The 265,863-nt window shown below is 28.6% G+C and overlaps 12 protein-coding genes across 16 annotated transcripts; 7 read left to right on the top strand and 5 right to left on the bottom strand.

Annotated features, from left to right (window-relative positions):
- Window positions 1–63,536: 63,536 nt before the first annotated feature.
- On the top strand, window positions 63,537–141,299 carry LOC109608808 (semaphorin-1A). The gene is made up of 7 exons (XM_020025359.2): window positions 63,537–63,819; window positions 131,323–131,824; window positions 137,588–137,780; window positions 137,873–138,103; window positions 138,162–138,596; window positions 138,656–138,860; window positions 138,920–141,299. Exons 2-7 carry the CDS (start codon window positions 131,378–131,380, stop codon window positions 139,542–139,544), a joined length of 2,136 nt encoding a protein of 711 aa, XP_019880918.1. The 5' UTR covers window positions 63,537–63,819; window positions 131,323–131,377; the 3' UTR covers window positions 139,545–141,299.
- A 618-nt stretch (window positions 141,300–141,917) lies between these two features.
- Window positions 141,918–146,685, bottom strand: LOC109608786 (contactin-like). The gene is made up of 10 exons (XM_020025335.2): window positions 146,415–146,685; window positions 146,005–146,300; window positions 144,868–145,876; window positions 144,712–144,814; window positions 144,477–144,658; window positions 144,134–144,424; window positions 143,940–144,077; window positions 142,380–143,887; window positions 142,142–142,325; window positions 141,918–142,068 (listed from the first exon to the last, which is right to left on the bottom strand). The coding sequence occupies exons 2-10, from the start codon at window positions 146,296–146,298 to the stop codon at window positions 142,043–142,045; spliced, it is 3,735 nt and encodes a 1,244-aa protein (XP_019880894.2). The 5' UTR covers window positions 146,299–146,300; window positions 146,415–146,685; the 3' UTR covers window positions 141,918–142,042.
- A 7,215-nt stretch (window positions 146,686–153,900) lies between these two features.
- On the top strand, window positions 153,901–167,498 carry LOC109608788 (neurogenic protein big brain). The gene is made up of 4 exons (XM_020025336.2): window positions 153,901–154,294; window positions 156,593–156,719; window positions 165,762–165,969; window positions 166,028–167,498. Exons 1-4 carry the CDS (start codon window positions 153,979–153,981, stop codon window positions 167,132–167,134), a joined length of 1,758 nt encoding a protein of 585 aa, XP_019880895.1. The 5' UTR covers window positions 153,901–153,978; the 3' UTR covers window positions 167,135–167,498.
- Window positions 167,499–167,843: 345 nt separating this feature from the next.
- Window positions 167,844–169,244, top strand: LOC109608796 (NAD-dependent protein deacylase). The gene is made up of 5 exons (XM_020025345.2): window positions 167,844–168,344; window positions 168,394–168,608; window positions 168,659–168,792; window positions 168,844–169,049; window positions 169,155–169,244. The coding sequence occupies exons 1-5, from the start codon at window positions 168,033–168,035 to the stop codon at window positions 169,158–169,160; spliced, it is 873 nt and encodes a 290-aa protein (XP_019880904.1). The 5' UTR covers window positions 167,844–168,032; the 3' UTR covers window positions 169,161–169,244.
- Window positions 169,245–169,311: 67 nt separating this feature from the next.
- LOC109608809 (small G protein signaling modulator 3 homolog) lies at window positions 169,312–179,401 on the bottom strand. Its single transcript, XM_020025360.2, has 10 exons — window positions 179,127–179,401; window positions 178,770–179,074; window positions 178,343–178,717; window positions 175,685–175,815; window positions 175,303–175,631; window positions 173,970–174,115; window positions 170,221–170,777; window positions 170,024–170,166; window positions 169,806–169,966; window positions 169,312–169,749 (listed from the first exon to the last, which is right to left on the bottom strand). Exons 1-10 carry the CDS (start codon window positions 179,193–179,195, stop codon window positions 169,554–169,556), a joined length of 2,412 nt encoding a protein of 803 aa, XP_019880919.2. The 5' UTR covers window positions 179,196–179,401; the 3' UTR covers window positions 169,312–169,553.
- Window positions 171,528–173,946, bottom strand: LOC109608811 (TAF5-like RNA polymerase II p300/CBP-associated factor-associated factor 65 kDa subunit 5L). Of its 2 annotated transcripts, XM_049961090.1 has the most exons (2): window positions 173,473–173,946; window positions 171,528–173,412 (listed from the first exon to the last, which is right to left on the bottom strand). In XM_049961090.1, the coding sequence occupies exons 1-2, from the start codon at window positions 173,690–173,692 to the stop codon at window positions 172,082–172,084; spliced, it is 1,551 nt and encodes a 516-aa protein (XP_049817047.1). In that variant the 5' UTR covers window positions 173,693–173,946; the 3' UTR covers window positions 171,528–172,081. The 2 variants fall into 2 exon arrangements, with proteins under 2 accessions (XP_049817047.1, XP_019880920.1); XM_020025361.2 differs by having other exon boundaries at window positions 171,528–173,945.
- Window positions 175,882–178,335, top strand: LOC109608812 (uncharacterized). Its single transcript, XM_049961092.1, has 8 exons — window positions 175,882–176,030; window positions 176,086–176,124; window positions 176,184–176,210; window positions 176,261–176,305; window positions 176,408–176,452; window positions 176,509–176,538; window positions 176,597–176,635; window positions 176,778–178,335. Exons 1-8 carry the CDS (start codon window positions 176,004–176,006, stop codon window positions 176,880–176,882), a joined length of 357 nt encoding a protein of 118 aa, XP_049817049.1. The 5' UTR covers window positions 175,882–176,003; the 3' UTR covers window positions 176,883–178,335.
- Window positions 179,402–179,545: 144 nt separating the features above from the next.
- On the top strand, window positions 179,546–242,359 carry LOC126264320 (uncharacterized). Its single transcript, XM_049961791.1, has 2 exons — window positions 179,546–179,707; window positions 241,505–242,359. Exon 2 carries the CDS (start codon window positions 241,682–241,684, stop codon window positions 242,357–242,359), a length of 678 nt encoding a protein of 225 aa, XP_049817748.1. The 5' UTR covers window positions 179,546–179,707; window positions 241,505–241,681.
- LOC109608800 (filamin-A) lies at window positions 182,229–238,674 on the bottom strand. 4 transcript variants are annotated; one of them, XM_020025348.2, is made up of 21 exons: window positions 238,562–238,674; window positions 232,490–232,944; window positions 214,374–214,518; window positions 214,187–214,316; window positions 213,925–214,130; window positions 213,134–213,513; window positions 212,185–213,080; window positions 211,876–212,132; window positions 211,584–211,822; window positions 210,948–211,514; window positions 209,626–210,758; window positions 209,439–209,569; window positions 209,241–209,382; window positions 196,593–196,734; window positions 192,256–192,513; window positions 191,363–192,199; window positions 191,088–191,252; window positions 190,788–191,027; window positions 185,489–185,685; window positions 182,973–183,414; window positions 182,229–182,916 (listed from the first exon to the last, which is right to left on the bottom strand). In XM_020025348.2, the coding sequence occupies exons 2-21, from the start codon at window positions 232,884–232,886 to the stop codon at window positions 182,519–182,521; spliced, it is 7,302 nt and encodes a 2,433-aa protein (XP_019880907.2). In that variant the 5' UTR covers window positions 232,887–232,944; window positions 238,562–238,674; the 3' UTR covers window positions 182,229–182,518. The 4 variants fall into 4 exon arrangements, with proteins under 4 accessions (XP_019880907.2, XP_049817037.1, XP_049817039.1 ...); XM_049961080.1 differs by lacking the exons at window positions 210,948–211,514; window positions 238,562–238,674 and having other exon boundaries at window positions 232,490–232,976; XM_049961082.1 differs by lacking the exons at window positions 209,241–209,382; window positions 209,439–209,569; window positions 209,626–210,758; ... (8 more) ...; window positions 232,490–232,944; window positions 238,562–238,674 and adding an exon at window positions 203,621–203,751.
- Window positions 242,360–246,442: 4,083 nt separating the features above from the next.
- LOC109608784 (pyrethroid hydrolase Ces2a) lies at window positions 246,443–249,537 on the top strand. The gene is made up of 9 exons (XM_020025333.2): window positions 246,443–246,600; window positions 247,304–247,528; window positions 247,582–247,918; window positions 247,976–248,163; window positions 248,215–248,377; window positions 248,434–248,751; window positions 248,810–248,948; window positions 249,034–249,251; window positions 249,305–249,537. The coding sequence occupies exons 1-9, from the start codon at window positions 246,490–246,492 to the stop codon at window positions 249,442–249,444; spliced, it is 1,839 nt and encodes a 612-aa protein (XP_019880892.1). The 5' UTR covers window positions 246,443–246,489; the 3' UTR covers window positions 249,445–249,537.
- Window positions 249,538–253,469: 3,932 nt separating this feature from the next.
- On the top strand, window positions 253,470–255,586 carry LOC109608804 (succinate--CoA ligase [GDP-forming] subunit beta, mitochondrial). The gene is made up of 5 exons (XM_020025351.2): window positions 253,470–253,864; window positions 253,920–254,043; window positions 254,099–254,198; window positions 254,253–254,837; window positions 255,093–255,586. Exons 1-5 carry the CDS (start codon window positions 253,808–253,810, stop codon window positions 255,469–255,471), a joined length of 1,245 nt encoding a protein of 414 aa, XP_019880910.1. The 5' UTR covers window positions 253,470–253,807; the 3' UTR covers window positions 255,472–255,586.
- Window positions 255,587–257,146: 1,560 nt separating this feature from the next.
- Window positions 257,147–261,489, bottom strand: LOC109608803 (polyadenylate-binding protein 4-like). The gene is made up of 3 exons (XM_020025350.2): window positions 261,058–261,489; window positions 260,368–260,934; window positions 257,147–258,801 (listed from the first exon to the last, which is right to left on the bottom strand). The coding sequence occupies exons 1-3, from the start codon at window positions 261,248–261,250 to the stop codon at window positions 257,678–257,680; spliced, it is 1,884 nt and encodes a 627-aa protein (XP_019880909.2). The 5' UTR covers window positions 261,251–261,489; the 3' UTR covers window positions 257,147–257,677.
- Between the last annotated feature and the right edge of the window lie 4,374 nt (window positions 261,490–265,863).

The raw sequence follows: 265,863 nt of genomic DNA, 5'->3' as shown, positions 1-265,863 counted from the left end.
ATATAATTGGTAATTATATGTATAAAAGACTTTCAAGAGTACCACTAGAAATTACAAACATTGTAAAAACAACCTTATTTGTTGTTTACTAAAATTAAAAATGTAAAAATAATAATAAAAAACAAAATAAACCGTTCAAAGGGTAAAATAAATTTAAGCATTATTCAATATTTGGAGCCACAGAATTTGTAAATGTTTTTTACTAATTTTTTTCTTAATGGAATCGTAAGCATTTCTTGTACCATTTTCACCTGTTATTCAAAGCGTCAGTTGGGGTATGTTTGACCGGAAACTGACCCTTGTTTTTATTAATGTGGTTTTACGACTTCCTCCTAATGGAACAGATTTTACAATTTTTTATGTCCCTGGTAATTATTTTGAGATTACCCAGATTTTATATCGGAGGAAACAATTGTTCAGATCTTTACTGTTTTGTGAGGCTATTAAATGAAAACCTTGAATGTTTCTATTTACAATAATAAAGTTATCAAACTACAAAGGACATATTATAATGTTGCATATAAGATCTGGTCTACACCTATTAAATTCTGAATACAAAAGACATTAAACCAGTGAAATCGCTTATTTTGGTCTAAATACACGACGTTTATTGTCCGGAGACACCAGAACTAGGATAATTTTGCAACATGCCACTGACGTACCCTTGAGAGACCATTCAAACATTCTTACCAGCACAAAATTGACAGTTGTACAGATTATCGGAGTTAATTCTGCTTGGTGCCTTGGAATTTTAGATTCTTTCAAAATAAATGCTCCCAATTCGTGTGAAATCTTTGCAACGGCAACCTTGGATCGGACGACCACAATTATATGACGTGATCCTTGAAAAATTAAAACAATAATTCGGATAAATTTAACAAGGCAAATAAAAAACGGACACGTTTTGCACACCAACTGCAAACATTATGATGCCCGTCCACTTCCTTATTGCCGCGGCTCATTTTAATTTAAATCGTGTTCTGCTGACAATAACTAATTGCGAAATTTATCGATTATTAACGCCCACTCGCGTATTATTGCATTTTTTGGCCTCGTAAGTTGTGACCTAAGTTAAATGCTTTGTAAAGGATGTCACTAAATTTGTTTATTCTGATTGTTAATGCCTCCAGACTAGAGAAATATGTGGACTGATTGTTGGGGTAGAACATAGTACCATTCCTCTATAGTTAACAGTTTCAATCCATTGTTCACACTGGCGAGAATTATTTTATGAAAGTTATTGGATCAAATTTCATTCTAATGGTTCATCTTCATTACCACTTTTAAACCTTCGAAATCAAACTCATGAGGCTTCATATCCTCATCATCTCCTCCAAACGCATTCTGAAGGCGATGTGCCTCTTCTGGTGTTGCTTTAAACTAATTATTGGCCTCATAAAGATAATTTGTACGAATTATGGCATTTGATTTCACCATTTTTAACAAAAATATGTAGGAAATAAGGAAAAAATATATAAAAGCATTTGAAGAAAATAAGCAACATTTCGAGGAAAATGTTAATTCGGAAAGTCTACCTCATCCAGGTTATAGCCCAGATATTTCTCTATTAACTCTAAATTAGTTTATTTTGTCTGTTAATACCTCTAAATTGGAGAAATATTTGGGCTGGTGGATGAGGCAGAACTTCCCATTTAACATTTTCAAGCGTCCTTTCAATTTATAGTGTGACACGTGTTCTTGCTTTGTCATGAAGAAGCAAAACACCATTTTTATTGACTAAAGAAACTGGTCTTTGAGTAATGAACTTGCTCAATTTGCGACAAGTGAACAGTTGGGTAGGTCGCCTGGCTTCTAGGTAAACAGTTAGTAGTTCACCATACAGTCATAAAAATCTTTCATAGACTTTCATAGTACTATTCCTCTAAAGATAGCAGTTTCAATCCATTGTTTACACTGGTGAGAATTTTTTTATGAAAGTTATTGGATCAAATTTCATTCTAATGGTTCATCTTCATTGCCAATTTTAAACCGTCGAAATCAAACTCATGAGACTTCATATCCTCATCATCTCCTCCAAACGCATTCTGAAGGCGATGTGCCTCTTCTAGTATTGCTTTAAACTAATTATTGGCCTCATAAAGCTAATTTGTACGGATTATAGCATTTGATGTCACCATTTTTAATAAAAATATGTAGGAAATAAGGAAAATATATATCAAAGCATTTGAGAAAATTAAGTAACATCTCGTGGATAATGTTAATTCGGAAAGTCCACCTCATCCAGGTTATAGCCCAGATATTTCTCTATTGACTCTAAATTAGTTTATTTCGGCTATTAACACCTCCAGATTAGAGAAATATTTGGGCTGGTGGATGAGATAGACCTTCCCATTTAGCATTTTCAAAGGTCCTTTCAATTTATAGTGAGACATGTGTTCTTGCTTTGTCATGAAGAAGCAAAACACCATTTTTATTGACTAAAGAAACTGGTCTTTGAGTAATGAACTTGCTCAATTTGCGACAAGTGAACAGTTGGGTAGGTCGCCTGGCTTCTAGGTAAACAGTTAGTAGTTCACCATACAGTCATAAAAATCTTTCATAGACTTTCATAGTACGATTCCTCTAAAGATAGCAGTTTCAATCCATTGTTTACACTGGTGAGAATTTTTTTATGAAAGTTATTGGATCAAATTTCATTCTAATGGTTCATCTTCATTGCCACTTTTAAACCGTCGAAATCAAACTCATGAGACTTCATATCCTCATCATCTCCTCCAAACGCATTCTGAAGGCGATGTGCCTCTTCTAGTATTGCTTTAAACTAATTATTGGCCTCATAAAGCTAATTTGTACGGATTATAGCATTTGATGTCACCATTTTTAATAAAAATATGTAGGAAATAAGGAAAAAATATATCAAAGCATTTGAGAAAATTAAGTAACATCTCGTGGATAATGTTAATTCGGAAAGTCTACCTCATCCAGGTTATAGCCCAGATATTTCTCTATTGACTCTAAATTAGTTTATTTCGGCTATTAACACCTCCAGATTAGAGAAATATTTGGGCTGGTGGATGAGATAGACCTTCCTATTTAACATTTTCAAGCGTCCTTTCAATTTATAATGAGACACGTGTTCTTGCTTTGTCATGAAGAAGCAAAACACCATTTTTATTGACTAAAGAAACTGGTCTTTGAGTAATGAACTTGCTCAATTTGCGACAAGTGAACAGTTGGGTAGGTCGCCTGGCTTCTAGGTAAACAGTTAGTAGTTCACCATACAGTCATAAAAATCTTTCATAGACTTTCATAGTACGATTCCTCTAAAGATAGCAGTTTCAATCCATTGTTTACACTGACGAGAATTTTTTTATGAAAGTTATTGGATCAAGTTTCATTCTAATGGTTCATCTTCATTGCCACTTTTAAACCTTCGAAATCAAACTCATGAGACTTCATAATCTCATCAACATCTCCTCCAAACGCATTCTGGAGGCGATGTGCCTCTTCTGGTGTTGCTTTAAACTAATTATTGGCCTCATAAAGATAATTTGTACGAATTATGGCATTTAATTTCACCATTTTTAACAAAAATATGTAGGAAATAAGGAAAAAATATATCAAAGCATTTGAGGAAATTAAGTAACATTTCGTGGAAAATGTTAATTAGAGTCTATTAGTCTATTTCATCCAGCTTATAGTCCAGATATTTCTCTATTGTCATTGACCAATTGTTTTTAATGAAGGGATTAATTCAGAAGAGGAGGTCAAAACTGACTTTAATAATATCTTTAGTTTGTTGATTCTTTTGTAGAATAAATGTTGGGTTTATCAAAACCCACATTTTTTCAGTATAATCCTCGTTTGAAAGGGCTCGAGAACAATATGAAGCAACGCCACTGCAACACACGGGGGTGCACGTGTCCACCATTTCGCCGATCACCTCCACCTTCATCTCCGCTTCCTCCCGTTTCGCAGACCGACGATCTGTCGACGGCTTAAATTTAGAAATAAACTCGTTATTGGAATACGGACAGAAACGAATCGGGGAATAAAATCGCGTTTCAGTGTGAAATGGGTTTTCCATTTACGAGTGCGCCAGAACTGTTTCAAGATGATAATAAAAAGAAAAACATTATTCATGGTTCTTGTACGTTATTTGCATTACGGTCCCATTCTGTTTTATTGCATCGATGCTAGAAGTAAAAAATTAAATAAATCATGATTTATTATTTACTATTAATTAACCTTTGTGTTTTATTAATTTTTAGTATTGTGTAATCTTTCTGTAAATGTAAGGTAAATGTTTTAATAGAGGTAACATTTCCAATTTAATATTTTTATGGTCGTACGTTCATAAATTTTTAAATCAATGTACTATCTTGTATTCCTCCTTTTAATTAATAATTTATAATTAAAGCTCATCAATATGTTTTTTTTTTAGAAAATTACTCCTCAAACTTTATCCCAATGACATACAAAAAAAAATGAATAATGTGTACAAAGGTTGAAAAAACAAGACTAAATTCCAGTTTATTGTTAATGAATCCTCTATATTTATATAGTTTTTTATATAATACAAAGTGGAAACATTTTCTTATATTTCACAGATTCTTCTTTCTAATAAATAATTTATTTCTAAGTTTGGTGATGTTCAAGTTGATGTTTAAGGAAAATTAAACAAAAAATATTGTGGTTTTATTAAATAAATTAACAATAAAAGTTGCAAATAATCTAAAAACAAATGTTAAATTTCAGTTTATGGTAAATGAACATTTTATTTTATTTGTTTTATTTAATACAAACTGAAATTTATGGTTTTTTACATTTTATAAATTCCCTTTCTAATAAACACTTTATTACTGAATTTGACGATGTACAAGTTGATGTTTAAGGAAAATTAAGTAAAAAATGTTGTGGTACTGTTAAATAAGTTAACTAACGTGTAATGAAAGTTGTATTAATCTGAAAACACATAATAAATTTGAGTTTATAGTAAATGAACCCTTTAATTTAGTTTTTAATTTAATACAAATGGAAATTTATAATTTAATTTAACTTATATTTAACTTTTTTTAATGCTTTATCAAATTTACCGATATTTCAATTAATTAACATTTTTTTAATGTATTTTTTACACCATCATACTTTTTTCACCAAAATTCGTTAAGGTAATCCAGTTTAATGGTGTGGATTTGTGATTTAAATTATAAGCCATTTTAGCAATTAATTAAATAGATAATTTAACACAGCATTCACGTATTTTTGCATCTTTTTAACATTAATTTTTTTTAAGATTAAGTCTAATATTAATTAGTATAATTCCAATATTATCTGTGTAATAATATCTGCAAGAAATGTTGATAGCTCCAAAGCATCACCTTTAATTATAATGAAAGGAATAGTCCTTTAAAACTCACATACTTCTTCTAATTTCTGATTCGTTCCGTAGTTGAATGAATTCATAATATCTTGCAGCTTCAACTAAAACAAATTTTTGTTCAACGTATCTTGTAAGTCATTTGCATTAAGCAGCCACAGTATACGTGTAAAGATTTATCTACATTAGTTTCTGCTTTTTAGAATCATTATGCATGTAAGGCTCAATAAAAATTAACACGCACGCCATTATATCAGGAGTCCTCAATCATCTCAGTTTTTAACATCTTTTTATTGTCGTGCCACCGTAAACTCCGGGAAATTTCATGTTATCGATTCGTGATAAATCATAAGTATTTATGGTGTAACGTAAACAATATAATTGCGGCAATTCATCACGTGTTTGTAAGGTGAAACCTTTTTTGGAGCACTGTTCTAACATCCATCTCTCAGGAGGTGGCTGATTTAAGTGAGGATGTCGTTTTCAGATTATTCAAATTGTATTTTTGATTGATTAAGGAACGGTGGTTCACATTTATTCAAATGGTAAGATGTCAATTATTTAATTCTATATATTCTATATATTTATCCAAATTCCCAAAGAATAAATATACATTTACTAAGTGTTTCTAAAATCGGTGGTCAATACTTGAGAGCAGTTAGAACACGTCCAATAATGAAGAAGAAGTTTTTATGAAGTTCCTCCAGAAGAAAATACAGCCCCTCAAATGTAAATTTCAAAAATAGCTTTTTTCTCATATTTCAGTAACTTTTGATCCAAATTGTTTAAATTTGACATGTAATATCCTAAAATTCACACCTACAATTCAATGCAATAAACTTTTTCCATATTGTTACAGTGGCGTGAGATTCTGGGGGATTCTCCTATTTTTATCGTCACATTTATTACACCACTGAATATTTTTTAAAACTATTAAACTTTTTATATTCTTTCCATAATTTAGAAGAAGAAATTGCTCTTGATTAATTTTGACTGACACAGCCGTTCTTGAAATATTTCAGTTTTAATGATGAAGAGAATTAAAATAAACATTAAAATTGAAATATCTCAAAAACGGCTGTGATAATCAAAATTAATCAAAAATATTTCTGATTTTAAATTGTGCAAAGAATATTAAAAGTTTAATAGTTTTAAAAAATATTTAATAGTGAGGAACATAGAGCAAAAGGGGATCATTCCCATAGAATCTACGCCACTAAATCATTATGGAGAAAATTTATTACAATGAATTATAGGTACAAATTTTAGGATAACTGTAACAATATGTAATAAGTTTATTATACTGAATTGTAGGTATGAATTTTAGGATAATACATACCCAATTTAAATACGATTGAACTAAAGGTTACGGAAATGTGAGTAAAAAATCATTTTTTAAATATATATTTGAGGGGCTGTATTTCCTTAAGCAGAAACTTAAAAAAAAATTGTTTTTTGGCCTTAGAATCTTAGAAATATCTTATAGATTATTTTTATTAACATATTAACAAATTTTTACGCAGTCTAAATTTAATGTTGTTGGATTTAGGCAACATTAATTAAAAATTATTACAAAAGTTACTTAAAATGACAATTCAATTTTGTTTTTAAATAATAATTAATCATTATCAACAATTTACGTCCAATAACGAAGAAAATATAAATAAAATTCAAGGGGGTACTCCTTTTGTTAGTCCTCTTTTCTTCGGCACTGAATATTTTTTAAAACTCTTAAGTGTTTCATATTCTTTGCACAATTTAGAAGAAAAAAGATACTGATTAATTTTGATTGTCACAGCCGTTTTTGAGATGTATCAGATTTAATGCTCACTTTAATTTTCTTCATACTTTAAAACTGAAATATATTAAAAACGGCGGAGATAATGAATATTAAATCAAGAGAATCTTTTTTCTTCCAAATTATGCAAAAAAATATGAAACACTTAATAGTTTTAAAAAATTAGTGGCGTAGAAAATGGGACGAAAATGGGGAACCCCCTGAATCTGCGCCACTGTAACAATGTAACACGATTCAATCAAAGGGTATGAAAATATGAGTGAGTAAAAACAGTTTTTAAATTTGAATTTGAGGGGCTGCATTTTCTTCAGGAGGAACTTCAGAAAAAAGATTAGATTTTCTTAATTCTTTATCCCAAATTTTGACTAGCTATCTTAAAAACACCTCAAAGACATATTAACATTTTATCTCACAGTCTAAAAGTAGTCGGATTGAGGCAACTTACTCTTCTTCTCATCCTATTTCCTACACCACAGAATATTTTTTAAAACTATTAAGTTTTCCATATTCTTGGCACATTTTGGAAGAAAAAGGTACTCTTGATTAATTTTGATTATATCAGCCGTTTTAGAGATATTTCAAATTTAATGTTAATTTTAGTTTTCTTCAAACATGTAAGCCATGAGACTGAAAGACGCAACCCTTCCACTAAATTTGTGTGAAGTGTATATATAATATATATAAATTATGGGTACCACCATTGCCTACATAAAATCTAATTAAAAATTCAACACTGATTTGTTTAAACATACATAACCATGCAAAAGGAATATAAATGGACAAGTGTAAATATACCGTTTACTATTTTCGATTTGCGTTACATGTTTGTCAACAACATAAATGTACTTGTGTATTGAATATTTAATATACGTAGGCGACCATATTAAATATAGAAAACTGAAACAATGGATGAAGTACCATTTGAATAACAATTTTTTTTTCTGCACAATTTCAAACACTACTTTCGGAACCAACACAAGTTAATATCTTACGATTACATAACGAAAAAATGATTGACTTCTAATTGACCTGAAACTAAGCAAAAACTGAATTTAATCGTTGTGTATCGTAAATATTACATTTAAATATTTAATAATGATGATAAATTAATATAACGTGCCACCCGAGGCTGAATTCTTGAATACGGTAATTGCTTTTAAATTTTAGGTGCTCTAGGTTGTTTTTTAATCGGTGAAATCAGTTTTGTAATCGCGTTCAATTCACAGGCTCAGTTTGTTCTAGTTGTGTTATGCGGAACTGATAACGTTGTAAAGGTTGTATTGCTTATGTTGTAGTTTCCTTCTGTTTTATTTTCACAAGCAAATATTGAAGGACCATTGTAATCTTATAAATGCATGTTATTTATACATTACGACGACGTTAATGTTAAATTTAATAATACAATAGTAATGAAATTTTACTAAATTTTATTATTTTTTAATTAACTAATACAAAAACTAAACTGCAGTTCAATTTAATTTTATTCTTTAATAAATTGTCTTATTTTATTATGTTTCAATGGACAAAATTATAATTCAGCGTTACCAAGACACTTTAGTGGAAGGGTTGCATCTTTCAGTCTCATGGCTACATGTTTGAAGAAAACTAAAATGAACATTAAATTTGAAATATCTCTAAAACGGCTGATATAATCAAAATTAATCAAGAGTACCTTTTTGTTCCAAATTGTGCCAAGAATATGGAAAACTTAATAGTTTTAAAAAATATTCAGTGGTATGGGAAATAGAACGAGAATAGGATATTGGATCCAACAAGTCTACTTTTAGACTGTGGGATAAAATATGTTAATTTGTCTATGAGGTGTTTTTAAGATAGCTAGCCAAAATTTGGGATCAATAATTAAGAAAATCTAAAAAAAAGTTCCTCCTGAAGAAAATGCAGCCCCTCAAATTAAAATTTAAAAACTGTTTTTACTCATTCATATTTTCATACCCTTTGGTTGAATCGTGTTACATTGTTACAGTGGCGTGGATTCAGGAGGTTCCCCATTTTCGTCCCATTTTCTACGCCACTGAATATTTTTTTAAACTATTAAGTGTTTCATATTTTTTGCACAATTTGGAAGAAAAAAGATACTCTTGATTAATATTCATTATCTCCGCCGTTTTTAATATATTTCAGTTTTAAAGTATGAAGAAAATTAAAGTGAACATTAAATCTGATATATCTCAAAAACGGCTGTGACAATCAAAATTAATCAGTATCTTTTTTCTTCTAAATTGTGCAAAGAATATGAAACACTTAACAGTTTTAAAAAATATTCAGTGGCGTAGAAAAGAGGACTAACAAAAGGAGTACCCCCTTGAATTTTATTTATATTTTCTTCGTTATTGGACGTAAATTATTGATTATGATTAATTATTATTTAAAAGCAAAATTGAATTGTCATTTTAAGTAATTTTTGGAATAATTTTTAATTAATGTTGTCTAAATCCAACAACAATACTAAATTTAGACTGTGTAAAAATTTGTTAATATGTTAATAAAAATAATCTATAAGATATTTCTAAGATTCTAAGGTCAAAAAACAATTTTTTTTTTCTGAAGTTTCTCCTTAAGGAAATACAGCCTCTGAAATATATATTTCAAAAATGGTTTTTTACTCACATTTCCGTAACCTTTAGTTCAATCGTATTTAAATTTGGTATGTATTATCCTAAAATTCATACCTACAATTCAATATAATAAACTTATTACATATTGTTACAGTTATCCTAAAATTTGTACCTATAATTCATTGTAATAAACTTTCTCCATAATGATTTAGTGGCGTAGATTCTCTTTGCTCTATGTTCCTCGCAATTGAATATTTTTTAAAACTATTAAATTTTTTATATTCTTTGCACAATTTAGAATAAGAAATATTTTTGATTAATTTTGATTATCACAGCCGTTTTTGAGATATTTCAATTTTAATGTTTATTTTAATTCTCTTCATCTTTAAAACTGAAATATTTCAAGAACGGCTGTGTTAACCAAAATTAATCAAGAGCAATTTTTTCTTATAAATTATAGAAATAATATAAAAAGCTTAATAGTTTTAAAAAATATTCAGTGGTGTAGTAAATGCGACGATAAAAAGAGGGGAATCCCCCAAAATCTACGCCATTGTAACAATAAGGAAAAAGTTTATTGCATTGAATTGTAGGTGTGAATTTTAGGATATTACATACCAAATTTAAACACGTTCGGACCAAAGGTTATAGAAATATGAGGAAAAAAGCTATTTTTGAAATTTAAATTTGAGGGGCTGTATTTTCTTCAGGGGGAAAAAACTTAGATTTTCTTCAGTATTGGACGTGTTCTAACTGTTCTCAAATATTGACCACCTATTTTAGAAACACTTAGTAAATAAGAGGAAATATATGTATATTTATTCTTTGGGAATTTGGATAAATAAATAGAATATATAGAATTAAATACTTGACATCTTATGATGATCCTCTTTTTTGCACTATGTTTCTCGTCAATGAATATTTTTTAAAACTATTAAACTTTTTTTATCCTTTGCACAATTTAGAATAAGAAATATTTTTGATTAATTTTGAATATCACAGCCGTTTTTGAGATATTTCAGTTTTAATGTTTATTTTAATTTTCTTCATCTTAAGGATAATATATACGAAATTTAAACACGATTGGACCAAGTGACAGAAATAAGAGAAGGAAACAATTTTTGAACAAATTTGAAGGGCCCAATTTTCTTTAGAAGGTTCAGAAGAAAAATTTTATTTAGATTACTTTCATTATTGGACGAGTTCCAACATCTCCCAAATTTTGTTCACCCATTTTAAAAACACCTTGTATATTATACTATTATATTATATTAAATTTAAGGTAACTTATCAATTTTAATTACAACTAAAATCTAAGTAAAATAAACTGGAATGTTCTCGTTTTACTTTGATGCTATTTGAAAGTCTAAGTTGACTAGCCTGCAATAAAATTTAGATTTAAGCAATAAATTTCAGTTTGCAGTATGTTTAATGCACATTTACAGTTAGTAAAATGTCTGTTAATATGCCTCATCATTTTTTTTTCTAACACAACGCAATTAATTTTGCCTAACTTATACGAAGCTAGATTCAGAAGAATTTATGATGCACTTGGAAAAAAGTTTTGCATTATCCGATGATAATATACAAACATTAAAACAATGATGAAATTTTTAACATTTTGTAATCTCAGCATAAAACAACATTGGTTCCAGGCGTTCCAACGGAGACACAAGATGAATTTTATAATAAGACAAGTAATAAAAAAAAAACAATAGTTGAATTTACGCAACACACTTAAGACGATTCATTTGTGCAACCAATGGGATCGTTTGCAGCATCGCTTCGAGTACGAAAACGTCGCAGTTTCAGCACGGCGTGCGTCGTAAATTGGCCGACGTAAGGCTGATTGGAAAAACTGAAAAACACGTCGAAGTGTCGCAAATTAGATCGTAAAATTTAAGCACGTGGTCCCGTTTTTCCACGTGTGCGCCCGTGTGCGTACGGTACTGATTAAGTCGCCCACATCACACGTTTCAGATTGTGCTTTGGAAGTTAATAGTTTTCGAAATGTAATCGGCACGCCGCAACGCTCGTACGATAATGGATAAATTTATAACGCCGTCCACCATTGGACGTTCGATGCAATTTCGAACACCGACCGAAGGCAGTAAAATCGGCCAACCGATGTTGCGAGTAAAAACTGACTGAACGGTGATGTCAGATTTGTAAAATGAGTATAACGTATATGGTTAATAAAACGTTGATAGGACAATTATTAAAAAATATTAATTTCTACGAGCAATATTGGTTTACATCGCATAAAAGTTGTACGGTACTTTCGTTCGTAACTCACGTGTTTTATGGCATATTAGATTAGACGTTTCAAAATAGCCAAATGAGATTTGTTTGTTTTGAAAATATATTTTATTTGAAAATTAGCAGTAAATCGACTTGAGTTTAGAACAATAGAGCTGATTTTACAACGTAAGAAAGTCATTAATATGCAAAACTATAAATTTTAAATATAGATCGATTTAAATCTGTTTTGAAGTGTAAACAACTTGTGACTCTAAGAGTGGGAACAAAGAGAGCATTGGATGTTATTGTTTCAAAATATATTACTTTTACTTGAATATATATAATTTTTAAACACCTCATTAAATGTGACGACTTCATATTGTTGTACGAGGTGTGGATTAGTTCACAATTCCCCATTCCCAAAGAATAAATATACATATATTTCCTTCTACTTACTAAGTGTTTCTAAAATAAGTGGTTAATATTTGAGAGCAGTCAGAATACGTTCAATAATGAAGAAAATCTAAGTTTTTTCTGAAGTTCCTCATGAAGAAAATACAAATCAAATTTCAAAAATTGTTTTTTTCTCATATTTCCGTAATCTTTGGTCCAAATGTGTTTAAATTTGGTATGTAATATACTAAAATTCAGACCTATAGTTCAATGCAATAAACTTTTTCCATATTGTTACAGTGGCATAGATTCTGGGGGAGATCTTTTTCTAAACCACTGAATATTTTTTAAAACTATTAAGCTTCTTATATTCTTCGCACAATTCAGAAGAAAAAAGTGCTCTTGATTAATTTTGGTTATCACAACCGTTTTTGATGTACTTCAGTTTTAATGTTTATTTTAATTTTCTTCATCATTAAAACTGAAATATTTCAAATACGGTGTTAACCAAAATAAATCAAGAGCACTTTTTTCTTCTACATTATGCGAAGAATATAAAGAGCTTAAAATATTCACCAGTCAGGAAAATAGGGCGAGTTCCTCATGAAAAAATATCTTCAGACTCACTTTTTTGCTTAATAAGTGAATTATTTGTTGATGTTCCATGTTCTAGTAAAAGTTGATGGATATTTATAACAGTTAGACAATGGAGACTGTGAAGAAAGAACAGATTCTTGAACAGTTGTTGTCATAAGTTGATACACAAGTAAAACTTATGACAATGACAGTTCAGGAATCTTTTCTTTTTTCGAAAAATGATCTTCATTGCAACATGGCACATTAAGCATCAACCCAAGCATTATGCATAAATCAAAATGTTAATTTATAAGTGTGATAAGTTTTTCTAATAATTAAGATAAAATTTGCACAAAGCTCCTCATGAAAAAATATCTTTAGACTCACTTTTTTGCTTAATAAGTAAATTATTTGTTGTTGTTCCATGTTCTAGTAAAAGTTGATGGATATTTATAACAGTTAGACAATGGAGACTGTGAAGAAAGAACAGATTCTTGAACTGTCGTTGTCATAAGTTGATACACAAGTAAAACTTATGACAATGACAGTTCAGGAATCTTTTCTTTATTCGAAAAATGATCTTCAATGCAACATAGCACATTAAGCATCAATCCAAGCATTATGCATAAATCAAAATGTTAATTTATAAGTGTGATAAGTTTTTCTAATAATTAAGATAAAATTTGCACAAAGCTACTCATGAAAAAATATCTTCAGACTCACTTTTTTGCTTAATAAGTGAATTATTTGTTGATGTTCCATGTTCTAGTAAAAGTTGATGGATATTTATAACAGTTAGACAATGGAGACTGTGAAGAAAGAACAGATTCTTGAACAGTTGTTGTCATAAGTTGATACACAAGTAAAACTTATGACAATGACAGTTCAGGAATCTTTTCTTTCTTCGAAAAATGATCTTCATTGCAACATGGCACATTAAGCATCAACCCAAGCATTATGCATAAATCAAAATGTTAATTTATAAGTGTGATAAGTTTTTCTAATAATTAAGATAAAATTTGCACAAAGCTCCTCATGAAAAAATATCTTTAGACTCACTTTTTTGCTTAATAAGTGAATTATTTGTTGTTGTTCCATGTTCTAGTAAAAGTTGATGGATATTTATAACAGTTAGACAATGGAGACTGTGAAGAAAGAACAGATTCTTGAACAGTCGTTGTCATAAGTTGATACAAGTAAAACTTATGACAATGACAGTTCAGGAATCTTTTCTTTATTCGAAAAATGATCTTCAATGCAACATGGCACATTAAGCATCAACCCAAGCATCATGCATAAATCAAAATGTTAATTTATAAGTGTGATAAGTTTTCCTAATAATTAAGATAAAATTTGCACAAAGCTCCTCATGAAAAAATATCTTTAGACTCACTTTTTTGCTTAATAAGTGAATTATTTGTTGATGTTCCATGTTCTAGTAAAAGTTGATGGATATTTATAACAGTTAGACAATGGAGACTGTGAAGAAAGAACAGATTCTTGAACAGTCGTTGTCATAAGTTGATACACAAGTAAAACTTATGACAATGACAGTTCAGGAATCTTTTCTTTCTTCGAAAAATAATCTTCAATGCAACATGGCACATTAAGCATCAACCCAAGCATTATACCTAAATCAAAATGTTAATTTATAAGTGTGATAAGTTTTTCTAATAATTAAGATAAAATTTGCACAAAGCTCCTCATGAAAAAATATCTTCAGACTCACTTTTTTGCTTAATAAGTGAATTATTTGTTGATGTTCCATGTTCTAGTAAAAGTTGATGGATATTTATAACAGTTAGACAATGGAGACTGTGAAGAAAGAACAGATTCTTGAACTGTCGTTGTCAGAAGTTGATACACAAGTAAAACTTATGACAATGACAGTTCAGGAATCTTTTCTTTCTTCGAAAAATGATCTTCAATGCAACATGGCACATTAAGCATCAACCCAAGCATTATGCATAAATCAAAATATTAATTTATGAGTGTGATAAGTTTTTCTAATAATTAAGATAAAATTTGCACAAAGCTCCTCATGAAAAAACATCTTCAGACTCACTTTTTTGCTTAATAAGTGAATTATTTGTTGATGTTCCATGTTCTAGTAAAAGTTGATGGATATTTATAACAGTTAGACAATGGAGACTGTGAAGAAAGAACAGATTCTTGAACAGTCGTTGTCATAAGTTGATACACAAGTAAAACTTATGACAATGATAGTTCAGGAATCTTTTCTTTATTCGAAAAATGATCTTCAATGCAACATGGTACATTAAGCATCAACCCAAGCATCATGCATAAATCAAAATGTTAATTTATAAGTGTGATAAGTTTTTATAATAATTAAGATAAAATTTGCACAAAGCTCCTCATGAAAAAATATCTTCAGATTCACTTTTTTGCTTAATAAGTGAATTATTTGTTGATGTTCCATGTTCTACTAAAAGTTGATGGATATTTATAACAGTTAGACAATGGAGACTGTGAAGAAAGAACAGATTCTTGAACAGTCGTTGTCATAAGTTGATACACAAGTAAAACTTATGACAATGACAGTTCAGGAATCTTTTCTTTATTCGAAAAATGATCTTCAATGCAACATGGCACATTAAGCATCAACCCAAGCATCATGCATAAATCAAAATGTTAATTTATAAGTGTGATAAGTTTTCCTAATAATTAAGATAAAATTTGCACAAAGCTCCTCATGAAAAAATATCTTTAGACTCACTTTTTTGCTTAATAAGTGAATTATTTGTTGATGTTCCATGTTCTAGTAAAAGTTGATGGATATTTATAACAGTTAGACAATGGAGACTGTGAAGAAAGAACAGATTCTTGAACAGTCGTTGTCATAAGTTGATACACAAGTAAAACTTATGACAATGACAGTTCAGGAATCTTTTCTTTCTTCGAAAAATAATCTTCAATGCAACATGGCACATTAAGCATCAACCCAAGCATTATACCTAAATCAAAATGTTAATTTATAAGTGTGATAAGTTTTTCTAATAATTAAGATAAAATTTGCACAAAGCTCCTCATGAAAAAATATCTTCAGACTCACTTTTTTGCTTAATAAGTGAATTATTTGTTGATGTTCCATGTTCTAGTAAAAGTTGATGGATATTTATAACAGTTAGACAATGGAGACTGTGAAGAAAGAACAGATTCTTGAACTGTCGTTGTCAGAAGTTGATACACAAGTAAAACTTATGACAATGACAGTTCAGGAATCTTTTCTTTCTTCGAAAAATGATCTTCAATGCAACATGGCACATTAAGCATCAACCCAAGCATTATGCATAAATCAAAATATTAATTTATGAGTGTGATAAGTTTTTCTAATAATTAAGATAAAATTTGCACAAAGCTCCTCATGAAAAAACATCTTCAGACTCACTTTTTTGCTTAATAAGTGAATTATTTGTTGATGTTCCATGTTCTAGTAAAAGTTGATGGATATTTATAACAGTTAGACAATGGAGACTGTGAAGAAAGAACAGATTCTTGAACAGTCGTTGTCATAAGTTGATACACAAGTAAAACTTATGACAATGATAGTTCAGGAATCTTTTCTTTATTCGAAAAATGATCTTCAATGCAACATGGTACATTAAGCATCAACCCAAGCATCATGCATAAATCAAAATGTTAATTTATAAGTGTGATAAGTTTTTATAATAATTAAGATAAAATTTGCACAAAGCTCCTCATGAAAAAATATCTTCAGATTCACTTTTTTGCTTAATAAGTGAATTATTTGTTGATGTTCCATGTTCTACTAAAAGTTGATGGATATTTATAACAGTTAGACAATGGAGACTGTGAAGAAAGAACAGATTCTTGAACAGTCGTTGTCATAAGTTGATACACAAGTAAAACTTATGACAATGACAGTTCAGGAATCTTTTCTTTATTCGAAAAATGATCTTCAATGCAACATGGCACATTAAGCATCAACCCAAGCATCATGCATAAATCAAAATGTTAATTTATAAGTGTGATAAGTTTTCCTAATAATTAAGATAAAATTTGCACAAAGCTCCTCATGAAAAAATATCTTTAGACTCACTTTTTTGCTTAATAAGTGAATTATTTGTTGATGTTCCATGTTCTAGTAAAAGTTGATGGATATTTATAACAGCTAGACAATGGAGACTGTGAAGAAAGAACAGATTCTTGAACAGTCGTTGTCATAAGTTGATACACAAGTAAAACTTATGACAATGACAGTTCAGGAATCTTTTCTTTATTCGAAAAATGATCTTCAATGCAACATGGCACATTAAGCATCAACCCAAGCATCATGCATAAATCAAAATGTTAATTTATAAGTGTGATAAGTTTTCCTAATAATTAAGATAAAATTTGCACAAAGCTCCTCATGAAAAAATATCTTTAGACTCACTTTTTTGCTTAATAAGTGAATTATTTGTTGATGTTCCATGTTCTAGTAAAAGTTGATGGATATTTATAACAGTTAGACAATGGAGACTGTGAAGAAAGAACAGATTCTTGAACAGTCGTTGTCATAAGTTGATACACAAGTAAAACTTATGACAATGACAGTTCAGGAATATTTTCTTTATTCGAAAAATGATCTTCAATGCAACATGGCACATTAAGCATCAACCCAAGCATCATGCATAAATCAAAATGTTAATTTATAAGTGTGATAAGTTTTCCTAATAATTAAGATAAAATTTGCACAAAGCTCCTCATGAAAAAATATCTTTTGACTCACTTTTTTGCTTAATAAGTGAATTATTTGTTGATGTTCCATGTTCTAGTAAAAGTTGATGGATATTTATAACAGGTAGACAATAGATACTGTGAAGAAAGAACTGTCGTTGTCATAAGTTGATACACAAATATAACTTATGACAATGATAGTTCAGGAATCCTTTCTTCGAAAGTTGATCTTCAATGCATTAAGAAACAACCCAAACATTATATAACAATGAAAATGTCTATATATAAATGTAATAAATTATCCTAAATATTAAGATAAAATTTTGCACAAAGCTCCTCCTTATGAAAAAATAATTTCAGACTTTTGTTTAATAATTGATTGTTGATGTTCCATGCTGTAATAAAAGTTGAGGGAGATTTAGACCTGAAAGACATTGGATAATGTGAAGAGGGAAAACATTCTTGGACAATGACAGTTCAGGAATCTTTCTTCGTAAGTAGATGAGTATTTCAAGATCTATGAACAACTTGTAGGATCACTTTTCTGATTTAATAGTTGTTTCTTTCTTCTAAAGTTGAAGAGTATTTCAAGATATATGAACAACTCGAAGGTTCACTTTTCTGATTTAATAGTTGTTTCTTTCTTCTAAAGTTGATGAGTATTTCAAGATCTATGAATAACTCGTAGGTTCACTTTTCTGATTTAATAGTTGTCGATGTATTTAGTTTTTGACATCTCGTTAACCAAACAGAACCTTCAGAAAAATCTATAATTGAATGATTCACCAGTAAGTAGGTGTCTCAGCTTAAAATATGCATGGAGTCCTGTTATATTTTTGATACAACAAACGACGTTTATCTATTACGAATGCGAAACCAGAGTTGCATTGGTGAACGGTTTCTATATTTCCCTTATTGACATTACACATGCAATACGCCTTCCTATCCTCATTGTATATTCATAGACTGATTTCTTGTAACAGGTTCAGTCGGTATGACTATAATAAAACAAACTACCCCGGTCGTGTTTTATTATTTTGTTCGTAGGCAGGAGGATGAAGGAAGAACTGCATTCATTATTCCAGTTTGTCCAATCCCACTTCTCGTTTTACCGGAAGTGCGTTTTTCTTTTACAGTGGTTCCACTCCATGACTCAGTCGGTCTCTAACTAAACCGAGTCCGGTTTTTGAGAAATGAATCCATTAAAATTAGTTTCTACAACAAAAATGTGTGTCACACAATTACGCAAAAACGCGTAAAAATTAGCATATTCCATGTTGTCATTTAAAATAACTAATTCTCCTGCTAATCTCCGAAGGCCCTCAACGTATTTATGGATCACGCCACATTTTTTTCTTTCCATTCGCGTTTTGGTTCCCGTAATTGCGTTCATTAAAATAAGTGGCTGCATATTTTTTGTAATAATCTTTAACTAACAACTTAATGTTCCACCACATACGTATTGTGCGATTGGTAATCCATCATTCGGAATTAATAGACGGACAAGTTAAAAATGGTATTTGACGTTTGTTTCTTTTTTTTTCTTACACGTATTAATCGTCAGGCCTATTATTAAACCAAAATAATTACACGTCCGAAAAAAATATGCAACAAGCGGTCAATCAGTTTTCGGTACGTCGGTTTTTTTCATCGTCATTTAATCATTTGATTTCAATTAGAGTATACAAGATCTCCGGGTAACTGTAATAAACCGGCGGAACTAATGTATTCATTGTGTTGGGGATTTTTAATTAATATTTTTTTTTTTGTATGCGAAGAACTTCTTTAATCATTGCGAAATAAATTCCAGAAGATGTCTATCAGAAAATAGTTTTTTTTTTCTTTTGGTTTTTATATTTTTATGGTGATTAACTTTTTCTTCTTCAAATTTAAATTGATACAATAATAATGACGGGTCAATTAATAAATGTTTTGAAGAGTATCATTTGACATAAGTTATAAAAAAATTATAAAAATACTCAGAGTTTTTTAGCATACCAGAGAGAATTCATTTGTAAAAGATTAATTTCAGTTTTGACCTCAGCTTCAGAATTAAACTGCCTATTACCTAAAAATTGGATAATGGCAATACATACAAAATAGAAAAATATTGGGACAATATAGAGGATAAGGTAGAACTTGTTAAAAAGGATGAAGAAGTGTTTGTGGGAGTGTTATTAAATTTTTACTCTATTACACTATTACATGTTCACTTTATTACACTTTTACTCTCTTACTCACACTTAATTATTTAAAAGAGTAAACATGTAATAGAGCAAATCTATAATAATAATCTATAAAAGTGTAATAAACTGATTATATAAAAGTGAAAGTATAACCGGATAAAACTGTAATAGTGTAATAATAGAATAAAAGTGTAATAGAGTAAAATTGTATTATTACTCTCTTTACAGTATTGAGTAAAAAGGTAACAGGGTAGAAATATAATAGTGTAATAGAGTGAAATTTTACATTATTGTGTTATAGTGTAATAGAATAATTGAGTCATGAGTAAAAAACAAAATTATGACATCAATAATAAAAACATTAAAATTAAGTTTCATAAATGTGTAATAGGTTAAAATTATAATAGAGAAAAAAGTGTAAAAGTTTAATTGTTAAAACAGTGTAAAAGAAGAATTATATAAAATAGTCGAAGTCTAATAAAGGAAAACTGTAATAGTGCAATAATAGAATACAACTGTTGTTTTTGTAATTGTTTAATAGTGTAAAAGAGTATAAATGGGGAAGTATAATAGAGTAAAACTGTAATATAGGAAAAAGTGATTAGCATTAATACTTTATTACTCTCAACAGTAGTATATTACCTATCAGTAAAAGTGTAATAGAGTAGTAATCTAATAAATTAACTGAGTAATGAGTAATAAAAAAATATATCATTAATTATGAACACACTAAACAATAATAGTAAAAGTATAATAGAAAAAAACTGTAATAATGTAATAATGAAATAAAACTGTAATTGTTGTTTAATGATGTAATAGAGTACAAATGTGTATGTATAATAGAGTAAAACTGTAATATAGTAAAAAGTGATTAGTATTAGTACTTCATTACCCCTAATAGTAATCTATTAGTAAAGGTGTAATAGGGTAAAAATATAATAGATTATTTGAATAATGAGTAATAAAAAGTATATATCGTTAATGATGAAAACAATAAACTGTAATAGTAAAAGTTTAATAGAAAAAAACTGTAAAAATGTAATAATGGAATAAAACTGTAATTGTTGTTGTTGTAATTGTTTAATGGTGTAATAGAGTATAAATATGAAAGTATTAATGAGTATAACTGTAATATAGCAAAAAGTGTAGTATTAGTACTTTATTAATAATGGAATAAAACTGTAATTGGCGTTATTGCAATTATTTAATGGTGTAATAGAGTAAAAATGTGAAAGTATAATAGAGTAAAACTGTAATATAGTAAAAAGTGAATAGTATTAATACTTTATTACTCCTAATAGTAGTCTATTATCTATTAGTAAAAGTGTAATAGATTAATAGTAATGTGTGATATAGAATAACTGTAAAAGAATAATTAGTAATTCAGTAATGAGTAATAATCAAAATTATACCATCAATGCTGAAAACATTAAAATTAACTTTCACAAAAGTGAAATAGGGTAAGATTGTAATATTAAAGTGTAATAGAGGAATGCATGAAAAATATGGTAAAAATGTAATAGGATATTGATTAATGAATAAATTATTAAAATATTACATGATGAAAAAATTAAATCTACAAAACTATGAGTAAATGTGTAATAGAGTAAAATAGTAAAAACGTAATAGGTTAAAAGGTAATAAGATAAAAGTGTAATTGAGTAATGAGTAATAAACATAATTATATTATCAATGATGAAAATATTAAACCTACAAAAATGTAATAGAATAAAAGTGTAATAAGGTAAAATTTTACTAAGTAAAAGAGTAATAGGATAAAGGTGTAATAGTAAATTTACATTATTGTGTAAATAAAATTATACCTGGAAAAATAGAGTACAAATGTAAGAGTGTAAAAGTATAATAGAAAAATAATATACTAGTAAATTAACAGTAATCATGATCATAAATGTATTGAATTGATAGAAATATCTATTTTCCTTTAGTTTTAAGTTAAGGTATTAAATTAAATCTAATAAATGGAGACCTTAAAGACATCTGGACATAAATTAAATTAATTAATTAATTAAGAGTCTCTAAAATGTAATTTATAACTTTTGAACGATAATTTACAACTGACACATTAAGATTTTATTTAAATACAGGCATTAATTTATCAGTTACTATGAATTGTAGCGATTCATTACTAAATAATAATAGAAATTGAGTGGACAATACCTCCAAACATTTTTGTAATAAAGTCTTCTTTTATAGGTCTAGAATTTTTTTGGTGCTCATGTAAGCTCACAGAAGAAGAACATATCAAAAAGAATTCTAAAATTATCTGGTGTAAATCCTGAAAAATATACTAAAACTTGTTTATTATTGGCTTGTTGATTAATACGTACCCGGGAGCAATTGAGATGTTATTACATCAAAGAAAAAACTTGTGAAGTAAACATTCAACACACTTTTGTGCATTCGGATTAAAAAAAAAACTAATAATAGTATGTTTGCATGTTTTATTTCGTATGCATTGTCCTCGTCCAACGAAACCGTATCAATAGAATTGATTAAGTTCTTTGCCTTTTTCGATCGACGACGACAACAGGCTTGTTTTCCATTTATGCTCGAAATGTTCATGGACAAATCTCTTGTGTTTGCCTACAATATTCATAGTGTTATGCTTCATTAATCTTTTTTATATTAATTTCGACACGTTTACTTCTGGAATTCGTTGCTGAATCACCGAATAGGCGTATCGACATTGAGCAAAGTTTGGGTGTAATTATTGATCTGGCAATGTTATTTTTATTTGTGTACGGTGCAATTTACTAATTAAAATTAGCCACAGCGCACAAATATTATTTTTTCCTTAGCCATTTACGGCGTTAAAATTGTCTTTTAATCATTCGCCTTTTGCAACATCAACAATATGCCATAAATGAAAATTGTAAGTATTAAGTAAAAATCATTACAATCATTAACAACTTGATAGCGTTTGCGCAATCGTTTTCTATTAACAAACAATAAATGGGAGACGACACAACTTTCATGTTTTTACTTTTCTTTTAACGTACAGTTAGGCTTAAATTTCCATGCACTGTTACATAAGTATCGATGAGTTTGCCTCTGACCTCACAGAGATGCCAGTTCAATATGCACGGTTTAATTAATGCACTATAATTAGTTTTCGAAATCTCGAATGAATAAATTAATTACGGTGAAAATATTTAAATTCATTAAATAATTTATAGGCATTATCGTGTAATGGTCAAGATTATCTGTTCGATAGTTAAATTAAATGGCTGTTTCGAATAAGGCCGTACTTCTCGAATTATTTAGTCAACGTCAATATTTTTTGAAACGGTCATGAGCATGTACTTAAATGTTACAGTTGATTTGTGTTGAATAAAATAAGACATATCCAAATAGTAATTAGCATTTGAAGCCGTGAAGGTTAATTTGTTAACGCAGAATATGACTGGGTACCACTACTAATCCATTGAAATGTCACTTTGTGAGAACGTTCTTTAGATCCGATTAAGAAAAAAATTAAAGTAGGTGTAAAATTATGAAATTTCAAGGTGGCATTGAACCAACATAAATATTGTTTATTTGGATTTGCTCGACCGTGCCAAATAACTGAACAACTTTTACTTTCAGTCTTTTACAGGGTGTCCCAAACTAGTTGATTCTAGATGTTGAGACAGAAAAAGTTACTTAAGTGTCTAAACTTCAATTTCACTTAAACCAAATCACCTTGTGATATCACCAATCGTTCCTGAAATATCTAAGAAAATTGACATTTAATAGATTTGGTAGAAGTGTAATAACTTTTATTATTTATTTATTTTTGGCGATAATAACTTAGGTGACCAACATTTTTGTTTCATAATTGATTTTTTACAAAAGTGTAATAGGTTAAGAATGTAATAGAGTAAAAGTTTAATAGGGTAAAATTGTAATAGAGTAAAAGAGTAATGAGATTAAAGTGTAATAGAGTGAAAAAATGAATGTAGTAGAATAATTCAGTAATGAGCAATAAACAAAATTATATCACCAAGATAAAAAAATTAAAACTAACTTTCACAAAAGTGTAATATGGTAAAATTGTAACAGAGTAAAAGTATTATAGAGTAAAGAAATAATAGCAAAAACATATAAATGTGATATGAATGATATAAAAACAAAAACAAAGATGTAATAGCAAAAACATGTAAATATGTAATTGTTTAATACAGAAATAGAGTAATTATATAAAAGAATAATAGAGTAAAACTGTAATAGTGTTACGTACTAAAATGGTGATGGGGTGAAATTGTAGTAGAATAATTTAGTAATGAGCAGTGAACAAAATTACACCACTTTCACAAAAGTGTAATAGGGTAAAATTGTAACAGAGTAAAAGTATAATAGAGTAAAGGTATAATAAATATGTAATAGCAAAAACATGTAAATGTGTAATTGTTTAATAGTTTATTGGAGCAATTATATAAAATAGTAAAAGTGTGATAGAGTAAAACTGTAATTGTGTTATATACTAAATGTATGATGTGGTGAAAATGTAGTAGAGTAATTTAGCAATGAGCAGTAAACAAAATTACACCATCAACATAAAAATATTAAAATTAACTTTCACAAAAGTGTAATAAGGTAAAATTGTAACAGAGTAAAAGTATTATAGAGTAAAGATATTATAGAATAAATATGTAATATCAAAAATATGTAAATGTGTAATTGTTTATTACAGTAATTATATAAAATAGTAAAAGTGTAATAGAGTAAAACTGTAATAGTGTTATGTATTAAAAAGATGATGTGGTGAAAATGTAATAGAGTAATTTAATAATGAACAATAAACAAAATTATACCATCAACATAAAAATATTAAAACTAACTTTCATAAAAGTGTGATAGGATAAAGTTGTAACAGAGTAAAAGTATAATAGAGTAAAGATATAATAGAGTAGGTATGGAATAGCAAAAACATGTAAATGTGTAATTGTTTAATAGTTTATTACAGCAATTATATAAAATAGTAAAAGTGTAATAGAGTAAAATTGTAATAGTGTTATGTACTAAAATGGTGATGGGGTGAAATTGTAGTAGAATAATTTAGTAATGAGCAGTGAAAAAAAATTACACCACCAACATAAAAATATTAAAATTAACTTTCACAAAAGTGTAATAGGATAATATTGTAACAGAGTAAAAGTATTTTAGAGTAAAGATATAATAGATTAAATATGTAATAGCAAAAACATGTAAATGTGTAATTGTTTAATAGTTTATTAGAGTAATTATATAAAATAGTAAAAGTGTAATAGAGTAAAACTGTAATAATTTTATGTATTAAACCGATGGTGTGGTGAAAATGTAATAGAGTAATTTAATAATGAGCAATAAATAAAATCATACCACCAATATAAAAATATTAAAACTAACTTTCATAAAAATTTAATAGGATAAAGTTGTAACAGAGTAAAAGTATAATAGAGTAAAGAAATAATAGAGTAGGTATGGAATAGCAAAAACATGTAAATGTGTAATTGTTTAATAGTTTATTACAGCAATTATATAAAATAGTAAAAGTGTAATAGAATAAAATTGTAACAATGTTATGTACTAAAATGGTGATGGGGTGAAATTGTAGTAGAAAAATTTAGTAATGAGCAGTGAACAAAATTACACCACCAACATAAAAATATTAAAATTAACTTTCACAAAAGTGTAATAGGGTAAAATTGTAACAGAGTAAAAGTATTATAGAGTAAAGATATAATAGATTAAATATGTAATAGCAAAAACATGTAAATGTGCAATTGTTTAATAGTTTATTAGAGTAATTATATAAAATAGTAAAAGTGTAATAGAGTAAAACTGTAATTGTGTTATATACTAAATGTATGATGTGGTGAAAATGTAGTAGAGTAATTTAGCAATGAGCAGTAAACAAAATTATACCATCAACATAAAAATATTAAAATTAACTTTCACAAAAGTGTAATAAGGAAAAATTGTAACAGAGTAAAAGTATTATAGAATAAATATGTAATATCAAAAAAATGTAAATGTGTAATTGTTTAATAGTTTATTACAGTAATTATATAAAATAGTAAAAGTGTAATAGAGTAAAATTGTAATAGAGTTATGTATTAAAAGGATGATGTGGTGAAAATGTAATAGAGTAATCTAATAATGAGCAATAAACAAAATTATACCACCAACATAAAAATATTAAAACTAACTTTCATAAAAGTGTAATAGGATAAAGTTGTAACAGAGTAAAAGTATAATAGAGTAAAGATATAATAGAGTAGGTATGGAATAGCAAAAACATGTAAATGTGTAATTGTTTAATAGTTTATTACAGCAATTATATAAAATATTAAAAGTGTAATAGAGTAAAATTGTAACAGTGTTATGTACTAAAATGGTGATGGGGTGAAATTGTAGTAGAATAATTTAGTAATGAGCAGTGAACAAAATTACACCACCAACATAAAAATATTAAAATTAACTTTCACAAAAGTGTAATAGGATAATATTGTAACAGAGTAAAAGTATTATAGACTAAAGATATAATAGATTAAATATGTAATAGCAAAAACATGTAAATGTGTAATTGTTTAATAGTTTATTAGAGTAATTATATAAAATAGTAAAAGTGTAATAGAGTAAAACTGTAATAATTTTATGTATTAAACCGATGGTGTGGTGAAAATGTAATAGAGTAATTTAATAATGAGCAATAAATAAAATCATACCACCAATATAAAAATATTAAAACTAACTTTCATAAAAATTTAATAGGATAAAGTTGTAACAGAGTAAAAGTATAATAGAGTAAAGAAATAATAGAGTAGGTATGGAATAGCAAAAACATGTAAATGTGTAATTGTTTAATAGTTTATTACAACAATTATATAAAATAGTAAAAGTGTAATAGAATAAAATTGTAACAGTGTTATGTACTAAAATGGTGATGGGGTGAAATTGTAGTAGACAAATTTAGTAATGAGCAGTGAACAAAATTACACCACCAACATAAAAATATTAAAATTAACTTTCACAAAAGTGTAATAGGGTAAAATTGTAACAGAGTAAAAGTATTATAGAGTAAAGATATAATAGATTAAATATGTAATAGCAAAAACATGTAAATGTGTAATTGTTTAATAGTTTATTAGAGTAATTATATAAAATAGTAAAAGTGTAATAGAGTAAAACTGTAATTGTGTTATATACTAAATGTATGATGTGGTGAAAATGTAGTAGAGTAATTTAGCAATGAGCAGTAAACAAAATTATACCATCAACATAAAAATATTAAAATTAACTTTCACAAAAGTGTAATAAGGAAAAATTGTAACAGAGTAAAAGTATTATAGAATAAATATGTAATATCAAAAACATGTAAATGTGTAATTGTTTAATAGTTTATTACAGTAATTATATAAAATAGTAAAAGTGTAATAGAGTAAAACTGTAATAGAGTTATGTATTAAAAGGATGATGTGGTGAAAATGTAATAGAGTAATCTAATAATGAGTAATAAACAAAATTATACCACCAACATAAAAATATTAAAACTAACTTTCATAAAAGTGTAATAGGATAAAGTTGTAACAGAGTAAAAGTATAATAGAGTAAAGATATAATAGAGTAGGTATGGAATAGCAAAAACATGTAAATGTGTAATTGTTTAATAGTTTATTACAGTAATTATATAAAATAGTAAAAGTGTAATAGAGCAAAACTGTAATAGAGTTATGTATTAAAAAGATGATGTGGTGAAAATGTAATAGAGTAATTTAATAATGAGCAATAAACAAAATTATACCACCAACATAAAAATATTAAAACTAACTTTCATAAAAGTGTAATAGGATAAAGTTGTAACAGAGTAAAAGTATAATAGAGTAAAGATATAATAGAGTAGGTATGGAATAGCAAAAACATGTAAATGTGTAATTGTTTAATAGTTTATTAGAGTAATTATATAAAATAGTAAAAGTGTAATAGAGTAAAACTGTAATGATTTTATGTATTAAAACGATGGTGTGGTGAAAATGTAATAGAGTAATTTAATAATGAGCAATAAACAAAATTATACCACCAATATAAAAATATTAAAACTAACTTTCACAAAAGTGTAATAGGGTAAAATTGTAATAGAGTAAAAGTATTATAGAGTAAAGATATAATAGAGTAAATATGTAATAGCAAAAACATGTAAATATGTAATTATTTAATAGTGTAATAGAGTAATTATATAAAATAGTAAAAGTATAATAAAGAAAAATTGTAATATGTGTTATGTGCTAAAAGAATCATGAAGTAAAATTGTAATAGTGTAAAAGTATAATAGAGTGAAGATATAATAGAATAAATAAAAAGGTGATTGTTTACTATAAAACAGTAAAAGTATAATAGAATACACCATCAATGATGACAACATTAAAACTAACTTTCACAAAAGTGTAATATGGTAAAATTATAATATAGTAAAAGAATATAGAATTAAAGTGTAATAGGGTAAAAATGTTAGCAACTTTTTTATATCAAAGGAAAACTATTTATTTATTTTTTTACAGACACTCTTTTATGGACACGATATTTACTTATCTCAAAAATTATATCTCCTTAAAATTTCGAGATAATATGAGCTATTTTTTGTTTATTTCAAGAGACATATATAAAAAGCTACATCTGATAAAGGAAATTTAATGGTACTTTTGGATTCTAAGTTATTTAGGAACATGGTTAGTACCAATATTTGCTTAAATATCAATTTTTATAGATATTTCAGAAATGGTCAGATATATCAAAATGTCAGATCATCTTTGTATTGGTGTGGAAACAACCAAAATCACCAATTCGGGCCACCATGTAAATTTATCAGCCAGCACAAACATTGGCAGGCACATCCTCCAGACGTGGACGTACGGAGTAATTATTCCGCATCGAGGTGAGTTCAGTCATGACGGAAATGATTACTTTCAGCTAAATTGAATGCAACCCATTCTGTGCGAACGAACCGGTGTTTTATGCGGTCCCGATAACCGTTGCAAGTGACTGTCTTCGCCATTTAACCAAACGCCATGAACTTCTTACCCAATAAGTTTTTGACCTGCGCATCTTCACGACACACATATCCACTTGATATTTTTTTATTCCTTCTTCTCCATCTCCCGACCGCCGGCTCTTAGACTTTCACCTCGCCGGTGCATATGGGGGTTATCGAATGAAATTTTTTATTCCCATTCATTGTGCAATTTGTTTATGATTTACGGCTAAGCCGGTTCGCGGTAATTAGGATCGCGTATTCAATTTTAATTTGCGCATTCTAAATGCGATTAACTGTAAACGCGAATTGTCGACGCTGCGCAAGGTGTCTTGTGCAAAAACGAGAACGGCCGTTTTAAACTCATTGACTTTAAATCGTTCGTTGACTTCTTCAGGAATGAAATCCACCCTTGTGAAATATGGCGGTTCGTGACTCAAATGTGCCGTTTAAAGTGTGCTGACTAGACCCTATGTCTACAGCACCCTTTTTAAGGATAGGTTAGGTTATGTCCGATAGTATCGTGAGCAGAAACTTTAATTAGTCATATTTTACGGTCACACGTTTAATATTATGTTACCATGCAACTGAATCATCCGACGTTACACGCGAAAACATCACTAGTCTGCGTTTTAGGGGGTTTTCGACAGGGTTGTTAGCAAACAAAATTATTTCACTGCCTTTTGTTCTCTTCACTGAACATTTCCGACTAGAAATTTATAACGATTATCACCATCACATGTTTTATAATCTTTTAAAATTGTTAATTTCATTCATATTCATTTTTTTTGAAAATCTGAAATATCTTAAAAACGGTTGTGACAATCAAAATTAATCAAGAGTACCTTTTTTCTTCCAAATTGTGCAAAGAATATGAAAAACTTAATAGTTTAAAAAAAATATTCAGTGGCGTAGAAAATAGGGCGATAAAAAGAGAAGAACCCCCTAGAATCTACGTCACTGTGTCATTAGGATAATACATACCAAAATTAAACAAGATGGTACCGGAAATATAAGAAAAAAACAATTTTTGAAATTTAAATTTGAGGGGCTGTATTTTCTTTAGGAAAAGCGTTAGAAAAAAAATATTTAGATTTTCTTTATTACTGGGTGAGTCCTAACTGGTTCCAAATTTTGACCACCCAATTTAGAAACACCTTGTATTAACAAAAATATACTGTAAAAGACGATTTACATAAAATATATTTTTATTTTTTATGGTGATTTACTTTTTCCTTTCAAAATGTAAATTAGTTAATAATTAATAAAAACAGAGAGAGTTCAATTATAAATTATTAATATTTATCACAATTATTTTATAGTTTTTAAGTGTAAAATATGGTTGATTTAAAAAATGGTTGAATTGATTAATTGTCTATTTTTTTAATTTTATATCATAAATATCAATTTTATTTCAGTTTTACAAACATGTACTACAAAAGGATTTTTTATGAATAAATAAATAATATAAAATAAGCCTTTAAGATAATAATTTTTATATAATATACAATACAGCCAACGGGTTCTAAGAATTACGTTTAATAATTTTATTTTTAATTGCACTACGTGACAAAAACATGGAAAATTATAATGGACTTAAAATTGTCCCAAAAATGAACACTTTAAATGCAATTTAAATCCGATAGATAATAGATAACTACGTGACAAAATTTACTGATGCAAAACAAAACTTTCACCTCCATATAATTTGAAATATAAATCTGATTGAGAGAATAGATTTTTATATAACAAGTTTTATCATTTCTTTTATGTATGTATTAAAAATGGTGATTTTTAATACTAGAATATTAATGGTCATCAAAACAGCAACAACTTTCTTCTGCATGCATTTTAATAAATTTAAATCCATAATTTTGTTTAAAAATATTAAATTAAACTTTTATTTAATTAAAAATGGTTTTTAAGTTCATTTTGAATCACTAAATTAGTTTTTATTCATTTTGAATTGTTAATTTGTATGTGTTAACTAATGTAAAAGAATATATTTTATTTTTTAAAAATGTGTGAAATTTTAATTTTACTATTGTAATTATTGAAATTTTAAAAAATTATCAAACAAAAGTAGCAAACTAAAGAATATTTTAAAATTTCAATAAAAAATTTCTTTTTTATAAAATAATTTTTAATAAATTTATTACACATATTTTTATTTAAATATATTTCAATTTATATTTTGTTATTTTAAATTAATAAAAAATTAAAAATTATTCTAATTATTGAAATTTAAAAAAATTAATAAACAAAAATATCAAATTAGGAATATTTAATATACTAATTAAAACAAGTTGATTTATTGATTTGTATTTTAAAATACAATTTCAATAAACAAACTTTATTTAATTTTATTTATTTGAAGTTGAAGTTAAAATAAAAATTTCAGTAAAAAAACTTCATTTTTATGTAATAATTTGTATTAAATGTATTACTCAGTATCTTAAAGTAATTAAAAAAAAATAAATTCCACTAAAATAAATATTTAAAGTTAAAATTAGAAAAGTTCATTTCATTAAAAAAAAGTATTAATTCTTACGTAAACTAAAATCAAAGTAAAAAAGTTTTCAAGAAACTTTCACTTTCATATATTTTAAAATGTCTTATTTAAAAAATGTGGAAGGAATGGAATTTTATATAACAATTTTAATCATATAATATATTCAAAAACGATAATTATTAAGTAATATTTAGTAAATGTTAGTAACAAGACAGAGACTGTTGTTGTTTATACAAACAATATTAATATAAGTACATTTTTATGCAAATATATTTAAATATTTATTTTGTTAAAAGTAAAATGATTTCTAAATATTAGTAATAAAGTATACAGTTTTTTTGTTGATTGTACAACTAGTTATAACAAATATGTTACTTTACGTACTTAAGAATATTTAAATTTTAATTTTGTTAATTTGTACTTCATGGTAATTTAAATAAGTAATTTAGAAATCCTTTTATTTTATATTAAATCAGGTGATAAAAACGACTATTTCATCTTAAATTATAGTAAATTATCTTTTATTGTAATTATAAAAAATATATTAAATTATCAAAAATGTGAAAATCGATGAATATTAATAACGTATTTATCTACCAAAGGAAAAAGTGGTTAATGGTAACGCAAATTGAGAAATGCCATATAGAAAATTATCCTATGTGAATGAATAATATCTAAGCAATAATCATATTATATGAATTAATTGCAAATTCATTTAATAATATAGAATCTATAATCGATAATATGAGATGTGGTTAAAATAATAAAAAAATGTATAGAATTTACAAGCTGTGGGCTGAGAGTTTATTATTTTTTTAATTTTATAAACTCGTTCTCACTTATAGTTTCAATATCTGTAAATAAAATAAATATTGCCTAGAGTCATTTAAAATAATAAAGGGAATATTTGTTTTAATTCATATTCAATATTCAATATTTGATTAAGATGCTTTAATAACTTTACCTTTGTTAGAGATAATATATCACAAATTATAAATATTTTTGAGAAACTTTTTTACTGTATAAAGTGTCCTAAATTGATTATGCAAAAAATGTTGAGATAATGTGGGAAATATTTTTATTTCTAATGGAAACTGGAATTTAATCTTCCTTTAAAATGTTAAAAATATATAACTTGTGATATAATAAATTATCTTTAACTAAGATATAACGAAATTTTTATGGCAAATGTAACTAATAATTTATTTCAAAATATCAAATTTCAATGATTAAGATAATTTGATAATAAGCTTTTTTTTCTGGACATTCGTAACAACAAAAGTCTCTTTTATTCAAATCAAAAGTGAAAAATATGTTTTGAACAAAGCAAAACATTGTTGGAATAACTTAAATAATATAATTTTATTAAAATATGTAAAACACTCCGACATTCAGAAATAAAATATTAAATTGTACGTGAAAACATCAGCTAAACAGTTTAAAATAACTTTCTTTATTGCTTTAACGCCGTCAAAAGTGAATCCATATTTATATGCGAATGGAAACAGCATAATAAACATTTAGTTTGATTTACAACTTCATTCTGAATGAAAATTACGTAAAAGCCAGACTTTGACGGACGTATTCGTCTGTCTGCATCGTCGAGACGGCATATTAATAATTCCTAATTGACATACCCTTCTACGTAACAAGTTCCAATTAAAATTTGCTGCATCGTGAATAGGAAATAAAACTAGTTTGTACATCCTCTCGGTATCTCCGCTTTAGGAAGTTGATTTAATAATAATAAAAGTTATCGTCATTGACACATACAAAAATTGCATTGTCAATATAAAATAATCTTATCACATCCTGCTACGGGAGGAAGGAAACTGCTGATGGGGGAGGGAAGATCCTTTCGCAAACTAATTATGAAATACTCTTTCTTTATACGTCAAACTTAAATTATTCATAATTTGTGGGCATTGAATACATGTTCTAGTTACTGACCGTTTAAAAGTTTAACAGCAACATTTTATTGCTCTTTATTGTACCATGGGCGTGTTAACCAACACATAATATAGTAATATTGGCAGAATAAATAATTAATTGCCATTAGTATGTACCACACAACAATTAATCCATAAACTTGACCTGATTTAATCAAGAATTAAAAGCGATTGTAAACATAAACAGATAGAGCATATGATCAAAGATGTAAATACCATTTTAATTTCAAGGATTTTGGATTAAGTCATTTGTGTGTGTACAATAAATACCCTGCTGGCGGATTTTTTTCCGAAGAAATCAATTCTTTCGTGTTTCGAAACGTACGAGGGGATTTTCAATGGAACAATAAAATTTAATTCAATGCAAACATGGTAAAGTTAAATTGTTTAAACAAGTTTTTTCTTTCTTTCTTGAACGTTTTAAATTATAGTTATATTCGTTTTTTTTTAACCACAAGTAAATGGTGTTTGGCGTAACTGTTTACCATTTTAAGTTAAGTATTTTGTTGACTTTTTAATAACTTCCTTCATCACTTATAATAAAGAGATTTGAACTAATTCACTTACTAATATTCTGGAATATTTTGTAGTCAATGGTGAGATAGTAGTGACTGGTTGGTACATCATATGTTGATACTTCATTATCGATTCCTCGATTTATTAATAATATAATGATATAGATAGTAAATGATTTTACTGATAGGATTACAAGAACTGGTACTAAACTTACATTTACCTGACCTTCTATCAATAGAATTGGTTAGAACATTACTAGTTGTTGGTAAATTGGTTTTTGATGGTTAATACAAGATCCATAACTGGTACTAAATATTGTGCTGGTACTAAGTAAGTTTAGCAATTTAATTCCTCAATTTCATGAAGATTCAGTTGTCTTGATACTAAAATAAATGTTCATTATTAAAATGAATTAAAAAAACATGGAGGAAAAAGGAGTTGTTTGCACCGCATTTGGTACCAACTATAATTGATTGGCCCAAGTATTTAATAATTCACATCATATTAACAGTATATACTGCCTATGGCATTCTGTAATCCTTATACCTTAATGAACTCTAATTAAAATATGCACCAGTTAATGAGTTAATTATTATTGATAAGGAATTGAAAACTAGTATAATAAATCAGTTGGTTAATTTGTGATTAATAAAAGAATATTTAAGATATATACTGAAGAGAAAGCCTCTATTTAGACCTATTATTTCATTATTATAATAAAAGAACATCATGTCGTCTTCAGTATAACCAAAAAGATTATTTTCTCTAGAGAAGAAGTAGGTCCTACTTCTTAATATTTTCACAGCAGAGTTTGTTGGAATATTTCTAGTTGATGACAAATTGCTAGTTGATATAAGATCCACAGATATAGATTTTGTTGCAGCATTGTTTAACAATTTCGTTCCTCTATATACATGTGATATGATAATTTCATCAGACTGTTTAGAACAAGGATATAAATAACATTTTTAAGACTTCCTAATACATATCCTACAAGTAATCTTCAGTATAATCAAAAAGATTATTTTCTCCAGCAGGGCTAGTTAAAACAACAGAGAAGATTTATACTTACCCACTTTTTAATCTTTTTGCGAAGTTTATTGGAACATTTCTATTTGATGGCAAATTGCAGGGTGATGCAAGATCCACAGATACAGAGTTTGTTGGTGCTGCATTGTTTAAAAATTTCATTCCTCTCTATCCATGTGATACAATTATAGTACCTCTGAATGTTTAGGACAAGGATATAAATTACATTTCTAAGAATTAAAACGTAATCTTCCCAATATATATCCTAGAAGTCATCTTCAGTTTAATGAAGATTATTTTCTCCAGTAGGACTAGTCCAAACTACAGAGAAGGTTTGTACTTACATACTGTTGTTGGTACATTTCTATTTGATGGCAAATTGCTGGAAGATCCACAGATACATATTTTGTCGGTACTACATTGTTTAGCAATTTAGTTTCTCGATATCCATGTTATATTATTATAGTTTCATTGAAATGTTTAGTAGAAGGATATAAATGACATTTCTAAGGATTAAAAGGTAGACTTCCAAATATCTATCCTACAAGCCATCTTCAGTATAATCAAAAAGATTATTTTCTCCACCAGGATTAGTCCAAATAGTAGAGAAGATTTGTATTTACTCACTTCTTCTTTAAATCTTTTTAAAGCAGAACATTTCTAGTTGATAGCAAATTGCTGGATGATGCAAGATCTACAGATATAGATTTTGCTGGTGCTGCAGTGTTTAGCAAGGTTTATATATCTATACCCATGTGATGTATTAGATAGACTTACAAATATGTATCCTACAACTCATCTTCAGTATAATCAAAAAGTTTATTTTCTCCACCAGGATTAGTCCAAACAGTAGAGAAGATTTGTACTTAGTCACTTCCTGATATTTTTACAGCAGAGTTTGATGAAACATTTCTTGTTCATGGCAAATTCATGGCTGGATGATGCAAGATCCACAGATATAGATTTGTTCGTGCTCGATTGTTTAGCACTTTCGTTTGCATTTTGAAGAATTAAAAAGTAGACAGATATCTATCCAATCTTTAGTATAATCGAAAAGATTATTTTCTTCAGCTAGGCTAGTCCAAACTGCAGAGAAGACTTGCACTTATTCACTCCCTAATGTTTTTACAACAGAGTGTGTTGGAACATTTCTAGTTGATGGCAAATTGCTAGATGATCCACAGATACAGATTTTGTTGGTGCTGCATTGTTCAGCAATTTCATTCCTCTATATCAATGTGATATTATAGTTTCAACAGAATGTTTAGGATAATGATATAAATTACATTTCTAAGACTTCCAAGTATTCATTCTATAAGTCTTCAGTATAATCAATAAAATTATTTTCTCTAGCAGGACTAACTTAGACAACAGCAATTGGTTAATGCAAGTACTTCTGGTGCTAAATATTTTATTGGCAGTGCTTCTCATTAAATAAAACTATATTATTATTGTCTTTCACATTCTGTAATCCTTATACCTTAATGAACGCTAATCAAAGCCTGCACCAGTTAATCAGCTAATTATTACTGATAAGGAATTAAAACCTTTACTAGTATAATAATCAAAAAGATTATTTTCTCCAGCACGTCTAGACCAAACTGCAGAGAAGACTTGTACTTACTCACTTCCCACTCTTTTTAAAACAGAGTTTGTTGGAACATTTCTAGTTGATGGATGATGCAAGATCTACAGATACTGATTTTGCTGGTGCTGCATTGTTTAGCAAGGTTTATTTATCTATACCTATGTGATGTTATTATAGTTTCATCAGAATGTTTTGAACAAGGATACAAATGACATTTCTAAGAATTAAAAAGTAGACTTCCAAATATCTATCCTACAAGTCACCTAATAGTATAATCAAAAAATTTATTTTCATTGCCAGAATTAGTCCAAACTGCAGAGAAAATTTGTATCTACCCAATTCCTAACATTTTTATAACAGACTTTGTTGGAACTGCAGGTAAGTCTTGCACTTCCTAATCTTTTTACAAAAGAATTTGTTGGAACATTTCTAGTTGATGACAAATTGCCGGATGATCCACAGATACACATTTTGTTGGTGGCATTGTTCAGCAATTTCATTTCTCTATATCAATGATATTATTATAGTTTCTTCAGAATGTTTAGGTCAGTGATATAAATTACATTTCTAAGACTTCCACGTACCATTCTACAACTCATCTTCAGTATAATTAAAAAGATTATATTCTCTAGCATTACTAGTTTAGACAGCAGCAATTGGTTAATGCAAGTACCCCTGGTGCTAAATATTTTGTTGGTACTGCTTCACATTAAATAAAACTATATTAACAATATATACTGCCTATCACGTTCTGTAATCCTTATACCTTAATGAACGCTAATTAAAGCTTGCACCAGTTAATCAACTAATTATTATTGATAAGGAATAAAAAACGTTACATGTATAATAATAGACCATCATTTGGTTAATTTGTGACTAATCAAAGGATTTATAAGATACATACTGAATGGCAAGCTTAATTTAGACCTATTTATTCATTATTATAACAAAAAAATGAATATAGAAGACGGTTGAAATTGGATTAATCCAGGCTGTAGGGAAAATTGGTACTTATCCACTTTTTACTCACCCGTAGAATTTGCTGGAATATTCTCACTCTTGGTAAATTAATGACTGGGTAATGGAATTGGTACTAAATATTTTGTTGGTACTGTATTGATTAGCAATATAGCCCTGTTGGAAAATTGGTACTTATCCATTTCTTACTCACCCCTAGAATTTGATAGAATATTCTAACTCTGGGAAAATGACTGGCTAATAGAATTGGTACTAAATATATTGTTGGTACTGGATTGTTTAGCAACATAGCAATACCCATGTGGTATTATTATAGTTCACATCTTTAAATAATATCCCTAAGACACCTTTTATATATTTTGAAAGATGTTTTCTAAAAAAGGATTACAATAAAATAATTTTTTCATTATTACATCTTTCTCTTGGTAATAGTAGTCAATAAAGATAAAACAATAATATAAACATTAATTTAAATATGACGATAGTAAGTTTTGACTTTAAGCTATCACAACAAGTGTTTATATTTAATGCATGTTATGGTACAAGAGGCAACTTGTACACATTAGCAAAAAGGGTTTATAAATTACACTGGAAATTTATTTTATATACTTCAGAACATAGATGGAATGTCTAAACTAGTTCTTATGCGATCACGATTTCGATGTTAAAATTTCATAATTGGCATGTATCGAATACCTTAAACAATAGTTCTAGTATTGTAAATTCACCAAGCATAAAATTTTATTAACTTATGCTGGGCGTTGCTATCTGGTGTTTAGTACTAAGCGGCAATTTAAAATTCCCAACATTGCATATCTATTACAATAGAAACACTGTTTTTATGTCTAATGGTACTCATGTATTCTACTATAAATTAATTGAATCAAATTACTTGTATTATAAGACATTTACATTGGCTATTGAATAAAACATTTTTCGATAATAGTACTAAATATATAAACGTCTTGGTTCTTTATAAAGGCTCGTACATAAAATAAAATGTTAAATCAATCAGCGGCTGACATTTTGATTTTAATTTGAACAAAGAACGAACTTGTTTTATTTCGTAAAAGTGCAATTTCTTGCTACCGATAATTGAAACCAGCAATTCAATTAATTAAATGCCCTACCTTCCAACTGGACATTATTTTAGGATTCATACTGGGACGGCTTGCATAAAAAAAATCACAAAAAGGTATTACGAAAGGAAATTATCGACACATTTCGATAATTGAATGCTTTCGACATATCAATTTAATTTCGATATTTCGGTTAATATAAAATTGTTTTGTGATGTAATTATTGTTTTAAACACTAATAACTGGTTTCTAGATTTGGCCATTTGATAAGTTGTATAATTTTAAGAGTGGTACCTAGGGCCAAAAAATTATGAGATGAGAGTACTCGATTGTGAATGAGAGATTTCATTACCTAACAGTAGTACCACTTTTACATCACCTTTTTTTATGTGTGCGTAATTGTTAACAACTATTTACATAGTCATTATTAGAAAACAAATTAAATTAACTTATTTAATACTTTCACCGAACATAATAACTTATTAAACATATCCCACATCATTATAATTAAATTTTTTCTTGCCAAAGAGAAAATGTTAATCAAGCAACCCGTCAACAGACAAAAAACAAATCAATACTTACTTATGCCAAACAAAAATTACCATGCAAATGGTCACTTGAGTCATAATTTAATATGTATGGCACAAGTGACTGTGTTTAAAATTTATGAATGGACCTGCTCCTCCAAAATTTTCTAACCTTGAATGAAAACCTACATGAATCGATGAATTGTTGGACACACATCGAGTCAAATAATTAAACTGCGTCCATAAATATTTTATATTAGCATGTTTACTGCATTGTTGCATTCTTGGTAATCATCTTTATCTTAGAACAACACGGTCAGCTATTGCAATTTTTAAATTAATATAATTAAATGATGCAGCACTTCATGGAAACTGACTCTATATTGTTGTTGTTAACAAAAACATACGGATTGTGCCGCATTTTTTGTACAAAAACAAAAATGATAATGAGCGTCCGTGCTTAGCAAGCAAGGCTTGTTGAAGTGAAATTGTTAAATAATTGATCGAAAAATAATATAAATAAGACATTCCGTTCGTAACTTTCTGCTTACGAGAATTATATAAGAAGACAATAAAAATCTGATCTAGATATTTTTCTGATTCGATACTCCATAAATGACCAGTTCTGTAAGAGGCTTGGGGCGTTGCACGGTTCTTTTGTTAACTGTTAATAAATTGGAACAAGTGCACGTGAGTTATATAAGGATGTGCTAAATTTATTTTATTCATATTGATATAGAAATATTGGTCTTGTACATCTTATTTGATTGGTTTATGACCAATTGAACTAAAAATCATTTTGATAACTAACTATTCCAAGGTATTCATCCTTTCTTTCTACTGATAACAACTCTGTAATATAATCCCATTTAGTACCAAGACCAATTTTACAGTTAAAAAGATTATGTGGATAGAAGGAGTATTCCCAATTGTATGTTGCTGAAGTAAAGCTAAAAATTATGAAAATAGAAGAAGTACTTCCAACTGAGTTGTTGTTTAAGTTGCTGACTAATTCAATGTTTTGGACATTGTAATTCGTATTCCTTCATCATCAAAGTGAAGATTTACTCTAATTTCGTCTCACCAAAATGAATTAATCTTAATGGAGAAATTAAATAATCCGGTATAATAGAAAACTGAAGGGTTTCTTTCATTTCCATCAACAACTAAATTTCTATTTGGTACTATCAAGACTTGCTTCTAAGGTATCCATCCTTTCTCTGCCTTGATAGCAGCTCCCTAATCTGACCCCATTTAGTACCAAGATCCATTTTGTAGTCAAAAAGATTGTGAAGATAGAAGAAGCACTTCCAACTGAGTTGTTGTTAAAGTTGCTGACTAATTCAATGTTTTGGACATTCTGTAATTCGTATTCCCCTTTACCAGTTTTCATATTAAAAGATCATAAAAATACAAGCTCCACCTGGGTGATGTGAAGCTGAATTTAGAAATCCACCTCGTTTGGCAGTTATCAAATAAAATATTTTTATTTGATTGTTTTTTGACCAATGTCATGGTAGAAGAAGTTGATCAAACTTCTTCCAATATTATATTCTCTTGATATAAATTTATATTAAAACAATAGTACTTGTTCTAGCTTATTAATTTATACCACAAACTCTTTGGAACCTTAAAAGTAACGTTAACATATATTAGGAAGATATGTGTTTAAAAGAGGTGATGTATTGGTATTGTTCTTATTTGATTTAAGATGTTATTGTAAAAATTATGTAAAATATTGCTGGATAATCAGTAGCACATGTTAAAATCACCATTTTGTAATCCTTGTAGCTGTTGAAAACATCAAACTAAAGCCTGTTTCTTTGGATATTCATATGAATTGTCAATTATTATTCAATGAAGCTTAACATTTTTATTAGACTTAACCTCTTTCAACATCATATTCTCTTAATATGAATTTATATTGTAACGTAAACTAGTCGATTATTAATAATACTAGCTAGCACAAGGATTGTAAAACTTTATGGTACCCTGCTACAAAATCATTAGGTAACTAATCAATAAATATTAAACAGACCTGTCTACTTGGAGTTTTAGTACTATTTTATATTAAGATAATATATGTAGAAATATATCTTCATATCAATCTGTCATTTGATTGGTTTGTTTCTTTTTAACTGGTAAGTTCTGTTTGACCTATTAGAAGCAAAAAAATGCTTTAAAATTTCCAAATATCAATACAACTCCCATATCCACTTTCACAAAGATGAAGAGAATGAGGAGGTTGTTTCCTCCAGTATGTAATTGGTCTTAATTTTGACCAATGGTGATTGAAGAAGCTTTTACACCTTCTATAATCCTAATACCAATATAGATTTGAGATCACACATCATTTTTTGCACTGATAGCAGCTCACAAATCTGAACCCATTTAGACAATTTGAAGTCAAAAAGGTTATGATGATAGAAGAAGTACTCCCACCTGAGTTGTGACTAATTCAAAGTTTTGTAATTCGTATATCTCTTTACCAATTTTCATATTAAAAGAATATAAAGTAGTAGCTCAAGATCTAGCTGGGTGATTTGAAGCTGAGCGTAGAAACCTACCTCGTTTGGCAATAATGATTTTTTTATAGTGTTTATATGAAGAAATAACAAGTAGTTCAAAGTACATCAGAGTGAGGGCGTCAATTGAGTGACTAATTCGAAGCTTTATCATAAACAAAAGTATAATGGTCATAATATCGCCTATAACATTATGCTATCCTTATACCACAGTAAACCTTAATTATCAAAATTAATTAAAGGAACATGAAGGAAAATGGAGTCGCTTTGATAATTTATAGCTTCACATTAAATAAAAATATATTAACAGTACATACTGCCTGTGACATTCTGTAATCCTTATACTCTAATGAACTCTAATTAAAATCTGCACCAATTAATTAGTTAACTTAATTATTATTGATGAGGAATTAAAAACTTTACCAGTCTAATAAATGCCCCAAATATCGCCTGTGCCATCATGTAGTCTTTATACTGGATAATCAGTAGCAAATCACATGTTAGAATCACCATTTTGTAATCCTTGTACCTGTTTAAAACATCAAACTAAAGCCTGTTTCTTTGGATATTCATATGATTTGCCAATTATTATTCAATGAAACTTGTCATTTTTATTGGACATAACCTCTTTCAACATCATATTCTCTTAATATAAATTTATACTGTAACGTAAACTAGTCGATTATAATGGTACTAGCTAGCACAAGGATTGTAAAACTTGATGGTACCATGCTACAAAATCATTAGGTAACTAATCAACAAATATTAATAAACAGACCTGTATACGTGGAGTTTTAGTACTTTTTTATATTAAGAGAATATATGTAGAAAGATATCTTCATATCAATCTGTCATTTGATTAATTTGTTTCTTTTTAATTGGCAAGTTGTGTTTGATCAATTAGAAGCAAGAAATTTGCTTTAATATTTCCAAATATCAATGCAACTCCCATATCCACTTTCACAACGATGAAGAGAATGAGGAGGTTGTTTCCTCCAGTATGTAATTGGTCTTAATTTTGACCAGTGGTGATTGAAGAAGCTTTTACACCTTCTATAATCCTAATACCAATATAGATTTGAGATATTTTTCACACATCATTTTTTGCAGCTGGGTAATTTGAAGCTGAGCGTAAAAGCCCACCTCGTTTGGCAATAATGATTTTTTATAGTGTTTATATGAAGAAAGAACAAGTAGTTCAAAGTACATCAGAGTGATGGCGTCAATTGAGTGACTAATTCGAAGCTTTATCATAAACAAAAGTATAATGGTCATAATATCGCCTATAACATTATGCTATCCTTATACCACAGTAAAGCTTAATTATCAAAATTAATTAAAAGAACATGAAGGAAAATGGAGTCGCTTTGATAATTTATAGCTTCACATCAAATAAAAATATATTAACAGTACATACTGCCTGTGACATTCTGTAATCCTTATACCCTAATGAACTCTAATTAAAACCTGCACCAATTAATTAGTTAACTTAATTAATATTGATGGGGAATTAAAAAGTTTACTAGTCTAATAATTGACCATCAGTTGGTCATTTGATGATTAATCAAAGTGACGTACTGAATGGTACGTTTTATTGATACCATTTGTCCAACATTATAATAAAAGAACATGAAGTTTGAAGAAGTAGTCGAAACTGCACTTGGGCAGTGGCTTTTGTCGATTGGCCAAATTGTTGACCAATTCGAAGCTTTATTTTCTTCAATGCACCAAATATCGCCTGTGCCATCATGTTGTCCTTATACATAGATGAGTGTTAGTTTGTCCCCTAACTCTGGTAGATTTGAATGCCTCAGTTGTGACTTGAAGGTACCTTAATTAAATGATACTGCTTAGTTTCTTAACAATCAGACTCCAGAAGTACTTCAGTTAAGAAATGGCGTTTGAGGACTGCGATTTGAAGCTTCTCTTTTATATTCCTACTCTCCTAATAAAAATTCAGGTTGTGAGGTTATTTACTTGTTGAAAGTTTACATCGTCTTCTTGAGGTAGTGTTGGTAGCCAATCAGATCTCTTCTAGCATGCTAACACAAATTTTCAAAATAAAATTATAGTTTTTGGCTCTCAACTATGGTTTTGAATTAAAATCAATATAAGGAGAATATGAACTCTGAAGAGGCCATTATTTGTTTTTAACATCTGATTGGTTATGGTTATTGTCCCATAACAATTTTATTAGATAAGTATATCATATTGTATGTTAAAAACTGCCTTTAAATTTGTTTATGATATTGCTTCAATACATTTCCAACAAACCGAAACATATTCTTGTATGGTCCTTCAGTACAATGTTACACTAGGAGAATATAGATGTAAAAGAGGTCACATCCTCCTGAATTTCAATATTTGAGTAGTCTGAAGCTCTCAGGTTGATTAATGATCATGGTTTAACTTTTTTGCCAACACTATTAACATTTTATATGTTATTCTCATCCAACATCCGCATCTGTTTGGTAAAAGGATAAGGAAGAGAAAGAATATGTGGTCGGATTTTTCATGTAAGTACCTAACGCCCTTAATTTTTACAAGAGACAGTTGAGGAAAACCATCAATCTGTAATTCTTCAGTTTCTTCATATAACAAAAGAGTTGTGTTAATTATAAAATAATAATTTCTGCCATTGTTATTAGACTTACAATCAATCAAGGGTACTAATTGTTTATCTAAACCTCTTTACACGTCATATTCTCTTAATACTGAAAACGAAATCAGTTGAAATGTTGATAGTTCTAGCATGAGGTTTTTAGTACGCGTAAAAGAGGATATGTATACTGTTCATGCCGTTTGATTGGTCCTGATAATATATCCAATGAGACTTCCCTTCATTTTCATTTTCCTTTTATTCAAAACCAATCAAATTCAAGAAGCAGTCATTAACCTCTTTGAATATCATATTCTCTTAATATAAATTTATGTTAAAAACTAAATGAGTGTTGATAGTACCTTGGGCAAGAGCTCGAACAACTACTTCAACAGTTTTATTTAAATATGTAAGCTATAACTTTAGTAAATTATTGAAACTATTATTAGCAGAAGAGGTAGAGTATAGTGTTTTTAGCTTTGGATTGGACATGATGTTACCCAACATAAATCTAGCAGAGTTTCATTGGTTGAAACAAATTGCATATTTAAAGTATCGTCTTTCAACAACGAAAACAAATGACTTCTTATCAATTGTTACACTTTGATTCCTTTCTTTCGATGAATCTGATTTGCCAACAAATGATCCAATAAAATATTTATTATTCTGGCCAATCATAGTAATAGAAGAAGTTCATCAAACCTCTTCCAAAATGATATTCTCTTGATATAATTTTATAGAAAAACAATAGTACTTGTCAAGTCTAGCCAAGTCCATTAATGCATGTTATTGATAACTGAATCAATCAATTTAAACCTCTTTTTACGTCATATTCTCTTAATATTAAAACGAAATTAGTAGAAACATTTTCGTTTTCTTTGTTTCAAAACCAATCACATTCAAGAAGAAGTCTACAACCTCTTTAAACATCATAGTCTCTTAATATAAGTTTATGTTAAAAACTACTTTAGTTGATGATGGATGGACATAAAGATCCAAAAAAACTATTTAATTTATAGAACCTATAACCTAGCTTCAGTTTTAATATAAATTAATATTAGTAGAACATACATTTGGAAGAGATAGAGAATAATGTTTGTAGCTTTCGATTGGTCATGATATTGTCCAATGAAAATCTTCCAACAAGGAAAGGAAATAGTTATACTTAGATAACTTTACTTTGATGAATCTGATTTGTTAATAAATTATCAAGTAAAATATTTTTATTAAGTTGGTTTCTGACCAATGTGAAGTTGATCACACTTCTTCCAATATTATATTCTCTTAATATAATTTTATAGTAAAACAATAGTACTTATTCTAGTTTATCAATTATAGTACAAACTATTTGGAACCTTAAAACATGGTTATAACCTTAAAAGAAACGTTAACATATATTAGGAAGATATGTGTTTAAAAGAGGTGATGGATTGGTATTGTTTTTATTTGATTGGACATGGTATTGTGAAAATTATGTAAAATATTACTGGATAATCAGTAGCAAATCACATGTTACAATCACCATTTTGTAATCCTTGTAGCTGTTTAAAACATCAAACTAAAACCTGTTTCTTTGGATATTCATATGATTTGCCAATTATTATTCAATGAAACTTGTCATTTTTATTGGACTTAACCTCTTTCAACATCATATTCTCTTAATATAAATTTATATTGTAACGTAAACTAGTCGATTATTAATGGTACTAGCTAGCACAAGGATTGTGAAACTTGATGGTACCATGCTACAAAATCATTAGGTAACTAATCAACAAATATTAATAGACAGACCTGTATACGTGAAGTTTTAGTACTTTTTTATATTAAGAGAATATATGTAGAAAGATATCTTCATATCAATCTGTCATTTGATTAATTTGTTTCTTTTTAATTGGCAAGTTGTGTTTGATCAATTAGAAGCAAGAAATTTGCTTTAATATTTCCAAAAATCAATGCAACTCCCATATTCACTTTCACAACGATGAAGAGAAAGAGGAGGTTGTTTCCTCCAGTATGTAATTGGTCTTAATTTTGATCAGTGGTGATTGAAGAAGCTTTTACACCTTCTATAATCCTAATACCAATATAGGTTTGAGATATTTTTCACACATCATTTTTTGCACTGATAGCAGCTCTCAAATCTGAACCCACTTAGACAATTTGAAGTCAAAAAGGTTATGATGATAGAAGAAGTACTCCCATCTAAGTTGTGACTAATTCAAAGTTTTGGACGTTCTGTAATTCGTATTTATCTTTACCAATTTTGATATTAAAAGAACATAAAGATACAAGTAGTAGGTCAAGATCCAGCTGGGTAATTTGAAGCTGAGCGTAAAAGCCCACCTCGTTTGGCAATAATGATTTTTTATAGTGTTTATATGAAGAAAGAACATCATATTCTCTTAATATAAATTTATACTGTAACGTAAACTAGTCGATTATAATGGTACTAGCTAGCACAAGGATTGTAAAACTTGATGGTACCATGCTACAAAATCATTAGGTAACTAATCAACAAGTATTAATAAACAGACCTGTATACGTGGAGTTTTAGTACTATTTTATATTAAGAGAATATATGTAGAAAGATATCTTCATATCAATCTGTCATTTGATTAATTTGTTTCTTTTTAATTGGCAAGTTGTGTTTGATCAATTAGAAGCAAGAAATTTGCTTTAATATTTCCAAATATCAATGCAACTCCCATATCTACTTTCACAAAGATAAAGGTTATTCCTTCAGTAAGTAATTGGTCTTAATTTTGATCAATGGAGATTGAAGAAGCTTTTACACCTTCTATAGTTCTAATACCAAAATAGATTTGAGATATTTTTCACACATTGCAAACTAACTGCAGACTTTTTGAAGGAATGAATATACTAGAAGACCTCTAACTGATTGGTTTCTTTTTAAACAAAATTATAAAAACAAATATGGCCAGTGATATTCTGCAATCCTTATACCTTATTTATAATTTTGTCAATGTAAATTATGCATACAAAGAAAGTTTATGTCTATGAATACTAACTGAGGTATTCTTCTTCACTTCTTTAATTCAAATAATACATTATTGTCCAAACTCTGATTAAGATTTGATTATAAATATTGAAGAGATCTAACTGCACTTCTATTTTTTGATAAATCTACTATTTATCAGAGTTAGACTTTTGAGTAATAACCATGCTTGATTAAGTTGAAGTTATAATTAAGTTAAATATAACCTCTAAGACATTATGTATTCCTTATGCCATAATGAATGCTCATGAATACCTGCTAGTCATTTCTAATTAAGAACCATAATAAATCTGATAGATATAAATGCCAAAAATTATCTACCTTAGTTTAATTTACATTTCACAATTAAAAATTCTGTATATTGGGTAACTATGTTTGTAAATTAATCAAGTATTTTTTATCTATAGTAAAAAATTATTGAATAATAATTCCTTTACTCATCATTAAGATATTAAACCAGATTTAATTTCGCAATAATATCCTCTTCTAGTTATTAACTATATTAAAAAAAAGAACATGAACTTTTTAATTTGCATCTGGGTGGTTACTTTAATTGATTATTAAAACAACTGACTAATTAGAAACTTGATTTTAAATAAAAAGTGAACAGTAAATATCGCCTGTGACATGCTGTAGTCTTTATACCTTAATGAATGCTAATGAAGAAGACCTGCGTCAAGGGTACTTTTAATTATTTTTAATGAAGCACCATAATAAATAAATGTAGTCCAATATGTTGTGAATATTTATGGGTATTAAGACATCTTTTAAACTAATTGCAGATCAATTAATTCGAATATATCAACGAATTACTTCAGTTGCTTCAAAAATTGTAGTTGGGTAACTCTTTTCTAACGGGTACTATGTGCTATATTGGTTCATTCAATTTTATTACCCAAACGTAGATGTAAGTGAAGAAGCATTTTAGAAAAGTTCCAAGATCTTTTTGGAACTCAATTTTATGAAAACCGACTTCAGAAAAGGTCTCTTTCTTCTTTCTATTCAAAAACGAAACTCGTTCATTAAATAAGATTATCTAACAGGAGACTATAAGTGTAAAAGAGGTCATCAGAACCAGCCTAATTATAAAAATACGTGATGCTGCTTTCTGTTATCCTAATTTTGTATTTGCATCTATAACCACTTATTAAGTAAGTACGTTTCATGATTTAATTTATTATGTTGGATGTTTTAAATTGAATTGCATTGAATTTTTTGATTACCATCAGTGAATGAATGTTAGTTACATTTAATTTGATAAGATCATTCAAGTTAGTTTATCCTATTAGTTTTGTTTTACATACATTTTACGACCGGATTGAACGACATGCAGGATTTGATTAAAAACGGACAAAATTATAGTTTTCAAGCCGTGATCAGCAGACATTTCGTCAGATACTTAAGACCGGCCTGTGCAAGAACTATATTTAAACGATATAAATTGTTTTACACCAAGTTGTAGTACTGTGGGCTCCTTAGAACTAGCTTGCATATCCCCAGGCCCGGATGCTTCCCACTCTACTCTAGATTACGTTACATATATTTAAAATTTAATCATCCTAACCTCGAGTTTCCATATCTAATTTCCTCGTCACATGAATCAATTGTATTCGCAATGGGTTATTTTTTTAAATGTTGTTTTCAATGAAATGTTTGCGTGGAATTATCATCAATGGACATTACTATCAATTATGAACTTAATGATTTCCGTTCTATGCTCAATTTGTTGTTAATCTAATTGTAATTTTGTGTGTTTGTTTGAGTTGTTTTTTGGACAACAATTTAAGAAGTTCTTTGTAGGTGAAAATGGCTGCACCCTTATTAGTCAAGGTATCACAAAAAGTAATTCATATTTTTAACTTTAATATTTCTTGCCACGAGAAAAATTTTCTGAAGAAAATTTGTAATCGTGCAAAGAATATGAAGTTTTAAAAAATATTCAGTGGCGTAGAAAAAAGGGAAAAAAAGAAGAAACCCCCAGAATATTTTTTAGATTTTCTTCATTATTGGACGTAAACTGTTGATAATGAATAATTATTATATAACAATAAAATTGAATTGGCATTTTAACTAATTTTTTTAATAATTTTTAATTGTTACGTAATCTATCCAACAAAACTAAATTTAAGCTGTGGGTTAAAATTTGTTAATATGTTAATAAAAATAATCTATAAGATATTTGTAAGATAGCTGGTCAAAACTAGGGGAACAAAATATTTTGTTTCTAAAATTATCCTTCAGGAATTACAGTCCTTCAAGTATATATTTCAAAAATGGTTTTTTACTCATATTTCCGTAACCTTTGGTTCAATCGTATTTAAATTTGGTACGTATTATCCTAAAATTAGTACCTACAATTCAATGTAATAAACTTTTTCCATAATGATTCAGTGGCGTAGATTTTGGGGGGTTGATCCTCTTTTTTTGGACTATGTTCCTCGTTACTGAATATTTTTTAAAACTATTAAGCTTTTCCTTACACAATTTATAAGAAAAAAGATATTCTTGATTAGTATATCTCAGTCGTTTTTAATATATTTCAGTTTGAAGAAAATAAAAGTGAACAATAAATCTGACTTATCTCAAAAACGGCTGTGACAATCAAAATTAATCAAGAGTATCTTTTTTCTTCTAAATTATCAAAGAATATGAAACACTTAATAGTTTTAAAAAATATTCAGTGGCGTAGAAAATAGGGAGAAAAAGAGGTGTACCCTCAGAATTTTATTCAGATTTTTTTCCATTATTGGACGTAAATTGTTGATAATGATTAATTATTCTGTAACAGCAAAATTGAATTGTCATTTTAACTAATTTTTGTAATAATTTTTAATTTATGTTACCTAAATTCAACAAGACTAAATTTAAACTGTGGATTAAAATTGGTTAATGTGTTAATAAAAATAATCTATAAGATATTTCTAAGATATCTGGTCAAAATTTGAGTATAAAATATTTTTTTTCTAAAATTTCTTCTTCAGGAAATATAGTCCCTCAAATATATATTTCAAAATTGGTTTTTTATTCATATTTCCGCAACCTTTGGTTCAATCCTATTTAAATTTGGTACGTATTTTCCTAAAATTTGTACCTACAAGTGAATGTAATAAACTTTTCCCATAATGATTCAGTGGCGTAGATTTTAGGGGGTTAATCCTATTTTTTGCACTATGTTCCTCGTCATTGAATATTAAAACTATTAAGCTTTCCATATTCGTTACACAATTTATAATAAAAAAAGTATTCTTGATTAGTATTGATTATTTCAGCCGTTTTTGAGATATTTCACTTTTAAAGTTTGAAGAAAATTTAAATGAACTTTAAATATGAAATATCTCAAAAACGGCTGTGACAATCAAAATTAATCAAAAGAATCTTTTTTCTTCTAAATTGTGCAAAGAATATGAAACACTTCACAGTTTTAAAAAATATTCAGTGGCGTAGAAAATAGGGCGAAAAAGAGGAGTACCCCCCCCCCAGAATCTACGCCACTGCAATAAAATGGAAAAATTTTATTACATTAAATTATAGATCTATATTTTAGGATAACACATACCAAATTTTAACACGATTGTACCAAAGGATACTGAGTAATCTTTGAAATTTAAATTTGAGGGGCTATATTTTCTTCACGAGGAAGAAAAAAATATATTTAGATTTTCTTCTTCATTGAGCGTGTTGCAACTTTGATGACCCATTTTAGAAACACACACACAGTATAGTTTAACACAAAAAATGTTAAAATATAACAGAGGTGCACTATTTTTACATAGAACGAAGTGCTGTTTATTTTCTCATATTTTGGCGATGGTAATGCGTATTTTTAGAATAATAACTTCCTTCGACGATCGTAAAAGTCGAATTAACTCATTTTTATCGAATTTACATGCTGTGTAGGATAGAATAAGTGTCACTTAATTCCTGTGATTATGTAATTTATTAATAAAATTCTAACTGATGATCAACGAAATTTACAACGGTCATATGTTATTAGATAATTATAAGTTGGTGAATGAACCTGCTATGATGACAGTAACGTTCTTGTTTCCGTCTTAATTCCAGCACCAATAAAAATTAATTTTTATTGCAAACTAGTTTTTTTTATTTTATTTTAATTTCTTTAATGGGCGATTCTGTCTTTTACAATTTTATTGAGCTCGCATTGTTTGCGCCAAGGATAAATTGCACGATCATGTATTATACATAATCAAGGTGAATTGATTGAAAAGCAGGTGCAGCATATTAGTTTTTGATGAAACTTGATTTATCATCAGATTTTACAAGGAGATATTCGACACTATAATTTATTCTTATGTTAAAATTCACATATGTCTTCATTTTGTTAGAAGAAATATTAGGTAAGTATATATTCTATTGCCTAATTATACCTACTGAATATTCAGAATGAAATTAACATACAGAAGTAATTAAAAAACCAGTTTTTGATTAATAAAATAATATATAAATTAATTGTTAACAATGTTTGATAAAGCAATTACATTACCATAGCTAAGAGTAGCCATCGTTTGGATGTCTGTATGTGTTTAAATTATTTTCGTTGGTCCATTGGCATTTGATCTTAACTATTAAGAACCTGTTACACATTTAGATAGTTTTAATGAAAACAGACTATTTCATATAATGGTGTGAGAAATCTAATTAACATGTTCTCATGTGTGCACATCAATTTGAGAATATCAGTATTTCATTAATAGGCATTTCCATGTAATGTTTTTTTCAATATTAATTATGTTCCGTTTAATCATGATTGGCAACTTTCTCAGTATATTTTTTACATATTATGGCATGATTTGCTATCGGCTACTAGGTTACTTAAATATAGGTTTGTCCACTCTATGGTTAATGTTTTATTAATTAAATTTCTGGTCCAAGTCTATGAAGTTCTGCTTAAGATAATATTTTATTATTTAACTTGATTTATTAATTAATCATACTAAAATAAAATAAATCATACTCACAATAAAATTCTAATGTCTTGTTTTGATTTTTCAACATTTTATAAGTTTAGTTGGTTATTTTTTAGTAATATTAATTGGGTTTATAATTAATTAGAAATTAATTGTGTCTACAATTAATAATAATTCTAATTAATCTTTTAAAGAGTGGATATTTTAACAATATTTTAATAACTATTAATTATAATCATATTTTAATTTTACGTCACCCTAAAATATTAATTGGGTTAAACAATTTTATTGTTATTTTAAGATATTTAATACATAGTAATTACTAATTAATGTCCATATTATATATAAAAAATTCTACTTAATATACTTAAGTACCTACTTAAAATACTTATCAACTAAAAACATATTTTTAAAACTATAAACATCTTTTAAAAAGCATTTAAATAGATGCTAATTTATTATATTTTAAAAATATTTACTTTTTTATAAATTTTAATAGTTTTTTATCTTTAAAATATTTTTATGACCAATATTTATATAAATTATAATAGTTATTTACGTATTTTAAGAATTAATAGTAATTGTTAAATGTCACAAAAATTAAGTATTTTATAATACCCCTAAAAATTAAAAATATTTAAAAAAATCATAAAAAATGTCCTTATTGATAATTAAAAATTACAATATAATATTATTTAAAAACATACCATATATGGAATATTTTTAAAATTATAATCACATTTTAAAAATAACAAAACAAACATTTTGGCAAAATTTATTTATAATTGATTCGTATAATTTTATTTTTTAGTTGTTTTTATTGTCATATTTATATAAATTATTAATATATAAAAATTAATTAATTATATAATAATATTATTAAAATATATTTATCGAACTTTTTTGCAAGAAAAGGTACTTTTTAAAAAGTAATGAAATATAATATAAATTAATAAGTGATAATTTGATCTTTTTATTTTCTAATTGTCTTTTTTATGGTAATATTCATATAAATTAATAAATTATCATAAGAATTATGTATTTTAAATTATCCCTGAATATTTATTATATTAAAAAATTATAAAAAATATAAATATTTGTCTTTGTTAATAATGAAAATTTATTACGAGTTAATTATAAAAAATATTATTCTTAATTATTAATACCAAAAAGCAATTAAGCAGTCTTAATTTAATATAAAAATATTTAGCTTTTTTTATTTATTTTTATTTCAATATTCGATATTATTAAAATTATATGCAATTTTTTTAAAATTTATTAAATAACTGTTAAGATATTTTCACAGTAATTAATAAATAATAAATTGTTTTTTTGTATAAATTTAAGATGGCTTTTATTTCTTAATTGATTTTATGTCTAATATTAATATAAGAAATTATCATAATTATTAAGAGATTTAAAATATTCCTGAATATTAATTATATTAAATATGTATAATAATTTTATTTAAAAATATGTATTCGATCTAAACATATTTTTTATAATTATAAGCACTTTTTTTAATAGCAATTAAATAGTATAATAAAAATTAATCATTATTTTATTGTGTTTATTGAAAATTATTAATTAATCATAAAAATTAAATGTCTCGGAATATCCCTGAATATTAAATATCGCTTTTATAAACAGTTAAAATTTATTGTGCACTAGTTATTTTTGAAAAAGTAAATTAAGGCAGAAATAAATGTAGTAATATTTTTTCAAATCAAATTTAAATCAGGTTTTTATTAATATGTCTTTTTATATAAAAATTATTAAAATTACTTCTATTTTAAGATATTTTAAGAATGATTAATAAGCTATTATTTGATTTTCAATATAAATTTAAATCATATTTATATTATTTAAATTTTTTATAATATATATATATATATATATATATATATATATAATATGGGTATATTTATGGTAAAAATTCCTAAATATTTGTATTTATTTGTTGTCACGATTAAAAATTAAAATTTATTATGTTCTAATTAATATAATTGAATATTTAAAATTATTTATCTTTTCTAAATATATTTTTATAATTAAAAGCAATTTAATCTACTTTAACAATGTTTATTAAGTGATAATTTAATGTTTGTCCTCATTTAAATCGTCTTATTTTTTAATTATTTTTACGACCAAGATTTATACAAATTAATAAATAACAATTAAGTATTCTAATATATTCCACTTAAAAAAATATTATATATTTGTAATTATTTGTTTTCCTGGTTAAGGGTTAAAAATTATTATATGTACAATATAATATTAATTATATTATTATTATTAAATTATATGTACAATATAATATTAATTATATTATTATTATTAAAATTATATAATAATGTTATTTAAAAATATTTATCCAATCTAAACATATTTTTATAATTATAAGCACTTTTATAATAGCAATTAAATAGTATAATAAAAATTAATCATTATTTTATGGTGTTTATTGATTAATTATTAATTAATCGTAAATATTAAATGCCTCAGAATATCCCTGAATATTAAATATATTTATATATTTATTTTATTAATAGTTAAAATTTGTTGTGTACTAATTATTTTTAAAAAAGTATACTAAGGCAAAAATAAATGTAATAATATTATTTCAAAGTATTTATCAAATTTAAATCAAGCTTTTATAATTAATCACTTTTTATATTAAAATCAGTTATAATTTGATTCTTAATAAAAATTTAACTTGTTTTTATATATTATAACTTTTTTATTACATATATGCATCTCTAAATGTGGGTATACTTAAAAAATTTTAAATATTTGTTGTCATGATTAAAAATTAAAATTTATTAAGTACTAATTAACATAACTTAATATTAAAAATTATCCATCTTTTCTAAACATATTTTTATAATTAAAAGTAATTTAATCTACTTTAACAATGTTTATTAAGTGATAATTTGATATTTGTACACATTTAAATCGCACATTTTATTTCTTTATTGATTTTATAACCAATATTTATATAAAAAAATATTATAATTATTAGGAGTTTTAAAATATTCCTGAATATTAATTATATTATTATTATTAAAATTATAATTTTATTTAAAAATATTTATTCAATCTAAACATATTTTTATAATTATAAGCACTTTTTAATAGTAATTAAATAGTATAATAAAAATTAATCATTATTTTGTTGTGTTTATTGAAAATAATTAATTAATCATAAAAATTAAGTCTTGGAATATCCCTGAGTATTAAATATACTTTAAAATCTGAAATATTGGTAATTATTTGTTGCTTTTATTAATAATTAAAATATGTTGTGTACTCATTATTTTTGAAAAAGTATATTAAGGCAAAAATAAATATGATAATATTATTTCAAAATGTTTATTAAATATAAATGAGGTTTTCATAATTAATATCACTTTTTATATAAAAGCATTTAAATTACTTCTGATTTAAGGTATTTTACAAGTTTAAGAATGTTTAATAAGTTATAATTTGATTTTTAATAAAAATTGAAATATATTAAAATATAATATTAAAATTATAATAATTTTATTTAAAAATATTTATTCAATCTAAACATATTTTTATAATTATAAGCACTTTTTAATAGTAATTAAATAGTGTAATAAAAATTAATCATTATTTTATTGTGTTTATTGAAAATAATTAATTAATCATAAAATCTGAAATATTGGTAATTATTTGTTGCTTTTATTAATAGTTAAAATATGTTGTGTACTCATTATTTTTGAAGAAGTATATTAAGGCAAAAATAAATATAATAATATTATTTCAGTGTTATTATCAATTCTAAATCAGGTTTTCTTAATTAATATCACTTTTTATATAAAAAGCATTTAAATTACTTCTGATTTAAGACATTTTACAAGTTTAAGAATGTTTAAGAAGTTATAATTTGATTTTTTCTTTTATCTTTCTATTATCTATTACATATATATGTATCTCTAAATGTGGGTATTTAAATTTTTAAACATTTGTTTTTATTTGTTGTCACGATTAAATAAATTAAAATTTATTATATACTAATAATATAATTTAATATTTTAAATTATTTATCTTTTTAAAACATATTTTTATAATTAAAAGCAATTTAATCTACTTTAATAATGTTTATTAAGTGATAATTTAATTGATTTTTGTACACATTTAAATCGTCATTCTATTTTTTATCTGTTTTTTCGACCAATATTTATATAAATTAATGAACGATTGTAACATTAATATATTCCTGATTATTAAATATAGTTAAAAAGTATGTGTAATTATTTGTTAAAGAAATAATATTAATCAAAAAATTAATATAACGTTATTTAAAAATATTTATCGAATATATATTTATAATTATTAGCATTTTTTAAATATTTTTTTGTAAATTTATTTAAAAATATTTTCATAATATTTAATAAGTAATAATTTGATCTTTGTGTAAATTTTAATGGTCGTTTAATTTTTTAATTGTTTTTTATGACCAATATTTATATAAATTAATAAATTATCATAAAAAGTAAGTGTTTAAAATCCTTGAATATTAAGTATACTTAAAAAATTCTAAATTTTTGTAATTGTTTATCCTTATTAGTAATTACAACTTGTCATCGAATCTAAACATAATTTTTAATTTTTTAAATTGTTTTTTATGACCAATAATTATATAAATTAATAAATTATCATAGAAATTAAGTGTTTTAAAATATTCCATCAAGCTAAGTAATATAAACATTTGTAATTACTTATATTTATTAATAGTTAAAAATTGTTACTAGAATATATTGTTATAATTAGACAAAAAAGTCATTTACAGTTAACATTTTTATTAAAAAAAAGTTGTAATCATATTCAATAATAGCACAGCTTATTTAGCTAAAATAAATACGAAAGGATATTATAAACATGGAGTCTTTTTTTATTTAGCATCGCCGCGTCTTGTTTTGGTCGGCGCGTACACGCGTCTCCGTCCCCGACGAAATAAGTCGTACTGAACGGCGGGTCTTTAAACCCGCGGAGCCACAACAACACTCGCTGGAACGACACCGTACTACCAGAGGCCTGACAGTTTCTCCTACCTGGTATACCTGTCCAAAGAATAATAATAAAAATAAAAATCACTTTAAAAAGCACACAGTTGGTTCCGTCTCGCTCTCGCGCAAGGTGTGGGTTCCATCCCGGGCCCGGCGAGCAACCACCGCTCCACCACTCCACCGCTCCACCGCTCCGTCGCTCGGCTCGGGTGCCCGTCCGCTCTTGGCGGGTACGGCCGGTACGGTAGCGCATAAATATAAAATAATATATGTATATGCATGTGCACTAACTAGGCCGTCTTTTTAATGACAGCGGTCGGGCAACGTGAAACTGAACTTGGCGTGTATTGTTTTCAGCCGGTTCGGTTCGATTCTGGGTAGGCTACCACGTAAATGGATTTGTTGTATTGGTTTCAGACATAAATAAAAGAGTGCACGCGTCTATATTTATATTTATTCGGCTGCGACTCTTGCGTTCTGTAACGTATTGTATTTTGACACGCCCAAATATATTATTTGTTTGGGAGTACAAATTTTATTGCTTTACAGATTAAACTTAATATTTCCTTATATTATATTTTCATGTTAGAAAAAAACCTAAATATTATCATCGAATTTATTTGCCTTTCGTGCTTTCGAATACAAGTTTTATAAGCTTTAAGTTTTAATAATAGACAAACAAAATATTGTAATTAGTTAATTCCTCATATTTTTAAATACAAATTTTGGAAATTTGGGTTTTAACGATACACAAATATTCAATATTTTAAAATGTTAACTCTTCATATTTTTTGATACAAGTTTTAGAAGCTGTAAGTTTTAACAATACACAAACATAAAATATTTTAGATTATTAACTTTTCATATTTTTGAGCACAAGTTTTAGAAGCTGTAAATTTTAACAATACACAAACATAAAATATTTTAGATTATTAACTTTTCATATTTTTGAGCACAAGTTTTAGAAGCTGTAAATTTTAACAATACACAAACATAAAATATTCTAAATAGTCAACTCTTCCTATTTTTGAATACAAATTTTAGAAGCTTTAAGTTTTAACAATACCCTAATAGAAAATTTTCTAATTAGTTAACTCTTCATATTTTTGAATAAAAGTTTTAGAAGATTTACATTTTAACAATATACTGACATAAAATATTTTTAAATAGTTAACTCCTCATATTTTTGAATACAAGTTTTACAAGCTTTAGAATGAAATAGGACAGTAACATAAAATATTCTATATTAATTCATATTTTTGAATATAAGTTTTAGAAGATTTAAGTTTTAACAATACACAAACATAAGATATTCTAAATAGTTAACTCCTCCTATGTTTGAATATAAATTTTAGAAGGTTTAAGTGTTAACAATACCCTAATAGAAAATTTTCTAATTAGTTAACTCTTCATATTTTTGAATAAAAGTTTTAGAAGATTTACATTTTAACAATATACTGACAAAAACTATTCTTAATTAGTTAACTCCTCATATTTTTGAATACAAGTTTTACAAGCTTTAGAATGAAATAGGACAGTAACATAAAATATTCTATATTAATTCATATTTTTGAATATAAGTTTTAGAAGATTTAAGTTTTAACAATACACAAACATAAGATATTCTAAATAGTTAACACCTCCTATGTTTGAATATAAATTTTAGAAGCTTTAAGTTTTAACAATATCCTAATAGAAAATTTTGTAATTAGTTAACTCTTCATATTTTTGAATAAATGTTTTAGAAGATTTACATTTTAACAATATACTGACATAAAATATTCTTAAATAGTTAACTCCTCATATTTTTGAATACAAGTTTTACAAGCTTTAGAATGAAATAGGACAATAACATAAAATATTCTATATTAATTCATATTTTTGAATATAAGTTTTAGAAGATTTAAGTTTTAACAATACACAAACATAAAAAATTCTAGATAATTAACTCTTCATATTTTTGAGTACAAGTTTTAGAAGCTTTAAGTTTTAACCATACACAAACATAAACTATTTTAAATAGTTAACTTCTCATATTTTTGAATACAAGTTTTAGAAGTTTTAAATTTTCACAATACACTAACATAAGATATTTTAAATAGTTAACTCCTCATATTTTTGAATACAAGTATTAAGAGCTTTAAGTTTTAACAATGCACTAACATAAAATATTTTAAATAGTTAACTCCTCATATTTTTGAATACAAATTTTACAAGTTTTAAGTTTTAACAATACACAAATATAAACTATTTTAAATAATTGAGTCCTCATATTTTTGAATACAATTTTTAGAAGATTTAAGTTTTAATAAGACTCAAACATAAAATATTCTAAATAATTAACTCCTCATAATTTTTAATACAATTTTTAGAAGCTTTAAGTTTTAACAATACACAAATAATAATACTAAATACTAATAAACTATTTTAAATAATTGAATCCTCATATTTTTGACCACGTTTTAAAAGCTTTAAGTTTTAATAATACACTAACATAAAATATTCTAAATTAGTTAACTCCTCATAATTTTGAATTCAAGTTTTAAAAGCTTTAGGTTTTAACAATAGACAAATAACATATTCTAGATAATTAATTCCTCATATTTTTGAACGCAAGTTTTAGAAGCTTTAAGTTTTAACAATACACTAACATAAAATAATGTAAATAGTTATCTCCTCATTATTTATATATATAAATTTTGGAAGATTTAAGTTTTAACAAAACACCAACATAAAGTATTCTAAATAGTTGATTAGATTAGTTTATTTTTTAATTTAAGTTTAAGTGTAAACAATTACCAAAAAATATACTAAAAAACTGTTATAATATTAATTATCATTTTGTAGACAATAAACTTTTCCACAAAGTTATGTAATAATTGTCATTATTTTAATTGCAATTTTAAATCTAGTTATTTAATATAACATACTAAAAAAACTAGTTTATAACACCACGTAGGCAGATAAATTAACGTTAAATTAGTACATAAAATATAAAAAAGTTTTTAATATCAATTTTATCATATAACATAACTATAGAATTTTTATCTAATGATTATTGAAACAACATAAAATCTACAAGTCAAATAAATTAAAAAAAAAACTTGGTAGAGTAGATTTTTTTACCTAATTTTTACACAAAAAATCTTTTAAAGCAATAAAATTTTATGAGTATATTAAGTCTATATTACTCATTCTTTAAAAATTCATTAATTGTAACTGTAACGTAAACAAAATATTTACAAATTACAAATTATCTTTGTAAATATAATTTATGTTTAGAGAAATCAATAAAGATGCTTATAAGTATTATAAATTAACAACATCAACATAAAATATCCTAAATAATATTTATATTGTAACTTAATGGATAATAAATAAATCTTATCTTAAGATAATTAGAAAAATTATGTATTATGTATGTATGTAAAAAATAATTTAAATAAATAATTAACATAATTTTATCTTTTAAATAAATTTAGATACAGATAGTTTGTTTTAAAGTAAGTAAACACCGTTTAGGAACAAAACTAATTTCAATTAATTGAACTGGAAATGTTAAAAGTGTCATTGAAATTTGATGGCTTTTATTATTTAATTGTTTGAAAATTTTAATATTTACATATTAAATGTGTTTTATTTTTTTTCATTCCTATAAATTATTTTTTTTGTTTCTTTAATTAAAGTTAAATCTGTTTTTTTACTGTTAACAACATTGTTATAATTCTTAGTAGTTTTTTGAAAAGCTGTTTTTAAAATATTTTAATGATATGTAATATGTGTTTAAGAATATCACTGAATTATTAAATAAAACAATTATCATAAAAATTATGTTATTTTAATATTTCATATTTACTAAAAAAATGTAAATACTTGTATTTATTAATAGTTAAAACTTATGTACAAGTTCATAATCATAAAAAGCAGATAATAATATTATTTAAACATTTTTTGAATCTAAATATTTTTATAATTATTAACACCTTTTAAAAGCAAAACAGTCGTAATTTAAAATAAAAATATTTAATGATAGTTTGATTTACTTTATTTATTTATCTATTTTTTTTATATTTATTTATTTATATAAATCAATTATTAAAAAATCATTTCTGAATTTTATACTTAAAGATTACTTTTAATTTAAATGTCAATACAATAGTCAAAAAATATGGATAATAGTTAAAATTATCTACTATACTATACTATACTTAATTTTTTTAAACAACAACAAAGAATTTCATTCATTTTCGAAAAATCAGTTTTAAATTAATAAGTATAAACCATTATATTGTTTACTTCAATTTGAAAATTTAGATTTTATTGAATAATTTTCTAATTAGAAAACTATTTTAGAAAGTCGTGTACAGCTTAATTACCTTTTAAATTTAAATATAATATATCTTCCATCCGTTTTAAAATATAACAAAATATTTCAAAATATTTAAAATCTTAATTATTATTATATTTCCAAAATCTACAATTTTACAATATTATTTATATACATAATATAAAGTATGCGAATTTTTAATTGAATTTAAATAAACTCATAATATTTAACATTTGAACTTTTTTAAAAATGATTCAAAATATTTAAAATATATAACATAATAATTTAAAATATTTAAAATATTATTTATTATAATATTCCAAAATTTACAATTTTATGTATATAAAAATAAGTGATGAGAATTTTTAATTGGATTATATGATTATGATTTTTAAAATATATGAAAAAATATTTCCAAATATTTAAAATAATAATTATTTAATCTACTAATTTAAAATATTATTTATGTACATAAGAATAATTTATGAATATATTATAAAACAAAAAAATATGTATTTAAAATATTATTAACATTTCCAAAAATAATTTTTAATTGAATTATAAATAACATTTAAGACTTTATGATTTTTAAAATATAATAAAAATAATTCCAAATACTTAAAATAATAATAATATTTAACATTTTTCATTTAACAACGTTTTTAAAATAAAAAAATTATAAAATAAAATATTTAAAAAATTACTGAAATCTACATTATTTTTATTATTTGTGCATATAAAAATAAGTTAAGAGAATTTTTAATTGAATTATAAATAAATAAATAATATTATGCATAATATTTAAGACTTTATGCTTTTTAAAATATAAAAACAATAATTCTAAATAATTAAAATAATAATTATTATAGTTTTTATAAAATCTACTATTTTAAAATATTATTTAAGAACATAAAAATAATTTATCAGTACTTTCAGTTAGATTATATATAAATAAAAAGCAATATTATACATAATTGCATTTGTTCATTTTTAAAACAAAAAATAAGTTAAAATAATTAAAATATTTCCAAAATCTACATTATTATTATTATTATTATTATTATTATTATTATTATTATTATTATTATTATTATTTATGTATATGTATAAAAATAAGTTATGAGAATTTTTAATTGGATTATAAATAAATAAATAATATTATACATAATATTTAAATCTTTATGATTTTTAAAATATAAAAAAAATAATTCCAAATACTTAAAATAATAATTATTATAATTTTTACAAAATCTGTTATTTTAAAATACTATTTATGTACATAAAAATAGTTTATGAGAATTTTTAATCTGATAATACATAAATAAAAAGCAATATTAAACATAATACTCAATAATATACAAAACTATTTTTTTTAATTAATTAATTATTATAATTTTTCGAAAATTTACATTTTTACAATACTATTTATAAACATAAAAATACTTTATGAGAATAATTTATTGATTTGATTTTAAATACTTTAAAAGTGGTTTATATAAATTCAAAATACTGATAATTTTTAACTGTAATAATAAAATATATTTCTAAAATATATTACAATTTTTAAAAATCTGTTTTAAAATATGAAAGAAAAAATAAATAAATAAATTTTATTTATAATTTAAATATAATTTTTAATTACAATGATAAAACATATTTCTAAAATTTATAATCATAGATATTTCGATAAATTTTCAAAATTTTTAATATTTATTAATTTAAAAATAAAATATGTATAATTAATTGGGTTAAGAATATAAAAAAAATTATCGTCGAGTCTATTTAGATAAAGTTAGTTTACATGTTGCTCAAATATTCAACAACAATGTCGCAAATTGCCCGTCACTTCAACAAATATCAAATAAAAAAAAAAGCCATTTACAAAACAAAATCTTACATCTTACAAATTTTCTAAACACACGAAATAATTAAAACATCCGAGTAATCAGATAAACGTAATATGAACCCGTGGTTAATTAATAGAGTCACGGAAGAAACAAGAACGACACTCGTACGGCGTCCGAAGACACCCGAACCCAATCCCTCGACTTACCAATCCAAATACTGTTAAGTTCATTACAAATGTACCGTCGCTCTGGGAGCGAGCGTGTTGTAGTCGTGCGCAAGAAGCGTATATACCGATACACATACATCATCATAAACTTTTAACCGAAAAGAAACGTGATCATTTTGCGGGCCTTTTGCCGACGTTGATTTTGTGGGTGGTTTTTGACTTTCGGTGTTTTGTTTTTGGTGTTCCGTTTCTCGATATACACAACACGAATATACACACACACTTTTTTGCCGCCTCTCCGTTAGTTTTGGTGTTTGGTTTTGAATTATGCTGGTGCGTCAACACAAATTTTGGTTCAAAAACATTTGTTTTTTAAGGTGAGACCAGGCAAAAGTCTGCACAAATTTGTAATACGTTCACACTGTAGATTTACTTTGGGATGGTTGTTGGGATTGATAACTTTATTTTACCTCGCTAATTTGATTTGATTGTTGTTGTTACTGTTGTTAGTATTTAGTTTCTAAAAGGCAATCTTCAAATCTTACAATTAAACGTTGATTTTAAATCTATTTGTGATTGTTTCGGCGTAATTTTGCGGGATAAACAAAAAAGCGCCAAATTGACAGTTTGTGTTTTTGATGTTCTCAAATAGACATCAACGCGTCCGCATCTTCGGACCGTGTTTTAAACTGTTGTTGCAACTTTCTCAACGCTTTTAATTTTTTCCAAAAATACCCCACAATTTCTATTTTTAATGTGGCAAAACCGCAACTCAATATTCCAAACAAAATTAAAGCTTTCGACCCAACAGTTGACGTTACCACAAGAACCTCTGAAAACAAACTTTTTCAACAAAACTAATTGAATTTTTAAAAAGTTTTCTCGCCACCACGTTGCCAAAACAATCAATCAAACTATTTAATCTAATTGTAAGTTTTTTTCTTACAATTGGGCTTTCTAAGAAAACCAGTTCTGTGTATCTTTCAGACGCCTTATTATTTTTAATTAATGACCCATTCTACAGAATTTTTAAATCTTATTCATAATTAGTATTATGAGTAAAATAATTGAATTTATTTTAGAATATTTGAAATCATTATCATATTATACTAATTTTTTTCACATTATGGGATCATATAATAAGAATATAATTTACCAAAACTATTTCTAGACTACTAACTATTACTATGGCGTGACCTAAAGAATCACAATTAATTTCTTAAGTAATTAACGAATGTGAACACACAACTACCAGGATTTTTTTTTTAATTTTTATAATTACATAAAGACAATAAATTCTAATAAAATATTATTATTTTAGACATAAAAAATTTATATCAGTGTCTTCTTTTTTTAATTATCAAATCTAATTAATTTAATTGTTACTTGGTTCTGTTAAATTTTATTTAGTTTTAACAATTAATTTGCCAATAAATTCACATAAAATAATAAAAAAAATTTAAGTTGATTGATACTCGAAAGTTTTTCAAAGCTTTTGCTTAAAAAATATGTGTGTTAGTTGAAATTATGAATTTTCATCTTAGGATATTATAATTACCATTAATATTACTATTTTAGACATTATATATTAGTATTAAATAAAATATTAATTGATAATTTAATAGAAAAACTGAGATTATACAAATATTATATTATATACATATTTTTAATGAAAATTCTACATATTGTCAAAAAATTCTAAAGAAAATTGGAAAAACTGAAATAAAATTGCAAATTTATTATTTCCCAAAAGTTTTTCAAAGTTTTTGCTATTAATTATGTTCAAAGAAACAATGATATTAGCTTGAAATTATAAATTTCCATCTTGGGATATTATAATTATCATTAATATAACTATTTTAGACATTATAAATTAATATTAAATATTGATGTCTGTGAAAAATGAATATTTTTAATGAAAATTCTATACATTATCAAAAAAATTAACTAATAACTAATAATCTAATTGTAACTTGATTCTTCTCAATTTTAGTTTTTTGGGACAACTGGTTTTCTTAATAAAATCAGGAAAAACATTAAAATTAAAATAAAATTTAAGTTTATTAATACTCAAAAGCTTTTCAAATTTTTTGCTTTAGTAAAATTTAAAGAAAAAATGATATTAGCCTGAAATTATAAATTTTTATCTTGGGATATTATAATTATCAATAATATCACTATTTTAGATACCATAAATTAATATTAAATATAAAAATTAATTGATAATTTGAGAGAATTTAACTAATTTTTATTGTAACTTGATTCTTCTCAATTTTAGTTTTTTGGGACAACTGGTTTTCTTAAAAAATCAGGGAAATTAAAATAAAATTTAAGTTTGTTAATACTTAAAAGCTTATCAAATTTGTTGCTATTAGTTAAATTTAACAAAAAATGATATTAGCCTGAAATTATAAATTTTCATCTTGGGATATTATAATTATCAATAATATCACTATTTTAGACACTATAAATTAATATTAAAAGAAAAAAAATATTGATTATTTGAGAGAAAATCTGAAGAGAATATTTATTATTTATTATTGTTAAGAAAATTAATCAATTAAATTTAACTAATACAATTTTAACTTGAGTCTACTCAGTTTTAATTTCTTTAAACGATTGGTCTTCTTAAAAAAAGCAGGAAGAATACTAAATTAGAATAAAATTATTAAAGTTTATTAATACCCAAAAGTTTCTCAAAGTTTTTGCTATTAATTAAGTTAAAAAAGAATGATATTAGCCTGAAATTATAAATTTTCAACTTGGGATATTATAATTATCATTAATATTACTATTTTAGACACCATAAATAATATAATATTAAATAAAAAAATTAATTGATAATTCAAGAGAAAATCTGAGACGTATATTTTTAATGAAAATTCCACACATTGTCAAAAAAATTAATCTATTAAATCCAACTAATCTAATTGTAACTTGAGTCTTCTCAATTTTAAGTTTTTTGAACGACTGGTCTTTTAAAGAAATCGAAAAAAATACTAAATTAGAATAAAATTTAAGTTTAGCTTTTCAAAGTTTTTACTGTCTTGAGTCTTCTCAATTTTAATTTTTTTATCGCTTGTTCTTCTTTAAAAATCAGGAAATATTAAATTTAAGTTTATTAATACTTAAAAGTTCTTAAAAGTTTTTGTATATTAGTTTGAAATTATTAATTTTTATCTTCGCATATTATAATTTTCATTAGGTTTATGTCATTGTTTAATGAACTTAACTTTCTTTTTTAAATTAATTGCTATTTTAAGAGACTTTGTTAAGAAGTTTATAACCAAAAAAATCAATTAATCAACTCCATTATTAATTATTATTATCATTAATATTGATATTTCAAAAATTATGAACTTACATAACTGTTCAAGATAATATAAACCATGTACAACATGGACTCCCACAGTCAACCGATCCGAATCTCGTTGAGTTATTCAGCTACATGCAAAACTACACATTAACAATGTCGTCAAGAATTAAAATCATCCCATTTTTTAGCAATATCACAACACACATGCCGTTCATTTGGACACAAAACCCATAAATTTCGTTCGAACAATCCCCAATATCGCTCTTTAATGGGAACTTTTTCTAAATCGTACCCGACTAGTTCCCATAAATTAAAAACTTCTACCTGCCGTGGTACCACGCGAGGCAGGTGCGCCAATTTTCGAAAAATAAAAAAAAAATTATTGCCCAACAAAATTCGTTACGAGTGCTTTTTCTAGCTTAATTTCCGATCAAATTAAATAAAAATCGATCCAACTTAATTGGCCCATTAAATCCATTAAACCTGTAGTTTTATTGGTACGAACTGTAAAATGTAACTGCAATGACCAGTGAGTCAGAAGGTTCAAAAGACACGACGTTGTGTGTTACTAACTGGATGCATTATTTTTTTAAATTTTAATTCGTGTCCAGATAATCAATACTAACTAAAATAAAGAAGGGTTAAACGGAGGGGAACAACGTACAAGGCACTTAAGCCCTAAGTATGTGTATAGTTGTGATTTGCATTTATTAAATCAGTTTGGGAAGGGTTTGCTTTATTGATCTTTTTATTAAGACTATGTAATTAATGATGGTTGTTCCCCCATGGTTTAACTGGAGTTTACATTTGGATATTTGAACCTTCTATAAGCACAGTAAATCTTCGATAACTGAAAAATTAACTGAAGACTCGTTCGGTTCAGCCAAAGTTGGTTTAATCTTTTTATGTTGCCACCAATTTATTTCAAGAGACACAACTAAAACATTATAATAAAAAATTTGGCAAATATTGCCAAGATAAGCAATCAAATGTCTTAAGTGCATCTTTAATTGGTAAATTAGAGAGAAAAAATGACTTTTCTAAGGCCAAGATATGAGGGGACAAAAAGTATTTTTCAGGGCCATTTTTATTAATAATATTTTGTTAGCTTACTTCTGAGATATGACAGTCGACCTCCACTATTTGGCCAGTCTTGATAACCATGTCTGAAGTTATCAAAGTTCAACAATAATTCGTCACCTCCACTGTAGTTATTTAATTCGCAATGCGATTAAATAAAATAACCAAAGCAAGACAGACCCATTGTAAGATTTCCCCGCACATAATTTTAACACATTATATTTATATCTTCGCATTATCTTTGTACGTAAGCGCTTTATTATTAGACTATAAATAAATCAGTTTTGCATTTCGTGCACTTCGGTATAGAGAGCAGAGATTGCTTGGGCACTTATATATTTTTTTAACGCCGTTATTTTGTAAAGTTTGCTTAATTCGATACTACTCCATACGTTAGATATTGTGTTACATTTTATTATGGCACAGGTTTTATGAAAAAGATCATTCAGGAGTCGAGGCTCACAATTTTGCAATGTTGTACAAACATTTACTTAGTATGTTTTCGTTAAATCCTTTGTGGATAGTGGACTATTCATTAATATTCAAAATATGCAAATTTGGGACATCCTGTACAAGTTAAAATATAAAATTTATAGGAAGAATAAAATAAATAAGATATATAAAATATATAAAACATAAAATACATGAAAATGTGTGTATAAAATGTAAATAAAATTTTATTTAGTTTAAACAATTGATTTGCCAAGAAAATTTAGGTTTATTGATTCACAAGAGTTTTTCGAAGATATGTTGAATGTATAAAATGTATAAAATATACAAAAATACATGAAATATAAAGTATATATAATATATAAAATATCTAAAATGTATAAAATATATAATGTGTAAAAAGTATAATATATATAAAATGCATGAAATATAAAATATATGTATAAAATGTATAAAATACATAAGATATCTAAAATGTATAAAATTTATAAATTGAAAAGGATATACATAAAGTATACAAAATATATAAAAATATCTAAAATGTACAAAATATATAAAATGTACAAAATATATAAAATATATAAAATGTATAAAATATAAAATGTTTAAAATGCATAAAATATCTAAATATACAAATATATAATATATGTATATAAAATAGAAATATAAAATACATAAAATGTATAAAGTACATATGATGTAGAACATTTATAAAATATAAAATGTATAAAATATATAAAATACTTAGATGTACAAATTTTATAAAATAAACAAAAAGAGTAAAATACATAAAATATAAAATAAAGTCTATAAAATGTCTAAAATGTATACAATATACAAATGTATAAAATATACAAAATATAATAATATAAAATACATAAGATATATAAAATACATAAAATGTATAAAATATATAAAGTACATATGATGTAGAACATTTATAAAATATAAAATAAAGTATATAAAATGTCTAAAATGTATACAATATACAAATATATACAAAATATAATAATATAAAATACATAAGATATATAAAATGGATAAAATAGATAAAATACATAAGATATAAGATATACATAAGATATGTAAAATACAGAAGATATATAAAATAAAGTATATAAAATATTTAAAATGTATAAAATATACAAATATATAAAATACATAAAATGTATAAAATATGTAAACAGTGTAAAAAGTATAAAATATATAAAATAAATAAGATGTATAAATAGATAAAATACATAAAATACAAAATAAAAGTATATAAAAAATCTAAAATCTATAAATATATAAAATATATATGTATGAAATACATATTATATGAAATAATTAATATAATATTATAAAATGTAAAATGTGAAATATAAAATTATTCATTGTTTATTACTAAACAAATTTATATTCCTACAAATTTAGGACCTTACTGTATAATTATCCACAATTTTCTTCTTAGGGATTAAAACTGTTGACATTTTTATATAATACGTTGGTTCCAACTTATAATAAATCTTTATATAATGTCAAATTATCGACTTTATTATAGTTTGCCATGTTCCAATCTGAATCGCATAAAAATTAAATATTTTAAGTTTTTTTTTTTTTATTCGAGGTACTTAATCACCAACATGTAAATTTATACAGTAATTTTTTTCGTAACTGTATAGACATTTTACAGCTAAACTGCCACATTTAATTATGATGCAAATTAATCTCTTTTTAGTCCCGTTCGTTTTTCTATTATTTTACGAAAGATACAAGAAACTGACTTAATGCGTGCTTATTATAAAACCTGAACGTTCATTACGGCGATTTCATAAAAACGATTTTCTTTCAGCGATTAACACCGCAGTGCGAAAATTTAATTGAGTTTGGTTTCCTCCATTTTTTTTTACCCTCTTTAACAATTAGTTTAACCAATAAAAATGTTTACGGCTTACCACCAGACGTGGTTTTTTCGCGGTGAATCGCTGTATTTGGTGTCGAAAATTGATGAGTTGGCACCGGGTTATGGGGCAAACGAAACCCATACCAAAATTATGATTAATAATATTAACCCATCGGTGCGGAACTGGGGTTTTTTTGATATTTCTGTGCCAATGAAGCAAAACGACTTCAAGTATAAAATTTGTTCACCTTTTTGTGGATTAGATTTCCTTGATGATTTACCATTTTGTTGCTCCAAAAATATCTTTATGGTAATTGAGGCCCATGGAGTTATTTCTGTACTTGTTTAGGTGTTTCTGGGTCAGACGATTATTATTTTTTGTTTAATCACTTTCGTCAATTCAAATATGTAGTAAACATCCATAATTTGACGCATTTGAAGAAAATAGCTAAATAATATATAATCAACAACAATTTTCCTAAAACGGCTTAACACACTTAGCTCATTCCATTGGGTACAGAGTGCCCATTAAAAAATGTTAAAGAATAAGTAAAACAAATGTTCTGTTTTCTAAAGTATTTGATCCAGTTTGATTTTCCATTATTATTATTCAATACTGATTAAAATAATGCGTACTTTTTGCACAGCTCATAAATTACCCATTTCAATACGGCCTGGCACAAAATGAAAGGGTACAGCGGTAGCAATTATGGCAAATACTTGGTAACTTTCCCTTTGTTTAGCTTTAATTGTTTGCTACTATATATTACTCGATCGAAAAGATATGCAAAACAAGCCATAACTTGGATATAATAATTATTAAACCGCATACGATTATTTTATGGTCAACTAACTCGATTATTCAAAAGATTGTTTAGAGCAGATACTGTTCTGTTGTCCATTTAACTGGTTTTTTACATTTCCAAAGCCCATGGAATAAATTTACTTTTTTATTGTCATTTTGTAATTTGAGCCTCCCCAGAATGTTATTGTGTCTCTCTTTTCAAATACAAGATACGACGGCGAAGGGTCAGGTTAATCCTTTACCTGCGCACAGAATCAATTCGAACATGTGTGTTTATACAACCAATAAATGTTGTAACCCCTTGTGTTATGGTCTCGGCCAGTGTGATTTATGGAACGAATAAATTATGGCCATGGACACGCTTAAGAGGTCGCTGAAAAAGTGCTTTTATTCCATTTAATCCACGAGTTTTTGCCAAAGTTCCACAAGCACAGTCCACAGTTTATTAAGCAAAAAATTGGGCAATGTCTAAGGATAAATGTCTGAGCCATAGGTGGATGAAGTAGAACTTCCATTTGAACATTTTGAAGCTTCCTTTGAGGCTCTAATGTGACATGTAGTCTGGCCTTGTCATGGGGAAGTAGACCAAAACTCATCTTTGAGTAAGTTTTCCATGAATTTGGCCAATCTATGGACAGTAGACAATCATTTAGCCTCTTGGTAGGTACTCAATATGTAAGATTTCTCGAACAGTCCACCATACAGTCATCAAAAACTTCTTGTAAATGCTATTCCAACTTCTTGATAAAATTCATTGCCTGAAGCCTCTTTCTAATGGTTGATTCATCTCAGTTTAATGACTGACTTATTTCCAAATATGTTGCATCAGATATTGCTTAATTTGTTCTTTGGTACAGATTTCAGTACGACCTTGATGTTGCTCATCTTCAACATGTTAATTGCCAGTTTTAAACCCATGAAACTACTGAGACTTGCAGCTTCTATTGCTTTAAGATGATTTAACAAATTGTCTATTGAATACATCACTTTTAACCCAAAGATGTCTAAAATACAATAACGTAAGGAAAAGATAAATAGCTTGGTTAGAAAGAGCTTGAAAAAGCTTTCAAATAAAATATACAGTTTAACACTAAAAGATTCAAATATAATATAAAATGTACCGAAAATATAAATATGTAAATACCTTTTCCGGTATTTATAACATTTGTACAGATTTCCAGATTGCCTTTATTAATTCTTAGTGTGCCCCTAAGTCCATAAACATGGCTGTGTAATGGGGAAAGCCCCGATATACCGAAGACTTTCTCTCGTTGTTATTCATCGTACACAGATAAAATGGTCTGGCCTGTCTACGAATCAACAAAAGATTATATTATAGTTTGTAAATACCTCCAGCATCATACACTGCACTCCGTTAGTATGAATCACGTCGAGATTTACTCGATTTCTTCTTATTTTCGTTTGTCATATTCGCTAATGATCGATTCGATTACCACGTTTTGACTCACACCGTTCACAGAAACCGAATCGTTCCAAATGTGAAAGTCAAGTCGCTCCTTTAAATCTTTTTATTGACATCCAATTAGCAATATCCAAAATAAGTTTTCGGGTCCGTCCTTCGAAATAGATTAAGTAATTGCCTTCCGTGTTTTTTACTTTTGCCCCCGTCGATCCATTTGTTGTTGTAAAATTATTCACACGCACCGCGATAATTGTTTTACATGTTACAAAACCCCGCCTCAGATGTCCGAACGTAACGAGGCACGGTTTCGAATGTCGATGATTAATTTTTAAGACTTCTTGTATCGGATGACAATTATTCCCTATGGGAACCGATCACGTAAAGTATCACTAGAAGTTGACCTTTCCCAATGGGTATTTTGGCAGTTTTTATAGTGTTGTTGGGGGAGGGCTGGCATAATATGCGTCCATTTCCGGTCTTTTTATTAGTCTACTTAAGCATCTTGTTAAATTAGGTTTTTCATTAACGTTAAACGTTATTGAATTAACCGAAACATATTATTAATTTTATATGTTTATTGTGTTTCAATTTCTAATTATAACGTGTTTTTTTTTGTACGTGACACCCACTTAAAAATTGTAGATATTTCCGGTATTTTATAGAATGAAATATGGAGCTGAACATCTGAAACAATATTTTTTTCAGTATCTACTTTATCCCTAATGATCCGACTTTTTTTAATAATTTTTTCCGTGTTGAACATTTGTAAAAACATCTTCGGTTTAATATTATCCACTAATTATTATTTGTCTATATTATTGAATAAAATTTATTGTTTTTCATTTAATATTTTGTGCCTTATTTTTTATTTCAAAAATTTAACCAAATACTCAAAACATTCTAAGAGGATTTTTTTACAGAAAACTGTAAAATTAAAAAAAATAAATAAAGTTAAATAGTTCTTTTATTTTTATTATAAATTTTTAATTTATTCAATTTTAATAGTTTGTTTTTAATTTAATTTTTTTATAAATAATATTTTTTAATGTATTTTAACCAAAAAATATAAATAAATTAATTAATATAAATTTTTGATTAATTCAATTTTAATTAATTAATTGAAATATAGATTTGAGGTTTTGATATTTTTTATAAATAAATGTATTTTTATTAATTTATAAACTTATAAATATATATAATTTATAAATTTATAAGTTAATTGATTTTATTTTTTTGTAATGCAAATCATATTGTATACTTTAAAAATTAAATGATTTTTTTCAAAACATTTTTTTCTTCTGATGAAAAACTATAAAATTAATAAATTTAGAAAATATAATCATTAATAAATAAAATATTTCTGTTATCTTTTTTTTTTAATTTTAATAATTTCCTCAATTTCGTGAACTAAATTGTAAATAAATTTGTTTAATATAAATAAATAAAAGAAATATGAATTTGAAGTTAACAAAGTTAATTAATTTTAATTTATTTTTTTAACACAAATTATATTTTGTAGTTTAAAAATTTTATGATTTACATCACTTCAAAACATTTTATTTTTTTGGTTATAAAATTAATAAATTTAGAAAATATGATTATGAATGAACTAATAAATCAAATATTTCGGTTATTTTTATTATAAATTTTAATAATTTTATTAATTTTGTAAATTAAATAGTAATTAAAAGTTTTTATTCCTGTTTGTTGAAAATTAAATGAATTTATTTAAAATAAATAAATAAAAGAATATGAATTTGAGGTTTTGATCTTTGTGATTAATAAATAATTTAATTTTGTTAATTTAATAAATAAATAATTTAATTTATAAACAAAATTAATTAATTTTAATTTATTTTTTTTTTTAATTCAGATAATATTTTATAGTTTAAAGATTTTTTATTTAAACCATTTCATCAAAAAATTTTGTTCCTTCTGACAGAAAACTATAAAATTAATAAATTTAAAAAATATGTTTATTAAGGAACTAATAAATCAAATATTTCGGTTACTTTTATTATAAATTTTAATAATTCCGTTAATTTTGTAAATTAAATAGTAATTAAAAGTTTTTATTCCAGTTTGTTGAAAATTAATTAAATTGATTAAATTGATAAATAAAATAAATATGAGGTATATTTGAGGTTTTGATGTTTTTTATTAATAAAAATAATTTTATTAATTTTTAGACAAAATTAATTGACATTAATTTATTTTTTAAATACAAATAATATTTTGTACTTATGATTTAGACCATTTCATCAAAACATTTTATTATAACATTGATTTAGATGAATAAAATATATTGACAAGAAACTATAAAATTAATAAATTTAGTAAATATGATCATTAATGAACTTATATATCAAATAATTCTGTTTGATTTTTATTATAAAGTTTAATAATTTCGATAATTTTGTAAATTAAATTGTAATTAAAAGTTGGTATTTCTGTTTATTGAAAATTAATTAGGATGTTTATAAACAAAATTAATGTATTCTATTTTATTTAATAAAAAATTTTTATATTAAAAATTATAATATTAAATTATAAATAATAATAAATGTAATATTTTTAATTTAAAAATTGTTTTTTGTGTGCATATAATGTAATCTTTATAAAAACTAATTTTGACCCACTAATTAATATTAAAAGTCACTGAAATTAAAATATTTAATGAAAGTTTTATCCCTGTTGATAGAAAGTCATAAAATGAAAAGAAACAAAGGAAGAAAAATTGACAATTTTAAATTAGAAGTATCCAGTAAATAAAATCAGATACAATTATATTAATTAAATTAGAAATTTCTAAACAGTCTATTCAATTTCATAAATTCAATTCATTTTAAAATGTTAATGTTTTGTACAAATATAACTTTTCCCATTTCTTACTTTCAATTAAAAAATGCGTGTTTTATTTCTGGTCATGGGAAATATAAATTTGATGATAAAATAGAATTATTGTTGCTATATTAATTATATAAATTAAATTGCTTCCTTTATTACTATTATTATAAAATTAATTTTTTGTTACTTAAACACTTTCATATTAAAAATTGTGCAACCACTTATTCTTCTTGACTGGATGTCACATGTAAATAAACGAAGGAAATATGAAAACTTTCACTGGGATAATAGTACTATTTGTGCTCGAGTTTTTTCTTTTATTTTCAAGAATAACAGTAATTGTGGAGAAACTTACGGGGATAAAAGGATGAATAATTAAATGTGAAATCAAGTTTCTAATCTGAACGCCAATAATTTAGTATAAATAATCAATTATGCAATGTTAACACATCTCGTGTGATTGGGCATCAATTTAATTTGGCATTGTGGATTTTATGCAACGAAAAAAAAAATTAATAATTGAGCAAATGTGACTTTTAACCTGCCGGTGAATTTACACAATATAAAACGTCAATTATGCTATTAAGTTACAAAACGATTATTACCAAAACTAACGTAATAATAGCCTTATAGAGACCTCATAGTTTTTCGGTTTGACAAGCCATCAACGTATTTGCATTCCTTTGATACTTTCTCTGCCGCAAATCACAAATAAATAATTTAATAGTTTCACTTTAATCATTTTAATGGACGCATTACATGTAAACGAAACGGGTTCGGAAACGTGAACGAAAATATCTGGTTTGAAAATCTCATTTCTATTGTAATAGCCTCAAGTACGAATCGAAAATTCATTTTCAACAACAACGAAATTATACTAATTGTATTCGAACATGTATCCCGTTCGAGTGGTTTCACATTTAAGTTAACGTAGTACATTTACAAAAATTCGGTTGTGGTTAAATAAAACGTTAGCCGTAATTATTCTAATACCACTCTGTTGATTTTGGTGGTAGGTTCAAGGACCACTAGAAATTGCTCCTGTATTTCTTGTTCGAAGGTGGATGACATTTTTTGAATTGAAACTGTTCATACTATACGTCATTTTAAAATGTACACATCATTGTTTGTTTTAGGTTTTAGTTTTAAATCAGAAGGCAAAAAGCATTTAATTGGTGGCAGAAAAGATTTGATTCTTTTTATGGGGAATTACTATGAGGATTTAAAAAAGTTCAAATACACAAATTTGTAAATAGTCTGCCAATTCCTTTCGTTGTAGGTTCAAAGACCACTGAAAATTGCTTCTGTAATTCTTGTTCTAAGGTGGATGACACACTATTGCCAGTCTGAGTTACATCAATTGTACACGTTCATTTCCTTAAGTTTAATCATCTTAACTTCTTGTTTTAATTGCCAAGATAAAAGGCATTTAATTGGTGACTGACAAGATTAGGTTCTCTTCGTTGGGAATTACAAGATAAACCTTCTTAATTGTCATATTTTAGCTAAATTGCATCTGCATCTTTAAAACAGTCCATCAAAGTTCAAATGCAACAAACCTGTAAAGAGTTTGCCAATTACTTTAGTTGTAGGTTCAAGGACCACAGAAAATTGCTTCTATATTTCTTGTTCTAAGGTGGATGACATTTTTTTAATTAAAACCATTAACACTATTGCCAGTCCAAGTTATATCAATTGTAAACGTTTATTTCCTAAGGTGTAATCATCTTAACTTCTTGTTTTAAGTGTCAAGATAAAGGCATTTAATTGGTGACTGACAAGATTAGGTTCTCTTCGTTGGGAATTACAAGATAAACCTTCTTAATTGTCGTGTTTTAGCTTAATTGCAACTCTAGATTTAAAACAGTCCATCAAAGTTCAAATGCAACAAACCTGTAAAGAGTTTGCCAATTACTTTAGTTGTAGGTTCAAGGACCACTGAAAATTGCTTCTGTATTTCTTGTTCCAAGGTGGATGACATTTTTTTAATTTAAAACCATGAACACTATTGCCAGTTCAAGTTATATCAATTGTAAACGTTTATTTCCTAAGGTGTAATCATCTTAACTTCTTGTTTTAAGTGTCAAGATAAAGGCATTTAATTGGTGACTGACAAGATTAGGTTCTCTTCGTTGGGAATTACAAGATAAACCTTCTTAATTGTCGTGTTTTAGCTAAATTGCAACTGAAGATTTAAAACAGTCCATCAAAGTTCAAATACAACAAACCTGTAAAGAGTTTGCCAATTACTTTTGTTGTAGGTTCAAGGACCACAGAAAATTGCTTCTATATTTCTTGTTCTAAGGTGGATGACGTTTTTTTAATTAAAACCATTAACACTATTGCCAGTTCAAGTTATATCAATTGTAAACGTTTATTTCCTAAGGTGTAATCATCTTAACTTCTTGTTTTAAGTGCCAAGATAAAAGGCATTTAATTGGTGACTGACCAGATTAGGTTCTCTTCGTTGAGAATTACAAGATAAACCTTCTTAATTGTCGTGTTTTAGCTAAATTGCAACTGAAGATTTAAAACAGTCCATCAAAGTTCAAATACAACAAACCTGTAAAGAGTTTGCCAATTACTTTAGTTGTAGGTTCAAGGACCACTGAAAATTGCTTCTATATTTCTTGTTCTAAGGTGGATGACATTTTTTTAATTTAAAACCATTAACACTATTGCCAGTTCAAGTTATATCAATTGTAAATGCTTATTTCCTAAGGTGTAATCATCTTAACTTCTTGTTTTAAGTGCCAAGATAAAAGGCATTTAATTGGTGACTGACCAGATTAGGTTCTCTTCGTTGAGAATTACAAGATAAACCTTCTTAATTGTCGTGTTTTAGCTAAATTGCAACTGAAGATTTAAAACAGTCCATCAAAGTTCAAATGCAACAAACCTGTAAAGAGTTTGCCAATTACTTTAGTTGTAGGTTCAAGGACCACTGAAAATTGCTTCTGTATTTCTTGTTCCAAGGTGGATGACATTTTTTTAATTTAAAACCATGAACACTATTGCCAGTTCAAGTTATATCAATTGTAAACGTTTATTTCCTAAGGTGTAATCATCTTAACTTCTTGTTTTAAGTGTCAAGATAAAGGCATTTAATTGGTGACTGACAAGATTAGGTTCTCTTCGTTGGGAATTACAAGATAAACCTTCTTAATTGTCGTGTTTTAGCTAAATTGCAACTGAAGATTTAAAACAGTCCATCAAAGTTCAAATACAACAAACCTGTAAAGAGTTTGCCAATTACTTTTGTTGTAGGTTCAAGGACCACAGAAAATTGCTTCTATATTTCTTGTTCTAAGGTGGATGACGTTTTTTTAATTAAAACCATTAACACTATTGCCAGTTCAAGTTATATCAATTGTAAACGTTTATTTCCTAAGGTGTAATCATCTTAACTTCTTGTTTTAAGTGTCAAGATAAAGGCATTTAATTGGTGACTGACAAGATTAGGTTCTCTTCGTTGGGAATTACAAGATAAACCTTCTTAATTGTCGTGTTTTAGCTTAATTGCAACTGTAGATTTAAAACAGTCCATCAAAGTTCAAATGCAACAAACCTGTAAAGAGTTTGCCAATTACTTTAGTTGTAGGTTCAAGGACCACTGAAAATTGCTTCTGTATTTCTTGTTCCAAGGTGGATGACATTTTTTTAATTTAAAACCATGAACACTATTGCCAGTTCAAGTTATATCAATTGTAAACGTTTATTTCCTAAGGTGTAATCATCTTAACTTCTTGTTTTAAGTGTCAAGATAAAGGCATTTAATTGGTGACTGACAAGATTAGGTTCTCTTCGTTGGGAATTACAAGATAAACCTTCTTAATTGTCGTGTTTTAGCTAAATTGCAACTGAAGATTTAAAACAGTCCATCAAAGTTCAAATACAACAAACCTGTAAAGAGTTTGCCAATTACTTTTGTTGTAGGTTCAAGGACCACAGAAAATTGCTTCTATATTTCTTGTTCTAAGGTGGATGACGTTTTTTTAATTAAAACCATTAACACTATTGCCAGTTCAAGTTATATCAATTGTAAACGTTTATTTCCTAAGGTGTAATCATCTTAACTTCTTGTTTTAAGTGCCAAGATAAAAGGCATTTAATTGGTGACTGACCAGATTAGGTTCTCTTCGTTAAGAATTACAAGATAAACCTTCTTAATTGTCGTGTTTTAGCTAAATTGCAACTGAAGATTTAAAACAGTCCATCAAAGTTCAAATACAACAAACCTGTAAAGAGTTTGCCAATTACTTTAGTTGTAGGTTCAAGGACCACTGAAAATTGCTTCTGTATTTCTTATTCTAAGCTGGATGACATTTTTTTAATTAAAATCATTAACACTATTGCCAGTTCAAGTTATATCAATTGTACACGTTTATTTCCTTAAGTTTAATCAATTTAACTTCTTGTTTTAAGTGCCAAGATAAAAGGCATTTAATTGGTGACTGACAAGATTAGGTTCTCTTCGTTGGGAATTACAAGATAAACCTTCTTGATTGTCGTGTTTTAGCTAAATTGCAACTGTAGATTTAAAACAGTCCATCAAAGTTCAAATACAACAAACCTGTAAAGAGTTTGCCAATTGTTTTAGTTGTAGGTTCAAAGACCACTGAAAATTGCTTCTATATTTCTTGTCCTAAGGTGGATGACATTTTTTGAATTAACACAGTTCACACTATTTGCCAATTTGTTTCCTTAGAATTAAAGATCTTAAGTTTTAGTTTTAAGTGCCAAGATTAGATTCTATTCAGTGGGAATGTACAAGATGATGAATTTTAATAGTCGGATTTTAAGAACAATCCTTCATAGTTCAGACGCAACGTGTGAAGGATTTGTCCGTTTTTACTGCTGAATAAATATTATTCTTACAACAAAAAATCAAACACCAGTTAAACTTACAATACTGAACTGTGAGAAATGGTTAAACTCAGGTAAACAAAAAAAAATCTGGTGAGAAGGTGAAATTGAATAGATTCGTGAAATTGAACAAGTGTTCAATGCATATTTTCGTTGTCCCAGCCACATAATGTTCACGAAATAAGACGAAAGTTTACTACTACAGTATTCCATTATAGTAAAAACATTCCTTTCAAGATCTACCTGATCAGAATAATACGAGGAGGCACTTTCTATTTTTGTGTACCTGTAAATGCCCAAATCCATCGGCTTAAAATTTTGTCATGACCTTACTGTGTTACATTGTGTGCAACTCTTCGGAGTTTCACCAACCAACAACTAGTTTCCGCAAAAATTATAAAGCGAAATGTCATTGCCGACACTTGCATTGCAAATGTGAGCTTATATGGTGGAATTGCTTGATTAATATATAATAATAATTAGCACTTTGTGTTTATTTTCCCGTTGACCTCGCCAAAAAAACGCCGTAAATTATTCTCAATATTATTTACATAACCCATAAACGAAAGCCATCAATAATAATAGCCAAAAAATAAAACGGAAACATTAAATATTTCGCAAACCACTCTCTTTCCGAGTGTGTGTACACACGTAAGGGTGTCCAGAGCTAGGGGGAAAGATTTAAAAATAATAAAACCCCCCCCGAGGGTAGCATTGTGGTTCGGTCATGTTTATTCAAGCAAAATATAATCATCAGTCAAAGTGAAAAGGATGTTCTTCGACCGGATGTCGGTGCAACCCACGTTACATTTTCGGCTTTATGAACACAAATTTATTTATGGGCGAAACGCTGAATGCACCGCCGGTTTTTTCTTCTTCCGAAACTTAAACGAAAATTTAAACGGACCGGTTGTTTTGGACGAGGAAGGAGTTGGTTTTTAATAAGATTTTGGTGCTGATTAAATTTTTTTCTAGATATGTGAGCCACCATGTTTATTTATTAACAGAAGTTATGCTTATTACAAATAGGTTGTGATAAAAATTAAAAAAATGTTTTTCTCATTATAAACAATGTATTATTTAAAATTGTTAAGATAGTGCCAGTACTTTTTTAATTAATTTAATAATAGCAATTATATATATAAAATTATTTAAGTTAAAAGTAGGACAACAATTAAATTAAAAATAAATAATAATTAATACTTTAATTAACCATTTTTTAATTATTAACATATATTCAATTTTATGCAAATTACATATTTTAAATTTTAAATATTCAAATTAAAAGTGGGACAATAATTAAATTAAAAAACTATTTTATTTAAAAATATGTATTTATAAAAAGTAAGTTAAAATTAATGTAATAAATACTTTTTAAATTGAATTTTTAACACGTTCAATTTTATACAAATATCATATTTTAATAAATTTTAATTTTAATATATATTATAATTTTTTAAGACAATATTTTTTTAAGCAGGTGAAAATTCATAAATGTTTTTCTCATTGAAACATTATTAGTTTACTTTTATTATAAAAAATGAAAATAACTACGCATATTTTTTAAATTGAAATGGTTTATTTAAATATAATATAAAATATATTTAATATAAATAATGTAATAAATACTTTAATTTACAAAATTTTTAAATTTTTAAAACATATACAAATTTTAATATTTTAAATATTCACTTTTCAAAATATTTTAAAATAATATAATTTAAAGGGGAACAATAAATTTTAATACATTTTTTATAATTAATTATGATTTAAATATTCTTATATTTTATTGTATTAAATTGAAAATTTTTAAGAAAAAATATATATTTTTTTTTAATTGAAATGCTTTATTTAAAAATAATTTAAATAATTTTTATTTATATTTTTTAATATTTAAAATTATTTTTAAAATTTTAGTAATAATTTTTTATAATTTTTGGTATTTTATTTAATTTGACAATTTTTTGAATTTTTAAAACATTGAATTTTATACAAATTTTTATAATTTTTGATATTTTATTTAATTTGACACTTTTTTGAATTTTTAAAATATTGAATTTTATACAAATTTTTATAATTTTTGGTATTTTATTTAATTTGACAATTTTTTGAATTTTTAAAATATTGAATTTTATACAAATTTTTATATTTTAAATATTCACTTTTTTAAAATATTTATTGTTATAAATATTTTATTGTATTTTTTAAGAAAAAAAATATGTATTTTTTAAATTGAAATGCTTTATTGAAAAATAATTCAATTTTTTTTTTGATATTTAAAATTATTTTTAAAATTTTAATAGAATTTTTGGTATTTTATTTAAATATAAAATACATTTAATATAAATAATTTTATAAATACTTTAATTTACCAATTTTTAAATTTTTAAAACATTGAATTTTATACAAATTTTTATATTTTAAATATTCACTTTTTCAAAATATTTTTAAATTATTTGATTCAAAAGAAGGACAATAAATTTTAACACATTTTTGTGATTTAAATATTGTTACAAATATTTTATTGTATAAAATTGAAAATTTGTAAGAAAAAAATATATATATTTTTTAAATTGAAATGCTTTATTGAAAAATAATTCAAATAATTTATTTTTTTTTAATATTTAAAATTATTTTTAAATTTATAATAATTTTTTTATTTTATTTAAATATAAAATATATTTAATATAAATAATGTGATAAATACTTTAATTTACCAATTTTTGAATCATTAAATTTTATACAAATTTTTATATTTTAAATTTTCACTTTTACAAAATATTTTTTAAAATAATTTTAATATTTTATTTTAATAATTTTTGTTATTAACAGTTTATTTAATGTATAAAAATAATGATAAATATGATAAATAAAATAAATATTTCAAAATTTTCAAATTTTTTCTTCATGTTTGAGGTTTTACTCTCAATTTTCTAATATACAGAAGTGGATGTATCAATTTTCCCAAACAATTTAACAATTTTGATGTACCAATTTGAACAATATTTTAAATCCCTACATTTTAGAAAGCGATTTAAATACAGTGATACAACGAAACGCATAATTTACCATATTCGTGACTATTTCAATTGTAATGATGCGATGACGGTCGCAATCATAACATCCTTGAAAAAGAACAATTTCATTTACTACATGATGTTTCACGGGGATTTTATTGTAGCAATAATTTTTTACTCATATGCGATCCTCATTGTGTGATAATTCCATTTAACAAATCGATTCGTTACGAAATTGACTTGTAGTGGCGTAAAACTACAAGGTTTTCTCGGAATAAAACCCGACAGTCTTATACAATGACTACGAGCCAAAAGGCTTTTAATCAATTTTATGTTTTATGCGCGTCATTAGTCATCGTGTTAAAGATGATCGGTCATAACAGTGTTTGGCCATTACGCCGAGATAAATACTGTAAAATATTCAAATCTTCTAGGAACATTTTAAGCAACGCGAAGAGCTGATTCAGATTCCCCTACTCTATTATTAAAGACCACCGACTAAAAACTGGTTTTAATTGGACCATAAAATACGTACACATCAACCCAACATATTGGACTACTACACCTATACTTCATGTATTCAGTGGAACCCGTTTTTTAACAACGCAGCGACAAAAATCAACCTGAGAAATAATAATTAAACGGTATTAAAAGTTTTTTTGCTCTTAATTCGTCCATAAATCGTCAATTAAACTGCGTCCAATGTTTGGTCGTACTAAATTCGCCTTGGAGAAACTTGATTTCATCAAAATATTGGGTGGGTACCGGAAAAAGAATTAATTTTAAAATGAATTCAAACCATGAAAAAATAAGTGTGGGTTCTTGGAACTGAAGAAAATATCACGTAAAACATTGACAGTGAATTGGACTCTGTGGTGGATCAGGAAGAACTTCCCATTTATCATTTTGAAGCTTCCTTTGAGTCTTTAATGTTATATGTACTCTTAGGTTATCATGAAGAAGCAGGATTTGTTTCCTATTGGCTAAAAAAGCACATCTTTTAACTTGTAACTAAAATAACCTAACCTAACCTCACTTTATATCCATAATAGTAGAATAAATTTAAAGAAATAAACCAAATAATAAATTGTTTTTAGGTTTTAATACTTATTACATCTGTAGTGATAAAATGACATTTGATTTTTTATTTGTAGAACCTACATTTAGGTTTTACTAACATTTAATACAACTTTAGACAAAAAAAAATACTTCTATAACTTGTCTTATAAATCAACTAATATGTCCCTTCTTAATAATATGACAAATATATATAGTAAATAAGTTATAAACAGAAGTTTTCAAGTGTGTGGGCAAAAATTGAGGTTAGGTTTTAATTGTACCATAAAATACGTACACCACAACCCAACATATCGGACTACTACACCTATACTTCATGTATTCAGGGGAACCCGTTTTTTAACAACGCAGCGACAAAAATCAACCTGAGAAATAATAATTAAACGGTATTAAAAGTTTTTTTGCTCTTAATTCGTCCATAAATCGTCAATTAAACTACGTCCAATGTTTGGTCGTACTAAATTCGCCTTGGAGAAACTTGATTTCATCAAAATATTGGGTGGGTACCGGAAAAAGAATTAATTTTAAAATGACCAAATTCAAACCATGAAAAAATAAGTGTGGGTTCTTGGAACTGAAGAAAATATCACGTAAAACATTGACAGTGAATTGGACTCTGTGGTGGATGAGGAAGAACTTCCCATTTATCATTTTGAAGCTTCCTTTGAGTCTCTAATGTTATATGTACTCTTAGGTTGCATGAAGAAGCAGGATTTGTTTCCTATTGACTAAAAAAGCTCGTCTTTTAACTTATAACTAAAGTAACCTAACCTAACCTCACTTTATACCCATAATGATAGAATAAATTTAACAACGCAGCGACAAAAATCATCCTGAGAAATAATAATTAAACGGTATTGAAAGTTTTTTTGCTCTTAATTCGTCCATAAATCGTCAATTAAACTCCGTCCAATGTTTGGTCGTACTGAATTCGCCTTGAAGAAACTTGATTTCATCAAAATATTGGGTGGATACCGAAAAAAGAATTAATTTTAAAATGACCAAATTCAAACCATGAAAAAATAAGTGTGGGTATATGTCCATTCTTGATAATATGACAATTATATATAGTAAATTGAAAATTATAAACAGAAACTTTCAAGTTTGTGGGCAAAAATTGAGGTTAGGTTAGGCCATTTTAGTTAAAAGTTAAAAGTTGTCGAGGAAACCAACTGAGCATCTTGTCCAAACAATAACTAACGACTAAAAAATCATTATGCACCTCCAACAATGTCTTGGAGAAAGCCTAGAAATTTTACCACAGATTATTATAAGACGATTAACACATTTTGACGTGTGAAACGAATTCATATTTTTCGATGTCACCCATAAACAAGATAATTTGAATAATCACAATGGGGCGCATCTGCGATCGTTAAACGTTGTCACTTTTAGCACTTATTGGAAATTATAATGCGGCCGCTGCGACACAAGCAAAGCCTTACATAAAATATTAATATTAATTACCTTATATAAACGCACGTTATATGCGGCTAGGTGTGTTCAATAAACAACTTTTTTCAAGTTGAAACTATTTATCCTTTCCATCGATATGTGTTTCTTTTGTGCTGTAAAATTTTTAGTTTGGAATTGTAATTTAGAACTGCATGCATGATTTATTTGTTGCCAGGTTAAGTGGCACAAATAATCAAGGCAAGTTCATAAATCGGTTCATTGTAGTTTTTCTGTAAAAACAACGGGAAACACAACACAACATTTGAAAGCTGTTATCTAAATTGATGCTAACAGAAGAAAGCCGTATATTAGCGATGTTGTGAACTTTCACACTTAAATGGTGACATGTCTAGTAAATTTCTGACAATTAGATAATCTAATGTAACATGATGATACTTTATGCCAAGCAAGAGAGTTACAACTAGGAAATGAATGGCGAAATTTATATCCAACTTTACAGGTATTTAATATAAACATTACACACAGCAGATAAAGCAATTAAGAAAAATAACCACATCTCCAAGGATAACACACAACACAAGTTTTATTGGGAACCAGAATAATTAACAAAGTTTTTTGACAACCAATTATGTTATTAAAATCTTGTTTTCTAACCTTTAGGCATGGGAAATAGACTGGTCGTGTCACAATGCGAAAAATATTCACAATATGTAATGTTTTTTTTTTACAAGGCAACGTACGTTGTTGATTAACCTCTAATATGTAGTTCAATTGTCTTAGCCACTCATAAATTAGATTTAATAAGCATTTGTGGGAACAATCGTTGTGAAACCATTACCATTAAATTTTTCCTTGATTGCACACAAATTGTGCCAAAAATTCTATACTTATTGTTTATGTCCCGTAAGCAAAACGTTATTGAGAAATGGGAAAAATGCCCTGTGAAATTGCCAAGGGTTTAACTAATGACCTGCATGGTTCTTGTATTTATTGTGTTGTTTAATTGAAGTCAATAAACCCATTTATTAACACCCAAAATTTGTTACATCACCATTTGTGATTCGTTAATGTTGCCAGAAAATGTCTATTACTGGCTAAAATATCAATAACTATTTAATTAACGGAATATTTAAGAATAAATGTTGTGTGCATCCCACTAGAGTTACATTTGTAATTTTATTTATTATTATGAAAACGTGTAGGTTAATTAAAAAGGTCCAAAAAGAGTTACTGGGTCAAATTTTAGAAGATTGACTGAAAATGAGGATGACCAATTTAATCTTAGAATGACATGATGGGCTGCATCAAAATTAAAAATCGTAGGAGTTGCCATTTTTGTCACAACAGTTATAACTAATATTCAAAAAAGCTAAGCAATTTGAAAATGGCAATGGATGAAGCAATTGACATCAAAAAGAGTGCTTATTCTTGAACCCAACATTTATCTTCAGATTTGCCATTAATAGAGGGGTATTTGTTAATTTAGAAAGTTTTCCAGTACATCCAAAAACCTAAAATTTAAATTTTTGTTGTCCAAATATTATGTATAGAAATTTAGGTTAGGTTAGATTAAAGTAAAGAGTTAAGTGACTCTAAAAATGGATTATGAATCAAATTTAAGAAAACTGGTCAATAATGAAAAATTAAAATTTTAACTCTAGGGAAAACATGGATAAAGTGGATGGAAATTTAAATTTAAAAATTTACTTTTGTTTAAAGTTTTCAATATACAGTATCTGATTGTCATATTATTTAGGAGAGAAATATTAGTTGATTTATAAGTCAAGTTATATAGTAATTATTTGTCTAAAGTTTTATTAATATTAGTAAAACTTAAATAAAAACTTCAATACCATTTTATCACAACAGAAAATACTAAAAACTTCTGTTAGTTTGGTTTGTTTCTTTAATTTTATTGGTTTCTCAAATTTTAGAAGACGTCCAAAACCTAAAAATATATATAAATATTAAAAACTTAAGAACAGCTTCTTATTTGGCTTTTTCTACCTACATCAGCAGAAGATAATTTTTGTCCAATTATTATGAGTAGAAATTTAGGTTAGGTTAGGATAGTAACTCTAAAAAAATGGAAAAAGTGGATGGAAATCAAAAAAATTGGTCATTTTTGTCTCTACCAAATAGTACTGAAAGCTTTTGTTTAAAATTTTCAATATACAGTATCTGATTATCATATTAACTAGAAATATTAGTTGATTTATAAGTCAAATTATTGTAGCATTTTTTGTCTAAACATTTATTAAATTAGTAAAACCTAAATAAAAACAGTATAAATAAAATAATATACAGTATGTCACAACAGTAAATACTAAAAACTTAAAAACAACCTCGACTTTAGTTTGTTTCTTTAATTTTATTTGTTGCTCAAGTTTTAGAAGACTTTCAGAACCTAAAATAGCAATAGAAATTTAAAAAATAGATTTTTATTGGATGGAAATTAAGGTTAAGTTGGGACATTTTAGTTACTGGTTAAAAGTTAGCTAAAGTAAAAGAGTAAAATAAAAAGAAAATAACTAATTGACATGCTAAATTAATTAACATAAGTAAATCTTTAAATTTCTTTAATTTTATTTGTTGCTCAAGTTTTAGAAGACTTCCAGAACCTAAAATAGCAATAGAGATTTAAAAAATAGATTTTTATTGAGTGGAAATTAAGGTTAGGTTGGGACATTTTAGTTACTGGTTAAAAGTTAGCTAAAGTAAAAGAGTAAAATCAAAAGAAAATAACTAATTGATTGACTAAATTAATTAACATAAGTAAATCGAAATCAAATTAAAATATACATGTCTAAAGTTGTAAATATTAAAAACTTAAGAACAACTTCTTATTTGGCTTTTTTCTTTAATATTATTTGTTTCCCAAGTTTTATAATAATACCAGAACTTACAATTTAATATTGTCCAATTATTATGGGTAGAAATTTAGGTTAGGTTAGGTCAACTTCAAAATAATACTGTAAGCTTGTAAACTGACACTTCGAATTTATTTAATATTACTACATATATCAGTACTTAATCACACTTAAAAAGAAGTTTACATCACTGTCAAATCAATCAATCACTGGTAATTCTTCCAAATTTATTGGAAAATGTGTTGAAGTATATCATCGGATAATTGTCCGATGTAAATAACCTCCCAAGCGTAAAATGATCGGTTTCCAGTGATTTAAAGTGTCTATCTGCAGTACGTTTATCAGCAATATCGACGGATCGAGGAAATCCAACTTCCTGAATTAGTATTGTAGGATGGTATAAATTTAAATAGTAGACGTTTAACTTTATAGTGCACGGGGATCAGTAAAATGCCACGATAAAATCTCACTCCGTTCTTGGTTTCTTTATTGCGGCTACTTTTATTACTTTTTTCTTTTTCCCTTTACTTTTATCAGCTGTCAATTTACTGCCTATACATACACACTTTGATTTTAATTTATCTCCTTTTTTGCATGTCATTATTTACTATTAAGTTTTATGCCAGCCAGTTACACGACGGGATCTTAAATGCAATCTAGGGAACAATTTATGCCATTTTGATATCTGTTGATTGCGGCGTTTATTCTTCGGACGTGTGATAAAAAACCCCGCCCAATTATGGATTCAATAAACATAGAAAAAAACGTAGAAATTTGCAGTGCCCGTTGACACATTTCGAACCGCCATAACGAACATCCATCGCCAAACACTTGGAAGCCCATTAGGAGCCCATCAATATTTCCACCCTAATTATATTTATGGCCGTAACTGTACGTCTGGGACTGTTAAAACCCCCATACGGTCTGTCACAGTATTAATCATGTTTTATCTAAAATGAAATTCGATAGTCAACGAGAGCTTTTAATACACAACGAGAGTGCACGCTTTATTTTTGTTAAGGGTTGGAAAATTATTGGCCTGCATCTGCCCCCCCAACCTAATTAAACCGAATAAACAATAATGTGTTTGTATTTTTGTTTTCAGGTATGCACTCCTCTTAGAATTGACAAATAAAAACCTCGGGTGAGTTACGTTAAAGAAAAATCCGGTTGACGAAAGTTTTCGTAATCGGATTTTCTGTCGTGAAACGAACGCACGAAATGAGTCACAGAACGTGAATATGGGTTAAAAGAGACAAAGCACGGTACTGTGACCTGCGACAATTTAATATAATGACGTCGATAAAACGACACACTATTTACACGAATTAAATTGTGTGATAATTAATTGTGTGGTCTTATCCGGTCGGATTATGTATTAATCATGGACGTGAGTGAGTCCCAAAATTTGTTATTGTTATTAATTGCATATAATATTTACAATGTGTCACAAGATTAATTGGTCTGACATTTGGAAAACTGTGAAGATCATTGATCATTTGTCAGGTACTTTTCTAATGACTATTAAAATCTACAATAGTTTACAAACACTTCCTAATGTTCACTTTTTATTTCTTACAACTGTTGCTGAAAGCAGCAAAAAGTACATTTAGTTGGCATATGTTTCAGACAGTCTTATTTCCATTTAAATTGATAATAAAGTTTCTTTAGCTAACACTAATAATTACTATGTCGTTCTAAGCCACTAATTTTGTTCATACTTTTTATTTTAACTTAAAAGCTTCAGGAGCAAGTTTTAAAGACTTCTTCACAATGTTCTGTCAAATTTTGGTTCAAAATTATCTGTTTATGAAGTTAAATTTATCTGTTTATGAAGATGTTTAATTTTGATGGAATTTGGTTCAATGAAGAAAAACTACTGAAATTTTGTATTTGTTTTTTATTTTGCAAAAAATTCTTTAGACAAAAGTGAGACTTCAAAAACACTTTTGTTAAGTTTTATGTAAGAATATTTATTAGTTTTTTCCATGCCAGTGAAACGACAATATAAATTTTTATTAAAATTTTACTCATTTGTCTGACTTTCTATTTCTTCCAACAGTTGTTGAAAACAACAAAAGCTGTGCTTAAAATTCGTTTAACTGGCATCTGTTCCAGTGAGTCTTATTTCCATTTAAATTGATAATAAATGTTCTTCAGCTAACAATAAAGTTTAATTATCATTTTAAGCCATTAATTTTGTCTTATACCTTCCTAATTTTTAAAATTCTAAATGTCAAAATTCAAAAACTTCATGTGCAAGTTTAGAAGGTTTCTTCACAAGGTTCCAAATGTCAAATTTTGGCTCCAAATAGGAAGTTTTAATCAAATTTATCTTTCTATAACTACTGAAATTTTGTATTTGTTTTTTAAGCCATTCATTAACACAAATTTTCTTCTTCAAACACTTTTGTCAACCTTTATGAAATAATATTTATTAGCTTTTTGATGCTAATAAAATGACAAAATAAATTTTATGTTAAAATTTTACTTATTTGTCTAAGTTTCTTCTATTTCTTCCAACAGTTGCTGAAAACAACAAAAGCTGGGCTTAAATGCGTTTAACTGGCATCTGTTCCAGTCAGTCTTATTTCCATTTAAATTGATAATAAATTTTCTTCAATTAACAATAAAGTTTACTATGCATTTATACCACTAATTTTGTTTTATAGTTTTCTAATTTTTAAAATTCCAAGTGTCAAAAATAAAAAGCTTCATGTGCCAGTTTAGAAGATCTAATCAAATTTATCTTTGTATCAATATGTTTAATTTTGATGTAGAATTTGGTTCAATGAAGAAAAACTATCAAACTTTTGGATTTGTTTTGTAAGCCATTAATTGGCAAATTCCTCAAACAAAAATTACACTTCAAAAACACTTTCGTCAAGTTTTATGAAATAATATTTATTAATTGATCAGTGCCAGTAAAACAAGAATATAAATTTTTTATTAAAATTTTAATCATTCGTCCAACTTTCAACAATTCTCAATGACACAGTAACAAAAAAGTTCAATTCCAGTTTGTTTCTTTTCTCGTTCGATTTAAAATTAAAAGTGTAAAAGGTCAAAATGTAATAATCATGTTTATCTGTTATCTATATAGAATTTGAAAAAACTAAATAATCAATCTCACACCTCCACATATAAATTATCAATAAGTTATTATTAAATCAGTATTTATATCGCTGATATCACGATTAAATTGTGCACTCATTGTAAAACAAGAGTACAGACAAATTAGGTTGAGCTTCAACTTCCCAAGGCTGTTCTTTCATGATCGGCGGAAAAAAAATATGTTGGTTAATTACATTAAAATCAATGTCATGTGGGTTCGGCTCATACGTTGTACATTATGTATTTTATGTCCATTTGTTTTATAAAATTACGTAATGAGCTGATTGACTTTACATCTTTGCTGAGCAACATTTCGTTGTTGAACTGGAGCGCCATTTACATTATATTGGATTTAACGAATAATGGAGGGATTACATGAATTTGTATTTTGTAATTCATAATGTGCTATTATTCAACTTCCTTCGTGGCTGTCGTCTGTCCAATAGGATCGTATCTATTGTGAGTTAGCGGGAAATTTCACAGTCCGAGTGTTATTATTTGTATTTATTGATGCAGGACATGTATTCAAGTATTTCGTTGTTGTTTCAATGGCAAGAATTGCATATTTCTGAGAACCATTGTACGAATAAAACTAATTATACATTCTGATTACATTGATAATCTATGTGAACATTCAAACGCTTGCGACTTAGTTAAAAATGACGAAATACTTGTTACATAAACATTTTATTTTATCGGCATTCATAAAAGTAACAACAAGAGAGTAATCATGTACAGGTGTTCTATAATACATACTAAAATAATGACAGCTATCAAGGGAATCGAATAGTAATTTTAATTCTACATAGCGCTCCAAGCCTCACCTATAAACAATTGCCATTATGTAAGCAAATACGAGATGTTTTTGATGCTTACACCAAATCGTGATTGGATCAACTATCCATTTACCAAAATGCGGATTACTATTTGTAATTTACTATTTATGCAAGAATAAATTTAAAATCACCTTTAATTCCATTCTACTATTACAAAATTAAGTGCTTCTGTAGATCCACATTCTTGATGTGGGCTGCCACCAATTTAAACAAACCTTAAAGATTCCAAATTTTGTATCATTGTCATGTAATCACTTGAATTTGAACCAATTGGACTGATTGGATCAACTATCTGTCTATCAAAAGGCTAATTTCAATTTGTAATTTACATTGAAGGTTTCTGTAGATCCTCATTTTTAAAAACAAATCTTACAATGGGTTGCCACCAATTGAAGTAAACCTTGGAAGTCCAGACTAAATTTTCAACATTTGTAGTATTATTATATATTCAATTAAAGTTGAAGTAAACGTTTACTGAGACAATGAATCTTCCAATGAAAGTAAGCAAATATGATATATTTTGGTTTCTTACACTAAATTGGGCTGGGATCAACTATCTGTCTATCAAAATACTAATTTAAATTTGTAATTTACAATTTATTCAAGAATATATTAAAAATTACTTTAATTTCATTTTACTATTACAAAATTAAAGACTTCTGTAGATTATAATTTTTAAAAACAAATCTTACAATGGGCTGCCCCCAATTAAAGTAAACCTTGAAGTCCAGACTGTAAGTTTTCAACATTTGTATTATTATCATATAATCACTTAAATTTGAAGCAAACATTTACTGAGACAATGAATCTTCCAATGAAAGTAAGCAAATATGATATATTTTGGTTTCTTACACTAAATTGGGCTGGGATCAACTATCTGTCTATCAAAATACTAATTTAAATTTGTAATTTACAATTTATACAAGAATATATTAAAAATTACTTTAATTTCATTTTACTATTACAAAATTAAAGACTTCTGTAGATCCTCATTTTTAAAAACAAGTCTTACAATGGGTTGCCACCAATTGTAGTAAACCTTGAAGTCCAGACTGTAAGTTTTCAACATTTGTATTATTATCATATATTCACTTAAATTTGATGCAAAAGTTTACAGAGACAATGCATCTTACAATGAAAGTAAGCAAATATGAGATATTTTGGTTTCTTACACTAAATTGGGCTGGGATCAACTATCTGTCTATCAAAATACTAATTTAAATTTGTAATTTACAATTTATACAAGAATATATTAAAAATTACTTTAATTTCATTTTACTATTACAAAATTAAAGACTTCTGTAGATCCTCATTTTTAAAAACAAGTCTTACAATGGGTTGCCACCAATTGTAGTAAACCTTGAAGTCCAGACTGTAAGTTTTCAACATTTGTATTATTATCATATATTCACTTAAATTTCATGCAAAAGTTTACAGAGACAATGCATCTTACAATGAAAGTAAGCAAATATGAGATATTTTGTTTTCTTACACTACATTGGGCTTGGATCAACTATCTGTCTATCAAAATACTAATTTAAATTTGTAATTTACAATTTATACAAGAATATATTAAAAATTACTTTAATTTCATTTTACTATTACAAAATTAAAGACTTCTGTAGATCCTCATTTTTAAAAACAAGTCTTACAATGGGCTGCCCCAATTGAAGTAAACCTTGAAGTCCAGACTGTAAGTTTTCAACATTTGTATTATTATCACATAATCACTTAAATTTGAAGCAAACATTTACTGAGACAATGAATCTTCCAATGAAAGTAAGCAAATATGACATATTTTGGATTCTTACATTAAATTGGTATTGGATCAACCATCTGTCTATCAAAATGAAAATTTAAATTTGTAATTTACAATTTATACAAGAATATATTAAAGATTACTTTAATTTCATTCTACTATTACAAAATTCAAGACTTCTGTAGATCCTCATTTTCAAATAAAGTAAACCTTGAAGTCCACATAGTAAGTTTTCAACATTTGAATTATTATCATATAATCACTTAAATTTGAAGCAAACGTTTACTGAGACAATGAATCTTCCAATGAAAATAAGCAAATATGATATATTTTGGATTCTTACACTAAATTGGGATTGGATCAGTTATCTGTCTATCAAAATGCTAATTTAAATTTGTAATTTACAATTTATACAAGAATATATTAAAAGTCACCTTCCATTCCATTCTACTATTACAAAATTGAATACTTCTGTATTTCTACTATTACGAAATTAAATATAGATCCACATCCACAACAAATTTTGCAATGGGTTCCACCAATATAAGTGAACCTTGAAGTTTGGAACCTTTGTATTATTGAACTTCAATATTGTCATTTAATCACACAAATTTAGTACGAAACGTTTACTGAGACAATGAATCATGCAATGAAAGTAAGTAATACTTAATAATGTTTTTAATGCTTGCACCAAATCGTGCCAATTACAACTAGCAATTTATGCAATAACAAATTGAAAAACGTCTTCAACAATTACAAGATAAAAGGCTTAAGTAGTTTTCCAACCTTTGCATTATTGAATTTCAATGTTGTCCATATTGTCATCTAATCACTCGAATTCCGGCCAAACGTTTACAGAGACGATAACTAGAATTACATAAGAAATAAAGAAATGGTTGTTTGCAAATAATTACACTAATATAAAAGTATATATGCTCGTCCCAGATTGACTTTTCGTGTCCCAGAATCTATTTACGACATGTTAACAACCATCGTGACAATTACCTAATCTAAGCAAACTTCAGAGATGGTACTTCCTCCTGTCTGTGATAACGAAACTTACATAATAATAAACAAGTCGAGTGATAAGAGTTTATTTCCTCTTAATTAACAATCAGATGCATCTCGAGACACTTGTCGGTACAGGGGGGGGGGGCGATAACGTTGCTGTTCCACTTGCATTTACTAGAGACGATCTAGTAGTATTTTTTTATGTACGGTATATTATTACCCTTAATTGGGCAAATTGCCTCTCTCTTTCACTCCTCGTCTCTTGTCATTTAATTTAATTGACCTTAAAGCTTTCGATGCGGCATTAAACTGCACTACGGTTGAGTAAAGTAGCCTTATTTAGGACAGGACGTGTATGTGCACTTAAAAAAAAACAATGTGGTATTACGTTATGTGTCTCCGAATGAATGGTTGTGGTCGAGAGCATATTGCAAAGCCGAAGCGAGAGATACGTTTCATTTCTACTACAGGTTTTGTCACCGGCCTCTGGGCCGTGATTGGTCGTACCGGCGATTGTACGTGGCTTTTGCATTTCTTTTTTTTTCGTCGCCTTGCGACTCGGTAAGGTTTCTGGGCCGGTGTGATTATGTGAACGCCGAAACCATGGCTGGAGGTGCAGCGGAAACTGCATGGTTCGTGTGCATCTTGGCAGTACCTATTATGGGTAATGGAAGGTTAGGAGACTGGTTTTTAGATATTAAATCATTATTTGTACATCAAAACTGGCGACTGGGGATGGAGCGATTAGCTGGCAACTAAACGGACGTTCAGACGAGCAATCATCGTCTTCTAGTCCAAGGATAACGTTCATCCTAATTAATTAGCTGGTAGCTAAATACGTGATTGGCACGAATTAAATTACATCGGCGAAAAAAATGACGGAGAGGAAGTAATGAACCCACACATACGACCAATATAAAAGGTCAGTACTATTACCATCTGGTTTGGAGTAAAAAACCAGCTTCTGTCGATTACGATTTAAGAATAGATAAAGTACTATGACTGAAAAGAATCAAGGTTACCGCACCTGTTACGATGGCGACCGAATATGGCGGTCGTGCGTGTTCGCGGTACTGCTGGAAAAAAAGCCTTCGTCAACAAACTGTCTGCACCCATTCAGGTATACCGAGTGTCTCTTCGGCGGACGCCGTGCGACACAACGGCGTTTAACATTGAAACGAGTCGGGATTTTATAATTCTAATGGTGACTCGGGACGTTTCAGCTGCTGCCTGCAGTACAGTACTATCCAAAATGTTTGTTTTTCGCCTTTGGTCGACGTCATTATTTGTAGAACCACTTCGCCTTTCAAATCTTATTCGGATCTTGTCCCATGTTCATTACCACGTAATAATTCAGACCTAAGTGGTTAACACGGAGGAAGGACTATCAAACAGAAAACAATTATCGCAGCAAAACCAACTCCGACATGTGAGGAGGTGTTGCGTCCCACACCCAATTGTTTTGTTATGGTTTTTTCATTTGGGACAATTATTCTAAAAATCATTATTCGCAGTGCAGAGGCGTATGTAATTTTGCCAAACAAATCGTCAATTGTTCTCGCAACAATTAAAAATGACTAAATAAATATCAATCACTGCACCTTGATCCGTTTTACTTTTTCCGATAGGTGGGCATTTTCAGCTTATATACATGCAAGACGCGTAGGTAATATCAACGTACTAATTGCGAATTGAACACCCCACACACAATGGACTGTTGCATATACAATGAGCGTCATTTCGTCTAAAAGGTCAAGACGAATTAAACCTACTATCACTTAAAACTCATTAACATTGTCAACAGACATTAACCTCACCTCCCATTAACAGTTTTTGGTACTGCAAAAAAACTGGAACAAAGAATATCAGGTTTAATTCGGTACCACTTGAAAATTATTATTATTACCATTGTGAAACCTGAGTAATTATTTTTAATGTTTGCGGTAGAAACGTTTTGGTCACGAAAACGAAATTACCTGTACCACCCAGCAAGGATTTTTCAACTTATTTATGTTTGTTGCCGCACAATCAGTACCCAGTAGAAATCAGATCAATTGCGCCAAATGCGCAATCTGCGGGGGCCCCGAAAAGAGGAAGTGCTACCTGGGTCAGCTGCCCTAGAAGTTTACCTGGAACGACCCAAACAATGGGGATTTGACCGGATTGGCGAAGCGAGGCAGCCGTACCAGAAAGGTGCACTTATTTCGCCCATTATTAATTGCTCCTTGTCTGTATATGATTCATTTTGCGCCGGCCCGTTTATCTATTGATCTCGTTGATGCCTTATTTGAAATTCCTGTCCCGCTGTTAATGGTACTGGCGAATGCAAATAAGAAATTGCCATTTCCATTCTATTATACACATAACGAACTTCCTCGATGTTGTAAGGACAATTAACGCCAATGAGACTCCGATCAAACGCCGCAACTCACCGAGGAAGTACCAGATCCACATTACAAAGCACAAATCATCTCGTACGACCGTGGAAAAAATCATCGAAACCTCAAATTTACGTGTACGGCTTAAAAAAACGGATGCACCGCATCGAAAATGATCTATAAATACGGATCGGGACACACACCACGCTCGTTTCGGCCTTCGAAAAATCCAATTAGCTTTTTGTCTCTGCACCGACGAAAATAGAATGCGGTCAACGATTTTACATCACAAAAATTAAAACCGTAATTATATAACGCGGGTACGGTGCTTTTTGTGGTGGCGCCGAAAAAAAGTTTATTGAATATTAATCGTAACGTTGGGATTGAATGTTTTGGTGGATTCGTTTGTGAGTTGGTCGTGTGCATTTTATAAATTAGCACCGTTGATCGATAGTTTCAAGGAAAAACAATTACATCATGTGTGACATTTGGATGGAATACTATTTTTGCCCTTCTTCGAATTAATTTTTATGCCTTTTAACACCTTCACTGCAACGATTTATTTTTAACCAGACGTTCTAAAGATATCTAATAAGATAATAAGCCTCTTTCAGGGCGAAGAAGTTGAGAAACTGATACGCATCTTTACAGATAATTCGGGATTGTGCTATTTATATATCAGACAGAAGATATGTGGAACACGGTTATGAAATGTTATAATTTCAAATGCCCAGTTTTTTACATAACCGCAAAAGTCTGGTACTAAAATTAAGTTGTGGTGCACTATTTCAAAATTATCACATTGTGTTCATTTCGTGGGCCGGAACACATCAAAGCTGACACTCACGATGGTAGTTTAACACCTGAAAACATAAAAAATATAATTCGGAGCAACAAAGCTCATAATGATAATGAGTCACACATTTAATTTCAAATTATCACAAGTTTATGTAACCACAAGAGTTTGGCACTAAATTTAAGTTGCATTTAAGTGCACTGTTCTAAAATTATAACATTGTGTTTATTTCATGGGCTGGAAGACATCAAAGCTAACACTCCTGATGGCAATTTGGCACCTTAAAATATAAAAAAGTATAATTAAAAGCTAACAACAGTCACAATGGATAATAAGTCACAGTTTCTATTTCAAATGCCCAGTTTTTTTAATAACTTCAAGAATCTGGTACTTAAATTAAGTTGAAGTGTATACCTCCAAAATTATAATATTGTATTTACTTCATGGGCTGGAAGACATCAAAGTTAACATTCCTGATGGGAATTTGACACCTTAAGACATAAAAAAGTATAATTCAAAACTAACAACAGTACCAATGGATAATAACTCATAGTTTCATTTTCAAATGCTCAGTGTTTTGAATAACTGATACTAAACTTAGGTTGAGGTGTACACCTTCAAAATTATAACTTTGTATTTGTTTCATGGGCTGGAAGACATCAAAGTTAAAACTCCTGATGGGAATTTGACACCTTAAGACATAAAAAAGTATAATTCAAAACTAACAATAGTAATAATGGATAATAACTCATAGTTTCATTTTCAAATGCTCAGTTTTTTGAATAACAACAAGAATCTGGTGCTAAAATTAAGTTGAGGTGTACACCTCCAAAATTATAATATTTTATTTATTTCATGGGCTGGAAGACGTCAAAGTTAACATTCCTGATGGCAATTTAACACCTTAAGACATAAAAAAGTATAATTCACAACTAACAATAGTAACAATGGATAATAACTCATAGTTTCATTTTCAAATGCTCAATTTTTTTAATAACTATAAGAATCTGGTACTAAAATTAAGTTGAGGAGTACATCTTTAAAATTATAACATTGTATTTATTTCATGGGCTGGAAGACATCAAAGCTGACACTCCTGATGGCAATTTGACACCTTAAGACAAAAAAGAATAATTCAAAGCTAACAACAGTAACAATGAATAATAACTCATAGTTTCATTTTCAAATGCTCAGTTGTTTGAATAACTACAAGAATCTGGTACTAAAATTAAGTTGAGGTGTAAACCTCCAAAATTATAATATTGTATTTATTTCATGGGCTGGAAGACACCAAAGTTAACACTGCTGATGACAATTTGACACCTTAAGACATAAAAAAGTATAATTCAAAACTAACAACAGTAATAATGGATAATAACTCATAGTTTCATTTTCAAATGCTCAATTTTTTGAATAACTATAAGAATCTGGTACTAAAATTAAGTTGAGAAGTACATCTTTAAAATTATAACATTGTATTTATTTCATGGGTTGGAAGACATCAAAGCTGACACTCCTGATGGAAATTTGACACCTTAAGACATAAAAAAGAATAATTCAAAGCTAACAACAGTAACAATGAATAATAACTCATAGTTTCATTTTCAAATGCTCAGTGTTTTGAATAACTACAAGAATCTGGTACTAAATTTAAGTTGAGGTGTACAACTTCAAAATTATAATATTGTGTTTATTAAATGGATTGGAAGAGATCAAAGCTAACACTCCTGGTGGCGATTTGACACCTGAAGACATAAATTATACTTCAAGGTTAAAAAAACTCATAGTGATAATGAGTCACTGTTTTAATTTACATAACCGCAAATTCAAGTTGAGGTGCACTAATCCAAAATTATAACATCAAACATCAAAGCTAGTACAAACGACGGCAGTTCTAACACCTCCAACTCATAATTCAGTGTTAATAACAAAACTCACAGTGATAATGAGTCACTGTCCAACGTTAAGTTAATTAATCGAAATCATGTGGAACAAAGCTTGACCTATGGGTTTTATCTAAGAACAGTGTTACAGTTGTCCCAAGCCCAGCTGATTGGTTTTGCCGGTTCGAATATGGTATTGTGCAAGTACGTGTGATATATATTTCGCACCCACACATGACCGTTTTAATGGCCGTGTCTATGAGAAAGTTTCCCGACCGGGGCATTAATCTCGAAACGCTGACAGTTGAACCAAGTTGAAATGAAAAAAAAAATTGTGAAGGAAACACAAGAGAGGCATTGTTAGTACTGACGCGCGAGAGGAAGTCGGGCATTAAGTGTGCGTATTTACGGTACCGTGTCTTGGCCCGGTTTTTGGAGGGTTCGGATGCAGGGGGTTGGTTGCACGCGGCCTCTCGTATGCAAAACTGATGCGGTAGGAAGTGCGCCGTTGAGATGTTAATAATACGGCAGTCGTAACTGTAAATATGGCGGGGCTTGTTTATTTGCCAGATTGAATTGTTTGAGAAATGGAATAACAGCTTATTGGCTATCGCCGACGGTACGATTTGTTGCGTTGTTCATTGGCGTTGGGGCTCACTCACAGGAAATTTTGATGGCAAAAAATTATGTCTTATGACAGCACGCAGATAAATATCACCCAAGATTGTTCATGCATAGTTTTAGCTAGGTTGTTTGAAAGCCATTATTTACGATATCTGATATGTCGTAGTGGTACCATTATGCAATGCAGTTTCTAAGCGTTTAATTTCTTCACGTTTTGTCCATTTTACTGAATTATTATCAAATATATCGACAGCACAGAACAATGTCCCAGAATCAATGTTTCCTGATTTCTAATTTTTTCCTGAAATTGCTGCGGCAACGACCATTTTTTGAGTCGTGGTTAACATTGAGGCAATTAAATTTTCAAAATGGTGGTACTAAGGTGAGCCCCCCCTCTCGGCGAGACACGGAGACAGTGGAGCACGACGTGCCGGAATGAAAAATTAGTACCAATCCGTTTGGTGTTCCACCTGTAGATGCCGAGATAAGTCCACGTTTTGAATGCAGCATAAATAATGAAAGCAAACATGTTCATATTTGAATAGTGGCCGCGGTGTGGGCAGCGATTGCTCGAAAACACACACACACGGAAAAAAGATGTGAACGACGACACTGTGTGCACCTGCAGCACGAATACGAAAAGAAAGACAAACGCACAAGACCAGACCAGGCCGGGCAACCCGTGGCAATAACCGAGTCATTTACAGGATGGCCTTATATGTTCGACGGAGAAAGGAACAACAGCGACAGCTATATCTCCTTTATGTGCTGGGCTTGTTAATCTCAGTCTCTGAACTTTGCTACAATGAATATTTTATTAACCTGAGGACATTGTTATTAAAGTTGTATTTACAATCGGTAACGCCATTTTATCGTTGTACGGAAGGTGGTGCGGAACAAAGATGAGGGGGTACCACCGCCACAGGCCCAGCTTATGATCTATTCATTAGCGACCTACATACATACAGTACGTGTACACCTAAGAAAATTTAAATAATTATTTACCTTGTACTGGGCAGAAACGCCAATTAATTACAAAAAATGGGTCGATTAACAGAAAACCCGTTAATCGATTCCGTTGCCCAATAGATTTACTATTACTACTGCATCACCATAATCAGCATTCAAAAGAACCAAACCTCAGCATCTCCATTTTCTTTTGTTGCCTCAGATCAAAATCGTAATTTCATCGCAACTATGCAGATGTTGCATCCAGTGCAGATAAACCAGTCAGTTCAGAACTGATATTATTAATAAATGAAAATTACGGCCACTTTAATAAGGAACCGCAAGCAATGGGTTGGAGCACAATTTTATGTTGCCGTAGATATGGCGATTTTCAAGTCTAGTAAATTGCACATTTATGCATAAAACGAAACCAGCTCCGGCCGTTGGGAACGGTATCTGGTGAATAATCGAATCGCGCAAAAATGTGCCGAACATATGCCATTAATTCGTGATAATGCAAAATGCAATCGTATTCAGTAAATTGCATTAAAGCCAACGTGATGTAGGCCTCGCATTAAGTCGGCTAATAATGTTGTAATGGCAAAATGATTTGGTTATTGAGCATGGTGGCAGATTAAAATAAGACGATGCCGGCGCACAAGTAGTACTATCGGCGCCAATGAGAATGTTCAGCACGGACAAAGTGTGGCACCATTGGCCCAACAGAAACTGGTAGTTAACGTGGTCGTACTACGGTTGTTGCCGGCGACCGGCTCTGATCAAGAGCGAAAGTAAAAGGCATAGGCAAAGCGTGGATTTAAACGGGATTTAATTCGCAATCGGTAACAGATGTCATTTTACATATCGTAAAACTGCGGGGACCAACGTCTAGGTAGTTCGTAGGCAAATAATATTTACTTATTTTTTCTTTTTCATTATATAAAACTTACTTAAACGAAACTAGTTTTATAAAATATTAAGGTTTTCAAAGTTAGTCTTGTCTTGGTTTTTTGAAATAACATCTAATAAGTCATATATATGCAAATTGTAGTACTTGGAGGCCACGTATTCGTTTTTAAAAACAATATCTTTTTTGGAATATATATGAAATGTATAACCTACAATGACTCTATTTATTATGTTTTATATGGTACTACTAATACCCCATATAATTGACATTGATAGTCTATATAGATGTTTGTCTCTAGGCTCAAAGAGTTTGTAAAAGAACTTTCTAAACAATCTAATGGTACTACTACTACCACGTATAATTGATATTGGTTGTCTAGTACGGTACTACTTGTATATCTATAGATACATAATGTTCGTAAAAGATTTAGATAACGTTAATGGTTTTCTGAAGCTGTAATAACATATAAGACGTCATATTTATTCAATTTGAAGTACTTGGATGCTACATATTACAAAAATTTTTATGGAAAATTATGAAAATCTGTATATAATCTACAATTTCTGTATTAATTGTATGTTTAAAATGGTTCTTCTAATACCCCATATAATTAACATTGATAGTGTAGTACGGTACTATATAGTTGCTTGTCTATAGACTCTGAGAGTTTGTAAAAGAACAATCCAATGGTACTACTACTACTACCACCACAAATAATTGATTTTGATAATCTAGTACGGTACTAGTTGTATATCTATGGTCACAAAATATTAGTAAAAGATTTAGATAACGCTAATAGTTTACTGAAGCTGTAATAATATATAAGATGTCATATTTATTCAATTTAAAGTACTTGGATACTACATATTTGTTTACAAAGATTTTAATGGAAAATTATGAAAAGAAGTATATAATCTACAGTTTCTATAAAATGCCTGTATTGATTGTATGTTTAAAATGGTACTACTAATACCCCATATAATTGATATTGATAGAATAGTACGGTACTATATAGATACTTGTCTATAGACTCAGAGAGTTTGTAATCTTTAATAATGTTCTTACATTCTAAACAATCTAATGGTACTACTACTACCACAAATAATTGATATTGATTGACTAGTACGGTACTAGTTGTATGTCTATGGACACACAATGTTCGTAAAAGATTTATATAACGCTAATGGTTTTTTGAAGTTGTAATAACATCCAAAACGTCATATTTATACAATTTGGAACAATTTTTATGGAAAATTATGAACAGAAGTATATAATTTACGGTTTCGGTCAAATTAATGTATTAATTGTATGTTTGGTACTACTAGTACCGTACTACAAATAATACAGTAATACGGTACTAAAATTTTTTGGTACGTGTCATAATTTTTAATGCTGAAAGTTAGAAATCATGAGAAAGAAGGTAAAAATAATTTTGTCTGTACTTTCAATTGGTGTTAATCAAAGTACTACCATAGTTTTGAATCATTAAAACGTTTGTCTGTCTTTCATCTCCAATCTAATAAAACTAGGGCAAATTTGCTTCAACATTATTGATTTTATAATCAAATTAATACCATGAGGTTCTGTAGCTTCAAAAAATCATTAATATCTTCTAATTTTATAGAGAATTAGTCCATGTATGTTTCTCACATTATGCCTAGTTGTAAACTATTGTAATTTTAGTTTATGAACCAGTTTTATAACGTTACCCACCCATTAATTGTTTGTATCAATAGTTGTGTTTTGAAAACCAATCGCATTACTCTACAGACTTAATTATGCTCATATTAATTGTCATATAACAGTTATTGCACGTTGTTGGTAATTCTAAGTGGTACTTCAGGTAATCGAAGGATATTTTAGAAATTTTATCGTCTCATCAAGCCTTTAAAAAACTCATAATCTAACAATAAATGGAAATAATCTTAAAGAATTATTATTAGTTGTCTGATCGAAGATGTTATTGTGAAGAAGTGTGGGAACAGTACTTTAATAGATTTTGATCTGTGGGTTTTCTTCGTTTTCCCTACGAAACTGAAATAACCGATGTGTTTGAAGAAGTGTATTTTCTTTTAGTAAAGGCAGTACTTACGTGTGTATTCTAATTCAAGTTAAGTAGGTTCTGAGTTAGACTGTTCAAGATAGTCATCATCTTCCAGTTCAACGACGAATTTTGTTGATCCTTGAACTGGAATATCATGAAACGCGTATATAAATACATAAAGAATAATTTATCATGCAAATTATAAACCTTCTCAAAGCGTTTTAGCTCACTAATAAAATTTAATATCCGTGTTAATGTTTCCACTATTCCATAAGGCTAATAAAAGCAAAACCAAATGCGCAAGCTCTCGATTACCAAACGAAAATTATACCTAATTAATTTTAGTACTGTCATAAATGTACGCAATAATACGGGTTTGGTATCAAAATGGCGATCCCAACGGGATGTCGATTATAATGATCGTTCAAGATAATATAGAATCTTTATTACTTAATTTGAAAAATTGTGTGCGTAGCCGCGATATAAATAAAACAAATGATCGTGGAAACCTGTTCACTACCAGTACCTACTAGTGCGTACTAAACTGCTTCATCTCGAACGTCGCTGAGGGATGAAAAGGAGAAGTGCAATAAAAGGTGTGCCCCGGCACACGGGACGTATCTGATTGTGAGTGATTATGAATGTTTCCTGAACACAAAGTTATGGTAATCATTTAAAAGGAAAAAAGGCACCAGGAAACGCGTTACCCGGAGCTTAATGAACGGTCAAATAATTATATATGCTTAATTGGCCGTACCTGGTTGCCGTTTGATTTTTCTCGCTTCGCAACAACAAATCAATCGGTTATCGATAAAAATGATGGGGCCAAGTTTGGTGAAGGTAATGGTCATGCTTTTATGATGATTTAGAAGATAAACTTTAAAGTTTGAAAAAGTAGGAAAGAAGACGAAGATCTAATTTTCCCGTTATATACAAATTTAAGATTTTAGAAAATGTTAAAAAGTCATATTTATGCTAAATGAAGTACTTGGAAGCAACAGATTTGTTCACAAAAGCATAATTTTTATAGAAAATGTGTGAAAAGAAGTATAAATTTGAAGTTTCTGTAAAGTAATTGACATTAATTGTATGTTTGACTATGGTACTACTAGCAGTGCAGATGATAGACACTGGTAATCTAGTACGGTACTGTCTACAGACTTAAAATGTTCATAACAAACTTTCTAAACAATCAAATATAAAAATAAATACTTGATCTACTTATTATAATAATTAAAGCTTTAAAGGTCGAAAAAACAGGAAAAAAAGACTAAGAAACAATTTTGTCTTTGCATACAAATAATTTAGATAATGTTTCTGGTTTTCTATAGTTGTAATAATATTGTATTAAAAGCTTTAAAACTTGAAAATGTAAGAAAAAAGACGAAGATACAATTTTTCCCTTATATACAAATTTTCTGTAGATTTAGAAGATGTTAATGGTTTTCTAAAGTTGTAATTACACCCAAAAAGTCATATTTATGTTAAATGGAGTACTTAGAAGGAACAAATTTGTTCACAAAACCAATATTTTTATGGAAAATGTGTGACAAGAAGTATAAATTTGTAGTTTCAGTAAAATGACTGACATTAATTGTATGTTTGACTATGGTACTACTAGCAATACAGATGATGGACATTGATAATCTAGTACGGTACTAGGTGTGTGTCTACAAACTTAAAATGTTCATAAAAAACTTTCTAAACAGTCAAATATAAAAATAAATACTTGGTCCACTTATTGTAATTATTAAAGATTTAAAGTTTGAAAAAATAGGAAAAAAAGAAACAATTTTATCTTTGAATACAAATGATTTAGATAATGTAACTGGTTTTCCAAAGTTGTAATAATATTCTATTAAAGCTTTAAAGCTTGAATATGTTGGAAAGAAGACGAAAATATAATTTTTCCTTTGTATACAAATTTTCTGTAGATTTAGAAGATGTTAATGGTTTTCTAAAGTTGTAATTACACCCAAAAAGTCATATTTATGTTAAATGGAGTACTTAGAAGCAACAGATTTGTTCACAAAACCAATATTTTTATAGAAAATGTGTGAAAAGAAGTATAAATTTGTAGTTTCAGTAAAACGACTGACATTAATTGTATGTTTGACTATGGTACTACTAGTAATACAGATGATGGACATTGATAATCTAGTACGGTACTAGGTGTGTGTCTACAAACTTAAAATGTTCATAAAAAACTTTCTAAACAGTCAAATATAAAAATAAATACTTGGTCCACTTATTGTGATTATTAAAGATTTAAAGTTTGAAAACATAGAAAAAAAAGAAACAATTTTATCTTTGAATACAAATGATTTAGATAATGTTACTGGTTTTCCAAAGTTGTAATAATATTCTATTAAAGCTTTAAAGCTTGAATATGTTGGAAAGAAGACGAAAATATAATTTTTCCTTTGTATACAAATTTTCTGTAGATTTAGAAGATGTTAATGTTTTTCTAAAGTTGTAATTACACCCAAAAAGTCATATTTATGTTAAATGGAGTACTTAGAAGCAACAGATTTGTTCACAAAACCAATATTTTTATGGAAAATGTGTGAAAAGAAGTATAAATTTGTAGTTTCAGTAAAACGACTGACATTAATTGTATGTTTGACTATGGTACTACTAGTAATACAGATGATGGACATTGATAATCTAGTACGGTACTAGGTGTGTGTCTACAAACTTAAAATATTCATAAAAAACTTTCTAAACAGTCAAATATAAAAATAAATACTTGGTCCACTTATTGTAATTATTAAAGATTTAAAGTTTGAAAAAATAGGAAAAAAAGAAACAATTTTATCTTTGAATACAAATGATTTAGATAATGTTACTGGTTTTCCAAAGTTGTAATAATATTCTATTAAAGCTTTAAAGCTTGAATATGTTGGAAAGAAGACGAAAATATAATTTTTCCTTTGTATACAAATTTTCTGTAGATTTAGAAGATGTTAATGGTTTTCTAAAGTTGTAATTACACCCAAAAAGTCATATTTATGTTAAATGGAGTACTTAGAAGCAACAGATTTGTTCACAAAACCAATATTTTTATGGAAAATGTGTGAAAAGAAGTATAAATTTGTAGTTTCAGTAAAACGACTGACATTAATTGTATGTTTTACTATGGTACTACTAGCAATACAGATGATGGACATTGATAATCTAGTACGGTACTAGGTGTGTGTCTACAAACTTAAAATGTTCATAAAAAACTTTCTGAACAGTCAAATATAAAAATAAATACTTGGTCCACTTATCGTAATTATTAAAGCATTTATGTTTGAAAAAATAGGAAAAAAGTCGAAGAAACAATTTTATCTTTGCTTACAAATGATTTAGATAATGTTACTGGTTTTCTAAAGTTGTAATAATATTCTATTAAAGCTTTAAAGCTTGAAAATGTAAGAAAGAAGACGAAGATACAATTTTTCCCTTATATACAAATTTTCTGTAGATTTATAAGATGTTAATGGCTTTCTAAAGTTGTAATTACATTCAAAAAGTCATATTTATGATAAATGGAGTACTTGGAAGCAACAGATTTGTTCACAAAACCAATATTTTTATGGAAAATGTGTGACAAGAAGTATAAATTTGTAGTTTCAGTAAAATGACTGACATTAATTGTATGTTTGACTATGGTACTACTAGCAATACAGATGATGGACATTGATAATCTAGTACGGTACTAGGTGTGTGTCTACAAACTTAAAATGTTCATAAAAAACTTTCTAAACAGTCAAATATAAAAATAAATACTTGGTCTACTTATTGTGATTATTAAAGATTTAAAGTTTGAAAAAATAGGAAAAAAGAAACAATTTTATCTTTGAATACACATGATTTAGATAATGTTACTGGTTTTCTAAACTTGTAATAATATTCTATTAAAGCTTTAAAGCTTGAAAATGTTGGAAAGAAGACGAAGATATAATTTTTCCTTTATATACAAATTTTCTGTATATTTAGAAGATGTTAATGGTTTTCTAAAGTTGTAGTTACATCCAAAAAGTCATATTTATGCTAAATGAAGTACTTGGAAGCAACAGATTTGTTTAAAATAAGTATAAATTTGATGGTACCGTACTAGATTTGTGTCTACAGTGTTCATAAAAGAATTGAAGGCTACATAATTGTTTACAAATAAAATATTTTTATGGAAAATGTATTAAATGAAGTACTATCCACAGTTTCAATGAAATTAATGTATTTATTGTATAATCAAATAATTATGTATGCTTAATTGGCATTTGATTTTTGTCGTTTCGTAACAACAAACCAATCGTTCACCGATTAAAACGATGGTGCCAAATTTGGCGTAGGTAATGGTCAAGTTTTTTACGATTTCCTAAGATGTTCGCCGCCAAAAGAAAGTGATGATCCCACACGATTCGTACAAAATATATGTCGGACAACGTCGGAACAAACAAATTTCTGTACGGACGTAGGACGAATTTGATTTCGATTTAAGACACCAATTGGGAAACACCATAGGCGGATCGGATCATCTTTTTTTTTTTTGTTTATTTGTTTGTTGATTTAAATTAAACATTTCCCTTATTCGAACAATGAGTTCCATAAACAGAAATTTTCTTTGTTTAATTAATTGTTGAACAGGTGGCACAACACGTACGATCTTCTCGTGTTTGTAATTCAGTTTATCAAGTACACATGTTTTAAACGGTAATTAATATTTTAATAATTAGAGCTTCGTTTACTGAATAAATTACATGGCCTTATTGGTACTGGTTTAATTGAACCAAAACGAAACAATAATACAGTTTAAAAATCAATTACTGCAACGCAGGAGAACGAACAAAAAACCGTATTGGGTAAAATTTCTCGTAACTAAATAAGGCATAATTATCAATATAAATAAATGATTTGCAATATTAAAACCTGATTCAAATTATTTTTTTTTAGTTAGGATCGTTATAGTGGGAAAAAAGGAACGAAACAAAAGACTATTAACTACCAAAAAGGTTAACAACCCATCGCTATTGGTCTGTCAAAATTTCTATTGTTCAAAAAATCGCCTACTCCGCATTGAAAATCGAAAACAATTATCATATTGTGATGCAGAATTCGCAATGAATAAGAAAAGAAATATGGTTTTATTATGTTCACAACGTGATATATATATATATATACATTCAGAAAAAAAATGAATCCGAATTATTTCCTGGTATCATCTTTTAGTAATTTATCCTTGAATGGTTTAAATTATGATCTGTATCTTAATGGTAGGAGTATTGTTGAGGCACGTCGTTAGAACACAATGAAGGATTGTAAATAATGATGTAAATAAATAAAATTTACAAGCTTGAGAATTTGTACTTTTGTACTTGTGTGTGTGTGTTGAACTAAGAATTATTCCTGGCTCTAATGGACCAATTATTTCGATCTATTGTTAGATATGTACAAGAATTTGAAAAAAAACTTGTTTTTATTTATTGCGTTCACGTAATGCTGCGGAAATCTTTTCAAATTGTGCTAGATAGACCAGATAGATATGTATAATTGTCCAGCAAGTATCCGACCTCGCAATGGAAGAGGCCGGAAACACAGCACAAGGTTTTTCATAAAAGTTTAATTCAGATTTTGTCCAGTCAGTATAAAAATTTGTCTCAATATTCTGTAGTTTTTATGGAATGACATGAAGTCTCGATTAAAACACCAAAAACCACCAAATTTAGATGAATTGTGGTTACTAACTGAAGAGTTGTGAAGAAGAAAAAAGGCTTCTTACCCTAAAATCTAGTCTTTTGATGTCCTCAATTTGTGCTTCCTCTTATAAGGTAACATTGTCATCCAAGATAGAAGTGATATTGAGAAAAACAGCTTTGGAATAAACAATGGAATGACTCCATTTACTGTCTTACTTTGGTACCCTTCAAAATCCAGTTTTACAACAGGGTACTGGTCTATTTCAAATTACGAAGGTTACTCTGGAGTGTTTCCAATATTTTTATGTAAATTTGAATCTTGTCCTTCAGATTTATCACCAATTGAACACGTAATATATCATAGACAAGATGTACTGCTACGAAAATCTTTTCAAATTGTCCAGCAAGTATCCGACCTCGCAATGGAAGAGGCCAGAGACAGCACAAGATATTTCATAAAAGATTTAATTCAGATTTTGTCCAGTCAGTATAAAAATTTGTCTCAATATTCTGTTGTTTTTATGGAATGACATGAAGTCTCGATTAAAACACCAAAAACCACCAAATTTAGATGAATTGTGGTTACTAACTGAAGAGTTGTGAAGAAGAAAGAAGGCTTCTTACCCTAAAATCTAATTTTTTGATGTCCTCAATTTGTGCTTCCTCTTATAAGGCAACATTCTCATCCAAGATAGAAGTGATATTGAGAAAAACAGCTTTGGAATAAACAGTGGGATGACTCCATTTACTGTCTTACTTTGGTACCCTTCAAAATCCAGTTTTAGAACAGGGTACTGGTCTATTTCAAATTACGAAGGTTACTCTGGAGTGTTTCCAATATTTTTATGTAAATTTGAATCTTGTCCTTCAGATTTATCACCAATTGAACACGTAATATATCATAGACAAGATGTACTGCTACGAAAATCTTTTCAAATTGTCCAGCAAGTATCCGACCTCGCAATGGAAGAGGCCAGAGACAGCACAAGATATTTCATAAAAGATTTAATTCAGATTTTGTCCAGTCAGTATAAAAATTTGTCTCAATATTCTGTAGTTTTTATGGAATGACATGAAGTCTCGATTAAAACACCAAAAACCACCAAATTTAGATGAATTGTGGTTACTAACTGAAGAGTTGTGAAGAAGAAAGAAGGCTTCTTACCCTAAAATCTAATTTTTTGATGTCCTCAATTTGTGCTTCCTCTTATAAGGCAACATTCTCATCCAAGATAGAAGTGATATTGAGAAAAACAGCTTTGGAATAAACAATGGAATGACTCCATTTACTGTCTTACTTTGGTACCCTTCAAAATCCAGTTTTACAACAGGGTACTGGTCTATTTCAAATTACGAAGGTTACTCTGGAGTGTTTCCAATATTTTTATGTAAATTTGAATCTTGTCCTTCAGATTTATCACCAATTGAACACGTAATATATCATAGACAAGATGTACTGCTACGAAAATCTTTTCAAATTGTCCAGCAAGTATCCGACCTCGCAATGGAAGAGGCCAGAGACAGCACAAGATATTTCATAAAAGATTTAATTCAGATTTTGTCCAGTCAGTATAAAAATTTGTCTCAATATTCTGTAGTTTTTATGGAATGACATGAAGTCTCGATTAAAACACCAAAAACCACCAAATTTAGATGAATTGTGGTTACTAACTGAAGAGTTGTGAAGAAGAAAGAAGGCTTCTTACCCTAAAATCTAATTTTTTGATGTCCTCAATTTGTGCTTCCTCTTATAAGGCAACATTCTCATCCAAGATAGAAGTGATATTGAGAAAAACAGCTTTGGAATAAACAGTGGGATGACTCCATTTACTGTCTTACTTTGGTACCCTTCAAAATCCAGTTTTAGAACAGGGTACTGGTCTATTTCAAATTACGAAGGTTACTCTGGAGTGTTTCCAATATTTTTATGTAAATTTGTTCCTTGGCCTTCAGACTTATCACCAATTGAACACGTTAGATATCATAGACAGGAGATTCCAACCTTCCCTGCACAATCTTTGACCAGATAACGTCAAGAAGAGGTGGCATCAGGACGAAATTGACTACCTCTTCGTTCAATGTGAGAGTCTGGGTCATCATGGTGGTCCAACTCAAGATTAGTTAAAAAAAACTAATACAGATCAATATATTCAACATTTTTGTCTGAACTTCTAATCATCACCACTGTATATTAACTAAAAACTGACCACGTCATTATTTACTTTCCTCATTATGATAAAAACCTAAAAAAAACCTCTTAAAATCTCAAATCAATTACGATAAGAGATGAATCAAGTTTGGAGCCTTATTTGCATAAAAAGATTGATTCACTTGATACTCGATTACAACAGCTGAAAGCAGCAACAAAAAAAAACAATACGGTATATCAAAATTAACAGTTTTAGAGTGCCTAATTTTAGATGTTTTCTCGTGTAAAACGAATATAGAACTGGAAATAATTTATCGAACAATTTTTCCCACTAAACCCGCAAAACATAAATCAGAATTCCAATAAAGCTTCAATTAACAACGTTTTGAAGTGGCCATTCGTAGAACGTATCGTATCGTATCGGGAATTTGGCCAACGTCAAACATCCATCAAAACATAAACTTTTTTATTACACATTCGTAATAAATATGTCATCGGAATAAAATAAACAGATGTTAATTGTCAACTAAAAATAAATGCGGAGGCCTTGAGGGTACGTTAAAGTGTCAAGTACTCAATAATAAAAATAAAGCGCCATTTTATTAATACAATCCCGTAAATGTTGCGCTAAATATAATGTTAATAAAAACGTCTCACCTCCAACATAGCTAGACACATATATTTTTTCAAAATAAAAATAGAAGAGATAAATATAGATTCACACTGTGCAGTGACTTTATTTTGTCTGGAAAATCCGACGGTGTCAAAGAGGTTCGTTCATTCCGGCCCGGGGGAAAAAGAAGGAACTGTTGACCGTGCGATAAAACCCGTGAGTCGGTATTGTCGTATCAAGTTCACAATGAACTAAAGTAAAAAAAAGAAGAAGACCTTATATAAAAGTTCGAGTTCATCGAACCATAATAGTGGCTGCCCGCTACGCTACCGTAGGGAAAAGACCGTGCCCTATTCAGCCTCTTCAAGGACTAATCGTTTACCATCAGTTGCTCCACGTACGACCATCAAGCTTAATGCAAGCACAATCGGTTAAAAAATGCGTGTCCAACGTGGCGCTTTAATTGGTTGACCGCAGGAAATGTTTTGAATATTTCGATAATTCGGGTCTTGAATTTGGAACACAACAATATGAGAAATAGGTGAATGAATTTATTTTTACCCTCCATTTGCTGGCACATAAACACGAAATGTTTGTATGCACGTAAATATTTTTGTTCGGAGGAAAATTAATTTATTTGTTGTCCCAATATAATTTTGTTGGGTATTTTTAAAGAGCAGGTTCATATTTTTAAAGTTCCTCTGTATATATCCCATTCATTGTTGAAATGTACATTTGTGACAAGGAAAAGGTTATTTAATAATTTCAATTATTTTACACCTTAAGCTAAATAATTCAATATCTAAATAGTTGATAATTGTCTAAATAATATTATTAATGAGATTGATTTCAATTTGTAATACAATAAATTAAGTATTACTTGAATTATTTTATATCTTGTATCTTCCATAACTATGTAAGATATTTATAAAATAAGCTAAATAATAGTTTAATATCTAAATAATATTAGTAATGAGATTGATTTAAATTTGTAATAAGATATTATTTCTTGTATCTTCTATAACTATGTAAGATCTTTATAAATTAAGCTAAATAATAATTTCAATATATAAAATAAGCTAAATAAAAGTTTTAATACCTAAATATTGATAATTATCTAAATAATATTAGTAATAAGACTGATTTCCATTTGTAATACGATAAATTAAGTATTACTTGAATTATTTTATATCTCGTATCTTCTTTAACTATGCAAGATCTCTATAAAATAAGCTAAATAATAATTTCAATATCTAAGTAATTGATAATTATCTGAATAATATTAATAATGAGACTGATTTCAATTTGTAATAAGGTAAATTAAGAATTTCTTGAATTATATTATATCTTGTAACTTCTATAACTATGTAAGATCTTTATAAATTAAGCTAAATAATAATTTCAATATCTAAGTAGTTGATAATTATCTGAATAATATTAATAATGAGACTGATTTCAATTTGTAATAAGGTAAATTAAGAATTACTTGAATTATATTATATCTTGTAACTTCTATAACTATGTAAGATCTTTATAAAATAAGCTAAATAATAGTTTCAACATCTAAATATTGAAAATTATCTAAATAATATTAGTAATGAGACTGATTTCCATTTGTAATACGGTAAATTAAGAATTACTTGAATTATATTATATCTTGTATCTTCTTTAACCATGTAAGATCTTTATAAAATAAGCTAAATAATAGTTTCAATACCTAAATACTTGATAATCATCTAAATAATATTATTAATGAGACTGATTTCAATTTGTAATAAGGTAAATTAAGAATTACTTGAATTATATTATATCTTGTATCTTCTATAATAATGTAAGATCTTTATAAAATAAGTTAAATAATAGTTTCAATATCTAAATATTGATAATTATCTAAATAATATTAGTAATGAGACTGATTTCAATTTGTAATACAATAAATTAAGTATTACTTGAATTATATTATATCTTGTAACTTCTTTAACCATGTAAGATCTTTATAAAATAAGCTAAATAATAGTTTCAATACCTAAATACTTGATAATCATCTAAATAATATTAATAATGAGACTGATTTCAATTTGTAATAAGGTAAATTAAGAATTACTTGAATTATATTATATCTTGTATCTTCTATAATAATGTAAGATCTTTCAATATCTAAATATTGATAATTATCTAAATAATATTAGTAATGAGACTGATTTCAATTTGTAATAAGGTAAATTAAGAATTACTTGAATTATATTATATCTTGTATCTTCTATAACTATGTAAGATCTTTATAAAATAAGCTAAACAAAAGTTTTAATATCTAAATATTAATAATTATCTAAATAATATTAGTAATGAGACTGATTTCAATTTGTAATACGGTAAATTAAGAATTACTTGAATTATATTATATCTTGTATCTTCCATAACTATGTAAGATCTTTATAAAATAAGCTAAATAATAGTTTCAATATCTAAATATTGTTAATTAACTAAATAATATTAGTAATGAGACTGATTTCAATTTGTAATAAGATAAATTAAGTATTACTTGAATTTGAATAATAGTTTTCAATATATCAATTATTGATATCTTTATAATATTATTATTGGGACTGATTTTAAATTAATTTATATCTTACACGTTCTTTAACTCTATCAATGATTTATTTTATTTTATTGTGATATATATCAACTGATCATTTTAAGCCATAAATATCACTATAAATATAAAGATAATTATTTCTGAGCCCTGAGTAAAACTGAATAAAAAATAATGGTATTATTAGACCAAGTCCAATATATCATTCTAATTTATAACCATCAAAGTCTGTAAGAGCTTATAAATTTTAAATTAAAAGTCACACCTGAAGCAACGAAACAAACATAAATATCACACCGCCAGTTATATTTACACAAATAAAAAACAGGTTTAATTTAAAAAAAAAAACGCGTAATGAATGGATGCTAATATTAATTTGTGTATGAGCAACGCCAGACATCCAGGCACCCGGAGTCCACTTCCTTATTGTGCGCGTCGGGCGACCGTGTGCTTTCGGCATTGCACAACCACAAATACGATTCATTGTTTTTGCCTCCTGAATAATTTTTCAATTAGTCGCATAAATTTATGACTTATATAACATGCGTGTAGTTATCGGGCGAATTGTAAATTTAAATTTCAGCTGAATGCCATTTAAATCCCACCTTAATTTCAGATTTCTTAAGGACTTGTGAATGTGGTTCGGCGCACGAATCGTGACCCAATACGACAATGAGACCGCCGCAGCACATGCGAAATGAACGGGGCTTTAAAAGTTTAATAATGAAAAAAAATGTGTCAACTTTATCTGATTTAATTACACGGTTATTGACGGACGCGGCCAAGGGAAAGGGCACGAATTATTATTGATTATCTTCATCGGTTTATTCACGGTCTGGCGGTAATGTTAATTTATATGACCCCTGTATGTACATGTCATCAAGTGTTACGTTTATGGGTTGAAAATGTAAAACAGTAAATATTATATGGTAATTTTACTGATAAGGTGTAATTAACTTAATACTGATACAATGGATTTTACAAAAAAATGCACTTTGCCAACTTCTCAAGTTACAGAAACTTTTACGGCATGTGCTCGCGTGTTCGGTTTCTTTCTTAATGGAACAGCTTGTTAATTAAAGCATTGCAAACATCACATTTTTTACTTGTAACAATGCATGAAGCACATGCATATATAAATAATAGTTTTTAGTACATCAAAAATTAATAATCAATTAATGGGACTCATTTTAATTGGTAATAAGTTAAATTAAGAGTTATCTAAATTATTTTTTACTTTGTGTCTTTTATATACAAACAAGATCTATAAAATAAGCTAAATAATAGTTTTATTACATCAGAAATTGATAATAATTTGGTTAATATTGTTAATTAGCTTAATTACTAAAGTAAAATTAAAAATTATGTAAATTATTTTGTATCTTGTACCTTTTTTAACTATACAAGATCTTCATAAAATAAGCTAAATAATGGTTTCTAATATATCAAAAATTAATAATTATCTGGATAATATTATTAATGGGATTAATTTTAATAGGTAATAAGTTAAATTAAGAATTATCTAAATTATTTTTTAGCTTGTATCTTCTTTATATAGGCAAAATCTATAAAATAAGCTAAATAATAATTTTAATACATCAGAAATTGATAATTATCTGGGTAATATTACTAATGGGCTTAATTTTAATTGGTAATAAGTATAATTAAAAATTGTGTTAATTATTTTGTATCTTGTACCTTCTTTAACTATTTAAGATCTTCATAAAATAAGCTAAATAATGGTTTCTAATATATCAAAAATTAATAATTATCTGGATAATATTATTAATGGGATTGATTTTAATAGGTAATTAGTTAAATTAAGAATTATCTAATTTATTTTGTAGCTTGTATCTTCTTTATATAGGCAAAATCTATAAAATAAGCTAAATAATAATTTTAATACATCAGAAATTGATAATTATCTGGGTAATATTACTAATGGGCTTAATTTTAATTGGTAATAAGTAAAATTAAAAATTGTGTTAATTATTTTGTATCTTGTACCTTCTTTAACTATTCAAGATCTTCATAAAATAAGCTAAATAATGGTTTCTAATATATCAAAAATTAATAATTATCTGGATAATATTATTAATGGGATTGATTTTAATAGGTAATTAGTTAAATTAAGAATTATCTAATTTATTTTGTAGCTTGTATCTTCTTTATATAGGCAAAATCTATAAAATAAGCTAAATAATAATTTTAATACATCAGAAATTGATAATTATCTGGGTAATATTACTAATGGGCTTAATTTTAATTGGTAATAAGTAAAATTAAAAATTGTGTTAATTATTTTGTATCTTGTACCTTCTTTAACTATTCAAGATCTTCATAAAATAAGCTAAATAATGGTTTCTAATATATCAAAAATTAATAATTATCTGGATAATATTATTAATGGGATTGATTTTAATAGGTAATTAGTTAAATTAAGAATTATCTAATTTATTTTGTAGCTTGTATCTTCTTTATATAGGCAAAATCTATAAAATAAGCTAAATAATAATTTTAATACATCAGAAATTGATAATTATCTGGGTAATATTATTAATGGCTTAATTTTAATTGGTATTATGTAAAATTAAATATTATGTTAATTATTTTGTATCTTCTACCTTCTTTAACTATACAAGATCTTCATAAAATAAGCTAAATAATGGTTTTTAATATATCAAAAATTAATAATTATCTGGATAATATTATTTATGGGATTGATATTAATTGGTAATAAGTAAAATTAAGAATTATCTAAATTATTTTTTAGCTTGTATCTTCTTTATATAGACAAAATCTATAAAATAGGCTAAATAATAATTTTAATACATCAGAAATTGATAATTATATGGGTAATATTATTAATGGGTTTAATTTTAATTGGTAATACGTAAAATTAAAAATTATGTTAATTATTTTGTATCTTGTACCTTCTTTAACTATACAAGATCTTCATAAAATAAGCTAAATAATGGTTTTTAATATATCAAAAATTAATAATTATCTGGATAATATTATTAATGGGATTGATTTTAATTGGTAATAAGTTAAATTAAGAATTATCTGAATTATTTTTTAGCTTGTATCTTCTTTATATGACAAAATCTATAAAATAAGCTAAATAATAATGTTAATACATCACAAATTGATAATTATCTGAATAATATTATAATGGACTTAATTTTAATTGGTTATAAGTAAAATTAATAAATATGTTAATTATTTTGTATCTTATACCTTCTTTAACTATACAAGATCTTCATAAAATAAGCTAAATAATGGTTTTTAATATATGAGAAATTAATAATTATTTGGATAATATTATTAATGGAATTGATTTTAATTGGTAATAAGTAAAATTAAGAATTATGTAAAATATTTTTTACCTTGTATCTTCTTTATATAGACAAAATCTATCTTGTACTATGAAGATCTTTATAAAATAAGCTAAATAATAGCTATTAATATAATATCACAAATTAATAATTATCTGGATAATATTATTAATAGGACTGATTTTAATTGGTAAAAAGTAAAATTAAGGATTATCTGAATTTATCTGTAAAATAATTTAAATAATATTTTTAATATATTAGAAATTGATAATCAGTTGGATAAGATTATTAATGGGTTTAATTTTAATTGAAAATATGTAAATTAAGTATTATGTAAATTACTGTGAACCTTGTACATTATTTAACTATGGAAAATATGTATAAAATAACCTAAATAATAGTTGTGGGAGTAAAAAAAAATTGATAATTATTCTACATTTATTAAAAATATTGAATGTTTTAGAACAGTGGTACTAATTCACATTATTTCTGTTTTAGGTATGACCATTTCCATTAAGAGTAAGTTCCACGAACAACCGCTAATTGTTGTTCCCTTAAGAAATTGCTTCCAGTTGGTTAATTACCAATAATCTATTCGCTCCATCGCACGTATTTGATGACGTACCATAACGATTTATTAATGTCCAATAACATTCAACAATTATTCGTTCTCAGAAATTGGTACGTCCAATTTTCTTAATAACAACATGTGTCGGCTAATCGAATATTCACCACGAACAAACAACTGCGGTTTGAGGAAACATTTCACCACGCCAACCGTACGAACTGATTTTTGTTTCGGTTCAATAAGGCTAAAATCCACTTACGGAAGTGTTATTTCGTTCGTCATGTACGTTTCCATGAGCCGTTCATAAACAAAGAGCACAATTAATGGTCACTTTCGTGCATTGGTGCTGATGCCCAACAGCCATAAACATCCTCCCATTGTTCTTCCTCCCATTCCGCACGCCAGAAAAACAGATCGAAATTGGTTTTAATTGAACGTACCCAATCACGCCACGCGTTTACTTTGCTCAGACGCGAAAGTCATTTCCTATTTAAAATGGAAAACAAAACCACCAGAAAAAATGGATGAATATTGTAATCGGATTCAGGTCAACGTAACTTGTTGCCGATGATTTTCGGTCGACACAGGCTCCTCGTAATTACTTGTGATTTTCTCTTCGCCACACGTGTTCGGTACATAATAAATAGCTCGTTTCGCTCGTACTCTCGTAATTATTACACATTTACGTAATGCCCGTGTAAAAAACCTAATTATGCTCAAGGCCCGCGATTTAATGGTCGAATTAAAAACGGTTAATATTTTGACTGGATACGTTTTGCAACGAACTGGTCCTGAAATTTGAATATTTTGGTCGGACAGGTGTTCGGAGGACCAAAGATCTTTTAGATGGAATTACGACGATTGCGTTAGATCGAATTTAACTGTTCGGTGCGGACTAATTTCAGCGCTGCGAGCTTCGAATTGTCGGCATTGCAGCCACCACACTAATTAATCGGTACACATCTGTTGTTTTTTGCCCTTAATTCGAATTTATTTATTTGTCAGATTAGTTATTATAAACCATTACACATGGAATGGAGGTTTTTTGCCCGTTTCGCATTCCTGATCAATCAACTGAGACCAATTTCAAAGTTAAATACTAGATTTTAATCTAGCTAGGACAGATATGAGGAGGTTATGAAATGTATTCTAGTTCTGGTTAGTTTTCATGGTTATTATAACTAACGAATGATGACAATGAATAAATGATTTATCTGCAGTTTCTCGAGGTTTTGTTTATCAAAGAAAGAATATAATAAAATTGTTTCATCATCGAATAATCATCAAATATTTTAAATTATAATAAACTGTTGATGACATTTAACAATATATATATTTTAATATTATTTACTTAAACCTTAAACTTAATTTAGTCTAAACTAAATAATCATCAAATCTATTTAATTTTAATTATTTATTAATGATATTGTATAAAATGTATATTTTTGATACAATTTTGGTTTATTATTTTTATATATTTTTTAAACTAAACACGAATTTTATGAAATTACAAAGCTTTGATTTTACAGTTGATTTATCGAAAAATTAAGGACTATTTTAGTTTTCAAAGTGTCAATTTACCATTAAATTTTTGTAATTTATTAATGATATTCTAAATATATATATATATATATATATATATATACATATATATTATTATTCTTATTTTAGTTTATTCTTGTTATATATCTCTTAAACCAAACATTGAATTAGAATTTTATGAAACTCAAAACCTCCGGAATTTACATATATCTTGATTTCTATTTTAGTTTTCAAATTTACCATTTTATCATCAAATAATTATCAAAAAATATCAAAATTATGGACTATTTTACTTCAAAGTGTCACTTTACTATTTTGTCATCAAATCTATTAAATTTTAGAACTTTACTGATGATATTTTAAAAATATATTCCAAACCTCTAGAATTTACAAAAATTTTGATTTTACTGTTGGTTTATCAAAAAATATCAAAATTATGGACTATTTTAGTGTTCAAAGTGTCAATTTAATAATTTATCATCAAATTTACTAAATTTTAGTAATTTATTGATGACATTCTAAAAATACACATTTTATTACTATTTTGATTTATAGTTTTTATATATCTCTTAAATTAAATATTATGAAATTCCAAAACTCTGGAATTTACAAAAATCTTAATATCACTGTTGGTTTATCAAAAAATATCAAAATTATGGACCATTTTAGTTTTAAAAGTGTCAATTTACTAGTTTATCATCAAATAATCATCAAATTTATTAAATTTTAGTAATTTATTGATGATATTTTAAAAATATACATTTTTATTACTGTTTTCGTTTATTATTTTTATATATCACTTAAACTAAACATGGAATTAGAATTTTATGAAATTACAAAACTCGGGAATTTACAAAAATCTTGATTTCACTGTTGGTTTATCAAAAAATATCAAAATTATGTACTATTTTAATTTACAAAACGTCAGTTTAATAATTTATCATCAAATAATCATCAAATTTATTAAATTTTAGTCATTTATTGATGATATTCTAAAAATATACATTTTTATTAATATTTTGGTTTATTATTTTTATATCTCTTAAACTAAACAAATCTTGATTTCACTGTTGGTTTATCAAAAAATATCAAAGTTATGGGCTATTTAAGTTTTCAAAGTGTCAATTTACTATTTTATCATCAAATAATCATTAAATTTATTAAATTTTAGTAAGTTATTAATAATATTCTAAAAATATATATTTTTATTGCTATTTTCGTTTATTATTTTTATATATCTCTTAAACTAAACATTTAATTAGAATTTTATGAAATACCAAACCTCTGGAATTTACAAAAATCTTGATTTCACTGTTGGTTTATCAAAAAATATCAAAATTATGGACTATTTTAGTTTTCAAATTGTCAATTTAATATTTTATCATCAAATTTACTAAATTTTAGTATTAATGATATTCTAAAAATATACATTTTTATTACTATTTTGGTATCTTAAACTAAACATTGAATTATAATTTTATGAAGTTTCAAACCTCTAGAATTTACAAAAATTTAATTTCACAGTTGGTTTATCAAAAACTGTAAAAATTATGGACCATTTCAGTTTTCAAAGTGTCAATTTACTTTTTTATCATCAAATAATCATAAAATTTATTGAAATTTAATAATTCATTGATAAAATTCTAAAAACATATATTTTTATTGCCATTATATTTTATTCTTTTTAAAATTGATTTCACAGTTGGTTTATCGATAAATATCAAAATTATGGCTTATTTTACATTTCTAAGTTATAATTAACTATTTTATCATCAAATAATCATCAAATTTACTAAATTTTAATAATTTATTTGAAGTTTTATAAATTTATTGATTTCGGACTTGCATAAAAAATGTAATTAAAATGATTTTTTAATTCAGTTATTTACTTATTTCATCATCAAATAATCAGCAATTCTATTAAATTTTAATAATTTGTTAACGATGTGCAAATTTACTAAATTTTAGTAATTTATTTGATGATATTCTAAAAATATATATTTTTATTACTGTTTTAGTTTATTCTTTTTATATCTTTTAAATAAAACATTGAATTAATCAAGTTTAATAAAATTATTGATTTCGGACTTGCATAAAAAAATCTAATTAAAAAGCTTTTTCGATTCAATTATTTACTTATTTCATCTTCAAATAATCAGCAATTCTATTAAATTTTAATAATTTGTTGACGATGTTCTAAAAAATTTATTGTATATATTTAATAGTATTTTATAAATCCCTTAAAGTGACATTAAATATTATAAAACACCAAAGAGTTAATGAATATGTTTTAAATAAAGTTAAATCTCATATTCCTCACATTGTGTAGCTAGAACAGATAAGACGAAGTTCTGAAATATATTCTAGCTCTGTTTAGTTTCCATTGGTTTTTTATATCTATCGAACCTACAATGACCCCCATTTATGGGGTAACGTTTTCACACATATGGTAATAAAAACCATCTGGCCAGGCTAGAAAAACTCCTTGAGAACTTGAGAGGCTTCTTTTAATTGGGAACGTATTATACGTTAGCCCCAAGTGCTACGTAATTTTAAGTGTTATTTAATACCTGTTTTCTGGTACATTAGTTTTTAATTTATCGAATCATATAACATCAGAATTAAGAACATCTCGTGCATTGTTTAAATCGATAAGCTTCCGCGTTAATGATTGATGTTTTGTTTGTTGGTCGGTGGTCCCAAAAGAAAGTCGTTCATTTTTGTTTATTCGACCGAGTTGGCGGTTGTGACTGTCGACCGTTCATGACATTTTTCATTGAACAATAGCGGAATATTTAATTATCTGACACAAGTGCTTAATTTGTATAATTACCTGTTTGTTTAAACAATTATTTTATACAATGATTCATTAAGGCTTGCGCTTGCTTTTTGTGCAGGTGCTTGAATTATTCTCCGCGTATGTGTGCACCGCATTTGCATAAATTACCAATCCAAAACAGTACGCCGCAACAGCAACAATAACGAAAAATATTGCCAACAATGAAAATTAGCGGGACGTCGCAAAATAATTTCGCTGACTCGTCCGTTTTCCCCGCAAATCCGATTGTGTTCAGCTCCGCCACATTTCGTACAGATTTTCGCACGATGTGTGTACATATGTAAAAGAGAAGAAAAAAAATGCTCGCCTCCGCCAGGAGTTGATTGCGATGAGAAAAATCGGTATCTCCGGATCAGCAACCGTGCACCAGCTAATTGTGTGCACACTTGATGTGCATGTGTGTGTGTTGTTGTATCCAGGATAATTATTTTTGCTTAAACTTCGTTAGGACGTAATCAGTCAGATTAATACCGCACAGTTCCGTTCCGTTCAATTAAAAAATGTGTTTTTTACAGGATGTTCGTATTAATATACATACATATATTAATGTACAATTGCCAGCATAATGCATGTTTATTGTATGTTCGTACGTAGTTTGCATTTTCAAGCTGTGAGGTAAAAGATTGTATTAATCAACAATAAATAAAATCATAACATAAAATAAACTACATCTTTCTATTTACATCTCAGGTTCTAATAAGTAGACAAATAGTTAGCTAGTTTTACTTCACATTCAAAAATATTATATTTTGAAACAGTTAAGAAAGTTAAGAAGTTTTTGAGTGATAACTTTCAAGATTATTTTAAATATTAAGCTGAAATTATTATGTCATCATTAAATCTACTAGAATTTAATAATTTATTAATGATGTCCTAAAAAATTTATAATATTAAGACTGTTTTCATTCATTATTTTTATATATTTTTATAAAAAATAATTAAAATAATAAGCCCTCTGTGAATTCAAAGTATCAGTTTATGAGTTCGTTAATCATCAAATTTACTATAATTCAATAATTTATTGATGATGTTCTAAAAAAGAAGTTTCTAACGTCTTGATTTGTAAAATTTTGATTTGGGACTTGGTTTATCAAAAAAACAGTTAAAATAATAAGCTATTTTGAATTCAAAGTGTCAATTTATTGGTTTATCATCAAATAATCATCAAATCTACTAAAATTTAATAATTTATTCATGGTGTTTTAAAAAGTTTATAATTTTAAGACTGTTTTAGTTCATTATTTTTATATATTTCTTAAGCTTAACACTAAATTAAAACGTTGTTAAGTTTCTCACTTCTTGAGTTTTGTAAAATTTTGATTTGGGACTTGGTTTATCAAAAAACAGTTAAAATAATAAGCTATTTTAGATTCAAAGTGTCAATTTATTGGTTTATCATCAAATAATCATCAAATCTAGTATAATTTAATAATTTATTGATGATGTACTAAAAATTTATAATTTTAAAACTGTTTTCATTCATTATTTTTATATATTTTTATAAAAAATAATTAAAATAATAAGCCCTCTGTGAATTCAAAGTATCAGTTTATGAGTTCGTTAATCATCAAATTTACTATAATTCAATAATTTATTGATGATGTTCTAAAAAAGAAGTTTCTAACGTCTTGATTTGTAAAATTTTGATTTGGGACTTGGTTTATCAAAAAACAGTTAAAATAATAAGCTATTTTGAATTCAAAGTGTCAATTTATTGGTTTATCATCAAATAATCATCAAATCTAGTAAAATTTAATAATTTATTGATGATGTACTAAAAAATTTATAATTTTAAAACTGTTTTCATTCATTATTTTTATATATTTTTATAAAAAATAATTAAAATAATAAGCCCTCTGTGAATTCAAAGTATCAGTTTATGAGTTCGTTAATCATCAAATTTACTATAATTCAATAATTTATTGATGATGTTCTAAAAAAGAAGTTTCTAACGTCTTGATTTGTAAAATTTTGATTTGGGACTTGGTTTATCAAAAAACAGTTAAAATAATAAGCTATTTTGAATTCAAAGTGTCAATTTATTGGTTTATCATCAAATAATCATCAAATCTACTAAAATTTAATAATTTATTCATGGTGTTTTAAAAAGTTTATAATTTTAAGACTGTTTTAGTTCATTATTTTTATATATTTCTTAAGCTTAACACTAAATTAAAACGTTGTTAAGTTTCTCACTTCTTGAGTTTTGTAAAATTTTGATTTGGGACTTGGTTTATCAAAAAACAGTTAAAATAATAAGCTATTTTGAATTCAAAGTGTCAATTTATTGGTTTATCATCAAATAATCATCAAATCTAGTAAAATTTAATAATTTATTGATGATGTACTAAAAAATTTATAATTTTAAAACTGTTTTCATTCATTATTTTTATATATTTTTATAAAAAATAATTAAAATAATAAGCCCTCTGTGAATTCAAAGTATCAGTTTATGAGTTCGTTAATCATCAAATTTACTATAATTCAATAATTTATTGATGATGTTCTAAAAAAGAAGTTTCTAACGTCTTGATTTGTAAAATTTTGATTTGGGACTTGGTTTATCAAAAAACAGTTAAAATAATAAGCTATTTTGAATTCAAAGTGTCAATTTATTGGTTTATCATCAAATAATCATCAAATCTACTAAAATTTAATAATTTATTCATGGTGTTTTAAAAAGTTTATAATTTTAAGACTGTTTTAGTTCATTATTTTTATATATTTCTTAAGCTTAACACTAAATTAAAACGTTGTTAAGTTTCTCACTTCTTGAGTTTTGTAAAATTTTGATTTGGGACTTGGTTTATCAAAAAACAGTTAAAATAATAAGCTATTTTGAATTCAAAGTGTCAATTTATTGGTTTATCATCAAATAATCATCAAATCTAGTAAAATTTAATAATTTATTGATGATGTACTAAAAAATTTATAATTTTAAAACTGTTTTCATTCATTATTTTTATATATTTTTATAAAAAATAATTAAAATAATAAGCCCTCTGTGAATTCAAAGTATCAGTTTATGAGTTCGTTAATCATCAAATTTACTATAATTCAATAATTTATTGATGATGTTCTAAAAAAGAAGTTTCTAACGTCTTGATTTGTAAAATTTTGATTTGGGACTTGGTTTATCAAAAAACAGTTAAAATAATAAGCTATTTTGGATTCAAAGTGTCAATTTATTGGTTTATCATCAAATAATCATCAAATCTACTAAAATTTAATAATTTATTCATGGTGTTTTAAAAAGTTTATAATTTTAAGACTGTTTTAGTTCATTATTTTTATATATTTCTTAAGCTTAACACTAAATTAAAACGTTGTTAAGTTTCTCACTTCTTGAGTTTTGTAAAATTTTGATTTGGGACTTGGTTTATCAAAAAACAGTTAAAATAATAAGCTATTTTAGATTCAAAGTGTCAATTTATTGGTTTATCATCAAATAATCATCAAATCTAGTATAATTTAATAATTTATTGATAATGTACTAAAAAATTTATAATTTTAAAACTGTTTTCATTCATTATTTTTATATATTTTTATAAAAAATAATTAAAATAATAAGCTCTCTGTGAATTCAAAGTATCAGTTTATGAGTTCGTTATTAAATAATCATCAAATTTACTATAATTCAATAATTTATTGATGATGTTCTAAAAAAGAAGTTTCTAACGTCTTGAATTTGTAAAATTTTGATTTGGGACTTGGTTTATCAAAAAACAGTTAAAATAATAAGCTATTTTGGATTCAAAGTGTCAATTTATTGGTTTATCATCAAATAATCATCAAATCTACTAAAATTTAATAATTTGTTGATGATTCATTATTTTTATATATTTCTTAAGCTAAACACTAAATTAAACCGTTGTTAAGTTTCCAACTTCTTCAGTTTTATAAAATTTTGATTTGGGACTTTATTTATCAAAAAAACAATTAAAATAATAAGTTCTTTTTGAATTCAAAGTGTCAATTTATTACTACATCATCAAATAATCATCAAATCTACTAAAATTTTATAATTTATTGGTGATGTTCTAAATAATTTATAATTTTAGGACTGTTTTGATTCATTATTTTTATATAATTCTTAAACACTAAATTAAAACGTTGTTACGTTTCTTGAGTTTTGTAAAATTTTCATTTGGGACGTGGTTTATCAAAAAACAATTAAAATAATAAGCTATTTTGGATTCAAAGTGTCAATTTATTGGTTTATCATCAAATAATCATCAAATCTACTAAAATTTAATAATTTATTGATAATTTTTTAAAAAGTTTATAATTTTAATACCATTTTAATTAAATATTTTTATGTATTTCTTAAGCTAATCACCAAAATAAAATTTTATAAATTTTCCAATTTCTTGAGTTTTTCAAAATTTTGATTTGGGACTTAAACACTGAATTAGAATTTTGTGATATTTTCAACTTCTTAAGCTCTATAAAATTTTGGTTTGGAATTTGGTTTATTAAAAAAACAATTTAAATTATCAAATAATAATCAAATGTACTAAAATTTAATAAATAATTGTTTTTCTAACAAATATTTAATTATTTAATATAAATTTGATATTAAAAAATTAAATATAATAACAATACTTATCAAATAATGTGACGTCAAATAATCTAACCACAAATATGTATATTATCTGTGTAATTTTAAAAATTTGCATTAGAATTAAATTTCTTGTATCTTAAAACACAATGTTTTTAATGCTCATAAATATGATTATAGGATAATTTTGTGTGTCTAAGTATCTCGGAAATTATGCTTTATGCCACTTTTATGTCATTTAAAAGAAAAAATTAAATTACAAAATACACAGGAAACTACAAAAATACAGTTATTACTGTTAAAGCTTTTAGGATTATTGTAAATATCAGAGTGAAATTAGTCCTAGAATGTGTGACTCATTTAAAATATAAACTGCTTAAATTGTCAAAGATTTATAACTTTAAAAATACTAAATTAAGTGTGTAAACATTCAAATTGTCATTTGAATTGAATTTCCTTTAAACATTGAATTTTTAATGGTGGCAAACACGATTACAAGATAATTTCATATATCCAGGCATCTCGGAAATTATATATTACCCTAATCAAATAAAGGACCCCCCCATTTATTAGATTGTCTTGTTACTGTAATTTAAATAAACAGTGTTTACTTCAATTGCTTCCTACAATAATACTTACACCTCATCTAAAAGGGGGAACCTATTTTTAGACCGTACATACAATACCTCTTTTAATCAACGATTAAAAATAAATAATTATCGGGGATGACCCCACATAAATTTAATATCGGCCGTCCACGACAAGTTGTATCCGTTTCGTAATATTAATAAAAATTAACATAACACCGGCGGTTCTCTCGCAGAGAGGCCAGTGTAAATATACGTTACGAATAAACAGTTAGACCGAGGTGCATATATATTTTTTCCGAAACTACCGTTCGAGCCATTCACTATCAAATGCCTTCGCTACGAATCAGTGGATCGCCGATACTAACGTTATATTTTGTTATTTATATTTATAGCGTCGATACGTTATTTAAATAGACGAAAATGAATGGCACACAACAACTTGAAAGCTAATGAATGCTCCTCGGTACCAAAAGTGATTCATGGATGAACCACGAGCACCAACGCTGTTATTAAAATGGTCATGTATACGTATTATTTATATAATTATTATTGAATTAGTCGTAATGGTTTACAGTTAATTCCCATAGCCCAAAGTTTCATGGTGCCCATTCAAGAAAAAATATATATTTTCGTAAATCCAGTTAGTTAATGGGTTACAACAACAATTACAAGTGTCCTAGTTATTTTACATATCACTGAGAACATTCACAAGAGCTGTTTTCACTTACAAACGTACATTTATTGGCATATGCAACATGTCTCTTTGTTATTAACCTTCGGTATAATGAATAATTTCTTTTGTACTAGTTTGTAATTTCATTTTTATTGTCTATTCTTGCAGTTCTCCGCAAAAGGTAATAAAACTGCGGCCCATAAAGTGTGTACATCCTCTGGATAAACTGTCACGGTCATTCTTCGTGATGGGTGAAACGCCCCTTATAAATCATCCCAACAGGGGGTTAACCTGGTCAAACCTCTTGCACGTTCATCACCTAAAATCCAACTGATTTGACTTCCCCACAGGCGTCTGACTCAGGCCTTTATAGCCACCATAGATGACGGTGGTTCAAGGAAAAAGTTCTAGGATATACAGCCATTAATTTCATCTTTATTGCATTCAATTATTTCATAAAACAACAGCAAATAAATTAAAGGAAGTGAATTCCCCCTACAAGAGTATGAATCCCATAAAATTTTCAATATAAGAGATACCTCCTCAAAGACACACCAAGAAAATGTAAAATTATTGATACGATTCGTTCTGTTGCTGGATGTTGTTTATGTTGGATGGGGCCATAATGCGACATTCCTGGATATTAAAACGATAAAAGATCTCCGATTGTCAAACGTCTGAGAATGTTGAGCATTCTGATTCACCATTAGAACAATGTAAAACAATTTTATGAATTATAACAGACGTTCCCGGTGAACAATTTCATGACTCACGTAATGCATCCCTAATTACCAATTGCACATTCTCCAGATTTAGTCCACTGAGGTAATGGCAATTGCTCCAATCAAGTGTATTTTAAGGTATGACGGGTTGTGACCCCCACGCAAGCCAAACGTTGTTAATTTTCGAAAAACACTCAACAACACGTAGTACTCATCGTCCAGGTAGGTCTCGAACTGACAGGGACAAATTAATAACATACGTGCGTGGACAATGCGAAGTTTGTTTAGGAACTTTACTAGTTCCACTTCCTCCCATCCATCAGTTCAGTTTACGTTCACGGCATGTACTTGTTTACAGCAAGTTGTTCCTCTAAATTGTGTTCGTTATATTTAACCATAGGATAAACATTTTTTCGCAAATCGGCGTTGGTAATTGATGTTTATTTTTAATTTCGCTTCGCTCCAGGAATGTTTAAATATTTATGATATATATGAAGTTTATGAGATGGAAAAATATTTTCGTTAAAACTCATACACAACCTATTCCGATGATGTGCATCAGATTAATGGGTTAACCGACTGTCACTTTTTGTATTACATCCTTGTGTGCTCAAATAAAAGTCCGGCAATGTGTCTAACTTGCGTTATTGTTGCAGAATCAAAATGGTGGAGGATTGACGAGTGTGGTGCGACGTAACGAAAACCGCCAAGATGCCTTCCCCACAACTCGGTGCCTTGACATGCCTTCAATGTGTAACAATCGTGCTTTATATGTGTGTAAATTTAGTGTACGGATGGCTTCCAGACACCACGTCCAAGTTACAAAATAGCTATAAGCAATTGCAAAGTATTAACAGCTTCGTTGGTACCAACAATGCCACCGACCACTTCATTGTCTTGCATCAAGACGACACTTCCATATTGCTGGGCGGCAGGAACAAAATCTACAACCTGTCCATCTACGATCTGGCCGAAAGGAGGGACTCCAATTTGTTTTGGAACTCGTCGGAGCCCCACGCCCAGCTGTGCCTGTTGAAGGGCAAGACGGAGGAGGACTGCCAGAACTACATCAGGATCTTCTTCCAGACCAGTCCGGGGACTTACTTGGTCTGCGGCACCAACTCCTACAAGCCATACTGTCGGTACTACGTTCGAAAGGTAAGTCTTCAAGAAAAAAAGTATTTTAGTAATTAATTCGTTAGGAAAGTGTTAATTCTGTGTCAATACCTTGAGAACAAAAAGGCGACACTTAGCCAATTCTTCAGAGTCTCGACCATAACTGATTAGGCATGAAAAAATTGCAATATCCATTGTTTATACAAAAATAAACTTGGACATTTCCACGGACATGGTTATATTCGCATTACGGAGGCATTAGAAGTAATATCTGAGTTTGTTTTGAAAAAAAATGATTGTGAAAGTGAAAGTGTAAAACATTGTGTCTTACTGTAATTCTGTCCATTGAAATCTATAATTATAGCACATAATATCGCTAATGATAATGGTACAGTGGAAGATGGGGATAATTTACCATTTTCTAGTCACTCATTTTTGGAGAGTAACAGAGGAGAAATTACCGGCAATAAAATAATTGAACGTATGACTGTAGCATTTCGTAAAACAAGGAAAGCACCGGGTAAATTACAGTCCATAAGCAAAAATTGCTTCCACGGAACAATAATTACACACTTACCGCATTAAGCATGTTTCCAAAAGTGGTACCACAGAAGGTGGACGTTGGAGCAGTTCTAAAGTCCTAATCAATAGCGCATAATTAATTTTTTCTCCCGACGAAGCCCAAAATTGGTCGAAAATGCTAATGAAGAAGCGGCATTAATGATCCAAAGCCCCCGGGGGCATCGCGAGAACAAGGAGTGGCGATTTGCCGTCCAATTTAAACAAATTTACCGGTGCCATCCTCGCATTTACGCCAGCGCTGGTCCCTTGAGAAAACGTCAACCTTCAACTGAACCGGCACCAATTGCCATTTATTTGCCATTTCCATCTATCTTATCAGTGAAGCAATTGTGGCCCACAGAGGCTATTTAATTTTTGATTGTGTGCCAATGCGGGCACGAAAATAATTTCATGGGTGTCGCATCGGGATAAACGAAAACAAAGTGCAATTGTCTACGAGTCGCCTACTTTTTCAAACGGTGACACACTAGTTGTGCGTGGGCGTCGGATCCCGTTTGCGTTTGCGTTTTATTTTAACGAAAACCATTTGCATATTAGCAGCCTTTAAAGAGCATATTAATTGATGTTTTAAGTTTTAAGTCCATTTTTTTTTATGGGCGTATGACGAATTTTTCTCACGGCTAAGATTTCGAATGTAACTGGTTCGTTTTTCGTTGTGGTGCTTTGGTTTCAAGGTTTCTTCAACTTTGTACCGATCAATCACTAGTGCGAATCAATTTGAATTTATAATGACAAAGACAAATATAGATAAACGTTTTGTAATGGCTTACGTCAATTTTGTTGCGTGTGCAGTCGTGTTAATGTTTGATGTCTTAATTGTAATTATCAAAGTCGTTTTAAATAAACGGAAACGTCTAGATTTCGCATTTCGGTTTATCAATTTAAACTGAGTTAACTGGAACTAGTTAATTATCAAAAGGTTCGCTGATGGTGTTAAATTTGATCTATATATATATATATATATATATATATATATATATATATCAACGCCTCCAATTATGTAATTTTAGATGAAATGCTTTTTTGTCTCATTTCCTTTACAATTAGATTAAAATTCCAGTGTTATTATTAATCGCATTGTATTTTATAATAATTATTCTTATTTTGCACATGATGAATATATTTTACTGCAAAAATTATCTGATACAAATATTTTAATATGGGTCATTAAAGTAAGGTTAGTAATCTAATATTATGTACTGGAATTATTAATTTATGTTTTTAAAACATAACTTCGTTTAACTTTTATTTAACAAAATAATCATCGTTACTCATTGCCAATGTTTGGGTTATTGGAACTAATAAAAATCAACCTCAGTTTGGACCTCGTCTTCAAAATTAAACCCTTTATTTCATATAAATAAATAATAGATAAATCTAGACTATATGGTGGATGAGGTAGAACATTTTGAAGCTTCCTTTGAGTCTCTAATGTGTCATATGAACTTGGCTGTCATGAAGAAGGGAAAAACCTTTCTATTTACTATTTTTTTGATGAACTTGATGATGGAGAAATTGTTGGTGCATAAAATTCCACAGACTTCACCACAATCATCAAAATCTTTCTTAGGTTAAGACTTCTTAAGTATTATTCTACCAGATTTACCAGAATTCACTTGTCCAACTATGTTTTTGTTGAAATTCATTTCATTAAATCTCTTTCTAATGAGTATGACCTTGATGTTCATCTTCAATTGCCATTTTTAAACCAACTTCTTCACTTACAAAATCTTCCATAAACTCCTTATGAGTGATCATTCAATCATTTTGATATAAATAAATAAACCGTATAGTCAGAAAGAAGAGCTTTTAAATAATATACACAATTTATTAAAAAATGTTAAAATATATAAAATAATATATTATATATAAATACAAATATAAAAATATAAAATTAAAATTTATTGAAATAATATTAAATATAATCAAAAATTAAATAAAAATCATTTTTATATTTTTTATAATTTTTTACTTATGTATTTTTATATTTATTTATATATCATTTTTTATATTATTTGAATAATTTTTTATATTTATATTTTTCATGTTTTTATATTTATTTTTTTTATACTATTATGTAATATAAATGTAAAATATATTCAAAATAAAATATAAAAAAATATATAATATAAAAAATATAATAATTTTTTTAAATACATATTTTTATATTTATTTATATATTATATTATTTGAATAATTTTTTATAATTTTATTTTATATTTGTATTTTTTTATGTTTTTATTTTTATTTTTATTTTTTATATACTATTATGTAATATAAAAATTAATAAATATATATATATATATAAAAGAAAAAAAATAAATGAAAAATATATTCAAAATAAAACATAAAAATTAAAAATATTATCATCAAATAACAATAATTTTTTTAAATATATATTTTTATATTTATTTTATATTATTTGAATAATTTTTTATATAATATTACGTAATATAAAAATTACTGTAAAAAATATATGCAAAAAATATATAATATAAAACTTATCATTAAATTATATTAAATATTACATAAAAATATAATATAAAAAATATATCTTTTATTGTTTGTTATATTTATTTTTAATTTGTATTTATTTACTTTTTATTTTAATTTTTTATATGTCTATATTTTTTATTATTTTTATATATTGTATATATTCTAATAAATTTATTTTTATATTTATTTATATAATTTATTTTATATAATATAAAATATAAAAAGTATATAAAAAATAAATAAATTTAAAAATATATATTTTATTATTTATATTTATTTTTTATATATTTATATAATTTATTTTATGTTATATAAAAAATATTAAATATACAAAATATATAGAAATTTAAATATATAATAATAATAATAATATATAAAAATAAAAATATATTTCTATATTTAAATTTGATCACATTTTTTTATATTTATTTTACATAAACATTTTATATATTTGTATTTTTACATTAATTTTCGAATAATAGATAAATATATAAAATAAATAATTTTTTAATAAATATAAAAATTTATTCAAATAAATCAATAAATAAAATGTAAATTATTTTTCTGTATCTGACATTTGAAAGTTCCTTCAGCGATTTGTTTATTAAATTGAAAATTATGCTGTTGCCTCACATTCAGCAGAACTGAAATGTAAATTTATATATTAATTTAAAAGATTTTTTTAACAGTCCATCATGTCGAACCGTCTCCTACGTAACGCTACTACTGCCGTTATGAAATATTCAAATAATTGATAGTGGGTCGATTAAAAAACAGCGAAGATGAGTCCCCCCAGTTCAGGCCAATAAAACGCATTAATCTTTCTAGTCCGTTCCGTGTTAAATGCTAAGCTATTCATGCCTTTCTTAATCCATAACAATAGTAAATTAGTTACGTAATACGTGTTTGAGTAAGCTCATCATTTGTACTACGTCAATTATTTAAAAAACGTGCCTCAAAAGCGTAATATAAATGTTCTCATTACGGGCTACGTCCGCTGTTCAAATATGAAATGCTAATGCCCTTATCGCGGAGCGATGTTGAAGATGTTTTATTGTTTGTAGACTGCACCTAAGAACAATAAGGTGAAGATAAGATGAGGCAACGTTAAAACGACTTTGTCATTTACAACGAGATTGGGCTGTGGAGTTTTAAGACGTTCGTTTAATTCTATTCACTCGTTTCACATTGATCAACATTGAAACCAAGAAAAACATGCCGAGGAAGCAATCACTTACAAAACGGTCGGTCTCAAGGTGACGATGCTAATATAATATTAATTATACAAATGGATAAATGAAAATTTAAATAACCAAACCTTTAATCAAAAACCAATTAAGTTGAGTGTGAAACGCCAATTATTTATTTCAGTAACAATTAAATATGTTTTTGGAAGAAGGACGTTGGGCAATTTTTAATCGTTTTATAATGGCCGATACTGGTAATGCTAATGACAAGAAACTTTGTTCTTTGTTTCACTATTTACACGGTTTTAAGATTGAACCAGAAAAAATAGTGCTAATGACAGGTATGGCCACCGTTAATAACACATCATATTAAGGTTAAAATTAAATAGAAGCTAATTAGATGTGTTAGTCAAGCCAATTTGTGAACAATTAAAAGAGTTGTTTGCCCAAGAGGCTCCCATGACACAAATCGAAAATTACAGATTTACCAATTTCGGCCCTCACAAAAACCTGTTAAGTTTCCTCATTTAAATCCCAACAAAAATATGATGTTGTGTCGCCTAACAGGTACACTCCTTTTTTAAGAACCTGCATTGTGTTCAAATAAAGATCTCCTTTGAATAAAATAAGCCCATTTGAATAACATAAATTATTCAAGCCGGGACACCTTAGAGCGATCCTCGCCAAGTATTTCCGGTTCCATTTTATTCCATTACCCAATAAGCCATTACAAAACGTCTCTCCTCTTTTTTTTTGAGCACTTTTTGTCAAGTTGTGGCGGGTCGTTAGCAATACTTAAAAGCACATTAACTCTTTTTGTACACGAACAATCCTAAATATTTGAAAACGCTCTGGCGCAACACGTGTGGTCCTCTTCCTTGATTGAATCTCGGAAAACAATTAGTTGATCAGATCGGGGAACAGCACCACACACAATGTGTGGTGACCAAGGTATTAAATAATTTATTGTAATTAAGTGAACGGTCGAAATGTGTGAAAGTACATGTGTTTGTTGAATAAATTTACCGGTTTGTTGTGTAGTACCTATGTTGATTTTTGCAATAACCAAAGGAGGTAAAAATATGGCTATATATGGTAATATATTCAAGAGAAGACATTGTATTAATAGGACAATATTATTCATAAACTTTCTCTGTAAATGTCAATAATGTTCAATAATCTTGCACGGATAACAGAAAATTTATTATGAATATGAAAATAAGGTTAATTAATTCAAGATTATGATGCTTTTCACACAATTAGCCGAAGAGCATCTTCAGTGTGGCAATTGATGAGAACAACATTTTTCATAGTGGGTCTGACATTTAACTTTTTGCTTATTATTTTATGTACCCAGTTATTGCAACACAGATCGAGGAGATATTCACATTCACAATACACCAGTTCTTGATTGTTGAATTAATGTCAAACGTAATTTTAAGATTATGGATTTACGTGATTTGTAATTTGTGACCTCTATTCTGATTGTTAGTGTTACAATTTTATTAATCCTTGTATTAATGTTAATATTTTATTTCAGAATGGCAGTTTCATCATGGAGAAAGACTTCGAGGGCATAGGTTTGTGTCCCTATGATCCAGAGCACAACAGTACCGCCATCTGGGCCAACGACCATTTGTTTTCGGCCACCGTAGCCGACTTTTCTGGAGGAGACCCTCTCATCTACAGGGATCCACTCCGCACAGAACTGTCTGATCTCAAACAACTGAACGGTACGTCAAAATGCCACTTAAATACAAGCAGTACCCTCTGCTCCACCACTTAACCAACTGGACATGTTATAATTCTATTATTTTTATTCCAGCTCCCAATTTTGTCAGTTCTTTGACGTATGGCGACTACATCTACTTCTTCTATAGAGAAACCGCCGTGGAATACATGAACTGCGGCAAAGTAATTTACTCGAGGGTGGCGAGGGTGTGCAAAGACGACAAAGGCGGCCCTCACCAGTCCAGAAATCACTGGACCACCTTCCTCAAGGCCCGACTGAACTGTTCTGTCCCAGGGGAATACCCATTCTACTTCGACGAAATACGTAAGTTATCATCCTGAGATAACACCAAACCACTATCTAACACCTCGTTTTTTTGCAGAATCAACAAGCGAAGTGATTGAAGGCAACTACGGCCTGGAAGGTAAATCCAAAATCGTCTACGGGGCCTTAACGACCCCCAACAACGCCATCGGAGGCTCGGCCATCTGTATGTACCAAATGGCGGACATCTATAAGGTGTTCCAAGGTCCATTCAAGCACCAGGAGAACATCAACTCGAACTGGCTGCCGGTACCACCCAGCAAAGTTCCCAGCCCCAGGCCCGGCGAATGCGTGGCTGACAGCCGACTTTTGCACGACAAGAACGTCAACTTCATCAAGACCCATTCGCTAATGGAAGAGGCAGTACCTGCTATGTTTGGTAGGCCTATACTGATCAAAGTCAGCCTGTCATATCGGTTTACGACTGTTACTGTGGATCCTCAAGTGCCAACCATTCAAAATGAGTTCTTCGACGTTGTGTATATTGGAACAGGTAAATTACAAACAACATTTTGGTATACAGTGTGTGAACTCCTCGTTTTATTGTTGCAGATGACGGAAAGGTAATTAAGGTTGTCAATATACCGGGTCAGGAATCAGCCAAGGCCTTCGTTATATCCGAAAACGACGTCTTCCCCCACGGAGTGGCCGTGAAACAGTTAAAGATTGCCCCGGGTTACGGGAAAGTAGTAGCTGTGAGCAAAGGAGAGGTTAAACTGATCAGTTTAAATCACTGCGGAAACGTCAACAAGTGCAGGTAATAATCACAACATTTAACACATTTACGGTTGTTCTAACTGAGCCATTTCTTTTCAGTGAGTGCGTCGAATTGAGAGACCCCCACTGCGCCTGGGACAGGAAACATGACGCGTGTGTCAGCGTGGACGCAGCTACGACCAGGAGATACCTGATACAAGATGTGAGACAAGGCGACGTATCCTGGTGTATGCAGCAGAAGACGCAAAATAAAGTTGTGATTACGACTGAGAACGACTTCAAAGAATTCGACACGAACTCAGACACGAAGATCATTGAACAAAGAGATCCTCTGTTAAGTGACAAGGAAATCCAGGACGATTGCAACGAAGTTGATGGCGATAGCAATAAAATTAGGGGTTGTGCGGTACAGAACAGACTTAACATGTACACGCCCGAGTACTTGCACATATTTGTGGGCGCCGGCAGTTTGGCGGGGTTGTTTGTGGGGTTTCTGTGTGGGTATTTTGTATCGCGGCGATTTCACCATCCGCCTCAATACCCCAATTCATCGTATATTGAACAACATAATCATTTAGAAAGACAGAGGCCGAAAGATGTTAATCTAGTCCTTAATGTCGGAAATGATACTTTGCCCCCGAAAAAGGACAATTTGGGCTCGACCAAGAATCTGAACATAACTAGTGAGGGAACACTACAGAAAATCAAGAAGACTTATATTTGAGTAAGGTAACAAGTTCTAATTGATATAAGTACCTGCTATTACAGACTGTATTATATCCCGAGATGTCCGTCAAATTTGTTCGAAAAAAAACCTACAGATCATTGTGTATTTATTTGACGATATGTCGAGATTAATTAATGTATTTATTTTTCTTACATCCGTACTAGATTTAATGCTGTACACTAGTATACAGGACTGAGCATTAAATAAATGCAAAAGCATTGGAAGGAGTACGTTTTTTTTCGAATGAATTTGACATTTATGCGTTGTCAGGACTGTCTCCTATGGATTTTATCTATAAAGGTTTATTATGTTTGTATTATAGCAAAATGTATTTTGCTCAATGTAAATTTTAAATATAATTTTCAGTATCAAAGAGATCAATTATATTAATTATACTACTTAGTTTTGTCGTTTAAAATGGGCAAAACTTGTGCGCAGCTATTAGTACTCAAAGTATGAGGCACATACTACTTCCTTAGGATCTGGTCTCTTGTATACCCTCCTTGTACATTTTTATTTTAGTATTATATTAGAATATATAGAATTTAATATTTTTATTGTGATATAGAATGGTAGGCTTAATTGACTTAACAAGCCTGAAGAATATGACAGTGAGCCCTTCTTGACTTAACAGTTTACTTAAGAAATTATTGCTTTGTAACAATTCCACCAATAACAGATTCTTCTTTTATTAAAATTATTGATGAAATCGTTATAACTTGATGTGCAATACTTTTTTAAGTAAACCAGATGACTCAAGGACGACTCCAATTTAGATGAATCAGTAACAATATTGGTTTGAATCTTTAATAATTTTAAGGCCCATGCACAACATTCAACTGAATCTATTATTACTAATTCGTCTTATCTTTTGAAGATGCATTTTCAATAACACTATAATATTTCAACATAATCTGATCTCATTTTATATTTATATTAAATATTACCTTTTATCCACCCTCACTTAACTTTGAAAATCCATCTTCAACTTAATACTGAAACACTGAAAATGTCATTAATGTAAATCTGTACACACGTACTAAATTTCAACATAGAAATACCACTTTATTAGTTTATATTTAATTTTTAATTGTACTGTTAGATGTCGAATTTTAAAAAATCCTCATATTTTTGTATTTGTATAAAATTGTAAATATACATAAAACACATTTTTTAAATAAATTTATTGATTGTATGAAAACAATTGATTTAATTCATAGGATTATCAGCCAAATGATCTAAAGGTAAGATATTGATAAAATAAACACTAAGGCTGCACACAATTAGTTTCTTATAAGTGATGGCAAATATATATATATATATTCGTACTGATTATTTTTTGTATTTGTTTTATGGTTTTTGAAATAAAATTGATACAAAAAATGGTCACATTCAATAAACGATTGTTGGGACACTTCAAGGAAGGTTTTTCTGTCTTGTTGGTACTTGTTTAGCTATTATTGTAATGTCTCAAATTATTTTAATATATAATACACAGTTTTACGTTAAATTTAAAGTAAAATCGTGTATAAAATGTATATAGTATCGATGTGTTAAAAAGCGTTCTATTTTAACAATTTCTAATTGCTAATTTGTTTTGGCTGTGAACTATCTGAAATGAAAAGTTGCCTTTATCCTGTAGAATCTTGATAAGTTTTGATACAAATGAATCGTTTAAGTAAACAGAGGAATTTCACATTCCACAAATATTTTGTAATGATTGTGCCTCAATAAATGTTTTAACAAACGTAACATTTATTTTATTGTACTCAAAGTAAGCAAATCCTGGTAAGTATACACAAATAATACCCATAAATCAATATAAAAATTTTATTGAAAAATATAAAATATATTTCAATTATTAAAATATAACAACATATTTTATATAAGCGAAAGTATACACATGCAGTTATATATTTGCAGTCATAATTTTAATGTATATATAGATAAATTTATTTACAAGTATTAAATGATTCAGTCATACTTGATTATTATTATTTTTTAATAATGTGATCATTTTGTACCTTCAAAATATAAATAGTTGATTAACAGAAACAAATACTTTTAAAAATCAGGTCTCTGAATAATCCAGTACCACTGACACGAGAGCACCTTTAAGAATCTAGTAGTACTTGAGTTTATAAACATAAATAAATTAAGTCAGATTAGTAGAAATAACAATCTATTACGTTTTAAAATAAAATAAAACATTAATATTTTAAAATAAAACAAAACATTAATATTTTAAGATAAAATAAAAAAGTGGGAAACCTAACCTAACCTAACAATTTATACTGTAAGTCAACAGTACCACTTCTATTGTGGATGATAAAACTCAGATCATTATAAATTAGAACGAAGTTTAATAACTCATTCTTTAAATCTGTAATTAAATCTCTAATAAAATGATTGATCACACTTATTTTAGTATTATTGCATACACTAAGGCACATTGTAACAATTAACACTAAGAGATTCATAGCAGCACCTTGAGATCAACTTCTGTAATGTTTTGGATCACCTAAAAATAAATAATTTAATAATCTACTTCTTAAAACTTGATAAACAAAAATAATCGTATTTCACCAACTCACCCATTTGGAACGTGAGTTCGGGTGAACTCATTCTTCCATCGCCACCATTGGAAAAAGCAAGAACACGAAGTTTGTAAGCCTTCCCTGGAGAAAGGTTGCGTACATACCCCTCCAATTTACCACCGAACGGTACGATTGTGTCATTGGCAGTACTCAAATCCTGGTCCATTTCCCAAACACGAATCTATACAAACCCAAATAATTAATGCACCTTTGTACACAATATTATAGTTCCTACCTTGTATCCTTGCAAGGGTTCTTCCTCCAATGACGGCTGAACGTACCGCCACACAACTTTGACAGTGGAAGGATCCTTGGCGAAAATGTGAACGGACGACGGGGGTTTTTGAGGTGCCTTCCTGTAGGTACGTTCCAAATACCTTTCGCTTTCCGGGCCTTCTCCGGCAGCATTATAGGCCATAACTTTGACGAAGTAGTAAGTGTCAGGTTGTAAGCCGACGATAATGGCCCAAGGTCTTGTAGTTCTTGAAAGATAATAAACGCTGTCTTGTTCATTGGTGTCCTTCTTCCAATATTTAAGCCTGTGTCCAATGAGTTTGCCTCGGATTTGTTCCCTGGTCTCAGAAATTGGCACCCAACTGACGTTCAATGCTGTAGAATTGTAGGATCTGGCTACTACTAATTGCGGTGCTGCCTGAGGCATGTCTTCCGCTGAATAAATGATAACTTCGTGGCTAATGGGGCCTGGGCCAATGTCGTTTATGGCTTGAACTTTTACTACGTATTCAGTGTAATAGAACTCCATGGGGATGTGGACTACAGCTTTTCCATTATTGCCGAATTCCTTCAGGGTTTTGCTTTGGAATTCTGTTTCATGGTCCTTTCGTTTCCAATATATCTTGTAATGGATGCCCTTTCCGTTTTGTTCGTCGGATCTTAGTGGTGTCCAAGTGATTGTGAGGTCACCAATTTTGCCGCCTCCACCTCCAATGTTCTTTGGAGCAATATAAGGCCTGTCGGCAGGTGTTGATTGTCTTGGACTTGGAGCTGATGGTGGACCAACTCCCAAGGCATTAATGGCTGCCACTCTGAACTCATATACGGACCAAGGTGTCAGCCAATTGCTGCTTGTATTCTCTATGGTGGTTTCCTTCCTTCCAGTGTACCGGTCAATTTCCCTCGCGTCAATTCCTTCTGAAATGTTCACCCACGTATTGTTCCACAAAGTTCTTCCACTGATTATGTAGTACTGAATTGGTGATCCATGGTTGGCTCCATCTGTCCACCTTAAGGTCGCAGAGTTCTTTTGTATGCTGACGATTTCAACGCCGCCAGGAGGTCCTGGTGGACCTTCAATGATCACATCCGATTTGGAGAAGATTCTACCTACAGCTGATTTTACTATACATTTGTACTCTCCTGCATCCGAGAAGGTTGCGTTGATGATCCTCAAGTAACCGCCATCAACTTTCAATCTGTTGTACGAATTTTGAACGTCTATGTCTCTGATTGTCATTCCATTGTGAGTCCAAATGTAGGCAACGTCCAGCATTTCATCAGTGACAGCATAGCAACGTAAATCGATGTTGGCACCAACGTTTGCTATTATTCTAGGGCTAAGTTGTTCCACTAGTCGGGGTCCACGTAATACAATCAACCTTCCTTTGGACTCGTCAGTGCCCAATTCGTTGGAAGCTCGACAAGTGTAGACTCCTTCGTCGTCTCTAGACACCGGACTGATTAATAAATTGCCGTTTTCGTAAATTTTTCTGTGGCCTCCTGATGCTGAAACTGACGGTTATAATCTTTGAATTGATGTGTTTTGTTTGTGTTTTACCTATTTGATTTCCATCCTTAAGCCAGATGAATTGAGGTCGAGGAGCAGCTTCGGGATTACATCTTAAAGTGACGTTACCTTGTTCCGCCGCGTACGTTTCTGATTCCAAAGGACGCTTCTTGAACGACGGTTTAAAGGCTGAAACACAAATGATACATTAAAATCACATTAGGTGGCGGGAAAAGTGATCTTACCTAAGACTCGTAACTGGGCGGAAGAATACGTAGTTTTTAAAGAATTCGAAGCCCTACATTGGTACATTCCCGGGTCCCTTTCGTCGTCCAGATAGCTGATTGTCAAAACATTGTCCTGAATTTTAATTCGACCGGCATCTCCACGTTCGAGATACCCCATGACTAATTGTCGACCGTTCTTCCACCACGTATAGTTTACGTCGGGTATTCCGAAAGCTTCACAGGTCCAAACCAGTTGACCCTTTTTGTCGATGTGCTTGTCAGTCAACGGGATTGTGAAATTGGGCTCGGCTAAACAAACAAAAAATGTGTCACGCAGGGGAATCAAAGGACAACGACGTACCTTGGATGTTTAGGACGACGCTGTGTTCGGTGCTGGTTCTGTCGTTGTATGCTCGACATACGTATTCGCCTTCGTCTTCTACTTGCACTTTGGGAATCATCAACACCCTGTTGAAGCTGGTTAAATAGGCGTTTCTAGGGAGGTTTCCGTTTCTTCTGGTCCAGTTGTAGCTTGGTACAGGGCTAGACATTACAATATGTAGAAATGGAAACTAAATTGTGCAAATAAAACTTACTATCCAAAGGCTACACACTCGAGTCTTACATCTTTTCCGGCCGTGGGAGCTTCTGGAAAAGCCTTAGGGAAGTTATTGGGGAACTTCAACTGCTGATAGTTGGCTAAAATCACAATTTTATTACTTAAACATTCAAAAACGTTTTACTGAACTTACAGTGGGGGTTAACCCTCAACGGGAAAAACGGGCCATTCCTCCCAGAATCGGAGAACTCAGATTGGACGCTACAACTGTAGTTAGCCCTGTCGATGGTTTCCAAAGCTGAGAAGTACAAAGCTCCATCATTGGACACGAAAACCCTTCTATCTTCTTCGACGAAATTAGGAAAGTAGTCCCTGGACCATGAATATGTGACTGAAGGGAAGTGATTTGGGGGGTCACAATAGATGGATTTACCCCAATTTTGGTCGCCCGACTCAGGTGAACGTTTCAAAACGAATTCGAGGATGAAACCGAAATTTAACTGGACACTTTCCGAGATTATTGTCCCAAATTTGTTCGATGCTTTGCAATGGTAAGTTGCGTGATCTAGTTTTTGTAGGGGGTTATTTATGATCAACATTCCTCCACTTGTAGTGTAACGATCATCTACCAGAGGATCTATTTTCCTCGCAATTAGTCTGTCATTTTCGTAACTCTCCCTGAACCACTCGTAGGTGGGAGTGGGGTAACCACCAGCTAAACAACTTAAGCTAATATCATTGTATAGCTTCCTTTTAGATGTGTCAAAGGTGACATCAACTGGTTGCTTAATAAAATAGGGCCCCCTAGGGATTCTTTCTGGATTAAGAACATCAATACCATAAGTATAGTTCCTCTCCTCAGTAACTAGTCTTTGTACAGCCTGGATGTGGGCCTCACAAATATATAATAAAGGCTCATCTCCCCTAACTGGTTGGAATGCCCAATGCATCAGTGTTCTAGAGAAGTTATACGCCAAATAATCTTTACCATAAGGGTTTTCAACTGGTAAAATAGCATTTTCTACGTTTATAAACGGTTTACCGTCTGGGTTTGAATAATAGTTTCCACCTTGTTGGTTTGCTCCAATGTACCATCTCCTGTGCTGTGGATCAATCCAGTTCAAATGTTGGATGATGAAACCATGTTCTTCTGGGGATGATATTGACACGAGGTCACACCCCCCAACATTCACAGAGTATGCCTATAATTATTCAAATTCATTAAATTTAAATCAATTTAATGGAAACATAAATATATACTGTGATGTGCCACACAAACTCTTGATGACATGCATAATGCAAGTTAAATTGATTAATTTAGCACACCCACCTGACAAATTCTCTTTGCATCAGAATACGCCTTCAAAGGTGATTTAATGAATCTGTAGCATGAATCTTGGAACTGGTACCAATGTTCTGGGCACTTTAGTTCCTCGTAATATCCCTGATTTCCCACATACCTATTTGTGTTGAAATCTGCATTATTGTATGTGTTTGGGTGGTGATTGTTTGCATTATTCACTTGGTCATTTGTTGCATATTCATCTGGTTGATAATTATTTACGTTCTGAATCTCCTGTGCAATTCCCAGTGCACAGCACTGGATGATAAACACTAACCACATATCTGAAAATCAACATTAATCATTCATTAAAAATTTAATTTTAATTAATCATTCAACATACTTTACCTTGATTAATTAATATAAACAATAATATACACAATATTAAAAGTACTTACCTAATTTATAAGATAAAATTTAAATAATAATAGAAGAGTCAGCAAAAAAACATCATTCATGCTGAGTTGAGTTACATTTAAGTAGGGTATGGCACAAAATAGGAGACAATTGTTAATTATTACTATTGTTTACTCCGCATCTATGACATCACGTTCATTGAAAAATTATTTTCATTACTCAGATAAAATTGTTCATGGTGGTTAGTTCACTGCTACTGGTACAGATGTTGATTCTATAATAAAGACCACAAATAAGTTGATTGTTTATAAACATAAATCAAATAAACAACAAAAACATTAATGTTTGTTAGCTGTCTTCTTTTAAAAAAGGATAGCGATAATAACTACCATGAAGTTAGGTAACGCCGACCCGCCACTTACACAACTAAAATAATATTAGAAGTTTTTAAACCAAAATAACAAATTATCGTTATATAAAATCTTAAATACAATTACAAAAATGACATAAATGTATTTATTTAGTGGTTTTGTCTTTTATTTTATTGTTAAATTTAAATTATCTTTCAAATAAATTTTAATGTAGGCCTGTGTGTTTTGGGGTCTTACTACAGCGTGATTCATTTCATTCATAATGCGTTCATTAATGGTTTTTAAACGACTAGCTTTAAATATTAATTAATAATATTCTATATTTACTATATACGTAAGTGTATTTTAGCAAATTTTAACCCAAGTTATTTGTGAACTTTACTATATTGTATGACAACTAATAAATTAAGAACTACATGAATTTTGAATCACTCGTAGACAAAAATTATTTTATTTAATCATAGTCACTGTCAAATCCCTGTTAATATTTATTTTATGTATAATCAAAAGGTTTTTTTTAATAATTAGTTTAATTATGGTAAAACGTAAATGGTATTCCATTGAAATTTATTGATGTTTTAAGACGCACATAATTAAACATAAATAACGAACACCCTGTATAAAATGTAGGAGTACTAATAACGACTTCTCATAGAATTGTATTTGGTTAACGTGTATGACAAAAATGAACTTTCCAGCATCAAAATTGGTGGTTTTACAGACATTTAATGTCAAAATTTTTGGAAAAAAATTAATAAACCAAAAACTATTGGGTTTAAGTAGAGGACATGATATAGCCATATTTTTTAGAATTACATGTAGAATTTAAAAATCTCAATATCTTTTCCTGTTGTCCAAAACTTCTAATGAATAAGTTAGGGGAATCACACAGTTTAATAAAATTTATTCAAATCTTGATTTGAAAAGATATTTTGTAAATAAAATGCAAATTTTCAGTTGAAGGCATTTGAGGAAGGAAAAAGACACTTAATAATTTTATTGTTAACACTCATTGATAAATTATGCAATAACAACAAGCAAATTGGCAAATAGTTATTTAAAATTCAGTTCACAAAACAACAAAAGACACTCCACATAACCAACCTATGTATATATATTATATGATTGACTCCAAATAACTTCCTTGCGGAAGATGTTTCATTTCGTACATACATTAATGTAAATTAATGTTTTAAATATTCATTTCTGAGTGTTAAAATGTTTGTATAAAATATTTTTCAGTTTTCCTGTAATTTCTTACGTCTTAAGGATGGTTATATTGACTGCAAATTTAGGTTTTAAAAAATGAAAAAATATCAGTGAAACCAAACAAGGAATGTTTTATCTGATAATTAATAAACTACAAAGGTAAAGTTGTAGGTGGTCCGTAACACGTGTACAACAATACATATTGTTTCGGCGGCAGGCAAGTCTTTTGTCTGTAGAAACTTTAAATTCATCACGATTCACACATGTGTCACCCCAATATTTCTGTACACAAAGACCGAACGCTGGTCTTTTTATGGCACGTATTTTTTGTTCAAAATACTCGAGATCAATCAGTTTTAATATGTTTTCAAATTGTCACCTGACTTTTTATTTATTAAAATATACATCAGACGAGGTTTTAACAACTCGCCATTATTAATTAATTGATGGATGAGTCCGAAATAATTAAATGTTTGCTGACTAGTTTGTGCTAAAACCAGTTATTTAATCCACCATGTCAATTTTGGACGTACTTTATTATGCCTAATTATCGATAATGCGGGGTTCATTTGAAGCCCTCATCAAAGACATGAACAATTTCGAAAAATGTAATGGGCCCCTATGAACGAAGTTTTATTAAAAACTTTTAAGTGATCGATAACAAAGATTTGAGTTTAAAATTTAATTTACCACAGCACTTATTAATTTATTTATAAACTGAATAAAATTTAAATGTGGATGGTTTTATGATAGGTAATAACAAAATTTTATAACAAAGGTTACAATTGAATAGAATTAGGAAAGTCCGAAGCCAACCAATAAAACTAAATTCAACCATTTACATTATTAAAATAATGTTATTCTTTCGTAAACAGAAAAGAAATTTAAAAAATATGTCTACTGTAATTTTTAATTTTAAAATCATATCAATTTTTTATAATTATAATAATAGTTATAAAAGGTAACATTTTTGTAATCTTACTTTTTATAAATATAATAATATTATTTATTAAAGAAAAATATCGATATAATTTTTATTATATATCTATTTCATATTCAAAACTTTTCAGTTGATTATACAAAATTATTCCTCAAGTTTATAATAATGAAAAATATTTATATATATTTATATTTATATAACCTGAGTGTTTTAAATGTATAATTAAATTCATAGGACATTATAATATAATTTTACAACAATGATTGGGTAAAATTGGGAATCCCCCAACATAAAAATGATGATACAGTTTGTGTAAATCATCCAAAAGCACAAAAATATGTAAATAAACATCACAAAATACTACAATTATGACTAATGAAATCATAAAAAATAAATTAAATTATTATATTAACAAACTGAGTGTATTAAAATGAATATTTGTAATAACAAATATTCCAAGTTTTGTATTTATATTTAATTTATAGTTTATTGTTATAAACATTTTCAACTTTGGTAGACCAAAATTGGATATGTAAGGGATGTATGACGGAATTAAAAATGGAATATTTAAATTTATTTTTAAGTTTCTGTATGCTTCACTAATTTGAATAGTATAAAGAGCTTTGACTTGAACTTCTGCGTCTTCCATTGGTCGAATCTTTACATACAAAAAACTAGAGACAGTCCGACAGTCGAATGTCTGAAGCTTTGATATCGTCCTTTTATTTCAGTCATGCGTTGGTTGAACCTTTCACCTTGTTTCACCCGCTTTGACCACACACAATTTCTAGAAGTAAAATAAGATGACTGAACAGAAATTGAGTCTTAATTGCCTTAGTAAAAAGTGGAAATCCATATTGGAGACTGTGAATATTTGATATTTATTACATATTTCAATATTTTTTTATAATAAATTTGAAATAATTTTTAATATACATAGTGTTTCTAAAATGGATGGTCAAAATTTGGTTATAATAAAATTTTTGTGTAAAGTTTTTCCTGAAAAAAATATAGCTCCTCAAATTTAAATAATTTTCTCTCATTTTTCTTATAATTCTGTAACCTGTGGTCCAATCCTGTTCAAATTTGGTGTGTATCATTGTAAAATACAAGCCTATAATTCAATATACTAAACTTTCTCCATATTGTTACAGTGGCGTAGATTCTGGGGGTTTCCTTCTTTTTCTCGTCCCATTTTCTACGCCACTGAATATTTTTTAAAACTATAAAGCTTTTTATATACTTTGCACAATTTAGAATAAAAAATACTTCTGGGTAATTTTGATTATCACAGCCGTTTTTGAGATAATTCAGTTTTAATATTTGTTTTAATTTTTTTCATCATTAAACCTGAAATATTTCAAAAATAGCTGTTTAATTAAAATTAATCAAGAGCACTTTTTCCTTCTAAATTGTGCGAAGAATATAAAAGGCTTAATAGCTTAGAAAAATATTCAGAGGAGTAGAAAATAGGACTAGAAAAAGAGGGGAACCACCCAGAATCTACGCCACTGCAACAATATGGAAAAAGTTTATAAAACCGAATTGTAGACATGTATTTTAGGATAACACATACCAAATTTAAACATGATTGGACCAAAGATTACGGAAATATGAGAAGAAAACAATTTCTGAAATTAAATTTGTGGGGCTGTTATTGAACTGCTCCCAAATTTTGACCACCTGTTTTAAGAACACCTTGTATATTTATTTATTTCTCATTTAAAACTTTCAATTGATTGTATAAAATTATTTCTCATGTTTTAATTAAAAATATGCCCAAATATATATTATTATAAATAATAAAATTAAAAAATAAATTGAATTATTTATGTAAGCTGAATGTTTTACATGTATATTTAAATTCGTAGGACATTATAACAGGTAATAACAATTTTACAACTATGGTTGAGTAAAATTGGGAAACCCCCAGAAAATTATGAATATTGAAGTTATATATAAAAGTAAATTAAATTACTGTTTTATATGTTTATCGATTAAAATTGTAAACCTAAAAGATATCTGAAATATTTCTTGCTGAAAAAATTACTCAAATGGCTGAAAATCATGAAAGATTGCTGAAATTTATTTCATCAGCTCATTTTTCTTTTCCAAATTCATCTCAATTGGGCTTGTCATTATTTCTGGACGCCGTTTCAAGTAAAATGATAAACTAAAAAATATAAATTTGCCTTTATCTATAGAGTGGAGTAAAAAAAGACGAAGAGAAAATTTACATACTTCACAAGGTGTAGTTCATTTTAATAATCTATTTAAGATATTTGATATATTTCTCGTTGAAAAATATTACTCAAATGGCTGAAAATGATGAAAGATTGCTGAAATTTGTTTCATCAGCTCATTTTTCTTTTCCAAATTCATCTCAATTGGGCTTGTCATTAATTCTGGACGCCGTTTCAAGTAAAATGATAAACTGAAAAATATAAATTTGCCTTTATCTACAGAGTGGAGTAAAAAAAGACGAAGAGAAAATTTCCATACTTCACAAGCTGTAGTTCATTTTAATAATCTATTTAAGATATTTGATATATTTCTCGCTGAAAAAAATTACTCAAATGGCTGAAAATGATGAAAGATTGTTGAAATTTGTTTCATCAGCTCATTTTCCTTTTCCAAATTCATCTCAATTGGGCTTGTCATTATTTCTGGACGCCGTTTCAAGTAAAATGATAAACTGAAAAATATAAATTTGCCTTTATCTACAGAGTGGAGTAAAAAAGGACGAAGAGAAAATTTGCATATTTCACAAGCTGTAGTTCATTTTAATAATCTATTTAAGATATTTGATATATTTCTCGTTGAAAAATATTACTCAAATGGCTGAAAATGATGAAAGATTGCTGAAATTTGTTTCATCAGCTCATTTTTCTTTTCCAAATTCATCTCAATTGGGATTGTCATTATTTCTGGACGCCGTTTCAAGTAAAATGATAAACTGAAAAATATAAATTTGCCTTTATCTACAGAGTGGAGTAAAAAAGGACGAAGAGAAAATTTACATACTTCACAAGGTGTAGTTCATTTTAATAATCTATTTAAGATATTTGATATATTTCTCGCTGAAAAAAATTACTCAAATGGCTGAAAATGATGAAAGATTGCTGAAATTTGTTTCATCACCTCATTTTCCTTTTCCAAATTCATCTCAATTGGGCTTGTCATTATTTCTGGACGCCGTTTCAAGTAAAATGATAAACTGAAAAATATAAATTTGCCTTTATCTACAGAGTGGAGTAAAAAAGGACGAAGAGAAAATTTGCATATTTCACAAGCTGTAGTTCATTTTAATAATCTATTTAAGATATTTGATATATTTCTCGTTGAAAAATATTACTCAAATGGCTGAAAATGATGAAAGATTGCTGAAATTTGTTTCATCAGCTCATTTTTCTTTTCCAAATTCATCTCAATTGGGATTGTCATTATTTCTGGACGCCGTTTCAAGTAAAATGATAAACTGAAAAATATAAATTTGCCTTTATCTACAGAGTGGAGTAAAAAAGGACGAAGAGAAAATTTACATACTTCACAAGGTGTAGTTCATTTTAATAATCTATTTAAGATATTTGATATATTTCTCGCTGAAAAAAATTACTCAAATGGCTGAAAATGATGAAAGATTGCTGAAATTTGTTTCATCACCTCATTTTCCTTTTCCAAATTCATCTCAATTGGGCTTGTCATTATTTCTGGACGCCGTTTCAAGTAAAATGATAAACTGAAAAATATAAATTTGCCTTTATCTACAGAGTGGAGTAAAAAAGGACGAAGAGAAAATTTGCATATTTCACAAGCTGTAGTTCATTTTAATAATCTATTTCAGATATTTGAAATATTTCTCGTTGAAAAATATTACTCAAATGGCTGAAAATGATGAAAGATTGCTGAAATTTGTTTCATCAGCTCATTTTTCTTTTCCAAATTCATCTCAATTGGGCTTGTCATTATTTCTGGACGCCGTTTCAAGTAAAATGATAAACTAAAAAATATAAATTTGCCTTTATCTATAGAGTGGAGTAAAAAAAGACGAAGAGAAAATTTACATACTTCACAAGGTGTAGTTCATTTTAATAATCTATTTAAGATATTTGATATATTTCTCGCTGAAAAAAATTACTCAAATGGCTAAAAATGATGAAAGATTGCTGAAATTTGTTTCATCAGCTCATTTTCCTTTTCCAAATTCATCTCAATTGGGCTTGTCATTATTTCTGGACGCCGTTTCAAGTAAAATGATAAACTGAAAAATATAAATTTGCCTTTATCTACAGAGTGGAGTAAAAAAGGACGAAGAGAAAATTTGCATATTTCACAAGGTGTAGTTCATTTTAATAATCTATTTAAGATATTTGATATATTTCTCGCTGAAAAAAATTACTCAAATGGCTGAAAATGATGAAAGATTGCTGAAATTTGTTTCATCAGCTCATTTTCCTTTTCCAAACTCATCTCAATTGGGCTTGTCATTAATTCTGGACGCCGTTTCAAGTAAAATAATAAACTGAAAAATATAAATTTGCCTTTATGTATAGAGTGGAGTAAAAAAAGGCGAAGAGAAAATTTGCATATTTCACAAGTTTAGTTCATTTTAATAATCTATTTACATATTATTTTGTGAATAAATCAGTTAAGCAGAAGAAATTTTCTTGAAGAACCAATTTGCATAATAATTCATAAAATTGGCCACAAATAGAGCCAGCCATTGATCACATCAGTGAGCAGACATTATTACGGTTTCTTGGAGCCGACTGCATTATGTCAACAGAATGTGTTATTCCAGCCGAAAAGATGTGTGCATATGCATAACCGAAGAGGGCCTCGGGCCTTCGGGCCGTGGGCAGCGGATTCCGTAAGGATGCGTCCCGAAGTCGCATGCGAGACACGAGCGTACGGCCCTCTCCCATTGGCCGGACGAGCCGGTGGTGGGACGGGACCGTCATGTGCTTGCGGTGTTTTGAATTTCGTTCGCCACTCCGACCCGTTCCCTTCGCAGACCGGTCGCAAAAGGGCTCGTACCCGAACAGAAATTCGCGACATCGACATCAGACAAACCGATCCGGAACAATGGGGGACGTGATCAACGATCAAAGTGTCGAGTTCCATCTGGTCGCCTTCCTGGAGAAGCTGGACGCGATCAGGAACGACAACGGTGCGGTGATCGACGGCAACAAAGTACCGGTGCAAGTGGAGATCCGGACATTGGAATTTTGGCGAGCGGTCACGTCCGAGTGTTTGGCATCTTTTATTTATGTTTTTGTGGTGTGCGGAGCGGCCGCCGGCACCGGGGTCGGTGCTTCGTTGTCTTCCGTTCTTCTCGCCACCGCTCTGGCCGCCGGCTTCGCGATGACATCGCTGACCCAGTGTTTCGGACACATCTCTGGTAATTGTTTCTTTTTTTTCTGCACAAACTTTCACTGCGCACTTTAATTAAATAATTCGTGCTGATGACGGGGAATTCGTTTACGCCAATTCAACACTTCACTCGACACCAACGAATTATAACATTCAAGGTTCCCACTCTTTTAATCTCGTTTAATTTTTCTGGAATTCATCCGCGTTCGTTCACATTCATCACTTTGTTAATTTATGTTGGGATTTAACCAATTCATTATTTGGTAATTTATATTTTTGGGATTCCTCGGTCTTTAATTAATTGGTGATTGGTGATGTCTCCAATTTCATCATTGTCATCCAAATCAGTTAAAGACAATGCAAGTCCATTAAATACTAACTTCATCACTCATATTGTCATGAAGTTACTAATTAATTGATATTATTAATTATATTATTATTATTTTTAAGCAAACAATGATGAAGAGGTTTTCAGATTTTTATTTACAGATTTTTCACAATCCACCTGACTTTGAAACCTGAAAATCTTTCACCATCATCATCAACATCAACTAAAGACAATGCAAGTCCAATAACTACTAACTTCATCAGTTACATTGCCTAGAAACTTTAAACAAACATGTGTAACATCTGAAATATTATGCAAATTTAACAAAATTAATCAATATAACAAAATAAGTTACCCCAAAGTAAACTACACTGACTAGACAATGTGATTGATGAAGTTATTAAATAGTTTTTGGCCTTGCATTGTCTTTAATTGATATTAGTGATAATATTTCACAATCCAACTGACCTTGAAAAACCTAAAAAAGCTAAAAACCTTTTCATCATTGTCATCAACATCAATTAAAGACAATGCAAGTCCAATAACTACTAACTTCATCACTCACATTGTCTAGAAATTTAAAACAAACATTTGAAACATCAAAAATATGATGCAAATTTAACAAAATCAAGCAATTTAACAAAATAAGTTACCCCAAAGTAAACTAAACTGACTAGACAATGTGATTGATGAAGTTATTAAATAGTTTTTGGCCTTGCATTGTCTTTAATTGACATTAGTGATGATATTTCATAATCCAATTGACCTTGAAAAACCTAAAAAAGCTAAAAACCTTTTCATCATTGTCATCAACATCAATTAAAGACAATCCAAGTCCAATAACTACTAACTTCATCGTTCACATTGTCTAGAAACTTAAAACAAACATGTGTAACATCAGAAATATGATGCAAATTTAACAAAATCAAGCAATTTAACAAAATAAGTTACCCCAAAGTAAACTAAACTGACTAGACAATGTGATTGATGAAGTTACTATCTAGTTTTTGTCCTTGCATTGTCTTTAATTGATATTAGTGATATTTCACAATCCAATTTACCATGAAAAACCTAAAAAAGCTAAAAACCTTTTCACCATCGCCGCCAACATCAATTAAAGATAATGCAAGTCCAATAACTACTAGCTTCATCACTCACATTGTCTAGAAACTTTAAACAAACATGTTTAACATCTGATATATTATTCAAATTTAACAAAATCAAGCAATTTAACACAATAAGTTATCCCAAAGTAAACTTCACTGACTAGACAATGTGATTGATGAAGTTACTAAGTAGTTTTTGGCCTTGCATTGTCTTTAATTGATATTAGTGGTGATATTTCACAATCCAACTGACCTTGAAACACCTAAAAAAGCTAAAAACCTTTTCACCATCGCTACCAACATCAATTAAAGATAATGCAAGTCCAACAACTACTAACTTCATCACTCACGCTGTCCAGAAACTTTAAACAAACATGTTTAACATCTGAAATATTATTCAAATTTAACAAAATCAAGCAATTTAACACAATAAGTTACCCCAAAGTAAACTAAACTGACTAGACAATGTGATTGATGAAGTTATTTAGCAGTTTTTGGCCTTGCATTGTCTTTAATTGATACTAGTGGTGATATTTCATAATCCAACTGACCTTGAAAAACCTAAAAAAGCTAAAAAACCTTTTCATCTTCTCCGTCAACATCAATTAAAGATAATGCAAGTCCAATAACTACTAACTTCATCACTCACATTGTCTGGAACACCTACAATGCTTGCAGACATTTACAAAATCAAGTAATTTATCAAAAAATGCAGCCTTAAAATAAATAATTAAAGTAATTTATGATAATAATACTTCAGCGACATAATTGAATAAAAAAGTATAAAAAAAGTATGCTTTTAGAAGCAGATACAGGAATAGAATTGTCAAGTTGGAAAGAAACTTAATCAACGTCAATCAGAAACGGACTAACATTCGAATTTCCCTTCCAGGTGCTCAAGTTAACCCGTCTGTGACGGTGGCAATGGGTGTCACGAAGAGGATAACCCTCCTAAGAACCGTCTTCTTCATATTGGCCCAGTGCGGGGGTGCAATCGCCGGCGCTGCATTCCTCTACGGGTAAGTCTCCAGTTCCCCCAATTAATAATACTCCGAGACGCAGTCCGACCGTATTAAATGTCGCACACGTGGTCCGCAGTCTTTTCGTGCTTCCGCTGCCCAAATCCCAATTGTTTCATCGCATGACCCACGTACCAATCTAATCTGCGAAACGGGGCGAGTTGAGGAACGAGGCGAGTTTATAATTAAAAATAAAAAAGAAAATCGAGGCTCGAGGAATGTTTATCACAACAGCTGAAAAAGGCAGGTGATAGCCGTATCCAAGTCTTGGACAGATGGTTGGTCGGGGTACGATGCTCGGGCTAAGTGTTCAAAGCAAATAAGCGGCCTTAGATTCTAGCTTCTTTTTTTTAATAAAACCCACCCAAATTGAATTTGAAATCGTAAGCGTGCTGTGGCTCTGTTGTTGAGGATGGGGTTGAAATAACCATCCATCAACACCCTTATTATTATTATTGTCACATGGGTTTTGTTATGTGTAGTGAGTTGCTTGCTATTTCTGAATTTAGTCAAGGTCTTTCGTGCATCTTTGTCAACCATTGCAATACTTGTTTGTGTTAAAATAAAAAGTAAATATACAGCTGCCGCGAATTAAGGATAAAAAGTATCACTGATGTTTATGTTATACGGTCACGTCATGTGAATTTTGTCTTAACTCTAATGTAATCACAGATGCGGAGAATATTGTCTTACAAAAATGTTGAAGCGGAGCCCAGACAATCAGTATGCACAATGCCAATAATTAGTGGTTAAAGTATAACAACATAATTACAATTTATCTGTACACGGTTTCCTGTTACGATTTCGCAAAAGTACAGGTGTCAATTCGCTTTGACCATCTGTACACGAACACGTTTTCGGTTCATCGGCATTTTTCACAATTGACAAAATATCGGGTGCCCCGTAAAATAAATTTATCGGCAACAAAAGGAAATAAGTCCACGCTGAAGAGTCCCTTTTCTACCTGGTCCGAATTTTACCTGAAGATGGTAGGATGTATTAAATTGTGGGGGAGCACATCTGCCTCTTGAGGAAAGCATCTGAGCATCAATATAATAACGGATAGCATTTATTTGTGCGGCCTGACCGGCCCATATAAATATATACACTGCCGGACAAATGCCGTGGCACAAAAGAAACTTGCCTTGCTGATGTAATTTACGTTTTACCGTAACCCTGTTTTAAATTATGGCGGTGATGCGTTCGTAAAGGCTAATTTGTATCAGTTTTAAGCAATGCAGAACGGTTCGATGGATGCGCAATTAAAACCGTCCAAATTTGTACCTTCGGATTGTGCATGTTGGTCGGGTGCTTTCGTTTCCTGTTGCGTTGTTGCTAAATGCGTTTTGAAATTATACGTTCAAGAGGTTCAGATTGAATAGGACTCCTACAATCCATACAAATTTTATGCAGGAAGACTTGAATGTTAATTCTGGATTAATTCTCTTACAAAATACTCAAGAATTTAAAATAAAACATCCACCATTCAGATAAATTTTGATCAGAAACTCTTGAATGATTGTTTTGGACTAGTTTTCTTAGAGAAGATTCAAAAGTTTCAAGTTGAAATAAAATGTCAAGCATTCAAATGATTTTAAACAAGAAGACTTGAATGTTTTTTGATATAGTTTTCTTATGAAACACTCAGAACTTTCAGGCTAAAGTAAAATGTCTTCTGTTTTGATTCATTCTGATAAGGAAGTCTTAAATGATAGTTCTGGACCAGTTCTTTTGTATAACATTCAAGAATTTAAAATAAAACATCCACCATTCAGATAAATTTTGATCAGAAACCCTTGAATGATTGTTTTGGACTATTTTTCTTAGAGAAGATTCAAAAGTTTCAAGTTGAAATAAAATGTCAAGCATTCAAATGATTTTAAACAAGAAGACTTGAATGTTTTTTGATATAGTTTTCTTATGAAACACTCAGAACTTTCAGGCTAAAGTAAAATGTCTTCTGTTTTGATTCATTCTGATAAGGAAGTCTTAAATGATAGTTCTGGACCAGTTCTTTTGTATAACATTCAAGAATTTAAAATAAAACATCCACCATTCAGATAAATTTTGATCAGAAACCCTTGAATGATTGTTTTGGACTATTTTTCTTAGAGAAGATTCAAAAGTTTCAAGTTGAAATAAAATGTCAAGCATTCAAATGATTTTAAACAAGAAGACTGAATGTTTTTTGGTCTAGTTTTCTTATGGAAGACTCAGAACTTTCAGGCTAAAGTAAAATGTCTTCTGTTTTGATTAATTCTGATAAGGAAGTCTTAAATGATAGTTCTGGACCAGTTATTTTGTATAACATTCAAGAATTTAAAATAAAACATCCACCATTCAGATAAATTTTGATCAGAAACCCTTGAATGATTGTTTTGGACTATTTTTCTTAGAGAAGATTCAAAAGTTTCAAGTTGAAATAAAATGTCAAGCATTCAAATGATTTTAAACAAGAAGACTGAATGTTTTTTGGTCTAGTTTTCTTATGGAAGACTCAGAACTTTCAGGCTAAAGTAAAATGTCTTCTGTTTTGATTAATTCTGATAAGGAAGTCTTAAATGATAGTTCTGGACCAGTTATTTTGTATAACATTCAAGAATTTAAAATAAAACATCCACCATTCAGATAAATTTTGATCAGAAACCCTTGAATGATTGTTTTGGACTAGTTTTCTTAAAGAAGATTCAAAAGTTTCAAGTTGAAATAAAATGTCAAGCATTCAAATGATTTTAGACAAGAAGACTGAATGTTTTTTGGTCTAGTTTTCTTATGGAAGACTCAGAACTTTCAGGCTAAAGTAAAATGTCTTTTGTTTTGATTAATTCTGATAAGGAAGTCTTAAATGATAGTTCTGGACCAGTTCTTTTGTATAACATTCAAGAATTTAAAATAAAACATCCACCATTCAGATAAATTTTGATCAGAAACCCTTGAATGATTGTTTTGGACTATTTTTCTTAGAGAAGATTCAAAAGTTTCAAGTTGAAATAAAATGTCAAGCATTCAAATGATTTTAAACAAGAAGACTGAATGTTTTTTGGTCTAGTTTTCTTATGGAAGACTCAGAACTTTCAGGCTAAAGTAAAATGTCTTCTGTTTTGATTAATTCTGATAAGGAAGTCTTAAATGATAGTTCTGGACCAGTTATTTTGTATAACATTCAAGAATTTAAAATAAAACATCCACCATTCAGATAAATTTTGATCAGAAACCCTTGAATGATTGTTTTGGACTAGTTTTCTTAAAGAAGATTCAAAAGTTTCAAGTTGAAATAAAATGTCAAGCATTCAAATGATTTTAAACAAGAAGACTGAATGTTTTTTGGTCTAGTTTTCTTATGGAAGACTCAGAACTTTCAGGCTAAAGTAAAATGTCTTTTGTTTTGATTAATTCTGATAAGGAAGTCTTAAATGATAGTTCTGGACCAGTTCTTTTGTATAACATTCAAGAATTTAAAATAAAACATCCACCATTCAGATAAATTTTGATCAGAAACCCTTGAATGATTGTTTTGGACTAGTTTTCTTAGAGAAGATTCAGAAGTTTCAAGTTGAAATGAAATGTCATGCATTCAAATGATTTTAAACAAGAAGACTGAATGTTTTTTTGTCCAGTTTTCTTATGGAAGACTCAGAACTTTCAGGCTAAAGTAAAATGTCTTCTGTTTTGATTAATTCTGATAAGGAAGTCTTAAATGATAGTTCTGGACCAGTTATTTTGTATAACATTCAAGAATTTAAAATAAAACATCCACCATTCAGATAAATTTTGATCAGAAACCCTTGAATGATTGTTTTGGACTAGTTTTCTTAGAGAAGATTCAAAAGTTTCAAGTTGAAATAAAATGTCAAGCATTCAAATGATTTTAAACAAGAAGACTGAATGTTTTTTTGGTCTAATTTTCTTATGGAAGACTCAGAACTTTCAGGCTAAAGTAAAATGTCTTCTGTTTTGATTAATTCTGATAAGGAAGTCTTAAATGATAGTTCTGGACCAGTTCTTTTGTATAACATTCAAGAATTTAAAATAAAACATCCACTATTCAGATAAACCTTGATCAGAAACACTTGAATGATTGTTTTGGACTAGTTTTCTTACAGAACATTCAAAAGTTTAAAATAAAACATCTACCATTCAGATAAATCTTGATCAGATACACTTGAATAATTGTTTAGGACTAGTTTTCTTACAGAACATTTAAGAGATTAAAATAAAATGTCAAGTAATGCTTTTTGGCCTAGTTTTTCTATTAGAACATTCAAGTTTCAGATTGAAATAAAACGTCTACCATTTACCATAGATAAATTCTGATCGAATAGATTTGTCTGATTGTTGTTTGAGTTTCAAGCGTCTATTATTCAGATAAATAGTGATTAGGAAGACTCGAATTGATTACTTTGGGCTAGTTCTCTCGCAGACCAACAAAAGCATCTTAGACTCCATTCCGACGTTAACTATCAGTACTTAAATACGTTAATCCAAACACTGTAAACTGACAAAAACTTACAAAAAAGGGCTCGGGCAATTAACACAATTCAACACGTGTGTTTGTCAGAACGAAATCTGTGTCTAGTTAAAAGCTTTCGAAGAGTAGCAACGACCGCTAAGAAACACAACTTCTATTTTAAATTATTAGGGTACAAAAAGTGTCACCCACATGTTTCGAACATCTGTATGAATGCGGTGACCAAAGTCGCGTCACAGCATTATTGTCGCGAACATGGCTGAACATAAAAACAAAGTAAACCGAATAACGTGGGAATAAATTAGGAACGTTTTGATATCGTCGCAATAGGAAGCGTTCTATCTCATGAGAAACAGGATAAAACCGGGAATGTTTTCGTTGCGATTAGGGCACGAAAGTTGGTGAAAATGTCGCTCTAGATAACGTTCATTATCGCAGGTCTGGATGGTTAATTACGGGCAGGAATTCTTGGTGCACGACTGAAAAAACAATTAGGCACGGAATCCGCAATCTCGCACCGCTTTTGTGTGGCCGGTCATAATTCAGTGCGACCGCCATGTACATCTATTATACCAATAAGATAATTTGACCTATAGTTCATTATCAATTGTATAAGAATCTTGTCGTTTAATTCGCTTGCACCAAGAAAACGGGACGCCTTTAAGTTCGTCCAAACTCGGGATTATGACGTCTCGAAATCAGACTCTCAGGCTAATAAAGGTGGATTGAACGGGGGGTCGTCTTTAATCCTTGGATATGGCTTCGATATTATGTTTACACTGAAAAATTTCAAATTCCGCGTGTCTGCAGTTTTTTGTGTGCGTCCAACGTGGCAGGTGCCCACCCTCTTTCAATTGGCCACCGCATGTGCTCCAAAAACAAGTTCATTTTTTCGCATTGTGTTCGTGGCCAGGTCCCCAGGGGTTGAGGGTGGATGAGAATAATATTTTTGCTTTTGTGAGTGTACGCTAGATAACTGCATAGTTTATATGCGACACACTACACATGTGTCTAGTTTGGAAATTTATGGATTAGGAAGTGATTGTTTGCTGGTTTATTATGGAGTTTCTGTATACAAATTCGTATTGTTATTTTAGAGGCGCAGCCCAAGTAACTTACTAACTACTGAGTTACATTATTTTGTGCTGAATTTTCCTTGGTGAAGCTTTAAAATTTTGTCCAAACAGTCTTAAAAATATATGATTCATTGCTAAAAACTTAAAAACAATAAGAAAACGTCCTGACAAAAAACAACTCCTTTTATAGACAGACAAATTAATGAATTAATTGAGTCATACAATATCAGTATGTCTAGAAAAATGTCGAAAGAATGAACAAAACTTGTATTTCAGTAAAGATTATATTATATTGGTATCAAAAAAGAGTACTTTGGAGTGATGAATCTTAGTTGAATAAAATAGGATCAGATGGTACATACATCCTCCAAATAAAAGTTAGGACCCTAGATAGACTACAAAGACTTTGAAACACGGTGGTAGAAAGGTTTTGGTTTGGGGTTCCTTTTCTTGGTATGGTATAGTACCATTACAGAAAATTATAGGTACAATGGACCTTCACAGGTATAGAAATGTCATGAGAGATGTAATGGAACCATTTGCCACCAGATAAATTGATTTTTATGCATGATAATATCCGAAGCATGGTCCAAAATTGCTTAAAAGATAATCGTGTTGAGGTTCTCGATTGGCCAGGGCAAAGTCCGGATCTAAATCCAATTGAAAACTTATGAAACGACATGAAGCCTCCATTGAGACACCAAAAATCTTCAAATTTAGATGAATTGTGGTTATTAATTGAAACAAAATGAATTTCCTAATTAACAAATTCACCCTGGCCACAGTATAAACGATGATGACACAGCTACAACTTGTCCAAATGATCACAGATAAAATCTGCATATCACTATCGACAAAAAACTGCACTATGGGAAACTCCAATTGTCTAACCCAAGTGGTTATCTTGATCATTAAACTCGAATGATACGGTGACATTGCTAAAAAACACGCCCCTAACTAAACAATCACCGACATGTACAAGGGATAAAAATGAATTAAATTTCTCAGTTGAAAGTTTCAATGACTGTATCATATGTGAACAAGTGAATTTTAACTACTGAGGGTAACCGACGTTATGGGGGAGATCAAGCGGCCCGCCATTGTCAATTAACCGTGTTTAAATGACTTCAAACTATTCAATTGAGGCATTGAATTAACTTCGGACTTATTAAACGGTTTTCTTGCGACCAATTCGAACTTGTTTATGATTTACTTTGTTGTATTTGTACAATTTGTCGTGTAATCCGCAGCTGTATGTTTCTATATTAAGACAGGCGGTGGTGCATGGTCTAAAAATGACCTGAGACGAGTGAATGGATTTCGTATCCTTAGATGTTGGGGTGGCAGGCTGAAAGACAGAAATGGAAAGGAAATGGCCAAACAAGTGGTAGAAAAAAAACGCCAGGTGTCCTCCGACCACGTGCTCCGACACAGGGACCCAAGATTTTGGTACAGTCTGATAATGTGCTCAATATATCATACTTTTTATACTATAACTATTTTAGTATGTCTCGAAGGGGATTTTTTCCAAAGTCTGCTCTATTTTTAAATTATTTACCAAAGCGGAAGCACAAATAATAAATTAAATACAAAAATTAGTACTCCATTATCTACAGTTATTGGATCCACATCAAGAACACAATATGAATTTAATAACAGGATCATAATGGGTAATTGCCGCTTGAAAAATTTAAAGGGCAAAAAGTAATTGATCGACCCATTGCCATTCAATAAAACGTAAATAATACGCTTTAATAGCTTCATTATGGGGTTTTAAAGTGCACGAAAGATTAACCACAGTTCTCACAGATATTAGACATGATCCTATCGCGTATTCCCCACGGATCAGGTCCATTGTGGTCAAATTATAGGAGGGCACGTGCCAATTCCCAATCCGGGGTGGGAATTTTCATCAAGCCATTCAAAAGCCAAACCCCAACTCAAAATTGGTTTGTTTAAAACGTTGTACTGTTAATAACTATTCGTTGTGGTCTGTGTACACACACAATGGTTGACAATTATCTTAAGTATTATCAATTTTCTTGATAGCATGTCTGCAGCAGAGTAAATAAAAACAGATAAAATTCATAAAGTTACAAGACATTTCAAGGTAAGGAGAATTCCAGTTCCTTGGTACTTTTCTAAGGGACGAGTTTGGTTGCTTACACAATGTGAATACATCACGCCAATGTTTCAAGAGATGTGGTTTTAGTGAACAAGTGTTCGATATCCGTGACATACGGCAACAATTACGGAAGATCTGCCACCCCTTTTTACAACAGAGGGCCGATAACGTGTGACAATAAGTAACATTTTTACTACAACGGCGTGAGAGTTACCTCCCCTAGACAAGGGTAGTTTTGAATAGTGGTGATTTTTTACTAGGCAAATAAATAGCCACCAAATATGTTCTAGATATCTATTCATAATTCACTGTTTATATTAGGGTAATTGTTTGCAATATGGTGTGGTTTCTAGTCATAGTTCAGTTAGAAACGCCATAAATCTTTCTGGAGTGGATGTGAAAACAATAATGATAAAATAATAGAATAAATTTCAAATGAGTTTGCACCATAAACATAAATGTCCACATATGGTATAATGGTGCCCAGAGAAAGCATAAAATTTGAAATTAAACATTTTTTAACATGGTCTTGATTAGGTTAACCAATATAGGTTTTGTGGCACTATTAACAATATTCTTAATAGTAAGAATTTATTGTTGTTAAGATTTATATTATTTTATTCAGGGGGAAGAAAGAAACGCTCTAGAGAAGAGAGAATGAATAATTAACATAAAATTTCAAGGTTTAAATATTGCTGACATTGCTAAAAACTTAAGCTGCTTCCGAAAAATGGTTTACAATGTTATTACATGTCGTTTACAAATATGAAATATCACATTCAATACAAAAAATAATTCCTTTTATAGGCAGACAATTTGGAAGAATCAGTAAACGAAATTTTTCCTTGTCTTCCAGGTAAATAAAAAATATTAATTGAGTCATACAATATTACTCTGTCTAGTACAGACGTCGACTGAATAAAAAAAACTTGCAAGGATGTATTTCAGTAAAGAAACCATTGGTATCAAAAAAGAATATTCAAACAAGACTAAAGTTACATAAAAATATATTAATTATCCTTCAAAATTTTGGCGAAAAGTATTTGGGGAGTTCAATAGAATAGGATCAGATGGTAAACAATACGTTCAACGTCCCCCAAATAAAAATTTAGATTCTAGATAGACTACAAAAGCTTTGAAACACGGTGTTGGAAATTTTATGGTTTGGAATTTCTTTTTTTACCATGATATGGAACCATCATTTAATGAAATATGTAATGGAACCATTTGCCAATAACAATTCTTCAGTTATTTTTTAATAGTGTATTATTTTGATTTAAATACAATAGAATAATTATGGAAAGAACATAGTATAATTATTTTTAATAAAAAATGGTTAAATAAAAAATTAAAATATTATTTCTTTGTTTCAGAGTAACAGTTCCTGGTTACCAAAGCAACTTGTCAGCTGCAGTGGCACACGCTGCAACTATTGCACCCTGGAAAGGTTTCGCCATCGAATTTATTCTAACTTTCGTTGTCGTCTTCACATATTTCGTTTCAATGGACACATATAGAAAATGGATTGGTTCATCTTCTCTCACCATCGGTGCCACATACGCCGCCTGTTCATTTGTTTCCGTAAGTTCACACTTTCATTGACCAAGCTTCAAAGTTACTTATGCTATTTTTGTTACAGATGCCTTATTTGAACCCAGCTCGGTCATTGGGACCATCCTTCGTCCTCAGCAAGTGGGAAAACCACTGGGTGTACTGGTTAGGGCCACTACTCGGTGGTGTTGTCTCTGGATTGGCTTACGAATACATTTTCAACCCCAACCGTCACAGAAAATTGGAAAATTCGTCTGAAGACGACTCCTCAAGCATAAGATCAGACGAAGACACTTACGACGACTTGGACAAGCCCGTTCCCCCGAAGTTCCACGGTTCCACTTACAACACATACCGTTCAGCCAACGGTGACAGAGGTAACCCCTCTGGGTACTGCCCTAGCTTAACAACCGGAAGCTTATATTCCGCTCCCCCAACTAAACTGGAAAGAGTCGAGTCCCTGTATGGCGGTACCAAATCGTTGTACTGTAAATCACCACCGTTGACCAGGGCGAACTTAAACCGCAGCCAGTCAGTTTATACCAAATCTAACTCGGCAGTCAACAAAGATATCATACCAAAGCCCGGGCCTCTTGTGCCAGCCCAATCCCTATACCCCATGAGACTGAACCAACAACAAAGCCACATACAGAACCAAAACATGCAAAACCAAATGCAGCAACGATCTGAAAGTATTTACGGCGTCCGAGGAGTGACACCAGGAACAGCCAACAGACCCGACAACTACGCCACCACCGAAAGGTCGATCTACGGCTCCAGAGCCAACCCGGCACCCAACGACGGCAACAAGTACGCCACCGACGCCAACAAGTACGCAACCGACGCCAAATACGACGACACAGCTTCAAGCAAGAGTTCATCGACAAGAAGGCCCGAATCCATGTACGGATTACTGTCATCTCAAGCCAGAAGAGTGCAAGCCAACCAAACCGACGATTCGAACTACAGCGCCTTCGTCTCCCTCGGCACGTCACAGCCCAGAAGCAACCCACCAGGTGGAAACAGTTACCATGCATCCAACAATCCGGGAAATTATCCGCAAACCAGTTCAAATAATTATCCAGCCAGGAGCAACTCAGAAGCCAGACCAGCTCCGCAGAATCAACCGTCTACTTCCAGCGCACCCTCCTACCATCACCAGCACCCCCAGCATTCCCCTAATCCGCAATATTGACAGAAGCATACTTGGTTGTAAATAGCAACGCTTGCAATTGTTTTAATTTAAATTAAATCAACGAAGAGCATAAATGCTGCCTTCGCAGCGTGAAACTGCCAAAGAGAGATTTGGATAAGATCGTCACAGGAATGTGTGATATGATGGAGAGCTAACTTAAAACGTTGTATTTTTCTTGTTTTGGGGATGAACATGTTGTTGATTAGTACGTAAGTCGTAAGATAAAACAGATGTAAGTTTGACTGTGGCATTTTTAAATATGTGTACATATATATTTCATGTATTTTACTCTACTTCGTATTCATTTTGTTGTATTTTATCGCATAGATTTTAGGGATATTCATAAAATAAAATTAGAAATTAGATAAAATGTGTTTATTTTATCCCTATTTTAATTTTACATCCTTATTTAAGATTTATTGTTTAGATAACTAAATAATATAAATTTAATATTACAATAAATAAAAATATACTCAAAATAATTTAATTAAATTAAAAACTTATTTAACAAATATAATATAATCATATTAAATAATTATTGTGTTTCAACCAAAATTTAGAACCGTTTCTTTGAGAACCCATGTTTATTAAGACTATTATCTATTTCTATTCTTTTTTTACACCCTGTATAGAAACAACATTAGCTGCTCTGTATATCAGTTTCTAACGTATGCAACCAATACTACAACTTTTTTAAACAGCATCTAATAACAGTATTATTTATATCAAAATTTATGTAATCTCTTTTATAAAATAGTTTATAGAATTAATTATATGATTATCTATACGTAGAAAATAACAAAACGTAGTTCCATTATACCAATAGTGCTAAAAGTTTGTTATTCGGACTTTAACCTCAATACTCATTTACCTTTTGGAATATTTATTTCCAAATTAAATGATTAGTTTTGCAGGTCATCGTTTACTTACCACAAAAGCACCACGGCTGATAAAAATGTCAAAACGAAAACTAAATGATTATGCAAGTTTCCAGCAAGTTTTAAAAGATTCACAAAATATTGTTGCACTAACTGGTGCCGGAATATCTGCGGAATCTGGCATTCCCGTTTTCAGAGGTCCTGGAGGATTGTGGAGGAAGTATCAGGCAACAAGTTTAGCAACTCCACAAGCTTTCAGAACTAATCCTTCATTGGTCTGGGAGTTTTATCAGTACAGGAGAAATGTTGCCTTCAGCAGTGAACCAAATAAAGTAAACATTGACGATATTTTCTAAGAATTAAATAACGGTTAGGTTCTAGGCCCATTTGGCTTTGGCTAAATTTGAAGACATATGCAAAAAACAGGGTAAAAGCTTTGCTATTATTACACAGAATGTTGATGGTTTACATAAGAGGGCTGGTTCTCAGGAAATTGTCGAGTTACATGGTGCCTTACATAAAGTTATATGCACTAAATGTAAGAAAATTGAAGAAAACTTTGACAGTCCAATATGTGAATCCTTAAGAGACAGGGGGTAAGCAATAAGAAGTAATAAAACTTTAATTACAAGCTATAATTTCACAGAGATCCTAATAGTGAAGACCAAGAGCCAATCCTGATAAAGGATTTACCCAAATGTAAACATTGTGGATCATTAGTAAGACCATATATTGTCTGGTTTGGAGAAAATCTAGATGCAGATGTGATGAACAAAGCCAGTAAGTCAAATTACAAATAATTATAATATTTCTCATAATTTCCTTTTGTAGGAGATTTAATAGACAATTGTGACTTGTGCCTGGTAATAGGCACATCTTCAGTTGTGTATCCAGCAGCAATGTTTGCACCATCAGTTGCGGCCAGGGGAAAACCAGTTGCTGAATTTAATTTAAATGAAGAACCAGCTGATGATCAATTTTCCTATCACTTCAGTGGAAAATGTGGCACAACTTTGCCAAAAGCTTTAAATATAGAGGTCTGAATCAGGCACAAAATATTTGCTGCTGTTATATTTTAATTTTTAAAACTAACATTAATTTTATGTTATTGAAATGTATTAATTTATTTCTTGTATTTTTAGATGTAAATAATCGATTTTGGTGCATTTTCCAGTTGTTGATAAAATATTTTAGTCTATATTTTAATATAAATAAAATATATTTCCATTAAAGAGTTTATTTATTTCCCATGTAATTCACTTATACACATGCCCAATAAAAATAAATAAAACAAATTAATTAGTCTTAGATTTTATTACAACAGCAAAACCATAGTTAATTTATCTCTTGTGATAAATAAAATAAATAATTTTAGCTTTAATTAATCACAAAAGTGCATTATTTGTAAATTGAAACATACTGGACAATTATAAGAAGTCACGCTTCAATAAATATTTAGTATCTTTAGAAAAATAATTTATTTGTATCTTACATTTAAAGCCGATGTTAAAGGAAACTTTTTAAAGGCGTTTGTTTTTAAATTAAATATCCCAACTAAAGAGATGGTGTTTTACTAGCATATCACGGACACCATCCTTCAGTGGTTGATTGTTTGATTCCTTTTTAACTGGCAGTTCCCAATCAGGATTCAAGTTAAAGGACAATTGAGATAAAATTCGCAGATCACATTTTATTTGTACCCATCCAGGACTATATACAAACGACCATGGGTGATACCTAAATAAAAAAAAACAATATGAATTTGTAATTTGCCTTATTAATACAATTTTTACCATTTTTGGACGACTTCGCTTGATGAACACAATACTTCTAACCATAAGTGCAGTACCTGTTCATTTAAACCCATACATATAAGAGACCTGAGCTTCACATCCATTTGAGCATGTGCATTATCATGAGTTAAATTGACTGCTTGAACGCAACGATACAACAACTAAAAACCAAATTTTTATATACATGTTGACTTTATTTTAAAATTTAATTGGTTTACCTCCTCTGGAGTGAGAACTTTACCATCCTCATCCAGTCTATAAGTTTTACACAGTACTAATCTACTGTATACTGAATTAAAGTCTTTTTCCACTTCTTTTGTTGCAGATTCTTCTATGAACAACCATGGGTGACATGGACCACCTGCAATAAATTTGATTAAGTCAAATTTTACTGTTTTGTTAGTTTAATACTGACCTAAAAAATTAGGCCTCTTCATCCCATGTTCCAGTACTTGTTTTATAACAGGACATAGAGTGCCCCTAACTAAATCAGTCACAGTCTCTGATATACTGTCATCTCCAGCACTGCTGTACTGTTTGCTTCTTTCATCCAACAACTGAACAAACTTGGCCGGAAACCATCCTCGCAGCCCGTTCAACTCGCCGACCCAGCAATGCTCGTCCTTTTGGCTTATTATCGTTATAATGTCGTTTTTCCTAAACCCTAACTCATCGTCGTCGTGCCTCTCGAAGTCCAGCAGCGCCTTCGCCCTGCGCTTCCTGTTCTTCGACACGTTGATGTAGTTGGCGTGGTCCTGAGCGTGGCTCTCCATCGAATAGTCGGCCACCAACGATATTTCCGAACTCAATTTCGGATCCATTTGTAAAAAGTGACGGGATATCTGCAAGATAGCCTCCCGCAAGTCCACCAGGATCTCCGTCTGTTTGATGTTCTTCGATTTTATGTCGTCCTCGTTGTTCTCGTTGAACAGCAGCAGCTGGATCACCGACTTGTTCTTTTTGATTTGCCGCCTAAAAATGGTAAACAAAACATATTAAAAATCCCGTAAAAAATACTGGTAATTGTTGTTTTTACATATAATTGTGTTGGCCACCCTTGGCACTTTGTATCTAAGGTGGGTATGACGATTTTCAAGAATTAGTTTCCTGCAATTAAATCGTCCGACACCCGTCCTGGCCAAATTCTAGCTTCCTTGAGCAGTATTCTAATTAGGTAAATATATCATTCAAACATTAATTGGTTGTTTTGTATGTCGATGATCTTGTTATTTGTCTTGTAATTTTATTGGAAGCGAAATGTCATGGAAATACAATGTATGTTATAATTTGAGGTTCGAGTCGACGAGTTGCTGATCTTCTGGATACCAGAGAAGTCACTGTAAGTTTTTACTACTCTTATTTATTCGTGTTTACACTATATATTTACTATCAGAACACAAGACTTACATAAATAAACGGCAATATATAAAAATAACGAAAATTTCAAATTTGAAGTTTTCAACTGTCACAATGGACGTCAAAGAAAAATGTTTAAGTAAATAATTATTCATGCAGTGTATTCAGTTTTAGTAAATTCACATTCTGAAAGTAATAACCCAATTGTATTACAATAAAATTTATTTCAATATATACACAATACATACAAATAGATGGAAGAAAGGAAAAATATTTTGAAATCATCAACTTAGCCTCAAATAAATATGTAATAAGGTATTTTCTAAGTAATTCACGTATTAATATCATACAAATGAAACAAACGCATTAAAAAACAAAAAAGTTTATTTTTTATAATAAATATAAAGGTTTCAATAAAATATTTGCTACCTTAACCAAAAATTACCGGTGCGCCCCACTTGTTAAAACTTGTCAGTATGTACATCAATTATTAACATCGTCAGATATACATAAATAATACATCAAATTGTAAGTATTTACACCCTAATAAATAACAATTAAAAAAATGCAAATCCTAACAAGGGGACCTTGTTTTATAACATAAATATGGGAGGTATGTAACAATTGAAATAAATAAGAAAGTATAATTGATACATTTTATAAAAATGCATGTCTAAAAAGCCCTAAAATACTTTCTGCATAAATATGCTAAAGATCATAATCAATACGAAATAATTGACTTAATGAACACAATAACTAAAAGCCATTATAAATTCTACATTTAGGAATCTTGTTTTACGTATATTGAAAGTGGCAGTAGTTTCAATCACTGGGACAAAGCTGTGCTTGTTAAAAAATTGTTTATGAAAATGGCAAGTCTTAATTACAAAAACAATAAATAACATGTCTGAATCACAATATTAAGAGGTGGTTGTAAGTGCCCCAAAGGTACCGAAGGCATATTCTAGTCCTATTAGTCGATTATTAATATATTTTGTTGTAATTGGATCGTAAAAGCTTTCTTCTAGATTCTCTTCCATTTTGCCAAAGTCCCAGATGTAAATGATGCCATTACAGGAGCCTCCACACAGTAGCTTTCCATCTGTACTCCACAACAATTTCAGAACTGGTTCGTGATAGCATTGTAATTCTACCAATAACTTCGAAGTAACTAGGTCCCAAATTCGAATCCGTTTGTCTTCACTGGATGTAGCTAGGCAATGTCCTTTAGGGTTGAACATTACTGAGTATATTGTACCTTTGGCACCACTGAACAGTCTCAATGGATTTCCGTTTTCCACACTCCACAACCTTACGTTTTTGTCGGCCGAGCCGGTGGCGATGTATAAACTGTTTGGATGGAAATCTATTGAGGTAATCGATTGTGTGTGACCAACAAAAACCCTTATAGGCTTTCCTGTTTTGGTGCTCCACAATCTGGCAGTTGTATCTTGAGACCCAGAGACTACATATTCACCATTTGTACTAATTTTTGTGCAGTAAATGGGGCCCACATGCCCATTGCAAATATGACTAATGTTAAAATTTGTTACATCATATATACATAACTTTGTGTCTGAAGAACCAGTGCATAAAAAAGTATTATTATTTGCTAAATCCATGGTATATACATGACCTGAGTGACCAGTTAGCTTAATATCACCATATTCTTTGTTATTTAGTATACTATCAAAACTATGTATAGGCTTCAGAATGACGTGATTGTTTTCAGCAAAAGCCATCAATCCAGATTGTCTTTTCATTAATCCACTACTTATTAGCTGTTTTGTATTGCTTATGTTAATATTGAATATTGGGCTAGATTCACTGTTTAATTGTTTTATTATATTACTAAGTCTACTAGAATTTACATGTACATCATTCATTTTCCTTTTGGAATTGATTTGTTCTTCACCGGTTTCATTTTGCACTTCTTCCACCACTTTAATTTCAAAGTAAGTCTGTAAAACTTCCAGGAATACGACATGGCAATTTTCACCTACAAACTTCCTTAAAAGTAGATATGACTCCTTGTAAAGGTCCACTAGGTACTTATTTGATCTAAATCTCTGTAGAATTGACGTATCTTTGTCGCTGGCTAAACTGCTTATTAAATCTTTAACAACTATATCACATTTTAACTTGTCTACAGAAGGTAGGTGGCATTTGAAGAAAGCAGCAGCTCGTTCAGAATTTCCTCCATGTAGAATGTCCAGGTACAGATGACAAAATAAAGGCCCCACTATGTATTCTATGTCATAATGATTGTTTTTCTGTTTTGTGAGTTCTTTCAGCCATGATATGAACTTACTGAAATTCTGGTCTATCACAATCGGGTCACTGTTACAGCAGCTGTATAAAATTGAATTTGGACGTGAGGCTCCACTCTCCACTGCGGAATGCGTCAGTAATTCCGTACCGGACACTTCCAGAGGGCAAACAGATGGATAATTCCTCCTGTGCAGATATGTTGATATTACATTTTGCACTTCAATTTGACGTTTCCATCTGAAGAAGTCACGTACATCCATAATACAGGATACCGGGCCAATTATTTGTTCTTACAATTAAACAATTGTAAAGTCACCATTTTACTGGAGACGCAAAAACATTTTCCCGTTAATATTAAATTAATAGGTTAGGTATCAACAACATTTTCACAGCGCGTACTGCATTATCGGTAAAATGGCGCCAATTTCGAATTTAAGGTTAGTTTCTGTTTACGCCGCAACACGCAACCCGCCGTACGCATATGTCAAAACTAACGTGCTCGCAAGTTTACGCTTGCGGCTTTTCAAAAGTTTTTACCTTGCCAAGTGCTGTTTGGGGAGATTAGGGGCTGCTTCCGGGTTACCGACCAGCGTTCCTTGGTCCGCCATCAGGTATGCCAAGTGTCGTCTTCTGTATGTCTCTATCATCACCTCATTCAGGGAGTTTGTCAGTTGGAGGGAAACCTAAAGAAAAAAGATAGTTTTATATGACATGTACAATGTATTTTACATAATTTTAAGTCCATAATCAGGTCTTTGGTTGGAATTTGTATACATGTATGAAGTAATTTGATAAATTTTTGATAATTTTTCTGTCACTGAATTGTTTCGAGAATCTGTTGTATGTATAAAATTCTAAGTCAGGCACATACTACAATACTTTTTTGTGAATCTCTAAAATTAGAATATATTTAGCTATTTTTAAGTTCCTAATTAGGTCTTTGGTTGTAATTTGTGTACCTGTATAAAAATAATTTGATAATTTTTCTGTCACTGTATTGTTTCGAGAATCTGTTGTATGTATAAAATTTTAAATCTGGCACATACTACAATACTTTTTTGAGAATATCTAAAATTACTATATATATATTTATAGCCATTTATAAATAATTAAATCATTTACAAATATAAAATATGTTCAATTTTTGATAAAAATATTCTGGTACTATTTGTTTTGATATCCTAAGCTGCAATTTTGTATTATTTTAAACAAAACACGATTACAAGAGTTTAAATATAATTATTAAAGGTGCTTAAATGAAATTAAATAATTTTTAAATACTTTAAATATTTAATGGTCTTATTGGATTATAAGAAGTTTAAAACATTATTATAAGAAAATAATTGAAACTTGAAGCTGAAGGTTAAAATGATAATAGTAGTAGTAGAAAATGTGTACTACTGTAAAAATATTTGACACATTAAATATCACGTTTTTAATTTCATATTAATCTCTAAAAGAAAACCTCGGTATAAAGGAAGTTTCAAATATTAAAAGTGATTGAAATTTAATTATATATATTTTTTAAATTGTTTCAATGATCTCATGAGGCTAAGAAGTGAAATAATATTTTTAGTTTTAAAAATCTCCTAATTTGAAGCCACTAACAATTAATCTTAAGTAATAAAACATGATGGTATTATCATGACAAGCCTCCTGGTATCTAAAATCCTTGCTTAATTATATTTATTGCGGCAATAAACACAAACTTATCCATAATTTATGTAATCTTAATATTTTATTGTTCCAAAACCTCCTCTTAAATTATTTAATTTACGTTCATTTAAGTAATTAAGCCATATAAAAATACTTTGTGATGTACTGTAATGTATGATAACCTATTAAAAATTAATACAACAAACTGCCTCACCTCCAACAATTTTTCTACATCATCCACTTCACCGGGAATATCGGCCAGAGCGTTAAAAATCTGAGCGGCGTTTTCTAACTGTTTAATTTGCGGTTCCTTCATTTTCAACATACTGAGCGTGATTTGGAACAAAACAATTGAGCCTTCAAAGAAAAACAAGTCCCAAATTCTCAGCAAGATCTTCATGTGAACCACACTAGCAAATAGTGTTAGGAACCACTGCATTGTTATCAAGGACAGTTCTATGTCGTGGTTTTTGAGCGTTTCATCTATTTCTGGCAAATAATTTCCGATTAATGTGCGTAGTACCCTTTGGTCTGCTTGAATTCCTAAAACAAAACAAATTGAATTGACTTTGCTTTATTAGGATACATTTAATTACCTAAAAGTGTTGAGCTGTAATAAGAAGCTGGTAGAAGGTCTTCCACTATTGTGACCATTATCCAGAACGCCTCCTCCTCTTCCAATAGAAGCAATAAAGATGCTGCTATCATTCCCATGCCTTGACAATATCTAGAATTAATAAAGTAATTAATTTTTTGTGGTTAAATGTGTATTTTCAGGTGAGAACAACAGCCCAAAAATGAATAGAAAGCCCAACCCAAACGAAAGGGAAGATCCCTTGGACGTATGTTTATGAGTTATTTAATTATTAAATATAACATTATATTTTTGTTTAGTTTGACAGTTCCTTGAGCTTTATGGACCCAATTGAGATCGAAGAAGATGTAAGTTAAATTCTTTACATCTTACATAATATGATATATTTTCGTTATTTTTTAGTTGGACATAACAAATCTGGAAAGGAGTCTACTGTACGATGTAAGTACTTTTTTGTTTTAAAAATAATATAATATATTAATTAATTTGACTTATTGTAGATGGGATTGAGCCCCCAACAGGCCAATGTAAGTGGTTTTTAGTTATTTTTGTTGAAAATGTAACAACTTATTACCAGTTTCAGTTAGGAGATTTATCTGAAACAATTGCACAGTTAAGCCCAGTGAGTATAGATTTCAAATGTCAATAAATATCATTCATATTTTATTGATGTTATAAAAAAGAACTAAATTATCATCTTGCTAGTAATATTGTTTATTCACAGGATAGTCCATATGAAGCATCGCAACCACACACAACCAACGAACAGGTATATTCAAGCACTGTAATTAATTTATGACTATATATTTATTGTTATTATTTTAGGGTGATGGAAGACATCTGATTGGAGAGGACGTGAGTAGTTCAAGCTATTGTAAATACTTTACATTACACTTAAATTTCTTAATTTTAGGTGGAATTATCAGATATGGAAAGATTCATTTTGAAACTTGTAAGTATGGACAATTTATTAATATCAACATAGTTTTTAAAAAATATTAATAATTGTAATAGAATATTAATATTTTCTTTAATTACCATAAAATGTTCTCCATTAATATTAATAAATGCCCGTAATTCTTATTATCGTATAGATGGAAGATAGTGATGATGAGGGTGTACAGGATATACGACCGAAATTGCAGAAAGCACCTCAGGTCCAATATTTGCCAGAATATCCAGATCAATATGTAAGTTAAAATTATAATAATAATAAAAGTATCCTTAACATAAACAATTATATCTTTCAGTCGAGTATATTGGAACATTCAAGAGTCTATGAACCTACAGAGGAGGAAAGGGTATGAAGATCTTAGAAATAATTAAATAAATGTTAAATTATGTTATGTTTTTTTCAGTTCAATATGTTGTCAAACATAGAAAAATTGATTATAAACACTGTAAGTAATCACAAATAGAAGATCCATCACAGAAAGTGATTTAAATGTTTATTTATTTTCAGTTTCGTTACAATGATGACATCACTAAATCAATAAAGCAAAAAGATGAACAAGATGTAAGTAGTATATTTTAATGTGACAAAACTTTATTAATTTTTGTTAACTTTCAGAAACCTTTGCAACAGTGTGACCCACTACAATATATTGATGGCATACAATATGTGAGTAAAAATTTATTACTATTATGTAAATCAATATAGCATGTCTTATGATAACAGAATAGTAAAAATATTAATATTGCCGTTGGTTGTCAAAAAAAATTCTTTTATTAATTTTCAGACTCGACAACATCAACTATATTTATCAACAATGGTTGGAAATCTTCCTAATGCAAGTATTATTAAGTACATTCTTCTTAGTTAGTCAAGCATGCTGAAAATGTAATTGATTGTTCTTTATTTCTCTTTTTATTTTGAGCATTATCAATAATTATAATCATTTTAATTTTCAGAGATATTCAAAGCCAGTCAAATCACCAACAGTGATAACAATTTTACCATCTGTGAGTATTATTCAGTGTTTTTTTAAATAAATTACTCGATTAATGATTTTTTTCATAAATTTCAGGCACGCAATGTCTCAACTACAGTGAGGCTCCAGCCAAACGTAAGCGTTAAAAAACCACAACTAAGTGATAAGTAATTAATTGTTTTAATTAATTTACAGGCTACAAATGTGCCAATGTTTCCATACCAGCCATATATTGTGGTGAGAGTGATCGATTGTGTAATCAATTTGTTCAATCTAATTAATTGTTTTTTTTATTATTCAGTATCAAACACCAGAAGCTGCTTCCCAGGCATCACAGCCAACATTATTGGTAAGCATTATTTTCATACTTGAATGAATTATTTGTGCTAACAGATTTATTTGTTTTAGCCCCTGAATCTAAGATTGGTTGCACCTGCAGAAGGGGAGGTGAGTGATTATTATTTAGTAATTTAATTTAGATAATTACTGCATTAAATATTTTTCCTTGTTTATACCTTAATATACACACACATGCATGAAGTAGATATTTCTGAATTGTGATATAATTTAAGTATGACTAACTATAGTGTTTTAAAAAAGTGATATAATATTTCAGATAATATAAGTAATAAGATATCTGGCTAAGCTCTAATACATAGTTGTTTATTTATTTTAAAAAGTTCTTATCTTATATTACCAGAATTTAAATAAATTGGAAAAATAATTACCCAATATCTGGATAAAGCCAAGCAATTCCTCTTAAAATTCGCCTTAGTCTAGGAATTCCTGTGCTGTTAATATTACTATAGCAAGCATTTGTCGGCATTGTATGTAATAAGTCTTTTTCAATCTGTTTCGAAGTCATCAGTGAATCATTGCTGGACATTTTGACAATATCCTTGTAGCTCAGTTCAGACTGTTGTTTTTTCTCTAATGCTCCAGACATTCTCATCCACATTTGAGGTCTCAATGAATGAGGTATACCAGATCTAACCATAGTTAAAAGTTTATCAGTTCTTGGCAGTCTTACTTCAACTTTGTCCCATGTCAAATCAGACACTTCCTTATTATGAGAAAATTCCAAATGTGCCACCCATTGTAACCTACAAAGAAACCATTTTATGACCATTGCAAGCAACTACCAACAACTCTAACCTATGTTGTGGATCCTCAACAAATGGAATGCCTAGAAGTTTATTGGAATTTTGTTCAGGACCGTCCTCCTCGTCGACGCGAAATCCGAACTCATCAAATCTGTATTCGGGCTGGGAATTTGGGTCTTCTGGCACAACAGACAGCTTAGCCATCAAATCTTGGGGCCACATTGAGGGTGTTAAGGCAGAAAACGGCCCACCCGGGCTGGGTGTCAACATATCGTTCACGTTTAATCCATCAGCGAAGTTTTCAATGAATGAATCACCTTCAACAATGTCTGCTATCGCGTTTTCTAATTCCCTTTTCTGAAATTGCCCCAAATTTTATTAAATAGCCACCCAGTTGTGGTCAACTTACGTTGTGGTCTTCTTTTCCATCGTACCCTTCGTGGTCTCTGTCCCGAAATAAGGATTTGGCTATGTCCATTTTTGTTAATTTTTTATAAACAATATGTTATGGTAAAATAATTTGAAAATTTTGGATTATCCTTGCCTCATCCTCATCATTCGCGAGTCGGGTTACAAAGACGATTCGAATTCGAATTCATTGTGTACACAATCGTGGCAAACACTTCTCACATTTTATTTACAACTAAAATAAATTTTATAATAATTTTGACGTAGTTTGACTTGAGTAGTACGGATTTTCATTGTAGAGGGCAGCTTTCCTTTGCGCCTGTTCGTTGGTGCTGTCGCTTTCTAACACGTGGGCACCGATGGTGCGTGCTCCTTCCTCGCGTCCATACCATGAGGTGTACGTCACATTTCAGCTATGTCCGAGACACAACATATACTTAGGCTATCGATTTTGATTGTTAGGCGCCGTTTGTACGTCTCTCCAGTGTTTGTAAAACCATAACTATCCACTTATAACATCGGTTGTTCGGCCTGAAATTGATTTTTTTACCTACTGCGTTCGAGTTTCAATGTTTGTTTACAGTAAGTGTATTTTTTGCGTAGAAATTAATGAATTTTTGGTTGTCACCTCCGGGTGCGAGTGTAAATCAAGCCTAGCGGCTTATCATCATTAGGCGCCGACTTTTACAATTCGAATCTGCGAATTTAACGTAATTATAATATAAATAATAGAAATTCCTTAGATATAGTGTCAAATCTGTGAGTAATTCTTTTTCCAGACCCGTATTATATTAATTCTCGATGGAATACACCAGAACATGTTTCTGTACACGATTTAAAACTATTTAAACTACTAATTTAATGCTTATTAGTTGATAATTAATACATAACTTACAATTTACTTATCTAGAAGTTTGTTAATTCTTTATTTAATTGAATTTCAATGGTGTAATATTTTGTTTTTTATTAATATTTTAAAATGGGTCATTTTTGTTGGTTTAGAAACTATAGGTTGATTAAAAGAGAAAGTTTGCAATTTTAACATACACATTATTCTTAAAATCATATATCACTATTACTGTACTATTGACTAATAAATAGAATTAAATTAATCAATAATTAATTATTCCTTTCATTAAAATTATTCTTAACACATCTACTATCACCCCAAACTTATATTTCAACGTATAGAAAAATAAAACAAGGAACAAATATGTACAGTGTGATCCATATAAGATAGATACATCTCCCTAAAATTGTTATTTATAATGTAATTTAATGAATAATAAATAATAGGTCAAAAAACAGACAATAAAAATGGTCAAAAAATGATTATGAAACAGTCTCACTATGATCCATTATTAAATAATTATAATATGTTAATAATTAGTATAGTATAAAGTAAAAGATTGCTGTGATTGTGTTGATTAAAAATATTTTGACAAGCTATAGAGTGTTAAAAAAAAAAAAAAACAGAAAAAATAGATTGAAAAGCGTTTGATCCGTCTGAATCTTGAGAGAGACATTGTGCACGACAAAGACAGTAAAAGTCTCCCACCACGGGAGACTGTCTCCGTCGTGCATGTCGTGCTCTGTCAAAATTCAAACGGGTCGGACGTTTTTCTATCATTACTATTTAATGTTAATTGGGAATTATACTCCTTTAATTAAATTCAATTAAAATATTTTATATATTTTTAAATTGATTGCACTATATATATATACACAATGTATTGGCAACGGTCGTTTTAAATTAAATTCCAAGATTCTTCAATTAACAACCACAGTTCATCTAAATTTGATGGTTTTTGGTGTTTTAATCGAGACTTCATGTCGTTCCATAAGTTTTCAATTGGATTCAGATCCGGACTTTGCGCAGGCCAATCGACAACCTCAATATGATTATCTTTCAACCACTTTGAACAACTTTAGACGCTGCTTTGGACCATTATCAGGCATAAAAATTCATGTAACTGGTAAATTATCGTTGGCAAATGGTTCCATTACATCTTTCTTGATATTTATAGACAAGAAACGGTCCATTTTACCAATAATTTTCACTAATTGGTATATACCATGCCAAGAAAAGAAACCCCAAACCATAACGTTTCTTTCACCGTGTTTCAAAGTCTTTGTAGTGTACCTAGGGTCCAAACTTTTATTTGGAGGACGACGACCGTATTGTTTATCATTTGATCCTATCCTATTGAACTTCATTCATCACTCCAAAGTACTCTTCGCCATAATTTTAGACGATAATTATATATATTATAATATTCTTTTATATATTATTATAATATTCTTTTATGATACGAATAGTTTCTTTACTGACATAAATCAATTTTTTTTCATTCAGTCGACGTCTGCTTATTCTGCTAGAAACACAGATATTGTATGACTTAATTCAATAATTTTTTATTTGCCTAAAATATTTCGTTTACTGATTATTCCAATTTGTCTGTCTATAAAAGGAGTTGGTTTTTTGTTAGGACATTTTCTTATTAAAATTTTCATATTTGTTAATAATATAGAATATTGAAATATATTTTGTATACTGACTGGACAAAATTTTATAATAAATCCTTTTACAAAATGTTTAATTTTAAATTTTGTGCTATTTCTCTGACCTCCAATGTGTGTCCAATTCAAGTTACTCATTCGCTCATGTATTTTAATAAGTTGCTACAATTATGAGCACTGCTGTGTATCTTTTGTTAAAAATAACAACATATACATAATATATAAATATAATGTAAATAGTGTTTTATCAGATCTTACGTCACAGAATAAATAATTAATATTATACTCGGTGTATCTTAAATAATACATGTTTTTGGTCATATTACCGAATATTTAAATTTGTACGTTACATAATTGTTTTTTTCCTCTTGAATCTCGACACTCTTAATTAATAGGCTTCAAATATAATATTTCTGATTCATATATTAAATTAAATATGACCTTTTTGTCGGTGCCATTCTTATTTAGAAAAAATCTTTTCTTTCTGTGCCATATTATGACTCAAAAGTTATGATTCTTATTGCACATTCCTAAACTTACCATATTCTAAATATACTGAGAAAAATAATAAAATAAAACAAGCTTTATTGAGAATAAATTTATTGAAATAATAAGATAACATTCAAGAGAATATCATTTGATAAAAATAACACAACATATATGATAAAACTATAAATTAAATAAGAGTTTTATTAGATCTTACTATAAATAATACAATGAACATATTTTTGGTAATTTTACTGGAAATTAAATTGAAGCAACTTACGAAATAATTAAGTTAGATTATATGTACAAAATAAAAAAACGAATCCAGTAAAATTAAGAAAATTGTTACAGAAACATAATAATTAATAATATGTAAAAAATTAGAATCTAAACTTCAACCTTAAATGGAGAGCCAGGAATATGATCATCTCCCCATTTGACAATGATCAAGTAATCACCTCTTTCTCTTACAAGATAATTGATATGATATTGTTGACGGCCTTGATGTTTGATGAACACTTCCTCGCACGGTCCTTTGGGACCGTGCACGCCCACGAACAAAATGTTGGTGCCGGCGTCTTGGGCGGATACGGTGAAGTTGTTCTGTTTGCCCAGATACGCCTTCTTAAGACCCATACCTTTGGACTCCACTTTGGAGGCGTCGCTTTTGAAGCTGGGCAGTTTGGGTCCGTGGTTGCCGCCGGCGGCTTTTCCCACTTTGGCGACGGTCTCGACGACCACTGAAGATGACTCCTGGCCTCCAATGTCGGCCACCTTGGCGTCCCCTAAAAAATAAACCAATAGTCAGTCTTCGGTCACCATAATTCATGTTTTAGTGTACCTTTGCTGTGCACTTTGAACGGAGATCCCACGATGTGATTGTTGTTGTACTTAATACTGATGTAATAGTCACCGGGGGCCAGCGGTGTGTAACGAACTTTGTAACCCTCTTCCACTTCTGTGCAATCCATGGACACCTTGCTGGGTCCGTCGATGTTGACGGCCAAGGTGCCGGCACCGGCGTTCACGGTGTCGATGATGAAGTCGGTCTTGTTGCCGGTCTTGATGTCCTGCAAGCCGGCGCCGGCGGCGTGGACGGCGGCCGGATCGGCGGTGTCCTTGCCGACCTTCACGCTGAACGGTGAGCCGGGAATGTGGACTCCGTTGTATTTGGCGTGGATTTTGTGGATGCCGTTCTCGCGGGGCATGAAACGGATCGAGTATTCCTCCATGTCGATCATTTGCACGAAGCAATCGTCCTCGTGGCCGGATGGTCCAATAATCTAAAATTCAATAGTCGTTTTATTAATGAAGTATAGATAATTCAATCCATTAGTGATTATTCTTATCATTTTTAACGTTTGTAGTAAAAAATGGAAAAATCTTCCTATGACCAATAACGCAGAAAAAAATATTAAAAATTACGACTGATTTTTGAATCAGATTATATAAAAAAGGACGTTTTAAAGTAAAGATTTAGTACTAATATTATATATTTAATCTAAATATATAATGATTGATAGACAATTTTATTTTATTTATTTTTTAAATATTAAATTTACTATGTTTATATATATATATATATATATATATATATATATATATATATATATATATATAATTTTTATTAATTTAATAGCATTAAATTACAAACGTATATTTTTTGAATCCAGAAAATATTATAATAAATAATTATTTCTGGACAATTTTATTTGTCTTTAAATATAAATAATTAAATTTGGAAAATACACAAGAAGGTATATTATTTTTCAAATAATAAATTTACTAAGTTTTATTATTGTAATATTTTTATTCTATTTAATTTAAATTATTCTAAATGTTCTAAAAGCATTAAAATAAAATATAAAAAGATTATTTTCAATAATTTAATAGCATTGAATTGTAAATGTATATTTTTTAATCCATAAAACATTATCTAAAAATTAACTTTTTTAAGCACAATCAAATGTTTTCTAATATAAATATTTAAATTTGGAAAATACAAAAGAAAGTACATTATTTTTTAAATAATAAATTTACTACATAAATTGTTATTATTGTAATATGTTTATTCTATTTAATTTAAATTACTCTAAATGTTCTAAATGCCTTAAAATAAAATATAAAAGGATTATTTTCAATAATTTAATAGCATTGAATTATAAATGTATATTTTTTAAATCCAGAAAATATTATCCAAAAATTAACTTTTTTAAGTAAAATCAAATAATTGTTGCTAGGCTGTTTGATTTGTCTTTTAATATAAATATTTAAATTTGGAAAATACAAAAGAAATAATAAATGTATTAAGTTTTCCAATAATGTAATATTTTTATTCTATTTAATTTAAATTACTCTAAATATTCTAAATTTTTTAAAATAAAATATAAAAAGATTATTTTTAATAATTTAATACAATTGAACTATAAATGTATCTTTTTTAAATCCAGAAAATATTATCTAAATATGGACTTTTTTAATTAAAATCAAATATTTTTATAATTAATATATTTAATTTAACAAATAATTAAATTTAAAAAATACACAAGAAGGTATATTATTTTTCAAATAATAAATTTACTAAGTTTTATTGTTATAATATTTTTATTCTATTATATTTAAATTTCTCTAAATATTTTAAAATAAAATATTAAAAGATTATTTTTAATAAGTTAATAGCAATGAATTATAAATGCATATTTTTTGAATTTAGAAAATATTATCTAAAAATTAATTTTTTTTAGTAAAACAAAATATTTTTATAATTAATATTGTGTATTTAATCAAACAAATAATTATTTCTAAAATGCTCAAAAATAAAATAAAAAATATTATTTTAAAAATTTAGTAACTATGAATTATTAGTTATATTTGAATCCAGATTATATAAAAATCAACATTTTTAATTAAAATCAAATATTTTTTTAAGAAATGTTGTGTATTTAAGGTAACACATAATTATTGCTAGACAATTAATTTAATATAAAAATGGATAATACAAGTTAAAGGAAGTCAGCCACGTTTTATTAAATTTTAAATTTTTTATTTTATTTAATTATAAATTCTCCTTAGAATAAATAGGCTGTAGTCTATTTAGTTTTAAATTTGTTGCATATAGTTTTAAACTGAGTGTCATATGTTGTCATCTGCTTAAATAAGTCATGATTCACTCACTATATTAATATTTTCTAAAAAAGGCAATGAAAGTTGTTCCAACTAATAATAGAGGACTATTTATAGTAAATAGTGAGCTACAAATTAGAAACAAAAAATAATTTATTGATAATATTATTGTTTCGAATAATTTTTGAGTAGTTGTATATGAGAATAAAAGTAAAATTTATAAAAATTTCTTACCTTGGCATCGAGGTCACCCTTTTTGGCCCCATTGCTGCGAATGAGGAACTGCGAAGGCTTGTCTGCCTGGATGTACCCCTCGGGGAACTGGATGACTTCTAACAAGTGGGCATCACCAACGGCCGGCGATATGTAAACTTTGAACGGCGAATCCGGGACGTGTTCATCGTTGAACTTAAGACCGATGCGGTATTCACCTAACACAAAATAATTAACCATTTAACCATCACAAATTTTAACTGATTTTATGTTATAACCTTCGTCTTGGGCACAGTCTGTATCGATATTTATCTCCCGTGAAACTTTGTACATGACGCTTGTGTAAATAGAGTACACATTTAGAATAACCCGGTCGATACGAAACTAAAATCTCTGTATGTATATGAAAAATCGCTAAAACTATTAAATCTATGATTCAGTAGTTCTATATTTAACTTTTAGAGCTACCTTGAGGTTATTTTTTTGTCACAACATAACGAAACATGCTTCAAAATTGAGTTGGCCCGGTGCCAATTAAAAATAAACTCTATAACATATTTATATAAATATATGCAGATATCCTCCCTCCGGTTAATACGCCCACATCGGTGCATCAATCATATCTTTGTTGATTTTTAATAATGCTACTTGCTGGTTTTATCTTCAGTTTTACCATAGAAATGAGTTTAAATTTATTTAATTCTTCTATTTTGGTCTCTGTCCTTAATTTATTAAACATATTAAAAAAAAAAAACTGTTAATTTTAATAAACAAAATTATTAAATATTTTCTTCTTTAATAACAAAATATATTCTATAATTTTAATTGATAACTGTAAATTTCTAGTGATTTAATATTTTAAATTGTTTGTATTATAAATAAATTTGTTTCTCATAACACTGAAAAAAATATATTTGAGTTAAATAGTTCTATTAAAATGCCTTGAATAATATAAATATTCTGTAACTTCAACAAGTTTAATTTCTGATTGTAAATTTCTAGTGATTTGGTATTTTAATATATCTGATTTATAATAAATAAATGATTTTTCCACGACACTGAAAAAATATACTACAGCTAGATTTTAAAAAATATCTGGAGTAACAAAACTATTCTATAATTTTAATGACTTTTAATTTCTAACTGTAAATTTCTAGTGATATAATTTTTAAATATCTGATTTATATAAGATTCTTTTTTCATAACACTTAAAAATATGCTAGAGTTAGATTTATTACAAATGTCTTGAATAACGAAATATATTCTATAATTTAAATTGATAACTGTAAATTTCTAGTGTTTTAATATTTTATACTGTTTGATTTATAAATAAATTTGTTTTTCATAACACTGAAAAAATATATATTGAGTTAAATTCTATTAAAAATGCCTTGAATAATAAAAATATTCTGTAACTTCAATAAATTTAATTTCTGATTGTAAATTTCTAGTGATTTGGTATGTTAATATACCTGATTTATATTAAATAAATGATTTTTCCACAACACTGAAAAAATATACTACAGCTAGATTTTTAAAAAAAATCTGGAGTAACAAAACTATTCTATAATTTTAATGACTTTTAACTTCTAACTGTAAATTTCTAGTGATATAATTTTAAAATATCTGATTTATAAAAGATTTTTTTTTTCATAACACTTAAAAATATATGTTAGAGCTGATCTATTAAAAATGTCTTGAATAACAAAATATGTTCTATAATTTTAATTGATAACTATAAATTTCTAGTGATTTAATATTTTAAATTGTTTGCTTTATAAATAAATTTATTTTTCATAACACTAAAAAAATATATTTGAGTTAAATTCTATTAAAAATGCCTTGAATAATAAAAATATTCTGTAACTTTAATAAACGTAATTTCTGATTGTAAATTTCTAGTGATTTCTAGTAACAAAAATATTCTATAATTTTAATGAGTTTTAATTTTTATCTGTAATTTTCTAGTGATATAATTTTAAAATATCTGATTTATATAAGATTCTTTTTTTATAACACTTAAAAATATGCTAGAGCTAGATTTATCAAAAATGTCTTGAATAACGAAATATATTCTATAATTTAAATTGATAACTGTAAATTTCTAGTGTTTTAATATTTTATATTGTTTGTTTTATAAATAAATTTGTTTTTCATAACACTGAAAAAATATATTTGAGTTAAATTCTATTAAAAATGCCTTGAATAATAAAAATATTCTGTAACTTCAGTAAGTTTAATTTCTGGTTGTAAATTTCTAGGGATTTGGTATGTTAATATATCTAATTTATATTAAATAAATTATTTTTCCACAACACTGAAAAAATATACTACAGCTAGATTTTTAAAAAATATCTGGAGTAACAAAACTATTCTATAATTTTAATGACTTTTAATTTCTAACTGTAAATTTCTAGTGATATAACTTTAAAATATCTGATTTATAAAAGATTTTTTTTTCATAACACTTAAAAACATATGTTAGAGCTGATCTATTAAAAATGTCTTGAATAACAAAATATGTTCTATAATTTTAATTGATAACTATAAATTTCTAGTGATTTAATATTTTAAATTGTTTGCTTTATAAATAAATTTATTTTTCATAACACTAAAAAAATATATTTGAGTTAAATTCTATTAAAAATGCCTTGAATAATAAAAATATTCTGTAACTTTAATAAACGTAATTTCTGATTGTAAATTTCTAGTGATTTCTAGTAACAAAAATATTCTATAATTTTAATGAGTTTTAATTTTTATCTGTAATTTTCTAGTGATATAATTTTAAAATATCTGATTTATATAAGATTCTTTTTTCATAACACTTAAAAATATGCTAGAGCTAGATTTATTAAAAATGTCTTGAATAACGAAATATATTCTATAATTTAAATTGATAACTGTAAATTTCTAGTGTTTTAATATTTTATATTGTTTGTTTTATAAATAAATTTGTTTTTCATAACACTGAAAAAATATATTTGAGTTAAATTCTATTAAAAATGCCTTGAATAATAAAAATATTCTGTAACTTCAGTAAGTTTAATTTCTGGTTGTAAATTTCTAGGGATTTGGTATGTTAATATATCTAATTTATATTAAATAAATGATTTTTCCACAACACTGAAAAAATATACTACAGCTAGATTTTTAAAAAATATCTGGAGTAACAAAACTATTCTATAATTTTAATGACTTTTAATTTCTAACTGTAAATTTCTAGTGATATAACTTTAAAATATCTGATTTATAAAAGATTTTTTTTTCATAACACTTAAAAACATATGTTAGAGCTGATCTATTAAAAATGTCTTGAATAACAAAATATGTTCTATAATTTTAATTGATAACTATAAATTTCTAGTGATTTAATATTTTAAATTGTTTGCTTTATAAATAAATTTATTTTTCATAACACTAAAAAATATATTTGAGTTAAATTCTATTAAAAATGCCTTGAATAATAAAAATATTCTGTAACTTTAATAAACGTAATTTCTGATTGTAAAATTCTGGAGATTTCTAGTAACAAAAATATTCTATAATTTTAATGAGTTTTAATTTTTATCTGTAATTTTCTAGTGATATAATTTTAAAATATCTGATTTATATAAGATTCTTTTTTCATAACACTTAAAAAATATGCTAGAGCTAAATTTATTAAAAATGTCTTGAATAACGAAATATATTCTATAATTTAAATTGATAACTGTAAATTTCTAGTAATTTAATATTTTAAATTGTTTGTTTTATAAATAAATTTGTTGTCATAACACTGAAAAAATATATTTGAGTTAAATTCTATTAAAAATTCCTTGAATAATAAAAATATTCTGTAACTTCAATAAGTTTAATTTCTTATTGTAAATTTCTAGTGATTTGGTATTTTAATATATCTGATTTATAATAAATAAATGATTTTTCCACAACACTGAAAAAATATACTACAGATAGGTTTTTTAAAAAATATCTGAAGTAACAAAAATATTCTATGATTTTAATGAGTTTTAATTTCTATCTGTAAATTTCTAGTGACATAATTTTAAAATATTTGATTTATATAAGATTCTTTTTCATAACACTTACAAAATGTACTAGAGCTAGATTTATTAAAAATGTCTTGAGTAACATAAAATTATATATAATTTTAATTGATAACTGTAAATTTCTAGTGATTTAATATTTTAAATTGTTTGTTTTATAAATAAATTTGTTGTTCATAACACTGAAAAAATATATTTGAGTTAAATTCTATTAAAAATGCCTTGTATAATAAAAATATTTTGTAACTTCAATAAGTTTAATTTCTGATTGTAAATTTCTAGTGATTTGGTATTTTAATATATCTGATTCATAATAAATAAATGATTTTTCCACAACACTGAAAAATATACTACAGCTAGATTTTTTAAAAAATATCTGGAGCAACAAAAATGTTCTGTAAATTTAATGAGTTTTAATTTCTATCTGTAAATTTCTAGTGACATAATTTTTAAATATCTAATTTATATAAGATTCTTTTTTCATAACACTTAAAAAATATGCTAGAGCTAGATTTATTAAAAATGTCTTGAATAACGAAAAATATTCTATAATTTAAATCGATAACTGTAAATTTCTAGTGATTTAATATTATAAACTGTTTGTTTTATAAATAAATTTGTTTTTCAAAGCACTGAAAAAATATATTCGAGTTAGAATGCCTTGAATAAAAGATATTCTGCAACTTTAATAAGTTTAATTTCTAATTGTGGATTTCTAGTGATTTGATATTTTAAAATATCTGATTTTTAATAAATGAATGATTTTTTCCACAACACTGAAAAAGTATACTACAGTTAAAATTAAAAAAAATGTCTGGAATAACAAAAATATTTTTTTAATTTTAATAAGGTTTAAATTTCTAGTGATGAAATATCAAATCTATATAAAAGTCAATGATTTTTCTGCCACATTAAACTTCTGTACTAAAAATATCCGCCATTTCCGTTCCCCTTTATAAATAAGTGACCAAAAAAAAAACGAACACAATTTTTCAATTATGAAAATCTCACATCAAACGCGACATTCATCGCATTCCGTTTTAAATTTACGTACAAGTAAACATCAACTTTCAACAAAAGTGCGTTCACACAAAATAATTCTGGGTCCGTATTTATTTTTAGTAGTAAACGAATTAATTAATATGACTGCACGCCTCTCGTAAATATTATTTTTGGTGCCTCGCTCCATTTGCCAATTGAATTAATCAGTCAGCGGGCAAAGAAATTACGGCTAAATTTTCAAGTGTCTTAATTAAAATGTACGAAAGACTCACCAGGTTCGGAGACTTTGTAGGATACGTCGCATGAACCGTCTTTGCGGTCGGTGAAGTTGATTTCAGCTTTGCTGGGTCCTTCGACGGAGATGGCCAGTTGGCCGCTTCCGGCTTCCCTGGTCCACACGTTGAACTCGTTGAGTTCACCTTGTTCACCCCTTTCCAAGCCGACACCGCCGGCTTTAACCAAATGGGCACCGTGGTCTCTGTATGGGCCCACTGTGAACTGGAACGGGGATCCTGAAAGGCAGCAATTGTTATAAAAACTAATAAACAGGATAAAAGTGTCTTAGTACTTACCGGGAATATGGATGTCCTTGTATTTGACGGAAACAGTGTGCACACCAAGTTCTTTGGGGACGAAGTGGACGGCGTACAGTCCATCGCTGATTTCATTGATTTCAGCATCTTCGATTACTCCACCAGGAGATGTGACAGTTGAGCTCAAATCGAACGAGGTGATTCCTAAAAGTGACGGTGTAAAACGTACTCATTCCAAACGTCAATCAATGGCTCTGGGCTCTACTAACTTATCCAGAGATACCACTACGATTAATTAAGGCAAAACATCTCACCAGGCATTTTGAAAGTAAGCTTGCATTGACTTCCCACTTCGGTGATTGGTACGGCTTCCCTTTGTCTCTGGATCTTCTCACGTTGCCTGTTGGAGCCCTCACCGGTAACCTTGACGGTAAAGGGAGATCCGTCCACATGGTGGTCGGCGAACTTAAGGTTGACGATGTAGTAGCCAGGCTCGGTGGGTTTGTACGAGATGTTGAGGGTTCCGTCAGTGTTGTCGTTGCATTGGATCTCCGCCTTGCTCGGGCCCTCAATGGAGAGCGACAGACCTCCAAATCCGGCGTTCCTGGTGTCGACGTTGAAGGTGTTGTTGTTGTGGGTCTTGCCCTCCTTCAAAGCGTTGCCGGACACCTTGACTTTCCTGGCGTCGCCCACTTCCCTCTCGCACACGTTGATCTTGAACGGGGAGTTGGGGATGTGGTTGCCCAGCTTCTTGACGGACACGACGTGCTCGCCGATTTCCCTGGGAGTGAACGAGATGCCTATGTTGCCGGTGGGCAAACGTTTCAGGAAGCAGGGCTCCTCCAAGCCGCTGGGGGCTTGGATGGAGGCGTTCAGGGAGCGGATGTCGGCGTCGGAGATTTTGCCTGGGAGTGATACTTCGCTGCAGGAGCCTACGGAGATTTGGTTTCTCTTCCTGCCCTCGCCGGTGATCTTGGCGTTGAAGGGGGAGCCCTTGATGTGCTTCTCGCCGAAGCGGACGGAGATCTTGTACTCGCCGGGGGCTGTTGGCAGATAGGACACGGAGACGGTGCCGTCCTTGTTGTCGTGGCAGCTGATTTCGGCCTTGCTGGGGCCTTCTACGGCCATCGAAAGACCTCCGCAACCAGCACCTGCACAAATCACAAAAGTGATGAACAATTCCAGGGTTAGCATTCACAAAGATTACCTTTGGTGGAGATGGTGAAGTTGCTGGGCTCACCGGTTACACCATGGGTGAGGCCTGGGCCGTAGGCGGTTACATACCCGGAGCTGATGGAGTCGACGTGGATCTTGTAGGGTGAACCTTGGACATGTTCGCCGTTGAATTTGACTGCCAATTCGTGGATACCTTCCTCGCGTGGGTCGTACTTGATGGTGACGGTACCATCGTGGTTGTCTTCTATGATTGGCTTGTCTACGTTTCCGCTTGGCATCTTGATTTCAGCTGCAATTTGATTGAGGCATTCATAATTGTCTTAAATGAACAATGGAGTGGAACAATGATAACGTCTTTAAAGTCATCATTGGATGTAATTGGTGTGTCCACCATCTTGTGTAAGAAGTTCAAAGGAAACAAAATGTCCCCCCGCAAACTATCCTTTGCCAATTAATTTGAAAAACATTTTGCACACGAAAAGTGATAAATATAATTTACGCAGATCATTAAAAAGCATCTTTACCTTTGTGTGACTGTACAAAGAAGCATGACATAAACGTAAGAGGAGTAAAGTCAATATCCCCGAAGCCCTTTCCTCCGATTGGGATTGAAGGCACGTTTCTATAAACAATTGGAATAACCTCACGATCGATTTCAGAATGAGTGATGGTTTTGAAGTTTTCAATGAAAAGAGTGTTGATTTCGGACCAAGTAGCTTCGGTAATTTTTGGAGTGTTAATCCAAGAGAACATTTGTCTAGCCATGGTAAAAACACATATTTGAACGGGCACTAAAGTTTGATTATGTATGCACTAGGTCACCGATGATCACAGATTGTGGAGGACCGATTTGTATCCCACGATGTTCCAGTAGCAACTGAGATGCATACGAACATTTTTAGGGATAAGGATGGGATATGATCATCACTGTCAAAAACCAAATTTAATAATTCGTACAAGTAGACAGCTGTGCTAAGAAATTTGTAAGGTGGATAAAATTTGATATCTAAAAATATCAAAATATGTTTTGATGTAAAAAATAGGTTGCGGACGGGTTGCAGATTTTTATTTCAGTTATTAATAATTTTCGCATGCCTTCCAGACATTGCTATGCACTTCTTATTCATCTGTTTACATCAATATTATATATTTAAAACATACAAACTGAATTTAACTTTATCGCATTTCATATAAATGGCCTCGTTCTCGTGTTTACACGGATTTCATCATTTAATTTACGATCTAGTTTTTTCGTTTCTTCTACGGTTGACGTACGTTCTGCTTTTCGTAGATGCACGAGTATATATTTTAAACCCGGATTCACGGATTTACGTAGTTGCGTTAGTCACAAATTTCACTTTTTATAATTATTAAAATAATCCGATTTGTACTCAGATTTCAGGACGCTGAAAAAATATTACCAATATATTATATTTACTGATTTTTTCCCATGGCAGCAGTGAAATATTTTTGAGTAATGATGTTTAAACAAATGTTACTAAATTTTGATATGCTCCTGTGAAATTTAAAAGACAGCTGTCATATAAACACATATTTTAAGTCAGTATTGATTTTAAAATTTTAATAAAGCGACTGACAAAAATTTGGTAATTCTAAATAAATAACACATTAATTAAAATGTCAGAAAAATATTTATCTTTCTATTTGCCAATTTCCAAAATATTTGTTTACAGTTAAAATATAATAATCGTTTTTAAATGAAAAAAATACTTTTATTTTGAAGAATATCTAAAATTATGCATATAGATTGTAAATTTACTTATTCACTTCAATTATAATTTGCCTTTTTTCCAGATTTTAAAGTAAAATTTTATTAAATTTTTAGACAAATACATAAAATTATTTAATCACACTTCATAATTTTAGTCATAAAATATACATGTTCTTATTTAGGCTACTGAATATTATTATTTACATTATATTTTATAGTCTTCCAAATTTCCTTTTTATTTACTTTAGTGTAAAACTAGAATATTAAATTATTTTTTTATCCTAGAAAATATCTATAACTATAATTAAAAATTTTATTGGTATTTAGTTAAATAAATATATTTTATTAAATGTTTAAAAATATAAATTACTAAAGATTGTTAATTAGTTATTATTTTATTTTAATAAAATCATTCATAGTAATTTATATTAAATTTGATTTATAATAAAAGGAAGAAAAGTAATTTCGTATTTAAATATATTATAATCCATTAATCATTAAATATGTCATTAATTATTGATTAGATTCGAGTATAATACTCAAATTTCATAAAAAAAAAATTTATAATAAGAAGACTATAATATAAACGTATAAAAAATTTATTTTTCATTATTCTGTTAAATTATCCGTTAACAAGACTACAAAATTAGAGCATTCACCAATAATTAAAATATTAAGAATAATATTGAATTTTTTAACACAACATAATAATATTTGTAACTTGTTTTTTCATTTATAAAAATTCTTAACTAATAAAAATGCTGATTCATGAAATTTCTTGACTTGGAATTCTCTTTCGCCAAAATTTAGACTAATAATTTGTCATTTTATTTGAAATCTTGTGAAAAACTGTTCATTTATTGATTTAAACCCTCTTTCACCAAAATTTATAGTAATAAATTGACATTTTATTTAAGTTTTTGACCATTTTTATTTGAAATTTAGTGAAAAACTGTTAATTTATTGATTTAACATCTGTCACCAAAATTTAGACTAATAATTTATCATTTTATTTAAGTTTTTGTCAACTTTATTTGAAATCTAAAGAAAAAATGTTAATTTATCAATTTAAAAACCTCTTTCATCAAAATTTAGACTAATAAATTGACATTTTATTTAAGTTTTTGACCAATTTTATTTGAAATCTATTGAAAAACTATTAGTTGATTGATTTATTAACCTCTCTCGCCAAAATTTAGACTAATAATTTGTCATTTTATTTAAGTTTATGTCAATTTTATTTGACATCTAATGAAAAAATGTTAATTTATCGTCAAAATTTTGACTAATAAATTGACATTTTATTTGAGTTTTTGACCAATTTTATTTGAAATCTTGTGTAAAAATGTCTGTCACCAAAATTTAGACTAATAATTTGTCATTTTATTTTTTTGTCAATTTTATTTGAAATCTAATCAAAAACTGTTCACTGTTGATTTAACAACATCTTTCACCAAAATTTAGACTAATAATTGTCATTTTATTTTAGTTTTTGTCAATTTTATTTGAAATCTATTGAAAAACTGTTAATTTATTGATTTAAAAACCTCTCACCAAAATTTAGAATAATAATTTGACATTTTATTTAATTTTTTCACAATTTTATTTGAAATCTTGTGTAAAAATGTTAGTTTATTGGTTTAAAAACCTCTTTCACCAAAATTTAGACTAATAAATTGTCATTTTATTTAAGTTTTGAAATCTAGTGAAAAATGTTTATCGATTTACAAAACTTCTTACCAAAGTTTAGATTAAAAATTTGAATTTTAAATAAAATATTGATAATTTAATTTCAAATTTGGTGAAAATATTTCATTTATTGATTTAAAAACCTCCATTTCTAAAATTTGTATTAATAAATTGTCATTTTATTTAAGTACTTGACAATTTTATTTGAAATCTGGTGAAAAAGTATTAATTTTATCGATTTAAAAACTTCATTTACCAAATTAAGTTAATGTTTTATTTAAATTTTTGATGATTTGATTTAAAATTCGGTGAATAATGTTTAATTTATCGATTTACAAAACATCTTTTACCAAAATTTAGAATTGACATTTCAATTAAAATTTTGATAATTTAATTTGAAGTTTGCGGAAAACCTTTCATTTATGGACATTTTATTTATGTTTTTGATGATTTCATTAGACTAAAAAATTGTCATTTTATTTATTTAAGTTTTTGACAATTTAATTTGACATTTGGTAAAAAACATTTAATTTATTGACTTAAAAACCTCATTTAACAAATTGTGAACTAAAAAAATTGTCAATTAATTTCTTGACTTACTTATTTATATCTATTCGTAATTAAATTAAATAATTAATAATTGAGATATTCACAAATTATATGAATAAAATCCATTAAAACAATTATTTTAATTATTTTTTTATGTAAAATTATATTTATCAATAAATAATTGTTTAATTTGTTTTTATTTATCATTTAAATATAAAAAAAATTAATAAAACACAATTTTAACAATGAACTAAGTTTCTCGAATAATTATATTTTGATAAATATTTTTTAATATAACATAAAAATTAAAGCTTAGCAACTTACCTGTTCCCAATGAATTACAAATTTACGAGTACTTTGATGATAATAATAATAATAATAATAATAATAATACTAACCTGTGACGTGTCCTCCAGTACTTGGTAATGGGATATTATCAAGAGCGACTGGTCTAAAGGTCTGAGCCTTTTGTGTGGTGGCCTTCCTGACGCTTGAATCTGTCTTGGTGACTGTTGACTTCTCAGTTTTGACCTCTTCGGCCTGTTGACAAACATGCAAATTTAACACACAAGTGCCAAAAAAATTTGCGCAATAATGTTTAGATAGGACATAAACAGATTTAGTTGCGATTTATTTGGTGCGCCACATTCGTGTGGTAAACAAGGCGGACGTCCAGAGATCGAGACGACGGACGAGATTAATAATAAATTACGGTGGACGGCGAATTCACATGATAAATCTATTCCTAAAACCAAATGAACCGTGTACGCGACAAATATATCGGTTGGGCCAAAAAAATGCCCCGTACATTCAATGTTGACGTGCCAAAAACTTTCGGAAGTTTGTTACTCCGGTTGCTCCAGTTCGTCTGCGATTCTTACCAGTTTTAATTAGCTTAATGGTGATTGGTACATTTGTTAGAGTGTGTTTAGGATTAGGCAGAACATGATGCATCAGTTAGTGTTGTTTTGGTTGGCACATTGTAATTTGCACCGACTCGATTTTATTTGGTACATCAATCATGATTTTCGTTAGCTATGGCGATATTTATTTTGGGTCGTAATTTATCACGCGAAAATTATTTGCCAAATATTAATCCTAATTACGACGACGGCACAACATCCTGACCCGCTTTTTCGCATATAAATAACATCAAACGGGCATTTTATATGTATGTGCGTATTGACAAGATATGCGTGTCATATTTTCATAGACAATTAATCCCCATGCAAGATGTAATTTAAGAGGGCAGCGTCATTTATGTAAACGAGTCGCATGGCGTCTTTAAATAGTTTCCACTACGATCAAGAAGTTTGAGATATAGCGGACAGGTGTGGGAAATTTAAATAAACATGGCTAATTTGATACTTTTGACTCGGGTTCATACAGGAATGTTTCGAATTTAATTTCACACATGCCAGTCAAAAAAAAATTATAAATATACAGAGTGCTTCAAAAAAATTAAAAATATATAAAATTGTTAAACATTTTCATCAGTATTAACAAATAGTTAACCAAAACGGGGTGCCAAGGTTTTTAATGAAAAAAAAACAATTATTAGTTTGAAATTTGGTGAAAATATTGATTTCAAAATCTATTCACCAAATTTTATAATAATAAATTGACATTTTATTTGAGATTTAGACAATTTTAGACTAATAGATTATCATATTACTTAAATTGTTGACAATTTGATATGAAATTTGGTGAAACATGGTTAATTTTTAGATTAAATCATTTTTACCAAAACTTTATTTGAAATCTGATAAATAACTGTTTAATTTCTTGATTTAGACAATTTTAGACGTTTGGTGAATAATTCCTTGATTCTAAACTAATTTTACCAAAATTTAGACTAATAAATTATCATTTTATTTAAAATTTTGACAATTTTTTAATTTGGTGAATAACTGTTAATTTCTTGATTTAAAAGCTTTTTTTTCTAAAATTTAGACTAATAGATTATCATGTTACTTAAATTGTTGACAGTTTGATATAAAATTTGGTGAAACACGGTTAATTTTTAGATTTTTACCAAAATTTTATTTGAAATCTGATAAATAACTGTTAATTTCTTGATTTAGACAATTTTAGACGTTTGGGAAATAATTCCTTGATTCGAAACTAATTTTACTAAAATTTAGACTAATAAATTATCATTTTATTTAAAATTTGACAATTTTTTTTAATTTGGTGAAAAACTGTTAATTTCTTGATTTAAAAGCCTTTTTTCCAAAATTTAGACAACTAGATTATCATATTATTTAAATTATTGACAATTTGATATGAAATTTGGTGAAACACGGTTAATTTTTAGATTTAATCATTTTTACCAAAATTTTATTTGAAATCTGATAAAAAACTGTTAATTTCTTGATTTAAAAACCTTTTTCTCTAAAATTTAAACTAATACATTATAATATTATTTAAATTTTTGACCATTTTATTTGAAATTGATGAAAAACTGTTAATTTTTTGTTTTTAAAAACCTTTTTCCCCAAAATTTAGCATAATAAATTGACATTTTATTTAAAATTTTGACCAATTTTATTTGAAATCTCGTGAAAAACTTTTAATTCCTTGATTTAAAAACCTCTTTTCCCAAAATTTAGACTAATAGATTATAAGATTTGGTGAGAAACGATTAATTTTTAGATTTAAAAAATGTTTAGTCTAATAATTTATCATTTTATTTATGTCTTTGACAGTATTTCAAATCTGATGAATTGTTAATTTCTCGATTTAGAAACCTCTTGTTCCAAAAATTTGAACTAATAAATTATCATTTTTTTTTAATGCGGTGAAAAACTATTAATTTCTTGATTTAAAAGCCTCTTTTTTCAAAATTTGGACTAATAAATTTATATTTAAATTTTTGACAATTGGATATGAAATTTGGTGAAACACGGTAAATTTTTAGATTTAAATTTTGTTTACCAAAAATTAGTCTAATAATTTATCATTTTATTTAAGTTTTTGACAATTTTATTTGAATTATGATGAAATTTGGACAAAAACTGTTAATTTCTTAATTTATATATAAACCTCTTACCAATTTAGGTTAATAAATTGTCATTTTATTTAAGCTTTTAACAGTTTTCTTTGGGATGTGGTGAAAACTTTTAATTGATTAAAAACCTTTTTTCCCAAAATTTAGACTAATAAATTATCACTTTAAGATTTTGACAATTTTAAATAAAATTTGGTGAAAAATCAAAATTTCAATAAATCAACATTTTATTTAATCTTTTGATAATTTTATTTGAAATCTGGTGAAAAACTGTTAATTTTTTATTTTAAAAAATTCTGTCAAAATTTAAGCTAATAAACAATCATTTTATTTAAATTTTTATCAATTTAATTTGAAATTAGGTAAAATAGTCAATTTCTTCACTTAAAAACATCTTTCACCAAAGTTTAGACTGATAAATTATTTTATTGAAGTTTGAATGAATTTGAAATTTGGTGAAAAACATTTAATTTGTTGTAGACTAATAAATTTCATTTAATTTAAATTTTCGAGAGTTTGATTTAAAATTTGATAACACACGGTTAATTTCTAGGTTTAAAAACTTCTTTCACCAAAATCTGGACTAATAAATTGTTATTTTAAGTTTTTGACAATTTTTCATGAATTTTTGACTATTATATTAGAAATTTGGTGAAAAATGTTTAATTTCTTTACTTAAAATTCTCTCTTAACAAAATTTAGATATTTTATTTAATTTTCAGAGAAATTTATTTGAAATTTGGTGAAGCAGGGTTAATTTTCTGGCTTAAAAACATTTCTACCAAATTTTTGACAAATAAATTAGCACAAATTTATTACAATTTGATTTAAAATTTGATGAAAAACTTAATTTGTTAGTCCAAAAATGTCATTTTATTTAAGTTCTTGAATCAAATTAATAAATTAGTAAACTAATGAAGACGAAACTCTGTATAGCAAGATCAGATTAATTTATTTGTATGGAAAATTGCGGCGCCCACACGAAAAAGTGATTAATGGATATAGATTTGTATCGTTAGCTAGTGTAACAGAATTATTCAAGAGCCATGCCAATATTCTGTCATGAATTTATGAATAAAGCTTTCAGATAAAAATTTTAGAGTGTCACATTAAAAAAACATTCAGTTTTGGTTCCAAAATAAATATATTTTTTTATGCTTTTAATTAACTTTAAATAAAACATTTGAATAAATATTTATAATAGTTTCTAAAAATTGATTTTTCGATATTTGCACGATTAATTTTTACGGGCGCAGGCAATAAAATTGTCATAATAACTGATGAAATGTTTATCAGACCGGATCATACGACCGTGTGTGGCTATTTGAAGATTAACAATCATTTACATTAAATATAAATTTTATTGTATACGTTCCGAAATTTACGATCGGCCATAAAATATTTGTATGCGGGAAATAAAGCCAATAAGTTGGAGAACGTCGGGTTCACTGTGATCGGCGTGAATGTCTCTAATATAATAATTTATTGCGCGAGAAATCGCGACTTGTTATTCCAAAAGTTGGCTCAATGAACGCACCGAACAATGCCAGATAAACTGATTCAATTATATAAAATGGTCACATTATTTCCTAAATAAATAAACATTTCTGTTACACGTGACAAATTAATTAGCTATTTGTTAATAAACACATCAATTAAACCACTTGACTTTACCAAAATTTAGTGTAATAATAAATTATCGTTTTATTAATGTTTTTGATCATTTAATTTGAAGTTGGTGATTTAAAAACCTCTTTCATCAAAATTTGGACTAATAAATTGTCATTTTATTTAATATTTTGACCAATTTCATTTGAAATCTGATGAAAAACTGTTAATTTACTGATTTAAAAACCTGTTTCACCAAAATTTAGACTAATAAATTGTCATTTTATACAAGTTTTTGGCCAATTTTATTTGAAATAAAGTGAAAAACTGTTAATTTATTGACTTAAAAACCACTTTCACCAAAATTTAGGCTAATAAATTGTCATTTTATTCAAGGATTTGACCAATTTTATTTAAAATCAAGTGAAAAACTGTTAATTTATTGATTTAAAAACCTGTTTCACCAAAATTTAGACTAATAAATTGTCATTTTATTCAAGTTTTTGGCCAATTTTATTTGAAATAAAGTTAAAAACTATTAATTTATTGAATTAAAAACCTGTTTCATTAAAATTTAGACTAATAAATTGTCATTTTATTCAAGTTTTTGATCATTTTTATTTAAAATCTAGTGAAAAACTATTAATTTATTGATTTAAAAATCTCTTCCACCAAAATTTAGACTAATAAATATACATTTTATTCAAGTTTTTGATCAATTTTATTTGAAATATAGTGAAAAACTATTAATTTATTGAATTATAAACCTGTTTCATTAAAATTTAGACTAATAAATTATTATTTTATTTAAGTTTTTTACCAATTTTATTTGAAATCTGATGAAAAACTGTTGATTTAAAAACCTCTTTCACCAAAATTGAGACTATAAATTGTCATTTTATTTAAGTATTTGACAATTATTTGAAATATAGTGAAAAACTAATAATCTATTGTTTTAAAAACTTAATTTATCAAAATATAAGATAATAAATTAGGTTAATTTGTTACAATTTAATTATTAGTTAAGAAAATACTTTAATTAAACCACTATAATATATGTAGATTTGTTCAATGTTTAGGAACTTGAGCACTTCCTTATAGAAACATCTTTAAATTCTACTTTAATGTAATCTATTCTGGAGGGCGCCATATTAGATAATTTGAAAAAATTTCCTTTTGCCTCCTAAAAATAGATGCAGTTCTATCTAATAAATAAATAATTTTCCAATGTATTTAGAATTTGTTTCCTTATTATTGGAAACAGTTTTAGCTGTAATACAATAATAAATAATATTTGGAATAATAAATTCTATTTTCTACAGTAAAACTGTACCAAAACTATTAATATTTCCTGACTTGTTTAACATAACAATCAAATTAGAATTTATGTATATTTTAGTTTAAATATTTTCAAAATATGAAAATGATGAAAAACTGTTAATTTATTGACTTAAAAACCACTATCACCAAAATTTAGACTAATAAATTGTCATTTTATTCAAGTTTTTGGCCATTTTTATTCCAAATAAAGTTAAAAACTATTAATTTATTGAATTAAAAACCTGTTTCATTAAAATTTAGACTAATAAATTGTCATTTTATTTAAGTTTTTTACCAATTTTATTTGAAATCTGATGAAAAACTGTTGATTTAAAAACCTCTTTCACCAAAATTGAGACTAATAAATTGTCATTTTATTTAAGTATTTGACAATTATTTGAAATATAGTGAAAAACTATTAATCTATTGTTTTAAAAACTTAATTTATCAAAATATAAGATAATAAATTAGGTTAATTTGTTACAATTTAATTATTAGTTAAGAAAACACTTTAATTAAACCACTATAATACATGTAGATTTGTTCAATGTTTAGGAACTTGAGCACTTCCTTATAGAAACATGTTTAGATTCTATTTTAATGTCATCTATTCTGGAGGGCGCCATATTAGATAATTTGAAAAAATTTCCTTTTGCCTCCTAAAAATAGATGCAGTTCTAATAAATAAATAATTTTCCAATGTATTTATAGAAATTTACAATTTGTTTCCTTATTATTGGAAACAGTTTCAGCTGTAATACAATAATAAATAATATTTGGAATAATAAATTCTATTTTCTACAGTAAAACTGTACCAAAACTATTAATATTTCCTGACTTGTTTAACATAACAATCAATTTAGAATTTATGTATATTTTAGTTTAAAAATTTCCAAAATATTTTTGTAAGTGGGCGGGGTGACCTGTCAAATCACAAGACTCAGGTCACACGCTTTTAATCGTTATAATACTTAAAAATAATATTAAATAAACGTATGTGGGAGGGTATAAAAAAATCTAAAGAATTAATTTTAAAAGCTTGTTTTTTGGCTGCCATTTAACTGTGCATAAAATTGTCTCTTTCTATCTAGAATCAAGGGTTGTATTTATAGATCAAAATCCTAGAATTGCATAAAAATAGGTTTTAATATACGTGCAGGGCCCGTATATATCAAATGGCGGACAAAATACGTTTGGCAAAACCGAATAAATTATTAAATAAATGTTCCATCAACAAAAAAAAAACAAAACACGTAAAATTTATTCGGTTAAGGAAACACGCAATTTATTGTAAATCTAAAAATAAACGCAGCGAAATTAATAACAAGGAATATTTGTAAATTCGCATTTCGCCACCTCAATTAATTAATTCACACCCGGCGAACGTTTTTTTTTTTTTTGAACACTTTGAAACACACCGGCACCGACTCTTCCGGACACTCAGCAAAATAAAAACTAAAGATTAAAGTAATACGTTTACAGACATACCTCCTGAAAAGATTATTCACACCGCACTGAAGACAATCAAATTTCATGCATTTGAAATTTTCAAATGTTGGTGGGTGCTTAAAAGAATAAGGCGACAGGCGTTCGGCCCAATTCGACCGCCGTCGACTTTTATAATTTTATTTGAGTGAAAAAAATGTTTCAGTGTGCTTTTGAGTAACCTGATACGAAGGCACCGGTCGCATAATGCGGTGTGGGTTGGGGCGGTGGTTCGATTGCACGCAATGTTTTCGGGACGGGAATTTAATTTGTCGTTTTGCGGATGAATATCGAAATCCCGCTTCGCGGGGGGTGGGGCCTGAAAATAAGCGGCATACGCCCGAATGCGACTTAAGGCCGGTGCGCCGCGAGTGGGGGGAGGTTGTCTGGCTGAATATCTTTTCGAGAATCCCGCCAAATAGTTCATTGTTTTATTCTTAGCGATTTATTTTCATTTGGCACAACAATGTGGTTTGATTATTTCATGAAATCTCGCTCATTTTTCGTTAACTAATTCGCGTACGTTATGTTTCATCATATGTTATATCGAAATATGTGGAAAATATATTTAGATGCTTCTAATTTTATATTACACCGTCTTCTGCGGCCATAAATTCGATGACACTTATTTCTGGTGTCCAGTAATTAAAATTTCGTAATGGCGGAATTTGCGTCTCTTTAAAACTGTTCGTAATTAAATTTACACCGATATTACGTCGTCGTACGAAATTTAAGAATTTATTTCTGGAATTCGACTGCACTTTATATTAATTTATTAGCAAGTTTAAATACATATAATTTATTTCTATGTGCATATTAATAATTTTCAAACAGAAATTTTACTTGCATAATTGTCACCTGTTCCTATTTTGTAATTGTTACAAATATTGTATATTAAAATGAAGAATTGAAATATATTTATATATTTTTGTGTTTATTTAAAATTTTATTAAAACCTTAATATTTATTATTATTAATTATTATTTTATTAGACTTTTTGATGTATTTATTTAATATTTAATTATAAACTTGCCTTATTAGTAATTTTCAATATTTTCCTTATCAATATTTATTAAAATAATACTTTTTTATTTGACTTTGACAGTATAGAAATTATTTTAAATATCATATATTAAAATGAGGAAGTCAAATATATTTTTTTATTTTGTTGTATTTGTTTAATATTTAATTAAAAACTTGCCTTATTAATAATTTTCAATATTTTCCTTCATTATCAATAATTATTAAAATAATTCTCTTTTATTTGATTTTGTCAGTGTAGAAATTATTTTAAATATCATATATTAAAATGAGGAAGTCAACTATATTTTTTTATTTTGTTGTAGTTGTTTAATATTTAATTAAAAACTTGCCTTATTGGTAATTTTCAATATTTTCCTTCATTATCAATATTTATTAAAATAATTCTCTTTTATTTGATTTTGTCAGTGTAGAAATTATTTTAAATATCGTATGTTAAAATGAAGAAGTCAACTATATTTTTTTATTTTGTTGTAGTTGTTTAATATTTAATTAAAAATTTGCCTTATTACAAATTTTCAACATTTTCTTTCATTATCAATATTTATTAAAATAGTTCTCTTTTATTTGTTTTTGTCAGTGTAGAAATTATTTTAAATATCATATATTAAAATGAGGAAGTCAACTATATTTTTTATTTTGTTGTATTTGTTTAATATTTAATTAAAAACTTGCCTTATTGGTAATTTTCAATATTTTCCTTCATTATCAATATTTATTAAAATAGTTCTCTTTTATTTGATTTTGTCAGTGTAGAAATTATTTTAAATATCGTATATTAAAATGAGGAAGTCAACTATATTTTTTTATTTATATATTTTTTTATATTTATATTTATATATTTTAATATTTATTATAATATTTATTAAAATAATACTTTTTTATTTGACTTTGACAGTATAGAAATTATTTTAAATATCATATATTAAAATGAGGAAGTCAAATATATTTTTTTATTTTGTTGTATTTGTTTAATATTTAATTAAAAACTTGCCTTATTAATAATTTTCAATATTTTCCTTCATTATCAATAATTATTAGAATAATTCTCTTTTATTTGATTTTGTCAGTGTAGAAATTATTTTAAATATCATATATTAAAATGAGGAAGTCAAATATATTTTTTTATTTTGTTGTATTTGTTTAATATTTAATTAAAAACTTGCCTTATTAATAATTTTCAATATTTTCCTTCATTATCAATAATTATTAAAATAATTCTCTTTTATTTGATTTTGTCAGTGTAGAAATTATTTTAAATATCATATATTAAAATGAGGAAGTCAACTATATTTTTTTATTTTGTTGTAGTTGTTTAATATTTAATTAAAAACTTGCCTTATTGGTAATTTTCAATATTTTCCTTCATTATCAATATTTATTAAAATAATTCTCTTTTATTTGATTTTGTCAGTGTAGAAATTATTTTAAATATCGTATGTTAAAATGAAGAAGTCAACTATATTTTTTTATTTTGTTGTAGTTGTTTAATATTTAATTAAAAATTTGCCTTATTAGAAATTTTCAACATTTTCTTTCATTATCAATATTTATTAAAATAGTTCTCTTTTATTTGTTTTTGTCAGTGTAGAAATTATTTTAAATATCATATATTAAAATGAGGAAGTCAACTATATTTTTTATTTTGTTGTATTTGTTTAATATTTAATTAAAAACTTGCCTTATTGGTAATTTTCAATATTTTCCTTCATTATCAATATTTATTAAAATAGTTCTCTTTTATTTGATTTTGTCAGTGTAGAAATTATTTTAAATATCGTATATTAAAATGAGGAAGTCAACTATATTTTTTATTTATATATTTTTTTATATTTATATTTATATATTTTAATATTTATTATAATATTTATTAAAATAATACTTTTTTATTTGACTTTGACAGTATAGAAATTATTTTAAATATCATATATTAAAATGAGGAAGTCAAATATATTCTTTTATTTTGTTGTATTTGTTTAATATTTAATTAAAAACTTGCCTTATTAATAATTTTCAATATTTTCCTTCATTATCAATAATTATTAAAATAATTCTCTTTTATTTGATTTTGTCAGTGTAGAAATTATTTTAAATATCGTATATTAAAATGAGGAAGTCAAATATATTTTTTATTTTGTTGCATTTATTTAATATTTAATTAAAAACTTGCCTTATTGGTAATTATAATATTTTCCTTCATTATTAAAATTTATTAAAATAGTTCTTTTTTATTTGATTTTGTCAGTGTAGAAATTATTTTAAATATCATATATTAAAATGAAGAAGTCAACTATATTTTTTATTTTGTTGTATTTGTTTAATATTTAATTAAAAACTTGCCTATTTAGTAATTTTCAATATTTTCCTTCATTATCAATATTTAATAAAATAATTCTCTTTTATTTAACTTTGAAATTATTTTAAATATCGTATATTAAAATGAGAAAGTCAACTATATTTTTTTACTTTGTTGTACTTATTTAATATTTTATTAAAAATTTGCCTTATTAGTAAATTTCAACAGTTTCCTTCATTATCAATTTTCAACATTTTCCTTCATTATCAATATTTATTAAAATAATTCTTTTTTATTTGACTTTGACAGTATAGAAATTATTTTTAGTTTCGTATATTAAATTGAGGAAGTCAACTATATTTTTTTATTTTGTTGTATTTGTTTAATATTTAATTAAAAACTTGCCTATTTAGTAATTTTCAACATTTTCCTTCATTATCAATATTTATTAAAATAATACTCTTTTATTTGACTTTGACAGTGTAGAAATTATTTTAAATAACATAAATTAAAATGAGGAATTCAAATATATTTTTTTATTTTGTTGTATTTATTTAAAATTTTATTAAAAACTTGCCTTATTAATAATTTTTAATATTTTCCTTCATTATCAATATTTATTAAAATAGTTCTTTTTTATTTGATTTTGTCAGTGTAGAAATTATTTTAAATATCGTATATTAAAATGAGGAAGTCAACTATATTTTTTATTTTGTTGTATTTATTTAATATTTAATTAAAAACTTGCCTTATTAGTAATTTTCAATATTTACCTTCGTTATCAATATTTATTAAAATAATACTCTTTTATTTGACTTTGACAAAGTAGAAATTATTTTAAATATCGTATATTAAAATGAGGAAGTCAAATATATTTTTTTATTTTGTTGTATTTATTTAAAATTTTATTAAAAACTTACCTTATTAATAATTTTCAATGTTTTCCTTCATTATCAACATTTATTAAAATAATTCTTTTTTATTTGACTTTGACGGTATAGAAATTATTTTAAATATCGTATATTAAAATGAGGAAGTCAAATATATTTGTTTATTTTGTTGTATTTATGTAATATTTTAATAGAACTTGTCTTTCTAACAATTTTCTATATATTCCTTCATTATTAATATTAATTAAAATAATATTTTTATGTGACTTTGACAGTGTAGAAATTATTTTAAATATGGTATATTAAAATGAATCAAATATTAATTTTTTATTTTTGTAGTATAATAATTATTATAAATATTGTATATAAAAATTAGAAAATACCATATTTTACTTTTAATGTTGTTTTTAATGTTTTTTTAACCTTTCTAATTTTTCTCTTTATTATTAGTATATATTAATATTTTTTAAATTTTTATAATATAATATATAAAAACTAGGAAATAATGTATTTAATAATATTTCTCTTGTAAATTTGTTTTGATTTAAAATTTTCAAGACTCGCCAGATTGTAAATGTCTCATATGAAAAAGTCAATGACTGCGTACTTGGCTCAAGAGTGAACCACCTTTTATTTACCACGTATCAAACCTAAATTTATTGTCAAATTAATTAGGAACAACAGACATACACGAGTACTAATAGTTTTATGTGCGTACAATATTGTAAACTTTGGCTATGAAAGACTTGTTAATTATAAGTCTAATAATGTTGTAAGCGTCACTCTTGTTTATTCACTATTTTAATTTGGCAATTTATCAGGGAATCATTAGTTCAAATTTTGTGTAAAACACCAAATTATAGTTGCAATATTGCACGTTCCCCCCCAGCACTAAAAATACCATCAAACACATGATATTTTTATAGATGGCAAGGGGACCCCAACCGAATTTTTTTTTTATTTTATTTTTAAACTTATTAATTGGTCACATAAATAAATCGTCGTAAATGCACCGAAACGGACTATTTTTAAAATATTAGCTAACAAAAATACTACAAATATCAACATTCACATCAGATAAAAAAAGAAATCTTTGGCGACTGGTATTATCAGGATTTTATATAAATTTTATGACGATTCAATGAACTCACCATTTGTTAATCAAAAATATATTTATAGCTTCCGTTTATTTTAATAATAATATCAAGTTTCTGATATTCAGTCAACTATTATTCTTGGCTAGCAGTACTATTGAAATGTCAAAAAATCAAATGTTATTTTACCCCACCTTCAGTAAACTAGACTTAAACTTAAGGTTAAGTAGGAGTTATCTTAAAGAATAATATTTTAGACCCTGGTATATAGAGAAAGATATTAATTAATTCAGATATCTTACCACAAATGTGTAGAATCCTCCAGGTACACTTTGTCCACCGAATTGAATGTTAATAGAGTATTCTCCAGCATCTTGTACAGTGTAGAAAATACTGACAGTACCATCTCCATTGTCCACAATGTTGATGTCCAAGTCGCTGGCACTAAGTACCATAAAAATTATTAATTAATACTTCAATACTGATCTTCCACAACATACCTTCCATTCGTTGATTTGACCCTGCAGGTAATGGCACCCTTTCCTGCGTTCTCCGTGTTGACAGTTATGCAGTAGTTCTCACCACTGTTCAAGGTCTTCTCTTGTCCTTCTGTGATATGACATTTTTCAGCCTGAAACCCACAACAGTTATTAAATCATTATAATATATATGAGAACTCCAACTTACGTTTCCTGTAGCGTAAGCTTGGATTGGAATGGGGGCTTTCAGTACGTCCTTTCCACCATATTTGCAGTGCAACTTGTACCTGCCACAATCGTCGGGAACGAAGGTGGCGTTGTATGTACCATCGCCGTTGTCCTTAAGCGTAACCGGCCTGGAACTGCCGTCTGGTCCCATAACTTTAACCTCCAAGTCCCCGTATCCTGCGTCATTGGTGTCGAATTTAATAGTTGTTGGAATCGAAGCAGGAATGCCGTTGTCGGTGACCGCTGGTCCGGTAATCTTGACCTTCTCTGGCTCAACCGTCGGTCGTACCTTGATGGGGAATGGACTGTTGGGAATATCTTTGCCGTTGTACAAAATCTGAGCCTTCAAATTGGCTCCCTCGTTGGGTGGAATGTAAGACACATCAATCGTTCCGTCACCGTTGTCCGTAACGTCCGGCCTCTTCGGCAACGGCTGCGAGTCCGAGGTGATGTTGACGGAAACTTGAGCGGGACCAGCTTTGGACGCGTCGACGGTGAACTTGGCCGGAACACCAGATCTACATTTGTTGGCCTCAAGTCCCGGCCCGTAAGCCCTCACCAATTTCTCGTCCACCTCTTGGCCGACCACCACTTTGAACGGTGATCCGGGAATGTGTTGATCGGCGAATTTGATCGATACGTCGTATTCACCCGGTTCGTTGGCCACGTATTCGACCGAACAGGAACCGTCTCTGTTGTCTGTGCAGGTCATCTTGGCTTCGCTGGGTCCCTCGATGGCCAGACCGAGTCCACCGCTACCGGCACCTTTGGTTTCTACCGTGAACACGTTGGGCTTGTCCAGTACTCCTTTCTCCAAACCTGGGCCGTAGGCCACACATTTTTTCGCGTCACAGCCGCGGCGGACGTTGACGATGAAGGGCGAACCTGGCACAGGAACGTTGTCGTAGAATATGTCAATTGTGTGTCTTCCTTCTTCGAAGGGTATGTAAGTTATCTTGTAGGTTCCGTCGAGGGTTGTCGTTACGAGTTTATCAGTTTGGGCTCCTGATGGGTTTGTGATGGTGCAGGTTACTTTGCCGTCGTCGGTGGTTCCAGACTTGGGCAACGCCCGTGTGTCCACTAAGATCTCCGTTGGGGCGTCGACGTATACACCTGAAATGGAACCACATATTAGACTTCATCTTTGTTGTTAAGATTTACACAAAAACCATGCAGTTGTTTATATATAACATTGCCTATTAAATGGATAAAATCGTTATGCATGTAGGAGCTGGTATCAATGTTAGCCTCAGGCAAATAAAACACGTGGTTAAGTCCAGTAACTCATCAACACTCGTTTACCATGTAGTTGTATCCCACTGCCCGACACCTTAATCTTATTCATATCAACATCAGGGACAATGATTGCCTGAAAGGGACTTCCAGGGATATGGCAGTCGTTGAACGTTATATTGATGCCATAGTCACCGACTTCAGTGGGCAAATAAGCAACGGAACAAGTACCATTCCCGTTGTCCCTGCAGTTAATGGCTGCCTCGCAAGGTCCTTCCACGGTAACACCCAAACCGCCTTGTCCGGCGCCTCTGGTGTCTATCATGAATTCAGCAGGTCTGTTCACAATCCCCCTCTGCAGACCTGGACCTGTAGCTTTCACTTTCAACGGGTCACTTCCCGTTAAACAGGTCAATCGGAATGGTCGGTTTGAAATGGGCTCGCCCCCAAACGATACCCCCAATAAATATTCTCCTAGTTGCGTCGGGGTAAAGTTCACTAGGAATCCCTCGTGCGTGGGGATAACGTGGGCTTTCACCCTGCTACCGGAAGGACTCGTTATTGATATGGCTATTTCTCCTTTCCCTGCGTCCTCTGTTATTACTCTAAATTGTTGTAAACTATTTACCGGTGCAGCTATTTGTGTGCAAGAGTAATGAATGAATGAATCGGTACCACCACCTGATTATCAAACTGAATACTTACTTGGCTCTAATCCGTCGACCCTTATTTTAGACACATCAACGTTTGGTTCGACCTTAAACTTAATGGGCGTGCTAGGAACTTTAAGATTTCCGTAGTGCAAAGTCATGGTGTGCAAACCGGGTTCGGTGGGTTCGTAATCAGCAGTGTAAGTCTTGTCGCCGTTGTCAGTCAGTCTTACTGGTATTTCCTTGTTGTTTTCGTTTACCAGGTGGATGTCGAGCTCGGCATCGCCGGCCTCTCTGAAATCAATTAAATGGTGACTCCGTTTTATGCTGCTGCTTGTTGGTTGTACCTTGTATCAATGTTGAAGTGGGTTGGTGTGTTAGCTTTGACCCCGTCTTGGATTCCTGGCCCGAAACATTGCACCTTGGCGGGGTTGACTGTTTCACCGACGAAAACTCTGAAGGGCGAATTTTTCACAGCCACGCCTCCGTAGTTAACTTGCACGGTGTGCCTACTGCCACTCTTGGGGGTGTACGAGCCTTCGATGGTGCCGTCCGCCTTCTCCACCAGTTTCACGTCTACGTTGTTCCAGTTTCCGTCGGTGACCTAAAATGTATCGTAGATTAGGGGTGATCCACTATGTCTTCATGACACTTACCTTGACGTCGAGTGGGGCGGGGCCTGCCTTCCTGGCATCAACAATAAATTTAGCAGTTTCCAGTTTTTGGACTCCAGTGGGTTCCACTCCGGGTCCGTATACTTCGACGTTTTGAGGATAGTAGTCGGTGTTGGGCAAGATTTGAGCAATGTAGGGACTCTTAGGTATATCTTCGTTGTCGCAGAGGATGTGTACTGCATATTCTCCTGGAGCTGTAGGGTAGTACTTAACGTCAGCAGATTCGTCCCCATTATCGTGGCAGTGGATCTTAGCTTGAGATGGCCCATTAATACTAAATCCTAAGGCTCCGGTTTCACCGTGAGTCTCCACGGTGAACAGGGCTGGGTTTCCTACCACACCACCAACCAATCCGGGGCCGTAAACTTTAATGGCCGTCTCCTTGTACGGTCCCACATTAACATCAAACGGAGAGTTGTGGATTTCTTGGGTGGCATAAGTGATCATGACGCGGTATCTTCCTTCTTTCATCGGATAGTAGACACAGTGGTATGTGGTTCCGTCGATTTTCGTTATCTTGCACTGCTCCTTGACGCCTCCAGGGCCGATGATGTGGACCTCGGGCACTCCTTCACCAGCACCTTCGGTGTAAATTTTGAAGTCGGCTTCGTCCTTGACTCGTACGCCGGAAGGTTGTAAACCACGTCCACTGGCTCTAACTTTCTTTGGATCGGAGACGGGGGACACTCTAACACCCAACAGACCGTTCGGAATTGTTTGGCCGGCAAAGAATATGTTAACGGAATGTAAGCCAACCACTGGTGAGACGTATTCGCATCGCCATAAGTCTGGGTTTGTCTGTCTGACCGTGACGGGCACGGAGTTCTTGTTGCCGGATGGATCCAGGATTATCACTTGTGGCACACCCTTGCCAGCGTCTAAAAAACAAACAGTTAATGGGCTTCCAAACGGTTAAGGTACTATTTATTACTTTTGGTGGAAATATCGAAGTAGGTGGGCTTGTTGATGCACACGCCGTCGGGTTGTAGGCCGGGTCCCCAGGCGGTCACCTTGGTGGGGTCGCCGGCGTGTCCTTCCACCTTCACGATGTAGGGGCTTTTAGGAACTTCTCTACCGGCGAACTTGACGCTGACTCTGTGGTTGCCCTCGAGTTGCGGCGTGTAAGCTACTGTGTACGTCAGGTTTCTGTCGTTGTTGAATCTTACATCTACTGGTTCCTTTTGGCCTTTAGGGTTCTCTACTATTACGTCTACGTCGCCTTTGCCAGCTGAGAAGGTTTCAACTGTGAAGTTGGCGGGGGCCCCAACCACCGGACCTGTAGGTTCGATTCCAGGTCCATAGACTCTCACTCTGCAAAAGAATTATGGGTTACTGAGGGTTTTTCTGGCGGTGGGGACGTTTGAAAAGCTTGTGGTCCTTATTTATCTTCGTCTTCTTGGAGAGGTATTCAAGTTAAAGTGATGACAATGACTGGAATGTGGTTATTGGACAAGGACGAGACCACTAGCTTTTCAACAGTCGGCAGTCTGGAAAATAAACAAAAAATAAAACAACGCTGTTATGTAAAAAAACTGGTTAGAGCAGCTAATGTTGAGGAACACCACTAATTGTTAATTTGGTTACACTTCCCTGCCTTGTGATGACTTACCTAGGCGGAGGTATTCTAAATTCGGATGGAAAAAGATACGATTAATAAAAATTTAATAACCAGTTTTTGCAAGGGATGAAAAACATTCTTTAGGTGTTTGGTGTGACACTTACTTGTTCGGACTAGTTTTCGGTCTTAATGGAGCACCGGGCTTCAGTTTGGCGTTTGGATATTGCGACAAATAGGTCATCATGGACTGTTCGTCAATGTTGGGATTTACTATTTCTTCAGGCTTAATCAGTTGGGGAACATTGAGCCAATCGTCGGCGAGTCCCATGGCTTCGGAGGCGTTCTGCACCGAGTCTTTGGGGTCCCAATCCTACATAATTCAATTTGTTAGATATAACTCTTAAAAACTATCCAAACTATACTCACTTGCCAATCTGGACATAAACCTGGAGCAACAGCATCCACCAGAGCACCAACAGCCTTTCCATCGTTCCAGTCGGAGGTGAAATTGTGAATTGGGATTTCAGGCACTTTGCTCTGGATCCAGTTCATCAGCCTGTTGAAAGGAATTCGATTACGTATCGAGTATGTGGGGAATGTTTTAAGTGCATACCTTTGTTTTGGTGTGGGTTCGCTTCCTCCATTATTCATTTCATCTTCACCATCCCACATGGGCAAAGATATTGAATAATGTAAAATTAATGTCCATATTAGACCTAATATTAGTTTTAATTTACTGTCTACTATGTGACTGGAATCTGGAACAAAGTTAAATTTGTTGAGATGATTTGTTTGGTAAATAAATAAATTGTTAATGATTTGGGTCAACGACCGGTAGGTCATACTACTATGGGGGTATTTAATCGCATATTTGCCATTGGTGACTTAATAAATTAGTACGAGGTGTATAATCAGATTTATTTATTCTGGTCTATGCAGTACATTTTAAATTGCATTAACGTTGGGTGTGTTTTGTTAAAACCTGTAAATAAAAATTGTGAACGTTTCATAACATGGCGTGAATGCGGAATTTTATTATAATAGACGCAGTAAAATACATTACTGAGTAAACTAACAACAGTTGCAGGTAACGTTATACATTAAATAGCGTTCATATTTCAAAAATACTTGTATTAAAAATCATGGAGTGAATAGTACAAATGGAAAAAGTAACATCTGTCTAAAAAAATCTTCTTTTATATACCATATATTTCTTGATTAGCAAATATAAATGCTGAGCTGTGAGCCGCATACTATTTAAGGTATAATGTATGTGGAACATTGAACAAAGTATCTGGGTCTCTCAAAGAGACAACCACTAATCTGGTCCAAGGAGAAATAATTTTATCGAGCAGGTCCGTTTTATTGAAAAATGCTGTTTTACCAATTCATTCATCCATTCACAGGCTTTTCAACGGAAACGGTCGTTTTAAAATGGTACCAAAAATTGATATTTAATTAACGGTTTACCGTTTTTGATGCTGATCGGTTTACTGACCGATAAATTAATATATCTATCTATCGTTAATAAATATTTTCATTATGCTGTTCGTGTTAATTTTTAATTAATTTACACAATGGATTTATGATTTGTGTGTGTGTGTGTGTGTTGTGATAAACAAACATTTGTGCAACCATTAAACGGTTTTATTAAAATGCTCTTAACTGGCAAAAATGTGACGTTAAAATATGACTTTGTGTTTTGCAAATTGTCACATCAACAAATACCTTTGTCGCCAAGTAAAATTAAACGAGATTCATATATTGTACGTTTATGGTGTGACCTATAAAGATAACTTTATTTAGATTTTATTATCATTTATAAAAGAAAGCATTCATGTGCAAAATGTCAAGAATAAATATTAAAATACATTATTGACAATTAGTTACATTTCCGGATAAGAAATGCTACATTATAAACATTTTTAAAATGGAATCTAATTTGGACATATTTTTTAATTTTGACAGATTTATAACAAAAAATATTGATTTATTATTTACCTTTCGATGCTTCACATTTTTTTCTTGAGTTATTTTTAATTTTTTAAAAAATACAAAAATAGTCAGTAATGAAAATATTTTTTATACTTACTTTTTATTATTGATTTTTCTGTTTTTTTTTTATAATAAGATCAACTTGGTAATTAGAGAGATTTTTAAGATTTATAACAGAAAACTTTCTAGAATTATAAACGTATAATATTTATAATAAGTGATTTTGTTATTCATTTTTCAATATCTCATATTTTTTTTCGAGTTATACCCATATAAAATTTATAACAGGTGATTTAGATATATATCCTTCAATATCTTATATTTTTTCTTGAGGTATACCCATATAACATTTATAACAGGAATTTTGATATTTACCTTTCAATATCTCATATTTTGTCACCAATTATATCTATATAACATTTATAATAGGTGATTTTGGTATTTACCATTCAATGCTTTATATTTTTTCTCGAGTTATATTTATATATAACATTTATAACAGGTGATTTGGATATTTAACTTACAATGTCTCATATTTTTTCTTGAGATATACTCATATAAAATTTATAACAGGTGATTTTGTTGTTTATCTTTCAATGTCTCATATTTTTTCTCTACTTAATTCAAATAACATTTATAACAGGAATTTTGATATTTACCTTTCAATATCTCATATGTTGTCTCCAACTTTATCCATATAACATTTATAATAGGTGATTTTGATATTTATCATTCAATATCTTATATTATTTCCCTAGTTATATTCATGTAACATTTATAACAGGAAATTTTGATATTTACCTTTCAATATCTCATATGTTATCTCCAATTATATCCATATAACAATTATAATAAGTGATTTTGATATTTGCTATTCAATATATTCTTATATTTTTCCCTAGTTATATTCATATAATATTCATAACAGGAAATTTTGATATTTACCTTTCAGTATCTCATATTTTTTCTTCAATTATATCCATATAACATTATAATAAGTGTTTTTGATATTTACCATTCAATGTCTTATATTTTTTCCCAGTTACATTCATGTAACAGCAAATTTTGATACTTATTTTTCAATATTTCATATTTTGTCTCTAACTATATCCATATAACATTTATAATAGGTGATTTTGATTTTTACATTTCAATATCTCATATTTTATCTCCAATTATGTCCATATAACAATTATAATAAGTGATTTTGATATTTACCATTCAATGTCTTGTATTTTATCCCCAGTTATATTTATGTAAAATTTATAACAGGAAATTTTGATATTCATCTTTCAATATTTCATATTTTGTCTCTAATTATATACATATAACATTTATAATATGTGATTTTGATATTTACCATTCAATGTCTTATATTTTTCCCTAGTTATATTCATGTAACATTTATAACAGGAAATTTTGATATTTACCTTTCAATATCTCATATGTTATCTCCAATTATATCCATATAACAATTATAATAAGTGATTTTGATATTTGCTATTCAATATATTCTTATATTTTTCCCTAGTTATATTCATATAACATTCATAACAGGAAATTTTGATATTTACCTTTCAGTATCTCATATTTTTTCTTCAATTATATCCATATAACATTATAATAAGTGTTTTTGATATTTACCATTCAATGTCTTATATTTTTTCCCAGTTACATTCATGTAACAGCAAATTTTGATACTTATTTTTCAATATTTCATATTTTGTCTCTAACTATATCCATATAACATTTATAATAGGTGATTTTGATTTTTACATTTCAATATCTCATATTTTATCTCCAATTATGTCCATATAACAATTATAATAAGTGATTTTGATATTTACCAATCAATGTCTTGTATTTTATCCCCAGTTATATTTATGTAAAGTTTATAACAGGAAATTTTGATATTCATCTTTCAATATTTCATATTTTGTCTCTAATTATATACATATAACATTTATAATATGTGATTTTGATATTTACCATTCAATGTCTTATATTTTTCCCTAGTTATATTCATGTTAGCTTACGTCATCACCTTCACCGATGGACCGATGCGACGTGCTCACATCTATTTAGACTAGTTTTGTTTTATAAGCAAATCGAAGTATTTGTTTACATTTAATAATCGGGGCAGTTCTTAAGAAAGAACCAGGCAGTCAAGCTTTAGATGTCGAGGGTTAAACTACGTTTGTTGTAATAAAGCGTATTATTGTGAATTTAGTGTTTTAATCAAACTAAAAAGACAGATTAACAGTCGCTAATCTATCATCAGAAGTGGGATAAAGGATATCTTCTCGTGAATTATTTCCGGAAGAAAGGACCTAAAAAAATAAATTTTTTTTTTGTGTTTCTTTGTGAACGAACAATGGCAGACAATAGTGAAAAACGCGACCGCGCAGTAAGTCCGAACGTTGTGAACATTACCAAAAGTGCATCGGAGAGAGATTAGTAGCAAGAAAGTAACAACAGATTCCAAAAACAAAACATGGAAATTTTATCGACAATGGCCAACGCCCAAACTACTCAAGCAACATTGAAGATGACTGCGCAGAAGGTTTAAGTGTGGCTGCAGCGCAGTTTCGACTTGTAAGATTTAGAAATTGCATTTGAGGAATATGACTTGAATTTGTCAGGAATGGACGAGTGGGTTACGAAAGAAATAAAAGAACAACCGAATGCCGTTTGATCTCATAAACTCTCCATCAGATTATCAGAGCGCCATCGTTAAAGCCCTTGGACCACTTAAAGACGATATTGCGTTTGTTTATGTTGATGATGTGTTGTGCCCTGCTCGACCCATTCAAGAATGTCTTAAGAACTTAAGAAAGGACATTGACGCCCTTAAATATGCAAAAATGTAACTTTTTCCAAACATCTGTGAAATATTTAGGTGTGATCGAAAAAGAACTGACTGGATATTTTAGACATCTTGTGAAAAACTTTGGAACTTTAACAGCACCGATATTTACACTGTTACGTGAGGGAAAATCTTTTGAATGGACATGTAAATGTGAAAATGTGCGATTGACTTCTTATCCTATTTTCAACATTTTTGATCTGGAATTGTCAACCGAACTACATACAGAAGCAAGTTCGTTAGGATTAGATGTCGCTATTAGCTGTCGAATGGAGGAAAGTTGAAACCAAAGTATCACGGACCCTTTGAGGTAACGCATTGTTTACCTAATGAGAGGTACGCACTCCGAAGGATTGGCAGCCGAGGTAGAACAACAATAGCAGCGCATGAACAGTTACGAACCTGGCCAGATACAGAAATTCTATAAGGTATGATGGATATAGATTTATTTAATAAGATTGATGTGTGAATGTGTGTAAAGGTCCCTGCTTAGTAGGCTGTTTAAGGTCCCTGTGTATCAGGCTATATGTGAAGGTCCCTGCTTAGTAGGCTATGATTAAGGTCCCTGCTCGGCAGGCTATTTTTAAGGTCCCTGCGTCGCAGGCTATGTTTGAGGTCCCTACTTTGCAGGCTATGTTTAAGGTCCCTACTTTGCAGGCTATGTTTAAAGGTCCCTGCTTGGCAGGCTATTTTTAAGGTCCCTGCTCTGCAGGCTTAGATTGTTGTGTTCTGGGTCTGTGAGACAAGCGGGTAATAGACCTGGTAGTGGTTGAACCGCCTCTGAGCTCCTGGCTAGAATATGGTATCTTTTGATAGCACTTGAGAGACATGGGTGTAACAGACCTGTTGATGGTTGAGCCGCCTCTGTGCTTCTAGTGGTTGTTAACTGTGCCGCATAACAGTCTATTTTGTTAAATGAAATAAGGTTTAGACTTAGTTCTTCGAATATATTTTGAGCTTGTACTGCTGCTGTTATAATGTTTACAGATTACCGGTGTCAGGTGAATCTTTGCAAAACTGTGGAAGGGTCGAGGACGCCCCACATGTCAGGAAGGCCGTGTTAGCTTACGTCATCACCTTCACCGATGGACCGATGCGACGTGCTCACATCTATTTAGACTAGTTTTGTTTTATAAGCAAATCGAAGTATTTGTTTACATTTAATAATCGGGGCAGTTCTTAAGAAAGAACCAGGCAGTCAAGCTTTAGATGTCGAGGGTTAAACTACGTTTGTTGTAATAAAGCGTATTATTGTGAATTTAGTGTTTTAATCAAACTAAAAAGACAGATTAACAGTCGCTAATCTTCATGTAACATTTATAACAGGAAATTTTGATATTTACCTTTCAATATCTCATATTTTGTCTTCAATTATATCCATATAACATTTATAATAGGTGATTTTGATATTTACCATTCAATGTCTTATATTTTTCCCCTAGTTATATTTATGTAACATTTATAACAGGAAATTTTGATATTTACCTTTCAATATCTCATATTTTGTCTCCAATTATATCCATATAACATTTATAATAGGTGATTTTGATATTTACCATTCAATGTCTTATATTTTTCCCCTAGTTATATTTATGTAACATTTATAACAGGAAATTTTGATATTTACCTTTCAATATCTCATATTTTGTCTCCAATTATATCCATATAACATTATAATAAGTGATTTTGATGTTTATATTCAATGTCTTATATTTTTCCCTAGTTATATTTATGTAACATTTATAACAGGAAATTTTAATATTTACCTTTCAATATCTCATATTTTGTCTTCAATTATATCCATATAACATTTATAATAGGTGATTTTGATATTTACCATTCAATGTCTTATATTTTTCCCCTAGTTATATTTATGTAACATTTATAACAGGAAATTTTGATATTTACCTTTCAATATCTCATATTTTATTTTCAATTATATCCATATAACAATTATAATAAATGATTCTGATATATATTTATCATTCAATATTTTATATTTTTTCTCAGTTATATTCATGTAACATTTGTGACAGGTGATTTATGATATTTTTTCTCAAGTTACACTTTTATAAAATATATAACAGGAAATTTTAATCATTGCTTTTAAATTCCCGTTTTATTAATAAAAATTTATAGTCCAAGTCCAATTGGAGAATATTATCTATACTTATTTGTTATTTCGGGACTTTTTATTAGATAATATATATAACATATTTAGAATATATAACAGGAAATAATAATTATTTTTCGATATTTATTCAATTTTATATTTTGTACTGTACAAAAGAAATCGTCTATGAATGAATATATTTATATATTATTTATAATAATAACAACCTTTCAAAGTATAAATAAATAAAAACAAACGTTATAATATCAATTATCGACAGTTGCACAATTAGTGGAATTTCCGGACGCAGAAAAAACAACGATTAGATAGTGACTTTTTCACGATACACATTTTCCTTCCTGCTAGAACGGACCGAAAAACCTGTACAGGTGTGGCCGTCCAGCTGACGACCCCGCCGACCGTTCGGGCACGTTACGGCCCTGCGAAAATATCTCGCCGGACCGCGGCATCTCATCGTGAGGGCGTTCCTTCTTAATAAGCTCCCCAGACTGGAGCGTTCTCGTTCGTTCGCTCGTTCTGTTTCTCGCAATTTAAGAATTCAAAGAATCGGTTACGTAACAGCCGCCAAGGTCATAACCGCACGGTATATTGGCCAGGAATAGTAATATTTGTGCGATAAAACCGCGGCCGGTTTGGCCGGAAAATCGGCGGCGACGCGGCACAGCCGTTTCGTCGGGTTGATTCACCGAAAACGACGAAATAACAAAAATATATTGTACATGAAACTAACTAACCGACGCGACGATTTGCATAGAAATCTGTTAATTACGACAGATCGCCGATAATGGTTTGTCGGTGTGTGTGTGTAATTAGCCCGGACTCGCCGTGTTCACTCACTCGGTTTTTTAGAAGGATTAAAACGGCGAATTTGATGGGACATTGTTGTATGTGTTACAAGGCCGGATGGCGTAACAGACAAAATTAAAAATATACACCATAAATAGAATACAGTCAGTAGTGGTCATTATTATGGCTACTTTTTAAAATGCAAATATTATAGCCGTAACTATTTTATTTAAAGCGAACTGCTAAAATTGTATTAATTAACTAAACGTTATTGTATACTGTGTTCTAAAATCTAATATTTCCTTAATCTATAAAATGTTACATACACACACAAGTATAACAATTATAACAGATTGTCTCATATTTATTCTCTAGTTATATGTCTATGATATTTATAACAGGTGATCTTAAAATTTACCTTTAAATATCTCGTTTTACATCCATATAACATTTATAACAAGTGATTTAATATGTACTTCTAAATGTCTCATGTTTTTCTTCAGTTATGCCCATGTTACATTTATAATAGGTGATTATGATATTTACTTTTCAATGCCTTATGTTTTTCCCTTGAGTTATATTCATATAACATTTATAACAAGTGATTTTGACATTTACCTTTCAGTCCCCCACGTTTTTTCTCCAATTACATTCACAATAAGAGAAGATTTTTGATATTTACTTTTCAATGCCTTGATTTTTTTCTTCAGTTATATTGATATAACATTTATAACAAGTCATTTTGATATTTATCTTTAGATGCCTCATGTTTTTTTCCCATTTCATTCAAAAACATTTATAACAGAAGATTTTTGAAATTTACTTTTCAATGCTTCATATTTTTTCTTCAGTTATATTGATATAACATTTATAACAAATGATTTTGATATTTATCTTTAGATGTCTCATGTTTTTTTTTTCAATTACATTCATATAACATTTATAACAGGTGATTATGGTATCTACCTTTCAATTCCATATATGTTTTCGCCAATTATAACCATATAACATTTATAATAGATGATTTTGATGTTTACCCTTTGATATATCATGTTTTTTCACCAATTACATTCATATAACATTTATAAGAGAATATTTTCACATTTACTTTTCAGTGTCTTATGTTTTTTTCTTGAATTATATCTATATATGATTTATAACAGCTGATTATGGTATTTACCTTTCAGTGCCTCATATTTTCTATCCAATTATATCCATATAACATTTATAATAGGTGATTTTGATAATTATCCTTTGATGCCTCATGTTTTTTCACCAATTACATTCAGATAACATTTATAATTTCACCATATATCATTTATAATAGGTGATTTTGATAGTTGCCTTTCTCCAATTTCCTATAACATTTATAACAGAAGATTTTGATATTTACTTTTCTTCTCTTGTTTTTTCTGGAGTTATATCCATATAACATTTATAATCGGTGATTATAGTATTTACCTTTCAGTGGCTCATATTTTTTTCCTCCAATTATATGCATATAACATTTATAATATGTGATTTTGATATATACCATTTGATGTCTCATGTTTTTTTTTCTAATTACATTCATATCAATAACATTTATAACAGATTTTGCTATTTAATTTTCAATGTTTTATGTTTTTTCCCGAATTATATCATTTATCACAGATGATTATGGTATTTACCTTTCAATGCCTCGCATTCTTTTCTTCAATTATATCCATATAACAATTATAATATGTGATATTTATCATGTTTTTTCTCTAATTACATTCATATAACATTTAAAACAAAAGATTTTGATATTTACTTTTCAATGCCTCATGTTTTTTTCTCGAATTATATCCATATAACATTTATAACAGGTGATTATGGTATTTACCTTTAAATGCATCATATTTTTTTCTCCAATTATTTGCATATAACATTTATAATATGTGATTTTGGTATTTACCATTTGATGGCTCATGTTTTTTCTCTAATTACATTCATATCAATAACATTTATAACAGATTTTGCTATTTAATGTTTAATATTTTATGTTTTTTCTCGAATGCCTCATATTCTTTTCTTCATTTATATCCATATAACAATTATAATATGTGATATTTATCATTTGATATGATATTTATCATTTGATGTGATATTTATCATGTTTTTTCTCTAATTACATTCATATAACATTTAAAACAAAAGATTTTGATATTTAATTTTCAATGCCTCATGTTTTTTTCTCGAATTATATTCATATAACATTTATAACAGGTGATTATGCTATTTACCTTTAAATGCCTCATTTTTTTCTCCAAATATATTCATATAACATTTATAACAGGTGATTTTGGTATTTACCTTTTGATGCCTCATCTTTTTTCTCCAATTACATTTGTATAACATTTACAATAGAAGATTTTAATATATACTTTTCAATGCCTCATGATTTTTATTTTTTTTCTCGAATTATATCCATATAACAGGTGATTATGTTATTTACCTCTCAATAGCTCATATGTTTTCTCCAATTATATCCATATAACATTTATAATATGTGATTTTAATATTTACTTTTTGATGCTTCATGTTTGTCACATTGACATAAGATTTATAACAAAAGATTTTGAAATTTACTTTTCAATACCTCATGTTTTTTTTCTCGAGATATATCCATATAACAATTATAACAAGAAATTTTCATTAATAGTATATAAGAGTTATATCTATATAACATTTTTTATAGGTGAGTTTGATATTTACTTTTGGATGTGTTATGTTTTTTTACATTCATTCAACTACATTTCTACAACATTTATAACAAGAGATTTTTATATTTACTTCTAAATGTCTCATATTTCTTTTTATTAACTATGTCGCCCTGTATCTCCGTAATTATCAACTTTTATATTAAGCTATGATAAGGAATTTGCTGTTTTAATATACCATACATAAATCGGTTCATGTGTCCTTCAGTACGACGAAGGGGGCCTACGCCAGATGCATAGAATCATCCCCATCCCATAATTGAACCACCACCTTGTCTCACAGCGAATATAACAAACTTTTTGTGTAGTCTAGTCCCTGTAGGGATGTCTAACAAAAGCAGGACCGTCATTTTGAATAAATTACATTGAGACTCACTAAAAACTACCTGTTCTCACTGGTCTGTGACCCAGTGGACGTGATTCTGAACAAATCAAAATTGGGCCTTCACATTCTTACTAGAAACCAGCGATTTTTTGCAGGTCTGCTGCCAAACAAATCCTCATCCACTAAACATTCTTCTCATAGACCTTGAACTAATTTCAGCAACCATTTCCTTACAGATTGGCTATAATTTGAGTTTACCATGAGAATGGATGGTTTTGTCATTCAAATTATCCAATTGTCTACGTGTTTTTTTTTAAATGATTGAATGACACTACAATATTACAATTACATAACGATATTTAGGTTTATTTGGGTATGTTGGATATAAAAATCATCTTCATCCTGTTTTCGTTTGGGCGCCATTCACGTGAATGACAAATTGTATTTTTCGGTTTAATTACTTACTTAAAACGGTGCCCAGAATTAACGGAAAGCCCGATTGAGTTGAATAATATGTCGTTAGAAAGGTGAGAGAATTATATATCCAACGGTACCCAATTCGTCTCGATGGGAAGAGAAATATCTGAGTTACAGCTGTGGTAGTTCAAATTTCATGCTTTTTGACAATTTTCAGTCACTTTTGTCATTTGAATATATTTTTCAACTATGTATAATTTTAATATTCCAAGTTTTAACATTTTTAATTTACAATTTATTCAATTACCAACATTCTAGACCTGAAAAGCTAAGATTGGATAAAAAATCTCAATATTTTTCAACCTCTAAATTCTAAAGTGGATATTATTAACATTTTTATAAAGAAGACATATTTAATGAATGTTTAAACAGAGTTAGTTCACTTAGAAATATTTCAGGAAGTTGTTAACACAAATTTTTGGGACAATGCAAATGTTCCAATTACGTCAGATGTTCCATTGTTTCAATTAATTATCATTCAATCTGAAGTATAATATCATGCCATAATATTCAAAATTCAGTTTCCAGACTTAAATAATTCTTAAGTAATTTAGTTGTCTTCTTAGGTGGTCAAATATGGTAGATAAACAAGGTAAAAGGTTTCACCAACATATGACTGAAATAGAAAGAAGGTATCGAAGCTTCAAGGACGAGCAAATGATGTCACACTATCACTGGTTTCTTGTAGAAGAACACAACGGTAGAAAACGTTTAAAGTTCAAGTTTGAACTCTTTTACATAGTGCAAAATGGAGGGTAAATGACAGTTAATTTAAAAATAACATCATACAATTTTTATTTCCTATCCAATCTTGGTCTACCATGGCTTGAAATACTTGCAACTAAATAATCTAACAGTTAAAAATGTTAAACTTGAGATATTGGAGTTATTTTTGTTGAAAAAGCAACTCAAATGGGAAAGTGACTGAAAATAATCAAAATTTTATGAAATTTGACTTTCTATAGCTGTAACTCTGTTATCCTTCTTCCGAATGAAACGAATTTGGTACCATTTGATGCACAATTTATTCATCTTTTTAACGAAATATTATTCATCTCGATCAGGTTTACCATTAATCCTGGATCCCAATTTAAGTAAAATGACACAAATTTGTCACTGTCTATGTTAATGGCCCAAGATAAACCAAAATTTCTATGATTTCGTGCCCACCACACCAGAATTACACCAAAAAATATAAAAAATAAGATTTCCACAACATATTTTGCTCTGAACTAACGTAATAGGCGTTTGCCGGTTAACACAACGGTCAGTTATAAATAGCCTGACCAACGTGCAAGTCTTTCTAATTCATTTTTTTTTCGCGAAAAGTATGGCAAATGAATAATGCGCCTCATTGTCACGGATCCGAACCAACAGGTGGTTTCATTCACTGAATCCATTCGTATTTTGTAGTTTAATTAATGGAATTATAGTGAATTTTTGCTTTGTGTTAAATGTCCCGAAGTGCTCCGGGTTACACCGGCAACTTGTTCGATGAGATTTAACAACAATGGAATTCAGGATGTTTTTTTTTTTTATTTGAAAGACTGAATTTTATCGTTAAACTGGTTTTATTATGTAGTCCGATAACGTTTTAACTGAGGACAAACGTAACATTTCTGTGTTAGTGACCGTTTTCAATTAACAATTATTAGATAAACCGATCCATTTCTTCCATTCTTCGAAGACAGTTTTCTTTTGTGTGTCTTGTAATTGTTGGTCGTTGGTTAGGAAATCTAACGTTACAATGCAGTGATTATAATTATGAGCTAATATTCTTAATATGGAGACATGACTATATATGGCAATGATATACGGACATAAACATTTAGGACTGCAGACATAACATTCATACATTTATTATTGATTTGTAATCAAATCCAAACGTTTCCTTCCATTTAAAATATTTTATAAACAGTTTTAAAAAATATATACCATTATACACAATGTCTTTTAAATAGTTTCTCAGATAAACACATTTAAATGGTAATTGTGAAAGACGGTCTAGACTTCATTTACCGACATTATCAACGTGTCTACAAATACAAACTGGTGATTAATTGTACATATTAGAAATGTGAATAATGATTCTGGCATTTATTTCTGTTTCTACTGACAATAAAACAGATTTGTAAATATTTTTAAGATTTATAACCCGGAAATTTGATTTACCTTCCAATGTCTCGTGCTCCAGTTAATTTTATTGTATAAAAATGATAACAAAATTCATAATGTAATCTTTTTAGACAATAATTTCTCTACTTATATCTTTTTTTATTTAGATATTTCAGTTTTTTCCTAATATTAATAGTTTATTAAATTTAATTAATTAAAATACATATAAATATTTTATTTTTATCAAGAGATTTTAAGATTTTTCTCCTTGTTCGAATTATTTTCATTCTGAAGAAATTATAAAAATTTAAAATTGAAAAATATATTTTATATTTATTTATTATAACAAAAGATTTTCATATTCATCTCATGTTTTTTAGATTATTTTCATTGTAAAAAACTATAAAAATCTTCAGAATTTTTTTTAATTTTGACTTCTCTGTTTTCTTCTTAATAATTATTATTTGTCAATGATGCCTCATTGACGAATAATAAAATCTGCCTATTTATAAATATTTAACAGATTTATAACAAAGGATTTTCATATTTATCTTATGTTTTTTATATTTAATTTTTTTTTTTAATTTTGAGATTTATAAATATTTTACAGATTTATAACAAAAGATTTTCATATTTATCTTATGTTTTTTATATTTATTTTTTTAATTTTGACTTCTTTATTTTCTTCTTAATAATTATTATTTGTCAATGACGCAGATTTATAAATATTTTACAGATTTATAACAAAAGATTTTCATATTTATCTCATTTATTTAGATGATTTTCATTGTAAAAAAATATATAAAATTCTACAGAATAAAGTCTAATTGGAAAACATATATTTTTATAATTATTTTATTTTTGAGTTCTCCCCATTTCTTCTTAATAATTGACAATGAGGTAGATTTATAAATATTTTACAGATTTATAACAAAAGATATTCATATTTATCTCATGTTTTTTATATTTATTTATTTTTTTTTTTTTAATTTTGACTTCTTTGTTTTTCTTCTTAATAATTATTATTTGTCAATGAGGCAGATTTATAGATATTTTACCGATTTATAACAAAAGATTTTCATATTTATCTCATGTTTTTTAGATTATTTTCATTATTAAAAAATATAAAAATCTTTAGAATAGAACCTAATTGGAAAATATATTTTATATTTATTTTTTCTTAATTTTGACTTCTCTGTTTTCTTCTTAATAATTATTACTTGTCCATGAGGCAGATTTATAAATGTTTTACAGATTTATAACAAAAGATTTTCATATTTATCTCATGTTTTTTAATTTATTTTCATTGTAAAAAAATAAAAATCTTTAGAATTAATTAATAATTGGATAATATATTTTTTATTATTTTTTAATTTTATCTTCAATGAAGAGATTTAAAAATATTAAACAGATTTATAACAGAAGATTTTGACATTTATCTCATCTCGAAATAAAAATATTTAATATATTTTATTTATTTATTTTTGATATTTTTGTTTCATTTCACATTTATTTTTAGATCTTATCCTTTACTAATTTAAATCTTAATCTGGATACACATAAACTAGACATAGTTAATGAAAGATTCCATTTTATTGCCTTTTAAAACTATGAATTGGTTTAATTGTTATATGTAAAAATTCTATGAATAGTGATGCTAGCAGTAAAACTCGAATGATTCATTCTCAGCATCATGTTTAAATAAAAGTGCCTTTTTAAATTACAAACGATAATCTTTGTGACTATTCCTGCAAATAAGTAAATATTGAAGGTTGCTCTTATCTCAGGTTTGGCGGCAACATATTTGCAAGTATACAAACCAAGGAATTCTTTGAATCTATTTTATTATTATGATTTTATCAATATTTTTGAAATATTTTGCGGCAATCGTGAAGGAAGTGGAACCGACATCCTGCAGATTAAATTAAAAAACGGTCACCAATAGGTAAAACAAATGAATAACACTAACAGAAAGAAAGTTCTAGGAACTCATATGACATAATTTTTATTCTGGTGTAAAATACTAACTAATTCACCTGAATGGAATGCAGTGATTAATGAGCATTACTTCATCTCCGTTATCTGTTACAGATGACAGACTTCGTTTTAACTTACGAAATTCAAATTCCACTTTAAATATTAAACATTAAATGCTCTTCTAAATATGGCAAAAACATACCTTGCGTTTCTTTAGTGTACATATTTGCAGTTTTTGTTTATGTTTGCTAAATTAATGTAAACAAACTAATGGAATATGCTGGTCGATAAAATTGTCTATCGTTATGTGATTTCTACTTACAGCAAAATACATACTTTTCTATTTAGATAAGGCCAATTGCATCTAAATAGGCTCAGATTTTGCTGATAAATCGTAGCAAATTTTATTTACAATAAATCGATAGCAGAGTAGTTACTGATTTTGATTTTTATATTTAAATAATGATAATTTTCTAAAATATCACCAAGCTGTAAGTGTAAAAATTTAATTTTCATAATTTTTTAAGTAAATACTTGTGTCTAATTGAATAATCTAATATTATGAACATTTTACTGAGGCAAACAACATTTATAGTTATTTTTAGTGGCAAAAACTTTATTAAATTATACATTTATTTTTTATCATAATTATTAATTTCTAGTATTGTTTTAAAAGTGGTAGTACTTGTTTTTTATTTCTTAATTTAAAAAATTTTAAACTTTAAACTAATTCATTTTTTAATGACAAATTAATATATTTTTAAGTTAATTATGAGGTGAATTTTTGTGATAATCATTTAATTTTCTAGTTTTTTTTATTGATTTAAGTAAAAGTGAAGAAGTAATTATTTTCATGAAAAATTTTAACTTTAAGATAAACTTAACGTTTTTTACTCCCAAGAAAGAATGTACAGTGTGTGAGTGACCTTGAAATATTTAAGGAAAACTTCATCTAAACAAATTGTATTTTAAAGCATCAGAATCATTCTTATCATACACAAATTTGATAGAAAATTTGACAATAATTAAGGGACAAACCATATTTTAGTTTAATTTATGAATGTTTGACATTTCTTTAATATATTTTCTAGTTTTTTACTGATTTAAGTAAAAGTGAAGAAAGGAACTTTAAGTCAGTTTGGTGAAAAAATTTAATTTTAATATAAATTTTTATATTTTTTGATTCTAAAATAAGAAAAAAAAAGAACATACAGTGTGTAGATGACTTTAAAATATTTAGTTAAGTAACAAATCATATTTTAGTTCCATTTATAACTGTGTAACATATATTTTCTAGTTTTTTACTGATTTAAGTAAAAGTTAAGAACAATTTTACGTTTTTTTGCTTCCAAAATATTGAAAAAAAGAACATACAGTATGTAGACTTTGAAATATTTCAGAAAGAAGTCCTCTAGACAAATTGTAGCAATATTAAAAAATAAATCATTGCACACAATTTATTTACTGTTGGATTTTTTATTTACATATAAATGATGATGATTATATGTATTATACATTTTTATTTAAAAAATCATTGTACATTAAAACCTTGTTGACTTACAAATTAGTTGAATTTAAGTTGAAGGCTACAATTTATATTGGCAATGATTTACTAGACAAATAAATGACTTTTTAACTCAGCTTTTGTTTTTTAACATAATTAACTAATAATATTAATATTATATGTTTACAATAATAACAAAAATTAAAATTAATTCTGTTAACTTTTTATATGGAATAGACTTCTAAAATATTTAAAGAATATAAAATACAAATTTGTACAATAGTTATAAAATTAAAAATTGTTTTACAATGTGATATATTAATTATCAGGCAAAATTATATTTTGATGTAGATGGAGTAGTTCATTTATTATTTCCTAGTTTATCTTGTTGATAAAGTCAATTTTATCAAAAATTTTGATTCAAAATATGAAAAGAAACAAATACAATATAAATGAATCACATACTAAAATCTTGATGACTTCAAATCACTTGACTTTTAAATTGAAGCCTACAATTATTATTAGTAATGATTTACTAAACAAATAACTTTTTGACTCAGTTTTTATTTTTTACTATAATTAGCTGAGTAATATGTTTACTAGCTAAATCTTTCAAATAACAACATAAATTAGAAGTAAGCTTAAGTCAGTTGTGTCAAAAATTTGGAGTCTTAAGCTAAATTTCACATTTTTCTCTTCAAAATAATACAGTAATAAATGTTTAAACAACTTTTTGTAAATCATTTTGACACATTCAAGACAAACTTTCTGTACACAAACTAAATTTTTTATGGAAAACATTCTGACTAGTCAGAAATGTGTCTTATCGTAACTTTAGTATTATATTTGACAAGTACAACGTACAATTTGTTTACTGGAAGATTTTCTTAATTACGTATGAATGAATATAATATGTATGATATAGTGTCCTCACAAAACAATTTCTAATTTATAACGAATTTCCAAAACTAGATATAATTTAATTTAAAAATCCATTTTAAACTAAAACCTTGACTTTAAGTCAGTCGAGTTTAAGTTGAAGGCTACAATTTTTATTGACATTACTAGATAAATAACTTGTCAACTCAGTTTTTTAATTAAAATTAAATTAAAACTAGGTAATATACTAAATAGTTAAATTAAGAATTAAACTCAAGTCAATTTTGTTGAAATTTATTTGTAAGGGAAATTGCCTATGGTAACCATACTTTTTTAAAGTCATAAGTATTCAATAATAAAAAATAATATACAAAATATTTGATTTTCCTGTAAATTTGATATTAGTTTGGAACCAATCGAAGGTAACAATGAAAGTGGATAAGTAGATTTCGTTCAACCTGTAGTATAATGCAACACGTTGTTGTTTCAAATGTTTATCGCACCGTATATATGCAAAAAAAAAATGGATAACAATAATCTTTATGATACAGACACGTTAATGTGGTGTGTTTGTAAAACAAATTATGCAGAAAGGTCGGCAAAAATTGTACCAATAATATGTTTTAACTTAACTTTATCTTGTTTTTATTATGAATAAATTATATGAGAACCTATTGAATAATTGATAATGTTGTTAACAATTTATTTTTAGCTATGACGACCGGTTCTTTTTTAAAATTAAACCACCTTAATTGGAAAAAAGTAAACAACACACACACAGAGAGAAGTTCAAGACCGAAACTGTATAAAAGTTAATTAGTTTAAATTGGCAATTGCGTCCGTCTGCAGCACATTTGTGTGAGAAAAAAGAAAGAGAAAAGGCACATAGTTTTGGATAAACCGGCGGGTTCTTGGCCCGGTACTCACCGATGTTGACGATCCTAATGCCCTCGTCGTCCTGCAGGAACTTGAGGGCGACGGACACATTTTCGAGTTTCTGCGACCTGAACGACGGCTTCTTGTTGTGTTTGGGCAGCCGTTTGCCCGACAGCACCTCGATGAGGGTGATCAGCCGCAATCCGTCGCTCAAGTCCGTCTCCAAATTGCCGATGTGCTTCGAAACGGTCTTCAAATGTTCGTTGGCCCATCTCGTGAACGTGTTCTGTTGTATTTTTTTCCACTGTGCGTCTTCCGCAAGCTCGCGCTCCGTGGTCACCATATCGTCGTCGTCATTAAACTCACTGTAGTCGGTATTGGTCTGCTGATACACCGCGACCGGTTCAGAACCGGTGCAGACGGGGTAGGGAAGCTCGCTGCTGCTCATCTTAAAATTTTTTGACCGGCACACACACACATGCACACACACGCACACCTATTGACCCCTGCGGAATGGACACACGAAAAATTAGTTTTTATTTTATTTTATTTTGTTTTATTTTTTGGACGCGAAAAATTTTGTGCCCCGGCCTTTAACGAGTTTTATTGCTGTCGCACGTACGAAAGCAATTGTGGTTGTTTTATTGTCTGTTTTTGTGACATTTTTATACTATTTTCTTGTTTTTAATTATTTATTAACTTGGTTCTTGAAATTTATGTTGAAATGTTATTTTATAAATGTAAAATTTTGACCACAACTTCAAAAATACCAAATATACATACAGTTTTTAATTTTATTAGAATATTCTTTGGATTTTTTAATAACAAAAAATTTAATAATGTATGAATAAAATATTTTTGAAATTTATTTTATAAATGTGATTTATGTTTCTAAATTTAAAAGGTATCAAATACATATAGAATTAAAGAATAAGTATATTTATAATTTTATAAGAAACCTTTTTCATTTTGTTAATATAAAAAAATTATTAATAATATTATATTTAAAATATTTTGTATACTTAATTAACAAAAATATCTATAAACAATCCCACTGATTGAAAACACCAAATATGTAACATGTTTATTTTAAAAATAACAACAAAAATTTGAAAAATTGATTTTTAAATTTAATAAATAAATTAATTTCTTTAAAATTATATTATAAAATAATAAAAAGCAACAAATTTATGAAATATTAAACCATTCCATTGATTTTTAAATTTAATAATTAAATTAATTTCTTCTAAAATTATATTATAAAATAATATAAAGTAACAAATTTATGAAATATTATACTTCTGATACACCAAATACATATTAATTTAAAAGATAAATTTTATTTTTAATTTTCTAAGAATATTTTTTGGATTTTTTAATAATAAATATTTAAAAAATATTATATAGAATAAAAATATTTTGGAAATATGTATTTAATTAATAAAAATATATTTTAAATAAAATAATCATGTTGATTTTAAAATTTAATAATTAAATTAATTTCTTGACAATTTCTTTTAAAATATATTATAAAGTAACAAAAACTAACAAAATTATAAAATATTAAATGTTTGTTTATAAATTTAAACTTAATTTAAATATAGTTTTAATTTTCTAAGAATATTTTAAAATAATAAATATATTAAAATTATTATATAAACTAAAAAAATATTTTGGAAATATATATTAAATTAATAAAAATATACTTTAAAATAATTACATTGATTTTTAAATTTAACAATTAAATTAATTTTTTGACATTTTCTTTAAATTTATAATATAAAGTAACAAAAAGTCACAAATTTAAGAAATATCAAATTTTTGTTATAATATATATTATTATTTATTATATATAATAAATTTAAAACAACAAATACCTATTCATTTAAAACATAAATATATTTTTAATTTTATAAGAATATTTTTTGGATTTTTTAATAATAAATATTTAAAAAATATATTTTAAAATAACTACAATAATTTTTAAATTTAATAATTAAATTAAGTTCTAGTTAATTTCTTTAAAATTATATTATAAAATAACAATATGTAATAAATTTATGAAATATTAAATTTATTTTTAATTTTATAAGAATATTTTTAAATAATAAATGCTTTAAATATATATTATAAAATATAAAATATTTTGGAAATATATATTTAATTAATAAAAATATAGTTTAAAATAATTACATTGATTTTTAAATTTAATTTTTAGGCATTTTCTTTAAAATTATATTATAAAGTAACAAAAAGTCACAAATTTAAGAAATATTAAATTTTTGTTAATAAATTTAATACATATTCAAACAAACATAAATATTATATAGCATAAAAATATTTTGGAAATATATATTTAATTAATAAAAAAATATTTTAAAATAATTACATTAATTTTAAATTCAGCAATTAAATTAATTTCTAGATAATTTGTTTAAAATTATATTATAAATTAATAACAAATTGTTCGGTTTATAAAAACACCAAATACATATTCATTTAAAAAATAAATTTATTTTTAATTTTCTAACATTGTATTTTGAACTTTTTAATAATAAATATTTTAAAAATATATAGAATATAAAAAAATATTTTGGAAATATATATTTAATTAATAAATATATAATTTAATATAATCAGATTGATTTTTAAATTTAATAATTAAATTAATTTCTAAACAATTTCTTTAAAATTGTATTGTAAAGTAATAAAAAGTAACAAATTTATGAAATATTTAATTTTTCAAGAATGTCTTTTTGAAAATATGTATTTAATTAATAACACACAATATATTTTAAAATAATCACATTTATTTTTAAATTTAATAATTAAATTTCTCTTAAAGCTTTTATGTCAGAATAAGAAACAAATTTGTTAAATATTTAGGTTTTGTTCTTAAATTTAAAAACACCAAATGCATATGCATTTAAAAATAAATAAATTTGTATTTTTTTAAGATAACACAATTCTATAAATAGTTTATTACAGATCAAGTTACAAATAAGAACAAATATTTAATTAGATATTTCCATTTATGACCATGACCTTTATAACCCCTTTGTTGCTACGACTTGTATTCTTTTCAAAATAATTTTAAATTAAAATTTCATTAAAATGATATAATCATTTTAAATGTATTTCTATTTTTAATATAGTGTAAATTTAATTAATTAATTAATTAACAAAATTTTTAATAATAATATATTATAAATTTTGTGTGTAATTTTTATAGTCACACTGTTACAGTTAAATATTTATTTTTAAATTAAATTTTTATAATAAAATCTGTATTTATTGCTGTATTTACTTATATTGGTTTACAGTTTTATTTCATTTAAAATTATATTTATAATATTTAAATTTCCCTATTTTAAAATAATTTTAAATGCAATAAAAAAATATAAAAATATAATAAATATTTTAAAAAATGCCTGTTTATTTCCCACTCTTTTAAATTTCGTTATATTATTTCTATTTCGAAATATTTACAAACTGGAACTATTATTTCAAAGTTTAGATAAACAGTAATTAAAAAAAGAACCAGGAAAATTTTGCTCAAATTAATTGAAATATGTTATAGATAAGTCTACAATTTTATCTTTAGTGATAGCTACAATTAAACTAATTGAAAAGTGTATTTTTTAATCTTTACCCACTTGTAAAATTAAATTAAGATTTGGAATAAATTTAGTTTTAGTCATAATTCAGGAATTGTTTTAGCTTCATTTAATTAATAGAATTATTCATGTTAAGAATAATACAAAGTACAATTAAGGACCCTTCATTTCCTCTCGAGAAAAAAGTGTTTATTTATAGTCAAACATTTATAAAAATCTTTTGTCACTCAATAAATTATTAAAGTTTATGTGTACATTAAAGTGAGTATGAGTGTACGTCCTGTAAATAAAGTTGATTGCACTGAGTGATTACAACAACTGGACTAATTACTTAATTACTAATACTGGTTATGAATTTTTAAAATATTGTTGCATAAATTTTTCGAGTGGGACCATGCACACCTTATTAGATCTTAATCTATGACTATTGTAATTTAATCAACACTATTTATATCCATATTACTAATTTCCAGCTAATGCAGTTATTCGAATTTATACTTAATTAACTAACATTGACTTAATTCTTAATTTTAAAACCAATGAAATATTAACAGTTAAATATACTTTTTCATTCCATATCGATATAGAGTGGTGGTCATTAATATGGCAACTTCTTAAAATGTTTTTATTTGCTGTGAATTGTTTCAATTATATTAATTTACTATTGTTGTTTTATATATTATAAAAACTTTTATATTTTCTTATTCTATAAAATATATAATTTTGTGTATTGGGCTGGACATAAATATGGTAACTTTGGAAGAAGAATATGGTAGATTTTTAATGATATTTAAATTAACATTAAAATTATTGTTTAATATACTGATATACATAAATCAGTCTAAGGGAGCCTACGAAGAAATGAAGCATTCCATAGCATCCATAAGAACCACCACCAAGTTTCATTTTCTCCAGGTTGACTTTAATGTCAGTTGATGATAAGATGACTGTTTTTTGACTTTCAAATTATCTAGAAACGAGATATATTGGCATCCAGTTTAAGTTACCATAAGTATGGTGGCTACTGTATGTATTTTATCAAAACTATTTATAACTGTCTTAGTCATTTCCAGTTAATGTAATTATTCAATACTCCTTCCGGTGTTTTTTAGTTAACTTTTTAAGAAACTACTGTATCGTTTTAAACCAATAACAACAAATGAGCAATTTCAATTTTAAATGTGCTCACACTGTTCATCATTAAAAAAAAAAACTTTATCTAGTCAATATTTCTATTTATTGTTGATGATTACTAATAAATTGTTTAAATACAAAATATTTATAGATAATAGTCCAAATAATTGATTGATACTTCAGTTATTAAAAGCTCCCAACGTTTATTTTAAAAATACACTTAAAATCGGACGCTAAAATTAAAACAAATTATTTATTTGTATGAACGATAATAAAACAAAAATATTTAAGGAAAAAATCTAGAACGTGTTAAGATAACAGACGTTTAAGTTACGGGGTTACACCTATACAAGTTTATTTTTATCTGACATGCCCTTCGTTTGAATGTTTTATAATAATAAACTTTTTTATCCGCATAAATATTTTCAATCATTAATTGCATGCATGGCCACTCTGTTTACAACCGATGTGTAACCGTAGTTGCATACATTTGTCGACTAATTTGAAATCGACAATTTTTTTATTTTTATTTTTGAATTAAACAATCTATAAATATAGAAAATGAGTAACAATATTTAAAATAATTTGCATACGTAAATTTTAATTTAATTCATCTGTAAGTGTTGTTGGTGATTAAATGTTTTAGGTATTTTATCAAAGTCAAAAACGGAAGACTAGATAAGGGTTAACCACGATAATTTTTACTAATTAACTAGGAAATGGGATTTTATCAATTTTATAGTATCATTTCCTACATTTATTAAGTTTAAATTTACAATTTAATGAACATATGTTATTTTCAAGTAACAAGGATTAAATTTACAGTTTAATTAATATATTTTCAAATTGTTTAATTATTAATTTAACGTAGCAAATAAAATAATTTTTTTTATTAATAAAATCTGGAAAAAATGTTACAACTAAATTTAAAAGCATGATTTTCAGTGTTCAATCAACAGAACACAAACTCAAACATGAGATTTTATAGATGGTTTATATAGAACTGCACGCCTCCCAAAAATAGTACCAAATGTCAAGAACTCGCGATTGTTTCAGTACTTAATAAAACTCGTTAAAGAAGGGCGACTTAATTAAATTTTTTCTAATGAAAACGAATTTTCAAGTGACAATAAATAAAGCACGTTTTAACACATTTTTGTCGATTCTAAAAACAACTGAACCAAAATAGACGTACACGACTATAAATAAAAAATTTATTCGCTTTATTATGTGCTAAAATTTTGAAAATATTTTAATGACTCCGAAAAAACCGACGGAACCAAGTGCAAACTGAAATTCTGGCCGGACCGTAAAATTTTTCCTCGCTATTTGGTGTTAAACCTAATTGGATTTTAGTGTGTGTAGGACTCACCCAATAATTTATTTAATAAAGCACCGATAATTCAAATATAAATCCTTAAAACCATTGCACTTTTACACGTAAAATCACCGATGTGAAAAAGCTGTGTACCAGCCGAGTTAAAGATTGTGTGTAACTAATAATAGAGTGTCCATGAGTTTAGTTGTTTATAGATACTCTTCTATCTGAGTTAACCCCACTTTCAAAGCGAAATCCCCATTTGTACACGGTTTTTAAACGTATTGGTCACCCGATTTTTAAAACGATCTCAGACGATATCTTCGTTTTTATCGTCTGCATTTTTTAGTATTATATTCACGATTTCCTGTTCGGTCTCATTTTTACCTGGACCAATGCCAAGTTCGTTTATGGTATGATGTGTACTTTGGAGACAACAAAAAGTCCATTTTGCCATTAAGATAAAAATATTTTGTTACTAATTAAAATTTACTTCTCCGTCACACACGCCGGAAACACCCTAAAAATAACAATTCTAGGGGGCTTTAAGGAAATTTAGGGTGATATTTACCTCTACATGTTTGGTTTTCAATTTTTTATTATTTACTGGTGGCTATTGATGACTACTTAAATAATGTTTTATAATTTTATTGTAAAAACAATTTAATGATTTCTTAAATGAACATATGAATCGTTAATTGTCTAATGGCACCAAATAATTTGAACAAGGATTCATCACAGCACATCAAAAAAACCTTATCCTTATTGTAAAAACTTTCTTGTAACTCAATTTTACACGAATCTTACAAAGCACTTCAGAAAATTCTTATCTTGGATTGCCTGATTTATTTTTGAGGATTTAATAATTGTATAAGACCGTCAAATAAACTAGATAAGGATCTCATCAAAGCACATAAGAAAAATCTTATTTTTTTTTTTGTAAAAACTCTATTTTAACCCAATTTTAGTGGCAAATTATTATTAATAATTCTCGTTACTTTAAAAAAAATAAAATATAAATTATAAGAGTACTGATGTGCCAATTTTTAATACAATCTGAATTGTCTGTTTTTTTTGAGGTTTTAATAATTTATAAGAATGTCAAATAAACTGGAGAAGGATCTCATCAAAGCACATTAGCAAAATCATAACTTTATTATAAAAACTCTATTTTAACTTAATTTTGGTGACTAATTATTATAAATAATTCTCGTTGCTTTAAAAGAATATAATATAAAATATAAGAGTACTGATGTACCAATTTCTTAATACATATGAATTGACAGATTTATTTTTGAGGTTTTAATGATTGTATAAGGACGTTAAATAAATTGGACAACAATCTCATCAAATCACATTACCAAAATCATATCTTTATTGTAAAAACTCTATTTCAACTCAATTTTGGTGGCTAATTATTATAAATAATTTTCGTTGCTTTAAAAGAATAAAATATAAATTATAAGAGTACTGATGTGCCAATTTCTTAATACATCTGAATTACCTGAATTATTTTTGAGGTTTTATTAATTGTATAAGATCGTCAAGTAAATTGGACAAGAATTTTATCAAGGCACATTAGAAAATTCTTATCTTTATTGTAAAAACTACGTTTTAACTCAGTTTTAGTTGCTAATTATTATAAATATTTCTCGTTACTTTAAATAAATAAAATATAAATTATAAGAGTACTATTGTGCCAATTTCCTAGTACTTCTGATTTGCCTGATTTATTTTTGAGGTTTTATTAATTGTATAAGAACGTCAAATAAATTGGACAAGGATTTCATCAAGCCACATTAAAAAAATCTTATATTTACTGTAAAAACTCTGTTTTAACTCAATTTTAATGGCTCATTATTATAAATAATAATAATAATTGTAAGAGTACAGATGTGCCAATTTTTTAACATATCTGAATTGCCTGACTTATTTTTGAGGTTTTATTAATTGTATAAGAACGCCAAGTAAGTTGGACAAGGATCTCATCAAGGCACATTAGAAAAATCTTATCTTTATTGTAAAAACTATGTTTTAACTCAATTTTAGTGGCTCATTATTTATAAATAGTTCTCGTTACTTAAAAAAAAATATATAAATTGTAAGAGTACTGATATGCCAATTTCTTAAAGCATCTGAATTACCTGATTTACTTTTCAGGTTTTAATAATTTTAGAAGAACGTCAAATAAATTGGACAAGGATCTCATCAAAGCACATTAGAAAAATGTTATCATTATTGTAAAAACTACGTTTCAACTCAATTTTAGTGGATAATTATTATAGTTTTCGTTACTTTAAAAAACAAAATATAATTTGTAAGAGTACTGATGTGCCAATTTCTTAATACATATGAATTGCCTGATATATTTTTGATGTTTTAATGATTGTAGAAGAACGTAAAATAAATTGGACAAAGATCTCATTGAATCACATTATCTTCGTTGTAAAAACTCTGTTTTAAATCAATTTTGGTGGCTAAATATTATAAATAATTCTTGTTGCTTTAAAATAATAAAATATAAATTATAAGAGTATTAATGTGCCAATTTCACACATCTGAATTGCCTGATTTTTATTTTGTAATTTTAATATTTTTATAAGAACGTCAATTAAATTGTCTAATAATAATACAAATGTGTATATAAGTAAATATTAATTAAATTTGAAACGTTTTAATTACATTCAAGAAATTTACAACAATTTATATTTTTTAAATTTTCTTATTATGATTTTATGTTTATATATGTTTATTACATGTATGGATTTCTGTTCATTCTTTAAATAATGCATTATCCTTTATACGTTTCTTTTCTGACATACTTATTATTAGAGAATCTCGAGAAACTTTGAAGAAACGCATTCGACGAATTGATTTCTATTCTGGTTACTTCCTTACATGAATATACGTAATAATTTATTTATAAGTAGAGAAACAAAAATATGCCATAATTTCACCATTCAGCATCAACTACAACATTTTTTTTTTTTTTTTCAGGAGCGTTTTGTCACCCTCCGCGTGAACGAGAAGGTGTTCCTGGATGCCGACAACCATAGATGTTTCGGAATCTACGCCGGCCACGACGGCGCATCAATCACACTGAACGACGTGTTCGACAGCGTCTCGGCGCATCCTTCGGTGCCCAACACACAAAAATTCGCGTTCAGCGCCGTGATGAGAATCAGACGTTTCTGCGACGACAGACAGCGCGAGGATTTCATCGCCTATTTGCTGAGCAAGAACATGACCCTGTGGGACGTCCACAACGACAAGCAATACATTATCTGTCCGAGTTTGATGAGTTTTGAAGAGTTTTTCAATATTCAGTCGCTCAAATGTAACATCGTCCACATCAGGGACGGACCGGACGATTCCCAATACGACGCCGCTATGGAGATCATCGGCAACAGCAAGCTGATCAGCATCGTCACCATAGAGAATTTGGGGCCGCGTTTCTACATTATGGCCACGTCGGAGGGCATAGTCATCTTCGAGCAGCAGTTCAAGGCCCTGGTGCCCTCGGAGGTGGCCGCCATCATTGAGGACTCTAAGATCATCAAGGTGATGTACGATTACGGCAACTTTTTCATCGACATCGCGAAGAAATGCGACGTTATTGTCAACGAAGTGCACGCACTCAAGGGGTTCTTCGGCGACCTCACGATCTGCGACATCGTGAACCTCGTCTTCTTTTTGCACATCGAGACCGACGTAGATGCCACCAGGGCCGCCTCTTCCCTGCAGGCGTCCCAGCAGGTGTGGAATCTGCGCTTCAAAATTGCGGAGAATGTCATTTACATACTTCCGCTTTATAAGCTGTCAAAAATACTCATTGATTCTTTCGCAAATTAATTGTGCAAGGAACACCAAAAAAGACTGGGTACCAAGGCCGTTGCAATTTAATTAATGTTTTACGTATTAGCTTTAAGTTAGTTTTAAGTTAAGTTCCTTACAGTGGTCTACAGTTTTGTATTCCTTCTGTATTTGCAATATTTATATTTCAGTTGCTATTTTTCACTTAGTCACGGTTGCAGAATCCTATGTATGAATGTAGACACGTATTTCTGCTGCTGTACAATTAAAACAACAGTGTTTATACATCTTTGGATTTTGTGTTCATTTTCTTACGCTTCATAATCAGTATTATAGTTGTGTAGCATTTATAAATGAAAACACTTGTGATTATTGTAATATGTGATAACATAATTTACACTTAAAAAGTGTTTAATTATGTAATATAAATTAAAACTAGGATCTCAGGAAGGTATATCAGAAAAAGATCTTTATTGTTAAAGTGACACTCTTTATACTAAAAGTTAAATAGTTTTTGTCGTTTTTAAAATTTTTAGAATAAAATAAAAAGATGAGACACTGATGAGACATTTTTTTAATACATCTAAACAGTTATTTTTGATGTTTTATTGAGTGTTCAAGAAAACCAAGTAAATTGGACAAGGATCTTATAAAAGTTCAACAGAAAAATCTCATCTTTATTGTTCAAATAACCCTTTTGTGAATAAATGTGTTAAATAATAATTATAAGATTACTAATGTAACAATTTTTAAAAATTCTGAACCACCTGATTTATGTTTGACGATTTGTTGTTGACTGTATCATTTGTACCATCACTAAACAATGTGAACATGAATCTCATCTAAATACATCAGTAAAATCTTATCTTTATTATTAATTTTGACTTAGTTTTAGTAAATAATTTTTATAAATAGTTAACGTTGCTTTTAAAGTGTTTAAAATTTCTGATGTGATCGTTTATTAAACATCTAAACCGACTGATTTATTTAGAATTTTTATTAATTTAATTAGAAGAGTTTTTTATTTTCTGTTTTATGCTATATAATAGCATATAAATTTGTTTGTAATTTTATATTAATAAATCTGATTTTCTAAACCCCTGTTTTTTATTATAAATATTGTGACCAAATAATTATTGTATACTAAACATTTTAAATGTTAAATATTATAGACATAATTATATAATTTAATATTCCAATAAATTTGACAAGGATCTCATCAAAGCATATTAAAAAAATTTTTATATTGTAAAAACTGTTTTAATTAACTCTCGTTGCTTAAAAGAGAATAAAATATAAATTGTAAGAGTACTGATGTACCAATGTCTTAATACATCTGAATTGCCTGATTTATTTTTGAGGTTTTAATAATTTTATAAGAACGTCAAAGAAATTGAACATGGATCTCATCAAAGCACATTAGAAAAATCTTATTTTCATTATAAAAAACTTAAGTGTATTAATCTGAATTGCCTGATTTAATTTTGAGATTTTAATAATTTTATAAGAACGTCAAATAAATTGGACAAAGAACTCACAAATCACAAAATTTTATCCTTATTGTAAAAGCACATTACATTATTATTTTTAATGTAAAAACTCTGTTTTAATTCAATTTTAATATCTAATTATTATAAATAATTCCCGTTACTTAAAAGAGAATAAAATATAAATTATAAGAGTACTGATGTGCCAATGTCTTAATACATCTGAATTGCCTGATTTATTTTTGAGGTTTTTATAATTTTATAAGATCGTCAAAAAAATTGAACATGGATCTCATCAAAGCACATTAGAAAAATCTTATTTTTATTATAAAAACTTAAATTCAATTTTAATGGCTAATTATTATAAATACTCTCGTTGCTTAGAAAAATTTTAAATTATTTATAAGAATACTGATGTACTAATTTCGTAATACATCTGAATTACCCAATTTATTTTTGAGGTTTTAATAATTGTATAAGAACGTCAAATAAATTGAACAATGACTTCTTCAAAGCTCGTTAGAATAATCTTACCTTTATTATAAAAATTCTTTTATAGTGGTTAGTTATTATAAATAATTCTCGTTGCTTTTAAAAAATAATAGAATATAAATTAAAAGTACTGATGTACCAATTTCTTAATACATTACCTGTTTTATTTTTGAGGCTTTAATAATTGTGTAAGAAGGTCAAATAAATTGGGCAATGATGTCTTCAAAGCACGTTATAAAAATCTTTATTGTAAAAACTCAATTTTAGTAACGAATTATTATAAATAATTCTCGTTGCTTTAAAAAAATAAAATATAAATTATAAGAGTATTGATGTCCCAATTTTTTAATACATCTGAACTACCTGATTCATTTTTGAGGTTGTATAATGGTATAAGAATGTCAGATCATTTGGATAAGAATCTCATCAAAACACATTAGAAAAATCTTATCTTTATTGTAAAAACTCTGTTTTTACTCAGTTTTGATGACTAATTATAATAAATAATTCTCGTTACTTGTTCTGATGCCAAACGAATCCCCATTTTTCATTTGAGTTGCTGATAAGATTGATTATCCATCGACGAATTATCCAGTTTTTCGAACTCGTTCAATATTTTTTAAGCTACATTTGCCCTAAATTTTCCATTAATAGGAGAAACGATTTAGCATAAATTCTTAACAATCTCTACTTGTTTCTCTAGGTTTTGGTAAGGTACGACCCATTATTATATAGTAAGCAGAAGCTAGTAAATAATATACTGACGATAAAGTAAAAAGTTTGTCCAATGAAAAATAAAATACACAATAATGAATAAAATTTTATTGAGCAGCACCCTAATGGACAGGGCAAGTTGCTATAATTATGACCACTATTGTAAACTCAGCTCTAAGCATTCCTCATACATTAACAGATTCACCTTTTGATAATCTTAACACTTACTCATCATGAAATAAATATCGTTGTAAAAAAGTTGTGAATTTCAACTTTATAATAAGCCAAAATTTGTTTCCTGTTTAGCCAATAGTTGATTTAATGAACACGTCATAACGCATGCAATTATTTTCGTTGTTGTCTGCATCATATTTTAAGATCGCAGTTTGCAGATTTAGGTGTCCATTCCAATTACGTACGTGTGTTTGTCTATATCTGACTAACTTGACCTAAAAAGAAATCTTTCAGCCTTATAAGGAAGTATTTCACGATATAAACGGTTTAATCATTCATTATAAACAACATATGTTTGACTTTTACAATATGTCTGAATTAAGAAGGCAATATGAATTGTGCAGTTTATTGTGGCCATTGATTTTATAATAATAGGGATTAACAGCATGAAATTAACGCATAGTTTACGGATCGGCGGCATTGATCGATAATATTGTGTTATTCAGTGATTGCCAACCTGTTTCTTTAAATACTTTCCTCGGGGTTTCTTTAAAACTGTCATACAACACGATTGCCTTTTTAAAGCCAAAACCGGTCGAGAATTTTTCTGGTTTTCACCAGCATTGCTATATAGAGAGTGCTAAAATTGCTTCGCTTTGACGAGGAACACGCAAAAATGCATTTTGCAAATTCAGCCACGTTAAAATATTAACTAAATTAAACAACTCATAGATAATTAAGAGTTCAAGCACATTATTATTATTTTTTTTTTTTTTCGTACAGCATTCATCTTTTTTGTTACCTGGCGGCACTACAATCATAATGATACGTATCTTGATTGGCTTTGGTCCAAACACCTATACAATTTTTATTTGACTTACTCACTGGCGGGTTCATTTGCCAAAATTTCACATGTATATATTAGATACCAGAAAGACCCAATAATTGCTTAGTCACTGGCTAATTTTAATCATCGAAATCGATGTCTCTCATTTTAATGGACCACGCAATATTTGTTTTACGTTTAAAATAATAAATTCATTAAAATTCGACTTGTTTTCAACCATTACACTATGTTAATTTGATTTATTATGTGTTTGTATATTATTGAAATTCAGCAGGTGACTAGATTAGCATTAACTTTTTAAATGTTTGTTGTGGCCGGAAGTAAAAACAAAAGGGCAAGAGCGGAAATCAGTACACGGACACACTAGATCTAAATATTGTTATGATCATTTTACCTATGGCTCAATTTCGTACATTTCCAACAGAACCAACGAGTGTTGTTAGCACGTTAGTGAAATGGTTAATATTTTCTTAGTTTTCCTCGTTTTACTCGTTAATTGTGTGGCCTGTCAAAAATGGCAGGATAGGAGATCAACTGTGAGAATATCGCAAGGAAAGTTAGAAGGGGTAAGTCACTTTTAGCACCGTTTTGTTCTCGTTATTATCATTTTTTGTAAACTAATCTAATTTCTTCATTAATTTCTTAAAAATTACAGTAATCATTAACACATATTGTAGTTAGTTACACTTGACAATTAAGTACGGTACTACTTCATTAGTACTAGTTTTTATGCTAACTTCTTTAAGTTAAAAGTTGTATTTTTAGTCCAATTACGCTAATATTACATTTCTAATTCCCTTTTAACATGAACGACCAACTATATATCGATTTTGTCAGTTTTTACGCCCACCAGATCTATTTAAACCCAGTTTTTGTGTCAAATCTGTGTCACCATTGGCCAAAACATAATTGTTCAAATTGTAGGACAAAAACTGAATTTTAACTCATTCAATTTTCAATCATTAAAATTGTTATATTGATTTTCATTTACAATGAACATATTTCCTTAATCTCACATTGTTAAAATGTTTATTATTTATCTTGCTCACAATGAAAACATGTAGTTAATATCACAATGTACAATATGTGTTGTCAACATTCTTTTTTATTTATCGCACACGTTTAATAATCACACAATTGATATAAATTCTTATTTTCTACGTCATTACTTTAGATACATCCCACAGAAGAATTTTTAGTAATGCGACTTATCAATTCTACTTAAAGTATCTAAAAAGGTGAATCACACAATCAACATGTTATTTCTAGTCGACCATTTACACTGAGTCGTCGAAAATCTCCAACAGTTATCTGGGCATCCCATATGCAGCTCCTCCAATAGACGACCTACGGTTCGCACCTCCACAAAGACATCCAGGCTGGAACGGTACGTTCCAGGCTGACAAAATGGGCCCTAGATGCCCCCAGTTACCCATAAAACCTGGCGTGACCGACGTTGAGGACTGTTTATATCTGAATATTTGGACGCCTGGAGTATATTTACAAATACTTTAACGCATATTACTTTTAACTTGCTTATATTTTAGAACCAGGGGTCGTATTCGCCGTTGCTGCCCGTGGTGGTCTTCTTTGAGGGCATCGAGTTCGCCAAAAGCAGTGAGCTACCTTTATCTGGCCAAGATTTGGCTGTGGAAGGCATGATAGTTGTTACTGTAAACTACCGGTTGAACGTCTTCGGATTTTTCTGCTTGGGAACACCTGAAGCTAGAGGCAATTTGGGCATTTTGGACCAATATTTTGCGCTGTTATGGATTAGACAAAACATCAAAGAGTTCGGAGGTGATTCCGAAAAACTGACACTGTTTGGCCATAGGTCAGGGGCTGCCAGTGTCACTATGCATCTCATATCTCCCAGAACTGCTGGTGAAATACATAAAAATGAAGGTTTATTGTAATTTACTAAAGCTGTTTTCGTTGAAGGTCTTTTCCAAAGAGCTATAATCTCATCCGGAAGCGCCCTGTCGCCTTGGCAAAGCTCAAATGATCCAACCATTGCTTCAAGAGAAATTTTAAGGTTATTGGGTTGCACTTACGTCTCAAACACTTTGCAGTGTCTTCGGTCCAAAAAAGTGGAACACATCCTGCTGGCTCTAAAAGAGTATTCTGAGGTTGATATTAATATTTCTAACAATTATTGGTTTTACTTCTGTAATTTTTAGTCATACAACTGGACCGACATGTTTTTGCCTGTTGTGGACACGTTCCTGCCAGAAAATAACAGATACTTACCTGTGGAGCCATCAAAGGCCTTAAAAGAAGGAACGTACTTACAAGTACCGATTTTAACAGGCATCACAAAACCAATAACCCATCCCCAACACGGTAACCGTTAAACCCCAACACCTTTTTTTTGATAAACTCATCACTTTTATGTTCAGGCGAATGGGTGGAACTGGCAAGTCAAGGATACATTCAGCTGCAGCAATACATGGAACGAGGCAAGATACCTGAAATAATGCGACTTCACAGGTTCACGGGTCAAAACAAGGATCAAATATTTGAGCTCATCAAGTGGAAGTACGCTTTAAATAATGATGCAGATGTCAGGGTGTTGTTCGACCAGCTTAAAAACCTGGATTTTGAGTCTAAAATTGAAGCACCACATTTTATGCAGCTCTCCCACTTGGTGTCATCTTATGTTCAACCCATTTATGTTTACTACATTGATGATATTGGATTTGTCTTGAATACTAGTGGTTGGTATTATACACTAATTGTTGTTTAACTATTTTTTGGTTTTATTTTAATTTTCAGATCATTTGGCTAGTACAGATTTGCTTTTGCTGTTTGGTCCTGTTTTGTTAAAGCAGACTGGGAGAAGAAGGTTTAACAGTAACGAAGTACGACTGAGTAATTTGTTAAAATACATTTGGACTAACTTTATTAATTTTGGGTAATATCTAGGTATATTTTAGATCTCTTTATAAATCATTTGTTGCTGTAGATAATTGTTGTTGTTTTATAATAATCAATTTCAGAAATCCAACTCCAAATAACAACAGAAACAAGCCTTGGAGGAAGTACACGACCGAAGATCCTTACATAGAACATTTTGATACAGTCGCAGTCGATTCAACGGATGAAGTGAAGAAACGTATTCAAAGAATCAACTTTTGGAATACGTTACTTCCAAAAATTTATAGTATTAAAAGTACTGCTACGAACAATATACCTAGAGAACTACAAAATAGTCCTGGTATGATTAAATAATTGTTGTGAATAAGTTTTGTTTAAAATTATATGTTTTAGATCCCGCAGCAGGATTCCGACATGCCATGTACATTTTGATTAGCCTTGTTATAGTATTACTGATCCTTTTATCAATTTGTATTGTGTTACTGAAGAAACGCTCTAAGGATAGGGAACGGCATTTCCATATGGGATATTAATGTTAATTTATTTTTAACGCATTTTAATTAATGTGTACTATTTATTTTTAATAGGTAGTATTAGTTGTTATTTTGACCACAGATATTTTTTTATTAATATATGTAATACGAGTTATACACCTGGTTTTATTTTATAAATCTCTAATATACAATGTGGTCCATTTCAAAATGGGACATCCTCATATACTTATAGACAAAATGTCACGTTCTTTATCCCAAAACCAAAACCTACAGAACAAGTTTTTAGTAATTTTTTTATACCAAATCTAACTATACCACTGGATTAAGCACCCCCTGGAATGGGTATATACTAATTTTTCAATCAAATAATCTTTAGAATAAGTTGTAAAAACTAATAAGAATTATTCATTTTTTTTTAAATATTGGAATATTTTATGGGAGTGTCCTGCTTTCAAATGGGTCACACTGTATTTTGTTTAGTATACTTCCCAGCAGTGTGGCCATTCAGCAAACCGGGTTTCTCGGGTCTAAGACGATTTTGGAGTGCTCGTTTTCGTTCATCATGTTCGGTTTCCGAATCGAAACGCGACTGCCGTGGATACGCATGCCGTTTTTAGTATTAGTTTTTTCCAATTTTATATTTACCTGCAAAGCGTTTTTAATAAGATTTGCGGTCGGCATTAATTGACGATCTTGCATTATTAGAATAAAATTTTGAAGTCGGTGTGAATATAGTACATTTTTGTTTCAATATAATTATGAAATTAATAATATAACTACAATTATAAAATAAACAATGATAATAATGTAATAAACAATCAATATTTATTTATGGTTAATTTAATTGTAAAAATATATTATATAATTATTAAAATAAACTTATACAATAAAATAATTCTGAGAGAAATACTATGATTTTGATTTCAAACACAAATGTGTTAATTAACTACTCGTTTTGTTAATATTAATATTGTTCACCGTACAAATTGTTCATTAAATTCTAAATTATTTAATACAAATGTATATTTAATATAACTATTAAAAATAATTATATAGTAGGAACATTATTGCAGATATCATATTATTCGGTTTTAGGACTATAAAAAAGGACAAACATTTATTTTATATCTAAAGTGTGGAAAATAATATTCAATTATAAAATTACTGATAAATCTTAAACATTGGTACTTTTTAGAATAAATTTGGTATAGATTTTATTAATTACACAGCACGACTCGTTCAATAATAATCATAATAACAATTTAGTTCAGATTAATGAAAACCAAAAGAGAAATTTTCTTTTATATTTGAAGAACTTCAAATTATTTACTGAATTATTAAATTTGTCTAATTGAACTGATTACAAATGTTAATATTAAAAAAGTATGTTGATTAAAAATAAATGTTGTATTTAATTTAAATATTAAACGAAAACTTTAAATTAATTTGAACCATACAATATAATTAAATATAATTATTTGACTTTTTTAATAACTTGAAATAACTGACATTTTATAACTTGAAATAATTTACTTTTATTATAGTGGAAATGGAATACATAACGATACAATTATAATATTTATAATATTTTATTTTTTGCTGATGGAATATTCTCCGTATAGTCCTTAATTTAGTAAGTTTTTAAACACTTGTTTTGAAAGTACTATGTTGGGATAAGATGGCAAAGTGCTTTGAAAATTGGTTCACATAAAAAAAATTGTGTCAGTCTTCATGGAGAATATTTTGAAAAACAAGAAACAATTAAATTTTGTTCATATACGTGTATCTCGAAACTGATCGAACATCGAACACATCGAACAAATTTAACTTCTGGCAGTCTTAACTATCATATTTGTCCAATAATTTAACAGTATTTGCACTTTGTTTGATGTATTTGTAATATAAATATTCCGAATACTACATTTGTGTACAAACTTATAATAAATATTTAATTTTACATTTGTTGTGTTATTTAGGTCTAAGATAGTTTTATTATTAAATTAAATATCATGTAAGACTTAGTTTTAATCCTAATATTAAGGTACCTTAATTACCTTAAAGTTTTAGATATTTTTTACAGTTAGCTGCTGAAAACTAAAAATTTTATTAAATAAATGTTATTTTACTGCTTAAAATTAAATAAATAAATTTTTACTAAAAAAATTGATTGTTTATTATAATCAAAGTAGTATATATCGTTACACTAACAGACTTTTACTACAATTTAGCAATTTGACAATGAAGAGCAATTACAATATATATATATATATATATATATATATATATATATATATATATATATATATATATATATATATGTATGTATATATATATATATATATATATATATATATATATATATATATGTATATATATATAGTATTGTAATTGCTCTGATTTGTGATGAAGCTCGTGTTAAAGAAAATTCTAGACTATGATACATTTGTGTAGATCTTTAGTCGTTCACTGAATAAGCGGTTTTTAATTAATACACGATATATGCTTAGAGTGAAATCGTGACCAATGATCACATAATAATTTATTATCCCAATTGCTTACAACTAAAAAGTATGACTATTTTTTAACACATCTATAATAAATACTAAAAAGCATTTAGTTAATGAATTCTCAAACAAGCGAAATACACAACATATTTTATACAAGTTACATAATATATTACACTGATATTTTCAAATAGTTTAACGGAAAAGTAATGTTGTATATCAGGGGTGGCCAGCTCCACCCCAATGTATTAAAAAAATTTGTTCACAAAAATTATACTTATTGAAAAGTACAAAATATGTGTATTGAATTTAAATATTAAAAATTGACCATTTATTTTACTTCTCTTGATAATTCTGGAATGAAAAGGGAAAAGGGGTACATTTATCGAGAGCCACAAATATTCCTTCAAAGAGCCTCAGGTTGGCCACCTCTGCTATATATTAATAAAATCATAAATATCTTAGTTTATGTCAATAGGATTAATTTTAGTTCAAACAGATGAGAGAAAAATAAAGAATTTTTTTTCTAATTTTATACATTTTTATTAGTTTTTATAAATAGGGCTATTATATTTAATTTATGACTAACTGTGATAATAATTTACAAAAACTAAGTTTCTTTAATTTAGTCAATCTCTAATTTTCTCAAGAAGTGTTTCCAAAAATATGAAATACTTATTATATAATCGACAGGAGTAAATTTTTTGATCCGCAATTAACCCTTTGTTACGTATATCTGGGTTTTACGGCCTACATTTTTTTAGGGTTCTGGGCGAGGCTTAACGAGAGAGGGTCGCAAAGGATTTTGTTTGGAAAGTGGTAATGTCATTCTGCAGCCGACTGTACATAGTAATATTATTGTGTTTTACTTTACTTTTAATTAATATTGTTAGTAATAAACAATAATTATTATAATATACTTAAATTTTACTCAAGAATAAAAATATAATTTCAATCTTTATATACCATTTTATGATTGAAGTAAATTAATCTTTAGTAACGTATAATAGATAATTTATGTATAAATTAACGAATGTTTTATGGTTTTTACTTTCTTAAAACATAGTTTTTATTAAGAACAATTCAAACAATTCGTTAAATTATATATCAACAACAATGTTGAAGATTCGCATCGAGTTCCATATATTCAAGTTTGTGTAACGCTATAAGAAACAGACAAAATCTTGTTTACTTCGCTGCTAATGTATTATAAACATGTGGGTCCAAGCAGTTCCGTTCCGATTCAGAAACCGAACCGTGCCGAGTCCAAAGGTGCCGAACGTGTCTCACAAAAATATCAAGTTCAGAGGGGTACGGTTTGCTGAATGGCCACACTGCTTCCCAGTACTTAAGTAACACATGATGTAATCTTGGTTGCCTAACAGCCGCAACAATAAAATTTTTCAAAAATCAAACGTAAATTTTGTCAAAATGTCCCTTTCCATGGATTTCTCTGTTCTCTCAAACTCAAGAATATTTAACAGAGAACAAGTCCAAAGATCACAACCTCAATTAGTGACGGCGTTTAAAAAGTTCTCTTATTGTGAAGTTTCGCAATTGCATGTTTCCAACTAGTTTATTTATATTTTATTTGTGTCATTTTTTAAACTGATAAAGCCTATAACTGTTTATATTATTCGAAATAACTTCTTTTATCTTTATCTCATTAAACAAACATTTATTGAAATTTTTTAGTTGGTGCAACGTAACTTCAAAAAATCTACAAAACCAAAGGTTAATGATAGTCACTAATACTTTATTTAATGATCTTAAGTTGTAATTAGATAATACATCACTCTGTATAATACGTGAAAATTACTACAAACGGATAAAAGTCTCCAGCAGAACGCCGGAATTTGGACTTTGGATTTCATTAGATTACATTGTACAGGAGCAGAATGTCTTTATTTTGGAATTCATTAAGGAAAATTCCTGCCCAAAACAAAATAGTGAAGGTAATTATTAAAGTGTTTTTCAATTTGTAACCTTACAAACCTCCTTTTATTTTAGGTGCCAGCAAGGTATTTAAATTTACTGGAGTACCAGAGTAAAAATTTGCTTCGATCAAATGGGGTAGCAATACAGGACTTTTGTATGATCGACGAGAAGGGCTCCACAGAATTGGATAAGTTCAGTAAGACATCTACACAATTTTGTAGGTTATGTCTTTAACTTAATTCAAATTTTAGACGTCAAAGAATATGTTATTAAAGCCCAAATCCTTGCTGGAGGCAGAGGCAAAGGTCACTTCGACAATGGCTTTAAGGGAGGAGTACACATCACTAAAAAGTAAGCACCAATACCTCAAAAACAACACGCGTGCATTGCAGTGTATTATTTCAGCCGTAATGATATCTTGGGCATTGCCAAAAAAATGCTCGGACACAAGCTCATCACAAAACAGACCCCAAAAGACGGTATTATCGTAAACAAAATAATGATAGCCGAAAGTGTGAATATTGTCAGAGAGACCTACGTGTGCATCCTAATGGACAGACAACGTAACGGCCCCGTCATCATTGCCTCACCCGCCGGCGGCATGGACATTGAAGGGGTCGCAGAAAAGACGCCGCATTTAATCAAAAACATGCCCATAGACATTTTTGAAGGAATCACTGACAGCATGGCCAACGAGCTGGCTGACTTCCTCGAATTCAAGGGAGAACTGAAGAGCAAAGCGGCCAATGAGATTAAGAAACTGTGGAAACTGTTCCAGGCTGTGGACGCCACCCAAATAGAGATCAATCCCCTTGTCGAAACTGATGACAAACAGGTCATATCAGTTGATGCCAAATTGAACTTCGATGACAATGCTCAGTTTAGGCAGAAGGCCATATTTGAAATGGAGGACACAACTGAATCAGATCCTAGGGAAGTTGAAGCCAGCAAATATAATTTGAATTATATTGGAATGGATGGCAACATTGGGTAAGTATAAAATGTTTGAAAATGTGTCTTAGACTCTTTATCATAATAATTTGCCACAAAATTGCTATAGAAGTATAAAAATTATCAACTAGTTGAATGGTGTCATGATTTATTACGTTTTTAATGATATTATATCATTGTTCTCTATATTTATGACTTTAACTATGAACATATTGTGCTATTTTTATTGTTTGTGTTCAAAATATTGATTTCTAAAGCTAAAATACGTTTTTTAAACAAAATAAACTTGTTTAGATGTCTAGTTAACGGAGCTGGATTGGCAATGGCCACAATGGACATAATCAAACTTCACGGAGGCGACCCAGCCAACTTCTTGGATGTGGGAGGAAGCGTCAAAGAAGAGCAAGTTAAGGCCGCCTTCAACATAATAACGTCCGACGATCGTGTTAAAGCTGTCCTCGTTAACGTATTTGGTGGTATCGTGAACTGTGCAACGATAGCCAACGGTATCATCGGAGCACTTAAGACGATGAAACTGAAGGTTCCATTAGTTGTAAGACTGGAGGGTACCAATGCAACTGCTGCCCGACAATTAATCAAAGATTCCGGCCTTCCAATAATCACAGCCGAAAATTTGGATGATGCTGCGGTTAAAGCAGTAAAGGCCATTTAATGTGTCATTTTTTATTTTTTTTTATACATGGTTATAAAATGTTAAATTTTTATATATTCTGTTTATTGATATCAGACTGTTATAGTTTTTGAATACAATGTATACATTTTATTGACCCAGTCTTTTATTTCATTCCTCTGAATTAATGAAAGGTTGCATTTTACTTTTAATGATAATTACAATTTGTTACCTGTGTGAGCATTTTGTTTGATGTAGGTCAAATGAAAAACCGGCGTTTCGTCTGGTTGTTATGTTGAAAATATGCAGCCACATTCACCTGATGTACTTGACCTTTATATATTTTACAGTATTAAATATTTACTTCTATTTAGCAAGGCATACTTACGATAAACATTTTTAATGTAAGACGTAACTGGGATGGTCATTCTTAAAGGTTTCACTAATTTTTTGACCTACTTCGTATTCTTCTTTGTTGATAACTGAGATTCTAAGAACAAAGCTATAAGTATATAAATTATTTTTCATTAATTTGTTTATTGGTTTTTCTCAAAAATCTAGAAATTTGTTTATGACAATCAAATATATGTGCACGTGAGTAGGATTTCTAATAAAAAGTACACAATCTGTTTTGAATTATTTTATCATATTGTATTTATTATATTATCTTTGTTTTCTTCTTTGTAATCGAATGTTATCATTTGTTAAAAATAGATTTAATTATGGTCTTGGGAACTAAACAAAAAATATAAATATTAGATTATTTTTAATTAATTTCAATCAACTTAAATTTTTAAATGGATTTGTATTTCATATCGTTTTCTTATTGAAACACATTTATTAAAAGCATCATTTCTTCAATATATGAAAGCATATTGTTGTTTAATATATCCCTGTACATAAATCAGTCTAAGGGGCCTACATTAGAAGAACTGAAGTATCCCTTTAGCATAATTGAACTGCCACCATGTTTCATTGTAGATATAACAAACTTTTTGTGTAGTCCCTGTAGGATGCTTCACATAAGCAGAACCATCATTTTTTTATAATTAAATTTAGACTCGTCACTAAAAACTATTCGTCCCCACTGTTCTATGATCCAGTGAATCCTAAGTAAGTCTGGGGTCAAACGAATCCCCAACTACTAACCATCTTCTCACAGGTCCTTGTACTAAATTGAGCAAAGCCCATTTCTTTTCAGGTTGATGATAAGATTGGAATATCTTTCGACATTCTAATTATCAAGTTATCGATTTTCTTTCAAGTTTTTCGAACTCGGACAAATTTTTTCGCAGCTACCACTAGGCCAGTTTCTCTACATTTTTTAATAATACAGGAAATGATTAACTTATTTAGCCGTAAACTCTTTGCCATCACTTCTTGTTCCTCTCGGTCTTGGTAACGTTGAATCTTCGACCAATGATTAAAATAATTATAAGACCGCTAGTAAATAATCAATTTACTATTTCAGAGAGAGTAATGCAAAAATCGTAAAATAAAAAGTTGCTATATAGATTGGCATCAAGGTAGTACAACTTGTCTGTTCAATATATTTTATTAAGCTGCTATAAATTATGACCACCACTGCTGCATTTTAAGATATTTTTATTTATTTGTAATGGAGTATTATAATTTATTTAAAATGGTCACATCTTTTTTCATTTTTAATATAAAAAGTATATTAAATATGGGGGAGGGTATGGATAAAAAAATAAAATTAAATTGAACTAAATATTTTATTCTACCAGAAGAAATAGAATAATCCACAAACCAATAATTTGAAACCTATTACAACAATACATTATTAATAATAGTGTTTCATTCATTAAGAAAAGATAATCAAAGTTTTGAAAAAGATGATGGTCAGATTGTAAAGGCAATTTGACAATTATCTCATCAAAAACTTGTATTATGTTTTACATGTAAAATGATTAACTTAATTATAAGAAACAACGCCTATTTTATACAAGAACAAATATTATAAGGTGATTACATAGTGTTCATAAAGTCATATGAAGTAGGCGTTACGCAGAAAAATCTAAAACTCATAGCGAAAACTACAAACAAATGAAAAGTATACCTTTTTGTCTATATTATTTAAATATTATTGTGTTTCGCTTTTTATAATGTTTTTTTGTCGTTAGACTTTGTTTGCAATTTTTTTTCTTCATGTTTTATAAATAAGCCATCATCTTATTCAAAAATATGTATTATTAAAAAAAAATAGAAATTAATCAGAATAGGCGTATTAATCCTTTTTGATCTGTGTAGCGGCCTGCTTGGCTTGGTGAGCCTGCAACACAGCCACGGCTTCTTCAACCTTAGCTTTAAGCGATTCGTTGTGTTCCAACATGTGCAACAATTCGGTGTTGTCGATTTCCAGCAACATGCCGGTGATCTTGCCGGCCAGGTCGGAGTACATGCGTTGGATCAGCGGGAACAAACGTTCTCCCAGCATCTGTTTCTGTTCTTGCGGCGGAGCTGCCGCCAACATGCTGGATGTCAACGGTTCTTGGCCCTGAATGTGCACGGCCTGTTGCACGGGAGCCGCATTAGTAATGCCCATACCCTGCGGCGGGTTCCTGACGGCCGAGTGCAACTTGTAGTTAGGCGGGCGGTTGCCGGGTGTCTGTACCACCCCTTGTCCAGCAAGAGGACGTCCCTGCAAGTTGGCGGGCTGTTGTCCGGTTATCGGTCTAGGTATGTTCACGTTTCCTCTGATGCCGGTGGATTGGTTTGGCGGACGGGTCGTCGCCCTGTATGTGTTAGGCATGCCCGCGTAACTGGTGGCGCCGGCCTGGCCGCCCGGTCTGACCGGACTTTGGGCCGGCCACCTCGGATTGGTGCGGATCTGGGTCATTTGAGCGCCCGCGTAGAAACGTTGTGGCTGCGGTATAGTCGGCACGAAGAACCCACTAGATGCGCTTGGCTGGATGAACTGGCCCATTTGGTGCATGCGCATGTTGGCCATGCGTTGCATGTATTGCGAAGTCAGATGGGCCTTGCGGTCTTCTTTCCTTTGAGCCAAGGCGACATACAGTGGCTTGGTACCGACTATGCGGCCATTCATTTCCGTCACGGCTTTGGTAGCTTCCTCCGGTGACGAGAAACAGACGAATCCGAATCCCTTGCTCCGGCCCTCCTCCATCATTACCTTGGCGGATGTGATCGTGCCGAAGGGCGAGAACTCCTTCCTCAGGCGCTCGTCATCGATTGTGTCGTCCAGGTTCTTCACGTACAAGTTCACACCTTGGTAACGATTGAGTCTCTCCATTTTCAAGGCCTCGAAGCGTCGTTTCAATTCCTGCTGACGCTCTGCCTTCTTTTGGGCGCGACCGACGTACAGTGGTTTGCCTTCTACGATTTCCTTACCTACAAAAAACATATAACATTCAAATGTCTGTTCATTAATTCCAAAACCACGACTTGAATTACATTCTAACGTTGTAGTGACGTAAATAAATCATTGATTACATATTAAATAGTTGATTGTACTCGAAACATGTATGTTCTCCAATTATTCTGGTGAAATTGAATACTTTTCACCAAAAAATGACTTGCATTAAAATACTTGATGACAGCTTTGATGTCAACTGTCTGTCAATACTTTGTTATGTATTAAATACTTGTCTAATACTGTTTTTAATAAAGTTTGGCAATTTTAAAATAATTAAGACATCTAAAAGTGTCAGATAGTTTATAAACTCTCTAAGACAACGTACGAAACTTAAAATTTATTGTAAAAAACTATTACTATTATTTTCTAACTAATTTGGTTATATGTATTATTAACATACATACTGTTGTTTATTTTTATTAACAAACATGTGATAGAAAACCACTTTATAAGTAACAAAACTTCAGAGAAGGCAACTTTGAATGAGATTTTGTGGATGTTTTTATAAAACTAGTAATATTAATTACTGAAGTATGTGTTCTACTTATTTTGGTCAAATTTAACACTTTTAAACTTAAAATTCTGTGAAAATCTTGGCTACTAATAACATTTAAATCGCCTTTTCACAGTTTCTTTAACATTTGTTTTAGGAGTCTTCAAGTTCAATGTTTAGACCCCTAAATTATATCACAATTGTTTGATAAAATCAATTAAATAAATGTATGTACATGTTTAAATAATATTAATTAACAAAAAAATGACTTACAATGAAATATTTGATGACAACTCTGACGTTAACTGTCTATCAATATTTGGTTATGTATTAAATTGTTTTCTACTCAACATTGTCATGGTGAATATGTTTTCTTCCAATATTTTATCAATTGTTACTGTGTTTATATTACTCTTTTAATTATAATGAAATAATTAAGAAATCTAAGTGTCTCTGAGACAACATAAGAAGCACAACATTTATTGTAAAACACTGTTACTATTTTATAAACTATAATTTTCTGGCTAATAAAAGTTATAATAACAAAGTTGAAATAAAATATATAGTTTTTTATTCTTATTAACAAACATATGGTAGAAAACCACAATTATACAGGTTTGTGTGGAAAAATAGATGTATTTACTAATTAATTGAAGTGTTACAGTTCATTCACTGTAAAAATATTTAAAATAGACTATTCTGTAAGTAATAAAACGTCAGATAAGGCAATTTTGAATGAGATTTTGTGGACATTTTTAAAGCATTAGTAATATTAGTTGCTGAAGTATGTGTTCTATTAATTTTCATTAAATTTAACATTGTTCTTAACCCATTGCAAACAAATTAAGCAAATTTAATTTCTATAAAATTAGTTTTAGTCAACATGGAACAACTAAATTATATTATAATTAACTAATCACCACAATTAAACAGACTAAAACTGTTTAAATAAAGTGCCAAACTTGTGTACTTTGAATTTAAAACAGTTGCAACTGTCCTTGTCCCTGTTAATGTGCTGATTTGTTTATAAACAAGATAAAACACTCACCATTTAGAGCTTCGACAGCAGTCTCAGCAGCTTCCGGGCTTTCAAAAGCAACAAAACCAAAACCCTTCGATTTGCCATCATCTTTGTTCATGATTTTGTAGCTCGTAATAGCGCCGTACTTCTCAAACATGGCGCGAAGCTGCTCTTCGGTCAGGTCCTCGCCGAAGTTCTTTACATAAACGTTGGTGAAAAGCTTGGCCTTCTCTCCCAATTCCTTTTCGCGTTCCTTACGCGGGATGAAGCGGCCAACGTAGACTTTCTTTCCGTTGAGCAACATGCCATTCACCTTGTCGATGGACTTGTTTGCTGCCTCTTCGGTTTCGAAATGGACAAATCCGTAACCCTTGCTTGTACCGTTCTCGTCCTGGGCAACCTTACAGCTGAGGATGTTACCGAAAGCGGAGAAGGTATCGTACATAGCCTTGTTGTCAATAGAACGGTCCAAGTTCTTGATGAACACGTTGCCCACGCCGGACTTCCTCAACGAGGGATCACGCTGCGACCACATAATACGGATCGGACGTCCCTTGATCAAGTCGAAGTTCATGGTGTCCAGCGCACGTTCGGCTGTAAACAATGGGAAACACCGCTTAATGACTAACGTCTGTAATAGGTTGGGTGCCACATGGCTGACGAAATACGGGTCGCAATATGGTACGAAAAAAAACACAAAATAAAACGTGTACTCACCGTCGGCCGGTTGTTGGAAGTTCACGTAGGCATAGCCCAATGAACGGCGGGTGATCAAATCACGGCAAACGCGGATCGAGAGCACGGGTCCTGCAGTGGAAAATTTTTCGAACAGCACAGCTTCCGTAATGTCAGAGTGTAGATCCCCGACGTACAAAGACGCCATGGGGTAATTCGACGCGCCAGGATTCATTTTTATCTGTCTACACTATTTAATTACACAGATGTATAAATACGCTAATGCTCCCTCAAAAACATATGAAACAAAAAAATAATATTAATCGTTTGGTATTTTCCTTTGTTTTCCACTGTTTTTCGATTTTTTTGGGGTTTTTGATTGGTTTTTTAAATTTTTTTGGTATTTTTAAGTAAATTACTTCACTTTTTTTAGTGGGTTGTGTGTCAATAGAGAACACAACCACACGCTCACACCACTACTGAATAACAAAATGGAGCACCGGAAAACTGTTACCATGCTATTTATTCGAGGAGGATGTGACATCAGCGCCCCAGGTAAATGGCACGGCGCGCGATTCGAAATCCGACCACGGCCAACTTGATATTGCCCTTTCGATACTTAACTAGTTATTCCGTGATTTAAATCTTCATTTTGTAACTAATACAACGAATTTGTTTATTTAAAACTAACGCAAACAAAAGGAAATTGTTGTAAAACCTTAATTAAAACGTGGTCGGTAAAACAGGTATTTTCGTACCGACCGGCGGCACAACTTAAAAATTAAATGGCCAATATCGTTATCAATGTTTTTCAACATTTAATAAAAATAAATAAATAAACGGCGTATTCCACGTTTATGCATAACATATTTTATGTAAACAACTAGGTTTTTCCATTAACACTTGTGTGTAATTAGTACGTTTGAACGGAAAAAAACAGACAAATTAATAATATTCCGCTTTTAATTAATTTACTTTTCCCATTTAAAAGCCAACAGGGCCCTTTAGAACAATAAGGTACGTTATAAAATCTTTCAATGACAAATCATGATTCCGTGAACTTTCGGTCAATTCGAACGGATAGTTTCACGTGTGCGTATGTGTCACACATTCTGTGCCACGCACGTGCACGAGAAAAACCCACGGGTCACGTGATACGTTGCACACGTCATTGTTCTCAGTTTCCTTGTGGGCTAGAAAAAAAATTGATTTCGTGAGTCAGCGATGGCAAAGACATGAAACTGAGTTGCTGACATTAAACTGCAATGTATGTAATTGGAATGCAATGATTTTCACATTCTTTCGTTTTGTTTAAAACGTATTAAATGCGTATCGCCTTTATTCGGTGGGTATTATAAAGATTTTTATCGTATAATTAACTATTTTCATGTTAATTTATTGCCATAAAATTTCCATAGATTTCACCGACTTCAAATCAGCATGATAACATATTTAATCTTAATTTTTTGATAATTATTACAGATAATGATAGTAATTCTCTTTATTTAAATTTATTTATAAAAATTATCTTTTTCTCACTTAAATTTAATTACTTTTTACATTTGCATGATATAATGCAATATAAATATTACAATTATTATATAAATTTGCAATACAATTACAAAATTTCTTAAAATTATATTCAGTGTGACCCATTTGAAAGAGGGACACATCCATAAAATTTATATTTTTTTGTCCGATTTACTAAATATATAAATACCATAAAACCAAAACCTATAAGATGATTTTTTAAGCATTTTTCTCAGTTTTCTTGTGGACTAAAATAAAATTGATTTTGTGAGTCAGCAATGCCTAAGAAATGTAACTAATTGTTGAAATTAAATTACATTGTAATGTATGTAATTTTACATACTTTGGAATGCAATAATTGTCACATTTTTTCGTTTTCTTTAAAATATATTAAGTATTTTTATCATATAATTAAATAGTTTTATATTAATTTAATACCATAAAATTTCTATAGACATTACTGACTTCAAATCATTATTATAAAATTATTTAATCATAATTTTTTGATAATAATTACAGATTATGGACACAATTGTTTTTATAAAAAAGATAATTTTTCACTTAAATATTACAAATTTTAAATAATTTTTACGTTTGTATGATACAATGCTATAGAAAAATTAGAATTATTATATAAATTTTATTACTATTTACAAGACAAATATTTTCAAAAACATATACTCAGGAAACTGTTTAAAAATAAATACATTATGACCCATTTAAAAGCGAGACGCACCCATAAAATTTATATTTTTTGTTCAATTTTGACAAACTTTTTTTCAGTTGTAAAATACATATACTATATATACATATATAGAAATTTTTATACATGAAGATTGTAGAAATCGTGCTGGTAAATTTTTTTATAGAAAATCTAACAGCACCATTGGAATAAGCATACCCTGAGATGGGTGCATACCAAATTTCTTAAAAAATTATATACATTCATAATTTTGTGGTAAAATAAAAATCTTAATGTTCAATAATATTGGAATATTATGCTAATAATACTATACATATACTATTATATATTTTTAATTTTTCCACAGAATTATGAAAATATATATGTTTTAAGAAATTGGATGTATACCCTTTTCAAGATTATAGTTAAATTCTCTACAAAAATTGGCTAGTATAATTTCTTCAATTTTCATGTCTAAAAAATTGTCCTGTAGGTTTTGTTTTTGGGCCAAAAAACTAAAACCTACAAGATGATTTTTAAGCACTGTTTTCAGTTTCCTTGTGGACTAAAATAAAATTGATTTTGTGAGTCAGCAATGCCAAAGAAATGAAACTAATTACTGAAATTAAATTACATTGTAATGTATGTAATTTTATATACTTTGGAATGCAATAATTTTCACATTTTTTTGTTTTGTTTGAAACGTATTAAATACAAGCATATTGTATTTATTCAATAGGCACTGTATTAAGTATCTTTATCATATAGTTTTGTATCCATTTAATACCATAAAATTTCTATAGACTTCAAATCAATATTATAAAATTATTTAATCTTATTTTTTTGATACTATTTACAGATTATAAACACAATTGTTTTTATAAAAATGATTATTTTTACTTAAATGTTGCAAATTTCAAATACTTTTTACGTTTGTATGATACCAAACAACTGAAAAATTAGAATTGTTATATAAATTTCATTACTATTTACAAGACAAATATTTTCAAAAACATGTACTCAGGAAACTGTTAAAAAATATATATAGTAGACCCATTTGAAAGCGGGACGCACCATATAAAATTTATATTCCTTGTCCAATTTTGACAAACTATACTTAGACTTACTTATTCTATAGACAAAATGCTATGTTTTTTTGTCAAAAGTCAAAAAGGTATGAAGATTGTAGAAGTCGTGCTAGCAAATTTTTTATAGATAATCTAAGAGCACCAACAGATTAAGCATACCCTGAAATGGGTGCATACCAAATTTCTTAAATAATTATGCACATTCATAATTCTGTGGAGAAAATAAAAATCTTTTATCAAGTAATTAATCAAATAGACTACATAATAAACTAACATAAATAGCTCCTATTATCTTAAATTTCAATAATATTGGAATATTATGCTAATCATACTATACTTGTACTAATACTATACTTTTAATACCCAAATTTTATTTACTTTCACTAATTCAATGCATTTATCATATCTTTTTCGTAAGTTCGTGGTGAACTTTCGCAATTATGTTGGGGTAATTCTCCACATGATTCATTAATTTTACCACAAACTTACAAAGATTTAATTTGTATTAGTATAAGTACAGTATAATACTTCAATATAGTTGAAAAATGAGATAATATGTAATATTTTTAATAGTTTATTCCATGTAAGTAGTCTTACTTACTTAAAACAAATAAATTCGTTAGAAGATTTCTAATTTTTCCACAGAATTATGAAAATGTATAATTTCTTTAAGAAATTGGTTGTATACAAAAAATTGGCTAGTATAATTTCTTCCATTTTCATGTCTAAAAAATTACCCTGTAGGTTTTGTTTTCGGGTCAAAAAACATGAGATTTGGTCTACAAAAGTACATATTTTCATGCTTTACAATTTAAAAAAATCGGACAGAAGATATAAATTTTATGAGGCTGTTACCCTAAATGGTTTTATTCCAAGAAATGCATCGAAATTTGCCTTTGGTGACTAAATAACAGTAATGTGGGCAATTTGTTATCTTTAAGTAAATTAAAGCACACATACCCCAGACTCAGTATAGTTTATTTTGGAAGCCCATGCACACCATGAACAAAAATCACAATTTATTTCCTGGAATTAAAACACCGAAAGGTTTTATTGAAGGCATCAAGGAAATGCATGATAAGAGGGGCCCGTGGAGATTTGCATAGGCAACGGTTCGATAATAATAAATTCTTAATCAGCTTGAGAACTTTCAACAATTCGTCTGCACTATTATAGTGCATGGGGATTACAAAATTGGTTTTCATGACTTTGAATAATAGAAACGTAAGCAATTTATTGCCTTTAAATAAATTAGGACTTAACCGATGCCATAGAATTTCTACCGTAATCAGTATGTTAGTCACACACATTAGTACGGCAGTACTTTTTATTCTATTGCTTTTTCGAATTAAAACATTGAAAGGCTTTATTGGAGGCCCTTCAGTGAAAAGTATCATAGAAGGGGGCCATCGATGTTTGCATGGGAGACGGATCAATAATAATAAATTGTTAATCAGCTTTGGAACTTCCACAATTCCTTTGCGTTATAATTTATGAAGATTATAAAATTGGTTTCAATACTTCTGAATAATAGAAATGTGAGCAATT

This window comes from Aethina tumida, chromosome 1 (genome assembly GCF_024364675.1).
Source record: "Aethina tumida isolate Nest 87 chromosome 1, icAetTumi1.1, whole genome shotgun sequence".
Taxonomy (NCBI): Eukaryota; Metazoa; Arthropoda; class Insecta; order Coleoptera; family Nitidulidae; genus Aethina; species Aethina tumida.
This window is presented reverse-complemented; position numbering and strand designations above follow the sequence as displayed.

What these genes read in the sequence shown, in the direction of transcription:
- LOC109608786 (XM_020025335.2), bottom strand. Translation starts at nt 146,298, where the DNA reads ATGTGGTTAGTGTTTATCATCCAGTGCTGTGCACTGGGAATTGCACAG. An exon ending in GTTGAGGGTTAACCCCCACT is followed by an intron (nt 144,815 to 144,867) that starts GTAAGTTCAGTA and finishes TTGTGATTTTAG; the next exon opens with CCAACTATCAGCAGTTGAAG. An exon ending in GAGTGTGTAGCCTTTGGATA is followed by an intron (nt 144,659 to 144,711) that starts GTAAGTTTTATT and finishes TGTAATGTCTAG; the next exon opens with CCCTGTACCAAGCTACAACT.
- LOC109608788 (XM_020025336.2), top strand. Translation starts at nt 153,979, where the DNA reads ATGGGGGACGTGATCAACGATCAAAGTGTCGAGTTCCATCTGGTCGCC. An exon ending in GTGTTTCGGACACATCTCTG is followed by an intron (nt 154,295 to 156,592) that starts GTAATTGTTTCT and finishes TTTCCCTTCCAG; the next exon opens with GTGCTCAAGTTAACCCGTCT. An exon ending in CCGCCTGTTCATTTGTTTCC is followed by an intron (nt 165,970 to 166,027) that starts GTAAGTTCACAC and finishes TTTTTGTTACAG; the next exon opens with ATGCCTTATTTGAACCCAGC.
- LOC109608796 (XM_020025345.2), top strand. Translation starts at nt 168,033, where the DNA reads ATGATTAGTTTTGCAGGTCATCGTTTACTTACCACAAAAGCACCACGG. An exon ending in TCAGCAGTGAACCAAATAAA is followed by an intron (nt 168,345 to 168,393) that starts GTAAACATTGAC and finishes GTTAGGTTCTAG; the next exon opens with GCCCATTTGGCTTTGGCTAA. An exon ending in GAATCCTTAAGAGACAGGGG is followed by an intron (nt 168,609 to 168,658) that starts GTAAGCAATAAG and finishes ATAATTTCACAG; the next exon opens with AGATCCTAATAGTGAAGACC.
- LOC126264320 (XM_049961791.1), top strand. Translation starts at nt 241,682, where the DNA reads ATGAGAATCAGACGTTTCTGCGACGACAGACAGCGCGAGGATTTCATC.
- LOC109608811 (XM_020025361.2), bottom strand. Translation starts at nt 173,692, where the DNA reads ATGGATGTACGTGACTTCTTCAGATGGAAACGTCAAATTGAAGTGCAA.
- LOC109608804 (XM_020025351.2), top strand. Translation starts at nt 253,808, where the DNA reads ATGTCTTTATTTTGGAATTCATTAAGGAAAATTCCTGCCCAAAACAAA. An exon ending in GGAGTACACATCACTAAAAA is followed by an intron (nt 254,199 to 254,252) that starts GTAAGCACCAAT and finishes GTATTATTTCAG; the next exon opens with CCGTAATGATATCTTGGGCA. An exon ending in GGAATGGATGGCAACATTGG is followed by an intron (nt 254,838 to 255,092) that starts GTAAGTATAAAA and finishes AAACTTGTTTAG; the next exon opens with ATGTCTAGTTAACGGAGCTG.
- LOC109608784 (XM_020025333.2), top strand. Translation starts at nt 246,490, where the DNA reads ATGGTTAATATTTTCTTAGTTTTCCTCGTTTTACTCGTTAATTGTGTG. An exon ending in CGCAAGGAAAGTTAGAAGGG is followed by an intron (nt 246,601 to 247,303) that starts GTAAGTCACTTT and finishes TGTTATTTCTAG; the next exon opens with TCGACCATTTACACTGAGTC. An exon ending in TGAATATTTGGACGCCTGGA is followed by an intron (nt 247,529 to 247,581) that starts GTATATTTACAA and finishes CTTATATTTTAG; the next exon opens with AACCAGGGGTCGTATTCGCC.
- LOC109608800 (XM_020025348.2), bottom strand. Translation starts at nt 232,886, where the DNA reads ATGAGCAGCAGCGAGCTTCCCTACCCCGTCTGCACCGGTTCTGAACCG. An exon ending in CTACAAAGTCTCCGAACCTG is followed by an intron (nt 185,686 to 190,787) that starts GTGAGTCTTTCG and finishes ATTTTGTGTTAG; the next exon opens with GTGAATACCGCATCGGTCTT. An exon ending in AGGGTGACCTCGATGCCAAG is followed by an intron (nt 183,415 to 185,488) that starts GTAAGAAATTTT and finishes ATTGAATTTTAG; the next exon opens with ATTATTGGACCATCCGGCCA.
- LOC109608808 (XM_020025359.2), top strand. Translation starts at nt 131,378, where the DNA reads ATGCCTTCCCCACAACTCGGTGCCTTGACATGCCTTCAATGTGTAACA. An exon ending in ATTCTACTTCGACGAAATAC is followed by an intron (nt 138,104 to 138,161) that starts GTAAGTTATCAT and finishes GTTTTTTTGCAG; the next exon opens with AATCAACAAGCGAAGTGATT. An exon ending in GGAAACGTCAACAAGTGCAG is followed by an intron (nt 138,861 to 138,919) that starts GTAATAATCACA and finishes ATTTCTTTTCAG; the next exon opens with TGAGTGCGTCGAATTGAGAG.
- LOC109608809 (XM_020025360.2), bottom strand. Translation starts at nt 179,195, where the DNA reads ATGGACATAGCCAAATCCTTATTTCGGGACAGAGACCACGAAGGGTAC. An exon ending in CCCAAACAGCACTTGGCAAG is followed by an intron (nt 170,778 to 173,969) that starts GTAAAAACTTTT and finishes TACCATTTTTAG; the next exon opens with GCGGCAAATCAAAAAGAACA. An exon ending in GAAGAGGCCTAATTTTTTAG is followed by an intron (nt 170,167 to 170,220) that starts GTCAGTATTAAA and finishes AATTTATTGCAG; the next exon opens with GTGGTCCATGTCACCCATGG.
- LOC109608803 (XM_020025350.2), bottom strand. Translation starts at nt 261,250, where the DNA reads ATGAATCCTGGCGCGTCGAATTACCCCATGGCGTCTTTGTACGTCGGG. An exon ending in CTTCCAACAACCGGCCGACG is followed by an intron (nt 260,935 to 261,057) that starts GTGAGTACACGT and finishes CATTGTTTACAG; the next exon opens with CCGAACGTGCGCTGGACACC. An exon ending in TGCTGTCGAAGCTCTAAATG is followed by an intron (nt 258,802 to 260,367) that starts GTGAGTGTTTTA and finishes TGTTTTTTGTAG; the next exon opens with GTAAGGAAATCGTAGAAGGC.
- LOC109608812 (XM_049961092.1), top strand. Translation starts at nt 176,004, where the DNA reads ATGGACCCAATTGAGATCGAAGAAGAT. An exon ending in CAATTGCACAGTTAAGCCCA is followed by an intron (nt 176,306 to 176,407) that starts GTGAGTATAGAT and finishes GTTTATTCACAG; the next exon opens with GATAGTCCATATGAAGCATC. An exon ending in CACACACAACCAACGAACAG is followed by an intron (nt 176,453 to 176,508) that starts GTATATTCAAGC and finishes TTATTATTTTAG; the next exon opens with GGTGATGGAAGACATCTGAT.